The sequence below is a fragment of the Pan paniscus genome, chromosome 13 (assembly GCF_029289425.2).
Source record: "Pan paniscus chromosome 13, NHGRI_mPanPan1-v2.0_pri, whole genome shotgun sequence".
In the NCBI taxonomy this organism is placed as follows: domain Eukaryota; kingdom Metazoa; phylum Chordata; class Mammalia; order Primates; family Hominidae; genus Pan; species Pan paniscus.
The window spans coordinates 19,814,602-20,099,457 of NC_073262.2; the positions used below are offsets into that span (position 1 = coordinate 19,814,602).

General features: G+C 41.5%; 3 protein-coding genes across 5 annotated transcripts; 2 read left to right on the plus strand and 1 right to left on the minus strand.

Annotated features, from left to right (window-relative positions):
- Positions 1-26,282: 26,282 nt before the first annotated feature.
- On the plus strand, positions 26,283-44,089 carry DDX18 (DEAD-box helicase 18). The gene is made up of 14 exons (XM_003819127.4): positions 26,283-26,581; positions 29,144-29,428; positions 31,346-31,489; positions 32,859-32,994; positions 33,347-33,447; positions 33,559-33,758; positions 33,844-33,958; positions 36,269-36,408; positions 36,638-36,799; positions 37,150-37,302; positions 37,972-38,085; positions 40,652-40,708; positions 40,992-41,169; positions 42,285-44,089. Exons 1-14 carry the CDS (start codon positions 26,497-26,499, stop codon positions 42,425-42,427), a joined length of 2,013 nt encoding a protein of 670 aa, XP_003819175.2. The 5' UTR covers positions 26,283-26,496; the 3' UTR covers positions 42,428-44,089.
- A 27,140-nt stretch (positions 44,090-71,229) lies between these two features.
- LOC100990391 (5-hydroxytryptamine receptor 5B-like) lies at positions 71,230-115,250 on the plus strand. The gene is given in 3 exon segments (XM_003819128.2): positions 71,230-71,679; positions 71,682-72,106; positions 114,915-115,250. Coding segments are annotated over 3 exon segments (1,110 nt in total). The 5' UTR covers positions 71,230-71,330.
- A 12,073-nt stretch (positions 115,251-127,323) lies between these two features.
- On the minus strand, positions 127,324-227,707 carry CCDC93 (coiled-coil domain containing 93). Of its 3 annotated transcripts, none has more exons than XM_008972484.5 (24): positions 226,104-227,701; positions 220,379-220,492; positions 218,555-218,649; positions 212,669-212,780; positions 208,118-208,216; positions 207,300-207,356; positions 197,833-197,933; positions 189,864-189,900; positions 187,064-187,156; positions 186,726-186,776; positions 185,799-185,885; positions 170,296-170,409; positions 164,339-164,401; positions 160,947-161,020; positions 159,733-159,814; positions 158,433-158,504; positions 157,152-157,205; positions 155,650-155,712; positions 152,825-152,933; positions 150,665-150,747; positions 148,311-148,348; positions 147,104-147,188; positions 142,810-142,923; positions 127,324-132,169 (listed from the first exon to the last, which is right to left on the minus strand). In XM_008972484.5, exons 1-24 carry the CDS (start codon positions 226,320-226,322, stop codon positions 132,116-132,118), a joined length of 2,070 nt encoding a protein of 689 aa, XP_008970732.2. In that variant the 5' UTR covers positions 226,323-227,701; the 3' UTR covers positions 127,324-132,115. The 3 variants fall into 3 exon arrangements, with proteins under 3 accessions (XP_008970732.2, XP_003819177.2, XP_063451185.1); XM_003819129.6 differs by having other exon boundaries at positions 170,296-170,412; positions 226,104-227,699; XM_063595115.1 differs by lacking the exons at positions 127,324-132,169; positions 142,810-142,923; positions 152,825-152,933 and having other exon boundaries at positions 170,296-170,412; positions 226,104-227,707.
- Between the last annotated feature and the right edge of the window lie 57,149 nt (positions 227,708-284,856).

The window sequence follows — 284,856 nt, forward strand, 5'->3', positions numbered from 1 at the left end:
TATTAGAAAAATAACCCCACATTTCTATCTCTGGCCAGACTTCTGGTAAGTTTCTTCCAGGCTCCAATTGGCTACTCAACACCTCAACTTTGCAGTCTCATCAGCATCACCATCTCAACGTTCCAAGGCCAGATTTCTGGATCTTGACCCTACCCAAACCTGGTTGTCTTCCTCTTCCAGCATTCTGTAACATGGTGAATGCCTTCGTCACTCAACTGTACAAGCCAAAATCTTTTTTTATTTATTTTATTATTATTATACTTTAAGTTTTAGGATGCATGTGCACAACGTGCAGGTTTGTTACATATGTATACATGTGCCATGCTGGTGTGCTGCACCCATTAACTCATCATTTAGCATTAGGTATATCTCCTAATGCTATCCCTCCCCCCACCCCCCACCCCACAACAGTCCCCAGAGTGTGATGTTCCCCTTCCTGTGTCCATGTGTTCTCATTGTTCAATTCCCACCTATGAGTGAGAACATGCGGTGTCTGGGTTTTTGTCCTTGCTATAGTTTGCTGAGAATGATGGTTTCCAGCTTCATCCATGTCCCTACAAAGGACACGAAGTCATCATGTTTTATAGCTACATAGTATTCCATGGTGTATATGTGCCACATTTTCTTAATCCAGTCTATCATTGTTGGACATTTGGGTTGGTTCCAAGTCTTTCCTATTGTGAATAGTGCCGCAATGAACATACATGTGCATGTGTCTTTATAGCAGCATGATTTATAATCCTTTGGGTATATACCCAGTAATGGGATGGCTGGGTCAAATGGTATTTCTAGTTCTAGATCCCTGAGGAATCGCCACACTGACTTCCACAATGGTTGAACTAGTTTACAGTCCCACCAAAAGTGTAAAAGTGTTCCTATTTCTCCACATCCTCTCCAGCACCTGTTGTTTCCTGACTTTTTAATGATTGCCATTCTAACTGGTATGAGATGGTATCTCATTGTGGTTTTGATTTGCATTTCTCTGATTACCAGTGATGATGAGCATTTTTTCATGTGTTTTTTGACAAGCCAAAATCTTATGATTCATCATTGACACCATCCTGTCCCTCCTGTGCATGACTAATAAGCAATTTATTTCAAGGTCTATCTATTTTTACCTTATAAATTTTTTAAAATTTTTATTTTAACTTTTCTGCATAATAGTAGGTAGATATAGATATAGATATATATGGGGTACATGAGATGTTTTGATACAAGCATGCAATGTGTAATAGTCACATCATGTAAAATAGGGATATCCATCTCTTCAAGTATTTATCCAAAAACTATAATTGAATTGTTTACTGCCTAATTCTTTTGCAAATATGTTCACTTTTCTCATAACTGCTACCTTCACCCTAATCCAGACCATAGTCATCTCTCACCTGGACTATTTTAGTTTGTTTTGTGTTGCCATAACAGAATACCTGAGACTGGCTAATTTATAAAGAAAAGAGGTTTATGTAGCCCATGGTTCTGCAGGCTGGGAAGTTCAAGGACATGGCTCTGACTTCTGAAGAGGGCTTTCATACTGCGTCAGAACACAGAGGAAAAGATCAAAGAAAAAGCAGACACATTGAAAGAGAGAGAGCTCAAGGGGCCTCCGAGCTTTATAAAAATGCACTGTCATGGGAACTAATCCATTCCCACAAGAACCAATCCAGCCTCACCAGAATGAGAACTCAGTCACTACCAAAAGAAAGGAACCAAGCCATTCAAGATCATTCAGGATCTGCACTCATAGCATAAACACCACTCACTTGGCCCCATCTCCCAACACCACAACATTGGAGATCAAATTTTAACATAAGTTTTGATGGGACAAACCACATCCAAATGGAATACTATTGTCCTCCCATATTCACACCACATTCCCTACCCCATCCCTGCACTCCAGTTTTTTCTCTACACTACAGGCAGTTATTTTTCCAAATGAAAATCTGGTATTACTCTCTTCCCTTCTCTGGCTTTCCATTGACTTTTCAACTAAAATGAAAGTCTAATTTAACTTAGTTCACAAGTTCTGGAAGGCACTGGCCTCCACACACCTTAATAGCCACTTTTGGCTCACTCTATGAACACCAGCCACAGGATCTGCCTTTCAGCTCTTTGAACTCTTTCCTAGTGTCACCCTCCACAAAGACCTCACCCATATCATCTGACACTACACACAACCTCACAACCTCTCCCCTTCTACTCACGCACTTTCTTTGCCTAGTTAACCCAAGCTCATCGTTCAGCCCTCAGGTAAGATGTTCCTTTTTCTGTAAAGTTCTTTGTTATACAATTAGGCTTCTTGACTCCAGAAGACCAAACTCATTTTTCTAAAACAAATATTTGTAATGTCACCTTTATGGTCCTAAAATTAAATTTACAGATTATTTAACCTCCCTATACATATAGTTTAAAAACAACCAGTGCAGTGCCAAACCACAATATGAAGCAGAAATAACAGGAAAGCAATTAATAATAAAAAAATTCAATATGTGACTGCCTAGTCATGACCACCTGAAAAGATTCAACAAGGTAATCTCATGCTTGTATATGATTTCATGTATGGAATAATTACGAATGAAAGAGACCGAAATACAGATCAATACAGGTTTGTTGTGTTGGTGACTCAAACGCCATAAGCAGCTTTGCCATCAGTAACATGATTTCCCAAAATGATGAACAACTCTCATTAGAGTTGCAAAAAAGATGAAGTACAATCTTCCCTCAATTTACGCTGAATTAAAACTATAACCTAACAGTATCAGGAAGGATTAAGGGGAGATTTGATTTAAAAGGAAATGTTTTCTATCATCACACAAGGTTTAAAAAGCTTAATATTTTAAAATTAAAATATAGCGATATGTAAGTTGAGTACCATTTCTAGATACTTAAAAATACAATGGTACCCGCCAGGCAAAAGAGCTTAGAAAGTTAAAGCAAGTTGCCACTGGGATGGAGATTGGAGTAGAAGACTTATTTTCTACATGTTCAAATCATGCAAAAATATTTTGCATTTATATGTAAAATGGAGTTTTACATATAATGAGTTCCAAGCTCAGGTAATTAAACACATGAATCTCCAGAGGATATTTGAAAGTCACGTGTGAAGGGAGACAATCCTTTGAATCAGGTCTGTCCAACACTCTGTTTCTCTCCCACTGAATGCCTCCAATCATATGTGAGGAGAAACAAAGATGCTCCCACAAATTCTGTCACCAAAGTTCCTTCTAGGTGACAGAGCTGCCCCCATGACAAACAATGGCTATCATTGCCTTCAGCACTTACACCATACTCTGTCCCAGAACCCTGTTTTTCATTTGTAATAACATATTAACCTGAAAATATTCAATTAGTGCCTGATGCCTTCCTAGACTCTCAGCAGTGGGAGAACCGCGAGTGTCTAAATTTTACTCCCTGTTGTGTTCCTGGTGCTTTGCATGATGCCAGCATACAGTGAGCACTCAATCGGTTTGGCTGAATGAATGATTGCACACGATTTCTCTCATGCTGAGTGCCACAAGAGTGAATAGCTCTATGCGTGGCTCCACAGTAGTAGCAGAAAGGGCACTAACTGGAGTCCAGCACAGCCAGTAAGGAATGTTGCCTTGATGAGAGTTCCTATGCATCATTCCTGTTAAATTTAATGTACTTCCTTTTTTCTTAAGAACTATCAAGTTAGGCTTATACTTCCATTTCCACCAATGCCAAAGTGAGAGCCAAACCACCTGATTTGTTAATCTTTTTTTCTTTCTTTCTCTTTCTTTCTTTCTTTCTTCCTGTCTGCCTTCCTTCCTTCCCTCCTTCTTTCCTGTCGTTCTTTCTTTCTTTTATTTTTTTCTTTCACAGGCTAGAGTACAGTGACACAATCATAGCTCACTCCAGCCTCAAACTCCTGGGCTCAAAAGATCCTTCCACCTTAGCCTCCTGAGTAGCTAGGACTACAGGTGCATGCCACCATGTCCAACTATTTTTTAAATTTTTTGTAGAGATGGGACCTCACTATGTTTCCCAGGCTTGTCTCATATTTCTGGCCTCAAGCAATCTTCCTGCCTCGACCTCCCAAAGTGCTGGGATTACAGATGTGAGCACCACGCCTGGCTGTAAGTCTTTAGGCTCTCAAATATGGTCAAAAAGCCACAACACAAATTGTTCATAAAAACCAAATCTGGAAGAGTTAACAAAAAACTTCTGGTTTAATTCTCTGCCTTCAGATTATTCACAAATAATGAGTAGCCAGGGCAGTTAGACACCCAAAAATACATTCAGATCACTATTGCTTTATTTCATGTATGATTATCAGGAGCAGAAAGAGAGGCTAGATTACTCCAAGTTAAAAAACACATTGAGAACTGGCCAAAATCAGGCTGGATTCATGATGGGGTGACAGAGAACTTTTTCTGCAACAAGTCACATGTGAGAAAAAAACCATATAATTTATATGTATATAATTACATGTATCATAATTATATAATATAGTGATATTAACATATTACATATTGTGATATATAATGAGAAAGACCTTATAATCTTCCTCATTATAAGTGAAATACAGCTAACTGTCTCCCCTCAACACACTTCTTACCATATTGGAGGAGATATTTATCAAACCACATAATTATGCCCCAACTTATTGAAAATGTTGGCATTAGGTAACAGGTCCAAGAGCAAACAGACGAGATTGAAGAAGTAGGATACAGACATCCTTATAAAATTAAAAATAGGCAGATAATAAGTTATTTAAATGAAAAGCAAGACAATTAAGATGTCTGAGAAAGACAAAAATCTACATGTCTCTGTAAGGATAATATTTGCGTGGATACAATGAGGAGGGCATGAATTAATAATTAATAATTAAAAATAGTAACATAACTCTATCAAGAAGGATTAAGATGAAGACTTATTAAAGGGAGGAAAAGTGTCCTATCATTATATAAAGTCAAAAAAATCTAGATATTTAAGATACAGCAATAAATGAACTACTTAGAAATATGATATTTACTTAGAATTTAAAAGAAAGAGCAGAAAGTTAAAGCAAGTTTCCACTGTGATGAAGACTGGAGTGAGAGATTTATTTTTTCCCTTGTAAATGTCACAGTACTTTTTATTTTTATTTTTACAAGTATTATCTTGATAACTTTTTTTTTTTTTGAGATAGGTTCTCACTCTGTCACCCAGGCTGGAGTGCAGTGTGTGATCGTAGCTCATTGCAGCCTCAACATCCTAGGCTCAAGCAATCCTCCCGCCTCAGCCTCCCAAGTAGCTGAGATTACAGTCGCTCACCACAACACCAGGCTAATTTTTTTTTTTTTTTTTTTTTTGGTAGAGACAGGGATTTGCCGTGTTGCCCAGACTTGTCTCGAATTCTGGACTCAAGAGATCTGCCTACCTCGGCCTCCTAAAACGCTGAGATTACAGGCATGAGCCATTGAACCTGACCTCTTGATAACTTTTTAATATTTACATTTCTAAGGAGATCTCTAATCAAGCACTATGAGCCACGTGAACTTTTAAATCACATATTTATTCAATTCTGAGCCCTGTTAAAAGTATATGATTTGCTGGGCGCGGTGGCTCACGCCTGTAACCCCAGCACTTTGGGAGGCAGAGGCGGGTGCATCACCTGAGATCAGGAGTTTGAGATGAGCCTGGCCAACATCGTGAAACCCCGTCTCTACTAAAAATACAAACGTTAGCCAGGCGTGGTGGCAGGTGCCTGTAATCCCAGCTACTTGGGAGGCTGAGGCAGGAGAATCACTTGAACCCGGGAGACAGAGGTTGCACTGAGCCAAGATCATGCCATTGCACTCTAGCCTGGCAACAGAGCGAGACTCTGCCTAAAAAAAACAAACAAATAAACAAGCAAAAACAAATTATATGATTTAATATATTGTTCCAGTCACAAAAATCCAAATTCTCAAGACTGCACATACTGTACAGAACTTGAGCGATTATGGATGTATTTTCTCAGACTTTGGTTTAGGAGCAGACTGTGGACTAGAAACTTTAAACCCAGAGCCATAATGACTTAATGGCAAACTACATATTTCTAGGTGACTTCTTGGCCATAAGTTACTTTAGGTACTGAAAAGGGTGAGCTAGGTCTGCAGGTTTAGTCCATAGTTCTGTGTGTATTTGAGAGAGAGAAAGGGAGAGAATCCCTTATCATGACTCCTTAAAACATTTCTTTTTGGTAGCTGAATAGGTATAAATAATTGAGGTGCACATTGTTGATGGAAAAGAGATTGTAATCCTTTTTTTGAGAACCTTCATATTAAAAAAAAAAACAGAACAGCTTATTATAGAAAAGTCCTCTACCCTAGGGAAAATTATGATTTTAAAGATTATGAACCTGTCAGTCTATAAGTTATGAGCTAGAGGCAGCATCTGAAGTCTTGATTAATCTGCTCATTATTCAGTTGACCCTACTTGCTAGCCTTGAAAAATCGGTAGTGCTAATGTGACTTCAAGTAGAAAAACATGGGAGTCACTTCTCAAATGCAAGAGTCTGTGAAGTTTTCTTAATGGTGAAATCTGTACAGAAGTGATCTACTAAAATGGGTCCTTGGTACTTTATGGCTTAAAGTCTGTGCTTCCAAAAGGCTCTATTCTTCTCCCGTCCCTTGGAGAATTTCAAGCCAAGGGTTCTGAGCTGTACTGTGTGACTCACATGTCTGTATGAAAGGAGGCATGCCTATAGCCAAGAATCTAAGCAGGACCGAGAGCATTTTCATTCATTCATTCATTTTCTATTGAATCTCAACCATGTGTCAGCCACCATACTGCATGCTAGAAAAACAAAACAAATAAGATATGTTCCCTGTGGCACCACGAGCCCAGAGCCCACAAAACACATCTTTGACGAGCTCTCCAGCTACTTTCAGCCTGCTTAAGGCTTTCTTTACAAACACAAAACAGCAAACCAAAGAAACACCTTAATGATACCTGCCAATGTTTATTGAGCTCTTTTCTGTATAATAGGATTATTCTAAGCACATGACATGTATTGACTCATTTCATTTTCTCAGTGATCCAATGAGGTAGTTACTAACATCATCCCCATTTTATAGATAAGAAAATGAAGCACGAAAATTTAAGTAACTGGTCCCAAGTTTTTATAGCCTGGCTCCAGGTCTTGCAGGTATAATTATTCCTTTCACACAGGTGTAAGGCAAACCAAATGAAAAGGGAAAAAAGAATAAAGAGGCATTCTTCTTTCATAGTCACAGAGGTAAGTGACTATGTGAGTGAGTTTACCCTAAGATAAAGGGAATCAATAATGGCCAGTTACCTGGACATGCTGTCAGCTAACACCACCACATGCATAGTTTAGGCCTTCCTTTGCCTCCACCTGTATCCTTACTCTAGGAAGTCTTATGCATATGAATTCACAGACAGCTGTTTTCAAAAAACAAGCCTATGGGAATGAAGCACTAAATATAATACTTTTTAATATTAGGTTGAGCTGAGAAGACAACAAAAATAGAAAATAACTAATGATGTACACTTTTTAGTACCGTTTGCTCCATTTCAATGCCTTATCTAAGGAACCTAGAGGAAGATGAACCACTGCAGGGGTTAGAGGGCCCAAAATGTGTAGATAACATTGATGCTATAGACTCATAGGTAACCTCTACAGCATGGGACAATGAGGCATGTACATGACAGGAAGACACATTGAGAATGCAAATGTGGGGACGTGGGGGTCAATTCGAAGATGCAGATGAATCTCAATAAGAGCCACCAATACCTATGGAAATTTCTTAGAATTGAGCCCCTTGTCAGATGTGAAGGACCTCTTCAAGGAGAACTACAAATCACTGCTCAATGAAATAAAAGAGGATATGAACAAATGGAAGAACATTCCATGCTCATGGTTAGGAAGAATCAATATTGTGAAAATGGCCATACTGCCCAAGGTAATTTATAGATTCAATGCCATTCCCAACAAGCTACCAATGACTTTCTTCGCAGAACTGGAAAAAACTGCTTTAAAATTCATATGGAACCAAAAAAGAGCCCGCATTGCCAAGATAATCCTAAGCCAAAAGAACAAAGCTGGAGGCATCATGCTATCTGACTTCAAACTATACCACCAGCCTACAGAAATCCAAAACAGCATGGCACTGGTACCAAAACAGATATGTAGACCAATGGAACAGAACAGAGGCCTCAGAAATAACACCACTCATCTACAACCATCTGATCTTTCACAAAACTGACAAAAACAAGAAATGGGGAAAGGATTCCCTATTTAATAAATGGTGCTGGGAAAACTGGCTAGCCATGTGTAGAAAGCTGAAACTGAATCCCTTCCTTACACCTTATACAAAAACTAATTCAAGATGGATTAAAGACTTAAACATAAGACCTAAAACCATAAAGGCCCTAGAAGAAAACCTAGGCAATACCATTCAGGACATAGGCATGAGCAGGACTTCATAACTAAAACACCAAAAGCAATGGCAACAAAAGCCAAAATTGACAAATGGGATCTAATTAAACTAAAGAGCTTCTGCACAGCAAAAGAAGTGACCATCAGAGTGAACAGGCAACCTACAGAATGGGAGAAAATTTTTGCAATCTATCCATCTGACAAAGGGCTAATACCCAGAATCTACAAAAAACTCAAACAAATTTACAAGAAAAAACCAAACAACCCCACCAAAAAGTGAGCGAAGGATATGAACAGACACTTCTCAAAAGAAAACATTTATGCAGCCAACAGACACATGAAAAAATGTTCATCATCACTGGTAATCAGACAAATGCAAATCAAAACCACAATGAGATACCATCTCACACCAGTTAGAATGGTGGTCATTAAAAAGTCAGGAAACAACAGATGCTGGAGAGGATGTGGAGAAATAGGAATGCTTTTACACAGTTGGTAGGAGTGTAAACTAGCTCAACCATTGTAGAAGACAGTGTGGCAATTCCTCAAGGATCTAGAACTAGAAATACCATTTGACCCAGCCATCCCATTACTGGGTGTATACCCAAAGGATTATAAATCATGCTACTATAAAGACACATGCACACGTATGTTTATTGCAGCACTATTCACAATAGCAAAAACTTGGAACCAACCCAAATGTCCATCAGTGATAGACTGGATTAAGAAAATGTGGCATGTATACACCATGGAATACTATGCAGCCACTAAAAAGGATGAGTTCATGTCCTTTGTAGGGATATGGATGAAGCTGGAAACCACCATTCTCAGCGAACTATCGCAAGGACGGAAAACCAAACACTGCATGTTCTCACTCATAGGTGGGAACTGAACAATGAGAACACTTGGTTACAGGGTGGGGAACATCACACCCCGGGGGCCTGTCATGGGGTGGGGGACAGGGGGAGGGATAGCATTAGGAGAAATACCTAATGTAAATGATGAGTTAATGGGTGCAGCAAACCAACATGGCACATGTATACCTATGTAACAAACCTGCACATGGTGCACATGTACCCTAAAGTATAATAAAAAAAAAAAAAAAGAATTGAGCCGCTTGTCTTTGGGATTCACTGGGGACTCTGCTTGTCCAGGTCTTCAGGCAAAGAGGTAGATGAGGAATGGTGGCTAAAAAAATAGGGAAAGTAACTCTCTACCACCAATATAGGGTTGTTTGCATAAGAAGAAAGCCACCCAAACCAACAAAGAAAGTAGAACCAACTCTCCATGGAAAATCAAAAAAGGAAATGACTTTCTGCCTTTTTTTCTCTCCCTTCTAACTGCAATGCTCAAGGAACAAGCACAAGCAATAGAAAAGAGGAGGAAAGCTTGCAGGCAATGCATCATTCCTCACCTTCAAATCTTTGGAGAACCTAGCCTGCTCTGGAAGGGGAACGGACATTTGAATTGAATGTGAGAGTGAGACACTCAATAGGCCAGACGTTTTAATAACTAAAGATAGCAGAAATGATAGAACCAAACTGAAATATAATTAAGTATCTCACAGCGTCGTGTGTTTAGAGATCTGATGGGACACGGTAAGAGTTAAAAAGCCACACTCTACAATGTTTGCACCCCAAAGGGTTTGAGTGAGTACCTCAATCCCATCAGTTTCAAGCTGATCTGTTTTATGAGGTGAAAAAAAAATCATCAGTTAATGTAGAAGTAATCTCGAGATGTATCTTAAACTACCCCAGTCCAAAATATGTGACACTCATAAAATCCTAGTGCAAATAATTCTAGTTTGAGGCTAACTCAATGGCTAATTATGAATGGCTAATACCATTGATAAATACCTGATGTAAGTATGTCCACTGTGTACTGGACAGAGATGAACAATTTTTTCTTCAATCAGATGCCTATGTGACATGAGGGCAGCAATAAATATCACAATTTCAAAGGAAAAAATGATTTACATTTGGATTTCTGCCTGAATTCTGGGCCAGACTTGCCACTGAGCCATCATCAGTATTTCCTTTTTTTTTTTTTTTTTTAATATATATATGAGACAGAGTTTTGCTCTGTTGCCCAAGCTGGAGTGCAATGGTGCAATCTCGGCTCACTGCAACCTCTGCCTCCTGGGTTCAAGTGATTCTCCTGCCTCAGCCTCCTGAGTAGCTGGGATTACAGGCATCCACCACTACCGCCCAGCTAATTTTTTGTATTTTTAGTAGAGACAGGGTTTCATCATGTTGGTCAGGCTTGTCTTGAACTCCTGACCTCAGGTGATCCACACCCCCTCGGCCTCCCAAAGTGCTTGGATTACAGGCGTGAATCAGTATTTCTTTTGGGTTTTTTTTGGGGTTTTGTTTTCTTTTCTTTTGAAACGGAGTTTCACTCTGTCGCCCAGGCTGGAGTGCAGTGGCGCCATCTTGGCTCACTGCAAGCTCTGCCTCCCAGGTTCATGCAATACTCCTGCCTCAGCCCCTGAGTAGCCGGGATTACAGGTGCCCGCCACCACGCCTGGCTAATTTTTTGTATTTTTTAGTAGAGACGGGGTTTCACTGTGTTAGCCAGGATGGTCTGGATCTCCTGACCTTGTGATCCGCCCACCTCGGCCTCCCAAAATGCGGGGATTACAGGCATGAGCCACTGCGCCCGGCCCAGTATTTCTTGTGGAATATCCCAGTTCATATTTTTTGTGGATAGTGATTGAAAAATAACTTTTGAAGGACAAACAGATTATTATATTAAATAATTTTTAGAAAATATGTTCTTGTTTCATTTTGCATTTAAAAATGATATTTTAACTTGAAAGTGAAGGTTAACACAGGCTCAGTATTGAAAGGACAAGACGTGGAGATCCCATTAATATTGAACCTCATTCTCCCTTCATGATACTCGGGTACAGGGCCCTTTTGTTTTAATGGAATTATTCTCTTTGTCTAAAACCAGGTCTATGATGCCTGTTTCACTGCCTCCTTTCAGTGTGTAGGAAATACATATGAATATATAATCAATTGCTTTTAATCAGCAGGCCTAAGGTTCATGACAGAGAGTACTCAGCTCTATCTTCTCCATGCTCCAATCCCAGAAGAAAGGCCTTTATAGCCCCCCAGCCTCTGCTTTGCAAGGTATATACTAGATACCCCCAACCCTCTTTCCAGCTCCAGCAATCCATGAATCCTTGTAACAACAGTACTTCTGCATTTCCTATCCCAGATCAGGCTCCCGATACCCCTCTTTAAGAATACAAATCAGACATTCTGTCAAATAAGAGGAGTTAGTCTCTGCTTGTCTTTGCATAAACCCAAACAGGAAACTTTTGGTGAATTGCAACAGGCTATTCTCTGTCATAGGCTGGAGAATCAAACCAATTACCCATTAATTTCATATGTTCTATATCATGTTCAGCTAAGGTATATGGAGATACTCCTTTTGGTTTTTGATAACCATTTTATTTTCATCTTCTGAAAAGGGATATCCAACATCAGTTTTCAGCATGGGGCTTTAAGAAAACTTCATCTCAATAATCATAACCCTAGACTCATAGCTAACACATTCTCTTTCCTAGGATGCTGAAAGGTGACTCTGGTTTGGGTATATTGTTCCAGAATAATCATATTAATGTGGTTATTACTTCAACACAAATTTTCTGTATAAAACATAGAAATTCTTCATGCTTTGGTAATTATAGTTATCTTTAATTTACTCAAAAGTAATTACATGAATGTATATGAGATGTTTCCCTTGTCCGTAATTTCTGACCCTGGCAGAAATTCCTATCTTCAGCTCAAAGGCTTTCTCATAGTTGTTGGTTTTAACTGGCTGTTCCTATTCCTGAATAACTCCCGATTAATTCTATTATGTGTGCATGAATAATAGGGACTATTGTCATTTAATAAAAGCTAAGCATCAAGCTACAATGTGCTTAACATACGACCTCACTGAATCCTCGTACAACTCTGTGGGATAATTATTACTATATCCTTGAGCAGATAAAGAAATTGAAGCCAAAAAATGGTAAATATTTGCCTAAAGTCACATAGCCAGTAAATGACAGAGCTGAAATTCAAGCCTATATCTCTCTTATTCCAAACCTTGAGTGCTTAACCGCCCCATTTTATTTTTTTCTTGGAATCTAAGTATTTTGTTTGAAAACTGTAACATGCTATATTCATATGGTTATAGTTTCTAAACTAAATGTTTACATATTTGTATATAACATTATATATAATTGTATATACTTATATATTATGATATACTCTATTATAGATTTATGTTGTATAATGTACATGAGAAATATTATATATAAAATATATAAATATGTATTTTTACATATTTATATATATTGCATATACATGATGCTGTTCCTGACTGACTTTATTACCTTCAAAACATCTCACCACTTCCACTCCACCCTCAATGAATATATGCATTCTACAGGTGACAGTTCTTTCCTTAAATTATCCAGTAAATATTATCAGTTATGTCCTCCAAATGTATCCTTAATTCACTTTTCTTTCCATTCTTCCGTCATTAATTTATTCAACATAAATCAGAATCAATTTACTGAATGTCTACTATATGCTCAACCCAGTTCTGGAACCCACGGGTAGTTTTCTCTACCCTTAAGGAACTCAGTGTACTAGAAAAGAAAGATACTCAAGAGAGTACATTACCATCCAGTGTGAAAAGGGCATCCATAGAAACCATATACAACACATTGCCAGCCATCAGGAGGGCATAAGCGTTACGGGAGCTTTCCAGGGGAGGCTGCATTGAAGCTGAGTCTGGAAGGTGACAGGTGGGTAAAACTAAGTGGAAGCAGAAAAGACAAAGGAGGATTGCCAAGAAATGGAGGTCATACAGGGGCATGAAACAAGCACTCGAACTCTTTCCAATTCATTCCTGAATTACCAAGCCAGTCACCAGCAGGTCTCAATGCTCCCCCATTATCCAAGCCCACCTGAACACTGCTGACAAATAGATCCTCCAAAAGCATAACTTTGATCATCCCACTTCCCTTCTCAAGAATCTAATATCGCCATATATCATCAAAGTATGCCCACACTGCCACCTCTTGTTAGAGACCTCATGATGTGTTCCCACATATCCTTATCTTGACTGTTACTTACCAGTGCCCCTCAAAAACTGCTAATGAGTCTGCTCCTTGTTGACAGGAGGCACAACTTCTATTTGTCTTATTCCCCAGCCAAATTCTATCCAGGCTTAGGATCCAGCTCATGTGCCACCTGTTCTTGGCCCTTTTTTACCTGCTCCGGTTGCCAACACTGTTGGGCAGTTTCCATCACAGACTCAAAATTGTATCTACAGAACAAATTTAGCCCCAGTGAGTTCAACTTCCTCATCAATCCACAGTTACTCAAGTTGTGATGCTTTCCTTCCTTTACTCATTCAAGAAGTATTTGTGGGTCATCTTTTATATGTAATTCTTTTCAAAATAAATGTCCTATACCAAATTAATTATCTTTCCCATTTTCTCCTTTCCCTTCCTCCTTTCTACCAGCATTCTCCAAACTTGTTTCCTCTTCCTGTATTCTATATAACACATCCCAAGCTGGAAAATTCAGAAGCATTCTTTACTTCCTCCTCTCGCTTTACTCCCATATCCAATTGGTCACCCAGTTATGTTCATTCTTTCTCAGAAAATATATTTAAACTCACTCTGTTCTGACCCTGTGAGCTTCATAACATCCCTGCTGAACTGTTGTAACAGTCACCTGATTGATCATCTCACCTCCATGCTCTCCACTGCTACCAGAAAGCATCTTCTTAAAACAGGATGCCAAACATTTATTGAGTGCCCGCTAAATGCTAGGAAATATGTGGGGCATTAGAAGTCTAAATGTGACTAAACATGTCTTTGACTATTATCAAAGTATGAGCATTTTGAAGATGAGCGCTTTGGTTAATTTCTCTCTATCCCTAGCACCTAGCCAATTTCCCAGCATATTATCGTTGATAGTCAATAATGGTTTAAAAATATGAATGAATGGAAAGTTCTAAGTGTGAGTGGTCTCTAAAGATAAATGAAATAACATTCCTGTCCTCAAGTAGGTAAAATTAGCTGAGACGTTATAACACAGGAAGGTAGTTTGATAGATTTCATGAAAGCAGTTGCTGGGGAATCAGAATTCTCATTCATTTTGTTGGAGTAAAATAGCTAGGTAGAGGGTTGGGATCTAGTAGGTGCTTCCCTAAACTCATTCTCCAAAAGTGGTCCGTTTTCAAAAATGTTTAAGGAAATAAGTTGGCGTGATGATTGTAAAAATTATTATGAAAGGATGATCATGTAAATACCAACACTACTTCAAGAGGGTAAGGGGTTGGCATGAAGGAGGGAGACCATGGGTTCTACTAGGTAAAGTGAAGAACCAGTTTAAAAAAAAATGTGGTAAGGACTATGGGGTGGAAGTTAGCTTCTGGCTGGTAGTCACACCCCTCATTTATTCCCAAATACAAATTGTTTAGGAAATGAAAAAAGTCACATTTCAGAAAATTTTCTACATGCAATATGGTAACCTGGATTAGATCCTGAGACAGAAAAAGGAAATTAAGTGTAAGGAAGAGGTCCAGTTTCAGTTTTCTGCATATACAAAAAATTAACTCAAGATGGATTAAAGATTTAAATGTAAAACCCAAAACCATAAAAACCCTAGAAGAAAACCTAGGCAATACCATTCAGGACATAGGCATGAGCAAAGACTTCATGACAAAAACGCCAAAAGCAATTGCAACAAAAGCCAAAATTGACAAATGGTATCTAATTAAATTAAAGAGCTTCTGCACAGCAAAAGAAACTATTATCAGAGTGAACAGGCAACCTACAGAATGGGAGGAAACCTTTGCAATCTACCCATCTGACAAAGGCCTAATATCCAGAATTTACAAGGAAATCAAACATACTTACAAGAATAAAACAAACAACCCCATCCAAAAGTGGGTAAAGGATATGAGCAGACACTTCTCAAAAGACAACATTTATGCAGCCAACAAACAAATATGAGAAAAAGCTCAACATCACTGATCATTAGAGAAATGCAAATTAAATCCACATTGAGATACCATCTCATACCAGTCAGAATGGTGATTATTAAAAAGTCAGGAAACAGGAATAGGAACAGCTCCGGTCTACAGCTCCCAGCGTGAGCGACGCAGAAGACAGGTGATTTCTGCATTTCCATCTGAGGTACCGGGTTCATCTCACTAGGGAGTGCCAGACAGTGGGCGCTGGTCAGTGGGTGCGTGCACCGTGCGCGAGCCGAAGCAGAGTGAGGCATTGCCTCATTCGGGAAGCGCAAGGGGTCAGCGAGTTCCCTTTCCGAGTCAAAGAAAGGGGTGACAGACGGCACCTGGAAAATCGGGTCACTCCCACCCGAATACTGCGCGTTTCCGACGGGCTTAAAAAACGGCGCTCCACGAGATTATATCTCGCACCTGGCTCCGAGGGTCCTACGCCCACGGAGTCTCGCTGATTGCTAGCACAGCAGTCTCAGATCAAACTGCAAGGCAGCAGCCAGGCTGGGGGAGGGGCGCCCGCCATTGCCCAGGCTTGATTAGGTAAACAAAGCAGCCTGGAAGCTCGAACTGGGTGGAGCCCACCACAGCTCAAGGAGGCCTGCCTGCCTCTGTAGGCTCCACCTCTGGGGGCAGGGCACAGACAAACAAAAAGACAGCAGTAACCTCTGCAGACTTCAATGTCCCTGTCTGACAGCTTTGAAGAGAGCAGTGGTTCTCCCAGCACGCAGCTGGAGATCTGAGAACGGGCAGACTGCCTCCTCAAGTGGGTCCCTGACCCCTGACCCCCGAGCAGCCTAACTGGGAGGCACCCCCCAGCAGGGGCACACTGACACCTCACACGGCAGGGTATTCCAACAGACCTGCAGCTGAGGGTCCTGTCTGTTAGAAGGAAAACTAACAAACAGAAAGGACATCCACACCAAAAACCCATCTGTACATCACCATCATCAAAGACCAAAAGTAGATAAAACCACCAAGATGGGGAAAAAACAGAACAGAAAAACTGGAAACTCTAAAAAGCAGAGCGCCTCTCCTCCTCCAAAGGAACGCAGTTCCTCACCAGCAACGGAACAAAGCTGGATGGAGAATGACTTTGACGAGCTGAGAGAAGAAGGCTTCAGAAGATCAAATTACTCTGAGCTACGGGAGGACATTCAAACCAAAGGCAAAGAAGTTGAAAAGTTTGAAAAAAATTTAGACGAATGTATAACTAGAATAACCAATACAGAGAAGTGCTTAAAGGAGCTGATGGAGCTGAAAACCAAGGCTTGAGAACTACGTGAAGAATGCAGAAGCCTCAGGAGCCGATGCGATCAACTGGAAGAAAGGGTATCAGCGATGGAAGATGAAATGAATGAAATGAAGCGAGAAGGGAAGTCTAGAGAAAAAAGAATAAAAAGAAATGAGCAAAGCCTCCAAGAAATATGGGACTATGTGAAAAGACCAAATCTACGTCTGATTGGTGTACCTGAAAGTGATGGGGAGAATGGAACCAAGTTGGAAAACACTCTGCAGGATATTATCCAGGAAAACTTCCCCAGTCTAGCAAGGCAGGCCAACGTTCAGATTCAGGAAATACAGAGAACGCCACAAAGATACTCCTCGAGAAGAGCAACTCCAAGACACATAATTGTCAGATTCACCAAAGTTGAAATGAAGGAAAAAATGTTAAGGGCAGGCAGAGAGAAAGGTCGGGTTACCCTCAAAGGGAAGCCCATCAGACTACCAGTGGATCTCTCGGCAGAAACCCTACAAGCCAGAAGAGAGTGGGGGCCAATATTCAACATTCTTAAAGAAAAGAATTTTCAACCCAGAATTCCATATCCAGCCAAACTAAGCTTCATAAATGAAGGAGAAATAAAATACTTTACAGACAAGCAAATGCTGAGAGATTTTGTCACCACCAGGCCTGCCTTACAAGAGCTCCTGAAGGAAGAACTAAACATGGAAAGGAACAACTGGTACCAGCCACTGCAAAATCATGCCAAAATGTAAAGACAATCGAGACTAGGAAGAAACTGCATCAACTAACGAGCAAAATCACCAGCTAATATCATAATGACAGGATCAAATTCACACATAACAATATTAACTTTAAATGTAAATGGACTAAATGCTCCAATTAAAAGACACAGACTGGCAAATTGGATAAAGAGTGAAGATCCATAAGTGTGCTGTATTCAGGAAACCCATCTCACGTGCAGAGACACACATAGGCTCAAAATAAAAGGATGGAGGAAGATCTACCAAGCAAATGGAAAACAAAAAAAGGCAGGGGTTGCAATCCTAGTCTCTGATAAAACAGACTTTAAACCAACAAAGATCAAAAGAGACAAAGAAGGCCATTACATAATGGTAAAAGGATCAATTCAACAAGAAGAGCTAACTATCCTAAATATATATGCACCCAATACAGGAGCACCCAGATTCATAAAGCAAGTTCTGAGTGACCTACAAAGAGACTTAGACTACCACACATCAATAATGGGAGACTTTAACACCCCACTGTCAACATTAGACAGATCAACGAGACAGAAAGTTAACAAGGATACCTAAGAATTCAACTCAGCTCTGCACCAAGCAGACCTAATAGACATCTACAGAACTCTCCACCCCAAATCAACAGAATATACATTTTTTTCAGCACCACACCACACATATTCCAAAATTGACCACATACTGGGAAGTAAAGCTCTCCTCAGCAAATGTAAAAGAACAGAAATTATAACAAACTATCTCTCAGACCACAGTGCAATCAAACTAGAACTCAGGATTAAGAAACTCACTCAAAGTCGCTCAACTACATGGAAACTGAACAACCTGCTCCTGAATGACTACTGGGTACATAACGAAATGAAGGAAGAAATAAAGATGTTCTTTGAAACCAACGAGAACAAAGACACAACATACCAGAATCTCTGGGATGCATTCAAAGCAGTGTGTAGAGGGAAATTTATAGCACTAAATGCCCACAACAGAAAGCAGGAAAGATCCAAAATTGACACCCTAACATCACAATTAAAAGAACTAGAAAAGCAAGAGCAAACACATTCAAAAGCTAGCAGAAGGCAAGATATAACTAAAATCAGAGCAGAACTGAAGGAAATAGAGACACAAAAAAACACTTCAAAAAATTAATGAATCCAGGAGCTGGTTTTTTGAAAGGATCAACAAAATTGATAGACCGCTAGCAAGACTAATAAAGAAAAAAAGACAGAATAATCAAATAGACGCAATAAAAAATGATAAAGGAGATATCACCACCGATCCCACAGAAATACAAACTACCATCAGGGAATACTACAAACACCTCTACGCAAATAAACTAGAAAATCTAAAAGAAATGGATAAATTCCTGGACACATACACTCTCCCAAGACTAAACCAGGAAGAAGTTGAATCTCTGAATAGACCAATAACATGAGCTGAAATTGTGGCAATAATCAATAGCTTACCAACCAAAAAGAGTCCAGGACCAGATGGATTCACAGCCGAATTCTACCAGAGGTACAAGGAGGAACTGGTACCATTCCTTCTGAAACTATTCCAATCAATAGAAAAAGAGGGAATCCTCCCTAACTCATTTTATGAGGCCAGCATCATTCTGATACCAAAGCCAGGCAGAGACACAACAAAAAAAGAGAATTTTAGACCAATATCCTTGATGAACATTGATGCAAAAATCCTCAATAAAATACTGGCAAACCAAATCCAGCAGCACATCGAAAAGCTTATCCACCATGATCAAGTGGGCTTCATCCCTGGGATGCAAGGCTGGTTCAATATACTCAAATCAATAAATGTAATCCAGCATATAAACAGAGCCAAAGACAAACACCACATGATTATCTCAATAGATGCAGAAAAATCCTTTGACAAAATTCAACAACCCTTCATGCTAAAAACTCTCAATAAATTAGGTATTGATGGGACGTATTTCAAAATAATAAGAGCTATCTATGACAAACCCACAGCCAATATCATACTGAATGGGCAAAAACTGGAAGCATTCCCTTTGAAAACGGGCACAAGACAGGGATGCCCTCTCTCACCACTCCTATTCAACATAGTGTTGGAAGTTCTGGCCAGGGTAATTAGGCAGGAGAAGGAAATAAACGGTATTCAATTAGGAAAGAGGAAGTCAAATTGTCCCTGTTTGCAGACGACATGATTGTATATCTACAAAACCCCATTGTCTCAGCTCAAAATCTCCTTAAGCTGATAAGCAACTTCACCAAAGTCTCAGGATACAAAATCAATGTACAAAAATCACAAGCATTCTTATACACCAACAACAGACAGAGAGCCAAGTCATGAGTGAACTCCCATTCACAATTGCTTCAAAAAGAATAAAATACCTAGGAATCCAACTTACAAGGGATGTGAAGGACCTCTTCAAGGAGAACTACAAACCACTGCTCAATGAAATAAAAGAGAATACAAACAAATGGAAGAACATTCCATGCTTATGGGTAGGAAGAATCAATATCGTGAAAATGGCCATATTGCCCAAGGTAATTTACAGATTCAATGCCATCCCCATGAAGCTACCAATGACTTTCTTCACAGAATTGGAAAAAACTACTTTAAAGTTCATATGGAACCAAAAAAGAGCCTGCATCACCAAGTCAATCCTAAGCCAAAAGAACAAAGCTGGAGGCATCACACTACCTGACTTCAAACTATACTACAAGGCTACAGTAACCAAAACAGCATGGTACTGGTACCAAAACAGAGATATAGATCAATGGAACAGAACAGAGCCCTCAGAAATAACACCGCATATCTACAACTATCTGATCTTTGACAAATCTGAGAAAAACAAGCAATGGGGAAAGGATTCCCTATTTAATAAATGGTGCTGGGAAAACTGGCTAGCCATATGTAGAAAGCTGAAACTGGATCCCTTCCTTACACCTTATACAAAAATCAATTCAAGATGGATTAAAGACTTAAACATTAGACCTAAAACCATAAAAACCCTAGAAGAAAACCTAGGCATTACCATTCAGGACATAGGCATGGGCAAGGACTTCATGTCTAAAACACCAAAAGCAATGGCAACAAAAGACAAAATTGACAAATGGGATCTAATTAAACTAAAGAGCTTCTGCACAGCAAAAGAAACTACCATCAGAGTAAACAGGCAACCTACAAAATGGGAGAAAATTTTCGCAACCTACTCATCTGACAAAGGGCTAATACCCAGAATCTACAATGAACTCAAACAAATTTACAAGAAAAAAACAAACAACCCCATCAAAAAGTGGGCAAAGGACATGGACAGACACTTCTCAGAAGAAGACATTTGTGCAGCCAAAAAACACATGAAAAAATGCTCATCATCACTGGCCATCGGAGAAATGCAAATCAAAACCAAAATGAGATACCATCTCACACCACTTAGAATGGCGATCATTAAAAAGTCAGGAAACAACAGGTGCTGGAGAGGATGTGGAGAAATAGGAACACTTTTACACTGTTGGTGGGACTGTAAACTAGTTCAACCATTGTGGAAGACAGTGTGGCGATTCCTCAGGGATCTAGAACTGGAAATACCATTTGACCCAGCCATCCCATTACTGGGTATATACCCAACGGACTATAAATCATGCTGCTATAAAGACACATGCACACGTATGTTTATTGCGGCATTATTCACAATAGCAAAGACTTGGAACCAACCCGAATGTCCAACAATGATAGACTGGATTAAGAAAATGTGGCACATATACACCATGGAATACTATGCAGCCATAAAAAATGATGAGTTCATGTCCTTTGTAGGGACATGGATGAAATTGGAAATAATCATTCTCAGTAAACTATCGCAAGAACAAAAAAACCAAACACCGCATATTCTCACTCGTAGTTGGGAATTGAACAATGAGAACACATGGACACAGGAAGGGGAATATCACACTCTGGGGACTGTTGTGGGGTGGGGGGAGGGGGGAGGGATAGCATCGGGAGATATACCTAACGCTAGATGACGAGTTAGTGGGTGCAGCGCACCAGCATGGCACATGTATACATATGTAACTAACCTGCACAATATGCACATGTACCCTAAAACTTGAAGTATAATAAAAAAAAAAAAGTCAGGAAACAATACATGCTGGCGAGGCTGTGGAGAAATATGAACACTTTTACACTGTTGGCGGGAATGTAAATTAGTTCCACCGTTGTAGAAGACAGAATTGTGATTCATCAAGAATCTAGAAGCAGAAATACCATTTGAATCAATAATCCCATTACTGGGTATATACCCAAAGGAATATAAATCATCCTTCCATAAAGACATATGCACATGTATGTTTATTGCAGCACTATTTACAATAGCAAAGTCATGGAACCAACCCAAATACTCATCAATAATAGACTGAATAAAGAAAATGTGGAAGATATACACCATGGAATACTATGTAGCCATAAAAAGGAATGAGATCATGTCCTTTGCAGGGACACAGATCAAGCTGGAAGCTATCATCCTCAGCAAACTAACACAGGAACAGAAAACTGAACATCACTTATTCTCATTCATAAGTGGGAGTTGAACATCGAGAACTCATGGACACAGAGAGGGGAACAACACACACGAGGGTCTGTTAGGGGGTTGAGGGTGAAGGGAGGGAACTTAGAGGATGGGTCAATAGGTACAGCAAACCACCATGGCACACATATACCTATGTAACAAACCTGCACGTTCTGCATGTGTATCCCTTTTTTTTTTAGGAGAAATAAAGAAAAGGAAGAAGAGAAAAGAAAAGAAAAAGGACATTAGTGGAAAAACTAGTGAAATCTGAATAAAGTCTAATTTAGTTAATAGTGATTCACTAACGTTAATGTCTTTATTTTGATAAATGTATCACGGCTACATAAGTTGTTAACGTTAGGGAAAACTGGGTAAAGGGCACTGTTTTTGCAACTTTTTTGCAAGTCTAAAATTATTCCACATGAGAAGTGTATTAAAAATAAATTCATTTCCATCCTCTTATTTCCGCAACATACTGCACAAGCAAGACTCAGTCTGTGATTCAATCATCAGTGGTCAGACTATGACTCAAAGGGAAGGAAGTCAAATGCAGTTCATTTTAACATTGTCACTATCCCCTTAGTCACTCAAGCCTGACCCAGCCCCTAGACTCTTTCCCCCTGCAAATCTCCTCTTATGCTCCTGACTACAAATCTGCTCTTGATCCCTTGAATTGTTACTTAATAGCATATTAAGGCTTGTCTTTGACAGCCTTTTCTCTGACCTTAGATCTTTGTCTCCTCAAAAAATACCTCCCACCTGAATAGCATGCTGTCCTGCCCTCCCACCCATCCCTCTTTATTATATTGCGTTGTCTGGTTGTAATGTCTTCCCAGCATTTAGCTTCATGCAAAGGTATCTTGTTCAATCACAAGGTTTACTTATACCTGTCTTCTCTTATCCAGGCTGTAATCTGCCTGGAAATAAGGACTTTTCCTGTCTTGTTTACTGCTGATCCCTGAGGCCTAAAACAGTACCTGGAATGGATAGATGGTATTTTTTTAAATTAATAAATGAATAAACTTCTTGACAGAAAGGTTTCTATTATATGTTTCTGTATCCTCTCCAGCTCCTAGGACCACTGCAATAATGACTTGTCATGAATTGTGGTGATGCTCTTTAAAATAATCTCTCACTCTTATGTCCATCAGTTCACTGAAGAAAACCTTTCTTAAGTACCAGCCATCTGCTTTCTACAATGTAGAAATACACAGAACCAGACGCTGGTCCAGGAAAGTCAGGTAATGTGAAGGAGGCAACATCATGCTTATTTACAATAACATAGCACTTTTTAAGTTCCAATACACAACAGAGTGGTTAACCTTATAGAAAATAGCATTTGAAAGTTCCTAGAAAATCACTTCAAGGGTCCTAATGCAGTGATTGGAGAGGATGAGTCAGTTATTTCTGGCTCACAATTCTATGATGTTGGTGAAATAGATTGATTTCTTTTCCCAGTGAAGTGGGACGTTTTTAATTTGAATGACAAAGTACACAAATCTGCATTTTATTTTACAAACACTTGTCTCAGGTTTAAGGATCTCAAGTGAAAACTGAAAAACAAAACAGCATGAATAAGACCTGTTCTATGTTAAACTTAATTATTTTTAGTCAGGAGGTAAAAGACAGAAACTCCTGGCCGGGTGCGGTGGCTCACGCCTGTAATCTCAGCACTTTAGGAGGCTGAGGCGGGTGGATCACCTGAAGTTAGGAGTTCGAGACCAGCGTGAACAACATGGAGAAACCCTGTCTCTACTACAAATGCAAAATTATCTGGGTATAGTGGTGCATGCTTGTAATCCCAGCTACTTGGGAGGCTGAGGCAGGAGAATCACTTGAACCCAGGAGGCGGAGGTTGCAGTAAGCCAAGTTCACGCCATTGAACTCCAGCCTGGGCAACAAGAGCAAAACTCTGTCTCAAAACAAACAAACCAACAAAAAAAAGACAGCAACTCCCTTCCTGCTTCTGCCTGCTGCTGGCTCAGTCCCTATGCATAATGAATATTGAATGACAGACTCCATCCCCAGACCCCTTCCCAAGGCTAGGATGTTGCTCCTGTCATGTGCTTCCTTTTCACTGCATTCATCATAGTTTACCATAATCGTTTAATTTTCTGACTTCCTTGTAAGCTCTGTAAGCTCCACAAAGGTGAGCCAGGTCTATCTTGTCCACCATTTTATACCCAGGATTTGGCACATGCCTACCACACACTCTTAGCACAAAAATGCTCAAAAAATAATTGCATAATGACTATATTATGCAATTGTTTTATGGCGAATGACCATATTTTGAAGAGAGAGACCTCTGTGATGGAGAGCCCAAGCAAGAAGTTTTAAAGACTGAAACGCATTCTGAATAGATACTGGGATAGGCTCCAGCTGTGAGGAACAACAGGCTTTTCAGAAGCACATGATTGTTACCTCATCCTCACAGGTAATTTTTGAGTAGCTAACCCAATGACATTGTTTTCTTTGCTAGAGTAACTGATGATGTGGCCTTGGAAATTCACTCTGTTAAAAATAACTCTCAACCCTAATTTTGAGAGTTGATTTGAAGTTATAATTTCTCATTCTTCTTCTAAAAATCCAGAAGAATTGGCATCGGTAGCTTTATCTATGTTTCTTAAAAGGTTATCAATCCCTAACATTAAGCATTTCCATGCACCTCAAAGGATCGGCTTCTCTGATCTAAATGTCTTAAACACCTCGTAAATGTGGGTTTTTTTGGTTCTGAGGAAATGACTGCCAATCTTCACTACTAGCTAGAAAAAGTCACACTCTAGAAAAAAGGGAGTACCTTTCCATTACTACTACCAAAACATAGCCCCACAAATTTAAGTTACAACATAAAAGAAATAACAAATTTTGAGCACTTTCTATATATACTTCAGTTGCGTCTATTTCAAAGTCACAGACCCAAAACTCACACATGTAATCAGGTAAATATATATGTATGTACATAGAGATATAGAAATAGATACATATGTGTATATACATATATATACTGATATATGTATAAATTTAAACTGGCATATATATTTACACTGAGATAAATGTTTGCATGTGTGTGTGTGTGTGTGCGCTCTTACATTTCTGACTCATCCTTCAGCCTGCCTGATCATTAACAAATTAATCTAAGCACATTATTATTTGTTTGTCTTAGTTTTCCAGTCCAATCCAATGTGATTTCTAAGTTGATTCCTTCACATTCTGTTTAAACTCCCTCCCAAGTTTTCTCCCTCTCTGTTCCTCACTATGATCAGGTCTAATCTCCAGGGTCTCATGTTCTGCCCCTCCAAGTAAACAAATTAATCCAGGTTTCATGGACTCTTCCAGTTGTTCAGCTCAAATTGATTATTGTTAAGGGGAATTTGAGTGCATTCGGCCAATTTTTAAAGACAAATATGAATTTTTATGGAAATCTCCAAGTATTTTAATGTTGATAACAATTTTTTAAAAAATTAAATACTATATGCATACCCCTGTCTTCCTCCCCATCCCAAAAAAGATGACTATTAGCTAGCCAGATTGCAATTTCTGTCCTGGACCCCTGAAGGGTCCATGGGTATACTTAGGGAATATATAAACCTCTTTTTCAAACTGCAGTCAACCTATTATTAATGTAGTAAAGTTAATTTAAATTCATAGGAATCAGTATTTTTAGTAAGCTAAAAAGAATAATTTAGGATGGAATGAATGGAATTGAAGGAAAAAGAGTGAAAAGCAAGAATATTATTTTGAGAAATGTTATATTTATGTGTGTATGTGTACCAAGTGACACAGAAATTGTATTTCTGAGGAGAGTGGCCAAACAAGTTTGGAAATGCATATATATAATTTAGTTCTATTCAGTTTCCCAAATACAGTTGTCCCTCAGTATCCACAAGGGATTGAGTCCAGGACCTTCTATGGATACCAATATCTTAGGATACTCAAAACCCTTATATACAATAGTGTAATATTTGCATTTATTTTACACACAACCTCCAGTATACTTTAAATCATTTCTAAATGACTTATAATACCTTATACAACCTAAATGCTATGAAAGTAGTTATCACACTGTATTATTTTTAATTGTTCTTTTTTAATGTTTTCAATGGGGGAGTTGGTTGAATCCACAGACAGAGAACCCAGGTACAGGGAGGGCCAACTCTAGTTCTGCACCCACAGAGGATAGGAACATAAAAATGCGGACTCCCTAAGGCCTCCTTCCCCTCCACGTTCTTTCTTCAGTCTTCCTCTAGAGGGAGCTCAAGTTAGCTTTAGCACAGTGTGAAGCCAGTGCAGCGTCTCGCTTCCACTTCTCCAGGGGGCGCTGCAAAGATTTTGGTCGCCAAAGGTATCACGGTGCGCGCGTCTGGAAGCATTTCCGCTCTGGAGAATTTTCGTTCCGCCGGGCGCCAGCGTTCCTGTGACGCGTTTCCTGTTGGCCGAGCTGCGCACGTGCGGCCGGAAGGGAAGTAACGTCAGCCTGAGAACTGAGTAGCTGTACTGTGTGGCGCCTTATTCTAGGCACTTGTTGGACAGAATGTCTCACCTGCCGATGAAACTCCTGCGTAAGAAGATCGAGAAGCGGAACCTCAAATTGCGGCAGCGGAACCTAAAGTTGCAGGGTGAGATGCGTTGACTCGCGGTGGCTCAGGAGTCCCACGCGCGAGCCCTGGCGCGTTCGGGCGGCCGGGGGCCCAGCTGCTCTGTGTAACGGAGGCAGCTTCCCCTGCAGCGTGTGTGGTTGGGGAGAGTGAAAAGGCAGCTTCCACTCGGGACCCGCGCTGCTGCCCACTGGTCGCGTGGCTCCAGCGCTGCTCCTGACTTTTCTGAGCAATCAGTGTCTTCTTACAACGTTAGAGCGGGAGGACTCCCCGTTCACTTCCAGGCTTACGACTAACCCTGCCTTTTGCATTTCCACCTTAGCTTTTGGTTCCCTCACCCCCTGCAAGTCGCACCTCATCTCATCCCTCATTTCCGGTTATGCTACATGAAACGTCTCATTTCCACCCACTTTTCACATCTATTTAATTCCCATATTTCTTTCCCCAAAAGCCCGTCTGGCTGTTTCCACAGAGCTTCTTTGATACTATTGCCTTCCTCTACCCACTTCCACACGCTCTCGTAGCACTTCCTCACAAGAGCTTCTACGTATTTGTGTCCTGCACAGTGACCTAAATGAAAAGGATTTTATCTGAATGTCACCTTTCTTACCTACCTCATTTGCAGTCCCAGTGTCCTGACAGTGGGGCCACAGATCTTGAAGTAATTGTGTTAACCTGTTGTCCAGGTTAAGATACAAACTCCCCGAGGGCAAGGTTGGAGGCACAGTGCCTTGCCCCAGTTGGTTTTCAACAGACATTAATTGAAAAAAAATTCTGCAGGAGGCAATAGGTTTGTGAATTTTAGGAATATGTTTTGAAATACTCTTGTATTTCTAATTCCTGTAGAATAATACTACAGCATTACTAACTACTTTTCAGCGCGTATGTAAGTAAATTTGAACAAAAGATGGTGTTTTATCTTTTTCAGTAAACAAACAGGGAACCTTTGGTAAGGACATTCTCAGGTACAGTCATGCATCGCATAACAGGAGAGGGGATACATTGTGAGAAATGTGTCATTAGGGGCTTTTGTCGTTTTGCGAACTTTATCTAGTTACACAAACCTAAATCTACTACACACCCAGGCTACATGATATAGCCTGTTGCTCCTAAGCTGTCATCCTGTACAGCATGTTACTGTACTATACTCAGAGAATTGTAACACAATGGTAAGTATATGTATGGCTAAATATATCTAAACATAGAAAAGGTACAGTAAAAAGACTATGACATGAGAGATTTAGAAAATGGTACCTCTGTATAGAGTACTTACCATGAATGGAGTTTGCAGGACTGGAAGTTACCCTGAGCGAGTCAGTGAGCGGTGAGTGACTGTGAAGGCCTAGAACATTACTGTACACTATAGACTTTATAAACACTGTACACTTGGGCTACACTGTTTAGTTTTTTAATACTTTTATTCTTAAATTAACCTTAGCCTGCTGTAACGTTTACCTTATAAACTTGTTAAATTTTAACCTTTTGACTTTAATAACACTTAGCTTACAACACAAGCACATTGTACATACAGCTGTACAAAAAGTTTCCTTTTGTCCTTATTCTATGTGATTTTTATTTTATTTTTTTTTCTTTTTAAGCTTTTTGTTAAAAATGTAAAGACACAGACACATTCAGTATCACTGTCTTCCGCTTCCACATCTTGTCCCACTGGAAGATCTTCAGGGGCAACAATAGGCATGGAGCTGTCATCTCGTATGATAACAGTGCCTTCTAAAATACCTGTCTCCCTGAGGCTCTTTTACAGTCAACTCTTATTTTTTTTTAATAAGTAAAAGGAGTAAACTCTAAAATAATGATTAAAAGTATAGTAAACACATAAACAAGTAACATAGTTTATTATCACGTATTATGTATTGTACATAATTATGTGTGCTGTACTTTATACGACTGGCATTACAGTAGATTTGTTTACACTAGCATCACTACAAACATGAGTAATATGTTGCACTATGACATTGCAGTTACTGATGGCACTAGGTGATAGGAATGAGCCACTGTATATGTTGTCCTTAATTCACAGAAATGTCACTGTGCACGCATTACTGTATTTGCATATGATAAATATTGGAGCAAATAAGTGGTCTTATCAACTGAATTTTCAACTCACTGCAGTCTAGAAGAGTTGGGGTTGAATGTTTTGAAGTGGTATGAAAGATAGTACTTGTGTGAATGAGTTGTAAATGTCTTTTTCAATATATCAGTTAATCATATGTTTATCAAATACTTATGTTTATTCTGTAACTGCCATTGTCTGACCTCATCTGTTTAAATATTTGACCTCATTGAAGTTTTCCTGTCCTAGACTCCTTAAAGTCAGATGTACGGTCTTTTGCAGTTAAGAAATCAATATAGCTTTCCCTTTTCCAGTATTTTTTCTTTAAGATAACTTACTTTCCCTATAAGGGAACACCATAAAACTATAAGTTGTTTTAATTACATGAAAGAGAAGAAAATCTAAATAATTTGTGTCAGGAAGCCGTGGAAGTTCTCATTTGGGATTTCAGTGTTTCTAAGTAAACTTCTCCTTCTTTGTCACAGTATATGTTCTGTTTATTTAAACAGGGGCCTCAAATCTGACCCTATCGGAAACTCAAAATGGAGATGTATCTGAAGAAACAATGGGAAGTAGAAAGGTTAAAAAATCAAAACAAAAGCCCATGAATGTGGGCTTATCAGAAACTCAAAATGGAGACGTGTCTCAAGAAGCAGTGGAAAATGTAAAAGTTAAAAAGTCTCCCCAGAAATCCACTTTATTAACCAATGGAGAAGCAGCAATGCAGTCTTCCAATTCAGAATCAAAAAAGAAAAAGAAGAAAAAGAGAAAAATGGTGAATGATGCTGAGCCTGGTAGGTATTTATTATCTTTGAACTTCAGCCATTTAGTTTTTCACAGACGGTTATTGTTCCTCTTTCTGTTACTATTGTGTGCACATGACATGAGAATTCCCTGTACTCACCAGTATGTTAGAGATTAGCCTGGTAGCTAATGGAAACATTTTATTGGCAGAAGCAGGGAGTCCATTTCAACTTTTCTCAAAATATTGAGGAATATATTTTTAATTTCACTAACCTTGAAGAAAACCTCACTCTCAGAAAAGACTCTCCTTAGAATTCTAGAAATTTTCTCTTCTTTTTAAGTTACCTTTTTTCCTGCTTGATTCTTCCCATTTTCCTTCCATAAATTCCTCCCTTTGAAAGGAGTATTAGTTACAAAGTATATAAAGTAGGAAACTTCTGAATAAATAGAACATTAATTTCCAAGTGCTAAGAATGGCAGGAGGAAAAGGAAGGAATGTTTTTTGAAGATGATGGAATTTCAGTAAGCTCGGATGAAAGAATGGACATTATAATTGAGATTTGTACAAGCAGAGATATCGAGGTAGGATAAGATAGGGGTCAGCAAACTATCCCTCCTTCTACCTGTTTTTGTAAATAAAGTTTTACTGGGTCATAGCAATGCCTATTTGGTTGTGTTTATGGCAACAGAGATCATATGACCTGCAAAGCCTAAAATATTTACTATCTGGCCCTTTGCGGAAAGTTTGCCAGCCCCTGAGTTGGAACATCCTATTCATGTATTTTACCTGAAATAAGGGTTTTATTTAGAAAGGAGCTTTGAACTTTTCCAAACATGCATTACTGTCTTCATGGTGCCTACACACAGAAGTCATTGTAATCCTGTTCTAAAATTATTGCCTTCACAATTCTTGTTTTGAGTATGCCCCAGGAAGTGGTATTATTTCTGCTCCCAAGCATTGAATCACAATGCTGGGCGTTTTAACCTTATGGGTTTTTTGTTTGTTTGTTTGTTTGTTTTTTTATGAGATGGGGTCTCACTGTGTTGTCCAAGCTGGCCTTGAACTCCTGGGCTCAAGTGATCCTCCCACCTCGGCTTCCCAAAGTGCTGGGATTACAGGCAGAAGCCACCACACCCAACCACCTTATGGGTACATTTTAAGAACTATTCCAGGGAAAACAAAATAAGCCATGGAGACCAGCTGAAGATATCTATGGCTTTTGAACATGTAGGTCCTACAAAGTTGACTCTTTCCTGGAAGGGTGCCCGTCAGGTACAGGGAGGAGACCAGTACTGAGCTACAGAGAGTCCTGGGTTGTGGTCTAAGTTCTTTTCAAACGTCACTAATTGCCGTATAGTTTTATATAAACACAGCGTGTGGTTAATCCATTTGACCCAGAGTCGAACATTGAAAAGAGAAGCGAGAGGTAGGACTGAAAAGGTAGTTGGGGCCACATGAAAGTCGTGAATGTAGAAATGAGGGTGGGAGGAAGCCCTGCCTTTCCTCCCACCCTCATCCCTGATAGCCAAGGCACAGTCCAGTGTATGTCAGCCAGGCAAGTGGGTTGTTGCCCTTCCATTACAGTCTCTCTCTAGTAACATGAAGAGCCTTTGATAGTGATTGGCGTGGGAAGAAAAATGACTACTTATAATGAGTTTTTAAGGATTATGTTAATCAGGCATGCTTTCTTTCCCCTCAGTGGAGTATGTGAAACTTACAATTGGTATGTTTATACTGTTTAGTTGAACAAAAGCCTAAAAGGTTTTGTCACCAAGTCTGTCCGTACCCTGGGTTTTTAAATACAACCAATCGTTTTTCACCAAACAGAATTCTTAACAAATTAATACAGAATATACTTAGCTTTGAAAATATACGTCTTTACATCAGAGATCTTCCGTTTGTTGATCTCATTTGGAATTCTATTTTAAAGAAAAATTTTTTCGGCTTTTGTCTTTTAAAACCAAAGATACGAAAAAAGCAAAAACTGAAAACAAAGGGAAATCTGAAGAAGAAAGTGCCGAGACTCCTAAAGAAACAGAAAATAATGTGGATAAGCCAGATAATGATGAAGATGAGAGTGAGGTGCCCAATCTGCCCCTGGGACTGACAGGTAACGTCCAGGAAGTTTTCTAGATGTAGCTTCTTTAAAATGTGCCTCTCTTAGAGGATTATAGGTTTGAAGGTTCAGTTGTGACTTTCAGTTTACCTGAAAAAAGTAACTATCAACAAGAAACTTTTTTTATATCTTTCTGCTGCTTTTTCTCTTTATCTTCTATTTTGTGGTGTTTTAGTTCTTTTTGTTCCCTGTTTTTTTCCTTTTGTTCATTCCTGACACCAAATATTTTATATGCACACTAACAGCTTCTAGGATTCCTTGGTTTGTCCTTTTCTAAGTCTCATTCTGTGCTGTAATAGGAAAATGATTGGCCCTGTACGAGGTTAACCTCCTTTGGCCTTTGTTCCTTTATAAAGTCGAGTTTAGGCTAGAATTCACTGCTCCTAACCAGATATGTCTAGGAGTTAACTTGAGTTGTTTATTTGGTTTGGGTTGGTTGGTTTGTTAAAATGTTGAGGCCCAACCCTAGACCTGCTTAATCCAAATTGCAAACGTTTTGGTAGTAGCTCTCGAGCAGGGAAATTCGCCCCCCAAGTAAGATGAGTAACTCATCCTGGTTTGCCCAGAACTTTAACAGTTTTAGCACTGAAAGTTCTGAATCCCAGGAACCTCCTCTGTCCCTAGCCTACTGAGAAGATTGGTCATCCTAAGCCTAGGAGACATTTTTGGTTCTCAGAGCTAGGAGCAGTCTGCTGGGATCTGGTGAGTAGAGGTCAGAAACACTGCATAATATCTTATAATGCATAGGACAGTGTTTCACAGCAAAGAATTATTCAGCCCAGATGTCAGCAATGCCAAGGTCAAGACTGATTGGTTTACACCCTGGGCATGTGGAGTATGGGGAACCCCCAGGTGATTTTGATGCCTTCTGCCGAACCACCACTGTACTACTTGATACGTAGGCTCAGCCTAACATTCTGTGGCTGTATCTGACTCTTCTGTGTCTTGTTGGAGTGAGATTAACAGGTTTTTTTTTTTATTATTGACTTCACACTCAGTTTTTATTAATGCTCAATGTTTTCACTTTTATATCAGATTTCTTAAACATTTCATTTATCTCTGGACTCTCATTATTTCCCTTGTTTTGGTATTTTTATTTTATATAAATTCCTTGGTTATACCTCCTCTCCACCCCTTGTTTTGTTATAGTATGGGCTCTGGACTATAACTCACACAGCCGTTAACAGTGGAGAAACTTGAAAGATATAGGGTCTTTTTCTTGATATTATCACATATGAATAATTAAGGTTTAGCCTTTTCTTACTGCGGGAAGCTTTTCTAAGCAAAATAGATTTAGGCAACTGTAGCAATACTTTTTTAAAAAAAAGATAAATTTGCTAATGATAAATTGTCTTCTGTTTAGGAGCTTTTGAGGATACTTCGTTTGCTTCTCTATGTAATCTTGTCAATGAAAACACTCTGAAGGCAATAAAAGAAATGGGTTTTACAAACATGACTGAAATTCAGCATAAAAGTATCAGACCACTTCTGGAAGGCAGGTATGATTAACATTGAAGCTTAGATATTGGCATCTATTTTTAGAACTAGTAGATGATAAAGAACATACCAGTATATTCTGTTGATTTTGTACTATATGTTGGGTCATTTATCCAGCATACATTAAAGGCTTTAAGTTAATTACTGATGTTTGAAGGAAAGTGTTCAAAAGGTGTTCACTTCCGTTGTAGCACAGTTCTGACTTATGATTTCGGTATATAACCCAGGTGATCAATTTCAGCGCTGTAGACGTTTCTTGTTCATGTTCTAGCCTTAGTGCCTAAGGTGTGTGTATGTAGTACGTCGTAAATGAGTAGGCTAAATGTGTTTCTCCTTTCCCTTTTCAATATTTAGGGATCTTCTAGCAGCTGCAAAAACAGGCAGTGGTAAAACCCTGGCTTTTCTCATCCCTGCAGTTGAACTCATTGTTAAGTTAAGGTTCATGCCCAGGAATGGTAAGCGTTCACCTGCTTGTTTGTGCCATTATTTCACTAGAGGTTTATTGTAGCTGTTACGGACTCAGTGGTAACAACCACATTTAGACTTTTACCATATATCATTTTTAGGAACAGGAGTCCTTATTCTCTCACCTACTAGAGAACTAGCCATGCAAACTTTTGGTGTTCTTAAGGAGCTGATGACTCACCACGTGCATACCTATGGCTTGATAATGGGTGGCAGTAACAGATCTGCTGAAGCACAGAAACTTGCTAATGGGATCAACATCATTGTGGCCACACCAGGCCGTCTGCTGGACCATATGCAGGTAAGAGATGTAGTGCTTGTCTCATTGTCTTGTATGAAACATACACTGACAACTAATGGTTGTTCTTTGTCCTTTGTTTTGTTAGAATACCCCAGGATTTATGTATAAAAACCTGCAGTGTCTGGTTATTGATGAAGCTGATCGTATCTTGGATGTGGGGTTTGAAGAGGAATTAAAGCAAATTATTAAACTTTTGCCAAGTAAGTAGGTAGCATCTGCATTTGGTTTGCAAAGTATCTGTTGGACGTAGATAAGAGTTGTTCCTATAGAAAAACTGTACTAATGCCAGAACTTTACCATAGCCAAGTGAGGTAGTTGTGCCAATTAACCCGAAAGGTAATTTGGAATACAAGCATCAAATGTATTATAACTTGATATAATAGTTTTGCTGTTTTAGAAGTTATAATGCACGTTAAGCAGTCTTCACATAGGTCCTATCCTCCACCTCTTGCCCATTCTTACCTCATCTAACATCCCCCAAGAAGCCGCAGATTTGTTGCCTTACTTGTACATACCTTGGTTATAGTACTTGCAACATTATGAACTGGTTATAACTAAGACCATGGTTTCCTTCATTATATAATTTATTTTTAAAAGCTTTGTCAAAGTATAATTGACATAATTATATGTACCCATTTATAATGTACAATTTGATGTTCTTTGATTTGTTTACCACTGTGACATCATCACTGCAATCAAGAAAATGAACATGTCCATCACACTCAAAGGTTTCCTCCTGCCCCTTTTCAGTTTCTCCCTCCCACCCCTCCTTACACTTATACCTTGTCCCCAAGTGAGTATTGATCTGTTTTCTGCTGCTAGATTGGGTTACATTTTCTGGAAATAAAGTTGCTGTGAACAGTCATCTACAACTCTTTGTAGAGGCATATATCTCCTTTTCTTTTAAGTAAACCTAGGAATGTCCTAGTTGGTATATGCTTAGCGTGTGTTTAACTTTTTAAAAAACTGCCAGATGTTTTCCAAAGCGGCTGTACCATTTAACATTCCTATGAGCAGTGTATGAAAGTTCCAGTTCCTCCTATTAAGTCTTGACCATCAGGTAATGTTAGCCCCAAGTTTGTTCTCTTTTAAAGTTGTGGTATTCTTGTCCTTTGCTTTTCTATATAAATTTTAGAATTGGTTTGTCAGTTTCTCCCCCTTCCCTCTAAAAAAGTCTCGGATCTGGATTGAGATTTTATTGAATAGAGATTATTGGAGGAAGACAATATTGAGTCATGTAACCCATAATAAGGTATATCTCCATGTATTCGATATTTTCTCTATCATATTTAGGGGGGTTCGGGATACAGGTTTATTCACATCTTTTGTCAGATTTATCCCTGAGTATTTCATTAAAATTTCAAATTCCAATTGCTCGTTGCTTTAATATATACATATATACACACACACATATACACACATATATATACACACACAGTTGAATTTTATATTGATCTTGTATTTAGCAAGACAGTTAATCCTGTACCGAATGATTATTCAGTATGACTTTCCAGATGACTGTAGCCTTTTGGATTTTCTATATAGGCAATCATGTGCAGATAAAGACAGTTTCACCTCTTTATTTAATTTTTTTTTCCTGCCTGATTGCCCTGGCCAGAACCTCCAGTATGGTGCTGAATAGAAGTGGTGAGAGCAGACATCCTTGTCTTGGTTCTGATCTTAGGGGAAAGCATTCAGTCTTTTACCATTAACTACATATGAAGTTAGCTGCAGGTTTTATATAGATGCCTTTTATCAGATTGAGGAAGATCCCTTCTGTTCCTAGTTTGCTGAGGATTTTTAATCAGAAATAGATGATCAAATGTTTTTTTTCTGTCTGCTGAAATAATCATGTTTTTTCTTTAGTTAACATAGTGAATTGTATTGGTTGATTTTTCAAATGTTGAACCAACCTGCATTTCTAGAATAAACCTGATCCATTTCTAGAATAAACATAAGCCATTATTCTTTTTATATATTGCTGAATTCACTTTACTAAAATTCTATTTCAAATTTTGTATATGTGCTCACGAATTGTATTGGTCCATAGTTTTCTTGTCATGTCAGGTTTTTGTATAGTGTAATGACTGACTTCGAAGAATGAGTTGACATGTAAGCCCTCTCTTTAATTTATTGGAGAGTTTGTGAATAATTGATTTTTTTTCTTAAATGTTCAGTAGAATTCACCAATGGAATCCATTTGGGCCTGGAATTTTCTTTACATGAAGGTTATAACTAAAATTTCTTTAGTAGATATAAGGCTATTTAAAGTTTTCCTATTTTCTTCAGTTGTTTGTCTTTGAAGGAGTTTGTCCATTTCATCTAAGTCCTCAAATTTATAGACCTAGTGTTTCATGATATACCCTTTTTACCTTTTGTAATATTTGTAGAATCTGTAGAGACATCATATCTCCCATTTCTGATATCTCTACCTAGAATATTTGTAGTTGTGAGGCAATTGTAAAGATTCCCTAAAAGATTGGGGTTATTTTTGTATGTATCTGTTTCAGCACGTAGACAGACTATGCTCTTTTCTGCCACCCAAACTCGAAAAGTTGAAGACCTGGCAAGGATTTCTCTGAAAAAGGAGCCATTGTATGTTGGCGTTGATGATGATAAAGCGAATGCAACAGTGGATGGTCTTGAACAGGTACTTTTTATCAATAACTGAAAACTATAGGGATCTTACTTGGTGTTTTTATGTAATTGTTGGAAGGATCATTCAGAAAGTGAATGGGTTAATGAACTTTTAAAATGCTGTAGGTGAGGCATGACAGTTTACACACTGTTTATCAGTGCTGTTGATCAAATTACACAAGTTAGGAAATGGAAAATGTCCACTTGGTTCATTTGTATCTGTCTGCTTAAATGCTTTCTAGGGATATGTTGTTTGTCCTTCTGAAAAGAGATTCCTTCTGCTCTTTACATTCCTTAAGAAGAACCGAAAGAAGAAGCTTATGGTCTTCTTTTCATCTTGTATGTCTGTGAAATACCACTATGAGTTGCTGAACTACATTGATTTGCCCGTCTTGGCCATTCATGTAAGTGATGATGATGAGCTCATTGAAAACAGGGTATGCTTATTAAATCCTATAGATTGTAGGATTGGAGGTATTGCCCTCTCCTGGAAACATTGTTCTGAGTAGTTTGATCACCACTAGATGATGGATCCTGTGTAGGGTAGCGCTGCTGGGTGTGGAGGGGTATGAGGACTTTCGAAGAGTGCAAGACACCATCCTCCTTGAGGGGCTTGCAGAACAGTTGGGGAAATAGGACATAGGCCAAGGGATGAGCTTGAAATAAAGTAGGGTAACAGTTCCACAATTTGGGGGTTCTACTGCTAGTCTTCCTCAAGATTCCAGCTCTAATGGATGTTTTTATTTAATTCTAGGGAAAGCAAAAGCAAAATAAGCGTACAACCACATTCTTCCAGTTCTGCAATGCAGATTCGGGAACACTATTGTGTACGGATGTGGCAGCGAGAGGACTAGACATTCCTGAAGTCGACTGGATTGTTCAGTATGACCCTCCGGATGACCCTAAGGTAACTGGCATCTTTGGAATATCTTCAGAATGACTCTGCATTAAAAGTTCACTTATTCTCCCAGTTCCCTGACGGAAACTGCATTCCACATTCAAGGTAAAGATCCCTACTATACAGTGACTGCAGTATTTCTCTGGTATTGATAAGTATTTAAGGCTTTTCAGGGCTCAAACGGGCTGTGCAAGAGGATTGAAAAGGATCAGTGGGACTTAAGTTATGAAAATGAGATCCTTGGAATGATCTCTTAAGAACAGCAGATGCCTGAAGGAAATAAAATTGCTTAAGGAAGTAGATAAACTTCTGTAGTATATGTGGTAGAATAAGCTTCATTGAGAAGTATTTTCAACAAACACTGGATTAAAGCCGTTTTGATGATGAAGCACACATAATACTCATTTTATTAGATCACTGTTAATGCAAACATCATGTCCAGCCTTTTTTTTTTTTTTTTTTTTTTTTTTTTGGGCCTCAATCATTGGCCTATTGGGGGTGATGTGCACAGAGCGATTGCTGGCCCAGCTTTGTGGGGGTGTGGTGAAGGTGTGTGTGGCCCAGCACCGTGGGACTACACCATCTCAGTACAGACATGCACATACTCAGGATGCAGATACGCAAATGGGCTCATGTGGAAGTCACTGCGTTAACTCAGGTTTTCTTTCTCCACCAAAGGAATATATTCATCGTGTGGGTAGAACAGCCAGAGGCCTAAATGGGAGAGGGCATGCCTTGCTCATTTTGCGCCCAGAAGAATTGGGTTTTCTTCGCTACTTGAAACAATCCAAGGTAAAGATCTGTACTTGGAGAAAGATTTCTCTCGGTGTAGGAATTGTTAGCAAGCAACATTTCTACATGTGTCAGAGGAGTCTCGAGTCTGGCCAGTGCTATTACAACCATTCTTATGGCAATTAAGCAAGTAAGGTTTTATGTACTTCTAGCCCAAGAAGTGAGCACAGAAGGAACTGCCCACATGGCTCGGCTTTCTAGCTCTGTTACCCAGCAACACCTCTGTGTCCCAGCCTCTCCTTTCCTGTTCCCTCCAGCCCTCTTTGAAACCTTCTCCACTCCTTTGAAGCTCCCTCACACCTAGTCATCTCTGCTTCTGCTCCCCTTCTTTCCTCTTACTTCATGTGAAGCAGTGGGGAATCCTTGTTCGCTCTAGCCTCTGCCTCCTCCCCTGCCCTCTGTCTCCTATTCATCAACTCTTGGCCTACAGTCTCTTCCTTGCGGTTGGCGCTTTACCATCTCAAATTTCTCACTGTAAAAAAGTAACTTCAACCTTAAACCTATTCTTCTACCCCTGCCTGCAGGAGGTACTGTCTGTTGCCTTTCCTCAGTCAGCCTTACTGGTAAAATGGCTTATATTCTTGCCAGTTACCTCCCTCTCAGTCCCTAACCAGCCGAATTTGGCTTTAGCTTTCTACTATCACACCAGAATTGAATCCATCAGAACCCTAAGTGGCCTCTTCATTGCTAGGCCATGTGGGGGATGCATATCAGGCCTTCTCCTGCCTGACATTTACATCCTCATTGGCCTTTCTGGCATAGTCTTGCTGATAGGCTTCCTCTACCCTGTAACTGCAGGCAGTTCCCTGAAATTGCTCTACAGCTTTTGCACACTTTGTCCAGAATGCTTGGTTTCAGCTCGCCTCTGTCTTTGCTGGGAAGCCATCGCTGATCTCCTGCCTCCTTGTTCCCACAGCACAGGTGCTCATCAGGTTGACATTTCTTTCTTTCTTTCTTTTTTTATTATTATTACACTTTAAGTTCTAGGGTACATGTGCACCATGTGCAGGTTTGTTACATATGTATTCATGTGCCATGTTGGTGTGCTGCACCCATAAACTCGTCATATACGTTAGGTATATCTCCTAATGCTATCCCTCCCCCCTCCCCCGACCCCACGACAGGCCCCGGTGTGTGATATTCACCACCCTGTGTCCAAGTGTTCTCATTGTTCATTTCCCACCTGTGAGTGAGAACATGCGGTGTTTGGTTTTCTGTCCTTGCAATAGTTTGCTCAGAATGATGGTTTCCAGCGTCATCCATGTCCCTACAAAGGACATGAACTCATCCTTTTTTATGGCTGCATAGTATTCCATGGTGTATATGTGCCACATTTTCTTAATCCAGTCTGTCATTGATGGGCATTTGGGTTGGTTCCAAGTCTTTGTTATTGTGAATAAACCTACGTGTGCATGTGTCTTTATAGCAGCATGATTTATAATCCTTTGGGTATATACCCAGTAATGGGATGGCTGGGTCAAATGGTATTTCTAGGTCTAGATCCTTGAGGAATCGTCACACTGTCTTCCACAATGGATGAACTAGTTTACAGTCCCACCAACAGTGTAAAAGTGTTCCTGTTTCTCCACATCTCCTCCAGCACCTGTTGTTTCCTGACTTTTTAATGATCGCCATTTTAACTGGTGTGAGATGGTATCTCATTGTGATTTTGATTTGGATTTCTCTGATGGCCAGTGATGATGAGCATTTTTTCATGTCTGTTGGCTGCATAAATGTCTTCTTTTGAGAAGTGTGTGTTCATATCCTTCGCCCACTTTTTGATTGGGTTGTTTGATTTTTTCTTGTAAATTTGTTTAAGTTCTTAGTAGATTCTGGGTATTAGTCCTAGCCAAAATTGACAAATGGGATCTAATTAAAGAGCTTCTGCACAGCAAAAGAAACTACCATCAGAGTGAACAGGCAACCTACAGAATGGGAGAAAATTTTTGCAATCTACCTATCTGACAAAGGGCTAATATCCAGAATCTACAGGTTGACATTTCATTACTTATCTTTCTCCCCCTCAAGACGGCAAGCTCTCTGAGGGCAGAGTCCATGAGTTAGGCACCTATTTTCTCTCTAGCACCTGGCACAGGCCTGTTGCTTTTCTAGTTATCTAATGAGTGATAACTGATGGCAGATCCATCCTGTAGGAGTTTGTGGTCATCATGGCCTCCAGTGTCACAAGCCTCAATACAGGACTGTGGGGGTATTAGGGTCCCTCTTCTGACATGGAGAAAAGGGGCTGATGGCCCTTCTGACTAGAAGCTTCAAGCTGATTCATGGTTGCAAATAGTCAGGATTATAGAGATTCTTACAGAAAAGTGCTTTACTGACTGTGTCCCTATCCAGTTCCTTGCCTTTCAGAAAGAAAGAAGTGCAGATTGCCTAACTCAGCAGAGCAAAGATGTAACTTTCCCATCAACATTGGGAGACTAGAAAAAGCAGATTTTCCTTTCTGTCCTGAGGGAATTTCATAGGCCGGTTCATCCTTCCCTGTCTTCAGTACCCAGTATCGGAATGCTGATCATCCTGCTTTACTAATCTTAATACTTTTGATTTCTAGGTTCCATTAAGTGAGTTTGACTTTTCCTGGTCTAAGATTTCTGACATTCAGTCTCAGGTATGTGCTTTTTAAACGTTTGTGAGTAAACAGGAACCTTGTCCCAGCACTCTGTTTGTAGTGATTCACTGGGCAATCACTGTCCTTTGAAGTCTACCCTGTCCTAAAGTTAGGATCAGGCTGTGTGGTGTATAAGGTTTCTTGCTATTCTAGTTATCACCACTCTGTGCCCTCTTTAAATGTTTTCCATGGAGTGGCTTTGCTCTAGGATATTTAAAATCTGGTGTTTTGGAGGTTTTTGTTTGTTTTTGTTTATTAAAACCAGTGTTTCTTTCTATTTCAGCTTGAGAAATTGATTGAAAAGAATTACTTTCTTCATAAGTCAGCCCAGGAAGCATATAAGTCATACATACGAGCCTATGATTCCCATTCTCTGAAACAGATCTTTAATGTTAATAACCTAAATTTGCCTCAGGTTGCTCTGTCATTTGGTTTCAAGGTGCCTCCCTTCGTTGATCTGAGTATCCTTTTCTTTAATGAAGTTATCCTGTGACTGAGGAACAAAAGCTTGACAGAGGGGCATTTGGGGCTTTGCAGTGGATTGGTATGTGTTCTGGCTCAGACTGGAGGCTCCAGTGTTCACCCTGGTCGATGTCTGCTTGTCTGTGCTAGCACAGGACATAGAGGTTGGATGGGGTAAGCAGGGCTTAATCATTAGGATGGGGTTACAGGGACAAGGCAGCTTATGCCTTGAGCCTTCAAAAGACAAAGAAATTTGACTGTCAAGGAGAGACAGAGACAGTTGTGTGTTCCAGGCAGAAACACAGGTTAAAAAAATGAAAACTTCAGTGTTTGCTGAGGCTGCACTGTGCAGGGTACTTAGGTGAATGGGGTGTTTTGAAGCTAAAGACAGGATGGGACCTTTCAAGGAGTTTTAATCATCTTAGAACCCCTGAAGGATTTTATGCAAGAAAGTGGCAAGTTCAGCAAAAGAAAATAAAACTTAGGTGTTGCTTAAGATAAAAGGCAGGAGTACTTCCAGTTGCTTCAGTTGTGATTTATAATTTGTGCCTTTCAGAAGAAGAAACTGAGCAGCTGAAATGAGGCCTGTGCTTCAGTGCCATAGGGGTAACTTCTGAGGGAACTAGAGGACCAAATTTTGGGTCACCATCCCCATTGTAAGCATTGAGTAAATGTCAGCTGAAATGAATGTATGTCGAGTCCTGTGGAAGGAAGAGCAGCTCCTTCACTTAGGCATTCCTAAATCAATTCCGAAGAGAAATGATAGTCATTTGTTTTGACACAGGAGGTGTTTTTTTCATGTGCTCCTACCAACTTCCTGATTAAACTCATAAATCCTTATTCACTGTCATGAATTTCATTGTGTGGAAGAAATAATTAATATGACTATTACACACCGAAGTTTAAAATCATACCTGCTAATTTAAGTCCACAGTCACGTGGCCACTCCTGATTTTCTGGAAATGTATTGCATAGGCTTATGTTCCCACATTTTCATTGTTGAGAATGGGGTTGTGGAGGAACAGTAGTGTTCATGCTGGTTTTTTTCTCTGTGTAGATGTTAGATTGGAGTTCATTATCTTTTTTGCTTGATTTCCTTAATGTTTGCCTCCAGACGTCAACAGTAATGAAGGCAAGCAGAAAAAGCGAGGAGGTGGTGGTGGATTTGGCTACCAGAAAACCAAGAAAGTTGAGAAATCCAAAATCTTTAAACACATTAGCAAGAAATCATCCGACAGCAGGCAGTTCTCTCACTGAACACATGCCTTCCTTTCATCTTGAATAACTTTGTCCTAAAATGAATTTTTTTCCCCCTTGATTTAACAGGATTTTTGTAGACTTTAGAATTTGGACTTACCTAACAAGAGTATAAATTGACTTGGGTTGCAAGCACTGAGCACTGTTACTTCTATCAAGTCTCTCTTTTATTTCTGGGTTATAAAACAGGCTTTAAGTTTCTTGGTTGCCCAAGGGCAGAGCAAGGAATATCTGGTGTTTCTTGTGATGATAATATTTTAATTTTAAATATCCCTCCCTCATACAAGTGTATGTTACCATTTTAATATAATTCTTTTTGTACCTTTCCTTCTTGTTTTGTGAAGATTTTTGTGGCATGGATTGCTGTGCTCACTGCTGTAAAAGGTGACCTAGTGTACTGGGCAGCTGGTGGCGGTGCAGAAAAGAGTCTCAGGTTATTTTTTGTTTTTAGTTATTTCTTGGACCTTGACAGTATCTAATGACTCCTCCTGAAAATGCTGCAGTATAAAAGAGCAAAGAGCTTTGGGAAATACCTAAGAAGCATCTTAAGATTAGGGTGACATTGCTTTTATAGATTCTTGATTTTAAAGCAACAGGCCTTTCTCAGGTGTTGCATTTTTTGGAGCAAAAACTATGGGTTGTAATTTGAATAAAGTGTCACTAAGCAGTTATAACGTTTGATGGCTGGGGGGTAGGAAGAGGATGGAATTGAGATGTTTGAGCCTCATTTACATCAATAGAGGTGTAATGTACTGCATTTCTTCATTTGGTAACATAACAAAGACTTTAAAAACACACATACAAAGAACGATGATGCTCCTCATTAAGATTTGTTTAATTCAAGGTGGTTTGGATTTGGTAAGCCTTTGCACTCTGTAGAGTACTTAGAAGACAAGGGCAACTTACTTGGAGTTAGAGCCAAGCTGTCAGACGGTGCCCAGCACACATTAATGTTAGCTTCTTTCTGAGAAAAAAATACCTCTTCCAGGCCCTGAAACAAAAAATACATTTGCTGTGAAGATTGAAAATGAACAAAGTTAGAAAAAAAAACAGCAAAATCAGTGATTTAGTCAGATGAGTTTTTCGTTGTAGGAGCACTTGATTTCTAGTGTGTTTTGTACAGTATATAACTACAAGATAGTACATTTTGTAGCAGTTCAAAGCCAAAGTTGCTAGCATCATTTTGCTGTTGTGCCAGTTAATCATAGGATCCCATTAAATAAGTGTGCTAACATCGAATATAGAGAACACTGGTAAAGAACATTCCAGTAGGAAAAGAAAAGAACAATCTTCCATTTCTGGGCTTGGCCACCATCACCCTGGTCGGACCTGTCCTGGACTTCCAGCCTTGACTGCTGAGCTCCTGGCTTAGCTTCTTGAGTTCCTAATTCCTGGTGTTTAATAATTCTCTCCACGATCATGTTTTTCTGATTTTTTTTTTCAGAAATAATGTTTTTTAAAAGACAAAAACAAAGGGAAGAATATTTAATTACTGGGCAGAAGTAAATACTGTTGGTATTTTGTACATAATCTAATTTTTATATGCATGTTCATGCTTTTTAATTTTTTTATCAAAAATTAAGTCATCTACCTACTACTTGTAACCAGCTTGTTTCATAACATGTTATTTTCCTGTGTCATTAAATAATTACTTCAATGTTGTATTTCGTTTATGGATGCTTTGTTGACCCTTGTTTGGTCTGCCAGGATTTAGGTTCAAGATACCTACTTGAATGTGCCAAACTGGCTGTCCCTATCTCAGTATGTCTTGTGCTCAGTAGTCTTGAGATTGTTTACCTCTAGTATGAGTCAGTCTCTAGAGGTTTTGTGAGAAAAGCATATAAACAAAGTGGACAGGGTTGGCCCTGCTGTATGAGAACTTACTTCAGGTCCATTAGCAGCCTCATGTATGATCTCCATTACCTGTAGTCACAATAAGATACTTTGAGAGGCCACATTTACATGACTTTTATTACAGTATATTGTAATTGTTTTATGTTAATCTCAGTGTGCTAATTTATAAACTAAACTTTGTCACAGGTAATGTATAGGAAAGAACAGAGAGAGGGTTCAGTGTTGTCCACAGTTTCAGACATCCACTGGGGATCCAGGAATGTATCCCTGGAGGATAAGGGGGAACTACCGTATTCGCTGGGTGCTGTTTGTGATTGTAGTGGCAGGATGGTCCAGGCTAGGGACAAGAGACAACCAGACTTGACCAGCCTGGCCAGATTCAGATATGAAGGAGCCAGTTACTGGTATCACATACAGTGAGTGAAAGCAGCACCATCTGCAAGGCTCGTGCACAGTAAGAGCTTCATTTGGTGGCAAATGTGGGCGTTTGACAGGTGGAATTAGGTGGCTGCAGCCATGAAGGTTCGAAGGCAGAATGTGAGGTGGGGGAGCCAAGCACATCACTACATGCAGATAAGTCTTTGGGTCCTGTGGGCTCCAAGTGATGACACTGCTATGTCTAAATTTATTTAGTCTCAGCCAGCTTTGTATAAATAAAACAAGATACCCAAAACAGGATCCCTAAGTTATACAGGGCTTAAAAGTGAGAGCTCTGTAACTAGAATGCCTGGATTCAAATTCCAGCTGTGCCACTTGCTAACCTCAGGGCCTGATTCATGAGTGAAGCAAAAGTAATACCTCCTTCAGAAGGCAGTGCTCAGGACAGTGCCCTGGTGCTGAGTGCTCTGTCCATGGTACCGGCCTCCGTGCATCCTACGTGAAAAACTTGCTGCCATACAGCAGCAGGTACAGAGGCTCATCCCAAACCGTGAGCCAGTCTGGGCTTTGGCATACAGGATTTCTAACAGTCTGGATCTCTTGGAATTCTGGAGAGCAGACTTGGGCTTTGGAAAGCGGTCCAGTCCTGCAGCACCTTCCTAAGGTAGCTGTCAAGTATATTAATGCTGTTTTCAAGGTTACTGTACTGAGTGTGGGGTGGCAACAACAACAGTGTGCGTTTGGATAACCTAATTCATCATAAATTAAAAGCCTGTTAGATGTCATAAACTGCAGAGGACACAGAAGAATACGCCCAGATCCTTCTTGGGATGGATAAAGATTAGAGAAGGTAGGCATAAACAGTTGCAATATTGTTTTCTAAATGATGTGATAGATGCAGGCAAATATTCCAGCTATTTTTATTAAGCCTAGAAATCCTGCATCCTCGGGTCCTAGTGGACTATGATTTTCTTGCCCCATCTCTAGGAGATTCTGATTCAGTAGGCCTTTGCCAGGGCAGAGGTATGTAGGTGATGCTCATGCTCAGCTAGGTTTGGGAGCAACCAGACTAGAACCCATTCACATACAGACTCTTAGTAAATGTTTTCTGCTCTCATCTTGCAAAGTGAAAGTGCCCAGCACAGGCAATGGTGTTAGTACGTTGTAGTCATTCACAAACTAGGGCTGCCCAGAAGAGAGACAGGCTGGGACTTTCGAGAGAGAAACAGCTGTGTTTCATTTGAATGCCTGGTGTGGGAAGAAGTAGGACAGCCTAGCTTCATGGAACCTTCTTGCACCAAACAAAGCCTCCAGATCCCTCCACAGTGCTCCATTCAATCCCGGTCCGTTGGTGGTGGACCAAAGAAGAAACCAATTTGCCTTGGCCACATGTCTTTGAGAAAAAAAGCCACTCTCCCTTCTGGGACTGAGAGCATCTGTACCTGTAATATAAGAGGGGAATGTGGAAAATTCTAACTGGATGATCACTTTTCTGTGGAGGGAAAAACACATTTTTTGTTTTAAGGGGCTAGCCAGCATCAAAACTTTTTTTTGAGATGGAGTCTCGCTTTGTCACCCAGGCTAGAGTGCAATGGCACGATCTCGGCTCACTGCAACCTTCGCCTCCTGGGTTCAAGCGATTCTCCTGCCTCAGCCTCCTTAATAGCTGGGATTACAGGCATGTGCCACCACGCCCAGCTAATTTTTTTTGTTGTTGTTTTGAGACGAAGTCTCGCTCTGTCGCCCAGCCTGGAGTGCAGTGGCGCAATCTTGGCTCACTGCAAGCTCCGCCTCCTGGGTTCACGCCATTCTCCTGCCTCAGCCTCCCGAGTAGCTGGGACTACAGGCGCCCGCCACCACGCCCGGCTAATGTTTTTTTGTATTTTTAGTAGAGACGGGGTTTCACCATGTTAGTCAGGATGGTCTCAATCTCCTGACCTCGTGATCTGCCCGCCTCGGCCTCCCAAAGTGCTGGGATTACAGGCGTGAGCCACCACACCCAGTCCGCATCCAACCTTTTATTTGGAGACAATACCTTTCAAGTACTGGTGGGTTACTGAGATCACCTCCCATCAGACAAGCAAAAACGCCTCCCATGCAGCCAGGGTGGGGCTGTGACCTGGGTTTGGCTAATCACATACATTTGCCCAGAGTGAATCAGATACTAACTAATAAAACAGGAGCAGAAACAGTCCAGGGTCCAGAGGCAGCTGTGTTGGGAACAGGCAGCTCCAGCTGTGGCACCAGGCAGCAGCCGTGCTCACACCAGGTTGAGAGTGACTGAGTGTGTGCCATGACTTTGTCCAGGGTCCTGCCCTTTAGCTACCTGCCCTTGTTCCTGCCTATTTTGCAAGCCTAGTTCTGCAGCCATTTCATATCCTTTCAATTAATTCTGTTTCAGTTTAAATTACTGAGTGGCTTTTTGTTGCTCATAATTAGCCCAAGGATACAATAGCCGCTAAGGTCTGGTTTCTCTCTCCCTCTTTTTGTCAAAATGTCCAGGTTGCTTGCCACCATTCTTGCCTTCCCTGCCTGGAGCCTCCTGCCCCTCAGCACAGGGAAAATTGGACATTTTGAGCAAGGCCAGGACTTTGAAACATCTAGGGCAAGGATGCGTCGAAAAAAGAACAAGTGGCAAACTCACCACCTCGGGACAGGTCATGGGGTAGCTGCTCTGGAGGTTTGGGAGGCAGGCAAAATCAGGATGCTTGGCATCACTGAGAGCCTCTAGAGGGGTGTCCACAGCTGGGAAAGGGAGAACCAAGGGTTGTCAGACCTCCCAAGGCAGCACTTTCTGGAGTCAGGCAGAATGTACAGGACGCTTGGAGCAAGTGAATTCCCTGCTCTGTGCCTCAGTTTCCTCATCCGTAGAATGGAAGGAATGAATACACAAGGATTAGGTGCACAGAGTCAGGCCAAGTCAGATCTTAGAAACAAGACCTAACGACACTATTACCAGGAACATCAGGAAAAGGGGGAAGAAGGTCAGAAACAAGAGTTTTCTAGGACTTACCGGTTTCTCACACCCTCTCCCCACCATCAAAATCATGGTTTCAGAGGCATTAGGCCAAAAAGCTGCAGAAGGGAGCCTCCTCCTGGGAAGTCTCCGGCCTTTCCGCAGCTCCCGACGTCTCCAGCAGAGGGCTCTCGGCTGTGCCGACTCAGGACGGCTGCGGCGACGGGGCCAGCTACGCCTGTCAGAGCAGCCGCTGGTGATTTTTGACTCGCCTTTGCTGGCAGAGGAGCGCTATAAAGGGTTCATGTTATCCAGCTGGAGGAAAGAAAGGTCGGAGTGTCGGGGAAGAGTGGGACAAACACGCGACTCCGTCATGCCGAGAGCATGCGCTGAGGGGGACGTGGAGAGAGGAGTCGGACTGCAGGCTGCTGAGGCTCTGGACCAAGCGCCCCCTGTCCTTCCAACGCTGTAAGTCTCCCGGCAGCGCTGGGAAGGACAGTCTTACCCGGACGTCACAGGGAGGGAGAAGAAGCGCAGAGTCAACCGCAGACAGGAGGGCGATGGCCTAACCCGGACGCCAGCGCGGTTTGCTCAGCCCTAGGGCCGGGCGCTTTCCCGCTCCCTGACGGCCTCCTGCTCCTCCGCAGGCCGAGCCGCCCTTCCCTCCGTGCTGCCCCCAGGGAATGCTGCTGGCGTCCTCAGATGCGGGCAGGAGGAACCCGCCAGCGCCTGAGAGCCTGGCCCGAACCAGGCCTGGAGGTGCTGGGGCAAAGACACAGAGGATGTGGCCGCCAACCCTGGTAACAGACGGCTACCAGGGCGGCTTTGGGTGAGGAAATTGAAAAAGGTCAGACTCCCTAGGAGCAGCGCCCTGGACTCCATTCTGATCACAAGTACATTTGTGTGGCTACTAAGAGTAAGAGCCTGGGGGTGCAGGAGTGATTCCAGCCCCCTCCTACAAAGTTATGTGAGAGGGATCTGAAGAAAATCCAGGGGAAAATGCACCACAGAGAGGAAATCGCCATCTAAAGGGCTGAACGCTCAAGAACGGCGTTGGGTGGGCTCCGCGTTGGAGTTGAGTCCTGAAGGATGTTCTAACAGCAAAGGGGAGAAAGGAAGAGAGAAGCCAAGGCGTGCAGGCAACGTGAACCGCATGAGCCGAGGCAAAGGGGCAGCGTGGGGCTGGACCCTGGAGTCTGCTCCTGTCTGAATTCTAGTGCTGTCACTGACTAGCAAGGAACTTCCCTGTGCCTCGTGGCTGTCACATGTAAAGACAGCACCGCCATCCAGCCCTTATACCGTAAGGGTTATATGAACTAGCACTGTGGGCAGTGCAGAAATATTAGCTGCTATTAGCAGAGCATGCTGTACACTTTGGTATATTGTGAGAATGAAATAAATCAACAAATGCAAAGCAGGTTTTGCATAAGACTAAACAAGTGTTAGTTAGCTCCTTTCCTCCCTTCCCGCCTGTGAAAATGCTGTCTTATGATGTCCTTTAATTATTTCGTGTGGTTAAGCTTCAGCTTATTGGCCAGTTCATCCTTGTAGATACAAGTATTTTTAAAGCCTCCAATTTTAATTTCCTCACAGACCATTGCTGTACTTGTCCTTACATCTACTTCATATTGAAATTTTCTCTTTCTGTTTCTTTATGTCTCTGCATCTAGACCAGTGGTTCCCAACTGAAGTCAGTTTTGCTCCTCAGGGCACACTTAACAACATCTGGAGACATTTTTAATTGTCCTGACCGAGAGGACAATGCTACTGGCATCTAGTGGACAGAGGCCAGGGATACTGCTGAACATCCCGCAGTGCACAGGACGCCTGCAGCACAGATTATCCAGCCCCAAACGTCAATAGTGCCGGAGTTATGGAACCCTAATGAAGACAATTCTTGAAGGCATAGACTGAATCTTATTTATCTTTGTTTCCCTCATGTCTCACAAGCAGAGTATGAGTTCAGCAAATAGGAGTTGAACAGAAATCAGGAGGAGGTGCTGATTGACAGGAAAAAAGAAAGATTTAGTTTAGAGCTGAGAATTCAGCTGGCCAGCCATAGGGGCTCTGGCATGGAGACTGGAAGTCAGAAGAGAATTTGCAGCAAGACATTTAGAGCCATTTATCCAGCCATCATAATTTTATTGAGTAACTGTTTTGTATGAGGCACTGTACTGGATGCTTTGGCAACAGAGATAAGCAAGGCAACCCCTGTGAGTAAGGCACTCCTGGTCTACACACAGTGGGAGAAACATAGAAATTCATCTCTTCTGAGTGGAGCCTGTGGGAACCCAGAGGATGGACACCCAGCGTGGTCTGAGGAATCATGGGCCCAAACAGGAGGCATCAGGAGAGATCTCTTGGGTAAAGAAGAGTGAGGGCTGGAAGGATATTCCAGGCAGTGGGAACAACTTACGTAAAGTGAGAATAGAGCAAATGCCTAGCGGGGCTGTAGTGAGAGGGTCATGAGGCAGAGGAGTGAGGTGCATAGCAGGGAATAGCAGGTGGGGCCAGAGCAGTAAAATTAACCATTGTTCTATTTGAAGAAGGGTAGGACGCATTTTTAGGTTTTTGGCTCTTTCTCCTTTTGGTAATAGCATCTATTTTCTTTAGAGAATCATCTCTCCCCCTCACTCCTCTCCTAGTGGAGGTACAGGCATGAGAAAAAGCTAAACCAATGACATGTTCTCAAATATAACTTACAATCCCAGGAGTCATGATGAAATGGTTGAAAAAAAAAATAGCTGAAGCTCACTAACCTTAGCATCACATTTCAATGAGATTGTCAAATCATTCTTGTTTCCCAGGCCCCCAGAGCTGCCGAGTTTCTGACTTCTCTAAGCCAGGTTCACAAGCCTTCCCTTCAATTCTGTGAGGATTTTTTTTCCCATTTTTCCTGAAGTTACGTGGTCACTTTCTGTTACTTGCAACCAGAGTAACTTAATTGATAAAGTCAGTGAGGAAGGAATACAATACAACAAATGGCTTAAAAACAGAAAGCCAAGCGTGATGGCTCATTCCTGTAATCCCAGCACTTTGGGAGGCCGAGGCGGGTGGATTGCTTGAGCTCAGGGGTTCAAGACCAACCTGGGCAACATGGCAAAACCCCATCTCTACCAAAAATACAAAAAATTAGCCGGGCGTGGTGGCTCACACCTGTAGTCCCAATTTCTCAGAAGGCTGAGGGGTGGGAGGATCACTTGAACCCGGGAGGCGGAGGTTTCAGTCAGTAGAGATTGAACTACTATACTCTAGCCTGGATGACAGAGTAAGACCTTGTCTTAAAAAAAAAAAAAAAAAAAAAAAAGAAGGATAATCAAGACAATGAGCTAACACAGAAGCCATAGTGGACTTTCTTCAATATTTTAAGAAAGGTGAAAAATAGCTTGAATTTAACCTCTCAAAAATGCTATTCCCATTATCTATTCTTCCTCAGCTACAAAGCCCCTGATTTCACCTAGGCACATGGCTGCCCAAAAAAAGACAACCCTGTCTGGCCCCCCTTAAACCTGATTGTAGCTATCTAAGTTGTAGCCAATGAGGTGTCAGAGGAAGTACCATGCAGTGCAACTTCTTAAGTAGCCTAGAAAGATGGGGTCACATCCCCCTGGGTTGTTTCCTTCTTTGTGTCATTTTGATCTCTCTGGCTGGAAAACAGAAATGATGTCTGGAGTGTAAGCAGCCATCTTGGGCTAGGAGACTACATGCTAACATGGTGACACACCACCCAGAAAGAATCTGAGTAGTCGATGATCACAGAGCTACCATATCAGCACTAGACTCTCTACCTCCACATTTTATTTGTGTGACATAGAAATAAAGTTTAAGCTTTGTTTTTTCTGGGGTGTATGTGTGTACACATGTGCATCTCTGTCTGTCTCACATGCAGTGAGACCTAATTCTAACTGATATGCCGGTAGGATGGGGGGACCTTGCCACAAGGTATAATTGTGGTGGGATGGCTGTGTCTTGCTCCCGTACAGCATCCAAAATGGAAAGCTTCTCCTTCTTCCTGTTCCCCTGGATGCCAAGCGATGGGCCTGAGACCCTGGCTCTGCCATGTGGATGCTCCCCCTCAGGACTTTGGATGTGCAGTGATTGCTACAAAAAGGGCATGAAGATGCCTGGACCACAGCCACACGGTCTCCATCACAGCAGTGGTATTCTGTGGAATGAGTACTAATTTTCTGGCCACATTTTCTGTTAAAAACTGGTTGTTGAGCTGCCCACTTGTCTTGGTCAAGGGGTGCTGGAGTGGCCTGGGAAGGCAGTGTTGTTTGCTTTTCTTAGGATGGAACAGACTTAGGCATATTTTTGGTCAAAGCAAAAGAAGAATTCAAAGGTGAGAGAAGTTGAAGATAAAAAGGGGAAAATGAAGGTAGCTGATGAAGCAAAGTCACACAGAAAGCTGGCAGGTGAGTAGTAGAATCAGAGTACAGGCTGAGCATCCCAAATCTGAAAATCCAAAATCGGAAGTGCTCCAAAACCTGAAACTTTTGGAGCACCAACACAATGCTCAAAGTAAATGCTCAGTGAAGCATTTTGGATTTCATATTTTCAGATTTGGGTTTGCCTAACCGGTGTAATACAAATATTCCAAAAATCAAAAAAAAAGAAAAAAGAAAAAAAATCTAAAGTCTGAAACACTCCTGGTCCCAAGCATTTTGAATACGGGATACTCAACCTGTATGACACTTTCCTATTGGACCCTCTTTCCTACCCCAAATAATACTTCGTAAGTTTTTGTTTCAAAAGAGCCACTCTGAGCATCTTTGGCTATAAGGAGCAGAGTCACATTCTAGCTCCCCTGGCACCTGCTTCACAGGAGCCCATGTGAGAAGACCAGTTTCTGGTCAGGACAGGCATGCCTGAGAGCTGTTGGGGTCTGTGATCTGCTGAAAAATGACTTCTCAATGTTCTTCACATCCTAATCCTCAGAAACTGTGAATATATTACTTTATATGACAACAGGGATTTTAAAGATGTGATTAAGTAAATAGTTTGGAGATGGAGAGATTATCCTGGATTATCCAGATGGGCCCAATGTAAACACAAGGGCCCTCATGAGAGGGAGGCAAGAGGGTCAGAGAAGATGCTGTGACAGCAGAAGCAGAGGACAGACAGTCGCAGAGAGATCTGAAGATACTACACAGCTGGCTTTGAAAATGCAGGAAAGGGCCATAAGCCAAGGAATGTAGTGGGCAGGAAAGAAACAGACTCTCCCCTAAAGCCTCCAAAAGGAGCTTAGCTGTGTTAACACCTTGATTTTAGCTCAGGGAGACACGGTTGGGACTTCTGATTATTATAATACATTTCTGTTGCTTCACACCACTAAGTTTGTGATAATTTGTTACAGCAGCAGTGGGAAACTAATATAGCATCTTTCCTTTTTTTCACTTGTACATGTACACATTTCTCAGGAGTCCTGTCAACCACTGGGAAGAAAGAGGCTGGACTTCTGCATTGAACCCAGGAACAGGGTTTCACAGCAATGGAAACCTGGGGTTAAATATCAATGGAACCTTACACGACTTGAAGAATCTTTAATACAAGCTAGGTTTTGACCCCAAATTAGACATTTGGCAGCCTCTCATTGCAGTCTATCTTGCAAACCTCAGTGTGGCAAGGAATCAGATTCACCCACACTCCCTACTTTAAAGGATTGTCCTCTGATCATTCCAGTTGGATTAAGCCCTTTCTAATCTGTCATGGACAGAGCAGTGTACCTGCCTTTGTTTGTTTTCCTTAATTCGTTCAAGTGCCTTTGGGTAATAAATGGTTGAGTACTCAGGTTTTTAGTCCAACTTTTTTTTCTTCAACTCTAGGTAATTGCTTTACTTGCCAGAATAGGTTACCATAGCAATATTTTCTGAGCAATAGGTGAACTGAATTGTACTATTGAGGAAGCCCAGGAGAAAAATACTATTAACAACCTGAGAAAGTCTAATCACTTTATGGAGCCTCAGGGCTGTGAAGAGGGGGATAAGACGGACTTGCTGGGTGATTAGGAAGTGCTGCTGCCAGCTCACAGAGGACGCAATGTGAGAAGCCACCCATGGTCCTCAAATTCCCCCATCTCCTGATATCCAAGTCCCCCATCCAAGCTGCTCAAATGACAAAAGACAAATGTAAACTGGGGAAACATATTTGAAATGCATATCAAAAAGGGGTATTTCACAAAGCTCTCCAACAGGAGGCCTAGGAAGATGGTAACAGCGATACCAGAATAATGTTTGGATCTTCCAGAGTGCCCATGTGAAAACAGAGCAACCAAACTGAAAAGCCATGGACAACAAAAGTCGGTGACAAAGTGTCACCTTGAATCCCAAAATACAAGTAAGTGGAATTGCTGGTCGTAATTCTATGATTAGCTTATTGAGAAACTGCCAGTTTTTCACAGCAGCTGCACCATTATTTATTACATTTCATGAGAGCTGCAATTTTTTTGCATCCTTGCTAACACTTGTTATTTATATTTTTCATTTTTCTTACAGCCATCCTGGTGGGTATAAAATAATATCTCATTATGGTTTTGATTACATTTTCCTAATGACTCATATCACTTAGCATCTTTTTAGGTGTTTGTTGGCCATTTGTATATCTTCTTTAGAGAAATATCTTTTCAGATCCTTTGCCCTTTTAAAAATTGGGAAATTTAAATTGCTGAGTTGAAGAAGTTCTTCACATATGTTGGATACTAGACTCTTATCAAATATATAATTTGCAAATATTTTCTTCCATTCTGTGGGTTGTCTTCACTTTCTTAGTAGTGCACAACTTGTCAACTTGTCCTTTGATGCACAAGTTTCAAATTTTGACAAGCCCAATTTATCCATTGTTTTCTTTTGTTGCTTGTGCCTTCGGTGTCATAGTTAAGAAACCAGTGCACAAGCTACTGCTCTGAAGAGTTTCCTCTATGTTGTCTCCTAAGAGTTTTATATTTTAGCTCTTAACTTTCAGTCTTTGATAGATTTTGAGTTAATGTTTGCATTAGGTATGAGATAAGGATTCAACATCTTTCTTTTACATGCGGATGTTCCAGAACCATTTGTTGAAGAGAGTGTTCCTTTTCCCATAGAATGGTCTTGGCACTGTTCAAAAATCAATTGACCATTGATATATGAATTTATTTATGAACTCTCAATTCTGTTCCATTGGTGTATATGTGTATCCTGATGCCAGAACCACACTTTTTTGATTACTGTAGCTTTGCAGTCAGTTTTGATCCTGTGAATTATAAGTCATTCAACTTTATTCTTTTCTCAAAATTGTTTTGGCTATTCCAGGTTCTTGAGATTCCATATACATTTTAGGACTGAGTTTTCTATTTCTGAAAAAAAAAAGGCTGTTGTGATTTTGAAATGGATTGCATTAAATCTATAGACTGCTTTGAGAAGTAATGATACCTTAATAATATAATGTCTTTCAACGTATGAATACGGCATGTCTTTTCATTTATTTAGGTCTTTTAAAATTTCTTTCAGTGATGTTTTTTAGTTTTCATTTACCAGCTTTGCATCTTTTTGGTTAAATTCATTCCTATGTATTTTATACTTTTTAATGGTATTGTAAGTAGAATTGTTTCTTAATTTTATTTTGAATCATTCATTGTTTGTGTATAGAAATACAACTCATTTTTAAGTGTGGATCTTGTATCCTGCAACTTTGTTGAATTAATTAGCTCTAACAATTTTTTGTGGATTCTTTAGAGTTTTCTATCTATAATATCATGTCATCTGCAAATATAGTTTTACTTCTTTCTTCCCAGTTTGGATGCCTTTTATTTCTATTTCTTGCTTAATTGCTGTGGCTAGAACTATGCTTAACCGAACTGGCAAAAGTGGGCATCCTGATCTTGTTCCTAGTCTTAGAGAGAAAGCTTTCAGTCTTTCACCATTGCATATTATGTCAGCTCTGGCTTTCCATATACGACGATGGTCCTGTATCATGTTGAGGAAGGTCCCCCCAACGTTTTTTTTTCTTTTTTTTTTGAGACAGTCTCACTCTGTCACCCAGGCTGGGGTGCAGTGGTGTGATCTTGGCTCACTGCAACCTCCACCTCCCAGGTTCAAGCGATTCTCGTGCCTCAGCCTCCCAAGTAGCTGGGATTACAGGTATGGGCCACCACACCCGGCTAATTTTTGTATTTTTAGTAGAGACAGGGTTTTGCCATGTTGGCCAGGCTGGTCTCAAACTCCTGGGCTCAAGCAATCCGCCCACCTCAGCCTCCCAAAGTGCTGGGATTATGAGCCATCACCATACCCAACTGGAAGTTCCCTTTTCATCCTAGTTTCTTGGATATTTTGTCTTCAACTGATGTTGAAATTGTCAAATGCTTTTTCTACATGCAAGTACAACTTTTTTTATTTTATTTTTTTATTTTTTTTGGAGACAGAGTCTCGCTCTGTCACCCAGGCTGGAGTGCAGTGGTGCGATCTCAGCTCACTGCAACCTCTGCCTCCCGGGTTCAAGCAATTCTCCTGCTTCAGCCTCCCGAGTAGCTGGGACTACAGGTGCACACTGCCATTCCTGGCTAATTTTTTGTGTTTTTAGTAGAGACGGCGTTTCACCATGTTGCGCAGGCTGGTCTCGAACTCCTGAGCTCAGGCAATCCGCCTGCCTCAGCCTCCCAAAGTCCTAGGATTACAGGCGTGAGCCACCGTGCCTGGCTGCAAGTACAACTTTTTAAAGAATTAGAAACAATACCCGGAGGTTGTCTTGTCCCTTCTCCTATTTCATGCTCAAGCCATTCAGGAAAGGGAATCAAGTTTTATTTTCTACTGTGATTAACCGTAATTAGCCCTTCTTGACATCATTAGTGAAAATAATAGTTAATATTTGCCCAAGAAAATGTTTAAAGAACAACAGAGAATTTCCAGAATTTGTCTTGGAAATTTGTCATGATAGAGTGAGGGCTGGGGCTGGTTGTGTGACTTCCATCACCTGTATCATTTCACCTAGGATACACTAGGCGTTTCATATCTTGGCAATAGAATATAAATGTTACTCGAAAAAGACAATAAGGACTAGCATCTCTTTTGACTAGATGAGTTCAACTGTCAAATGGCTCAGGAAACAGCGAAATCTCCAATGGACCGTACAGGCAAACACAAGAAACTTGAAAAAGAAAAACAGAGAAAACAAGAAAATCCTCCATGACAAGATCATCTGGGAGCTGAAAAGCAATTTGGATGTAGTGCTTCATAACACAAAACGTAAGCTCCTTTAAAGCAGTGCAAGTCCCATTAAGTCTTTGTGATATTTTTGCATTTCTTCACACATGATTTAAAATTCACCTATTTCCAAAAAGATGTACAATGAAAAAAGAAGACAATAAACAATAAAAATAGAGATAATTTATAAAATTATAACAAAGGAAGGGAAAGATATATGCAATTAATAATTAAATATGAGCCACAGTGAGATACAAGGAACACTGACTGAGATGGCTATAATTTAAAAAGAAAAGAAAAAATGGAAAGTAACAAATGTTGCAAGAATGTGAAGAAATTGTAACCCTTATTCACTGCTGGGGGAGTGTAACATGGCACAGCCACAGTGGAAAACAGTTCACCAGTTCATCAATAAGTTAAACATAGAATTATCATATGACCCAACAATTCCACTCCAAAGGAAATGAAAACAGGGACTCCACCAGATACTTGTATGTCTATGTCTTTGCAGCCTTATTTACAATAACCAAAAGATGTAAACAGCCCAAGCGTCCATCAACAGATGAATCCAGAAATAAAATGAGGTTTATATATTCCAACGGAAGATGAAAAGGGATGAAATTCTGACACATGCTACAAGATGGATGAACCTTGAAAACACTTTGCTAAGTGAAAATAGCCAGACACAAGAAGACAAATACTATACAATTTTACTTAAACAAAGTATCTAGAATAGGCAAAACTCATAGAAAAATAAAGTTAATTAGAGGTTACCAGGGGTTGGGAGAAGGGAAAATGAGGAGTTATGGCTTCATGGTTAGACAGTTTTTGTTTGAGGTGATTAAAAAAAAAGTTTGGGAATAGTGGTGGTGGTTGCATATGTTATGAATGTAATTAATGCTGCTGAATTGTACACTTTAAAATGTTTAAAATGATAAATTTTATGTTTATAAAATGTAATATGTATATATGTTTGTGTATATATATACATATATATATATATGTAAAACCACAATAAAAAATTAAATTAAATACCGCTCTAAGCATCCTGATGCCCAAGGCAAAGCGGGGAAATGAGGCCTCCATGCTAACAAGTTCAAGGCTGCTGGCTCTTGTCCCCATGGGCTAGATACCCTCCAACTGAGGACAGTTCTGATACCAACCGCGTCCTAGTCGCACACCAGATCTGCAACCCTATTCACACCCTTTGGTCACAAGTTATAGCGACTGTGCATGGCTCAGGGCAAACCATTTGCCTTCATGAGAAAGAAACTCAGAGTGAGGGGGTGTGGCCTCCCTGTTGAGGTCAGTTCATTTTCCCCCAAATATGTGAAGTGGGATAATTTGGGGAGCAAGAGTGAAAGGGACAGATATGCTCTTGGCCTTACCAGGCGACAGCACTTTGGGTCCACTGGAGGGATGGGGTCTGGAAGCCCCTGGAGCCTCAGATTCCAACTCCCCACTCCTACCCCCATCTTCCCTGTTTAAAAATTCCATCAGGCAGAATTGAGCTCTCTTTGGCAATTCCAATTAATCTGGCCAATTCCCTCAAAATGTTTGTTCTTGTCCTTCCCCGTTGCCCTTGCCTGGGTCCTTGTTCCTTTCACTCCCCGCTTGGATCCGTGGAAATTGTCACCCAAAAGGTTTCCTCCCTGAAGGTAATCCCAGCACTAACTCATCATATAGACTGCTGGTAAAGTAATACTCCTGCACACACAAACGCAACAGGAAAAGTCTGGTGGTGCCGTCGAGCAGCCTCTCTCAAACTCCCATCATAACGTGCCAACAGCCGGGAGGGGGAGGTGTCACTGCAATGGGGCTGTCGACAGTTGCTAAAACAGCCACACACCTTGTGAGACTTGAGTCACTGTTCTATTAGGTTGGTGCAAAATTAATTGCGGTTTTGCAAAACCACAATTAATTTGGCACCAACCTCGAATGTTGTAATACTCTACAACAAAATGAAAATGTAGTAATTTTCTTAAAAATAAGTAAAATTAGGAGTGATTGTTTCAACTACTGGTATCAACTATGATCATGAAATCTCTGCCACCCAGCTTAAACAATTATTCAGCATCACCTCCACCTAAATAACATTCAAGTCCCTCTTCTGCACCACTATGTCTCATTGTTCCTCACTGCTTGGGGGAGCTCAGGCATCTCAACCTGGCTGTCAAAATTCTTCCAAATCTAACTAACCACCATCTAGCTTACCAAAACCACATGTCTGCTTTGCCCACATAAAACTCGCCGTATCACAAACTAAGGATGTTCATTTTCAAATCGCTTAAGCAATTCCATACCTAAAGTCCTCAGCGTTGTTCCTCCTCCTTTTCAATTCCTACTACCCACAAACAACAGCTCTCACTCCACCTCCTCCAGGAAGCTTCCCCTGACTACTCTCTCCCACTGATTTTTTTCCCCATAAATATGTTGTTTGAATGGAATGCTAAGTGAAGACCTTTCATTGGTCACCATCTTTTATCACGATGGACCTGTTGAGTGTAGATTTCTTTTGTCCATTGAATTGTGTCTTCTTTATCCTACCTCATCATGATTCTTGTAGGTCAGGTTCCCTAGGACACAGACACTGAGATGGGGATTGGTATGCAGGGAATGTAGGAAGATTTGGGCCAAGGGGGAAGCTGAGGCATGACAGTTTCAACAAAAGTCACAGCTAACCCCACTGGGAAGTTGTGAAGCTGATCAGACCCTTCTGAGCCTCAAGTTGGGGCTGGGCCTGGGCCTTTATACGCTGTGTTGATCATGTCTGAGGGCTGCTCCTGGAACAGGCAGCAGCCTTGTGTGAGGTGATTCCAGAAGAGGCTGTGTGGTGAGGTGAAGGCTGTTTGTGGAAGATTTCCCAGCAGCCAAGAAGGGGAGTGATACAATTTGCCTGTGTCTCCACCCAAATCTCAACTTGAATTGTATTTCCCAGAAAGGAACCCAGGGGGAGGTAATTGAATTATGGGGGCCAGTCTTTCCTGTGCTATTTTCATGATAGTGAATAAGTCTCATGAGATCTTATGGGTTTATCAGGGTTTTGCACTTTTGCTTCTTCCTCATTTTCTCTTGCCGCTGCCATGTAAGAAGTGCTTTTCACCTCCTGCCATGATTCTGAGGCCTCCCCAGCCATGTGGAACTGTAACTCCAATTAAACATCTTTTTCTTCCCAGTCTCGGGTATGTCTTTATCAGCAGCTTGAAAATGGACTAAAACAGGGAGGGAGGGACAACTCAGTCCTTCAGTCCTGAAAGGGGGATCTTGGTGTCAACTATGATGGCCTTAAAAAAAAAGAGAATGAAAGGAAAGGAGGAGAATGGAGGAAGAAGAGGAAAGACAGGAAAACATCCATCACACTTGTTTGTCAGGTCTTATTTGGAACAGAGTGTGCCAAGGCAGTCACTCCCTGTAGGAGAGAGGTGAGCTGCAAGAAGGCCATGGGGACAATATGCAGAGCAATGAAGCCTCCTGCCCATAGTGACCGCACCAGCGACCTTGTGGTGACCAGGCAGGCATTTGCACCTGCTGGGCTCCAGAGCTCCCCTTCTTTCTTCACTCGGTGACAGCAAACCAAGACTTGGGTCACATCATTTCTGGGTAAGTATGTGGAGATGCTGAAAGAACAGTGGGAGCAAAAAGAACAAGAATCTTGAACGTCTTCTGTTTTCTCTATGACCCTTAGAAACCCAAAGAAAATTTCACGGTAGGAAAATAATTCATTGCACAAACTGTATTTTTAAAGGTGAGAGCTGGCCGGGCGCGGTGGCTCATGCCTGTAATCCCACCACTTTGAGAGGCTGAGGTGGGTGGATGACCTGAGGTCAGGAGTTCAAGACTACCCTAGCCAACATGGCAAAACCCCGTCTCTACTAAAAACACAAAAATCAGCCGGGCATGGTGGCGCATGCCTGTAATCCCAGCTACTCAGGAGGCTGAGGCAGGAGAATCACTTGAACCCAGGAGGTGGAGGTTACAGTGAGCTGAGATCGCACCATTGCACTCCAGCCTGGGCAACAAGAGTGGAAACTCTGTCTCAAAAGAAAAAAAAAAAAAGTGAAAGGTACGTTTGCTCAGAGGAAGGGGATCCAGAGACTGGATTTCTGTAAAGTCCAGAAAAAAAGTTCAGATTTTGCAAGATAAAAACCATGTGCCTGGAATGTGCTGGAATCAGAAATTATAAACATCAAAGAAACTCTGAGGAGGAGGCGTGGCAAAGACTCTCTCCTACCACCCACAGGAAATCAAATTCTAGCAAAGACAAAGATCAGTACAGGAGAAGAAAGCCTGGGCGGAGAAAACGAGGGAGCACTGACAGAACCTGGGCAACTGGAAAGTATTACTCCTTCGAAATTCTGAAGTTCATTTACAGCTGCCAGTCAGCACACCAGGGAAACAGAAACCACCAGAGCCTTTCTCTGCAGCTGGAGAATTTAAATTCATTTCAGAAAATTCCTGGAGACGAATGAAAGGCAAGGGCTTCCAGAAATCAGAATACCTTCTGCCCCAGGGTCTTGGGCAGAATTGGCATTTTCATCACAGAACGTGAAGTAAGATAGTGAGTGAGGGGTTTCTCTTAGAATCTATACTTAAACTCATGCATTTTTCAAAATATTTCATGCTTTTCTCTAAAACCTTATAGCTATCATTCACTGACAAGCAATGCATGGGTAAGATATTTCTTTATGGCCCTCTTGTCATCCTATTAATCTAGACATTAAACTTATAAGTGTCATCTTGTCTTGATTTATTTTTCTAATCTATACTTTTCTCAATGATGTGTTTCCTAATTGACATTTCAAATTACAAGCCTTGGGGTTCTTTTAATCATTTTGGTTTTTAAGCACTTTTTTATTTTGCTTCTCCGAAGTTAGTTAGAAATTGCAACTACTGGTTATTCCAGGGCTGATGGTTCAGTTACAGGATCTGGGGCTAAATCCCCTGGTCCTGGCTACCCTGAACTTCACACAGCTCTGAGTAGGGGAGTAAATTAGCCTGCAGGGGGAATGTGGGTAATTCTCGACCTCATTACAGCCCTCCTTTCCAATTTCGCCTTCCTACGAGCAGCTTAAAATGCAGAAGAGATCAGCTGAGACACACACTCTCCTCCACGTGCTCCCTCTCCCTCCCCACCTGATCCTGCTTCTATCCCCTCACCCCTCCTGATGAGGGAGGGAGGAGAGCACAACAGGTGGAAAGATGAGCCAGTGAGAATTTCAAACCCAGCGGAGTCCCCGCCGATGGGATGTGACCTGTTTGTACAGGATTCTTGCAGTTATTGGGTGGTCTTTATTATCATTGTTGACTCTGGGAAACTTTTCATTCTTGACCCAGAGTCTTCATTACAGATCTTTTCATGAGAAAAAGGGCATTTTTAAGAGCTGAGGTTTGAATGCATGGAAATTTTTAAAAACTACCTTTGGTCATGTGAAAAGAAAGCAGCTGGCGAGGTGGTGGGGGAAGGAGCCCATCTGCTAATTAAAACTCCAAGAGTAGTAGGAGGAACAATTACTCTAAGGCACTATCTCTCCCCACGTTCCTGCAAACAAATTAGCTTCAACACCCACACACAGTAGGAAAACAAATGCCAATTACGCCTAGATGTTTCCTTGAACCTGTTTTCTTTTCCCTATCTCCAGCTGATCCTTAACACTGCTTTGATAGTGGGCTGGAGATAAGCCCATTGCTTATCTGGAGAAATGATTTCCACCCACTTTTATTCTAAAGCAAATCCGCAGCACTGAGGAGGCTGGGGCCAACATCAAGCCCAGATCCGTTTCCACACATAGAGCAAAACCCTTCATTTTGGTTGAGTACCAACAATAGTAGTTTATAACATAGGAAAGGAGTGTGCTTTTAATTATTATATTTCAGTGTAAAACATAATCAAAGGTTAAAACAGTTTTATGAAGGCAGATAACATTATGGCATATATTAATGTATAGAGGATGCACATCCATTCATTTCCAACTGCAGATATAATGGGGTACCTGACTGAGACTAGATCAAATGATTTTGGTTTTATTCTTGGTTGCTTCCAAGTTTTGGCAAGTATGCAATTATGAATAAATATGCTACAAACAATGATGTGCAGGATTTTTTGTGTATATAACTTTATTTTCTCCATATGATTTTCTAAAATCTTGGTGGAGACAAGCAGTGGGTGAGGAAGAAAGATGGCTAAAGTTGCAGGCACTTTTTCAGTTTCTCTGGAGGCAGAGGTCTGAATTTCACCTGTGATGTCAAGCAATTTCTTTGTCTAAGCCTTTTGGTAATGCCAAAGTAAAGCAGCAATCCCTTCTGGAACAGAGAGGTTTAGGAGCAACAAGGAGGGAAACAGGGCTGCTTGGCCCCATAAAAGAGCATTTCCCTATATGTGGCAGGCTTCTCTGTTCATCATGTTCCCTTTAGGGGAAAAAATTTCTCTAAATGTGGATTTAGACTATCCCTAAAAAAATTTTGCTTGTTTCCCAGAGGTGTGTGTGTGTGTAGGTGTGCATGTGTGTGTGTGTGCATGTGTGTTGGTGTGTGCACACCGACTTTCTTGTTCAGGAACTCACCCGTCTGTGTGGTTAGGAGCAGAATGAAGCTATGAAGGGAGCAGGAAGGATGCGGTGGCATGTCTTCATGACATGCTCTCTTTTTTAAACTTCACACCAGGTATCCTGGCAGATTTAATAACTCTGACCTCAGGAAAGTTCCCTCTTTTGGGGAAGGAGAAGGACTAAGGCAAGGCCTTAGAAGGATCCTTTGTTTCTGATGGGAGTAGACATTCTGGGTACCAGATACCCTGGAGATGGGCTGGAATGTGAGGTCTGAGGAGTTGAGTCTCAAACTTGAAGGTGGAGAGAAATCCTCAAGGACCTTTGTGTTGAGATGTTTAACCCTTCCAATATGGTCATTTGGAACAGCCATATCCAGTGTCTGGCGGTTTTCTCTGATTCCTTGTGAAAAACATTGATTATCACATAGGGCACTAAAGCAAGGGCTGTGCCAGTGCTGCAGACCTTTCTCTGGGAAACCACAGGAGGGAAACCTGGCAGGACTAACACTTCCTGGTTGAATGGGATGTTTAAGAGAGGAAATGCCAGCTAGAGACATCTGAATTATCTAGATCAATGGTTCTCAACAGGGTTGATTCTGCTCCCAGGAGATAACTGGTGGGGTCGGTGGTGGCTACTGGCATCCAGGGAGTGAAGAATAAAGATGCTGCTAAACATCCTACAACATACTTGATAGCACACACCCCACCCCCAACAAAGAATTATTCAGCCCAAAATCTCGATAGTGCTTAGGTTGAGAATCCCTGACTCAGGAGGAGGTAGTAAAAACATTTAGATGTTCATATGTAAATACAATAAATGCTGAATCTCAAAAGTAGGAATAATGTTGATCTAAAAAGAAAAGTTTACCTGGCAAAAGACAACACAAGGGATATTTATTGAGAGTCTAATATGCGCCAAGTTTTGTTCCGGTTTCTAACAACCAACAAGACAACTTCTCATTCTCATAGAATTGATGTTCTAGTTGGGAGGGAAGACCTCTAATATATCATATATATTTCAGATCATAATTACAATAAGAGCCCCCTTGTGAATTGATTCATTTAATCCTCCCAACAACCCTATGAGATTTGTGCTATTATAATCTCCATTTTAGAAGACACTGAGGCAGAGGTAAGTGGCTTGTCCAAGGTCCACAACAGATAGACTCCGTCTGGCTTCTTCAGAGCATTTAAAGTTCCTCTTATGGTCAACGGACTTTAGAGCTTAACTAGCTACATGATGTGGGGGGTATGACTTAATTTCTCTTGATTCTTCCTTCATGTGTGGCATGGAGGTAATAAAAGTATCTCATAAGATTGTATAAAAACTGAGTATTTTGATTTATAGAAAGTGCTTAGAACAGTGTTTGGCATACAGTGAGAGCTAATAAGTTATATAAGAAAATGGAAAGTAGGTAGAGAATGACTGAGAATCCTACTTTACACCTGTGGTTCCCAAAGCATGGTCCCTGGATCAGCAGGACCAGCATCCCCTGGGTACTTGTTAGAAATGCAAATTCTTGGCCCCTAGCCCATGTAACAAGAAAAACCCAGAATCATACAGAAAAACCATCTCCCAAGCTGGGAGGAAGCACAGAGACCAAAAAGTGACTCAAACAATTACAGCTTGGTGAGTAGATGAGTTTATTAGGGCTTGCATACAAAGCATTCCGGGGCAGCAGCAGGGCAGCTCTAGAGATGTGTGCCCTCTCCCATCTCTAAGCTGTTTTAAGCTAATTTTCTGGCTCTTTGCCTACTGTGTGTGTGTGTGATGGGACTGTTTTCCTTAGCAGGGTCTCAGATACTCCCTGGGATATTTGAGTTATCAGGGACATCTGCTCCTCAGTGGGGCACCATGGCCTTGGCTCATCACCTCTAGGGTTCCGGCAGCAGACACATACATTTAAGTAATCTGATGGGGGACTCATCACATTACAGCCCAGACATGACTCTGGGGTGGCCCCAGCAATCTGCTTTAACAATCTTCCCAGGTGACTTTGATGTCAGCTGAAGTTTGAGAACCCGTGAATTAGGCCATTCTGAGGAGGTGATGTTTGGACTGTGATACAGGAGTTTGTCTTGACCCTGCCCTAATGCCTTCCCTGACTACAAACCTTTAAAAAGAACCAAAACTCTGTATATGTCCTCCCTTCTCTTGTGCTATTTAATTCTACTTGGCTTTAGGCTTAGATAGCTTCTTCTCGGCTTCTAAGACCAGATGTCTTCCTTGATATCCTTAAACACCCTCAACTGTTCTCCATCCTCAGTAAGCTGGTTCTTGGTTCTCTTCATATCTTTCCTCATTCATTCATTCATGTGAGTTTATTAAGCCTAATCCAGGCCTTGGGTGAGGTGGAAGTGGGGTGCATGGCAGGGAAAGCTGAGAGACGCTTGGTGCCCAGCCATATCCCCGGGGAGCCTGCCATCTAGTAGAGAGGCAGAAGTGCATCCCTGTGTCAGCACTAGCTTCTGGGGCCAGTCACAGCAGGGGCACCAGCTAGGACTGGGACTGGGGCCAGATGTAGGGATCAAGACCACCTTCTCGAAAGGGGTAACGCTTGATCTGAGACTCAATGAGCAAATAGAAATAAAAAAGCCCCAATAAAACAATATTAAAAATCATCTGGAAGAACACACAAGGGAAATAATATTGAAGAATGAATGTTTTTTAATAACAGCAAAAAAGGTAACCATGGGAGATACATGGAATTACTAAAGGCAAGGAATCAGCTGAGTGAAAATGATAGAAATGTTCTACGTATACTTTCTTTAAAATCAAAAATTGACAAGCCTGAAGTGAATGAACAGCCATCTAGTCAACATTGGGTACTCCCTGATTATTCTTATGGTTTTGTTTTGTTGTTGTTCTTTTGCCTCCAGGCATTTGCTCACCCTCCTCTCGCCAAGTATTCCTCCATCCTCTTCTCCCCACACTTGCTGGTGAAAATCTTCCTCATATTTAAGGTTCAGATCAAAAACTGCCTCCCTCGGAGGACTTCTCTGATCCTCCTCATTGGAGGTGATTTCTATCCCCAGCAAGGCCAGAAACCCTTGTTGGTGCTGCTAATCAACTGTTAGCACATTTTGCTGCATCGTGGTTATTCGGTAAGTAGATTTTATTCTGTGATAGATGAAAGAGCCTCTGAGATCAGGAAAGCATCACACCTATCTTTGTATAACCAAGATGTCTTGCCCTCAGTAATCAGTCCCTTCCCTAGATAAGATTATATACAACATGCAGGTAAGAGGGCCGAGCCACCACCTCCTGCTACATTCAACAACCACCACAGGGGGATCAAAGAATTACACTTTTAATCTAGTCATAAACTTTAATAACACAAATGGAGGACAGGAAAGTGATTTATGATTACTGAGTAAGTTGAAGATATTAATGGAGACAAGAATTAATGTGTTTTATTACATAAAAAATTTATTCGACAAAATGTAATAAACACGAAGAGTAATAGAGAAAAATTACGTGACAAAAAACTGATTAAAATATGCTCTCTAAATGCATTAAAGTTGATAAATATTCATAAAATCAACACCCATATTCCTTTATAGAGTAGTTTAAAGTGAATAAACAGCTTTTATGCAAGAATACATAGATAATAAACACCATATGGAAATATGCAGCAGTTTTAGCAATTAAAAATGCAAATCAAGCTGGACATGGTGGCTCATACCTGTAATGCTAGCACTTCAGGAGGCTGAGGTAGATGGATCACCTGAGGTCAGGACTTTGAGACCAGCCTGGACAATGTGGCAAAACACCGTCTTTACTAAAAATAAAAACATCAGCCAGATGTGCTGGTGTGCGCCTGTAATCCCAGCTACTTGGGAGGCTGAGGCAGGAGAATCGCTTGAACCCAGGGGGCAGAGATTGCAGTGAGCCAAGATCTCGCCATTGCGCTCCAGCTTGGGCAATAAGAGTGAAACTCTGTCTCAAAAAAAAAAAGCAAAAAGCAAATCAAAACAATTAAAATACATCATTATACACCAATTGAACATTGTTTTTAATGATAAAAAATTTGCTTTAGCAAGGCTGTTCGTTTCTTTCTTGTTTCTCCAAAGCCAGGGCTAAGAAAACTGACACCATTAAATTTTTCTGAGGTACAATTTGAAAATGCATAAAAAGAACAGTTACACCGTTCCTATATTTTAACTCCATAATTAAATTTGGGAGAAAACGTATCAAGAAAATAAACCCAGGCAGAGCACCTGTAATCCCAGCACTTTGGGAGGACTAGGTAGGCGGATCACTTGAGGTCAGGAGTTTGAGAGCAGCCTGGACAACATGGTAAAACCCCATCTCCACTAAAAATACAAATATTAGCCCAACGTGGTGGTGCATGGCTGTAATCCCAGCTATTTGGGTGATTGAGGCAGGAGAATCACTTGAACCCAGGAAGTGGAGGTTGCAGTGAGCCAAGAAGATGCCACTGCACTCCAGCCTGGGTGACAGAGGGAGACTCCATCTCAGAAAAAAAAAAAAAGAAAGAAAGAAAAGAGAAAAGAAACCCAAAAGAGAAAAAAAGTGCTAATTGTAATTTTTAAAAATCAGTAAACTGAATGCCTGTCATGTACTGTGCAGGGCTGAGATTTTACCCTACGTGCAAGCTCACAAGCTACCCTGTTACAATTTCATAGATGCTGGCAGAAGACATTAGACTCCTGAGTCAGAGAAAACAAACTTTAATACACTAGGCGAAAGCCATAGCCAGAGCTTCATCTTTGCTTGTGATAGCTCTCCATGTTTCCCAGTTCTCATGTGGGTGATAGAAAGGGCTCATGCTGAATTCCTGCCCAGTAGTGAGCAGAGTCACAGAGAGAAATGCCGAGCTTGGAATTCACCACTTTGATATTAAGTGGAAGCAAGCATGCCCCTTGCCCAGAGGAGAGGTTACTTCATCTTTTAAGGTTGCTTGCTACAAACACAACACTCAGGAATGGCCTAGGAAATGAGCAGTCAGGGCCTTGCATTCTTGGCACACACAAGGAGAAGGTTCAGGGGATGCTCAGGGCCTATGAACCACGTCTCCCAACAATGCCTCATTTATTTATTTAACTCATTCCAATGTATTGAGTCACCTACTATGTGCCCAGCACAGAATAAGATGCTAAGGATATTGCAGTGAACAAATTCCCTGCCCAAGAAGAGCTTATACTTTAGTGGGGGAAGGCATTTAGATAATGGAAAGGTAATTAAATAATAATATGATGTCACTTCTGTGAAGAGCTATGAAAAGAGAGTGGTAGGTTAGAGGGGTGGGAAATGGGGGTCAGAGAGTGGAGTCCCAGCTATCAGTCTCAAAGCAAGTGTCTTGGTCTGCTCAGACTGCTATAACAAACACCTTAGACTGGCTGCCTTAGACAACAGAAATTTATTTCTTACAGTTTAAGGGGCTGGGAAGTCCAAGATCAAGTTACCAGCAGATTCATTTCCTAGTGGGTACCCTCTTCCTGGCTTGTGGGCAGAATCCTTTTCACTGTGTCTTCACATGTTAAGGAGAGACAGAGTGAGGTCTCTGGTGCCTCTTATAAGGACACTAATTCTATCAAACCAGGGTATTACCTCTTTGTAGGCCATCTCTCCACATACAGGCACACTGAAGGTTAGGGCTTAAATATATGAATCTGGGGCAACACAATTAGGTCCATAGCAGAAAGTCAACAAATCTCTCTTCATTTCTTCTTCTGCAAATGAGAATGATGCCTAAAATGACTGTGGGTAAGATCAACTGAAATAAAGTGGTGAAAGTGTTTTGTTGTTACAAATATTTTAGAGAATATACCTATCTAAAAACATAATCTACCTCAAAGATCAGAAGATAACTGAATCTAAGGTTTAGACTAGAAGTTAGAAAGAGCAGGAACAGTCATTATTTATTGAACACTTACTCCTGTGCTACTGGCTCTAACTCTAGTTTTATAATGATCTCATGACAAGTATAATTATCCCCACTTTTAAGATAAGAAAATGTGTCTCAGAAAGCCTAAGTTGCTCAGAGTCTCCCAACTGATAAATGGTAACCTATAACAAGTGGAACTATGAAGACAATATATAATAACATGAAAAGTGCTAACAGAAATCTGTAAATAAAAAATTGATTTTACCTATAAAAAATGTACGTGGAGGCGGGTGCGGTGGCTCACACCTGTAATTCCAACACTTTGGGAGGCCGAGGCAGGCAGATCACGAGGTCAGAAGATCGAGACCATCCTGGCGAACACTGTGAAACCCTGTCTCTACTAAAAATACAAAAAATTAGCCGGGCATGGTGGCAGGCGCCTGTAGTCCCAGCTAATCAGGAGGCTGAGGCAGGAGAATGGCGTGACCCCGGTAGGTGGAGCTTGCAGTGAGCTGAGATCGCGCCACTGCACTCCAGCGTGGGTGACAGAGCGAGACTCCATCTCAAAAAAAAAAAAAAAAAAAAAAAATGTATGTGGATAGGGACAAAAGATGACAGTAAAAGCATGTGATGCATCTGGCTAGTGCAATATGAATGTTTTAACATTTCTAATATTCTTTGCTCTTATTATAATGTTTGTTCAATAAAATGGAGAGATATTGTAAAAATATTTCAAAGGCTAGTCTTCCTTTTCTTCTAACAAATTCTCTTCATCAGGTCAATTTTCTCAAAATCTTCTCAATTCCAGCTTTCTCCATGGTCAAGTCCAAACCTGCTTCTTGGGGGTTGCACCTTGTGTGTTTCATAGCCCCTTCCTCCCCCATTCCCGGGTCATTCAGGCACCAGCCAGGTCAGCCTGCTTGAGGTCTAACCCTTCTCACCTTGACAAGAGAAGGGGCGGTTTGGGCTCTGTGTTCTTTGTGTTTCTATTCTACTCCCAGGAACACAGATTTAGATTGAGTTAATTATGATTGAAGTATTTTTTAAGTGTGAGAGGCTGGGGGAATTTCACTTTTCTAATTGGTTCCTAGTTTTTTGCCCAAGGCTCAACAAAAATAACTTCAGTTTGAACCTGGATGTGAAGACATATAGTCAGGAATGTTGGAAACTGAAAGGACAGGGCTGGGTGGAGAGTGCGCGTATGTTGGGGGTGGGGACATGATAGGGGAGGTTAGAGCTGGCGAAGATGATGGTATAAAGGGTTCCTCTTCCAGATCTCTGCCAGATTGCTCAGAAGCCGCGTTCTTTCCTCATAGAGCCAGGGAGTGAATTTCTCAAGGCGTCACCAAGCCCTCGCCGGGCAGACGTGCTGGAAACAAAGCGGCGGCAGGATGGGGCTGGGCTTAGGAGCTTTCTGTTTTATATACCCCAGTACCTGGGTTTCCTATTTCGGGTATAGGTAGAATCGAGATTACAGGAAACCCGAAGCCCCCTGGCCGGGGCAGAGCGGGACCCTTGTTTCCCAGTGTCAAACCGTGCCACCAGCAGGTCCGAGGGGTCCGCAGAGGTGGCGGCAAGGGACTTTCTCCCCATTGTAAACCTTTCCCGGAGACTACCTCAGTTAGGGTTGTCTCTGCTTGGCACAGTCAGGGAGACCAGCGGGGACAGTGTTGAAGGCCTGGCTCCCATTGGTGGGTTCTCCAGCTACCCCTTGCTCCCGCCCACCCCCGCCCACTCCAGGTGCAGCTCGTCTCCCGACGCCGCTGGGTGGGGGAGGGGGCGACTCTCCAAGCACCACCTGCGCTCCGTCACTCGGCCGCGCTGATGCCCAACCCCCTGACGGCCAGTGGCACCCGGGACCGCTAAGAGAGGTGGTAGGAGGGACGGGCGAGCCGAGCGGAGCTAGACCGAGGGGTCCTGCTCTCTTTTACTCATTCTACTGGAAAAGAGGATCTACAGGGGCTGCAGGCATACGTGCCAAAGGTGGGCTGCTGCCCGCAGGAGGGATCAGGATAGGACGACCTGGACCCCTCTTCTACCCTCCCCCGGCAGGCAGTACCCCCTCCACGCCCCCACCTGCCCGCTCCACGCCGAACTCCCTGACGACTCGTGTGCCCCCTGCCCTGGAGCTGCGATCCCAAGCGCCATGGAAGCCGCTAACCTTTCAGTGGCCACCGCCGGCGTTGCCCTTGCCCTGGGACCCGAGACCAGCAGCAGTACCCCACGCCCGAGAGGGTTACTCAGTTCGACCCCGAGTGGTGCCGTCCTGCCAGGTCGAGGGCCGCCCTTCTCTGTCCTCACGGTCCTGGTGGTGACGCTGCTAGTGCTGCTGATCGCCGCCACTTTCCTGTGGAACCTGCTGGTTCTGGTCACCATCCTGCGGGTCCGTGCCTTCCATCGCGTGCCGCATAACTTGGTGGCCTCGACGGCCGTCTCGGACGTACTAGTGGCAGCGCTGGTGATGCCTCTGAGCCTGGTGAGGGAGCTGTCGACCGGCGACGTTGGCTGCTGGGCCGGAGCCTGTGCCACGTGTGGATCTCCTTCGACGTGCTGTGCTGCACCGCCAGCATCGGGAACGTGGCGGCCATCGCCCTGGACGGCTACTGGACCATCACACGCCACCGGCAGTACACGCTGCGCACCCGCAGCCGCGCCTCGTGGCTCATGATCGCGCTCACCTGGGTGCCGTCGGCGCTCATCGCCCTCGCGCCGCTGCTCTTTGGCTGGGGCGAGGTGTACGACGCTCGGCTCCAGCGCTGCCAGGTGAGCCAGGAACGCTCCTATGCCGTCTTCTCCACCTGCGGCGCCTTCTACCTGCCGCTCGGCGTGGTGCTATTTGTCTACTGGAAGATCTACAAGGCGGCCAGGTTTCGTTTCGGCCGCCGCCGGAGAGCTGTGCCGCCGTTGCCGGCCACCATGCAGGTGAGGGGTGGGCTGAGGAACGTTGCTTTGGGGAAGTGGTTGCTAGAGAAGGAGGCAGCTTCGCGAATGGGAGAGTGGGCGGAAGCTTGTACTATTGGAGCGCGCGCCCAGAGATCACCCGGGGCGCACGAGGAGAAGTTTGCCATCAGTTCTTCTGAAGTGTGCACCGAGGGGCTTGTCACCGGCTCATCTGGCACGCAAGCGAGGGGCTCGCCAGCTGCGTACTTGGTGCGCGCAGAGGAAAGGGTTTCACAATCTGCACATTAGGGAGGCAGATCTGACACCGACCCACGACGCACGATATGGGCGGAGGGGCTTGTAGGTTCAGCCTGTCTCAGTAGCGATGAGGGCACATCTTGTTACCTGCACTATCTGTTGTTTTCCCCCTCAAGTGCCCCTGTCCATGTGAGTCCTGGAGCCGCCGACTTCCTTGTCCCAACTAGACCTAGAGGGGATGCAGTGGACTGGGAATTCGTCTTTCAGAAATTCCTGTGGCCAATCACGCCTTATTTTCTGTCTCCACCGTACCCCAGTCTATCCTCTGCAGTTCAGAGACTATTCCCCAACTCCATTAGCCAGCACCCTGCCAAGGGGAATAGTGAGGATTTTAAAATATAATAATTGGTGTCACTTTGCTTTCCTTATCTCAACCCCGGAGCTATCCTCTAGTGATTTAGGAAAGAGAACCATGGATTCAAATCCCAGCTTGGGACATTAGGACAGTTGCTTAATATCTGTGGGTCTCATTTCTTCATCTTTAAACATGTTCATTCGTAATTGATAGGGCTCTTGGTGAGGATTACGTGAGATGAAGAATGTAAAGCACCTGGCATAGTGGCTGGCACACACTGGGTGGCAGACTGGCTGGAGAAAGAAGGGGTTCAACAGGATATTGCCTGGCAGTCCATAAGGAGCAGGAAGATAATGCTGGAAATGTAATGAGATGAGCAAAATTGCAGTCGGCAGATCTTCTCTCACCGTATGTATTATTCTGTCTGAAGCTTTCTGCCTTTTGGCCAGGATCTAATAGGTGCTCAGCATCCTTCTCACTCTGGAAGCCTCAACTTTCTCTTTTGAGGGTATCAGGTGTTTCAAGTAACATGCTCCCAGTCCTGTAGATTAACAGGATTTATTGCCCTTTGCAAATACAATACATGGGTGAGGGAAGAGGTGCATATGAGAGCAAAAAGAGACAAGGAAAGTTTTTTGTTGCTAGTTTTGTTTTAATTTTGGAAAATTAACTCAGATACTTAGAATACAGGACAAATACGTGTGATTTTTAAAGTAGGCCTTTTTTCTTCTTCATTAAATGGCAGAGGAATTTTGCAGCATAAAATAAGAATGTCAAGACTATAACTGGAAGTGTTGGTGAGGGAGAGCTTTATTCAGGATTAATGATGTTCTTTGAAAGGTCCCTTGGAAATGCCTGGGGTGATTATAGCTTTTCTGTCTGATTGCCGAGCTAGGGCTGACTTTTAATAGCTACGTCAATCCAATGCGCACTTAGAGAAATCACGGTGAAATGGATGCCGGAAAACCTTGCCAAGCCTGATTTTAGTGTTCATTTTTGACAGTTCCCATTCAGGCAGGTGACACAGGGAAGAGGTGCCTGGATGAGAGGCTGGCCAATCTGGAGTGTCCATTGGTGGATAGAGAGAGCTCTGAGAGGAAGGGGAACTGTTTAAAATGTAGCCACTCCCGGCAGGAGGACCTGGGGCAAGCCCTTCCCCACTTTGGGCCTCAACTTCTCTAACATACAGTATTCTTCTAAGTCATGTCTAAGGGCCTTGAATCACAGGATGCTGAGATTGTAGATGGGGTAGTGTTCAGGAGCATGCTGCTTCTAGGGGTCACAGCAAGCCCTCACTCAAACTTCTGGGTAATGTTCCTGAGTCCACGTTTGCAAGCCTTCTGGAAACAAGACATCTAAACAAAAGTGTAAAACACCACGCCAGGAATACTTTCTCTCTGCTTTCCCCCACCTGCATCATTCTACACTCCAGGCGAAATGAGTTGGATTGCGTTTAGGCTCTGCAAAGTGTCTGTACTGTTTTCTGTAGGGAACAGGAGCCTATGTGAAGCCTGAAGGCCTCTGTTGATGAGGCTGTGTAAGACCTTCATCTTTTTCAGAATTCCGTGTCTAGGTCCCAACACTAACATATTATAAGACAGGGGTCTTATCAGAATGGAGTTGTTGGGCAATGATTAATCCTTTGGGGCAAAATGCAGTTTTTCAAAGTTGAGAGGGGAAAAAAATGTTTATTGAGTGAATTGTCTCTTCCAGACACATTTCTGATGCTTTACATTCACCCTTTCATTTCATTCTCACAATTCAGTAAAGTTGGCATTAAGTCTCTATTAGGATAAGCTAAGGCATGCTGTGGTAACATGTAACCCCAAACCAGAAGTTTATTTCACTCTGACTTAAAGTTCAATGTGGGTCTGCATACCTGCACAGCTCTCTTCCAGGCAGTCTCTCATGATTTTGGGCCATTTATCATTTTTAGCTATGCTGCCTTGCACATCTGCCTTCCAGATTTATTGTGGGAGAAGAGCTACGTATGGAGATATGCCAGCTTTTTACTGCCTTACCCTGAACTGGAAGCATGTCATCACTATTTGCAGCCCATTGGCCAGCCATTGGCAGTGAATTGGAGGGGAGCATGTAGCTATCTGGTGAGCACTGTCTTTGCCATAAGGCCCTCATTTTACAGATGAGAAAACTGCAAGAGAAAACTATGGTAAGGCACCACAAACCTAGTTCATCCAAAACCACGCAGTTACTGGGTAGAGAGTCTGAAGGTTGTACCAGATCTAAGAATCACTATTTTCGGCCAGGTGCGGTGGCTCATGCCTGTAATCCCAGCACTTTGAGAGGCGGAGGCAGGTGGATCACGAGGTCAAGATATCGAGACCATCCTGGCCAACATGGTGAAACCCCATCTCTACTAAAAATACAAAAATTAGCTGGGTGTGGTGGCACACGCCTGTAGTCCCAGCTACTCTGGAGGCTGAGGCAGGAGAATTCCTTGAACCCAGGAGGTGGAGGTTACGGTGATGTGAGATCGTGCCACTGCATTCCAGCCTGATGACAGAGCGAGACTCCGACTCAAAAAAGAAAAAAGAAATCACTGTTTTCATTACTAGAATATATCACTGTTTTCATTACTAGAATATATCACTGTTTTCATTACTCCATGCCGTCTCCAGGGACTTGACTTCTGAGGCCTGCCCCTCTGCTCATGGGCGTCTCTGCTTGAGAGGAATGAGGCAGTCACAGCCCAGTCAAGGTGGGTCCCACGAAGCAGGATCTCAAAACTACTCATGTGAACTCTCCTTTTCAGGAGAGCTGAACACAATTGAGCACAAAAGCCTTGCCTGCTTCCCTCAGGGGACAGGTTTAATTCCTGCCATGGTGTCTTTTCTTTCAACATCTTAAACTGAGACTCTGAGCATCCCACGTACACTATAATCTGCTCCCCACCCCAAAGCAAGCCCCATGGGTTACGATTACTTCCTACTGCCCTGTGCCCTTCCCTGTTTAGAAAAGAAGAAACATTATTTCTTTGGCTTTTAAAATGTGACATTAAAAGGGTTTTTTTTTTTTTTCTATCTCTCTCTCTTTTCTTTGCTATTGCTTGTTTGATTTCTGTGTGCAATTTGATGCTGGGACCTAGTTATCCATCAGGCGTAGTAGTCATACTACTTAGAACCAGAATTCTTTTAGGGACCGATAGAAATATTTTAATTTTAATTTCTTTTAAAATTACAGGAAAAATGAATATAACACTAATGAATATATTATAATGAATCCAGTCTTGCTTATACTTGCTTATACTAATGTTTAACATAATTTTCAGTATTTCTTAATGAAGGAAGGGATACATTAAGGCAAAGATGTCTAGGGACCACACAAATTATAATGAAGCCTTGGTTAATATCTTGCCCTAATTCTTTTTTTTTAATCGTACTATTGCTTTCTTTTTAAAATTTTTAAATATATTTTTTAATAGCTTTGGGCCTACAAGTCATTTTTGTTTACATGAATGAATTATATAGTGGTTAATTCTGAGACTTTAGTGCAATTGTCAACAGACTAGTGTCCCCTTCTAAGTCTCCAAAGTCCATTATATCACTCTGCGTGCCTTCGCATATATTCATAGCTTAGCTCCCACTTGTAAGTGAGAACACATGGTATTTGGTTTTCCATTCCTGAGTTACTTCTCTCAGAATAATGGCCTCTAGCTTCATCCAAGTTGCTGCCAAAGACATTATTTTATTCCTTCTTATGGCCAAGGAGTATTCCATTATGTATATATACCACATTTTCTTTATCTATTCATTTGTCAATGGGCACTTAGGTTGGTTCCAAATCTTGGCAATTGTGAATTGGGTTCTTGCACTCATTCTTAATAAATATATATTGGGAGATAATGTACACAGTGGTTAAGAGCATGGGACTTGGAAACAAAGAAACGTGGGTTTCAATTTTTTTGACTGCCACTTATTAGCACTTCAGCCAAGTGACTTAATCTACATCTGCAATTCTGCATATGTAAAATGGAAATATTACCATGTGTCTTTTAATATTCTTGTGAAGAGCAAATGAAATTCTATCATATGTGGAGTCCCTTAAGTAGTAAACCATAAATAATAGCTACTGCATTACTTTTGTTGTTTTTCTATTTATCTTTAATAAGAAAAGTATTATTTTATTTCTCTTATTGCTATTCCTCATAATCATAGGTAGATTATTTATTGCTTGTGTAGAAAATTATCCCACAGTTTAGTGGCTTAAAAGAACAAACATGTATTAATTCACAGTTTCTGTGGGTTGGGCTTTAGGAATGGCTTAGCTGGGTGGTTCTGACTTGACATCTCTTTTGGCTGTAGGCAAGATGTTGCATGGGGCTGCAGTCATTCAAAAGCTTGACTGAGGCTGGAAACTTTGCTTCCAAGATGGAGCACTCACATGCCTGTTGACAAGAGACTTCAGATCCTTGAGAAAAGGACATCTCCAAAGGGCTGCTTGGGTGGTACCACATGATAGCTGACTTTCCTCAGAGCAAGCCATCCAAGAGAGTGAAGCAAGGAGGAAATTGCAGTGCCTTTTATGACTTAGTCTCAGAAGTCACATATGATTATTTTCTATTCATTAGCAGTGAGTCACTAAGTCCAGCTCACACTCAAGAAAAGAGGAATTAGGTTTCATCTTTGGGAGAAGTATTTCCCAAAACATATTGAATGTAGTGTTCAAAATTACTCGATTGACTTACTGATCTTATGTATCAGGCAACGTCCTCTGAGGTTTCAAAGAATGAATAAGCACTTTCCTGCTCCCAGTGGATTTTTAGTAGATTATAATTATAGAATTATAAATGCAATAAAGTCTTATAAGTGCTCTGCTAGAAATCTGTCCAAAGTACAATGGTATCTGAAAGATTTAATAGTGTATGGGAAAGCACTATGTAAACTGTGAAGGGCAAAGAAAATGTGAGGTATTGAGCTTTAGGGTTTATGGCAACTTGGAACATAGGTTTTAGATAATGCTGTATTACAAAAATTTGACTTTCTAAGCCAGTCCTCTTTGTTGACGTTTTGTTTGAACAATGACACACTGCCATAAAGGTTATGTGCAGTAGGCCCCAAGTGACCCAAAATCTGTACACAGCCATTTATGTTTATATATTTATTTTAAATTGACAAATAATAATTGTATATACTTATGGGATACAATGTAATTTTTAAAAATTTTGTATTTTTAATTTTTGTGGGTATACAGTAGATTTATATTTTTATAGGGCACATGAGATATTTTGATACAGGCATGCAATGTGTAATAATCACATCAAGGTAAATGGGCTATCCATCACCTCACACATTTATCCTTTTTTATGTTACGAACAATCCAGGCCAGGCGTGGTGGCTCACGCCTGTAATCCCAGCACTTTGGGAGGCCGAGGTGGCCGGATCACGAGGTCAAGAGATTGAGACCATCCTGGTCAACATGGTAAAACCCCATCTCTACTAAAAATACAAAAATTAGCTGGGTGTGGTGATGGGCGCCTATAGTTCCAGCTACTTGGGAGGCTGAGGCAGGATAATTGCTTGAACCTGGGAAGGCAGAGGTTGCAGTGAGCTGAGATTGTGCCACTGCACTCCAGCCTGGCAACAGAGTGAGACTCTGTCTCAAAAAAAAAAAATACAATTATACTATTTTAGTTATTTTTAAATGTACAATAAATTATTTTTGACTATATTCACCCTATTGTACTATCAAATACTAGATCATATTCATTCTATCTAACTGTATTTTTGTACCCATGAACCCTTCCCTCTTACCCGCTCCCACTACCCTTCCTAGCCTCTGGTAACTATCATTCAACTATCTCCATGAGTTCAACTGTTTAAATTTTTAGCTCCCACAAATAAGTGAGAACATGTGAAGCGTGTCTTTCTGTGCCTGGTTTATTTCACTTAACATAATGACTTCCTGTCCCATCCATGCTGTTATGATGGGATATCATTGTTTATATGTATGTACCACATTTTCTTTATCCTTCATCTATGAATGGCCACTTAGGTTGTTTCCAAATCTGGGAGTGCAGATATCTCTTCTATATACTGATTTCCTCTCTTTTAGATATATAGCTGGCAGTGAGATTGCTGAGTGACATGGTAGCTCTATTTTTAGTGGTTTGAAGACCCTTCAAACAGTTCTCCATGGTGTCTGTACTAAGTTACATTCTCACCAACAGTGTACAAGGGTGCCCTTTTCTCCACTTCATCACCAGCACTTGTAATTACCTATCTTTTGGATACAAGCCATCTTAACTAGGGTGAAATAATATCTTATTGTAGTTTTGATTTGCATTTCTCTGATGAGCAATGATGTTGAGGACATTTTAGTACACCTGTTTGCTATTTGTCTTTTTTTGAGAAGTGTCTATTCAAATCTTTCACTCACTTTTTAATCAAATTATTTGATTTTTTCATATAGAATTATTTGAATCCCTTATATATTCTGGTTTTTGAATCCCTTATATATTCTGGTTATTAATCCCTTGACAGATGGATGGTTCACAAATATTTTCTACCATTCTATGGGTTGTCTCTTTGTTGATTGTTTCCTTTGCTGTGCAGAATCTTTTTAACTTGATGTGATCCTACTTGTCCATTTTTGCTTTGGCTGTCTGTACTTGTGGGGTATTACTCAAGAAACCTTTGCCAAATCCAGTGTTCTAAAGAGCTTCCCCAATGTTTTCTTGTAGGAGTTTCATAGTTTGAGGTCTTAGATTTAAGTCTTTAATCCATGTTTAATTGATTTTTACATGTGACAAGAAGCAGGTGTCTAGTTTCATTCTTCTGCAGTTTTCCTAGCACCATTTATTGAAGAGACTGTCCTTTCCCCAGTGTATGTTCTTTGAACCTTTGTCAAAAATGAGTTTGCTGTAGATGTATGGATTTTTTTTCTGGGTTCTCTATTTTGTTCTATTGGTCTTTGTGTCTGTTTTATGACAGTTCCATGCTGTTTGGGTTACTATAGCTTTGTAGCACAGTTTGAAGTCCGGTAATATAATTCCTCCAGTTTTGTTGTTTTTGCTCGGGACAGCTTAGGCTACTCTGGGTCTTTTGTGTTTTTATATAAATTTTAGGATTGTTTTTTCTATTTCTGTGAAGAATGTTATTGGTATTTTCATTGGGCTTGCATTGAATCTGTAGATTGCTTTAGGTAGTGTGAACATTTTAATAAGATTTATTCTTCCAATCAATGAACATGGAATACCTTTCCACTATATTGTATCATCTTCAATTTCTTTTTTTTTCTTTTCTTTTTTTTTTTTTTTGAGACAGAGTCTCACCCTGTTGCCCAGGCTGGAGTGCAGTGGCATGATCTCGGCTCACTGCAACCTCTGCCTCCTGGATTCAGGTGATTCTCCTGCCTCAGCCTCTCAGGTAGCTGGGATTACTTGTTATCTTCAATTTCTTTCATCAGCCTTTTATAGTTTTTATTCTAGAGATCTTTTACTTCTTTAATTCCTAGGCATTTAATTTATATGTGACTATTGTAAGTGGAATTACTTTTTAAATTTGTTTTTTCAGATTATTTGCCATTGAAATATAGAAATGCTACTGATTTTTGTATGTTGATTTTGTATCTTGCAACTTTACTGAATTTGTTTTTTAGTTCCAATGGTTTTTCGGTGGAATCTTCAATTTTTTCCAAATCTGCAAATAATGACAAGGTAATTGGACTTCTTCCTTTCCAATTTGTATGCTCTTTATTTCTTTCTCTTGTCTGATTGCTCTAAGCTAGGACTTCCCATACTATGTTGAATAACAGCGGTGACAGTGTCTTTGTCATGGACAATGTCCATGTCATGATCCAGTGTCCTTGTCATGGACAATGTCCTTGTCATGTTCCAGATCTTAGAGGAAAGACTTTCAGTTTTTTCCCATTCAATATGATACCAGCAATGTTTCTGTCTTTTATGGCTTTTATTGTGTTGATATATGTTTTTTCTATACCTAATTTTTAAAGGGTTTTTATCATGAAGAGATGTTGAATTTTATCAAATGCTTTTTCAATATCAATTGAAAAGATCATATGGTTTTTGTCCTTCATTCTGTTGATATGATGTGTCACATTGACTGATTTGCACATGTTGAGCCATTCTCGCATCCTGGGATAAATCCCACTTGGTCATGATGAATGATATCTTTAATGTGTTATTGAATTTGATTTGCTAGTATTTTGTTGAGGATTTTTGCATCAACATTTATCAGGGATATTGGCCTATAGTTTTTTGTTTGTTTGTTTTAATGTGTGTTTGTCTGGTTTTGGTATCAAGATAATACTGCCCACCATATAATGAGTTTGGAAGTATTCCTTCCTCCTCTATTTTTCGGAATAGTTAAAGTAGATTTGGTATTAGTTCTTCTTTTAATGCTTGGTAAAATCCAGCAATGAAACCATTGGGTCCTGGGCTTTTCTTTGCTGGGAGACTTTTTATTATGGCTTTGGTCTTGTTACTTGTTATTGATCTGTTCAAGTTTTGGATTCTTCATGGTTCAACCATGGTAGAAGGCTATCCATTTCTTCTAGGCTTTCCAATTTATTCGCATATAGTGGCTCATAGTAGCCTCTAATAATCCTTTGAATTTCTGTGATCTCGGTTGTAATGCCTCCTTTTTCATCTCTGATCTTATTTATTTGGGTCTCCTCTCTTTTTTCCTTAATCTGATAAAGGTTTGCTGGCTTTGTTTATATTTTCAAAAGATTAACTCTTAATTTTCTTTATGTTTTTATTGTTTTCTTCATTTCAATTTCATTTATTTCTGGTTAGATCTTTATTGTTTGTTATCTTCTAATTTTGAGTTGGGTTTGCGCTTTTCTGGTTCTTTAAAATGCATCATTAGGGCTTTCTGTGAGTTTTTTTTATTTTTTTGATGTAGGCAATTATAGCTATAAATTTTCCTCTTAATACTGCTTTCACTGTGTTCCATAGCTTTTGGTATGTTGTGTTTCCATTATCATTTGTTAAATAATTTTTTTTTTCAGACAGAGTCTCACTCTTTCGATAGGCTGGAGTGCAGTGGCGAGATCTTGGCTCACTGCAACCTCCACCTCCTGGGTTCAAGCAATTCCCCTGCTTCAGCCTCCCGAGTAGCTGGGATTACAGGCACATGCCACCATGCCCAGCTAATTTTTGTACTTTTAGTAGAGACAGGGTTTCACCATGTTGGCCTGGATGGTCTCGATCTCTTGACCTCGTGATCCGCCTGCCTCAGCCTCCCAACGTGCTGGGATTACAGGCATGAGCCACCGCGTCCAGCCTATAAATTTTTAAATTCCTTCTTAATTTCTTCATTGACCCACTGGTCATTCGGGAGCATATTGTTTAATTTCCATGTGTTTGCATAGTTTCCAAAATTCCTCTTGTTATTGATTTCTAGTTTTATTCCATTATGGTCAGAGAAGATACGTAACATAATTTCATTTTCTAAAAATTAATTAACACTTGTTTTGTGGCCTAACATATTGTTTATCCATGAGAATGATCCATGTACTGAGGAGAAAAATGTGTATTCTGCAACTGTTCGGTGAAATGTTCTGTAAATATCTATTAGGACCATTTGGTCTATAGCACAGGTTAAGTCCAAAGTTGGTTTGTTGATTTTCTGTCTGGATAATTTGTCCAATAATGAAAGTAGAATGTTGAAATCTTCAGCTAATATTGTATTGTGGTCTATCTTTTTAGCGCTAAAAATATCTCCTTTATATATCTGAGTGGTCCAATGTTGGCAGCATATATATTTATAATTGTTATATCTTCTTGCTGAATTGACCCCTTTATTTATATAATAACCTTTTTTGTCTCTTTTATAGTTTTTGTCTTGAAATCTATTTAGTTACATACAAGTATAGCTCTCCTTTTTACTTTTTTACTTTTTTTTTTTTTTTTTTTTTTGAGATGGAGTCTCACCCTGTCACCCAGGCTGGAGTGCAATGGTGCGATCTCAGCTCACTGCAACTTCCACCTCCTGGATTCAATGGATTCTCCTGCCTCAGCCTCCTGAGTAGCTGGGATTACAGGCATGTGCCACCTCGCCCGGCTAATTTTCTGTATTTTTAGTAGAGACGTGGTTTCACCATATTGGCCAGGCTGGTCTCAAACTCCTGACCTCTTGATCCTCCCACCTCGGTTTCCCAAAGTGCTGGGATTACAGGCCTGAGCTACTGTGCACGGCTTCCTCCTCCTGCTCCGCGGCCGCCGCCGCCGCCTCCGCCGCAGCCACCTCCTCCTCCTCCCCCTCTCCCTCCTTCCCCTCTCCCTCCTCCCCCTCCTCCCCCCTCCCTCCTTCCCCGCCGCCCCCGCCGCCTCCTCCTCCTCCTCCTCCACTGCCTCCTCCGCCTCCACTTGGTTTCCATTTGCACGGAATATCTTTTTCCATCTCCTTATGTCTACATGCGTCTTTATAGATGAAGTGTATTTCTTGTGGGAAATAGATTGTTGGATCTTGTGGCTTTTTTTTTTCTTTTATATTTATTTATTTATTTTCTTATTTTATTATTATACTTTAAGTTTTAGGGTACATGTGCACAATGTACAGGTTTGTTACATATGTATACATGTGCCATGTTGGTGTGCTGCACCCATTAACTCGTCATTTAGCATTCGGTATATCTCCTAATGCTATCCCTCCCCCCTCCCCCCACTCCACAACAGACCAAGAGTGTGATGTTCCCCTTCCTGTGTCCATGTGTTCTCATTGTTCAATTCCCACATATGAGTGAGAACATGTGGTGTTTGGTTTTTTGTTCTTGCCATAGTCCTGAGAATGATGGTTTCCAGCTTCATCCATGTCCCTACAAGGGACATGAACTCATCATTTTTCATGGCTGCATAGTATTCCATGGTGTATATGTGCCACATTTTCTTAATCCAGTCTATCGTTGTTGGACATTTGGGTTGGTTCCAAGTCTTTGCTATTGTGAATAGTGCCGCAATAAACATACGTGTGCATGTGTCTTTATAGCAGCCATGATTTATAATCCTTTGGGTAAATACCCAGTAATGGGATGGCTGGGTCAAATGGTATTTGTAGTTCTAGATCCTTGAGGAGTCGCCACACTGTCTTCCACAATGGTTGAACTAGTTTACAGTCCCACCAACAGTGTAAAAGTGTTCCTATTTCTCCACATCCTCTCCAGCACCTGTTGTTTCCTGACATTTTAATGATCGCCATTCTAACTGGTGTGAGATGGTATCTCACTGTGGTTTTGATTTGCGTTTCTCTGATGGCCAGTGATGATGAGCATTTTTTCATGTGTTTTTTGGCTGCATAAATGTCTTCTTTTGAGAAGTGTCTGTTCATATCCTTCACCCACTTTTTGGTGTGGTTGTTTGTCTTTCTTGTAAATTTGTTTGAGTTCATTGTAGATTCTGGATATTAGCCCTTTGTCAGATGAGTAGGTTCTGAAAATTTTCTCCCATTTTTTAGGTTGCCTGTTCACTCTGATGGTAGTTTCTTTTGCTGTGCAGAAGCTCTTTAGTTTAATGAGATCCCATTTGTCAATTTTGGCTTTTGTTGCCATTGCTTTTGCTGTTTTAGACATGAAGTCCTTGCCCATGCCTATGTCCTGAATGGTAATGCCTAGGTTTTTTTCTAGGGTTTTTATGGTTTTAGGTCTAACATGTAAGTCTTTAATCCATCTTGAATTAATTTTTGTATAAGGTATAAGGAAGGGATCCAGTTTCAGCTTTCTACATATGGCTAGCCAGTTTTCTGAGCACCATTTATTAAATAGGGAATCCTTTCCCCATTTCTTGTTTTTGTCAGGTTTGTCAAAGATCAGATGGTTGTAGATATGTGGCATTATTTCTGAGGGCTCTGTTCTGTTCCATTGATCTATATCTCTGTTTTGGTACCAGTACCATGCTGTTTTGGTTACTGTAGCCTTGTAGTGTAGTTTGAAGTCAGGTAGCGTGATGCCTCTGGCTTTGTTCTTTTGGCTTAGGATTGACTTGGCGATATGGGCTTTTTTGGTTCCATATGAACTTTAAAGCAGATTTTTCCAATTCTGTGAAGAAAGTCATTGGTAGCTTGAAGGGGATGGCATTGAATCTATAAATTACCTTGGGCAGTATGGCCATTTTCACGATATTGATTCTTCCCACCCATGAGCATGGAATGTTCTTCCATTTGTATCCTCTTTTATTTCTTTGAGCAGTGGTTTGTAGTTCTCCTTGTAGAGGTCCTTCACATCCCTTGTAAGTTGGATTCCTAGGAATTTTATTCTCTGAAGCAATTGTGAATGGGAGTTCCCTCATGATTTGGCTCTCTGTTTGTCTGTTGTTGGTGTATAAGAATGCTTGTGATTTTTGTACATTGACTTTGTATCCTGAGACTTTGCTGAAGTTGCTTATCAGCTTAAGGAGATTTTGGGCTGAGACAATGGGGTTTTCTAGATATACAATCATGTCATCTCCAAACAGGGACAATTTGACTTCCTCTTTTCCTAATTGAATAGCCTTTATTTCCTTCTCCTGCCTAATTGCCCTGGCCAGAACTTCCAACACTAAGTTGAATAGGAGTGGTAAGAGAGGGCATCCCCGTCTTGTGCCAGTTTTCAAAGGGAATGCTTCCAGTTTTTGCCCATTCAGTATGATATTGGCTGTGGGTTTGTCATAGATAGCTCTTATTATTTTGAGATACGTCCCATCAATACCTAATTTATTGAGAGTTTTTAGCATGAAGCATTGTTGAATTTTGTCAAAGGAAGGCCTTTTCTGCATCTATTGCGATAATCATGTGGTTTTTGTCTTTGGTTCTGTTTATATGCTGGATTACATTTATTGACTTGCGTATATTGAACCAGGCTTGCATCCCAGGGATGAAGCCCACTTGATCATGGTGAAGCTTTTTGATGTGCTGATGGATTTGGTTTGCCAGTATTTTATTGAGGATTTTTGCATCAATGTTCATCAAGGATATTGGTCTAAAATTCTCTTTTTTGGTTGTGTCTCTGCCAGGCTTTGGTATCAGGATGATGCTGGCCTCATAAAATGAGTTAGGTAGGGAGGATTCCCTCTTTTTCTATTGATTGGAATAGTTTCAGAAGGAATGGTACCAGTTCCTCCTTGTACCTCTGGTAGAATTCGGCTGTGAATCCATCTGGTCCTGGACTTTTTTTGGTTGGTAAGCTATTGATTATTGCCACAAATTCAGAGCCTGTTATTGGTCTATTCAGAGATTCAACTTCTTCCTGGTTTAGTCTTGGGAGGATGTATGTGTTGAGGAATTTATCTATTTCTTCTAGATTTTCTAGTTTATTTGCATAGAGGTGTTTGTAGTATTCTCTGATGGTAGTTCGATGGTAGTTTTTATTTCTGTGGGATCGGTGGTGATGTCCCCTTTATCATGTTTTATTGCGTCTATTTGATTCTTCTCTCTTTTTTTCTTTATTAGTCTTGCTAGTGGTCTATCGATTTTGTTAATCTTTTCAAAAAACCAGCTCCTGGATTCATTAATTTTTTGAAGGGTTTTTTGTGTCTCTATTTCCTTCAGTTCTGCTCTGATTTTAGTTATTTCTTGCCTTCTGCTAGCTTTTGAATGTGTTTGCTCTTGCTTTTCTAGTTCTTTTCATTGTGACGTTAGGGTGTCAATTTTGGATCTTTCCTGCTTTCTCTTCTGGGCATTTAGTGCTATAAATTTCCCTCTAAAAACTGCTTTGAATGTGTCCCAGAGATTCTGGTATGTTGTGTCTTTGTTCTCATTGGTTTCAAAGAACATCTTTATTTCTGCCTTCATTTCGTTATGTACCCAGTAGTCATTCAGGAGCAGGTTGTTCAATTTCCATGTAGCTGAGTGGTTTTGAGTGAGTTTCTTAGTCCTGAGTTTTAGTTTGATTGCACTGTGGTCTGAGAGATAGTTTGTTATAATTTCTGTTCTTTTACATTTGCTGAGGAGAGCTTTACTTCCAACTATTTGGTCAATTTTGGAATAGGTGTGGTGTGGTGCTGAAAAAAATGTATATTCTGTTGATTTGGGGTAGAGAGTTCTGTAGATGTCTATTAGTTCTGCTTGGTGCAGAGCTGAGTTCAATTCCTGGGTATCCTTGTTAACTTTCTGTCTCATTGATCTGTCTAATGTTGACAGTGGGGTGTTAAAGTCTCCCATTATTATTGTGTGGGAATCTAAGTCTCTTTGTAGGTCACTAAGGACTTGCTTTATGAATCTGGGTGCTCCTGTATTGGGTGCATATATATTTAGTATAGTTAGCTCTTCTTGTTGAATTGATCCCTTTACCATTATGTAATGGCCTTCTTTGTCTCTTTTGATCTTTGTTGGTTTAAAGTCTGTTTTATCAGAGACTAGGATTGCAACCCCTACCTTTTTTTGTTTTCCATTTGCTTGGTAGATCTTCCTCCATCCCTTTATTTTGAGCCTATGTGTGTCTCTGCACGTGAGATGTCTTGCGGCTTTTTAAAAATCATTCAGCCACTCCATGTCTTTTGATTGTGAAGTTTTGTTTATTTACATTCAGTATTATTACTATAAGTGAAGACTTAATTCTGTCATTTTGTTACTTATTTTCTGTTTGTTTTGTGGTCTTTTTTCCTTCCTTCTGGTCTTCCTTTTAGTGAAGGTGATATGTTTTAATTTCTTGCTTTTTATTTTTTGTGCATGTGTTGTGTGTTCTTTTACTTGAGGTTACTATGAGGCTTGCAAATAATATCTTATAACCCAATACTTTAAACTGATGACAACACTGGTTGCATAAGCAAACAAATAAGCAAAAAGAAAATGAATATAAACTCTGTACTTTAACTTTTCTCCCCTGCTTTTTAACTTTTTGTTGTTTCTATTTATATTGTGTGGTACTATGTCTTGTAAAGTTGTCACAGTTTTTTTTTTTTTTTTGGTTTATCTTTTAGTCTTTCTGCTCAAGATTGAGTAGTTTATACACCACAATTACAGTGTTACAATATTCAGTGCTTTTCTATGTACTTACAATTACCAGTGAATTTTGTACCTTTGAGTGATTTCTTACTGCTTTTTAACCTACCTACCTACCTTCCTGCCTTTCTTTTCTTTTCTTTCTTTCTTTTCTCTCTCTCTCTTTTTTTTTTTTTTTTTTTTAGATGGAGTCTTGTTCTATCACCCAAGCTGGAGTGCAGTGTCTTGGCTCTTTGCAACCTGCCCTTCCTGGGTTTAAGTGATCCTCCCACTTCAGTCTTCCAAGTAGCTAGTGTGTAACGGATCTTGGGGCCCCCAAATCACCAGGCTAAAGGGAAAAGTCAAGCTGGGAACTGCGTGGGGCAAACCTGCCTCCCATTCTATTCAAAGTCACCCCTCTGCTCACTGAGATAAATTCATGTCTGATTGCCTCCTTTGGAGAGGCTAATCAGAAACTCAAAAGAATGCAACCATTTGTCTCTTATCTACTTATAACCTGGAAGCCTTCTCTCCACTTCAAGCTGTTCCCCCTTTCCAGACCCACCCAATGTTCATCTTACATATGTTGATTGATGTCTCATGTCTCCCTGAAATGTATAAAACCAAATTGTGCTCTGACCACCTTGGGCACATGTCGTCAGGACTTCCTGAGGCTGTCATGGGTGCACATTCTCATCCTTGGCAAAATAAACTTTCTAAATTAACTGAGATCTGTCTCAGATTTTCTGGGTTCACACTAGGATTACAGGCATGTGCCACCACTCCAGGGTATATTTTTTTTTTTTTTTAAGTAGAGATGGGGTTTTGCTGTGTTGGTAAAGCTGGTCTCAAACTCTTGGCCTTAAGTGATCTGCTCAACTTGACCTCCCAAAGTGCTGGGATTACAGGCATGTGCCACCGTTCCCAGCCTATCCTTTTCTTTCTGATTGAAGAACTCCCTTTAGCATTTCCTGTAGGACAGGTCTGGTGTTGAAATCTCTCAGCTTCTGTGTGGTAAAGTTTTTATTCTTCATGTTTGAAGGATATTTTGCTGGCTATGCTATTCTAGGATAAAAGTTATTTTCCTTCAGCACAATAAATATGTCATGCCACTGTCTCCTGGACTGTAAGTTTTACACTGAAACGTCTGCTGCCAAATGTATTGGAGCTCCCTTGTAGGTTATTTCTTTTTCTCTTAATGCTTTTAAGATCTTTTCTTTATCCTTGACTTTTGGTAGTTTGATTATTAAATGTCTTGAGATAGTCTTATTTGGGCTAAATCTGCTTGGTACTCTATAACCTTCTTGAACTGGGTATTGATATCTTTCTCTAGGTTTGGGAAGTTCTCTGTTATCTCTTTGAATAAACTTTCTACTCCTCTCTCTCTCTGCCTCCTCTTGAAGGTGAATAACTCTTAGATTTGCCATTTTGAGGCTATTTTCTAGATCTTGTAGGCATGCTTCATTCTTTTCTATTCGTTTGTTACTTTTGACTGTGTATTTTCAGATAGCTTGTCTTCAAGCTTACTTATTCTTCCTTCTGCTTGATCAATTCTGCTGGTAAGAGACCCTTACGTTCTTTAGTATGTCAGTTGCATTTTTCAACTCAAGAATTCTGCTAGATTCTTTTTAATTATTTGAATCTCTTTGTTAAATTTATCTGATGATATTCCAAATTCTTTCTTTGTGTTATCTTGATTTCATTGAGTTTCCTCAAAAGAGCTATTTTGAATCATCTATCTGAAAGATCACATATCTGTCTCTCCAGGGTTGGTCCCTGGGGCCTTATTTAATTGATTTGGTGAAATCATGTTTTCCTGCATGGTCTTGATGCTAGTCAATGTTTGTTAGTATCTGGACATTGAAGAATTATGCATTTATTGTATTCTTCGCAGTCTGGGCTTGTTTGTACCCATCCTTCTTGGGAAGGCTTTCAAGGTATCCAAAGGGACTTCAGTGTTGTAATCTAAGTTTTCAGTCACTACAGCCATATCTGAATTAGGGGGCAATGCAATTCCAGTAACGCTGTGGCTCTTGTAGGCTTGTAGAGGTATCACCTTGGTGGTCTTGGTTAAGATCTGGAAGAATTCTCTGAATTACCAGGAAGAGCCTCTTATTCTCTTCCCTTTCTTTCAACAAACAAAATTGCTCTGTGCTGAACTACCTGGAGCTAGGGACGCAGTAACACAAGCACCCCTGTGGCCACCAGCACTGGGACTGTGCTGGGTCAGACTTGAAGCCAGCACAGAACCAGGTCTTGCCCAAAGCCCACAGTAACTACTACCTGGCTACTGCCTAGGTTCAGTCAAGGCCCTAGGGCTCTGCAATCAGCAGGTGGTGAGGCCAGCTAGGCTTGTGTCCTTCCCTTCAGGGCGACAGGTTCTCCTAGGCCATGGGCAGGTCCAGAGATTCTGTCCAGGAGCCAGGGCCTAGAGTCGGAAACCTTAGAAATCTACCTGGTGCTTTATTCTACTGCAGTCAAGCTTGCACCCAAGCCACAAGACCATGTTCTTCCCACTCTTCCCTCCCCTTTCCACAAGAAGAGGAGTCTCTCTCCATGGCTACCACCACTTTAGGCCTGTGGCGAGTACTGCCTAGCTACCATTAATATTCACTAAGGCCCAAGGGCTCTTCAGCTTGTGGTCAATGCTGCCACGCCTGTGACTCTCCCTTCAGGGCAGTGGGCTCTCCTCTGACCCAGGACAGGTCTAGAAATGCTGTCCAGGAGCCAAGGTTGAGAACTGGGGACCTGAAGAGTCTGCTTGGTGCTCTACCCTACTTCGGCCAACCTGGTATCTCAGCTGCAATACAAAAGCTCCTTTACTCTTTCCTCTCCTTTTCTCAAGCAGAAGGAGTCTCTCCTCATAGCTGCCACAGCTGGGAATGTGCTGGGTCACACCTGAAGCCAACACATCCCTGAGTCTCATCCAAGGCCTATGGCTTGTACTGCCTGGGTATTACTCCTGATTATTCATGGCCCAAGGGCTCTTTAGTCAGCAGGTGATGAATCCTGCCAGGATTGGTTTCTTCCCTTCAAGGCAGAAGTCCTCTTCTGGCCCAGATGTGTCAAGAAATGTTGTCCAGGAGCTAGGATCTGGAATGGGGGCCTCAGGACTCTGCCTGATGCCATATCCTACTGTGGCTGAGCTGGTATCAAGGCTACAAGACAATGTCATCTTTACTCTTCCCTCTCTTCTCCTCAAGCAAAGGAAAGCAGTTTCTCCTGAAACTGTAAGCTGTGCTGCCTAGGGTTTGCTGAGGGATGACACAAACAGTCCCTTGGCTGCCCTGGTTAGTGTCTCACTAGGTTACTTGCCCCCAAAGTCCACTGGCTCCAAGTCCAGCAAAGCACCAGGACTTGCCCAGGAATTACAGTCCTTGTGGCCTAGATTGCCTTTTAAGTTTACTTAGAGCCCAGAACACTTTAGGCCGGCAGTGGTGGGACTTGCCAGAAGTCAGGTTCTGACCGCTGGTATGGGCAATTCTGCTGTGGTTAGGCTAGGGTTGGTCTAAATGCTTCCTCTGTAGGCATCAGCTGAGTTCTGCCTGGCATTGCTTTCTGCTGTGACCAGACAGCACTGAGTTTTAATGCAAAGTCCCACAATCACTGCACTTTCCCTCCAACAAGCACACAGATTCTCTCTCCACACCACATAGCCACAGCCAGGGGATGCCGGAGGGGTGGCATCAGCAATTCAAGACTGTCTTTCCTATCGTCTTCAGGGCCTCTTTCAGTGATATGAAGTTAAAACCAGAAACTGTGATCACGCACTGTGATGGCTAATATTGAGTGTCCACTTGATTGGATTGAAGGATGCAAAATATTGTCCCTGGGTGTGTCTATGAGAGTGTTGCCAAAGGAGATTAACATCTGAGTCCATGGACTGGGAGAGGCAGACCCACCGTCAATCTGGGTGGGCACCATCTAATCAGCTGCCAACATGGCTAGAATAAAAGCGAGCAGAAGAACATGGCTGGACTTGACTCACTGAATCTTCTGGCCTTCATCTTTCTTTCTGTGCTGGATGCTTCCAGCCCTCAAACATCTGACTCCAAGTTCTTCAGTTTTCAGACTCTTAGACTTACACCAGTGATTTGCCAGGGGCTCTTGGGCCTTCAGACACATCCTGAAGGCTGCACTATCGACTTCCCTACTTTTGAGGTTTGGGGATGTGGACTGGCTTCCTTGCTCCTCAGCTTGCAGATGGCCTATTATAGGACATCACCTTGTGATCATGTGAGTCAGTACTCCTTAATAAACTCCCCTTCTTATATACATCTATCCTATTAGCTCTGTCCCTCTAGAGAACCCTGACTAATACACTCACCAAATTTTGGGTTCTTATGAAGGTGCTTCTTTGTGTGGATAGTTGTTCAATTTGTTGTTCCTGCAGGGAAGACAATAAATGAAGACTTCTATTTGGCCATCTTTGCTCTGCCTCTGAATGAGCAATGTAATGTTTTGGGATATACATACATACATACATACACACACACATACACAAGCACATATTATGGATATCAAGAAAATTAACATATTTATCACTTCACATGTTTTATTTTTTTGTAGTGACAAAATTTAAAATATATTGTTTTAGCAATTTTTAAATATTCATCACATTATTATTAACTATAGTCACTTTGCTGTGCAATAGATTTTGAAAGCTTTTTCCCTTTGTCTAAATGGAACTTTGTACCATGTAGTCAGTCTCTCCATTCTCCAGTCCCCCTACCCCCTACCCTCCAGCCTCTGTAGCCGCCACTCTATTTTCTACCTCTATAAGTTTGATTTTTTTAGATTCCACATAAAAGTGAGATCATGGAGTATTTGTCTTGCTGTGCCTGGTTTATTTCAATTGGCATCATGTTCTCCAGCTTCAACTGTGTTGCAAAAAATAACAGAATCTCCTCCCTTTTTAAGCTAAATAGTATTGTGTGTGTATATATATATATACACACACACCATATTTTTCTTATTCATCTGTTGATGGACACTTAGGTTGATTTAATAGCTTGGCTATTGTGAATAACTCTGCAATGAACATGGGGTGAAAATATCTCTTCAATATACTGATTTCAATTCCTTTGGAATTGAAATACCCAGAAGTGGGATTGCTGGATCATATGTTAATTCTCTTCTTAGTTTTTTGAGGAACCTCCATACTGTTCTCCATAATGGATGTGCTAATATAAATTCTCACCAACAATGTGCAAGCGTTTTGTTAGTTCCATATCCTTACCAACACTTCTCTTTCATATTTTTGATAATTGCCATTCTAACAGATATGATGTGATATCTCATTGTGATTTTAATTTGCATTCTCTGATTAGTGATGTTGATTTTTTCCATAAACCTCTTGCCCATTTGTATATCTTCTTTTGAGAAATATCTATTGAAGTCTTTTGTCCACTTTTAATCAGGTTATTTGTTTTCTTGCTGTTGAGTTTTTCAAATTCCTTATATATTTTAAATATTAGCCCCATATTAGATATATGGTTTGCAAATATTTCCTCTCATTCTGTGAGTTGTCTCTTCACACTGTTAATTGTTTCTTTTGCTGTGTAGAAGCTTTTTGGTTTGATGTAATCTCATTTGTCTACTTTTGCTTTTGTTGCCTGTGCTTTAAGGATCATATCCCAAAAATCATTATCTAACCCAATGTCAAGGAGCTTTTCCCCTATGTTTTCTTCTAGTAGTCTTATAGTTTCAGGTCTTTCATTTAAGTCATTAATATATTTTGAGTTGATTTTTGTATAAGAGATAAGATAAGGGCCCAATTTTATTCTTTTTTATGTGGATATCTAGTTTTTATTTAAAAATACCTGGTTTTAATTTCATTTTATATCTACTATTTATTGAAGAGACTGTTTTTTCCTATTGTGTGTTCTTGGCATATTTGTAGAAAATCAACTGAACGCAGATACATGGATTTATTTCTGGACTCTCTATCCTGTTTCATTGGCCAAAGTGTCTGTTTTTTATGCCAGTGCCATGCTGATATGGTTTGGCTGTGTCCCCGCCCAAATCTCATCTTGAATTGTAATCCCCTTGTGTCACAGGAGGGACCCAGTGGAAGGTAATTAAATCATGGGGGCAGTTTCCCTCATGTTTTCATGATAGTGAGTGAGTTCTCATAAGATCTGATGGCTTTATAAGTGTCTGGCATTTTCCCTGCTGGCACTTAATTCTCCTGCTGCCATGTGAAGAAGAAGGTGTTTACTTCACCTTCTGCCATGATTGTAAGTTTCCTGAGGCCTCCCCAGCCATGCAGAACTGTGAGTCAACTAAACCTGCTTGCTTTATAAATTACCGAGTCTTGTGTATTTCTTCATGGCAGTGTAAAAATGAACGAATACAGTAAGTTGGTACTGAGGTAGTGGGGTGCTGCTATTAAAGATATCCAAAAATGTGGTAGCAACTTTGGAACTGGGTAATGGGCAGAGGCTGGAAGAGTTTGGAGGGCTCAGAAGGAGACAGGAAAATGTGGGAAAGTTTGAAACTTCATAGAGACTTGGAGGGCTTAGAAGACAGGAAGATGTGGGGAAGTTTGGAACTTCCTAGAGACTTGTTGAATGGTTTTGACCAAAATGCTGATAGTGATATGGGCAATGAAGTCCAGGTGGTCTCAGATGGAGATGAGGAACTTCTTGGGAAATCATCTCTTGCTATGCTTTAGCAAAGAGACTGGTGGCATTTTGCCCATGCCCTAGAGATCTGTGGAACTTTGAACTTGAGATGATTTACGGTATCTGGCAGGAGAAATTTCTAAGAGCCAAAGTACTCAAGAGGTTGCAAAGCATAAAAATTTGGAAAATTTGCAGCCCGATGATGTGATAGAAATGAAAAATCATTTTCAGGGGAGAAATTCAAGCCTGTTGCAGAAATTTGCATAAGTAAAGAGGAGCTGACTCTTAATCACCAACACAATGGGGATAATGTCTCCAGGGCATGTCAGAGACCTTTATGGCAGCCCCTCTCATCACAGGCCTGGAAGCCTAGAAGGAAAAAATGGTTTCATGGGCTGGACCCAGGTCCCCACTGCTCTTTGCAACCTCGAGACATGGTGCCCTGCATCCCAGCTGCTTCAGCTTCAGCCGTGGCTAAAAAGGGCAAAGGTACAGCTCAGGCCATTGCTTGGAAGGTGCAAGCCCCAACCCTTAGCAGCTTCCACGTGGTGTTGAGCCTGCAGGTGCACAGAAGTCAAGAATTGAGGTTTGGGAACCTCTGACTAGATTTCAGAGGATGTGTAGAAACACCTGAATGTCCAGGTAGAAGTTTGCTGCAGGGGCGGCACCGTTATGGAGAACCTCAGTAGGGCAGTGCAAAAAGGAAATGTGGGGCTGGAACCCCTACACAGAGTCCCCACTGGGGCACTGCCTAGTGGAGCTCTGAGAAGAGTGCTGCTGTCCTTCAGACCCCAGAATGGTAGATTCACCAATAGCTTGCACTGTGAACCACGAAAAGCCGCAGACACTCAATGCCAACCTGTGAAAGCAGCTGAGAAGGGGCTGTACCCTGAAAAGCCACAGTGACAGAGTTTCCCAAAGCCACGGGAGCCTACCTCTTGCATCAGTGTGACCCAGATATGAGACATGGAGTCAAAGGAGATCATTTTGGAATTTTAAAGTTTAATGACTTCCCTATTAGATTTTGGAATTGCATGGGGCCTATAGCCCCTTTGTTTTGGCCAGTTTCTCCCATTTGGAATGGGTGTATTTACCCAATGCCTGTATTTCCATTGTATCTGGGAAGTAACTAACTTGCTTTTGATTTTACAGGTCCATAGGCAGAAGGGACTTGCTTTGTCTCAGATGAGACTTTGAACTTGGACTTTTGGGTTAATGCTTAAATTAGTTAAGATTTTGGAGGACTGTTGGGAAGGCATGATTGTGTTTTAAAATGTGAGGACATGAGATTTGGGAGGGGCCAGTTATGGAAGGATATAGTTTGGCTGTGTCCCCACCCAAATCTCATCTTGAATTTTAATCCCCACATGTTGTGGGAGAGATTCAATGGGAGGTAATTGAATCATGGGGGCAGTTTCCACTATGCTGTTCTCAGGATAATGAGTTCTCATGAGATCTGATGGTTTTATAAGTGTCTGGCATTTCCCCTGCTGCCACTTCTCTCTCCTGCTGCCATGTGATGAAGGACATGTTTACTTCCCCTTCCACCATGATTATAAGTTTCCTGAGTTCTCTCTAGCCATGTAGAACTATGAGTCAATTATAAATTATAAATTATCCAGTTCTGGGTATTTCTTCATAGCAGCATGCAAATGAACTAATACACATGCTATTTTGGTTACTATAGCTTTGTAGTATAATTTGAAATTCGGTAGTGTGATGCCCCCAGCTTTGTTCATTTTGCTTAATTACTTTGGCTTAGGGTTGTTTGTGGTTCCATATAAATTTTAGGATTTTTTTTCTATTTATGTGAATAATGCCATTGAAATTTTGATAGGGATTGCATTGTATCCCTAGATCACTTAGTTAATATGAACATTTTAACAATATTAATTCTTCCAGTCCATAAACTTGGCATATCTATTTATATCTTCTTTATTTTCTTTCATTAATGTTTTATAGTTTTCAGTGTACAGATCTTTCACCTCCTTGGATAAATTTATTTCTAAGTGTTTTGTAAGCTATTGTAAATGAAACTGTTTTCTTAAATTTTTTCAGGTAGTTCATTGTTAGTGTATGGAAACACTACTGACTTGTGTATATTAATTTTGTATCCTGCAACTTTACTGAATTTGTTTACTAGTTCCAGGTTTTTTGGTGGCGTATTTAGGGTTTTCTATATATAAGATTATGTTGTCGTCTGGGCACTGTGGCTCATGCCTGTAATCCCAGCACTTTTGGAGGCTGAGGCAGATGGATCACGAGGTCAGGAGATCTAGACCATCCTGGCCAACATGGTGAAACCCCGTCTCTACTAAAAATACAAAAATTAGCTGGGCGTGGTGCTGCACGCCTGTAGTCCCAGCTACTCAGGAAGATGAGGCAGGAGAATTGCCTGAACCTGGGAGGCGGAGATTGCAGTGAGCCAAGATCACACCACCACACTCTAGCCTGGGTGACAGAGCAAGACTGTTTCTGAAAAAAAAAAGATATGTTGTCAAAAAACACGATTTTCACTTCTTCCTTTTATATTTTGATGCCTTTTACTCCTTTCTCTCTCTTTCTTTTTTCTTTTCTTTTCTTTTTTTTTTTTTTTCCTCATTGCTCTGGCCAGGACTTCACCAGTATTATATGTTGAAAAGAAATGAGACTGGGCATCCATGTCTTGTTCCTGATATTAGTGAAAAAGTTTTCAACTTTTCACCACTGAGTATGATGTTAGCTGTGGGCTTGTCATATATGGCCTTTATTGTGTTGAGTTGAGGTACATTACTTCTGTGCCTAATTTGTTGAGAATTTTTATCATGAAAAGATGTTGAATTTTGTCCAGGATTTTTTCTACATCTATTGAGATGATCATTTTTGTTCTTCATTCTGTTAATGTGGTATAGCACATTTTTTGACTTGTGTATGATGAACCATCCTTGCATCCCAGGGATAAATCCCATTTGATCATGGTGAATGCTCCTTTTAATGTGCTATTGAATTCAGTTTGCTGGTATTTTGTTGAGGATTTTTGCATCTATGTTCATCAGACATATTGGCCTGTAACTTTCTTTTCTTGCAGTGTCCTTGTCTAAACCTTTTATGTTTTTACTGCTTTTCCAATGCTTACTTGTAATCTGGATCACCTGAAAGACTGAGCAGCTGGTGGGCTTGCAGATAGAACCACAAATGAGAGCTGGGTTCAGCCTGAGCTCAGATATGAAAAGAGGGTGGTAGAAAATCACCACCCTTCTTCCGATTCTATTTTAAAAACTGTGGGCTCAAACACATTCTCATGCCAGACTGCAAGGTTATTTTAACTTTAGAAAATTAAATGTTATGAATCAAATTGTATCAGTGATAACAAAACATCTGGCTTATGGTTCAATTCCTTTAAGACTGGCACCTAATTGTCTGAAAACGTTCAAAAATACTTGGATGCATCAAGTATTTTCCCTACACCTTCAGAAATATCCCTGGTTCTCTTAGTCTCTATAAAGTTCTTCCTTGTTCTCCCTACATCATTATGTTTACCCTTCCTCTTTACCTCTGTTTCCCTGTCTATTTTCTCTCTTATTGGATTGTTAGAGAATAATGGAGGAGGAGGGAGAGAAACAAAAGAGATATAACAAGTATGGTATAGGGATCGTGTCTCCACATATGGCCTTGCAAAAAGCTATTTCTTATATCTGTGTAGTTTTTGGAGAACATTGGACTTCTCAGTGGAAAAATGAGACCTAAACTCCATGCTTCTTAACTTTTTGGGGTAGGTCACAGAATTCCCTTGAAACATTAAAGAAAGCTTTGAACTTGTTACTCAGAAAGCTATCTAGCTGCTAGCTTGTCCAATTTGCATACAATTCCTGAAGCCCTTCCCTGGAGGATGAAGCTCAGCCTTCTGCAGTGCTGTCTCGCCTGTGAGAAGGAACCCACAGTGGGTATTAACTAGCTCTCTTGGAGGCAGGGGTAGTCTTCTGTCCTGGAGCCCTTGCCCTGTAAGGCACATATCAGAACACTGAAGCTAAATAATGCATGTGAAAAAGACAACTTCTGCTCTCCCCATTGCATCCACCCCCTGTACAAGGAATCAGCTTCCACTAGTAAAGGGGGATGATTTTAGATTAGATGATACCAGAGCTGAAAACACAAATGTACTTAACCTTAATTAACACACTTGATTACACCTTCCCCTTCTCAGCATTAACTCCAGTAGGTCTTTAGCCATGCCAGGGTGACTAAACCCCCAACCAAAAAACAAAAAAAAAAAACCAAAAAAACAACAACCATGTTTTCCAAATAGCAATAGCAATTGTGCCTTATGTTATGATCATACCCAAGAGCTTAGGAAGACTACATTCTGTAGTGGCTATAATTACACTAAGGGGAAAGTTTATTTTCTTCAAGCCTAGCAGTGTTCTCCTTTTGTTTTTACGAGAAAATCTCCTTAAGAAACATCTAAGAAAATTTTCTGTATTAGGTTCTAAAATAAGCCAGCCACATTTGTTTACTTCGGGGGCTATTTTGATTAGTTATCTCGTTAAAGTGCCTTGAGGAGAAATAAGACTTGGGCTTGGTTAGCTCACTAAACCTTGGACAGACAGAATAAAGCCCCAGGTGTTCTAAGCCCTGATCTGCATGCTCTGGTGAGAAATTGTACTTTCAAGTTATAATCCAGATGACCTTCAAGCTTAACTGGAAAGTTCTCAGTGTCTTCTCCTCAGATGTGGTAGGATTTGAGTCGCTGTTAGGATTAGTGTGGTCCACTGACACCAACTTTGTAAAGCGTCTTGCTATAGTCAGTGTGTGACCCTTGTGGTCACAACGCAAAGTGGTAAGTTCCACAAATGACTAAGGAACTATCCTCCTTCTTTCCAATATTTTTCTATTTCTTCTTCCTAAGACATTTATCTGACAACATTAGAGGATTGAAGGTTTGTAGGTTTTTTTCTGTGGCAGCTGGCATTTTTTAGAGGGGTGGGAAGAGATGGGTGCCATGAAGTTGACCTTTACTGAGGGCCTACTCTGTACCACTGTCTCCTTCAGTCCTCACAATGAGCCTGTGATAGAGGTAAGGTTCTTCCTGGTGGGAGATTAGAGATGGGGACCCAGCTTGGAGGTGGAGCTAATCTTTAATGTGCTCTGAGCCTTGGTTTCCTCCTTCCTTCCTTACATGGTTGCTGCTATAACTGAGTAGGACTGTGTGTGGAGCCACCTAGCCAAGTGCTAGACATATGTCAAGAACTATGAAGGGTCTGAGATTTTACCTTGCCTGCAGGCTAACAGGTCAGCCCGCCATTGCCGGATGCTGGCAGAAGACATGAGGCTCTTGGATTGGAATTGAAAGACTTTACTACACAGTGTGAGCCTCAGCTATGGATCGGTTCCCCTTTCACTCAAAGTCCGACAGGAGTGATTTGGATGGTTCTGATGGATTTGCATCACAGAAGAGAACTCCTAGATTAGGGAATCTGAATCCCTTTTGCCTAGTGTTGGACAGTAAACAAGCCTTCCTTCTGTTCTTACTTTTTGTATTATTATATTATCTATTTCTTACATTATAAAAGAAGTCTGCATCTTTTATAATGGGTGGCAAGCAAGTTTACCCTCTCTTCCACTGGGAGATAGTGTCTCTATCTTCCAGAGCTGTTTTTTGTACAAACGTCCTTGAAAAACTGGTTTATAACAAAGGCTGCCAGAATCTTTGCTAGCAAAATGTGCAGGAATGCAAGAAACTCGCAAGAGAATTATCTCTCCTAAACATTTCTTTATTCAATAGATGTTTATTGAGTATTTACTGTATACCATATATCACACCAGGTGCTAGGGACTTCAGTGGACAGAATACTCAAGGTCCCTACCCTGGTAGAGTGTTGGTCATGACACAATATTCTGAATGACATCTCCAAATTCATGCCCCAATATCAGAGTACTTATGGGAATAGTGGGACAGAATATTTAAAATTGAAACCTCATGAGAAATTTCAGTACATTGTCCCTATGCACACAGTAGGTGATCAATCAAGGTCTGAGCATTTGTTGTCTGGCAGATTTGATCCTTAGTTAATTTTGAATGGAACAGCCCTAGACTCTATAAAGGTATTTAGGTAAATTCATCTTTTAGGTCATGTTTTAGCATGGTGGAAAGAAACCCTGTGGTCCTGGAACCACAGAGACTGGGCAGGCACTTCGGTTCTGCCTTTCCCTGCATGTGTGGCCTTGTTTATAGAGTTCCCTCTCTCCAGCCTCTGTATTCAGAGCACTTCTCCTTGCACAACAGGACTAGAAAGTGCCAGGTAGTACTGGTTGTGTGGATTCAACAATTCATATTCTCACCTTCATGATGAGCAGATACTAAATCCAGGGTCAGAGGCCTCTTGACCATGAGTGGTCATCAGACACGTGTGCAGAGGGGGCATTGAGGGCCAAAGGCTGAGGAGAGACAAGAGGAAAGAGGGAGACTCTGGGTGCCCCCAGAGCTGGTTGCTAGAGGCCCCAGGAATTGCCTGAGGAGCCATAGATGCCCACTCTGCAAAGCTCCCCAACATAAATATGACCCTTAAAATCGATTCTGTAGGAACCCATTCAGATCAATCACTTTTACTCAAAGATGCAGAGTAACATGTAGGGGTTAAGAGTGTGGACTCTCCTTCAAATTACCCAAGTTTCACTTTCAGCTCTAACAATAAGCAACTGTGTGACTTTGGACAAAGGTATCTCACCTTTCATAGTGGTTTCTCAGCTGTGAAGTGGGGATAATACAATTCCTTAAGGGTCTGGTGTGAGGAAGAATGAAAGTCATCCATTGCAGGCATGCAGCACAGTATCTGTTTCATAGTGGCTTCTCAGGAGTTGTACTGCTTCTTGTTTGTTTCTGTTGGTTTCCTAATAGACATTACCCATTGAACTGAAAAAACCAACCTAGTCATCTCCTAGCAAAAAATAATAATAATAATAATCACCCACAATTGGCTCATTTTCTTTGGGGCTGTTTCTGGAAAGATTCCATTGCCTTACAGCATCACTCTGCACAGGCTATACCAGGCTCAGGCTGAAAATCTGTGAACACAGGTTCTAGCAAACAGACACCTTGACAGACCACAGGTGGGCCCTGCTCAATACTGCAGTGGTAGAGCCGGGTGTGTTTCAAATGAACCGATTTAATCAGACTTGCCTTTTCTGTTTCTCTTCCTCCAGGATCTCTTTTAACTGAACTTACCCCATCAATTTCCTTACTTCAATAGCTTAACGAGGATTTGGAATTTCATTACACAGTGGAGGAACTCAAGTGCCTGGAAGGTCATTTAGGTCAGCAGAGAAATGGCTGGAAAAGTGCCCATTACTGAGATTAGTGGGAGAAAAATAAAATCACTTTCCACTTCCTTTCATGCTTTGATGTTTTTTCTCTCCCAACAAAGCACTGCTAAATATTCATGGGGTGATTTCAGGATGCCACGTTTTGTCATTCAGACTTCCTCTGGTGACTTGATGAGAGTCTACAAGGATGTGGACGGGTCAGTATTATCTCTTGTAAATGGAAAAAGTGATATGCAGCTCCCACTTCCTGGGGACTGGGAAACCTTGGAATGGCTCATTAAAGAGGGGCTCTGGCTGGCAGGCCAGTTCTCAGCTGCCTCTTCAGAGAATACGTGTTTGCCATCCCAGATGAGGGGGAAACTGTTTGTTCTCTTTCCCTCCAAGTAGCAGGTGGGGAGGATGCTGGATGTATACTGGCAAAGGAAAGGACTCTCTGTCCTCATCTCCATGATCTGTTTTTGGGCTGGCTGAATGATTTTCCAAATGTAGGATAAACACACCTGACACCGTAACTGAAGCATGCCCATAGAATGACCCTATATGGCAGATGCACATGAATGTGTTTCGAGCTAGAGAATCCAGCAGTGGCCAACCTGCAGATTCATTCCTTGTCTCTGAGGAACAACTGAGCCCCTGTCCCATCCCATCCTGTGGGACCTGGGCCATACAGGGGATTCAGGCCCTGAGTTTTGGGTTACATGAAGGTTTCCAGGTGGAGGTGGTTAAGAGGAGGGTGTTCAGTGAAAATGCAATATAAACTACATGCTGTTTGCAAGCGGTTGTGGTTTTCTTGTCCAGCCCACCAATGAAGGCAAGACAGTTCTCCTGCCCAGCCCACCACCACTGGACTCTCTCCCCTGTATGTAAGCCCCTGATAAAACCCCATGTCTCGTTTGCTGGCTCTTGGTCTCTTCTTCAGTCTCTTGAACCTGGTGCCTCCCCAACTGAAGTTCATAAGGGTTCAGTACAACACAAATAGTTAGATCGAGGGAGTGCTGGGGGGAGTAGAAGAAGATGCAGGATCTGAAGGTAGTATCGAGAACGAGGAGTCTTGAGTTTGTGAGAGCCAGGCCAGTAGAGCCCCTTGCACTCACTCAGCTTTGGCCACCCTGATGCAGGTGACAGGAGGCAAGTGCATCAGCCATGAACCACATCAAGTGCCCACAGTTGAGTGGTCATCCTGATAGTTGCTTCTAGTTGTGCCTGGGAGAAAAGCTAGACACAGTCGTTGCTGGGAGGCTCTGTGTCTGTCCGTGCAGCAGTACCTGAGGCCATCCCTGGCAGCGTTCCGAGGGGGAAGAGAAATAGGTCACTCTGCTGTAACAATACACCATTAGTGATAGATATTTACTGGGCACCCACTAGGTGCCTGTGCTGTTGCCAGGTAGGTAGGAAGACACTGCCTTTGTTCAGCTTGACCTGGGATGGGAGAGCCAGACATCGGGCAAATAGTCCCACAAATCACTGCAAAGGAGGAAAACACGGCACCAAACAGGGAGCCGTGGTTGAGTCTGGAGGATCAGGGAAGATGGCTCTGGGAGGACTGGTGGTCTTTAAGCTGAGACCCAAAAGGTAAACAGGAGTTAACCAACAAATGGAGGTGAAAGGTGTGGAGAGTAATGCCGGAGGCTCCTTAATTTGAAGGTAGTTATGATCACAAAGGCATTTACAGTCAGTTTTCTTTTTATAAAGCTGGACAGTGCAGAATTATCACCTAATTTAAACTGAATCTGTTTACCACAGTAATTATGCAATCTCTTGCAATATTCATGTTTACAGGATGTCTCTCTAGCTGTAACCTTTTTGAGGGGCAAGATTGGGTCTGTTCCATTAGTGGTCCTAGTCCCAGCCTCAAGCCCACTCCATGTGTACAGAATAGGTGAATGCATATGCCAGGCAGTAGTGCTGGGCCCAATCAGGCATTCCCAATTCATTGGCAGGACATCCTTAGCTGGGGAGAGGACTTTCATCACCCAGCATCATAGCTGGAGAAACGGGCTTAGAGAGGCAGAGGCACTTTCCCCATGGTCCTGGGACTCCAGCCTGGGTCTGACACCAAGGCTCCCGCTCTTAATCACCCCCCTTCCTGTTTATATCATATTATTTGAGGTCGTGGGGACCATCATTCTCTCTCCTTGACGAATCTTCGGATATTATTTTAACCTACAGTTTCAGTGACCTTTTCACCTAACATTGTTTGATAGGTTATGGTATAAATGCATTTTGAATGAAGTTGGAGGAGAGGTTCTGGACAAGACTGGAATAACCTCCCATTGCTTTAATCATACAGTATTATAGTTTCTCTATGGCCATACCACCCTGAATGCATCTGATCTCATAAGTATTATATTTTACTTATTTACTTAAATTAATAAAGTTAATTTTTTAGAGCAGTTTTAGGTTCCCAGCAAAATTGAATGGAAAGTATAGAGAGTTGCCATATACTCCCCACCCCGACACACATACAACCTCCCCCACCATCAACATCCCACACCATAGCAGCACATTTGTTAAAATTGACAAACCCACATGGACAGTGACAATAATTATCATGAAAAGTCCATAGTTTACATGAGGGTTCACTCTTTGTGTTCACATTCTATAGGTTTGGACAAATGTATAATGATATGTATCCACCACTGTAGTTATCATACAGAGTAGTTTTTCTGCCCTAAAAATCCTTTGTGCTTTGCTTACTTGTCCCAACCTCTAGCAACCACTGACTCTTTATTGTCTCAGTTGTTTTGCCTTTTCCAGAATGTCATATAATTGGAATAATACAGTATATACCCTTTTCAGATTTGCTTTTCTTTTTACTGAGTAATATGTAGCTTTCTCATTGCCTTTCCATGGCTTGATAGCTCTTTTCTGTTTGTCACTGAATAATATTTCACTGTCTGGATGTACCACAGTTCATCCATCCACTTACTGAAGGACATCTTGGTTGTTTCCAGGTTTTGGCAATTACGAATAAAGCTGCACTGCCATAGACATCTGTGTGCAGGTTTTTGTGTGGACATTAAGTTTTTAACTCCTTTGGGTAAATACCAGGGATCATGACTGCTGCATTGTATGGTAAAAGTATGCTTAGTTTTGTAAGAAGTCACAAAACAGTCTTCCAAAGTGGCTCTACCGTTTTCCATTCCCACCAGCAATAAATGAGGGTTCCTGTTGGTCCACATCCTTACCAGCATTTGGTGCTGTCAGCATTCTGGATTTTGACTATTCTAGTAGGCGTGTAGTGTTATCTCACTGTTTTAGTTTCGCATTTCCCTGATGACATATGCTGTGGAACATCTTTTTCAAATGTTTATATGCCATCTGTATATCTTCTTTGAGGTGTCTATTAACGTTTCTGGCCCATTTTTTAAATGGGTTGTTCATGCTCTCATTGAATTTTAAGAGTTCTTTGTGTATTTTGGATAACAGTATTTTATCTGATAAGTCTTTTGCAAATATTTTCTCCCAGACTGCGGCTTATCTTTCGATCATCTTGTCAGTGTCTTTTACAGAGCAGATTTTTGTTGTGGTTTTTGATGAAGTCTAGCATGTCAATTCTTTCTTTACTGGATTGTGCCTTTAGTATTGCATCTGAGAAGTCATCACCAAACCCAAGGTCATCTAATTTTTTTTCCTATGCTATCTTTTAGGAGTTTCATAGTTTTGCATTTTACATTTAGCCTATGATCCATTTGCAGTTAATTTTTGTGAAGGGTGTAAGGTCTGGTTCTAGATTAATTTTTCTTTTCCAATGAATATCTAGTTGTTAAAGCACTATTTGTTGAGTGGAGTGTCTTTTCTCTGTTTATTGCCTTTCCTCCTTCATCAAAGGTCAGTTGACTGCATTTATGTGGGTCTATTTCTGGGCTCTCATTTCTGTTCCATTGATCTATTGTCACTATTTTTTCACCAATGCCACTGTCTTATTTACTGAAGCTTTATAGTGTGTCCTCAAGTCAAGTAGTTATAATCCTCCAAAATTCTTTTCCTTCAATATTATGTTGGCTATTCCAGGTCTTTTGCTTCTCCATATAAACTTTAGAATTAGTTTGTCAATATCCACAAAATAACTTCCTGGAGTTTTGATCAGAACTGCATTGAATCAAGTTGGAAAGAACTCACATCTTGACCTGATTGAGTCTTCCCATCCATGAACAAGAATATCTCTCAATTTATGTGGTTCTTTGATTTATTTCATTAGAGTCTTACAGTTTTCTTCATACAGATCTTCTACATATTTTGTTAGATTTATGCCTATTTCATTTTTCAGATACTAGTGTAAATGGCATCATTTTTACTTGTGCATTGTTAATGTACAAGAAAATGTTCAATTTTTTTTGTATTAACTCTTATCCTGCAACCCTGCTATAATCACTTATTATAATAGTTCAAAGGGGTTTCTTTTTTTTGGTTGATTCTTTCAGATTTTCCACATAGATAATCATGTGACGCGTGAGAAAAAGGCAGTTTTGTTTCTTCCTTCCCAATCTGTACAATTTTTATTTCCTTTTCTTGTCTTATTGCATTAGTTAGGACTTTTGAATATGATCTTGAAAAGCAGTGGTGAGGAGGGACATCCCTGCCTTGTTCCTGACCTCAGTGAGAAGCTCATTAAGTGTGATGGCAGCTGTAGGTTTTTTGGTAGATATTCTGTATCAAGTCGATGAAGTCCCCCTCCCTCTATTCCTACTTAAGAGTTTTTTTTTTTAAATCATGAGTAGGTGTTGGATTTTGTAAAAATGCTGTTTTTGTATCTATTATTATTATATATTTTTTTCTTTTTTAGCCTATTGATGTGTTAGATTATATTAATTGATTTTTGAATGTTGAACAAGAATTGCATACCTGGGATAAATTCCACTTGATTGTGGTGTATAATTCTTTTTTGTACATTGTTAGATTAATTTTCTAATATTTGTTGAGAATTTTTGTATCCATGTTCATGAGATATTGATCTGTAGTTTTCTTGTCTTTGTCTGATATGGGTATTAGGATAATGCTGCCTCATAGAATGTGTTAGAAAATATTCCCTTCTGTTTCTATTTCCTGAAAGAGATTGTTGAGAATTGGTATAATTTCTTCCTTAAAATGTTTAATAGAGTTTTCCAGTGAATCGATCTGGGCTTGGTGTTCTCTGTTTTGAAAGGTTATTAATTATTAATTCACTGTATTTAGTAGCTATGGGCCTATTCAGATTTTCTATTTCTTCTTGTGTGAGTTTTGGCAGCTTATGTCCCTCAAGCTTGTGTCTTTGAAGGGATTGGTCCATTTCATCTAAGTTATCAAATTTGTGAGCATAGAGTTGTTCATAGTATTCCTTTGTCCTTTTTTTTTTTTATTCTGAGATGGAGTCTTGCTCTGTTGCCCAGGCTGGAGTGCAGTGGGAGGATCTCAGCTCACTGCAACCTCTACCTCCTGGGTTCAAGTGATTCCCCTGTCTCAGCCTCCCGAGTAGCTGGGATTACAGGCACATGCCACCATGCCCAGCTAATTTTTGTATTTTTAGTAGAGACAGGGTTTCACCATGTTGGCCAGGCTGGTCTTGAACTCCTGACCTCGTGATCCACCTGCCTTGGCCTCCCAAAGTGTTGGGATTACAGGCGTGAGCCACCGTGCCCAGCCTCCTTTGTCCATTTAATGTCCATGGGATCTATAGTGTTATCTCCTCTTTCATTTCTGGTATTATAATTTGTTAGATTTTTTCTTAGCCTGGCTAGAGTTTATTAATTTTATTTTTTTATTTAAAGAACCTGCTTTTGGTTTCATTGGTCTTCTCTATGGATTTCCTCTTTTCACACATTGATTTCTGCTCTAATTTTTATTTTTCTTCTGCTTATTTTGGATTTAATTTGCCCTTGTTTTTCATCAGTTTCCTCAGGTGAAAGCTTGGATTAATGACTTTAGATATTTGTTCTAATATATAAAAATATATAAAGTGTTATAAATTTTCATCTAAGTACTATTTTGCAGCATCACACAAATTTTGATGTTTGTTTTCATTTTCATTTAGTTGAAAATATTTTAAAATTTTCCTCAATTTTTTTCTTTGACCCATGTGTCATTTCAAAGTGTTTTTTAAGTCTCCAAGTATTTGAGAATTTTCTATTCTTTTTGTGGAAAAAAAAAAACAGACCTTGCATGCTTTCTCTTCTTTTAAATTTGTTAAAGTGTGTTTTATGGCCAAATGTGGTCTGTCTTGGTGAATGTTCTAGATGAGCTTGAGAGGAATGTGTAATCTACTGTTGTAGGTTGTGTAGTACTATAGATGTCAATTATATCACGTGATTGATGGTGTTCTTGAGTTCAACTATGTCTTGTTGAGTTCATCTATGTCTTTACTGATTTTCTACCTGCTCTATTTGTCCATTTATCATATAGAAGTGTTGAAGTCTCCAACTATAATAATGAAGTCATCTGTTCCTTCTTGCAGTTCTATCAGTTTTTGCCTCACATAATTTGGTTTTGTTTTTAAGCACATACACATTAAAAATTGTTATGTCTTCTTGGAATACTGACTTTATCATTGTGTAATGTTCCCCTCTGTCTCTGATAACTTTCCTTGCTTTGAAGTTTGCTCTGCCTGAAATGAAATTAGCTAATCCCTCTTTCTTTTGGTTAGTGTTAGCATGGTATATCTTTTTCCATCCCTTTACGTTTAATCTATATGTGTCTTTATGATTAAAGTGGGTTTCTTGTAGACAACATATAGTTGTCTTGTTTTTTTATCCACTCTGACAATCTCTTTTAGTTAATGCCTTTAGACCATTGATGTTTGGAGTGATTACTGACATAAATAAATATTTACCATATTTGTTACTGTTTCCTATTTGTTGTCCTTTTTCTTTGTTCCTATTTTTCTCTTGCACTCTTTTTCTGCCCCTTGTAGGTTTCTTGTTTGTTTGTTTATGTTGCTATGTTGCCCAGGCTGTTCTCAAACTCCTGAGCCTGAAGCAATCCTGCTTCAGCCTCCTGAGTAGCTGGGATTATAGGTCTATGCCACTGTGTCCAGCTCTGCCCTTTATAGTTTTAATTGAGAATATTATTTCATTTTCTCTCCTTTCTTAGCATATTAGTTATACTTCTTCACTTTTTTTTTAGTGGTTGCACTTGAGTTTGCAATACACATTTACAACTAATCCAGCTCCACTTTCAAATAACACTATATTATTTCATGGGTAGCACACATATCTCATAAGAAGAAAATAATTATAATCCCTCACTCCCATTTCTTGTATCGTGCTGTCATTCATTTCATTTACATATAGCTTACATAAGTGTGTATATGTGTGTGTGTATATGTATGTGTATATATATATATATCTTCAAATACATTCTTGCTATTATTTTTTGAACAAACTTGTTAGATCAAATAAGAAAAGTAAAAGTTTTTATTCTGTCTTTACTTATTAATTATCTGATGGTCTTCCTTTCTTTACATAAATCTGAGTTTCTGATATATAATTTTCCTTTTCTGAAGAACTTCCTTTAACACGTCTTTCAAGGCAGGTCTACTGGCAACAAATTCCTTCAATTTTTGTCTGATAAACCTTTTTTTTTTTTCTCCTTCATTTTTAAAGGATAATTTTGCAGGATATAGAATTCTAGGTTGGTGGATTTTTTTTCTCTCAACACTGTAAATATTTTACTTCACACTCTTCTTGCTTGTATTGTTTCTGAAGAGAAGCTCGATGTAATGCTTATCTTTGCTATCTATAGGTTTTCCCTTTGGCTTCTTCCAAGATTTTTGTCTTTATTTTTGCTTTTCTCAAGTTTAAATATGACATGCCTAGGTGTCTGTATTTTATATTTTGGCATTTATTCTTCTTTAACCTCCCTGGATCTGTGGTTTGGTGTCCGATAATAACTAGGGGAAATTCTCAGTCATTATTGCTTCAAATACTACCTATGTTCCTTTCTTTGTTCTCCTTCTGGTATTCTCATTAAGTGTATTTACAACTTTTGTAGTTGTCTCACCACTCTGGACTATTCTATTTTTATACATCTTTTTTCTATTTGTGTTTTGATTTCAAAAGTTTCTAATGTCATATCCTCAAGCTCAGAGGTCCCTTCCTCATCTGTGCCCAGTCTAATAATGAACCTATGAAAGGGAAACTTCATTTCTTTTGGTGTTTTGATATCTAACATTTAAAAAATTCTTTTTTTAGAATTTCCATTTCTTTGCTTTAAATTATTCATCTATTCTTACATGTTGTCTCCTTTTTATTTTAAAGCCATTATTAATCATAGTTTTAAAAAAATTCCTTGTCTGAGCAAATGCTGAGAGACTTTGTCATCACCAGGCCTGCCCTAAAAGAGCTCCTGAAGGAAGCACTAAACATGGAAAGGAACAACTGGTACCAGCCACTGCAAAATAATGCCAAATTGTAAAGACCATTGACGCTAGGAAGAAACTGCATCAACTAACGAGCAAAATAACCAGCTAACATCAAAATGACAGGATCAAATTCACACATAACAATATTAACTTTAAATGTAAATGGACTAAATGCTCCAATTAAAAGACATAGACAGGCAAATTGGATAAAGAGTCAAGACCCATCAGTGTGCTGTATTCAGGAAACCCATCTCACGTGCAGAGACACACATAGGCTCAAAATAAAAGAATGGAGGAAGATCTACCAAGCAAATGGAAAACAAAAAAAGGCAGGGGTTGCAATCCTAGTCTCTGATAAACGAGACTTTAAACCAACAAAGATCAAAAGAGACAAAGAAGGCCATTACATAATGGTAAAGGGATCAATTCAACCAGAAGACCTAACTATCCTAAATATATATGCACGCAATACAGGAGTACCCAGTTTCAAAAAGCAAGTCCTGAGTGACCTACAAAGAGACTTAGACTCCCACACAATAATAATGGGAGACTTTAACACCCCACTGTCAACATTAGACAGATCAACGAGACAGAAAGTTAAAAAGGATACCCAGGAATTCAATTCAGCTCTGCACCAAGCAGACCTAATAGACATCTATAGAACTCTCCACCCCAAATCAACAGAATATACATTTTTTTCAGCACCGCACCACACCTATTCCAAAATTGACCACATAGTTGGAAGTAAAGCTCTCCTCAGCAAATGTAAAAGAACAGAAATTATAACAAACTCTCTCTCAGACCACAGAGCAATCAAACTAGAACTCAGGATTAAGAAACTCACTCAAAACCACTCAACTACATGGAAACTGAACAACCTGCTCCTGAATGACTACTGGGTACATAACGAAATGAAGGAAGAAATAAAGATGTTCTTTGAAACCAACGAGAACAAAGACACAACATACCAGAATCTCTGGGACACATTCAAAGCAGTGTTTAGAGGGAAATTTATAGCACTAAATGCCCACAAGAGAAAGCAGGAAAGATCCAAAATTCACACCCTAACATCACAATGAAAAGAACTAGAAAAGCAAGAGCAAACACATTCAAAAGCTAGCAGAAGGCAAGAAATAACTAAAATCAGAGCAGAACTGAAGGAAATAGAGACACAAAAATCCCTTCAAAAAATTAATGAATCCAGGAGCTGGTTTTTTGAAAGGATCAACAAAATTCATAGACCGCTAGCAAGACTAATAAAGAAGAAAAGAGAGAATAATCAAATAGACACAATAAAAAATGATAAAGGGGGATATCAGCACCGATCCCACAGAAATAAAAACTACCATCAGAGAATACTACAAACACCTCTATGCAAATAAACTAGAAAATCTAGAAGAAATGGATAAATTCCTCGACACATACACCCTCCCAAGACTAAACCAGGAAGAAGTTGAATCTCCGAATAGACCAATAACAGGCTCTGAAATTGTGGCAATAATCAATAGCTTACCAACCAAAAAGAGTCCAGGACCAGATGGATTCACAGCCGAATTCTACCAGAGGTACAAGGAGGAACTGGTACCATTCCTTCTGAAACTATTCCAATCAATAGAAAAAGAGGGAATCCTCCCTAACTCATTTTATGAGGCCAGCATCATCCTGATACCAAAGCCAGGCAGAGACACAACCAAAAAAGAGAATTTTAGACCAATATCCTTGATGAACATTGATGCAAAAATCCTCAATAAAATACTGGCAAACCGAATCCAGCAGCACATCAAAAAGCTTATCCACCATGATCAAGTGGGTTTCATCCCTGGGATGCAAGGCTGGTTCAATATATGCAAATCAATAAATGTAATCCAGCATATAAACAGAACCAAAGACAAAAACCACGTGATTATCTCAATAGATGCAGAAAAGGCCTTTGACAAAATTCAACAACCCTGCATGATAAAAACTCTCAATAAATTAGGTACTGATGGGACGTATCTCAAAATAATAAGAGCTATCTATGACAAACCCACAGCCAATATCATACTGAATGGGCAAAACCTGGAAGCATTCCCTTTGAAAACTGGCACAAGACAGGGATGCCGTCTCTCACCACTCCTATTCAACATAGTGTTGGAAGTTCCGGCCAGGGCAATTAGGCAGGAGAAGGAAATAAAGGCTATTCAGTTAGGAAAAGAGGAAGTCAAATTGTCCCTGTTTGGAGACGACATGATTGTATATCTAGAAAACCCCATTGTCTCAGCCCAAAATCTCCTTAAGGTGGTAAGCAACTTCAGCAAAGTCTCAGGATACAAAATCAATGTATAAAAATCACAAGCATTTTTATACACCAATAACAGACAAACAGAGAGCCAAATCATGAGTGAACTCCCATTCACAATTGCTTCAAAGAGAATAAAATACCTAGGAATCCAACTTACAAGGGATGTGAAGGACCTCTTCAAGGAGAACTACAAACCACTGCTCAAGGAAATAAAAGAGGATACAAACAAATGGAAGAACATTCCATGCTCATGGGTAGGAAGAATCAATATCGTGAAAATGGCCATACTGCCCAATGTAATTTATAGATTCAATGCCATCCCCATCAAGCTACCAATGACTTTCTTCACAGAATTGGAAAAATCTACTTTAAAGTTTACATGGAACCAAAAAAGAGCCCGCATCACCAAGTCAATCCTAAGCCAAAAGAACAAAGCTGGAGGCATCACGCTACCTGACTTCAAACTATACTACAAGGCTACAGTAACCAAAACAGCATGGTACTGGTACCAAAACAGAGATATAGATCAATGGAACAGAACAGAGCCCTCAGAAATAATGCCACATATCTACAACTATCTGATTTTTGACAAACTTGAGAAAAATAGGCAATGGGGAAAGGATTCCCTATTTAATAAAGGTGCTGGGAAAACCAGCTAGCCATACGTAGAAAGCTGAAACTGGATCCCTTCGTTACATCTTATACAAAAATTAATTCAAGATGGATTAAAGATTTAAACATTAGACCTAAAACCATAAAAACCCTAGAAGAAAACCTAGGCGTTACCATTCAGGACATAGGCATGGGCAAGGACTTCATGGCTAAAACACCAAAAGCAATGGCAACAAAAGACAAAATTGACAAATGGGATCTAATTAAACTAAAGAGCTTCTGCACAGCAAAAGAAACTACCATCAGAGTGAACAGGCAATCTATAAAATGGGAGAAAATTTTCACAACCTACTCATCTGACAAAGGGCTAATATCCAGAATCTACAATGAACTCAAACAAATTTACAAGAAAAAAACAACCCCATCACAAAGTGTGCGAAGGACATGAACAGACACTTCACAAAAGAAGACATTTATGAAGTCAAAAAACACATGAAAAAATGCTCACCATCACTGGCCATCAGAGAAATGCAAATCAAAACCACAATGAGATACCATCTCACACCAGTTAGAATGGCAATCATTACAAAGTCAGGAAACAACAGGTGCTGGAGAGGATGTGGAGAAATAGGAACACTTTTACACTGTTGATGGGACTGTAAACTAGTTCAACCATTGTGGAAGTCAGTGTGGCGATTCCTCAGGGATCTAGAACTAGAAATACCATTTGACCCAGCCATCCCATTACTGGGTATATACCCAAAGGACTATAAATCATGCTGCTATAAAGACACATGCACACGTATGTTTATTGCGGCACTATTCACAATAGCAAAGACTTGGAACCAACCCAAATGTCCAACAATGATAGACTGGATTAAGAAAATGTGGCACATATACACCATGGAATATTATGCAGCCATAAAAAATGATGAGTTCATGTCCTTTGTAGGGACATGGATGAAACTGGAAATCATCATTCTCAGTAAACTATCACAAGAACAAAAAAACCAAACACCGCATATTCTCACTCATAGGTGGGAACTGAACAATGAGAACACATGGACACAGGAAGGGGAACATCACACTCTGGGGACTGTTGTGGGGTGGGGGAAAGGATAGCATTAGGAGATATACCTAATGCTAAATGACGAGTTAATGGGTGCAGCACACCAGCATGGCACATGTATACATATGTAACTAACCTGCACAATGTGCACATGTACCCTAAAACTTAAAGTATAATTAAAGTATAAAACTTTAATTATAAAACTTATAATTTAAACTTAAAGTATAATTAAACTTAAAGTATAATTTAAAAAAAATTTCTTGTCTGATAATTCTCACATCATGGCCATCTATGACTCTGGTTTCATGCTTGTTCAGTCTTTTCAAACTGTGTTTTTTGCCTTTTAGTGTGCTTTGTAATTTTTTGTTGAAAGGTAGGCATGATGCACTGGGTAAAAGGAACTGTGGTAGATGGGCCTTTAGTTAATATGGTGGTGAGGTATAGGAGAAGGGGAAGTGTTCTGTAGCCCTGTGATTAGGTCTCAGCTGTTTTTTAGCCTGTGTGCCTGGACTGTAAACTTCACTAGTGCTTCTCAGTCCTACTTCCCCCTTAGGTGGGGCGGGATGGCTACAGGGACTGGAGGTGGATATTTCCCTTCCTCCAGGTAGATTGGGCTCTGATAAAAGCCCTCAGGTTAGGCTCTGGTAAGTTAATTCTCATGATGGTAAGCCATATTAAGAACAGAATGGTTTGGCATATTTCAAAATGGATTCTTTTCCCTTCCCCTTGCCAAAAGCACAAGGTGATTTTTCTCCAGTATTCACTATGAGGACCTGATAGAGACCCTGGAGATAATAAAACATAAAAATGTGCACCTCTACCGTCTACCCCCTTCCATGACTAAGTCTTCCTGGATTTTTTAACTGTCAAGATTTTTCCACACTGAGCCTCCAGCAATTTGTCAATTAGAGCTTATGTTTTCTTACCCCAGCACTGGTTCCTGCAGAAGTTTCTAGTTGTGGGTTTTTGCTCTGGTAAGCTGTGATGCTCTATATTCACCTGACCATTTTTGGAGCAGCATTTAGCCCTGTGAGCTCACTTCTCTGACAAATCTAAGAGGAGTTGGTGTCTTTCTGGTTTGTTCAGCTTCTTCCTTGTTTTTCTGTTTTATTTTTTAATTCCATTATTTTCTTTGTTCCAAGGTAAAGGAAGCACCTGATGAGGCTGAAGTGGTGTTCACGGCACATTGCAAAGCAACGGTGTCCTTCCAGGTGAGCGGGGACTCCTGGCGGGAGCAGAAGGAGAAGCGAGCAGCCATGATGGTGGGAATTCTGATTGGCGTGTTTGTGCTGTGCTGGATCCCCTTCTTCCTGACGGAACTCATCAGCCCACTCTGTGCCTGTAGCCTGCCCCCCATCTGGAAAAGCATATTTCTGTGGCTTGGCTACTCCAATTCTTTCTTCAACCCCCTGATTTACACAGCTTTTAACAAGAACTACAACAATGCCTTCAAGAGCCTCTTTACTAAGCAGAGATGAACACAGGGGTTAGAGAGACATGGGTAGATTTTAAGGAGGAAGGAACTTGGACTTTTTCGTCAGTGATCTGAGGAAATCTTCCCTCCATAGCTGAGTGCTATGGAGATTCTTCCCTCCATAGCTGAGTGCTAATGCTGTATTGAGAGTTATACCATTGGGCCTGGACTGTAGAAGCAGTAGAGCCAAGGTTCTCAAGAAAGACAGCAAAGGTCTGGCAGATGTTGTAACTATGCCTTCTTCCCATGTGCATGGCAGACATTGCCAATTGGTCATGGCTTGGCTCCCCACTGAGCAGCAACTTGGTCTCAGAATCCTTTCCAGGACAGCACTCTAGGCAGCTACTGTTGATTATTTAAAATTGATGCAAGACTTGAAGCTGATTTGTTTTTCCTTTGTCAATAGTTTATTCCTCAGAAGGGGGATTCTCTGCACAGGGCCCCAGTGATCTGTTTGGTGGCCCACTCAGGAGACTTTCTCCTTTGTGAAAGAGCCCTCTCTACATCTTTTATTCACCTTACTTAGCTTATCTTCCTCAGCCTCTCACGCTTCCCCAACAGGATAGTGTATCCCAATTTGTGAGAAGATGAGGATGCCTGAAGTTTTGTCTTAAAAAAAAGGTGTTCAGTGCAAACCATACCTACTGAATCAGGCTCTCAAAGAAGAGGTCTGGTAATCCATCTCTTCAGTTGTCTAGATGACTTTCTTTTCATCAGTGAGAGATACTTCTGGATATTCAGGTTGCTCTTTAGGCCAACTACATTAGTATTTCTGGGAGGTGAAACCCCAGGCAACAGTGTCTTTTAAAGCTTGCCAGGCAATTCACTTCTAGGCTCAGAATCATTCTTATGGTATACACACACCTGCATATGACACTGAGATGGGAAAAAATGATGCCTATTGTAGGATTCAAAACCAACAACCCCTCACCCCCACCCGAAACTGCCATAGTGACTCATGGCCTTCCAGAAAATGTTAAATGTGGCCCAGATGTATAGGAATCCAAGGGATGGACTACATCATCTTGGCCACAGTCTACCTGATTTTGGAAGCAGAATAGCTGTCTATTGATTAGGCTTTTTAATTTGCAAAAAAGAGTCTGCTCCACCATTGTTTCATTTGATATCTGAGTTATATAGACATTCTTCACCCTTACACTAAAGAGTACCAGTATTTTAAGGTTTATTAGAGAATACAGGCCCACAGTTCCTTTTCCAAAGCCTTTGGGACCAGATGTGTTTCAGAATCCAGAATTATTTTTTGGGTTTAAAAAGCCATATACAGTATGTAGACATGTATGGTATAGTCCGTAAGTTAGAAAACACCCCTGACTGGGTCTAGGACAGCAGCATGTAATCAGTAATTTGAGTATTTCTGCAGTAAGATGTATGAATATATACATTGTGAGAAAAGGACTAGAAATAGCCTCATATTAGTGCAGGTCATTTGAGCCAGATCAATTGTGTTGTAAAATGAGTTACACACACTTGTTTTCTCAACTCTTTGTATTTTTGCGATTGTGGATCATGGACCAGTATAACCGCAAGCCATATAAAGTTCAGCCCTGATAGGTGCCAACCCTACTAAATGGAGGAATTCTGAAGAGAGTCTGGGAAGAATATATGGTCCAACCATTCCATTGTTGCTAGAGATTGGACATCATGAAGGTAATTAGTATGGTACCCTGGATGGCCTTCTTGGAGTTGTGTTTTGGAATTCTGTTCTTTTTCATTGGAAGATACAGGAAACATTCTTTATTTTTATATATATATATATATTCTATATATATAGTGTATATATATAGAATATATATATATTCTATATATATAGTGTATATATATAGAATATATATATATTCTATATATATACACTATATATATAGAATATATATATATTCTATATATATATAGTGTATATATATAGAATATATATATATTCTATATATATACACTATATATATATAGAATACATATATTCTATATATATAGTGTATATATATAGAATATATATATATTCTATATATATACACTATATATATATAGAATATATATATATTCTATATATATACACTATATATATATACTCTATATATATATAGAATATATATATATATATATATACACTTTAAGTTCTAGGGTACATGTGCACAACATGCGGGTTTGTTACATATGTATACATGTGCCATGTTGGTGTGCTGCACCCATTAAATGTCACTTACATTGGGCATATCTCCTAATGCTTTCCCTCCCCCCTCCCCCAACCCCACAACAGGCCCCGGTGTGTGATGTTCCCCTTCTTGTGTCCAAGTGTTCTTATTGTTCAATTCCCACCTATGAATGAGAACATGTGGTGTTTGGTTTTTGGTCCTTGTAATAGTTTGCTGAGAATGATGGTTTCCACCTTCATCCATGTCCCTACAAAGGAAATGAACTCATCCTTTTTTATGGCTTCATAGTATTCCATGGTGTATATGTGCCACATTTTCTTAATACAGTCTATCATTGATGGACATTTGGGTTGGTTCCAAGTCTTTGCTATTGTGAATACTGCCGCAATAAACATATGTGTGCATGTGTCTTTATAGCAGCATGATTTATAATCCTCTGGGTATATACCCAGTAATGGGATGGCTGGGTCAAATGGTATTTCTAGTTCTAGATCCTTGAGGTGTCACCACACTGTCTTCCACAATGGTTGAACTAGTTTACAGTCCCACCAACAGTGTAAAAGTGTTCCTATTTCTCCACATCCTCTCCAGCACCTGTTGTTTCCTGACTTTGTAATGATTGCCATTCTAACTGGTGTGAGATGGTATCTCATTGTGGTTTTGATTTGCATTTCTCTGACGGCCAGTGGTGATGAGCTTTTTTTCATGTGTTTGTTGGCTGCATAAATGTCTTCTTTTGAGAAGTGTCTGTTCATATCCTTTGCCCACTTTTTGATGGGGTTGCTTTTTTCTTGTAAATTTGTTTGAGTTTTTTGTGGATTCTGGATATTAGCTCTTTGTCAGATGAGTAGATTGTAAAAATTTTCTCCCATTTTATAGATTGCCTGTTCACTCTGATGGTAGTTTCTTTTGCTGTGCAGAAGCTCTTTAGTTTAATGAGATCCCATTTGTCAATTTTGGCTTTTGTTGCCATTGCTTTTGGTGTTTTAGCCATGAAGTCCTTGCCCATGCCTATGTCCTGAATGGTATTACCTAGGTTTTCTTCAAGGGATTTTATGGTTTTAGGTCTAACTTTAAGTCTTTAATCCATCTTGAATTAATATATTTATTTATTTATTTTTTGAGATGGAGTCTCGCTCTGTTGCCCACGCTGGAGTGCAGTGGTGCGATCTTGGCTCACTGCAAGCTATGCCTTCTGGGTTCAAGCCATTCTCCTGCCTCAGCCTCCCGAGCAGCTGGGACTACAGGTGCCCGCCACCACGTCCGGCTAATTTTTTGTATTTTTAGTAGAGGCAGAGTTTCACCGTGTTAGCCAGGATGGTCTCGATCTCCTGACCTTGTGATCCGCTTGCCTCAGCCTCCCAAAGTGCTGGGATTAGAGGCGTGAACCACTGAGCCTGGCCCTGAATTAATTTTTGTATAAGGTATAAGGAAGGGATCCAGTTTCAGCTTTCTACATATGGCTAGCCAGTTTTCCCAGCATCATTTATTAAATAGGGACTCCTTTCCCCATTTCTTGTTTTTGTCAGGTTTGTCAAAGATCAGATGGTTGTAGATGTGTGGTATTATTTCTGAGGGCTCTGTTCTGTTCCATTGGTCTATATCTCTGTTTTGGTACCAGTACCATGCTGTTTTGGTTACTGTAGCCTTGGAGTGTAGTTTGAAGTCAGGTAGCATGATGCCTCCAGCTTTGTTCTTTTAGCTTAGGATTGTCTTGGCAATGCGGGCTCTTTTTTGGTTCCATATGAACTTTAAAGTAGTTTTATCCAATTCTGTGAAGAAAGTCATTGGTAGCTTGATGGGGATGGCATTGAATCTATAAATTACCTTGGGCAGTATGGCCATTTTCACGATACTGATTCTTGCTACCCGTGAGCATGGAATGTTCTTCCATTTGTTTGTATCCTCTTTTATTTCATTGAGCAGTGGTTTGTAGTTCTCCTTGAAGAGGTCCTTCACGTCCCTTGTAAGTTGGATTCCTAGGTATTTTATTCTCTTTGAAGCAACTGTGAATGGGAGTTCACTCATGATTTGGCTCTCTGTTTGTCTGTTGTTGGTGTATAAGAATGCTTGTGATTTTTGTACATTGATTTTGTATCCTGAGACTTTGCTGAAGTCGCTTACCAGCTTAGGGAGATTTTGGGCAGAGACGATGGGGTTTTCTAGATATACAATCATGTCATCTGCAAACAGGGACAATTTGACTTCCTCTTTTCCTAATTGCATACCCTTTATTTCTTTCTCCTGCCTGATTGCCCTGGCCAGAACTTCCAACACTATGTTGAATAGGAGTGGTGAGAGAGGGCACCCCTGTCTTGTGCCAGTTTTCAAAGGGAATGCTTCCAGTTTTTGCCCATTTAGTATGATATTGGCTGTGAGTCTGTCATAAATAACTCTCATTATTTTTAGATATGTCCCATCAATACCTAATTTATTGAGAGTTTTTAGCATGAAGGGCTGTTGAATTTTGTCAAAGGCCTTTTCTGCATCTATTGAGATAATCATGTGGTTTCTGTCTTTGGTTCTGTTTATATGCTGGATTATATTGATTTGCATATGTTGAACCAGCCTTGCATCCCAGGGATGAAGCCCACTTGATCATGGTGGATAAGCTTATTGATGTGCTGCTGGATTTGGTTTGCCAGCATTTTATTGAGGATTTTTGCATCGATGTTCATCAGGGATATTGGTCTAAAATTCTCTTTTTTTGTTGTCTCTCTGCCAGGCTTTGGTATCAGGATGATGCTGGCCTCATAAAATGAGTTAGGGAGGATTCCCTCTTTTTCTATCAGTTGGAATAGTTCTTATAAAACTCATCAGTGCATTTCATATAAGGATGTAATTATCCTATTACATTCTTTGTGAAGACATGTTTTCTTTTCATGATAATGAGGATTATTAATTGACTGTGTTTATATTTTCATTTTGATGAAGAAGAAGCACAGAACCAAATTGTTGGCTTAACTCTGGAATTTATATAAAACCCAGTAGCCTGCTTATTTGTGTATAATGTTTCCAGCCAGTCTATAATTCCAATTTTAGATTTCCCTATCCTAGTGTTTTATGTTCAGTTCATAGTTTACTGTTATTCTGCATGTTTCCTACAAGCCACCTCAAATCTCGTGAATTAAGGCAGGGAAGAAAGTAATAAGAAGGTGACTGACAACCTGTAGGAGGTGGAACAGGTAAGGTATGTAGTTACGAGTCAAATTATATATTCAGTCATCCATCATTGTTGTCTTTTAAGGGTCAGAGCTCAATCTTGGGTCTACTGAGGATTTTCCCTCATTGACTGAAAGACAATAGGGGGTATTAATAATCTCCCCACCTCTCCCTTCATAAAATGCACATTCAGGAATAAACTTTAAAAGTACTGTTTATTGAGCCCCCATCATGCACAGCTGTTGTACTGGGTTTTATATACAAATGATCACTTACTCCTGCATTCACTCTATAAGGTAAATATAGTCCTCACTTAACTATATTCTAAGAGGGTGAGTAGGCTGCCCATGGTCACATAGTGAGTACATAGCAGACAGGTATTTGGACTCAAGTCTGTCTGTTTCCAAACATGAGAAAGATGAAAGGAACCTAATAGAAACCTGACTAGACTCCATGTTTCAGCTTTAGCTTGCATTTTGCAGCATGAGATCTGCATGAACCTTTGCAGACTACACCTGATATAGTGAATCCTCTTGCATTATTCTAGTTGGATTCCAGGAAGAAGGTTTCAAGGAGAGTCTGGGTATCATTGGGTAGGCACCTATAGAATTTTTTGGTTTACTCCTGCTATTGGATAGTGTGCTTTTAATGTTTATTTGGCAGGGGTTTGACTTAACGTACTCTCATTATGGAAGCATCTCAGGCAGAGGGAATCACATTTATGTTTAGATTTCCTTAAAAGAAAACTATTTGCTTGCTAATTTGGTGGCAACTTCTGCTGGACATTTTAGGCTTCAAACTTTTCTTCAGTTAGTAAAGCCTTCTTCAACGGCTCACAATAATTACAAAATGTTGAATTCCTGAAACGGATCAGTTGATGATTGACTTTATGCAAGGACGCACTTATGATTCCTTTTAATTCAGAGTATTCGGAATGGAATTCTATTGACAAAACATATCTGATTTCCAATTAACATTCTAGGAACATCCTTGGTAAGTGTAATGTCTCTGTCCTGTCTCTATCTCCTTTGCCTATAGAACATGACTAAGATGGAGTTGGGAGGATGTTAGAGGAATTCATCTCTTTCCTGTGTGGATTTATTTTCTAAGGTATCACAATTTAATTTCACAAAGTTCCAGGTCTGTAGGATGGATGTGGCTAATGGAAGAGTTTTATTAATTTGGTCATGTATAATGTATAAAGTATGCTACTTTTCTCCCTTTGAATATGCCCTCCATGTTTCTTTAGGCATGTCTGAGGGAATTTATTTTTTAATTTTAAAAACTTTTTTAATTTTTCTTTTTATTATTATACTTTAAGTTTTAGGGTACATGCGCACAATGTGCAGGTTAGTTACATATGTATACATGTGACATGCTGGTGCGCTGCACCCACTAACTCGTCATCTAGCATTAGGTATATCTCCCAGTGCTATCCCTCCCCCCTCCCCCCACCCCACAACAGTCCCCAGAGTGTGATGTTCCCCTTCCTGTGTCCATGTGTTCCCATTGTTCAATTCCCATATATGAGTGAGAATATGTGGTGTTTGGTTTTTTGTTCTTGTGATAGTTTACTGAGAATGATGATTTCCAATTTCATCCATGTCCCTACAAAGGACATGAACTCATCCTTTTTTATGGCTGCATAGTATTCCATGATGTATATGTGCCACATTTTCTTAATCCAGTCTATCATTGTTGGACATTTGGGTTGGTTCCAAGTCTTTGCTATTGGGAATAGTGCCACAATAAACATACGTGTGCATGTGTCTTTATAGCAGCATGATTTATAGTCCTTTGGGTATATACCCAGTAATGGGATGGCTGGGTCAAATGGTATTTCTAGTTCTAGATCCCTGAGGAATCGCCACACTGACTTCCACAATGGTTGAACTAGTTTACAGTCCCATCAACAGTGTAAAAGTGTTCCTATTTCTCCACATCCTCTCCAGCACCTGTTGTTTCCTGACTTTTTAATGACTGCCATTCTAACTGGTGTGAGATGATATCTCGTTGTGGTTTTGATTTGCATTTCTCTGATGGCCAGTGATGATGAGCATTTTTTCATGTGTTTTTTGGCTGCATAAATGTCTTCTTTTGAGAAGTGTCTGTTCATTTCCTTCACCCACTTTGTGATGGGGTCGTTTGTTTTTTTCTTGTGAATTTGTTTGAGTTCATTGTAGATTCTGGATATTAGCCCTTTGTCAGATGAGTAGGTTGTGAAAATCTTCTCCCATTTTGTGGGTTGCCTGTTCACTCTGATGGTAGTTTCTTTTGCTGTGCAGAAGCTCTTTAGTTTAATTAGATCCCATTTGTCAATTTTGTCTTTTGTTGCCATTGCTTTTGGTGTTTTAGACATGAAGTCCTTGCCCATGCCTATGTCCTGAATGGTAATGCCTAGGTTTTTTTCTAGGGTTTTTATGGTTTTAGGTCTAACGTTTAAGTCTTTAATCCATCTTGAATTGATTTTTGTATAAGGTATAACGAAGGGATCCAGTTTCAGCTTTCTACATATGGCTACCATTCCTTCTGAAACTATTCCAATCAATAGAAAAAGAGGGAATCCTCCCTAACTCATTTTATGAGGCCAGCATCATCCTGATACCAAAGCCGGGCAGAGACACAACCAAAAAAGAGAATTTTAGACCAATATCCTTCATGAACATTGATGCAAAAATCCTCAATAAAATACTGGCAAACCGAATCCAGCAGCACATCAAAAAGTTTATCCACCATGATCAAGTGGGTTTCATCCCTGGGATGCAAGGCTGGTTCAATATATGCAAATCAATAAATGTAATCCAGCATATAAAGAGAACCAAAGGCAAAAACCACACGATTATCTCAATAGATGCAGAAAAGGCCTTTGACAAAATTCAACAACGCTTCATGCTAAAAACTCTCAATCAATTAGGTATTGATGGGACATATCTCAAAATAATAAGAGCTATCTATGACAAACCCACAGCCAATATCATACTGAATGGGCAAAAACTGGAAGCATTCCCTTTGAAAACGGGCACAAGACAGGGATGCCCTCTCTCACCACTCCTATTCAACATAGTGTTGGAAGTTCTGGCCAGGGCAATTAGCCAGGAGAAGGAAATAAAGGGTATTCAATTAGGAAAAGAGGAAGTCAAATTGTCCCTGTTTGCAGATGACATGATTGTACATCTAGAAAACCCCATTGTCTCAGCCCAAAATCTCCTTAAGCTGATAAGCAACTTCAGCAAAGTCTCAGGATACAAAATCAATGTGCAAAAATCACAAGCATTCTTAAACACCAATAACAGACAAACAGAGAGCGAAATCATGAGTGAACTCCCATTCACAGTTGCTTCAAAGAGAATAAAATACCTAGGAATCCACCTTACAAGGGACCTGAAGGACCTCTTCAAGGAGAACTACAAACCACTGCTCAATGAAATAAAAGAGGATACAAACAAATGGAAGAACATTCCATGCTCATGGGTAGGAAGAATCAGTATCGTGAAAATGGCCATGCTGCCCAAGGTAATTTATAGATTCAATGCCATCCCCATCAAGCTACCAATGACTTTCTTCACAGAATTGGAGAAAACTAAAGTTCATATGGAACCAAAAAAGAGCCCACATCGCCAAGTCAATCCTAAGCCAAAAGAACAAAGCTGGAGGCATCATGCTACCTGACTTCAAACTACACTCCAAGGCTACAGTAACCAAAACAGCATGGTACTGGTACCAGAACAGAGATATAGACCAATGGAACAGAACAGAGCCCTCAGAAATAACACCGCGTATCTACAACCATCTGATCTTTGACAAACCTGAGTAAAACAAGCAATGGGGAAAGGATTCCCTATTTAATAAATGGTGCTGGGAAAACTGGCTAACCATATGTAGAAAGTTAGAACATTTTTTATATAGAGACAGGATCTTCCTATGTTGCCCAGGCTGGTCTCTTGAACCCCTGGCCTCAAGCAATCCTCCCACTTTAGCTTCCCAAACTGCTGGAATTATAGGCATGAGCTACCATGCCTGGTCTTGTCTGAGGGACTGTGGATTCTTATCATGATGGCTGTGCTCTGTGAGTGTCTATTCCACATGTAGGTGCCATCCCCAGAGGCTGCTCTTCTGGCCTCTCACCTGAGTGGTGTTGAGAGGTATCTTTTCATCTCCAGGTCACAACATATCATGAAACCAATTTGGTAGTTGGCTCAATCAGCGACATTCTCAATAGTCATGTGCAATTACTACGAAGTCTCTGTGGCATATAGCAAGTCTTTATTTCTTGCTTATATGCCTGAGTTGGCTGGGATTTCACTGATCTAGGCAGGGCTCATCTAGGCTTGGCTTCAAGCTTCAGGTTGCGTCTAGGCCTGCTCTGTTTGTCCTTCATCCTGTCCTTGGGCCAACAGGGTACGTTCTTCTCAAGAGAGAAGGGCAAGAAGGTAAACCCAACCGTGCAAGCATACTTTCAAAACTTCTGCCAAGTCAGCTAACCCATAGGACAAGCAAAAGCCCAGGGTCAAGGGGAAGTACATTCCACCTGCCATGAAAAGGCACCTGCTATGATGGGATGATGGAAAGCAGCACTTCAATGCTCAGCATTTTCAGAACAGGAAAAAACATCAGAGTGTAGTATTAAAAGGCTAAGTATTGTCTTATAAAACTTTCTTTTCAGTTATATTTAAATCTGGACTATTTCAGGGGTCTCTTAACTGGGCTCCCTGCTTCTGCCCTCCCTATAGTCAACACAGCCTCCAGAGGGATCCTTATTTTTTATTTATTTTTATTTTTTGAGACAGTCTCACTCTGTCACCCAGGCTGGAGTGTGGTGGCGTGAACATGGCTCCCTGCAGCCTCGACTTCCCAGGCTCAACCCATCTTCCCACCTCTGCCTCCCGAGTAGCTGGGACTACAGGTGTGCTCCACCATGCCTGGCTAATTTTTTGTATTTTTAGTAAAGACGGGGTTTCGCCATATTGCCCAGGCTGGTCTTGAACTCCTGGGCTCAAGCGATCTCCCCTCCTCAGCCTCCCAAAGTGCTGGGATTACAGGCATGAGCCACTGCACCAGTGTAGGGATGCCTATTAAAATGAAGCCAGATTGGCCGGGTACGGTGGCTCACGCCTATAATCCCAGCACTTTGGGAGGCTGAGGCGGGTGGATCAGCTGAGCTCAGGAGTTCGAGACCAGCCTGACCAGTGTGGAGAAACCCCATCTCTACTAAAAATATAAAATTAGCCAGGTGTGGTGGCACATGCCTGTAATCCCAGTTACTCGGGAGGCTGAGGCAGGAGAATCACTTGAACCCGGGAGGTGGAGGTTGCAGTGGGCCGAGATCGTGCCACTGCACTCCAGCCTGGGCAACAAGAGCGAAACACCATCTCAAAACAAACAAACAAACAAAATGAACCCAGATCACATTGCTTTCCTTCTCAAAAACCCTCCAGTGGCTCCCCACACAGGTCTCCTTCATGTTCCTCAAACTCACCTGCTGGGTATGCTCCTACCTTAGGGCCTTTACACTTGCTATCCCCTGTGCCTGGACTGTTCTTTACACAGGTATCCATATACTCACTCCCTCACTAGTCAGTGAGTGAGGCCTTCCTTCACTTCTCAATATAAAATTGCAGCCGCCACCAAACCAGACACTCCTGATACCTTCCGTGCTTTAATCAGCATGTTGAAGTACCACATGACAATATTTACGTATTTATCTTGTTTGTGTGTTTTTTCCCACTGGAGAGTAGCTCCAGGAAAGCAGGTTCTCTTGTCTGCTTTTTTTACTGCTATATTCTCAGGGCCTGACACATAGAAGAAACTCAAGTATTTGTTGGTTGAATGCACAAGCTAACAGAGGTTCATTTTTCTCACAGAACAAGAATATGGAAGCAGGTGGGCCTCAGTGTGGTTGAGAGGCTCATCATGCCTTCAGAGAGCCAGGCTCTTTCCACCTTTTCCCTCTGCCAACCTCAGTGTGTTGGGATGTCTCTTCATGGTCTCAAGATGGCTGAAGTTGCTCAAACCCTGTCCCTCCTCCATAACTTATCACAGGAAGAAAGGGTGAAGCTCTCCTAGTGCATCTCTCACTGATCATCAGGAAAGTCTTTGCCAGAAGTTCAGCAGTCTCCCCAAAACTGGCCATAACAACTGGGTTAGACATCCATCCGCAAACCAGCAGTTGGCCAAAAAAAGTGAGATTCCCCCGACTGGAAAAGCTGTCATGTTCCTCTCCTGGGGCTGACACGCGGCCACCTCGGAGCTGGACAAAATCAGAGTTGTGTTGGTTTTTAAAAGAAGGCAGGGGTGGGGAAGGCTCACCCACAGCAGGTTTCCACACAAGATGGGCACGGCTTCTGGAGGATGTTAACAGCCCCCCTTGAATCATGACTCAGAGGTATGCCTATCTTTTGTACTCCAAAAGTCAGAGGACCAGGGTTGCACTGTGATTTTTGTAAGATGGACGGAACCCTGCAGCAGCCCGTCTGTCCCAGTGATTAGTCACATCACCATCCATTTCCCCATCCCCATCCCTCCCTCTGCCAGCCCAACATGCTCCCAGAGTGTGAGAAGAGCCAGCCTCTGCTTCACTGCCGCATTCTATTCCACCAGAAAAGGATACCTCCCTTTCCATGGCCCATTGCCTCAAGACCCAAGAAAGAGTCTCACTAGTTTTGAATCAAAGGCTTTATCTTTAAGAAAGCAGATTTAGAGAATCAGAATTTTCTTCCATTTTGGTTCTATTAAGAAAAGTATACCAAATTAAAAATTAAGAACTATTTTTTAATAGATAATACATGTACATGGTACAAAATTCAAAAGGTACAAAAGGTGTACATTGAAAAGTCATTCCCACCCCTCTTCCCAGAGGCAATTCAGGCTGTCGGGCTGCTAGATATCCTCCCAGAGACATCCTAGGCATATGCAGGTGGACATATGATATACACGTGTATATGTCTGTGTGAAAACATATGCACACACATACATCTACACACTTTCTCCATTCCAAACATTAGGATACCATGGGCTTTTTTCCTCACTTAATCATGCATCTTGGGGACCATTCTATGGTAGTACACACACACAGGATCCATTGTTTTAAATTTCTGCAAACTATTCCATTGTTTAAGCTGGCCATAATGTATTTAACCATTCCCCTGTATTGGTGGCACTCTCCAACTTTTTGCTATTACAATGTTTCAACAAAAACTCTTGTACACAAGTACCTTGTACACAGGTACAATTCTTAGGAGTAGCATTGCTAGTTCAAAGAGCTTACGCATTTCCACTTTTGATAGACACCGTCCAGCTGTCCCCCATGGAGTGCCTACATGTCACACTCCTGCCACCACCGTATCTAGTGCTGCCACCCACAGCCTTGCACTGTGGTCCCACTTCTTGGTTCACGTGGCTGAGACATTTCTGCCCATCAAGTTACCTTTAGGTTCATGACACATTTTGAGCCAAAACATACCTTATCTCTAACATTAGTGTAGTTCTTCCCTCTCTTTTTCCCTTCTTAGGGAATAAAAAAAAAATCTGTAAAAGGCAATTCCTTTGAAAGATTCAAAACCTCTGACACCTTGTTTCATCTCAAACTTCAAGGTTACAGTATAACATACTCTGAGAGAGACCCTCTAAAGTTGTGAAAACTGTTCTCAAACTAAGCATCAAGTAGAGGAAAGGTTCAATCTAAATTTTCCTAATAGAGATGCAAAGTTGCAACGTGGAAAAGCCATTTCATCCAACCGGAATTTCCCAGTCAGTCATCTACCTTGAGCTAGATGCTGGGGAGAGTGTGGTAAGACAGGCCCTTACTTTTGTTGCCCAGGGCCACTGGACGTGGGCAGGCAGTGAGCTTGGCACATTTTGGGGACGGATGTAAGGCTGGCGTGGAACATCCACGGTATTCCCTGTGTTGTCAAGTATGCTGCAGATCAGCACCAGATCCTCCAGTTTTGCACATTTATTGTGAGAAGAGGGAATACTATTATAGCATTACCTTTTACAATGCATCTTCAGCCTGTCATAGAAGGAATGCTCTGGACTTCATGAAAAGGATCAAGAGAGGGCCTGGGGGATTCTGAAGATGCACGGAACAAGGCACTTTCCTTGGCAATCCCAACCATGGGGACAGATGATGGCATCCATCCTATGGGGCTCTTTATTGTACTGTTTGGCATTAAGATGTTCTTTTACTTTGAGGCCAACACCAGCCATGAGTAAATCATAAAGTGCTTCCTTAAAGTGTTCTTCCTCAATGCATGTTTCAACATCTGCACTTCAGAACAAGTGGTTAGGCTCAAAGTAACTGTGCTACTGCTAATACCTACCTCCCTTTTAGGGTGATCATCAGTCACCTACAGAGTGGGCAAACAAGACCATATGAGGCAGCAGAAATATGAGGGCACAGGTTAGAGCCAGGGCTCACTGTCTGGAGTGCCCTTTCAGGCAGGTCTGCTTCGGTCACTAGAGACGTACTGGGGCCTGACAACATCAACAACGTCACAACCCTGAGGTCTGAGGTCCCGGGCGTGGCACTTTGTGAGGTAGTAAAAGGACTGTCTGAAGGTCTTCTCCAGCCTCTGCTCAAGGTTTCAGGAGGTCCCGAGGGCTCGGTATTGTCAGAGAATGCTTCCCATACCTGGACCCTGGACCTTCTGGTTGTGCTGATGGACTCAGCGGACACTGGCAGGACCCAGCTATCCTGAAAATATGTAAGGACTACGAGCTAGAACCATTAAAACCATGAACTTCGGACTCTAACAGAGATATGCTTGACAAACTGGGAATTTGCCCTCTGTTAAAACAACCCTCAGTGTGACTCTGACGACTGTTTAACATTCTGTACCTCCCTCTAGTGGTGTTAGGTAACCCCAGTCATCCAACAGAGACGGAGCACAGGTCAAAGACATCAACAAATGTCCTAGCAACTCCCCACGCACTTTGTGATCACGCAATCTTGTCCTGCTCACAACAGCTCTGATCGCGGCTTAAAGCAGAGCAGTCCCACGTACTCCATAAGAAGCAAGAAGTGGGAGGGACCCCCCAACCCAGAGGCTGGCGGAGATTCCACAGCACTGGGCAGCCTGCCCGCTAGCAACTCCCTGTGCTGATTGAGCAGGGAGCCTGTCTCTCCTGGGGAAACCTGGTTCCTCTTGAAGCGCATATTTTGAAAAAGTAACTTAAGGATGTTCTTGCTTCCTTTTAACTCTGGAGAAGCCTGTGGGCTTAGAGCACAATTCCATACTATGTCTAAGCACACAGAGCCATAGCCCTGGGAAGATGACCCCTTCTGGTGCTCCAGGTGGCTTCTGAAATGATCAGGGGCCTTGGGGCATCTCCTTAGCCTATACAGCTTCACCAAAAAGTCATATAACATCCTAATTACTCAGAAAGGCACTGTCCACACTGAGAGTTGTCTGCAGCAAGTGTGAAATTTGAGCTCAAACTGGCTTCGTAGTCTAATTCAAAGTGTATTCAGGCAACAAAAACTGATTTATCCGTAGTAGGCCTTGTGGATAAAAAAAAAAAAAAAGGAATAGAGATCTATGGACACCTCTCTATACCAAAACCAAACCAAATGAAACTCCTGTGAAATACAGCTCAAAATAAATGCCTGCACTTTCAAAAAGAATTACTGGTTGCTTTGGATTCATCATGCCATACTTTCCCCATCAGCACAGAGGTGGACTCCAGTAACCCCAGAATGTCATCTGCCTCCCTACCACCTTTGGACAAATATTCAAATAACTGCCCCAACTGCTCACAAAGTTCAGTTAGCCAGGGGTGGGCCTACAAGCTGCTTAACAAGACAACGCAGATGTTTCCCTGACTGAAATAATTTCAAACACAGTCAAACTTCTGTCTCCTTCCCCTGCCCTCAGAGTGCCACCTGTTCTTTTGCAATTACTTGCTTCAACTTAGCCCTTCAAAACCCCCACATGACCATGGCTCAGGGACCAGCTGAGGTGGAGCTGCACATGGTCCAAGAAGCGCTCGCAGGTGGCAGTTTCTATTTGCAAGCTGCTGCTTCCGTCTGGCTCAGGCAGGCCTTGCTGGCCCTGGCACTGAAACCAGTGGCTGTTTTTAATCCAGCACGTGTGTGTGTTTTTAAATCTCTACACATCAGCCCTGCTTAATCACATCCATTAGGGAACTAAAAATGAACACATTTCTGTGGCTGCTGAATGCCCCACTTGCTTGACATGTTTAAGCTTTTGTGTTACTGTGCAAACCTGCCACCTGGTATGTTTGCAAGATTTATGCAAAATGGAGCACAAACCTACAGAACATGACTGAGTTACCAGACTCCTGAGGACCAGGGCAGCAGGAGCTCCATGTTTGATCTGCACTGGTCATTTCCAGGGATTAAAATCAACCCTCAGCTGCCCTTCAAGGCCCTCCAAAGCCTAGTCTCAGCCCTACTTCCCAGACGGGTCTCTGAAGCCTCCTGCAGAGACTAGCTTATCCCCTCCTTTCCCAACATGCATGCCTTGTACTCCTCTGCACTCTCTTGGGTTTTTAATCATAGTGTATTTTCATTTAAAACAGTCTTCCTATCAACATCCGATTCTCCCTTTAGATAGGGCTCAAATGCTGCCTCCTCCAGGAAGTTTCCCTGGATCTCTGCAAACCCTACTGCTCTTCCTCCTGACACCCTACTTGCCTTGAGTGCAGGGAACAGTGTCTGTCTCTCTCCTGGCTCAGACCATGACCCATCTGCAGCGTAGCCTCATCAAATGTGCCTTCAATGAGGGGGATGCACAGCCCCTCTGCATGCTGTGACTCACATGAACATTGGGGCGGGGGAAGGTATAATTTTTATTGACGTGTCCTCAGCACAAGGTCTGTTTTCAATTTTCTGAGAAATAAACTTGAGTAACATATAAAAATTAAAACAACACTGAACTTTCGTTCCAGTTGCTGTCACCACCAAGCCTGCTGGCTGGCACCTGGAGGAGCTGGGAACAAAAGGTACCATGGCAGGTGAAAGGCCCAAGTGACCAACACTACATGGGCTGATCATTTCAGCTAAATGCCTTCTGTTTACTGAAAAACATCTTGGATAGCCCAGTTCTGTGGTCAAGTGTGCTGTATCTGCCTCCCTGGGCCACCTGCTGGGTACCTGTGCAGTAGGAACTGTGTTTTACATGTCTCTGAATCTTCCTCAGTGCTTATTTCTCAGTGGTTGCTGAACTAATACTTGCTAAACAAATGAATTCTTCTTTATTCAGAGTCCATACAAATACAGGTACCTTCATAAGCGCAATGTTACTGGAGACATAAAAGTTGAATCAACAGAGAACAAGTACTCCCCATATTCTTCATAGGATGATGGGTGTTATCCAAGCCACGTGTTTACTGTCTGACTCCATCAACAGCAGCCAACAGAGATGAATGGAAGCAAAGAGGAGGAAGAAAACATCCAGGTTGTTGAAATCATCACAACTGCATCTCTCTACTGTCGCTTTCAGAACCATTTCATGATCTTGTAGGTGATATACGATGCTTAAAAGTAAAATCAATGACATACAACCACGGCTGGGGATGTTCAGGAGGCCTTCGCTTTCACCTTGGACAGCAGCATCTCATTCTTGCGGCCCTCCTGGAGGGAAAGCAGAGAGTATAGAGAGAGTGGTGACTACATTAGCACCCATGTGAGGCCAAGATGGTCTCAAAGCCCTTCCCATATCCCTATGGGAGACATCTCCTGGCCAACCCAGTCTCTTGGCATGCTGCCGCCAGCATGGTGAAGCTTCCTGATGACCTACTGACATCAACACCAATATAACTATAATGATGCTCCATTTCTGGGCTGTCAGACTGAAAATAGGATGAGAGGATAGGCACTGTCATTCCCAAAGACTTCATGAAGTCTATGAAACTTCAAGGGGATAGAAGCAGAAAGCACACTTATCTGCCAGTCTTGGCCTACTATGGTGAGGGAGTGGGGAAAGGCTTTGGAGACAGCAGCCTAAAAAGAGATAAAAGGGAGCCCTAGTTTACATAGCAGGCAAAACACATAGAGTTCTAACAGTGAAAGTTAAGAATATTCTTGTCTTTAAGAAAGAAACTCAGAAAATAGGATAAGAGATATTAAGAGATAATGGGGCCGGGCGCAGTGGCTCATGCCTGTAATCCCAGCACTTTGGGAGGCCGAGGCAGGCGGATCACGAGGTCAGGAGATCGAGACCATCCTGGCTACTACTAAACCCCGTCTCTACTAAAAATATAAATTATTAGCCAGGCGTGGTGGCAGGCGCCTGTAGTCCCAGCTACTCAGGAGGCTGAGGCAGGACAATGGCATGAACCCAGGAGGCGGAGCTTGCAGTGAGCTGAGATTGTGCCACTGCACTCCAGCCTGGGTGACAGAGCAAGGCTCTGTCTCCAAAAAAAAAAAAAAAAAAAAAAAAAAAAGATAACCTGCCCTTCCTTAAAACCGAACTGTATGAAATCAATGGCACGTGCTACGGGTTATCACTGAGGGAAGTCACTGTCCCATCCTCTGCCTGTAGAATCTGACATCCAGTGGCACAAGTCACCTCTGCATCATTTCATGTTCCCTCTGGGGTCATCTTCAAAAGCTTCTAACTGCGCCTCCTGCCCTTGTTCCACTGGCCTTAGTAGCTCAGGATACCTCCATCTGCTAGCAAACCTCCAATAACTCTGACCCCATTCTCTGGGCAGGGTCACAAGGAGTCCTGCTTTTAAATTGGGAGATAAAAGTGGTAGCAGAAAGGGCCCGGAGAGGTAGAGCTCACAGGCTTGGCAGTGGTCAGGCCTCCAGGGGCTGTGTTTTCCTGGAGGTGCATTTATTGTGGGAGAAAAACTTTTACCCTTGAACCTTCTGCACTCAAAACCCCCACGGTCAATTTTTCCACCTCCCTGGGCCAGGGTCAGGTGCTCCCAGCTCTCTGGAGGCCCTGATCTTTTGGCAGTGTGATGGCAGCATGACCACAACGACCTTGGTTTTGCTAAGACTAGTGCTGGCTCATCTACAGGATTCAGATGTGTCTTTCACGCAGGGAGCAAGGAAACAGGTGGGTGCTTGCCTTGGTGGTAAGGCTGAATACTTTCAGGCTGTCAGAAGCAAGGTGCTCTGACACTTTTGAGCACCTTTTTGGGGAGAGAGGGGCAGTTCATGGGCAGGGCAGTGGGGGGACAGAAATAAGGTGATGCTGGGTTCCTTTTAAAAATGGCTTGAGATGTACTTGGGGGGAAAAAGACTCCAGCTTAAAAAAAATGGAGGGGAAGAGATGGAACAATAACAGAGAGCTACACTATTATATTGTTATACTATACTCTCTACTTGTATATTTTTTAAGATTTCCGTAACAAAAATATGAAACAGTAAGTAAGTTTAAACTGTCACCCACCTCACCGTTTAAATGAGGCAAAAACAGCATCAGAACCCTACCGTGGGGAACTGTGTGTGTCACAGAACCCTAGGCGATGCTTGTACTGTTCGGTAGAGACAGCCTGCAATGTCACCTAGTATGTCAGCCTACAGAATCATATTCTCCGTCTCTTCAAAGCAAATACAAAAGAGGCGCTTTGGGTGTTTGTTTCTAGAAGAAAAGGGAAAATGTCTCATCACCTCAGTCTCTTTCCTGCTGAAAACTCTATCCAGGCCCACTAGGTGCCAGAGAGCTAAGTTCACTCAAGGTTATGTACCGAAAGCCAGCTTCACAAAAATGTAGGGTTTGAATTCATCAGTGCTATTGAATTTAAATCTTAGTATCATGACCTGATGGCGCCCACGGCGCATAACTGTTGCCCATTTAACGTGGGGTAAATCAAACCCAACAAAGGCAACCGCTAAGGTGGCAAAAAACCATATGGTAGACAACAATGTTGTGTTTTCCATGAAGAATAATTATTGCACACTACAAGTGCTTGGGCCCAGGATGCAGTGAGAATTCAGAACGCAGAAGTAGAGGGCCAGTGAGGGGATGGTGAGAAGGCAAAATAGAGGGTGCTGGAGAAGGCTCCACCCTGGATGAAAGTCCAAATTAAACTGTAACATATAAAACAGAAAAGCAGCAGAACTAGTCTGGCTGAAGATATGGGGTAGAGGCTGGTGGAGTAGCAAGCAAGTCCCTATCGCCACCTCCTCCTCAACACCTGTGGTGGCCCCAAATTACCTCAGAAGAGCTTGTGGGAGAAAGATGCTGGAACACTGACATGTGGGTGCCAGTTTTAAATTTTTGCCAAGTAATATGTTCAAAAAAAAAAAAAAAGGACTACCCACCATCACAATTATTTTCTAAGACAATTTTAACACCAAAAAATGAAAGGACATGCTAAATGTGAGGTGAAATATATTTAAATGAAATATGCAGGATTTTCAGGGGGTGGAGCCAAGATGGCCGAATAGGAGCAGCTCCAGTCTACAGCTCCCAGTGTGAGCGAGGCAGAAGATGGGTGATTTCTGCATTTCCAACTGAGGTACCGGGTTCACCTCACTGGGGAGTGTCAGAAAGTGGGTGCAAGACAGCGCGTGCAGTGCACTGAGCGTTAGCCGAGGCAGGGCGAGGCATCGCCTCACCGAGGAAGCACAAGGGGTCAGGGAATTCCCTTTCCTAGTCAAAGAAAGGGGTGACAGATGGCACCTGGAAAATTGGGTCACTCCCACCCTAATACTGTGCTTTTCCAACAGTCTTAGCAAACAGCACACCAGCAGATTATATCCCGTGCCTGGCTCAGAGGGTCCTACGCCCACGAAGCATCACTCATTGCTACCACAGCAGTCTGAGATCAAACTGCAAGGCAGCAGCGAGGCTGGGGGAGGGGCACCCGCCATTTCTGAGGCTTGAGTAGGTAAACAAAGCAGCCGAGAAGCTCAAACTGGGTGGAGCTCACTGCAGCACAAGGAGGCCTGCCTGCCTGCCTGCCTCTATAGAGCCCACCTCTGGGGGCAGGGCATAGCCAAACAAAAGGCAGCAGAATCCTCTGCAGACTTAAAAGTCCCTGTCTGACAGCTTAGAAGAGAAGAGTGTTTCTCCCAGCACGCAGCTGGAGATCTGAGAATGGGCAGACTGCTTCCTCAAGTGGGTCCCTGACCCCCGAGTAGCCAAACTGGGAGGCACACCCCAGTAGGGGCACACTGACACGTCACACAGCTGGGTACTCCTCTGAGACAAAATTTCCAGAGGAATGATCAGGCAACAACATTTGCTGTTCACCAATATCCGCTGTTCTGCAGCCTCTGCTGCTGATACCAAGGCAAACAAGGTCTGGAGTGGACCTCCAGAAAACTCCAACAGACCTGCAGCTGAGGGTCCTGTCTGTTAGAAGGAAAACTAACAAACAGAAAGGACATCCACACCAAAACCCCATCTGTACGTCACCATCATCAAAGACCAAAGGTAGATAAAACCACAAAGATGGGGAAAAACCAGAGCAGAAAAACTGGAAACTGTAAAAATCAGAGTGCCTCTCCTCCTCCAAAGGAACGCAGCTCCTCACCAGCAATGGAACAAAGCTGGACTGAGAATGACTTTGATGAGTTGAGAGAAGAACGCTTCAGACAATCAAACTACTCTGAGCTAAAGGAGGAAGTTCGAACCCATGGCAAAGAAGTTAAAAACCTTGAAAAAAAATTAGACAAATGGCTAACTAGAATAACCAATGCAGAGAAGTCCTTAAAGGACCTGATGGAGCTGAAAACCATGGCACGAGAACTACATGATGAATGCACAAGCCTCAGTAGCCGATCTGATCAACTGGAAGAAAGGGTATCAGTGATGGAAGATCAAATGAATGAAATCAAGCGAGAAGAGAGGTTTAGAGAAAAAAGAATAAAAAGAAATGACCAAAGTCTCCAAGAAATATGGGACTATGTGAAAAGACCAAATCTACGTCTGATTGGTGTACCTGAAAGTGACGGGGAGAATGGAACCAAGTTGGAAAACACTCTGCAGGATAATATCCAGGAGAACTTCCTCAATCTAGCAAGGCAGGCCAACATTCAAATTTAGGAAATACAGAGAATGCCACAAAGATACTCCTCTAGAAGAGCAACTCCAAGACACACAATTGTCAGATTCACCAAAGTTGAAATGGAAAAAATGTTAAGGGCAGCCAGAGAGAAAGCTCAGGTTACCCACAAAGGGAAGCCCATCAGACTAACAGCTGATCTCTTGGCAGAAACTCTACAAGCCAGAAGAGAGTGGGGGCCAATATTCAACATTCCTAAAGAAAAGAATTTTCAACCCAGAATTTCATATCCAGCCAAACTAAGCTTCATAAGTGAAGGAGAAATAAAATACAGACAAGCAAATGCTGAGAGATTTTGTCACCACCAGGCCTGCCCTAAAAGAGCTCCTGAAGGAAGCACTAAACATGGAAAGGAACAACTGGTACCAGCCACTGCAAAAACATGCCAAATTGTAAAGACCATTGAGGCTAGGAAGAAACTGCATCAACTAATGAGCAAAATAACCAGCTACCATCATAATGACAGGATCAAATTCACACATAACAATATTAACCTTAAATGTAAATGGGCTAAATGCTTCAATTAAAAGACACAGACTGGCAAACTGGATAAAGAGTCAAGACCCATCAGTGTGCTATATTTAGGAAACCCATCTCATATGCAGAGACACACATAGGCTCAAAATAAAGGGATGGAGGAAGATCTACCAAGCAAATGGAAAACAAAAAAAGGCAGGGGTTGCAATCCTAGTCTCTGATAAAACAGACTTTAAATCGACAAAGATCAAAAGAGACAAAGAAGGCTATTACATAATGGTAAAGGGATCAATTCAACAAGAAGAGCTAACTATCCTGAATATATATGCACCCAATACAGGAGCACCCAGATTCATAAAGCAAGTCCTGAGTGACCTACAAAGAGACTTGGACTCCCACACAATAATAATGGGAGACTTTAACACCCCACTGTCAACATTAGATCAACAAGACAGAAAGATAACAAGGATATCCAGGAACTGAACTCAGCTCTGCACCAAGCAGACCTAATAGACATCTACAGAACTCTCCACCCCAAATCAGCAGAATATACATTCTTTTCAGCACCACACCACACCTATTCCAAAATTGACCACATAGATGGAAGTAAAGCTCTCCTCAGCAAATGTAAAAGAACAGAAATTATAACAAACTGTCTCTCAGACCATAGTGCAATCAAACTAGAACTCAGGATTAAGAACCTCACTCATAACCACTCAACTACATGGAAACTGAACAACCTGCTCCTGAATGACTACAGGGTACATAATGACATGAAGGTAGAGACAAAGATGTTCTTTGAAACCAACGAGAACAAAGACACAACATACCAGAATCTCTGGGACACATTCAAAGCAGTGTGTAGAGGGAAATTTATAGCACTAAATGCCCACAAGAGAAAGCAGGAAAGATCTAAAATTGACACCCTAACATCACAATGAAAAGAACTAGAGAAGCAAGAGCAAACACATTCAAAAGCTAGCAGAAGGCAAGAAATAACTAAGATCAGAGCAGAACTGAAGGAAATAGAGACATAAAAAACCCTTCAAAAAATCAATGAATCCAGGAGCTGGTTTTTTGAAAAGATCAACAAAATTGATGGACTGCTAGCAAGACTAATAAAGAAGAAAAGAGAGAAGAATCAAATAGACACAATAAAAAATAATAAAGGGGATATCACCACCAAGCCCACAGAAATACAAACTACCATCAGAGAATACTATAAACACCTCTACGCAAATAAACTAGAAAATCTAGAAGAAATGGATAAATTCCTGGACACATACACCCTCCCAAGACTAAACGAGGAAGAAGTTGAATTTCTGAATACACCAATAACAGGCTCTGAAATTGAGGCAATAATTAATAGCTTACCAACCAAAAAAAGTCCAGGACCAGATGTATTCACAGCCAAATTCTACCAGAGGTACAAGGAGGAGCTGGTACCATTCCTTCTGAAACTATTCCAATCAACAGAAAAATAGAGAATCCTCCCTAACTCATTTTATGAGGCCAGCATCATCCTGACACCAAAGCCTGGCAGAGACACAACCAAAAAAGAGAATTTTAGACCAATATCCTTGATGAACATTGATGCAAAAATCCTCAATAAAATACTGGCAAAACGAATCCAGCAGCACATCAAAAAGCTTATCCACCATGATCAAGTGGGCTTCATCCCTGGGATGCAAGGCTGGTACAACATATGCAAATCAATAAACATAATCCAGCATATAAACAGAACCAAAGACAAAAACCACATGATTATCTCAATAGATGCAGAAAAGGCCTTTGACAAAATTCAACAACACTTCATGCTAAAAACTCTCAATAAACTAGTTATTGATGGGACATATATCAAAATAATAAGAGCTATCTATGACAAACCCACAGTCAATATCATACTGAATGGGCAAAAACTGGAAACATTCCCTTTGAAAACTGGCACAAGACAGGGATGCCCTCTCTCACCACTCCTATTCAACATAGTGTTGGAAGTTCTGGTCAGGGCAATCAAGCAGGAGAAGGAAATAAAGGGTATTCAATTAGGAAAAGAAGAAGTCAAATTGTCCCTGTTTGCAGATGACATGATTGTATATCTAGAAAACCCCACTGTCTCAGCCCAAAATCTCCTTAAGCTGATAGATTCAGCAAAGTCTCAGGATACAAAATCAGTGTGCAAAAATCACAAGCATTCTTATACACCAATAACAGACAGAGAGCCAAATCATGAGTGAACTCCCACTCACAACTGCTTCAAAGAGAATAAAATATCTAGGAATCCAACTTACAAGGGACATGAAGGACCTCTTCAAGAACTACAAACCACTGCTCAATGAAATAAAAGAGGATACAAACAAATGGAAGAACATTCCATTCTTATGGGTAGGAAGAATCAATATCGTGAAAATGGCCATACTGCCCAAGGTAATTTATAGATTCAATGCCATCCCCATCAAGCTACCAATGACTTTCTTCACAGAATTGGAAAAACTACTTTAAAGTTCATATGGAACCAAAAAAGAGCCCCCAATGCCAAGTCAATCCTAAGCCAAAAGAACAAAGCTGGAGGCATCAGGCTACCTGACTTCAAACTATACTACAAGGCTACAGTAACCAAAACAGCATGGTACTGGTACCAAAACAGAGATATAGACCAATGGAACAGAACAGAGCCCTCAGAAATAATGCTGCACATCTACAACCATCTGATCTTTGACAAACCTGAGAAAAACAAGCAATGGGGAAAGGATTCCCTATTTAATAAATGGTGCTGGGAAAACTGGCTAGCCATTAGGTAGAAAGCTGAAACTGGATCCCTTCGTTACACCTTATACAAAAATTAATTCAAGATGGATTAAAGACTTAAATGTTAGACCTAAAACCATAAAAACCCTAGAAGAAAACCTAGGCAATACCTTTCAGGACATAGGCATGGGCAAGGACTTCATGTCTAAAACACCAACAGCAATGGCAACAAAAGCCAAAATTGACAAATGGGATCTCATTAAACTAAAGAGCTTCTGCACAGCAAAAGAAACTACCATAGGAGTGAACAGGCAACCTACAGAATGGGAGAAAATTTTTGCAATCTACTCATCTGACAAAGGGCTAATATCCAGAATCTACAATGAACTCAAACAAATTCACAAGAAAAAAAAACCCCATCAAAAAGTGGGCAAAGGACATGAACAGACACTTCTCAAAAGAAGACATTTATGCAGCCAAAAGACACATGAAAAAATGCTCATCATCACTGGCCATCAGAGAAATGCAAATCAAAACCACAATGAGATACCATCTCACACCAGTTAGAATGGCAATCATTAAAAAGTCAGGAAACAACAGGTGCTGGAGAGGATGTGGAGAAATAGGAACACTTTTACATTGTTGGTGGGACTGTAAACTAGTTCAACCATTGTGGAAGTCAGTGTGGCAATTCCTCAGGGATCTAGAACTACAAATACCACTTGACCCAGCCATCCCATTACTGGGTACATACCCAAAGGATTATAAATCATGCTGCAATAAAGACACATGCACACGTATGTTTACTGCAGCACTATTCCCAATAGCAAAGACTTGGAACCAAGCCAAATGTCCAACAATGATAGACTGGATTAAGAAAATGTGGCACATATACACCATGGAATACTATGCAGCCATAAAAAAGGATGAGTTCATGTCCTTTGTAGGGACATGGATGAAGCTGGAAACCATCATTCTCAGCAAACTATTGCAAGGACAAAAAACTAAACACCACATGTTTTCACTCGTAGTTGGGAATTGAACAATGAAAACACATGGACACAGGAAGGGGAACATCACACACCAGGGCCTGTTGTGGGGTGGGGGGAGGCGGAGGGATAGCATTAGAAGATATACCTAATGTTAAATGATGAGTTAATGGGTGCAGCACACCAACATGGCACATGTACATATATGTAACTAACCTGCACGTTGTGCACATGTACCCTAAAACTTAAAGTATAATAAAAAAAAGAAATATGCAAAAACATATTTCATCCCCTCCCCCTCTTCTGACTTGCTTTGGACTGAAGGAAAGAGGCCTGGCAAGAATCTGGTCTAGGTGTCTTAGCTGGCTCTGAAGGAACCACCCTCTGTGTCTGGTGTGACAATGACTGCCAGCACAGGTGGGAACCCAGACCCAAGCCACTTAACACCTCTGAAGGAACTGGTGCCTTGGAGGTCATCCTAAGCTCTCGTCTGAGAGCCTGCAGGGCGAGAATGAGCTTTTCCATTTCATTTTCAATTGCTTTGACAGCTTATACTTATCCTCCTCAACTTGCTTTTTGTTTCTACACCGTCAAAAGGGTGTCTCCAAGCAACATTTGAGATGCAGTTCTTCTCCTTTTGTGAGTTTTGATTAAAGGGAACGAGGAGCTCTGAGTAGGGCAGCAAATTCCTAATTGTTCCCTGCCAGTTCACTCACTGGCCCTTCTGGGACCTCAGCTGCAGCCTGTGCTAGCCTCAAAGGAGTCCCAGACTGAGCCGCAGACCCTCCGCTCCCCATTCCTGCACTGCTGTGGCTGAAGAACTCTCTCTTCCCATGGCTAGGTCCTGCTCACCCTAGAGGGCCCTCCTAGACCACACTACCTAAACCAGTCTCCTCACATGGCAAAGTCTGGAATTGTTACTACTTGTTTGTTACGACTTGTTCTTAGCTTGCCATCCTTCTCTCCCACCACAGCGTATGCTCCTTAAGGAGGAGGAAGTCTGCGTTACAACCTGGCATCTGCCCAGGGGTATAGTAGGAGCTGGAACACTGGAAAAGATGAGATTTTGAAATGCCTACGGGATGTGGCTTCTAGAAGTTAAATCACAGAAAAGGAAATATGTAGAAGACAAGGGAAAGATGAGGAAGGAAGAAAAGTCTTAAATTAAGAACAAAATTATGAGCATGGAAAGACTACATTTTTTATTCTGCAGACCAAACACCAGGATACAGTCTACCTTTAACTCTGCTGTATTTTCAGCAGTCTCTAAACTCACTGAAACCACATGGATTTAGGTTAGGGAGAAGGAATTCCTTAAAATAAAGCTGCTGAGACCCTAGCAAGGGACCAAATGAAGTCTTTTTGGAAAATCTCTTAAGGGCAGGCATTTTTCTTTCTGGAACAATGAAGAGTAACTGCCCAAATGCAGGAAGGAAAAACAGGGAAAACCGAAATTCAGTTGAGTGCTGGGTGTTAGGAGGTGCCAGGCCTGGTGCTGGATGTTTCAAATTTCTCACCTGATGCAACGGAATTCACCAATGAGAAAACTGAGGCTGGGAGGGATTAGGTCATTGCCAGAAAACACAGCTGGTAAGTGGTAAATGTAGGATTTGAATCCAAGCCTGTGACACTTCAAAGTTCTCTCTTCCCACACGGCTTCTTGAGGTCCCTCCCCACCCTAAGATTGGCAGGAAAGAAGATTCTATATCTGAATCCGCAACAAATGCTGTTTCCAAGTGGCCCTTGATATGGACTGATGGAGTCGTTTTGTGAGTTAATGTGCTTACTAATGTTAGGAAAACTAAAGTGATGTGATGTCTTAAAACATTTAATTAGACCTCAAGATGGGCCACAGAAAAACGCAATCTTCAGCTACCTAGACGCCACACTTCACTGCCAGATCACACTCTGTCTTGTTATTTCCCTTCACAGACCAGAGGAAAACCAAAAAACTGCTGTTTTTTAGTGGCTTCTTTTGAGGTGAACATATATCTCACGTTAGCCTTAATGTGCTGCCCAGCCTTCCTCTTACCTCCTTGAACTCTTTCACAGTCTTAAAGTATAGCCTCTGCTTTTCTAACAGCTCCAAGTACTGGTCGTTCAACTGGTCTCTTCTCATTTTGTTCTCTTGCTTTTTCTTTTCCATCTGTTGAAACATTGTGGGAAATGGTGATGAAAAGACATGTTCTGCCCAAGGGCTACTGGCAACATCCAAAAGGCAACAGTTGTTAACAGTTTCATGGATTTCCTTCCAGTAGAGGAAGCTTCAATATATAATTTTTGAGGTTGGTTAATTTATTTGCATGATATTACATGGAGGCTCTACAATTTATTCAGCAATTTTTCTATCCCTGAGTATTAACTGTTTCCATTTTTTTTTCTCACTACAATTTCACAATGGACAGGTTGGTGATTCTCAACTAGGAGCTATTTTGCCCCCCATCCCCCACCCGGCAGTGTCTGGAGACAGTTTTGATTGTCACAACTGTGAGAAGTGGGTGCTACTGGTATCACTGGGTAGAGGCCAGCAATGCTGCTAAACATCCTACATTGCACAGGACACCCCCACAGCAAAGAATTATCTAGCCCGAAATGTTAACTGTGCTGAGGTTGAGAAACCCTGATTTAAAAACTGTGCTCATATAATAAAACCGTGTATCCTCTTTTGATTTAATGTAAGTATTTCCATGTCATTATAAATTTTCTACAAATTATCATTTTAAAAACAATACACTATTCCTGCTGATTGCTAACTTACCCATCTTTCTGCTGGTAGACAATTTAGGATATTTTCAGGATTTTGATCTCATAAATAGATGCTAGGCTTTGATTTAAAGAGACTTTTCTAAGGTATCCAAAAGCTTATTCATTCAACAAACATTGACTTAGAACCTACTGAGTAGCTACGTGTAGTGGTGAACATGGCAAAGTCACTGCTCTCACAGAGCATACATTCTAGAGATTCACATTAAGCAAGCACCCTGACAAACAGACACACAAAATATTCGCAACACTGATAGGTCCTGTGAGGAAAATGACACTGGGGGAGGTGACGGAGAGGAGGGTGGGTGCACGGCCTCCTCAGCCTGGAAGCTCAGAGAGGCTCTCTGAGGACACTAGAGCAGGGCTGGCAATGCTATGTGCTATATGTCTGGAAGGTAAACCCAGAGAATCAGCCAGGAAATGAGGGCAGTAAGAGTTACGGTACAGACCGGGTGCCTGACTCATGGCCGGTGCTCAAAAGCTTGTTGAATCAAATTCTGAGAGATGCTTTGCTGTGGCTTTGCTGATGCCTGACCATGATTTCTGTGGGGAGGGATTTGGTAAACACAGATTTGCCTAGTCAAATCCTGACCTTGCATTCAGTTCCTGAGTCCCAAGACCCTGTGCCCTGCTCTTTCCACAGGTCTGCATACGGATGCCTGGTGCACACCCATGCTAGGTCTCCAGTTTGGTGCCCTCCCTTGTGCCTAGGTCTCCCAGAGTGGCCAGTCCCCTCTGGGGTGTCCTACCACACTTGGAGCCCTGGCTCAGCAGCAAGTCCTGATCCCTGTCGATGGAACCCCTAATGCTGCCTGCATGGGTCTCTGACACCCACTCATGATCCTGTCACAGTGACACACCAGCCCACCGCATTTCCCACTACTGTTCCTTCGTGGGCTCCAACTCTCAAAGCAGCAGACATCTTTTCTGCTGCACTGGCTAGGACCTCACAGCTAGGTCCCTCTCATTTATTAGGACAGCCAGCAGCTCTATCTCAGGCCTTTCCTCTCTGCTCTGTACTTTAGCAAAACACTTCACCGTGACTGATTATGTCCTAGTGAGGTAGCAATGCGCTTGAATTATGAATTTATCCAGGATCCACTGTGGGAGTTAGTGTGGCAACCTAGAAATAGTATGAGCTTGAGGCCAGAAAGGCTGGGTTCAAATCCTAGTTCTGCCACTCACTGTGTATCCTTGGACAGCTAATTTAACTTTTTTGAATGCTACGTCCTTTAGCTAAAATAAGAATATCAAGATAACCAGTTTTGTTACAAGAAGCTTGGGACATGAAATGGTAAGTGAATGATCCATCACCTGGTCTATAGTAGCTGCTCAATAAAGACCATTTTTCTTCTCAACATTTCACATCCTAGAATGCCAACTCACTATGAGAAGCAGGAGTTGACTCTTTGATCTAAGCTTCATTTTCACACTCTTCTCAGTGTCCCCTTACCCAGACGTACGATTGTTATTCCCTCCTTATCACCTCTTCACACCCTAGGTCTGTGAAGTGCTTGTGCCAAGCACTTGCTCACAGTATTCCAGAGATCCAGAGACCTTAACTCCGAGTGAGGTCAAAATGCTGACGGATATGTGACCTCTTCTTTACTCAGAAACCCTCAGACGGGGCATAAACACCTATTCGGTCATTGTTACCCAACGCTGGTCTACTATGTAACACTCTGAACCTGCTGGTTCTGAGAAACCTGTGCTTGAGAGGACAGACTCCCCTGCCACATCTATGAGAGCAGGATCCATTAAGGCACTGTTACAGGGAAAGCTTTTTTTTTTTTTTAAACAAACACAATAAAACACATCCATCCAAGTGACTGCTGTTCCATTCACAGTGTCTATCAACATTCAACATTCAAAGCATATCTGGAACCCTCTTTGAGAACTGCTCTTTGACTCTGCTGAAAGAATTCACTCATTCAACAAATAGTCCTTGAGGGCCTAACCATGGGTTAGGTGCTACATCAGCCACCGGGGATGCAGACCAGAGAAAGAGAGCCCACTCTGCCCTGGGTGCCATTGACCCATTTGGCACCCACCATGGAGGGGAGAGACAGATACAGCAGCGCCTTTCCACACTGGTCAGCACTGAGGGGCCAAGAGCATGAAGCCTCGGGGAGAGTGAAGAGAGTGAAGGGGTGAGGCCCATTTCTTCCCCTGCTTTGGCTCATAGTCAACAACAGGAATTCATGGAGTTTTTTCCTTTGGCCTCCGCTTCCTGTTTACACTGCTCTCTGTAAACACGAAGCAGAAGTCAAAGGAAAAAACCCCATGGATTCCTGTTGTTCTTGACTATGAACCAGAGCAGCTTCCTGCAGAGCAATGGCAAGGCGGAAGCGTCTAACACACTGACACCTGGGTTGTCAGAGGCTTTTGGTCAGCCAGGTTCTCTGCCCTCCACCTACTCATACCCCAGGTCACTGAGAGGGGACTGCATTCTCTCTCTGCAAGACAGCCTATCCTGGCTTGGGTGAGTGTGCATATATAGGCAAGCACTGACTTATGTCGTTCTCATTTTTACAGCTGAATAGTCTTCAGAAATCGTGCTTGTTACTAGTGATACTTTTTTTCTCCTCCTTTGACGTCGTTTTATTGAAGTCATTCACAGAGAGATTAATGATATTTTTCTACAGGGAAAGGGATATGGAGCACTTCTGCCCTTAGCTCATCTCTTGTGAGATGAGATTACAGGCAACTTGAAGGTTTGTCTTCTGTAACAGGGTTTTTTATGATGACAGGACCTATGGACAATTCTTTCTTTCTCATGTGTTTACATTCTGGCATCACTCACTGGAGCCCTCTGCCCCAAGATCATAAGAGGAGAAACCCAGCGTCCCTGGAAGATTTTACTACCATGTCGGAGAACCACTCTGGTGTGATACATTTTTAAAACAGGACCATAAGCAAGAGATATTTGGAAGTACTATTTAGGATTCATCTGAGAATGGTGGTAGGAAACTGCAGCTGTCTCTGTAGGAAAATCCCATGCTGCACCCTGAGTAGGGCCTCTCTGTTCTCTTCAGACTTCTGAGACTCAATTTCCTCTCAATTTGGCAGAACTCAGTTCAGCAATGATTTCTCTTTTTTAGAGGGTTCCTGAAAACCAAAATGCTCTCAAGATCCTAAGATTCCTAAGGAATGAATCTCTTGTGGCGGAATGTCAGGTACCACAGATCCACCGAGGAAGTGAATCTAGTCAAGAGCGGAAGCCTGCTGGTCAAAGGTGGTGTCCTCATCTGTAAAATGGGTGTGATACTGTTCACTTCAGAGGTCTTTTAGGAATGTCAGCACAATGCTTGGTACACAATAGGTGTTCAATACCTGGGAGCTACTGCTAACAGCAACTTTTGAACCCCTGGGTGTAGGCAGCTCATGAGACAGGCCCTGCCCATTACAGAGTAAGACGCGTGGTGGGAATACCTCTGTAGAAATGTGTCTTTTCAGGATTGAGGGCACACTCCCCAACTACCAGAAGAGGCCTTTTCTTCCCAGGACCTTCCCTGTCACCACTATAAGACCTGGGCTGCATTACAGAAAAGAAGCCATCTGACCTTCATTCTGCTTTGCTTAATTCCTTCCACAATCTGTTCCATCTGACGTAAAAACTGGTCCCGGGCAGCAGGGGAGGCCATGGCCCTGAAAGAAAAACCAGTAGAGTTATGACCGGCACACAGGACTCTGAGGCAGGGGGAAATGCCAAGCAGTCAGCTCTGTATCCAGATGATGACCCTTGGGAGAGGCAATCAGGTCTTTGTAACGCACGGTGGAGCCACGGGGGCCCCTGGGATCCCAGGCAATGAAGGAGGCTAAACCTCTGAGAAGGCATGGAAATTAGCCTGGTCTTATAATTGCATATTAATCTTTTTTGTCATACTTTCCCTGTAACTTTCATAAGTACTATGTATTTTCTTGCAGTAAAATGTGACTAAAATTAACAAAAACATTATTTATTTGAAATACGGCATGTACTGCGTAAGTAATGATTTCATTTGGTTTACAACATTTGAGGATTGGCAGATACTTGAAACTGGGAGACATATTCTGAGATTTCCTAAAACCAGGGGAAGCTGCGGGCTTTTTTTTTTTTTTTTAAAGAAAAGAAGCTTAAAATCTAGAACCTGTAACTCAATAAGATGTCAGTCACAATGTGTCCCCTGTCATCTGCCAGAGGACAGCAGAGATTTGTGCCAGAGAGAAGGGCCTGCCAGAGGACAGCAGAGATTTGTGCCAGAGAGAAGGCAAGCATGCTCTCCAAGGAGCAAGTCCTGGGGCTGCTGGATGGTGGGTGGGCAAATGGACATGCTTGAGGGCTTGATTTGGGAACAGGTGGGCCTTGACATCTAGTTTTTAGAGAACAATGTACACATTAACCAAAAAAAATCTACCATGAGATTTAAAAAATCTAAAAAATTATATAAATTCCATTATGTAAATTTTAAAGCATCTCTATGTGTTCATTAACAAATATTAATTTGATAACATACAGAGAGATTTTAGTAGGTGGGCACAGTCAAATTATTTGAAAGTTAACTTTTTTCGTCAGCTCTTCCTTCACTCTACTATCATTATAGTTTTGCAGGTACTCAAGGAGAGTGTAAACAAGATACTTAGCAGAAGGGCTAAAAGAGTAAGAATCACATACCCAGCGTTAAGTCTTGCATGTACCTTTGTCAAGCACATTATAGCAATGTGAGGTGGGCTGAATTCAAAGCGCAGGCTGGCAGGGTATTAGTGGGAAGGAGGACTGACAGTACTTACTGTGAGAAGTTCTCATGAATTGAGTTCAGCAGACTAATCTGGGGAAGTAAAAAAACAAACAAAATTATAAGACAGGCAAAAAGATTTCCACACTACTGCAGCTGCTGCAAGCTTGCCTGTCTCCACATACTGCTTCTGCAAGGAACACATGCCTTGTTTATGAAGATTAAAGTAACATATGAAAAAAAAATTAGCCACATGTTCTGTCTCACAGATTTCCTCAGGGAATCCACCTTCTTCTCACAGAAAATTCCCTCTTCCTACAGGGCATTCCCACAGGAATGTAGGGAGAGCGTGCTTTGAAGGGAACTGGATCTCAGCTGAGAGGACACTAAGCTAACACTAGGGCTCTCTAGGCAAGCTGCCACCACAGCCCTTTCTATCTTGCCAAACATTGCACTTTATTTTCAAGGATAACAGCTTACAGGAGTCAGACAGTGTGGAAAGTGAGAGTCGTTTACACCCTATTCCTTCCCACAGAATCTTCTCGCCAATGCAGCAAGCTAAGCTGCTGGGTGGCTGAGCGCCTCCAAGGGGATGCACTGTTCAAGGCCCCGTGGACACTGCCTTAGCCCCGCAGCAAATCCTCTTATCTGCCCCAATGAAACAGTCCTGGGAAGGGCTCTGAGGCAGGAGTAAGGAAACCTGGGTCATCTTTCTGGCCATAAAACTACTCAACTTGGGGGCTCAGAACTAAGTAATTACCATACGTGAACTTTAGGTTCACAGTCTGCAATGTAGAATATTTCTTGTCCTTAGTACTCCACAGGAAGGTTTTAAAGTTAAAATATCACAGGCATAAATCCATTTAAAATAAAATACCAAATTTATTCAAATGTAACATTCTAACTGGTAACATGGCTTGGAATTAGAAAGCCCAGCTCCCCAGTCTGCCTCGCAATATTCCTAGTTTTTAAACAGTGGAACAACTTTAAACACTGCTGATGAAGGAAGGTCAATGGGGTTTAAGGTCTTTGGGAAGGGGCTGGCCTATCCCTAAGTCAGGGTTGGCAAATCTTTCCTTTGCCAGGTAGGAGGGCCCCAAGGCCAGGATGTGGGACAGAGCTATTCCCCAGGTCTGATGCAAATCCCATGAAATGCATTCATCTATTCAAACATTTATCAAATGTCTGTTATATGCCTACCACTGTGTAAGCCCCGGATACAGAAAAAAATAAAACAGCTTCCCAAGGAGCGCCCTCTAGGATGACAGAGATCTACCTGGTTTGTCTGACAGCAGGCAGTAAAAGTGACAGTAATTACAGATGCCTCAATTTGGGTTCAGGTAAAAGACACATTTGTAATATTATCCTTATTAAAGTGGTAATTAGTGTAGACTACAAGGTGACAAAATGAAAACACATTCTATCAACCTCAAGGTGAGGGGGAGGGTAGGAACAAGTATGTACTGAGAATCCACCATGTGTAAGGAACTTTACATTTTCTCATTCTGTCCTCATTATAATCATCATCAATGCAATTAGGTGTCATCCCCATTTTACAGGTGAGAAAAAAGAGGCCACACTAAAACCCAAATAAACCCAAATCTGACTGACACCAAAGCCCGTGTTCTCTTCAGGACACTATGCTGCCATGGTGAAGACCAGGACTGTTCTCTTTTTTAAATTAAGACATATCTGCATACTGTGCTCCAACCGTTTGTCATCAACTTGGGAAAGCCCTGAGCCATTAATTTAACCTGAGTTTTTAAGTGTTAAAAAGAGATATACCTAATGCTAGATGACGAGTTAGTGGGTGCAGCGCACCAGCATGGCACATGTATACATATTTAACTAACCTGCACAATGTGCACATGTACCCTAAAACTTAAAGTATAATAATAAAAGAAAAAAAAGAAAAAAAAAGAAAAAAAAAACAAAAATTAAAAAAAAAAAAAGACGAATGGAGTGACAGTGACCCTTTCACCCCTGCTTTGAATTTTACAAACCTTTTAGTTCACGCCTTTGTCGGCCACTGATGATTAAACAGGTATTTTCTCCCTGTAAACTATAACAAGCCCACCACCCCCATTTCATTCAGCTGGTTCCTCCCTTCCTTTAAATCTCAAACTAGTCTCACCAACTCCAGAGCTTCCATTGTGTTCCTTTTAACAATGGCATTTCCCCCATAGCACTCTAGAATGGCTGTCTACCAGTCTCACTTCACAGCAGACACTCTGGGTTCCCAAGGAATCTTGCACTTTCTGACTGGGTATGCCAGCACTTAGCATATAAAATAGGCACTCTTTCTGCTAATGCTGAACATACCTGTCCCAAACATCAAGTTCATTTGACTTCCTGGAGTCAACTGCACTGTTAGCTGCTTAGCCATTTTCTTTTTATAAATGTTCTTACCTCTTTTTCCAAATAAACCTTTTTATCATCCAGGGTATTATATAAAGTGAAGAACTGCTTGGTTTCTTTGTGCACTGCTGAAACTGTAAAGGTAAAGAAATCAGCACACGAATAAGAACAGGTATCAGAACACCCTACCTGCCCCTCTCCTCCATGAATGCACTGCCAGGACAGCTTTGTCAGGCCTGGGAGCTCACTCTGCAGAAACCCCACAGCGTGCAAACTGAATTGCCTGGGAAGCTTTTAACAAGTCTCAGGACCAATGAAAGGAGAATGTTGAAGGTGGGACCCAGGTGGTGACAGTGAGTACCCAAAGTTGAGAATTACTCCCATAAATGAACCAGCCACCCTTACCTCATCCAGCCAAAGAACTGGGTGGGGGTTGTAGATATTTGATAATAACACATTGATACAGGTATTTTGATGTAACTGCTTGAAAATGTCCTTAGTGTAAACATGTCTTTATCAGATGATTTTAACCTGTGTGAAATTTGTTCTGTGAAATAAATAGATGCAGGTATTATTATTGCTAAAAGCTTTGAAACAAGCAGGAATAGAAAAGTAAAGGGAAAGATTTAACTTAAAGCAGAAACTACTTTCTGCTGAAAACTGTCACTGCTGATCCCTGCCTCTGATCATTTGAGTCCAGTGTGAGGACTGGATGAAATCCCAGCCTAGTGGGGCCGGGCACATGAAGGAAGCGTGATCTGATCTCCTCCAATAGAGCCAGGGCTCTACCAGGAAGGATGCTGGAGAGGCCAAGTCCTCAAGGCAAAATCTTAGGTGGATTTTGAAATACCAAGTGGGAATTGTAGGATAATGGCACTATGGACTCAGGTACCAGCTCACAGGCCAAGATGCAGATGTGCAAGAGGGGTGAAGCTGGGTGAAGTGGGCCAAGACGATGCAGGACTTAGTATAGTGTATTTAGGATTCTAAAGATTACCCAAGAAGTTGCAGGGAGCCTAAGTATTACAGCTTTTAGAGTAAAATGATCAAATATATGTTGAAAAAGATCTAATTAGACTCTGGGCAGCAAAGGAAGGTGGCTACAGCGCAGTCCAGAAGAAATAGACTTGAAAATTACTAAGACACAGAATTGGCGAGCAGCTTGAGTCAGAGAAGAAAGAGGGGTCCAGTTTGCCTAAGAGGAATATGGAGTAGGAGGGCCGAATTCAATTTTGTACCTGTTGAGTTTGAGGTATCATGGGGACATACAAGAGTAGGAGCCTGGAGAAGAGGTGATCAGTTCTTGCCTGGGGTGGGGTGCCTAGAATAGGTTTACAGGATCTGAATTGGGTATTGAAGAATTTAGCCTGACAGAAGAAAAAGGATCCAGGCACCAGGAACAGGAGGAGTCAAGGCTAAGACGTCAAAGCTCATGGTTTGTTCAGAGGCAGTGTGTGGACTGACAAGGCCAGAGTGAGGGTTCAGATCAGGAAAGGGGCCTCCAGGCAGGCCACTCAGACTGGGGAGGAACCCAGGCATGGTAAAGAAAGAGGCTCTATTCAGTAAGGCCTGAGGAGTTCCTGAAGATTTGTTAGCAGAGAGAGAAGTGACAGAATCAGATGTGTGGCTAGGGGACTTGGAGGCACTGCAGCTAATGGTCATTTAGCTGAGATATGATGCAAGAGCAGATGTGGCAGGAATGTTAGGAAGAAAAAGGCAGTGGCAGCCTTGAGGGCCATTCTGAGCCTCATGAGACATGATCTCTTATTCAGGCTGAGGGGGTCATGGTCCTGGGTTACTGGGTGAATATGACACTGTTAAGGGTTAAGGACCACATCAGCAACAAAGTCTGTAGAGAAGAACAATGAATGAGGACTGATCTCTAGACACCAGGGTCATGATGTTCCGTGTGAAGTTGGAAAGTGGTGTGGGAGCTCAGGGGAAGGCTGTGTGGCTGACCAGGATGAGGGCTGCTTTGAAGCTTTAGTCTAAGAGCTCAACTGGTTCAACCATCTGTCCACGGAGAGGGCAGTGAGAGCACCACAGTGCTGCTCCCGGGACTGCCAAGTGGGCCTGCTGATGAAACAGAGCTTTCCGGTGGTGGCCTTTGTGGACTGTGCTCTGGTGCATGCTCCCCCATGCTAAAGTGGAACAGACCCCTCGCCTGTCCCTTCCCAGCCTCAAGAGCTTGTCTGTGGTCAATGCACCTACTCTGGCGGTAGAGTTCAATAAATCTCTTCTGATACTGTATTAGCTCGGCACGGCTAGGGACTTCATCAATCTTGCGGTGCAAAATTGCTATTTCTCGATTTCTTCGAGCCTAAATGCAAAAGGGAGGCAGAGACAGTACTATTTGGTAAAAGGCCTTACATGTTCTCTAGGGAGCCAAAATATTGCCTGCACCCCGACCTGAGCCCAACCATGCGCCCTACAATGCAGGCACAAACCCCTGCCATGGGCTTAAAGGTCCCCATCTCAGATTTGGATTGACTTTCCCACTTTCCTAGGAGTGGGAGGTGGTGTGACTGTGAACTGAATCACAGAAGGCACCAAATGAGTGGACCAGGAGGGAAGACACTGAATGGGAAGGGCTTCTATGGACAGAGCCTGCAGCTACCCACCAGGCCCCCAAGGAGTCTAGAATAGCCAGCTCCACCCTGCCAGGCAGGGACAGGCAACAAAAGGAATGCTTCAGATGATGGGAAGCTATGCCACCTTGCCGCCTCCACATACATCCCAAATTCCTCATCCAGGTTAAAAAGCTCCTGCAACCTACTCCTCAAATACTTTCTAGCATTTTCTCCCTTCCACAGACTCAGGAAACTGCCCTACTGACCGGGTCTGGGAGGCATGGCACTGCTGTGTGGTGTGGAATGGTGCAGGGGCAGCTGCAGGGAGAGCAAGCCGCTCACTTGTGCATGGCTCCCACTGAACACGTGTAGACTCCAGACCAAGCGGGCTCTGAGTGCTGCCTTTCTTCTGTGCCTGCATCCCTTTGTCCACCATATCCTCCCACTCTCCTGCCTGCTTCGCCTGCAGCAGCAGATGTGAATCTCTAATTCACTGGGGAAATAGGAGCCTCCTGGTGGGAAACCCACATTCAGCTCTGGTGACCTAATCCAAAACTGGGTCTCTGCAGCTCCAGGGAGAGGGAAGGATGTATTTCTCCCTTAGGCCAAGGCTATGCTCCCCATGGGTGCTCAGGCTGTGACTCCTGGTTTTCTTTCAGGTGTCTTAAGATACAACTCTTCAGTCTTTTACTGCATCTGTAACTTTTCACTGGCTACTGACCCTTCTCATCAGCATTTAAATACATTCATGTCCTCACTCCTTAAAAAGCCCTTCTTTAATCGCCATCACCTTTCAGCTACCAGCCTCTCTCTTCCCTTTTACAGGGAAATGTACTGAGAGCCACGCACATGGGAGCCTCTGTCCATGCCAGTCCCTCTTCAACCCACTGCGACTAGGCTCTCCCCAGTGCCCCACTGAACTGCTTTTGCCAAAGTCACTGCACACCTTCTCAGGGACACATCTAATGGACAATTCTCAGCTCCTAGCCTTCTTGATTTCTAGTGGCACTTCCCCTCCTCTCAGCTGAGCTCTCTGCTCGGCTCCCACAAGCCTCATGCACTTGTTTTCCCTTCTGGCTGCTCAGGCGCATCCTCACTGGGAGATCCCTTGTTTTGCTCTGCCTATCCTCACATGTGCTCACCAGGGTGTAGTCTCAGGGCCTCTTCCACATTCCACAGCCCCAGTCCTCATCAACACTGCAGACACCCAAATCTCCAGGCCATACTATTCTGGGAGTCAGAGCTGACAACCAAGCACTCCTTGGACATTTCAATGTGGTTGAGTATCCCAACTTTGAAAAGCCCCAAACAGATCTCATTAACACTCCTATTTATTATACTCCTCTCGCCCTTAACCCTAGTCCATTCCTTCTCTTTTATGCTTCTTCTCTATGAATAACACAAATATTATTCACCCTTGTGTCAGAAATTCCAGCATCATCCTTGACTCCTCTTTTTATCTCAGTTGATACTGTTCCATCAGCTACAGCCCTGCAATCTGTCCCATCAGTTCATTTCCATGCATTCTACAGCCACTGCCTAACTCAGGCCCTTGCCCTCAGCAAGCCACTGGCTTTACTGAAGCTTTCCCCTAGCCAGTCTGAAGCTGCCCTTAGAAAGCAATTTGCACGTAATCTCCCTTGAACTTTGATGTATATATAGACATGTCTTGGTTCTCAAATAGCCAGCATGTCCAGGAGATGGGTCATCCTATTTATTAGTTCTGGGACCTGATCCAATGCTGAATACATATAAAGCACTCAGTCAAAAAGTTTCCAAATATGCAGCTATACTGTCCCGATTTTATTTAGTTCTGTGCCTCTTTAAAGATTAGTAGTCTGTAACAAGGACAAATTTGACTCACTCTAATTTAACCCTCTCAGCTCAGCAAAGTAAGTAGGTGCCAGAGAGAGGGGAAAGGGGCTCTCACTGGCCTCTGCAGCCTTTTGGCCACTCCTACTCGAGCCCAGCCTTTCCCTCCCAGGGAACAGAAGGTTGGCTTGAACCAAAGTGTGACACAAGGAATTTTTGGCTGTTGAGCTTCCATGAGCCAGATCCCAGCAATGTAGGGGATTTTAAATGTAATTTTGACTCTGCATGAATTAAATTTTAGAGCTAATTTTGAAACCTATCTCCCCCATATTTGATGTCACTCTCACAAACTGCCGGTTATCCAAACAAACAAGCCAATTTCTTCATAAAGAAAATGGGATGTAATATCCACTCTCCACCTGGGGTTAGGATTAACTCAAAGGAGTGGTTGTGAAAGTAATATACCAATGTGAGATGTTAATACCAACATCTTAAATCACTGAGTTACACTCCAGACAGAAAGAAGACTGGTGAACAGCAGCCTCATTACTTATTTTCTCTAGTTCTTAGATATTGAGACTTTCTAGTTATGTCATAGGACATTTATACCTAGTTAGAAGCATTTATGCATATTTTTGTCCTTCTTTTACTCACCTGTAGTAAACGTATCTTGTAAAGTTTCTCTTTCTCCATATTATACCGTCTGTCTAGGTCTTCCTAAAAATTGGAAAAGGCTGTAATTATCTGGGAATAGAAAACTTTCACTCTTTAATGGAGTCTTTGAAAGTTGAATATGTTTTTATCATATCTCCCCCATCCTAAGGCCTTAAATTTCTCTTCTTAAATGCCCAAGTTTACTGTCTGGGTCCTGTCTCATATGAGACCCTTGATACCCTCTCATATCATGTTATAACAACTCTTCCTTCTGGGACCCATGGCAAATCCAGTATTCTTAAGTGAAGTAACCTCCAAATATATATGCCCTTCCCCTGCAAAAACCTATGATGATGCAGAGACAAATCATTAGTTAAAGAATGTGTTGTACTATGCCTGTGTTTGGAGATGATGCTAGTTTTCTATGTTTCTACTTAGAGCTGTGTTATCCAATGTGATAGCCACTAGCCACAGCAGACAGTGCAGAACAGAACATTTCTATCACTGCAAAAAGTTCTTTTGGACAGCATTGATATAGAAAATAGAAACTAGTCCCTCATTGAACCCAGCAATGAGACATGGCTGGATGAGACATGGTAAGAGACATGGCTGGATGGTGTGTCGCCTCAGAGAAAGTTACAAAAGGGGTCAAAGGAGTGCCTCCTTCCTCAGCATAGGGAATATAAACACACACCCCTACCCAACGCACCCAAGGGGCTCAGCTGCAGGCAAAATCCAACAGACTTCACTGGAAGAGTGCTGAAGCTCATTCTCCTGGGAGATTATGAGGGTACAAAGGGAAGAGGAACCCTTAAAGAAGGCAGATGCTTACAGTTTTCCTGCTTTTCCTTTCCTCCACTTCCTTTCCTATCTCTTTCTTCTGGAGGGTTTTGGAATGCGGAGAGCACTGGTTTAACTCAGAAGAGGGTGGCAAACTACAGCCTGTGAGCTAAATCCTACAACCTTTGGGCCAAATATGCCTTGTGGCCCATTTTTGTAAATAAAGTTTTATTGGAACACAGCCATGTCCATTCATTTACAGATCAACTATGGTCACTACAGCAGAGCTGGCTCACAAAGCCAAAAAGAGTTACTATGTGCACCTTTATAGAAACAGTTTGCTGAGTCTGGTATATAGTACAACAGAGAGAGGTTTTCCCCTCTGTACCACCCCATCCCTCAGAGCCCGAGTGGTGACCAGCATATGCGGCCAACGCAGGCCTCTCCCCTTCCCAGCTGAGATGCCAGCATGAAAACAACATGCTTGTACACAGAACTGGAAGAAAACCCATCAGAAAGGTGACCTTCAGGGCCATTCCTGGTGAGACCCTGCCTCCATCTGAGGCCTAGCTGTATCAAACAGGACAATGCCCTGGAAAGCCTAGATGTGGAGTTGGCCATAGAGCACATTAAAGTAGGCGTGAGAAGCCATCACAGGAGAGTGGAAAGCTGGCCGCCTGCCCTCAGGAGACAATGCCAGTCCTGAGCAGGCAGGTACTTACATCATGAGTCATCGCAGAGGTCAAGGTACCAGGCGGCTCTCCACTGGAGAGGGTCTGAAACAATGAAAACATAATAAACACCTCTCCTGAGCATTTGGGAATAAGACAGAAGCCAAGGATCTAGATGTAGGAAGGGGCCAGGCAGGGGCATAAGGGTGCAGCTGAGAAATGTGTTGATGTCCCCCGAGCATGTCTGAAGAGAGCAGAAAGGGAACTGCCCTTAGATGAGCAGCAGATTTTAAATTGTTCTTAGGTGTCTGTCAGTTACACACTAACACGGTAAACTGTATAGCTCTTTTTGAATGTAAGAATCTCGCTAACAAGATGTGCTGAAAAGAGAAATGAGATCTTAAGAGTCTAATTTGTGCAGAGGCTCAAACTCAAACTGATGATTTGAGCTTTAAAGGTTTAAAGTTTTAGAAACAACAGGAGAGGTGGACTGTGCGACGATGAGCCTGGGATACCACTGCCTCCTAGGCTCTCCTATTCACCCATGCCAGTCCCCTCACAGATGTGAAGAGTTGTATGGCTTGGGTGAAATAATGCAACCACTCAGGAGAGTGATAACGGCCCTGCAAGATCTTCGTCTCCCCGCTGGGCATGGCAGTGTCCTGTACAGCCATGGGCACTGTCCAGTGCAGAGTTCTGGGCCAGGCAGCAGGGCATGCGGTCTGGCGCTGGGTGGCTGGACACTCTTGTCCTCCCTAAGCCTCAAGTTCCCTGTTTCTTACAATTTAAGGTTCAATGAAAATTCATGCTAGCTCCTTGGAAGATCAAGTCCTCTGTTCAGAGAACCAGCTGTCCAGGTGTGTTCCCTAAACCCAGACTGCTCCTGCAAGCCTAGGGTTCTTCTGTTAAGTCCAACACTGCTCTCTCCTTCTTCATGTTTGTTGCTGCCTTTTGGGAGTGGGGCATTATCCCTAAGCAGGAAAGGAGAAAGGTGAAATGAGTAAACTGGCAGAAAATTTAAGGAATGGGTGAGCAGGAAATAGAGCTCAGACTTTTCCCAGAAACATCTCCCTAAACAGAGGGAGGCCAGAATTGTGTAATCTGGTAATTCGTGTCTGGGTTGCTGCCTTCCACACCCTCTGCTGCCTTCTACTGCCAGAGGAAAGAGAGAAGAGATGGATGCAAATCTAAGAAGGTCACAGAAGGAAAACAGTTGAGGAATGTCTATTTACAGGATAAGTTAGCAACAGCGGTCTGCTCTTTGGTCCTCTAGAACTATCTTTTTCCCGTCATAGCACCTGAGAGTCTCAAGGACTAATTCAGAGCCTTTACCTTTTCATCTCCACGTGGTGCTCTCTCAGCTTTCAGGTTTTCAATTTCTTGCTGTAGTCGTGTCATCTCCTCCTTTAAAAGTGAGATGAACGTTTACAAAATTCAGACAAGCTAGTAATTAGACGCAATTATTCAACTATTTGGTCCACAAGTCTTATTTTCACATTTCATGAGTTTATTCTGGGACGAAAAGCTAATGAGGTAGCTGCCCTGATCTCCAATGATCAGCCTGGGAAAGTTCTTTTCAGGAGGCTACAGGCAGCTATTCCTCCATCAAAAGAGGTCTTTCTTTCTGAAGGGCTGGGGAGGTATACAGTAATCACTGGGCATTGAAATGAACAAGTGATCTAGAGCCTAGTTCCAATTAGTCTTGTCTGTTTCCTCTCTCCAGCAGGCCTCAACCTTATTCAGCTGTCCATCTTCCAGCCTGGAGCTCTGCCTCATCAAGTACCTCCTCCACTTGCTGTCCTCCTTGGCCCGTAAGTAAGATCTAGCTTTTTGGTGGCTCCTGTGCTGAAGTGCCTTTTCCTCCCCTGGAGCTCACACAGAACTTGCCAGGCCTCATTTCCTATCTCACACTAGAGTTGCCAGAACACGCATCACCCCCACGACTAGACTACAGGTTTCCAGAAGATGACAGCCAGGACTTATACATAGGACAAAGACATCCGAAGTTTTCAGGACAGCCCTGGTTTTGTATGATGTTACTCTTTTCACAAAGGCCGTCTCTCAACAAAATATATTTTTGCAAAAACTTCATAAGACTTTTCTTTCAAATACCAAAGTTGGGTGACATTGTTTGTTTCGGGGTTTGGCACAAAGTTACTAACCATGGTGCTCTATTCAGCTTATACAACTGACAAATAACTGCTGGATGAATCTGCTTTTTTTTTTTTTTTTTTTTTTTGAGATGGAGTCTTGCTCTGTCGCCCAGGCTGGAGTGCAGTGGCGTGATCTTGGCTCACTGCAAGCTCTGCCTCCCAGGTTCACGCCATTCTCCTGCCTCAGCCTCCCAAGTAGCTGGGACTACAGGTGCCCGCCACCACGCCAGGCTAATTTTTTTGTATTTTTAGTAGAGACGGGGTTTCACAGTGTTAGCCAGGATGGTCTCGATCTCCTGACCTCATGATCCGCCTGCCTTGGCTTCCCAAAGTGCTGGGATTACAGGCATGAGCCACCGCGCCTGGCCGAATCTGCTTTTTAAACTGCACTGGATAGGATGCCACAACAGGACAACGGAGGTAAACCAAGAGATTCAATAAGAGTCCTGGTTTATTTGCTGACACCAAACAACACTTACTCGACAATGTGCTTTAAATTCCTGTTCTTGACTTTTCAGATTTTCATTCATGGCTACAAGTGCTCTCAGGTTCTGTAGGATACTGAAGAGAAAAGACAAAAAAATGACATATGGCAGGCCATTATGATTTTATGAATCACAGCTAAAAGCAGGTCCGCAGCTAAAAAAGGACTCTCCTTTTAATTTCCTTTCTCAGCTCTAAGACTGTCTCACAGATTCTGCACAAATGATAATGACTTCCATTTAACTGACATTATTATTCATTTATAAACCCAAGACCATCAATGCCGGATCCAAGAAAACATTACAGATTCCACAATTAAAATGTCAACTATAGAAACATCAATGAGTTTCCATAGTACCAGGTATATTTAATGATACCAATTATTCAACTGTATTCGGGGCATATACAGTATTGAAAACTATTTTTAAAATCCATTCTGAAAAGGAAACAAGTTGCTTAAGGTCATTAAAAGCACTAATTTGACAATAAAAATATCAACTATCTGACAGTGCTTTGCTCCATTTCATGAAACAAAGGTTTCTAATTATAGAGTCAAGTTACCTGTGGGTACTTTTTGCTAAAAATGTTCATCAAACAAGCACTGCTCATTCTGTGCCTGCAACTTTTTGATTTCATAGTCTCATTCAAATAAGCAGCTCCCGGGAGACTTTACCACCCAAATAGTCTGAAGCTAAAAAGGTCAAATGTTAAGTGCTTTCTCTCCTCTAATGCTCTAATGACAATTAATTCTACATGAAAGAACAAACAACTACAGCAGCTGTGTCTTGACAGAAAAGACTGCACCTTTTCTACCAAGGAGGCACGAGCTGTTTAAAAACTTGTAACAATAGTGAACTCTAGGGAAGAGAATTGGGTGGCTGGGGACAGGAGTGGGAGGAAGATTTTTCACCATACGCCCTTTTCTGTACTATGAAGGTATGACCATTTTGAAAAACAGAAAAACAAAAAACTATGCTGCTTCTGTACACAAGGGGTATTGGGAAAAAGGTGACTAACCCAGGGCAGCCCAGGCACATCTCAGCATGGCAGAGTCACCACTTTCTGGATGAACAGTAAAATGATCTGACCTGCAGGGGCCAGACCAATAGCCTTTGGCTGCTTTGTTCTGTGTTTAAACAAATTAAGCCAACAAGTATCAGCAAAGTCACTTTCATCAAAGCAAAAATAAGCGCATGCTGAAACCTCTTACCTTGGATCAGCTTTGGATTCTATCTTCTCGAGGGCTGCTTGCTCTTTGTCCAGTTTCTCACTGTAAGTCTTCAGCTGCAAGAGAGAATGAAGACATGGTTGCTGGAAACTTGGTAGCAGAGGTGAACAACTTCACCTTCTTTTTGTGAGGCAGATGATGACACTTTTTAAAGAAGAAACTTAAACTTGGATTTTAATGTGTAAAGTAGGTAATTACATCATACAACAGAATACTAAGCCAATATTTTAAAAAAGAATAAAGTAGCTCTTTTACAATGATCTCTAGTATCTACTGTTCAGTGAAGAAAATACCGACTGTTTCTCCAAACCTACACCCTTTGTACTTTTTGAATTTTGTACGATGTGAATGTGTTACTTATTCAAAAATTTAAAAAAAAAAAAGTTTTAAAAAAGTTCCAAGAGTTCTAGTTGAAAATAGTAGACTAAGCACAACTTGCAGCCACCCCTTCTTGCCCTAAGACCCCCAAACATCCAGACTATTACATTAGAACACAAGAGTTTAACCTCACAGGCCAAAAAAGATGGTTAACAGACAGGAATGGCCTCAGGAGGAAACTGTGTGGAGTTAGCAGACGTAGGAAGGACTGGTGTGCAGTGTTGGGGATCTGCATTAGGAATAGCCACATAGGCTAGGCAATGAAACCTGACTCTCTTAAACACAAGAGCTGGTGCTTAAGTCTCAGAGGCAGGGCGGGGTCCCACATAGTTGGTGATACCCAGCAGAAATGGGGAGTTCCGGCCGGGCGCGGTGGCTCACGCCTGTAATCCCAGCACTTTGGGAGGCCGAGGCGGGCGGATCACGAGGTCAGGAGATCGAGACCATCCTGGCTAACATGGTGAAACCCCGTCTCTACTAAAAATACAAAAAATTAGCCGGGCGTGGTAGCGGGCGCCTGTAGTCCCAGCTACTCGGGAGGCTGAGGCAGGAGAATGGCGTGAACCCGGGAGGCGGAGCTTGCAGTGAGCCGAGATCGCGCCACTGCACTCCAGCCTGGGCGACAGAGCGAGACTCCGTCTCAAAAAAAAAAAAAAAAAAAAAAAAAAAGAAATGGGGAGTTCCCCGACCCAGAACATCAGTTACTACCGGCTGATCTCAGCAAACAGTAGGTAGATCCCTTCCAGAATAAACACAGGAAGTGGGCTGCATAAAATGGATGGATCCACAGAGGTGGTAACCCGAAATTTTAAAATTAAAGATGAACATATAACCAAGGATCATCAAAGAGCTGAAGATAGACATAACCTTAAAAAAGATGTATCAATTCAACAAGTCAATTCTGATCTTAATAGTTATAGAGCAAGCAAAACTAGATACAACTAATGTACTTAGACATAAAAGAATACTGCATAAAAACAATCAGCCTCACACACACGAAATCAGAGTTGTGACTGCTGAAGTTACAAAGCAGAGGGGCCAGCCAATCTCCTGGCCTTTCTGAAGCAGTCATGCAGCCTCCCCCACAGATGTCAGGCACCACTGCTGTCTGCAACCCTCCATGCCCAGCTCTACTTTTCCCAGATTTACTGGAAAGACACAAGTCCTCTCTGCTTTTCAGTGCCACTAGGTTATCCTGGAAGGGCAGGTTTTGCTGAAGAGGTCAAATCTGGGAAGCCTGGAATGAAAGGGTTCAGAGCGCTCATTCTGCTTACTCCTAACCTTGATAGGTAAGGAGAACCAGGCCCAGAGGTGAAAAACATTAATTACGCACAGGCTGACGAAATCAAGCTTCTTCAGAAGTTGTTCAGTACTAGGTTTTATACAGCTTCCCATTTTTCTAGATGGGAATTAGTCTGATTTTCCTATTAGATAGTAAGCTCCCAGAGAGGGCTCTGATGCCAGGCTGCCTGTATTTGAATCCTGACACCCGGCTGCATGGCCTCTCTGCCTTAGCTTTCCCATCTGCAAAAAGGAATGACGACTGTAGGAATGACATGCCCAGAGCAATGTTGGCTGCTGTTTTCATTTGAGGATAGTCTTATTACTGACTTAAATCACACCCTCCACCTTTCTATAACATGAAAAGGGCTCAACAAATACTTGATTTAGTATTTAGTATAAAAAGCCCCTTTGTAAGTCACTGATAGTTTATATCCTAAGGCATATAAATGTCTTAGAAAGCTGATATCAAGATATTTTGCCTTTAATCTCTTTCAGATTATTATACAAAGACAGATCCACGAATTGGCAAACTTCATGCCAGGGGCTCTGCAGCATTAAAATATCACAGAGGGCTCCCAACCCGCAGAGCTTGCCATCTAATCCGTAAGGAACGCAGTCACAGAGCAATGTAAAGGAAGCTAATCTGTCCAAAGGCAAGGCAGGCGTCTTTATGAACAATGAGAAAAAAATTATTCTAACTGCCATTCATGTGCCTGCCCTTTTGAAATATTCTGACAATAACTGAAGAGGTTAGTCCAGACCAGAATTGAAAAGCTTTGTCAGGTTTACATCAAGGTGGCAAATTAAGTGCTACATATCGCTACAGAGTAAGAATTTTAAATTGGTAAATGTCATGTGAATTCTAGAAAAGTAGGGATACTGGGTTGGTTTCAGAGACGTCTTTGAAGATCCTAGCTTCCAAATCGTCCAGGAAGTACGAGGTAGGGACCTTGCAGCGAGGTCCTTCCATAGTACGGCTATAGTCCAAGCACCAAAATCATAAGGAAGACAGCTTTTCAAGTCTGGATGAGGATAGTTCTCTGTGGAAACCAAGGAACAGAAATATCTACACACTGCTCACGACAGAGGTGGCAGCAGAGGTGTCTGTTTAGCAATCACAAGTGGGAAGTGAGCAGCGACAATGCTGATGTGAAGTAGCACACTTGCAACCTGGACTACAGATTGAATCGCAGGGTTCAAATGCACTCCCAGCCCTCCTTCTCCTCCTGCAGCCCTTCCCCCACTCTGCCTAGGAGATAACTGGAAATTCTGAACAATTATATCACTCTGAGGTTCTCTCATCTTTCAAAAGACATCTCACTCTCAAGGAATTCAGGATCTTAGAGTTACTATACAAGCTGCTGTTTGAGGGGCAGGAGCTATTTACTGAGTGACACTGTGAGTTCTTCTCTGTGCCCCACCCAGCCTATCAGGATCACCTTCCCAGGAAGCCTTTCCTGACCCTCGCAGCCCACAGAGACCCCTCCCACCAAGACCACTAAGGGACTAGAACGTGGCAGTGTGGGCAAACTGATGACATGGGTCACGCACTACCATGTAACTGTCCTATGTCCTCAAACTGACTGCAGACTCTGAGAACAGGATCGTGTCTCCCACACACAGACTGATGAAACACGTCATTCCATTAGTGGTTCAGGTCAAAAACAATTCTTGACAAGGGCCCACAGAAGAAGGAGAATCTATCTGCTCACCTCTGTCAGCGTTTTCTTGGCTTCATTATATCTGGCTTGTAGGCTGGTGTGACTTGCTCGCAGCTGTAAATGAAAGATAAAAGATGTATGCTCTCATTTGATCCTTATGACAACACAGATGTGAATTTCACAGATGAGAAAATGAAAGCTCAGAAAGATTTAAACTGAGCAAATGTGAAAATTTTAAAAGGGTTGCCAACAACAAATGAAGAAAAAAAACCTCATATTTAATTAGCACCAAGTACATGTCAGCTGATGTACTAGGAATTTTGCATAAATTATATCACTGAATCTTTATATTCAGTGAAAAAAGACACTTTTCTTATTTTACAGATGAGGAAATAAAGACTCAGAGCAGTCAAGTTATTTGACTAAAGTCCCATAGCTGATAACTGATGAGACCCAGATCCAAATTCAAGTCCCTCTGACTTTTCAGTGGGGCTACAATCAATGCAGTTAACCCACTTGCCTGTTTGCAGAATACAAACAGCATTTCAGCACTTGAGATTCCAGCATAAGACTGGTTGGCAAATGATGACACATAGAAGATAGGATTCAGGACTTCAACACCAAGAGAATGAAAATAAATTACTTTTACTGTTCCAACTTATGTAACTGTAAACTCACATCTTGAAAAAGTCAATTCCCTTTCTCTTGCTAAAACAGTATATCCTTGTGTCTATCAACTTTTAGAAATTCGAAAACATTCCTTTACATGCTCAAAAGGATTGTGTATTTTCACTTTTAAGAAGGATACAAGGCAGAAAACCACCTTCAAACTTGTTATTAACTGGATTCAAGTTAACAATGAGAAATTTTAACCTATATCTCAATGGTTATTTAAAAGTAACATGCCCCATCCTTGGGCCTGTAAGCAGCTTATTAAGAGTTATGTCACCTTCAGAAATCATTACTCCAATCTAGCTACTAGTCTTCATGACTGATAAATAGTTACAATTCCAACAAGGCCTATCAAGAAGCCAACTCAAGCTGAGAGCAATGTGATAAAGGAGAGAGAAGCAGGTGGGTTCTGGTGCCTCCCTTTTCAAAGACAGCCATCTGTGCAATGACAACTTTTATTAACCTGTTTGTGTAACTGGGAGATAAGGGTACTTTGGGAAAAAGTTTAGTTTTCTCTTTAAATCCCAGTGTTTTAACTGTTGATGTTTGCTATGGTCTGAATGTTAGTGTCTGCCCCAAATTTGTATCTTAGAACCTAATACCCAATATGATAGTTTCGGTGGGGTCTTTGGGAAGTGATTAAGTCATGAGGGCTCCAGCCTTGTGAATGAGATGAGTGCCCTTATAAAAGAGGCTCAGTCTGGGCAACAAAGTGAGACTCTGCTGTCTCCAAAAAAAAAAAAAAAAAATTAGCCAGGCATGGTGGTGTCCCTGTGGTCCCAACTATGTGGGAGGCTGAGGTGGAAGGATTGCTTCATCCCAGGAGGCTGAGGCTGCAGTGAGTTATGATCATGCCACTGGACTCTAGCATAGATGATGAAGTGAGACCCTGTCTCAAAAAAATGAAAATAAAAGAGGCTTGAGTGGGCTCCCTTGCCTCCTTCCACCATGTGAGGAAGCAGCAACAAGGCATCATCTATGGACATCAGACACCAGATCTGTTGGTGCCTGGATCTTGGACTTCCCAACCTTCAGAACTGTAAGCAACAAATTACCACGTCTAAGGTATTTTGATAGAGCAGCCTAAATGGACTATGACAAGGCTCTAGGAAAGGTCCCCGGGATCTTCCCACCTGCTTCACCCACCTTCTTGTGTAGCCTCTCACCCCTGCACCCACCTACTCATCTGACATTTACCCAAAGCTCTGCTCAAATGAGGTGTATGGGAGAAAGAAAAGAACATGACATTGTAACTGTGGGATTAAAATATGAGAAGAGATGGGGCAGAGCCAGGCCCAAGGAAAGAGAGTTAGCTCCCTCACCAGGGGGTTCAGGAAACCTTCACCAACAAAGACTTACCCCAGATGGATCTTGGCAGGGAAGTAAGAGCTTTCTAAGAAGAAAAGGCTCATCTCTTTTCTTTTCTTTAATTAATTTAACTAACAATTAAATTCTTCATCTGATCATCTTTTCTTAAATAGGAAGTGTCCCAGTAGCTTAGCTTAGTTTTTATCTTGCTGGAGTCCTCCAGGATTCTCTTACCTCTATTTTCTTCTTCATCATTAACCCCTACGCTTACTCTAAAAATTCAGCTGCTGGTTAACACCACCTCTCTGGATTTCTCTTTCTTTCATCACTCTCAGGTTTCCTCTTAGCTACCTACCACCTGTACTCCATTCTATTCCTTTGCATATTCCCTCATTGGACCATGATATGATTTGGCTGAGTCCCCACCCAAATCTCATCTTGAATTGTGGTTCCCATAATCCCCACGTGTTGTGGGAGGGATCAGGTAGAGGTAATTGGATGATGGGGGTGGTTTACCCCATGGTGTTCTCGTGATAGTGAGTTCTCAGGAGAACTGATGGATTTATAGGCATCTGGCATTTCCCCTGCTTGTACTTCTCCTTCCAGTCATCATGTGAAGAAGGACATGTTTGCTTCCCCTTCCGCCATGATTCTAAGTTTCCTGAGGCCTCCCTACCCATGCAGAACTGTGAGTCAATTAAACCTCTTTCCTTTATAAATTACCCAGTCTCAGGTATGTCTTTATCAGCAGGGTGAAAATGGACTAATATTTCCTTATTTGTATAATGAGGATAATAACAGTACCTCCCCTTCGTAAGGATGTTGTGCGAACTGAGTTAATTTTGCAAAGTGCTTAGTAATTAGTAAGCAATAACAAAGCACTTATTAGCCATTACTATTACTGACAGATAGATGTCTGTGATAGAATACGTGAAATAAAAACTCAATTTTGTAACCATACAACTCACTCTCCCCAGGTGAGGGCATACGTGTCTGTAAAAGCCTAAAAAAGGATGCATCTCAGATGCCTTCTGCCTGTATGACCTTGTAAAAGAGGCTGTGGGATTTAAAGAGTTTGGAATCCCTCACATACTACAGGTAGAAGTATAAATTGATAAAATAATTGATGAACAACTCAATAGTTTCTAGCAAAATCAAAAACGCATTTTTTGAGAAGTTAGGGAACAAGTTAAATAAATTGTGTTACATATATACTATGTCACACTATCCAGTCACTAAAAAGAATGAGGTAGATTTATTTGCTTAAATTTTGGTTCAACCACTAACAAGCTATGTGACTACAGACAGCCTGCTTAATTTCTGTGTCTCAGTATCCTTATTTGTAAAGTGAGGAAAATAACAGTACCTCCCATTCATAAGGATGCTGTGTGAACTGAATGAGTTAATTTTATAAAGCACATAGTAATTACTAAGCAGTAACAAAGCACTTATTAGCAATTACTATTACTGACAGAGAGATGTCTGTGATACAATAAGTGAAATAAAAACTCAATTTTGTAACCATACAAGTCACTCTCCCCAGGTGAAGGGGCATACATTTTTGCAAAGGCCTAAAAACAGGTTTGCCAGGAAACACAGCAGACACAAATAGTAGCTTGCTCTATTTATTCTTATCTTTATATACTTCTATACTATTTAATTTACATTCAGCTTATCCCTACAATTTAAAAAAAGCACTTGAAACATTTGAAAACTGACAGAAACAAAAGGAAAATGTGTTTAGTATATCTGCACACACACAGAAACATGGAACACAGACTCTGAGCAAGTCTCTCCCTTCCCTACCTCATTTTCCTCATCCAGTTGGCCTAGCTACATGGGCAGGGATTACTGCATGTGGTGGTCATCATCTTTAATTACATTAAACATCGCAATAATGATTGTTGTCTTTTAATGACAGCCTGCTATGTTAAGCAGTATGCTTGAAAAGTAACAGCCTCTGGGTAAAAGTGTTCTGAACCAACTGCAAAACAGACTCAAGAGTCAGGGAGGATTGCCCTGTCAGCTGGACCAAGAATGAGTCAAGACTGCCATTTGTGTTGAGGCTTAGTATTGCTTCTCCCCAGGTTTAGACAGAAGGTAGAAGCAAATGTCCATTCCTGCTGGGATACTCTGGCTCCTGGAGTCCACAATAATCTCAAAACTATCTTCCCTCAGAGATAAAGACACCATAATAAGGCAGCCTCATCCTTGTCTCCTGCTCCTTCTGATTCTGTGATGAGTTCTTTTTGAACCATTCTTATCACCAGCAGGGGTCAGGAGTAGGGATGATACTGTCTGAGTTGACAACTCATTAAAATGTCTAAACAAATAACTGAACAGAAACCAAATCATAGGCTATCTTTTCATCCTTCTTTGATTCAGAGCATTTAGCAAACCAACCTATTATTTGTTCAGCTATGGTAGAACAAATTCTAATAGAACAAATTCAAATAAAGAAATGATTGGGCAGGACCATTTGATGGGTTAATATCTTTTAAATATGTGGGACTAACTAAAAACTAACAAGCTCAAAATGCCAACTGGTACCCAATTTTTTTTTTTTTTTTTGAGATGGAGTTTCGCTCTTGTTGCCCAGGCTAGAGTGCAACAGCATGATCTCGGCTCACCGCAACCTCCGCCTCCTGGTTTCAAGCGATTCTCCTGCCTCAGCCTCCTGAGTAGCTGGGATTACAAGCAGGTGCCACCATGCCCAGCTAATTTTGTATTTTTAGTAGAGACAGGGATTCTCCAAGTTGGTTAGGCTGCTCTTGAACTCCCGACCTCAAGTGATCTGCCCCTCGTCAGCCTCCCAAAGTGCTGGGATTACAGGCGTGAGCCACAACACCTGGCCCATATTCATTCTCTTAATCTTCTTCTACGTGTATTCTTCTAATCTAATCTATTGCTAATGCAACTGAAGCATATAACTTTTTTATTGTCCAATGACTGTTGCTGAGTCAAACTTCCCAGCTTCCTCTTAGGTCTACTTTTCAGGGCAAATATATGAAGGTCTTTCCAAAACAGTCTCATATCACCAGGTATTACAGAACACCATCTCCTATAGCTCTTTTAAAAATGATCAAGTTTCCTCCATTTCCCTGCCATCAATAGTAGCAGTCCACATCTAGACTACTGCATCAGCCTCCTACCTGTTGTCCCTGAATTCCTTCTCACCCAAGTCCAGTTAATTCATGCTCCTGCAGCAAACAGAATGGTCTTTACAATATGCAATTCTGATCATGCCACTCCCCTATTTAAACACGTCAATGGCTTCTGTTGTCCTTAACATGGCTTGGATGGTCCTGTTGATCAGACACTGCCAACCAACTGTCTTCATTCATGACTCCCTGGCCACAAAACAGACTGGCTAAGACCCTTCCTCCTCTGGTCTTTGTTCATGTTGTTCTGTAAGTCCATATAGCCCATACAGACTTCCTGCCTGGAAATACCCACTCATCTTTCCAGTCTCAGAACTCTGTGACCTGAGGCTAGGTCAGGTCTCCCTATTAGTCACTCTCCCAGCTTCCTAGACTTCTCCTTCAAGCATTTAACACACCTGTAATTAAATGACGATGAGTGTGGTGACTTCTCATTAGAACTTAAGATCCTTGACAGCAAGGATCATAACTTGTTCTTCATTCATCCCAATAGCTAGTTCAGTGCCTAGCACACAGTAGTGCTCGGTAGATATTTGTTAACTAATGCTATTTATTCTTGCCCTGTGATCTTTTCCTATGATAGAAGTTAGCAAATTTTTTCTGCAAAGGGCTGGATAGTAAATATTTTAGGCTTTGTAGGTCTTATGGTCTTCTGCAACTACTCAACTCTGCTACTGTAGCCTGAAAGCAGCCACAGAAAATGTGTAAACAAATGGATGTGTTATGTTGTAATAAAACTTAATTTACAAAAACAAGTGGCAACTGGACTGGCCCAAGCACCACAGTATGCCAACCCCCGTTCTGGAATCTCCTTTAACCAATCTACCATGAAGATCTTGAATAAACTTACGAAAAGAAAACACTGACCTCTTCAAGATGTTTGGTCTTTTGCGCAATCTGTTTGTTCAAGGAAATGACTTTCCGGCGATGTAGCTGGGAGGTTCCTAATTTTTCTGGACTTTCTTCAGCTGATAGCTCAGACTGCTGTGGAAAAAAGGGACGGCAAATCCAAAGGATTTAATTAGTTGACCTTGGTTCATGTAATCAAGCCCTGTTAAATGTGGGCAAAGCAGTACTGGGCAGCCAGTCACACCAAGCCAGGGCATTTACAGGGCCTGTTCAAAACCTGGCATACAGAAGAGATTCTGACACAATGACCAAAATCCCTATCAACAGAACCTGCATTCTGGGCTGAGGGAACAGCATGTGTAAAAAAGTACAGGGACATAACTGTGGTTATGTCAATATCATATAGGCAATAGGTATCATCAAAAAGTCTTAAATAGGGGAATAACATGGCCATAGTAATGTCTTCATGAGACCATTCTGGAGTTATCAAGAATAATGAATTGATTCACTGTGATCGAAGTATTATAAGCAAATGGTTAAAAAAGTCTAGCCATTCAGCAGCACTTATAATGAAGAGTCTCCCAACACATTTTCCATCACTTGGCCCACTCCAATTTAATCATTTCCTATTTCTGATGTTCTGGAGTTAACAGGGGATTGATTGGAAAGGGATTAAAGGTGCTGAGAGAGGTCAGGTAGGAAAAGTTCTGCAACTGTATAAGGGAGGAGGGGGTGGAGAAGGATCCTCAGGACCAGGAGTGAGTGTGAGAGAGATCTCTGAACAAGATGATGAGGTGAATGTGATAACATTTTCCAGGAGGGCAAATGGCCATTCCTGAAAAACCACACAAAGAAGTAAGCAGCTTAGTGTAGATACTGAATACAAACACCGCCTCAAGACTCCTGTGAGAAGCCCCAGGAAAAAGAAATTAAAAGGTAGACCTTTTTGCAATAAGTGCAATTATAATACTTCTTGGATGATTATAGTTTTATTAAACAGTCAAACACCAACAATAAAACATCTCCTTTCTTATAGTAAGTACCCCAATTCCAAGCTAATCATTGATTCTAAACTCACATGCAACAAAAACCATTTGGATATTCAACTTTCCCTGAATGTTTTAACAGTGATCCTAGGCTTGAAAGTCTAAGATATTTACCCACAGAAAAAAGAAATGGGAAAGTGAGAAGGAGGAGAAATTGGATGGCCATAACCATTTATTCTGGTTAAGGATTTCTCTGAATAATTCAGCAGTATTATTAATGGATGATGAGTTCTTCTGCTACTTAACAACTTTGGAGTTACAAAACAACCAGCAGGATACAGCTGCATAAAATGGTAAGAAACATCACTTTCTATCTCATGGGCTGGTAGGCCATAAAGGAAACAGAAAAACTAAGCATTTAGTATTACAACACATTTAGCCTTGAAACCTGGGACTGTGTAAAATGTCAACATTATTTTAGCTTTTAGGATTTCTGGGAATTGGAATTAACTTTTTAAAATTAATTTTGGACACACCAAGATATCCACAACTTGTAGTATGGAGAAGGACAAACTATTTCTGAAAATTATTTGAGAGTATTAAAAAAGGGTGGCGGAAGAGGAAAGACCAGCCCCACTCTAAATCACTTACAAAAACAGAATTACAATTAACTACATCTCCTCTACTTTGATTGGATTGACCTGAACTATGCTATTAATTTGGCCACTTTTGTATGTTATGTATTTAATAGCTTTTTTATAGTTAATTTTAGCTTTGAGTTTTAATATCCAGCTTAGATTCCTTGACTTTGACTTCCAAAGTGTCATAAGCATATTCTCGGAGCATTGTGCTTTACTAGCCGAATTACATAAGCCTTCTATTCATGCTTTTCTGATACCTGAAACAGAACTAATTTCCCATACAGTATGTCTCTATGTTTGGTGTCAGGATTATGCTTCAGTATCCTGACCTCCTCCAGAAGCCTGTCAGGCTTTGTGTCAGGCAGGCTCCAGTGGATCCACGTATCACTCACCTTCCAGACTTCCTCCAGTGTGTGGGGGCTGAGTAAACTCATTCAATTCTGTTCTGCAGCTTTGGCATGGATTGGGTGATGTCTCTGTTAGCAAGCTTTCTTGCTCATAAACTGCTTTTATGGCCAAAGTCCTAAGAAAATAAAAACTGCATTCCCCCACCCAGCTTCCAGGCTCTCATATTAGTGTACATGGCACACACACAGCTTTGTTTTAAAATTATGACCTTCAGACTTCACTTACAAGAATTCTTCTTGCAGGAAAACCAGCAGCCATCTTGATATGTGGAAAGATTATTTCTGTTGATAGCTATCTATTTAAGTCTCAATTTTGAGCCACATGCTCCCTCAAAACCCTGTCAGAAGGTCTCAGAGGCCAAATACCTTTTCATAATAATAATATGTTATTTGCCTTTTCACTCTCATTCTCATGATTATACAGTGACATCTTCCAGATGTTATATGACATGTGATATCACTGATCTGATGTTAATATTAATGTGCTCATTATAATTTGTAAGTAAATACATAAGCTATTGGGTATGAATTAATACATGTTATTGTCAATGAATACATAAGCTACTGTAAATGAATTAAAATACACAAGCTATTGAGTCCTCAGTTATTTTTAAGAGTCTTTAACTGGGTCCTGAAAGTATTATAAAATGTTGAGAACTGCTACTTTAATCTAAGGAGCCTGGTTCACTTGGTAATCCACCCATGGACTGGGACAGTCAATGGAGTGGGCTCACCAACTGGCCAGCCATCATTTATATAACACTGAGAGGGAAAAGTTCTTTCTGATTCTACTCTTTTACTAGACCCGTGATTCGGACAACCATACAAACAGAGAGAAAATGCTCGCAATGCACAGAAAAAAAATCTTGAAATCTCTATAGGTACCTCTATCATATCTGTTATAATAGTGTACGTTCCAAGGAAACATGAGCTTTCAAAATGCTCTCTTTTATTGGTAGGTAATAATTCTTAGTCCTGTGTGGAGTCCTGTAAATGTACATTTACTGGCGCACAGTACTTATAAACTTGTAAGTTCCTCTGTTTGCCTTTGAGTTTAGAGACAGTGCTATGAGAAGCTGCTTTGTTTAATGGGAAGTTATTTTTAGTCAGATAAAACAGTTTATTACTGAGCTGAAATGAGAGTTCCTAACCTAGGAAACAGAAAGCTGACTGCCCTGTTTTTCAAACACACTTTTTATTAAGCAATCTAAATTTTTTGTTTCTCAAAGCCAAGAGAACTCAGACTGATGAAGACAGGAACAGGTGCGTAAACCAGCGGGTCTCATCTGATGGTTCATTCACTGAGAGATACGATGAGAACGAAAACTAGATGACCAAGGTGGATTTGAATGATGAGACAAAGTCAGACAGAAGGAGAAGAGGAAAAGGGGCTTTATACTAAATCCTTGACAGAAAAAATTTAAACCGTAGAGCATCGTAACAGATTTCTGCTCCCAAAATGCAACATCTGTCAAAGAACATCAACCATCTACAAATATTCCATTTGTGTTTACACTGCAGTGAGGGCTAAAGTGCCAATCTAATTTGTTCAACATTTTCAGATTAAGAACGTGCTTTCAAAACCACATTGTGGATTAAGATGACTTCTAGTGTAAATTCAGTGTTTTCTAATAACTGACAGATATTCACAACTTCTATTTTTAGAGGAAACAGATTTAAATGTCACCGAATAATATTACTCTAGTTCAAAATGGTAAATTCCCAAGAGAAGCAAAAAATGATTACTTTAGCTAAAACTATATACTTTTATAATTGAAAGAGACCCAAAAGGTTATTTACACATCAACCTTCTAATACAGGGTTCTCTCCTATATCATCTCCCTACCCCACCAAAATATGGTCACTAAGCTGACAATAATAAAGAATTCCTATCTTACAAGGTACCAGGAGTTCTCTACACTAAATAGATGGACTTCAATTTTTGGTACCCTGACTGACCAATTAAGGACAAGTAGGCTGGGCGCAGTGGCTTGTGCCTGTAATCCCAGCACCTCCAGAGGCCAAGGTGAGTGGATCACTTGAGGTCAGGAGTTTAAGACCAGCCTAGCCAACATGGTGAAACCCTATCTCTACTAAAAATACAAAAATTAGCCAGGCATAGTGGCATACGCCTGTAATCCCAGCTACTTGGGAGGCTGAGGCATGAGAATTGCTTAAACCCAGGAGGTGGAGGTTGCAGTGAGCCGAGGTCATACCGCTACACTCCAAGCTGGGTGGCAGAGAGGGACTCTGCCTCAAATAAATAAATAAAGACAAGTAAACAGACTATGTGAAATATTTCTTTAAAAATGTTTTTAAATCTAAGAACTAGCAAGAATGTTAAATTTCAGAAGGCCAAAAAGTAACTGAAAGTGGGAATCCAGGAATGTATGTGTACCCACTGAAGTTGGCTTTTTTTCCTGAGAGTATCTGCCAAAACCTGATGATCACAAGCTTTGATTTTTACAATTCAGTAACGACTTTTTACCACATAAATCTTGATACAGCTGTAAGAGGGAAAAAATCCACAATGAGATTTTGTAACAACAGATTGGACCTCATGCAGTTCTGCAATCCTAATTCACACACTACTTTGGTGCAAAAAACCCATAAGTAAGGACTAGGTATAAAATGCACTTGGGCTGAAGTATCCCCAGGTGCTTGGCAGAAGCAAAAGCAGATCTTCCCTGAAAGAACAGAGCTTCAATCCTAGGCCTCAAATAGTTCCTACAGATAAATTTCTAAGGAATATGGGGCTCACAGTCAAAAATCAAAAGCAGACAAGAAGTCAAACTACCATAAACAAAAGCCAGTGAAAACAGACAGCAAAACTGCATCTGTAAAGACTTATTCAAATACACCCCCTCCCAATGCACACACCATATACATACAAGCATGTGCATTCCTCCCTAAAGCAACAGATTAAATCTAATCACTCTTTCAGATAACAGTTCAACTAAGTGTCCACAGCTCTTCCACCTGTCCTTTCTATAACAAGATGCTGACACCTTTCACCACCTTGGATGTTATCCTAGTTTGTAAGTGAACTTCGAAAGCACTCCTGATGATGTGTGACCACTGCAGATAGGAGGGAATCATCCACTTTCCCTGATCTATATTCTGCTTCCAAAAATGAAACTCAATACATGAATGCTCTTTTCAATATTTTTAAAACCCACTAATGAAATTCCATGAATTTCAAAAACCCATAGTTATGTAACCTTGTTGAGTCTAAGGCTTTGCTTTGGGTCCCACCGTGAGTAATGCGGTGTGCCTGCTCAGAATGCACTTAACATTTAGGAGGTGTGAACAAAATCCAAAACCTCCTCTTTAATCCCCATACACTACTGTCAGGTCAGATGGCATCCTCACCAAATCATGAATTGGTACAACTCACTTTTCTGAAATTCAACAGTTTTTTCATTTTTCTTAAGTGATGTTCCAATTATCTTTGCAAGTGATGCTTTAAGTGATGCTCAAATCTGGCAAGGCTAAAGTCCAAGTCTTTATGCAAACTGATAAGGACTCTGAAATGTATAAGTTGTGCTGTGTGGCTTGAGACCATTTTACCAGGCTGACAATTCATTAGTTGATACCATTATCCTTGCAGTTAGGTATTGTATACTAACTATGTATGAGTCGCTCCGAATTCAGGAAATCTTAGAGCCGTTTGTAAACAGAAACATATTTAGCATTGTTCTCTCCAGATTTACAGGGTTCCTTACTCTCTTAACTCTGATTAAAATTTTAAATCTCTCTCCCCACCTTCCTTGGCTTATTTCAGCTAATCTTTACTCAGATCTTATTGTGTGGGGGCACGGTGGTATGCACTGGGGAAGTGGGAAAAGGCAAAGACTGTACCTCTGACCCTTCATAATCTAGCCAGACAAAACCAGCTAATTCATAAGTAAAGGTGTTGCATCCTCTGCATTCTCCTCAATGCCTAAATTGTGTCACAGAGGAAAAGAGTTCTGAAAGCTGCTGTTGTTCCTTCCTCTCCCTCTCTTCCTTTCTTCTTTCCTTCAGCAAATATCTGTGAAAACCCAATTGTGTTGGGCACTGAGAGTAGACTATAATCCTAGCCCTCCTGGAAAGCAAACATTCTAGTCCTGGGAGACAGGCAAAGAAACAAACGAAACAGTGCTTGAGGGAAGTGCTACAAAGGAGATAAAGAGCTGATCTCTACAACATCACTGAAGAGCCTCTTTTAAGAAGTAGAATTTTTTTTTTAAAGAGGGTCTCACTCTGTTGCCCAGGCTGGAATGCAGTGGCATGATCATAGCTCACTGCAACCTCAAACTCCTGAGCTCAAGCAATCCTCCTGCCTCTGCCTCCCAAGAAGCTGGGACTGGAGGTACATGTCACTACACCCAAGTAATTTTAAAAAAATATTTTGCAGAGATAGGGGTCTCACCATGTTGCCCAGGCTGATCTCAAACTCCTGGCCTCAAGCGATCCTCTCGCCTCAGGCTCCCAAAATGCTTGGATTACAGGCGTGAGCCTCTGTGCCTGGCCCAGAATCATTGCTAATGGCTATCAGGTGAGTCTCCACAAAGTCTTCAAGTGATCCATTATCTTCTACTGAGTATTTATTATGAATGAAGCAACAGGAATACAAAGATAAAAAATGAAATATTGGCCCTCTAAAACTTCAGAGGTTAGGAATATGATTTATGCAACACCTATTATGTTATGTGAGGAAATAGTATCTAGAATGAAGGGGTTTAAAAATCTACCTAGACCCCCACCCCTCCTGATTTTAGACCCCCAAACCCTCCTGGGTTTTTCTATCTGTGGCCACAATAGGAGGTTTCCAAGAGAGGAACACCCCCACCCCTTTCCTGACTCATACTACACTTCTCCCTAACTCCAGAAACCGATGCTGCTAGCAAGTGGTAACATTTTTTGAGTTGGGGCAGGATGATAGGATTGGAAACACTCACATCTAAGCTTATTAGAAATCACACAGGTGGCAGATCAGGCTGATTTTCTAACAAAGCAGTCAGGGTCCCCGGGCTGTTAAGCTTCCTGTTACTTTCTGGCCCAGGCAATGTCCCTGGGGTGTGGTATCTTCACTCAGTCCTAAGCCCTTCCCTTTTCCATTTCTAACCCCATGGAATAATTTTAAAAGTCACCCATTCTGCCTGGTTATTATCAGGCAAAAATATTTTAATATCAATTATGTCAACAACTTTTCTTTGGGCAGATACTGTCACTTCAAATGATAACACAAACCTAGTGGCACCTGGCAGCCACTTTACAGGCACACAAATTGTATTATTCTGTAATTTATGTTTTCACAGGTTGACTGACTCCTTACTGGAAGCCCCTCAGGGCCGCAACCCTGACTCATGCGTAACGCAATCCCTGCCCCCTACACCTGACACTGCCTGGATGCAGATCTACTCAACAGGTGTTTGCTGAAAGAAGAAATATATCTAATCACTCTTTCACAGGACAGTGATTATGAGGTCAATTCCATCAGTTCTCTGGCAGAAAAAAAAAAACCAAAGACTTAAAATATAAAAAGATTGTATTAATTTAAAAATATATTTTCAGAAGACTTCATACGTTTGGAAAAAGTGTAAGAGTTACAAACCCAGGGTGGAGAAATAACAATGTGAAGGCAACTACTAAGAGGACAAACGATATATTAACAATTGATTCTTTTGGGTCAATTCCCTCCAACTTTGTTAAATAAATTTCCTGAGGGCCTAGTGGAAACGAAGGCCTTATGGGGGTGCTAGCCACCATGTGTGCCCCATATCTGTTGGTAGAAAAGCAATCCCTGTCTCCTACTCTTTCTAGTTCAGAGGGGCTGCCAGTCACACCCAACTCCTGGCAACAATGGGCCTGGGGAGAAATCTGTGACCTAAGCCATGACAGACAGAGGACAGTACTTCCTTAGGATTTTATACACTGATGGAGGAAGGGGGCAGTAAGACAGAAACTGTCTACAGTCAGGCCTCCAAGGTGATGAAGCCAAGACAGAGACAAAGTGAAGCAAGGGTAAAGGGATATGGCAGGGCCATTTGAGTCCCCCCCTAAAGACTTCCAGTTCTGAGAGCTGATAAAGGCTCCCTTTTGCTTATAGCAACATGCTGGGTAGAATTCCTATTACTTGCACCCAAAATGCTTAAAAGGCAAAGGGTCCAACTTAGTGAGTGACAGAACTGAAGAGGCAGTCTTCTCTGCTGATTGCATCATAAAGTGGAATAAAAATCATCATGATAGATGGGGACAAGATCTGCTCTAATCAAATGTGGCTGTCTGCTTTTTCTAGAAGAGACCCTTTCCTTTGTGTTTTTTCATAAGTACATCCTTGACCATACCCAAGCTCTAATTATCTGGCGAGATTCCCCAGGTGCTCTGGAAAGATATGACTTCAAGATAGAGCAAAGGCTTCTAACTGCCAGAGAATGATTCTCAGAATCAAAAGGTCAGAGGCAATGGTGCCAGAATTTCTTAATTGCTGGACAGGAAAATTTCCAAAACCCATTAAGGAAAAATTCCTTCCACAAATAAGTCCCTTGATGATCTAAAATACACCTTGCTATGGAAATGAGATCAAGATGTTGACATTCTTCGGGCTAGGAGAACCTCCCACTGCCTTTTTTTTCTGAAACAAAGTCTCTCTCTGTCACCCAGGCTGGAGTGCAGTGGCGCGATCTCAGCTCACTGCAACCTCCGCCTCCCAGGTTCAAGCTACCAATCCCACCTCAGCCTCCCAAGTAGCTGGGATTACAAACATGTGCCACCACACCCAGCTAATTTTTGTATTTTAGTAGAGACAGGGTTTCACCATGTTGGCCAGGCTGGTCTCAAACTCCTGACCTCAAGTGATCTGCCTGCCTCAGCCTTCCAAAGTGCTGGGATTACAGGCGTGAGCCACCATGCCTAGCCAGATATTACCCTTTAAAGAACTGCATGAGAACACATTAATGTGGTATTCTCCAGAAACATGAAGAGTCACTTAGATACTCCAAATACAAACTTCCACGGCTTTCAGCAGCTTAGGTTTATGGTGTGTGAGTGCCTGGGCTGAGCTGCACCATTTTCACTTTTTCTTGTTTCCGTGGTTAGTTCCCAGTATGCCCTAGCTACCAATAGCCCAAGGTAGGCAGTTGAATAGTGGGGCAGTCTAAGGAGGCACAGCCACAGCCAAGCCTGGAAGGCAGACACTAAGGATGGTAAAGGAGGCTGTCCCTGCTTCTCCCTAAGGAAGCTCCACCTAGCCAAGGAGAAAGATTGCAAAGTCAAAACAGTCCTGTACTCAAACCTGGAACTTATTAGCTGTATGGCACTGGACAAGTCACATAATCTCGTTTCTTTGCCTGCAAAATGGATATAATATCACGTACTCATTTATAGAGCACCAACACTGGTGGGCCCTTAGCGAGACTCTCAGATTACAGACAAGAGTAAAGGTGGTCCACAGCCACATAAACAGATAGTTTCAACTGCATATAAATATAATGATGGAGGAAGGCAGAGGATTATAAGCAGGAAGGCAGCCTATACGAATTAAATGAGATAATTTTTTAGAATTAAAAAATAAGAACTAAATGAGATAATGGTACACAAAGAATCTGCACGGAGAGGCACTCAGGGTAGATTCAGATTCACCAAGACAGATCTGTGCCTCTAGAGCTATAAAATATTCAGATCCTTTAGAGCTACACAATGTTCCAATATCCTGTCTTAGGGAGAAGTCGACCAATGAATGATTTAGTTGGCAGACTAAGTATTAAAGTGGTCAAAATGGTGTATAGTTAGTATGCAGCATTAGGGAAAGTCCCTTCCTGCCCTCCCAGGGACCTTGCAACTTCCCTGGCCCAGCTTCCTTTTCTTTCTTCTGGCTCCTATCAGGCTTAGGGGGTTGCAGGGCGGAAGTATTTTTTGGACAGTCAGGCATTTCAGTTTTCTGTAAGTCAGAGTCATATTCTTCTTCCCTGTAAAAATAAATGCTATGATGCAGTGAGAATATTAGACATGAACACCAAAAGCACAGTGGTACTTCTTGTAGCACATTCAGGGAAGGGTGTTACCCTTTGGAAACAATGGCAGATGGAGCTACTCAGCCTAGAGTCTACGGACACTCATGAATTATGTATCTGGAAGCTTCTTCACATTCCTCTTTCTGCTGCTCTACAAGAACCATATTGAGTTACATGTCTCAGGAACTTTGAGATACATGTTATGTTACACTCTTATAAGAAACTTGTGAACTTTACCAGTAAAAAAGAATACTGCACATGTTTTTTACCTTGTTTTTATATCCCAGTGCCTGTCAAGTTTCCAAACACTCACATCTGGCAGGCTATTCAATTTATTCCCTGGTCACAAAATCATTTTTACACTTGATCCTCCCCGCAAATTATCCTTTCCCCTCTCTTCATAAAGAAAAAATAAATTCTGATCTCAGCCTAAGTGAGTTTTTCTCAGATACTACCAACAGCTTCCCTCCTGGGCATTCCTCAATCCCATCTCTATTTCCAAGGTATATTACTGAGACCATGAAGGTGGCAGCATTGCCAGTGTCCAGTTTCAGCCCAATCTGTGGCAGTATGATTAAAAGACCAATAAGCAAACCATGGTAGACAACTCTACAATGGCCCCATGATTCCCACCTGCTGATGTTCACACCTGCCTTTGTGTAACCCGTTTCTTTTGGGTGTGGACGGAAGCTGTGCCTTGCTTCTAACCAACAGAATACACCACAGAGAAGAGGCAGTCTTTTGATTACATATATGTAATTACGTTATGTAAGTCTATAATGCCTGCCCTGCAGGGAGACGCCCTCCCTTGCTAGCTTTGATGAAATAAGTGGCAATGTAGGAGAGGCTCATGTGACAAGGAACTGCGGGTAGCCTCCAGCTAACAGCCAGCAAAAACTGGTGACCTCAGTGAGCAGGTTGCAAGGAACTGAATGCTGCCAACAACCATGTAAGCTTGGAAGCGAATCCTTCCCCAGTAGAGCCTCAGATGAGACTGCAGCCTTGTAAGAGTCACAGAGGGTGCTGCTAAGCTGTGCCCAACTGCTGCCCCACAGAAACAGTGAGACAATAAATGTGTGTTATTTTAAGTGACTACATTTGTGGCAGTACTGCCACACAATAGCAGATAACCACACAAACAACGTGAGAATGAGAAAAGCAGCCCCTGACATCTGAAAGCTAGCCTGGTACTATTAGCAAGGCATTGATGTTGGTGGGAGGCTGACTTGCACTCATAACCAGGCCTTGTTGCAAAACATAAACAATTTCAAAGAACACCAATACCAGACAAGGCCACCCTATGACTATGAGTATGTCCGAACATGGACGAAAACATAAACATTGTCCGAATCACAAAAATGACCAAATATCCCCTATACTGGCTATTACACATACATAGCTTTAACCTTGATTCATTTTCCCCATGTCTTAGAGATAAGATTTATTAAGATACTCATTGACAGACTCACCCCTCCTTACAGCATCGAACCCAAAGCAAAGCCCCACTTCCTTGAACCCTCCTTCAAGTCACCTTACATAAGTCCAAATCCTATACTAAGTCCTTTCTGACACATTCTTACTGAAAGGCCCCATGATTCCCATTGGTATGTGTTCTCCCTCACTACAAGCAGCAATATACCCAACTTGTTCAACCACAGATATGTTCCTAGTTGAACAAACTAGGTCTTTGACTGGAGAGCACTGACAAAACAAAAACAAATCAAGCAAATAACAAAAACACCATGCATGACTTTACCACAGAACTTGCATAAAATAGAAGTATAAACCAATAATACAAGAAAGAGGCCATACTCAGTTTAGCTGTAAGACATAAAAATAGAATCAAGTATCTCCAAATGAGTAGAAAGAAATTATCTGACAAACAGTAGTAGGATAAGTGGATATGAATAGGAAAACTAGGACAGGTCCCCACTTTAGGCTAAAGAAGAATAAATTCTACATAGGTTAAAGAATTAAACATAATTAATAAAAGACCAGCTGACATGCATTAACTATTTTACCAGATCCATGGAAAAACAATGAACCTCTCATTTGGAAACAAGAATAAAAAAAAGACTGACCAACTTGGGTACAAATTCCTTGTATATAATGAAAAACAACACAAAAGTAAAATAAAGTGCCTGAGAAATACTTGCATCACAGTGACAATATATTTAAATCTGAAGTATAGACTTTATTCAAATTCACAAGGAAAACGTTACTCGAGTATAGTCTATAACAGACAATTCAGAGAAGAAAACACAGTAAACAATCCTGTATTCAAACCTGGAACTTATTAGTTACATGGTACTGGATGAGTTCTCTGTAACCTGTACTTACACAGAACCATCTTCGATCCTCTCAGTGGTCTACAGAGCTGCCATTTTATAGTTGCTACAGTAACAAATTAGACAAACAAAAAAATCAAAGCTGGAAATATTGGGGGCATATGCTGGGAAGTCCCTTCACAACTGTTAGTATTTTACGTAGTTGTAACACACAGAGGGAGTGATAACCAATCATCTAACACCTAGAAAACCTCTCAGCAGAAACTATCTGATCACATTTCACAATATTATCCACAATGGCAAACAGAAACAACTTAAAATTGTGTCTAACAAAAAAAAGTTTAATGAACTGCGCTGTATTAACACATAAATTATGTAGTTATTAAAATAAATGAGAACGGCCAGCCACAGTGGCTGAGACCTGCAATCCCAGCACTTTGGGAGGCTGAGGTGGGAGGATGGCTTGAGCCCAGGAGTTCAACACCAGCCTGGGCAACATGACAAAACCCCATCTCTACAAAAAATACAAAACTTAGCCAGGCATGGTGGTATGCGCCTGCAGTCCCAGCTACTTGGGAGGCTGAGATGGCAGGATCACCTGAGCCTGGGAGACCAAGGCTAAAGTGAGCTGAGATTGTACTACTGCACTCTTTGCCCGGGCAACAGAGTGAGATCCTATCTCAGGAAACACACACAGCCACCCATACACACAAACACACACTTAGAAAAATAAATAAACAAACGGGAAGGCTAGAAAATATTTAGGATGTGATCTGACAAAACCAAAAAGAATGAAGACTACAGTAATGAAAATAAAGCTATCAACAGCTGAAGAGTGCCAGGCACCATTTGAGGCATTTTGGTCACATTTCATTTAATCTTCCCAACACCTGTCAGAAAAGTAATATTATTCTCATTTTATAAAGCAGATACTAGGGCAAAGAGAGATTAAATATATGGCCGAGGTCACACAGCTGGGAAATGGAAAAGGCAGAAATGAACCAAGATATGGCTTCAAATGGTGTGTTTTTAATCACTGCACTCACTCACTGTCCTACCTCTTTTAGACATATATGATGATTACAACTATACACAACTATGAAGATCTGGGAACAAGCACTGTAAAATAATATGCAAATGTGAAATAACTGCAATACGGGAATAGGATTAAAGGCAATTTAATTTTGAAAAACCATCAGCTTTAATGCTATACTACCTACCCAATGAAAACAACACAATTAAGTAATGAATGTTTGACACCTCTGCTTCTCCATCGGAAGTTTAACTACAGTCATCTCTTAGTATATGTGGGGGATTGGTTCAAAAACCACCTGCTTATGCCAAAATCTGTGCATACTCCGCAGTCAGCTGTACGGAACCCACATATATGAAAAGTTGGCCCTCCATATACACTGGTTTTGCATCTCATGAATACTGTAGTTTCCATACACATCTGGTTGGGAAAAAATCCACATGTAAGTGGACCCACACAGTCCAAACCTGTGTTGATCAAGAATCAACAGCATATATGTCCTTAGAAAAAATCTTGGCACGGCTTCCTGTCCAAATTACTCCTAATTTCACTCTTTTCTAGAAGAATGGAATGGAGGTAGAGAATGGTCCAAGACAGATAAACCAGAATGTATCCATCAGAGTTGGATAGAGATCACTGGTCAAGAGTGAGGAAGAAAAAGCTTATTAGGAGATAAAGATACAGAGAGATCCAGAAGGAGACATGCAAAATGCAGAATAACTGGGGAAGTCAGGTGAGCTTCAGGAGTCCTAGGCAGAGGAAAGTGTGGAAAGAGAGATGCACTGCCAACCACAGGGGGCTATGCCTGCCTGCTTTTTCCTCTTACAATCATCAGAGCCCCTACGTGCTCCCTGTAGAAACAGCAGTGGGTGCTCTATCCAGTTGTCGTTTTATTTTTTTCTGAAAAACTGGGTTCAGCAATGCTATGTGGCAACATAAGGGCGGGTATAAACTCACACTCTTGCCATTCAGATGTGTGTGCTCACAGGAAACGAAGACACTTTCTTCTCAGACAGTGAGTTAATACTGTTTCCATAATTACATCTTCATTTGTACTTTTAGGATAACAAACATCCTTTTCTGGTCAAATTTCAGATGACACTTTGAGCAGTGTCATCTTTCCTAGGTGGTAATGGAAAGACAGGACACTCTGGATTCTATGAGATTGGACTAGAAAGCCCATGTTAAGAAACACTTACTTGGGGGAGTGGGGAAAACAAAGGAATCTCATCCTGAGACATTCCAAGCTGTTTTACTCACTCATATTCGCTTGCACAAGGGTCCTTCAAGTCTCCCTCCCAGAGGTTCCCACGGATGGCAGCACTAGGCATTTAAAACAGTTTTCCAAAAGTCTTGGGGGTGTTATAGCTGATAACACCTCCAGATTACTGGGGACAATTTTTCCCTAACTGTATCACCTGTGCAATCACTTCAGAAGAATATGTCACAGAGAGTCAGGGCAGAGCTAATTTGTAGTAAAAGATTCTGAGAAAAGGAAAGCAAAGCTGGATGCTTCAACAGACATCAACATTTTAGGGGGACAGGGCTGGGGAAGGAGGGATGTGCAACAATGTCCTGTAAATCTGATTTTACTGATACCACATCTCAGCCACACCAGAATCAGTTATGTGCAAAATGATTAATCACCGTCTCCCTGAAATATTCAAGGTTTAGGATGGAAAAAAAAAAAAGCAAACTCTGAAATATGATTTCAGGCTTTCCTTCATTCTATACTCTTTTAATAAAGTAGAACAAAAAATTTTGCCTTGGGTTTGGCTGAGTTATGGGGTTTATCTCCTAAGTGGCAAAGCTTCATTCCCTAGCCCAATCATCAAACTGAGCCCAAGTTATAAGAGGCCTGATAGAGAAGAAAAAATGCTCATCCCATACCCTCAGGCATGAATTTATCAAATGTGATAACTGCTCTGTGAGACAGGTTTTCTCTTTATATTTACAGAAAAGTGGGCACTGCAGGACAAAATTAATTTAACTAACGGGCAAGTGCTGATAGCCAGTTGTGCATGGTAAAGCCCAGTGTGCTTCTGACTAACGTGGCTGGTGAGTTACAAGAGAACACAGGGCACTGCTGGGGTAGTGGGGTAGGGAAGTGGGAGAACAAAGCCATGGAGCATTATCTGGGGCACAGACTCCAGCTGGGCCCCCACCTACCTTCTCCGCATACTCGGACACAATCTGCTTGATCTCAGCAGAGCAGAGTCCCACAATCTGGCCCACGGAGCTTGCGGTGAGACGGCTCTGCAAGCATATGGAGGGAATGTTCTCAAGGCCAAGCCTTGTCTTCCATAGCACTGGAAAATCTGAACACTCTATTACGGTAAAACATAATATTCTCAGGGGAAATAATAATTTGGCTTTGCCACATATTACCAACAGAAAGGGAGAAAAGAAGCCTCAGGACAAACACGCAGCTACCTCCTGAGTCACTGAGCGGATGGTGCTAAACCCTCCTCGGACCCTGGGCACCCCTGGAAAATGGTCCTTCCCTTCTATGTACCACCCCAAGGTCTCACCTCCTGAGAGTCGCCAAACAGAGCCTGCAGGGGATTTGGCAGGCCTAGGACACAGGGAATAGAGAAGAGCATGGGAAAGGACAAAGAATCTCAGAACTCTAAAATATCTCTTTACTACCGTAGGTCTTCCCAGGCCTCAAAAAGAATGATCCTTTCACATTGGCTATACCTTCTGGACAGGCTTTGAGCTCTGGAAAGACCAACTATAATCTCAAAATCCCGCTTCCTGCCTAGATAGTGTAGGAAGAAAGCAGAAGACAAGAGCTGCCTCAGCATGAGGCATAACTCACGGGTCAGCTCTAGCTCTTCTGCAGAGGCCCTGTGAACCTCCCAGCAGGAATATTCTGCTTTCACAAGGGTCCTTCAAGTCTCCTTCCTAGAGGTTCCCATGGGTGGCAGCACTAGGCATTAAAAACAGATTACCAAAAGGAACTCCCTGGGGAAGAGGAGGTACTGTGTGCTGGTGAGAGGCAGCTCTGGAGAAGGTGGGCTCTCTGGGAGAAGACCCCAGCAGAGCAGGGTGGTGCCAAGTCCCCATCCCTACACCTCCCCAACTCCCACTCACCTCCTCATTTGCCATAGCGGTCATCTTGGTCATCAGCGACTGAATACGCTGCTGAAAGAGGAATGGATGGGAGCAGCAGTGAGTGGTTCTGAACATGTAAGACAGAAGCAATATGCCTACATGGATCTTTGCGGTGATATCCAAGGGTGTCTTCCTTGATCTCGTCTTATGTGAGCCTCAAAGGCAGGTGATAAAATGAAACTGGAAGGTGTGAAAGACCTGCTCACAGCAGCTGGCTGTGGGAGGTGGTGGCCATTTGGAAACGCTAGGGATAAGAGTACAATTTCTCCCAAAATGACTTACACAGAAACCTCAGAGGGCCTACATGGACCACACACCTCTTCAGCTGCTCGAAGCTCATCTTCCTCGTGGGCATCAGCTTTTTCTGTAGCTGACAGCCCTGCTGGAAGTGCCGTTTTCTTGTCCTCAGCCTGCAAGGGAAGATGTGAAAACAGCTGAGCACGGGAGATGGAGACTCAGTAGAGAAAGGACAATACTGACAAGAGGCATGAGTCTGTGAAAAAAACACAGACCTGCAGAGCAGCAGCACCCTGAGAGAGTGGATACTCCAAAGGCCTGAACCTCCACTAGAGTACAGGGTGGGCAGGTTAAGCTTCAGGAACTGGCGAATGCCTGTTTCCATGTCCCAGCTGCTCACTGATTAAATTCAGGCCACACACATTTGCCTGACTTACCCTTGCACTTTGACTGGGGCTTCCCCCTACTTTAACACTTTCAAGAGCAGATCACTACTAAAGGAGTGTTTCTTCAAACTGCCTGTTAAGACCAATTAGTGGGACATAAAAGTAATTTGGCAGGTACAACTAGCATCTGTATAAATTAACACAACAGAACATGCCAGAGTGCTTTGTAGTGAGGGGTTAAGTACTGCTTACTGAAACTTTTGTTTTAGGGGTATTAGTGTGTGTGTACTGAATCATGATGAAAAATTACATGTTTACTGCTCAGAGTAATCAAAACAGTTTGAATACCACTGGTCTGAAGGATGAAAACTGCCTTATCTAATGATCAAGCAGCATGCTCTGGACTTAGCCCCAGGCTCCAAACGAACCAGGTCAAACTCAAGGCACCCTGGATTAACTGCTGCCTCCTCAATCATGGGCTATAGGTTTTAATTCTATCTCTGCCATCCACCAGCTGGGTGACCTCAGGCTTACCTCTGATCCCTGCATGTTAAGGACTTCTAGGGTCAAAAGGGAGGTTTGGTCTCAAATGCCCTTCTTGGACCATCCCAACTCTAGGATGCTTTTCTATAACGAGTCTATCACTGCCCATGGGAACACTCCAAGCTCCTAACTGCTTGGACACATCTACAGGGGATGAAACTGCTAATTCAAATGTGCCGTCTGACATAAAAATGACAGGACAAGCACAATTTGAATACTAATTTCAGGGACATCTCATGATTTTTCCAGTCATAACCAAATTGCCCAGTCATATATAAAGACAATCTTTTCAGACTTAAATTACATATCAAATTAAATATACACATCAAACCCTTAGTATATACCAGATAAAACATGATATACTCAAATCCAGAAAACACCCTGCTCTGTAGGAAATCATTATTCAGTTGACTAAAAAAACACAAATGGGGAAAAAATAATGAGAAAACTAAAAAAGAAGATATCATAATCAGTACATGACTAAGTACCAATAACTAATACTGATATTAACGTTTATTAAATGTTTACTATGTGTTGGATCATTCTAAGTCCTTTACATTTCAATCTTCACAATAATGCTGTGAGATAGGTACAATGACTGCCCCCATTTTACAGATGCTGTCAACTAATGTACAAAGAATCAGTAAATTATCCAGAGTCACTCAGTGAATAGAGGAGCTGGAATCCTAAACCAGCTAGTCTGGCTTTAGAACAGTGCTCCTAGTCACTGCTGGTGCCTGCAGTGACTGAGACAACAGTCAACACAGGAAGCAGAGGGGGAGCCTGGGGAGTGGGTACAATGGAGTGGGTGGCAGGGGAACAGCAAGGGGAGTGTGTCCTGTTCAAGAAATCTGGGGATCAGGTGGAGAATGAAAAGAGGTTAATAACCAATCTTTTTTTTTTTTTTTTTTGAGACGGAGTCTCATACTGTCACCCAGGCTGGAGTGCAGTGGCGCGATCTTGGCTCACTGCAAGCTCCGCCTCCCGGGTTCACGCCATTCTCCTGCCTCAGCCTCCCGAGTAGCTGGGACTACAGGCACCCACCACCACTCCTGGAGAATGTTTTTTTGTATTTTTAGTAGAGACGGGGTTTCACCGTGTTAGCCAGGACGGTCTCGATCTCCTGACAATAACTGAACTTTTTAAGAGGCCACTGACCACTATAGCTGACACTTTATTATTTAGAAGGCAGTGGCTATGAGCACAGGTTTGATGTCAGACCTCTAGGTTCAGATTCTTATTAAGTTCACTTTAGAGCTATGTGACCTTGGAAAAATCACTGAGCCTCTCTGAGCGTTAGCTTTCTGACCTAAAAAGCAGAAATAAATGTCCTCCTCATAGAGTTGTTCAAGGCAGTAAGTGAAAACATACAGAGCCCTTAACATAGAGCCTGGGACACAGAAAGAGTTTAGCACCATAACATTTATGTACCTGTCCTGCTGCTGACAATGAAGCATCATTAATAAACACATAAATTAACAGAAATCTTTGGGCATCCTTTGTGAAGTTAGAAAAGCCATCCTGATTTACCTGGCTCTTCCATGACTGGCTGTTTCAGCAGAGGGCAGGCCTGTAATTCACAGCTGTGCTCTACCTAACATCCTGTTCACATCTATTTAGAGTCTCACCTCAGATGAGGAGTGCTCTGGGAGCCCTGGCAGTGGACTTCATCTTCATACTGCAGAGCCACTAGACCCCAAGTGACTGACCCTGGGCCACAGCTTTCAATCACCCCTCATTTCCAGCCCCAGGAGGAGACTGCTGCTTTGCTCCCCAGTCTGTAGAGGTGGCTAGCTAGAAAAGCCAGGACGGAGATGCAGGGGCCAAAGGCAGCTCACACATCCCTGGGTTTCCCAAGAAGCTGCTGCCCAGCCTGTGAGTGTTAGTCAGAGGTGAAGGGAGTCACTTCCATCTCTCAAGTATTCTCTCTTATTATCAATGTTTTTCTTACCTTCTCCGTTTTGCTCTGGCGGCTAAATCCATATCTCCTGCAGGCCACAAAAAAGGAGTTTAATTACTACTTAAAAAATTACAATAAATTCAGTGAAATGCATTTTGGTTGACTTTTTACATGAAAAACATCAAGAGAATTTATGCCATTTGGTGACTTGAGAAAATGTTACAAGTGCCTAAATTACAAACATATTCCACTGTCTTTTTAATAAAGGGCCAGCCACCCTACTTGCTATGCAAATACTATAATGTAAATTGGAACTCTCAGACAGTATAGAACGCAACATTTTCCTTAAGTGCAATTATGACTTTTTGAATCAGCAACTGCATTTCAGAGCCACGGTTTAAGCTAAAAGCCTTAAAAATATCTATATAAACAAATGTAAATGTGTTTCCTTAAGCCAAATATGCGCTTTAATGGCTACTTCCATAACTTAGAGTCTAGCACACTTTTTATTCCCAAACATAGTCCAAGCATGATGCCAATAATGTGTACTCACTTCACACAACCTTAAGTTAAAAAAAAACACAAAAACACAATTCAGTTTCAAGTAGTTTATTTTCTGGCTCTAATTAATCTATGTTTTTTTAAAAAGCAAGTATAACAATGCAAAATCCATTCAACCCTCAACAAAAAGCAAAATGCAAACCACCCAGCCTCATACACCTTTAAGTGATTTGTAAGAAAATAAAGTTAATGCAAACATTTAAGAAGAACAAATTGAGCCGGGCGCGCTGGCTCACGCCTGCAAAGTGCTGTAATCCCAGCACTTTGGGAGGCTGAGGCGGGCCTATCACCTGACGTCAGGAATTTGAGACTAGCCTGGCCAACATGGTGAAACCCTGTCTCTACTAAAAATACAAAAAGCAGCTGGGCATAGTGGCACATGCCTGTAGTCCCAGCTACTTGGGAGGCTGAAGCACCAGAATCACTTGAACCCAGGAGGCAGAGGTTGCAGTGAGCCGAGATCATAGCACTGGACTCCAGCCTGGGTGACAGAGCAAGACTCTGTCTCAAAAATAAATAAATGAAAATAAAGAACAAGTTTAAGGCTACTCTGTGCCTCACTTCTGGGTTGTGGGCTCACCTGGTCTTGGTCCTCCAGCTTCACTCCCCACACTCTTCCTGCCCATTCCTTGTCCAACTTCTGCATTGGCCTGATGCACATTTATTAATGGCAGGCCTCTTCCCTCAGAAGAAAACAGAACCTCCTCAGGAGCCTTATAAAGCCTCTCTTCCATGGCTCAGCCTAACAAATGTTTCACCTCACCACCAGCAGCACCTTCTGTGTTCCTATTACACTTACTACCTGAACAGAGAGCTCTGCACAAACTAAGCTGTTCCCTTCTCGCCCCTGCTTCCCTACTCACCCTCCACTCCTCAGCTCTAAAGCTCCTCCCCTGTGAAGCATCCCCCATGCACATGTGCTCAGCCTGGCCTATCCATTCCTGCATCTGTTCATGCTCCTCTCACTTCCCAGATGGTGAATACATGCAACTGTTACTTATCTGTATCATTCTCCTGAGGGCAAAGATTCTACCTTTATATGTGGTTTTTCCAATATTCACTGAACAAACAAACTAAACATAAGTGAAAAAATGCAAAAATCAAGAAGCCAAAAGTATCATCTGACCTTGCAACAGATTGTCATATAACTGGGGAAACCAAAAAGTCACTGCTGGGCAGTATGCCCACCCTTTAGAAATAAACCTATAGGTCCAAAGTGTAGCAGACCAAGGTTAAATTTTGGCTATCCACACGAATTCTGTAAAGGACCTTATGGCAGATTCCGTGGACTGGCTTAATATCTATTGCATCTTCTAGTACTGCCGAGGCTAGAAAAGAGACTATTTTCCATGTTCCCTTGCACCTAGGGTTCTGAATACTATTAACGTTCCACCAATCAGATGCATTTGCTAGAGTTTTCAATATGGAACAGTTAAAGGAGGAAAGAGGGAAGCATAAAGGATCCATTGTGTTGGTGTGGACCACAGTAGAAACAATCAGGTTCTGGGGCTAGCAGCTATCACAGTGGCTTCTTGGTTTTTCAGAGCTTCCTAATTTGACAGAAGCAGCGTGGTTTCCTTCCTTGTCAAGCCGCTATAGCACCAGCTTCCCAATCCTACAGGCTGCTGGCTAGCTTCCTGATTTTGGAGGCAGAAGCAGTATCCTGGAGCTCCAGTTCTAATGTGAAGCTTGAGAGCTGACCCTGGCTCAGCCTAGTTCTCATCCAGCCCTGTAACCAATCCCTTCTGCTGAAACTAGTGGGAGGGTACTGTTTTTTCAACCAGGGAACCCTGAACAATACAAGGTCTTGCCCAAGTTTCCCACTCCTATAGAAGTGTCCTTGCATCTTGAGTATTCATCTTTCCTTTTTTATGCCTTTAGTCTGTGGAGACTTTTAGGGCAGAAGACATAAGGCCCTTATCTAAGGCCCAGGGACTTCACGGATTTTCCAAATAAGGAAGTAAACAACCAAATCTGAGTGACTTGATTCCTAGGACGAATCTACTCCTCCTTAAAGACAGAGGCTCTGGGAAGACTCTTTTAAGTAAGCCCTCCAGATGTGAGCTTCTGTGACAGCCAACGCACTCATTGTATGGTGAACATAATTATCCCTCATGAGTAATCCGCTAAGCCTTTCTGTTGAGCCTCTGGAGAGGAAGAAGTTTGCTTCATTCACTTTTAAAAAAATATTTTAAAAGCTGACATAATTCATATAATATAAAATTCACCATTTTAAAGTGTATTGCTCACTGGATTTTAGTGTATTCACTATGTTGTGCAACCATCGCTATTATCGAAATCAAGAAAAGCTCCATCACCTCAAAAAGAAACTCTGTTACTATTAGCAGTTAATCACAATTCTTCCCTCTTCCCAGCCCTTGGCTACCACTGATCTACCTTCTGTCTCTATGGATTTGCTAATTCTGGAGATTTCACAGAAATGAAATCACTCAAAATGTGGCCTTTTGTGTCTGGCTTCTTTGACTCATGAGAATATTTTCAAAGTTCATCCAGGTTGAAGCATGAATCACTACTTAATTCCATTTTATGGCTGAATAATATCCCATTATATGAGTAAGCCACATTTTGTTTCATCAGCTGACAGACATCTGGGTTGTTTCTACTTTTTAGCAATTATGAATTGCTAAATTCATAATTGTGCAATATATTATGCAACATATTTACAGTGCTACTATAAATATTCATGTACAGCTTCATTCACTTCAATATCCCCATTGCCTGGCAGTTCAGTGCCCGGCACATAGTAGGTGCTCAATTAATGGTTGCTGCATGAATGAAGAGTCCACATGATTTTTCTAAAGGCCTCATCCATGTCACAAAGTAGTGAGATTTCCATGACAAAGCTCTGTCCTCAACTGCCTATTAACTACTGCCTCGCTTTCCTCTTTTCCTGTCAGCCCTGCCTGTTTCCCCCAAGTGACAGCTCTGATCCGCAGTGCCGCATGCTTCTTTGCTCCTGCATTCCTCTTCTTTAGCTCTGATTCTTGCTACCTACACTGTTAGCACCAAAGAGCTCCTCCCATCATCCAGTTCACTTCTTCATACCTTAGTCAGAGGACCCAGTCTTTAAATCAAGCATGTACATTTAGAACAGCACAGTACAAAGAAATATAAAGAAGGACACACATACAATTTTTTAATTACTAGGTTAGTAGGTTCATATGCCCAAGTTATTCCAAAGATAAACATTTTCCATTAACTAAATCAAGCACAAATCTTAAAATTTAAATTTAACTTAATTAAAATCAAAATTCTGTTCCTGAGCCACACTAGTCGCATTTCAATTGCTCAATAGCCACATATGGATAGTGGCTACCATACTGGACACCACAGTTCTAGAAAACAAACTAACTTTCAAGAACAATTACCTCAGGCCAAACTAAGATGGTTATCTATCTGGAATATAAAACAAAATAGGGGCATAAAAAGCCCTAAATACCAAGGACTGTGAACTTTGTTCTTTATTCATTTGACAAGAACTTACTAAATATCTTTTATGAGCATGTCATAGGCCTTATCATCATAGGAGACACAAACAGGTTGGGAGAGATATGTCGTATTTTATTTACTAACTACAGAATGCTGGAGTTAGCCTATTCCTTAGTATTCAAGGCCTAACTTTGAGTTGCCTAGAATGACTTCAAGAACTCAAAATTAGGCTTTGAATACTGAGGAATAGGCTAACTCCAGCATTCTGGTGGCTGTGCTCCAAACCTCCTCTTGCAAGTCAAATATATGGCACATAAAATGCATTTCCTCAGAGTAGCAGTTTCACAGCACGGTTAGGTGCTTAAGTTAGCCTCTCAAAATTGACTGAACCCATAACAAAACTGAAATATTATAGGTGTGCAATTCTGTTTACATCCAAAATCAAAACTATAAGTCTTGTTTTCCTAACACCATTAACACTTAGAAAAATATACCCAAACCATGTTTTTAACAGATAAACAGTCCTTAAGGCCTTCAGCATAGTTGACAAGGTTCATAATTCACCTTTATTTAAGCAACTGAGAGTGAAAATAGGGGGAAGGAGATGGAATGCAGACCTAAAAGCCAAAGGGCACTGTGGATGTAACGCTGATGAGCGACCTTCAACCCCAAGGAAGAAATACTGATTTCAGACCTTCTTGCTCTAGAAGTCAAAATACTTTCCCCCTGACAAGAGGTAAGATAAGCTAGAAAATAGAAACACTGGAAGAGAGATCTGGACTCCTAAAGCTGTGATGCCATACTGTAGTGGGGGGTGGGTGAGGAAGTCAGGAATGCTGCAATGTTAAAGGGAAAGGGAAGACGGAGCAAAGTGAGTCCCAGGGCCAGCAGGGGGCCAGCCTTGTTTGACAGGGGCAGGGGAGAAAAGGCCAGAGGGTGAGACTTCCCACACACATGCTAGAGGGAGGGCTAGTGTGAAGGGTAATAAGTGAAGGAGTCCACGGGCTGTTGCCCCCAAATATGGCACCCTAATATGCTGAATACCTTGAATTAAAGGCACTTGAAGGTCACATGTTAGAACAGGGTTTTTTCTCTTATCTATAAAAAGACTGGACCCGTTAAAGAAAACACAAGTGTCTTCCATCCACTCCCTGAAATCTCATTATCTACCACAGAGCAAGAGACTGAAAATTAAATACCACACCTAGAATGCAAACCATGGTCTGTTTCCCATCCAATTCAATTTCCAGAAAGTCATTTATTAACCATGGTCTGATTCATTTCCCCTAAACATCATTTACTACCCCTCCAATTGGCATATTTCCCTATCTGCCTTCCCCTGTGAAGAAGGACATATAGGCATCTGGACACCACTGGGTTACTGGGTAGTCACACTTCTGTGGTTTTCCCCCCACACAATAATAAATTATGTATGCCATTTTCTCCTGTTAATCTGCCTTTTGTCCATTCATTTTCAGTGAACCTTCAGAGGGCCAAGGGGAAGCTTCCCCTCTTCACTCATACATAAACACACAAGGACAAGGAGAACTGTAAGGGGAAAAGGTCATATCTGAGGGCATTTGAAAACTGAACTGTTGCTGCTAATAATGATGATTATAATAAGGAGAATGATGACAGCAGCCAATGGTTAACATTTACTGTTTTCTACATTGAACAAACTGCTCAAAATTATATATATATATATATATATATATATATATAGTCATATAATCCTCATTTAATGGGAAAGATCTCCATGCAGTGGAGAATGCTGAACAGAACCTAGAGGAAACAGACTGCCAGAAAGGAAGGGAGAAGCCTTCCCAGGGAGGTGGAATAGAACACACACTTGTTGGGGCTGTACATTTTATCTGATTTGCTCTGTCAGTTTTAATAACCATTCTCTTCTTATTTAGTTTCAGACCAAAGAATAGACATGCCCAGTCTTCCTAAAACTCAGAGCCTAAAAATATACTCTCACTGAAGGCTCAAACAGTATTTGCAGACAATGATAATGACATGCTTTTGAAGTTCAAGGTATCTTAGTTGAAGTGCCAATCTGAGCCTCTTAATAGTTTATGACCTTAAGAAAGTCATTTTTTAACCTTTCTGAATGTTGTCATTATTAGTCTCAAAGAGGAGAATGAGCTAAATATACTATCAGAATGTCCTAAGTACCCACTACTCCACCTGCCACAAACTTACCCTCTCCTTGCCAAAAAAGCTAAAAAAACAAAATAACATCTCTCTCCCACCCAAAAAAAACCCCCAAACCTAAAACCTTCAGGAAATGCCCACCCTAGCCATAGAAATTAGCAGAAGTCAGCATGACCATACCAACAGGAACCAGGATTGGTATCAAGACACTGCTCTTTCTCACTCTCAGAGTTTGAGAAGAGTCAAGCAAAATCTGTCTTGCTTCCTTTCCTAAAGAGGCCAAGCCAGATTCTCACCTCGAACTGCATCAATCACTCCTGATGACAGGCAGGGAGGTTCTGAACTTTCCCAGCCTTCAGATGGTGATACTAGCTACTATCTACAACATATATACAAAAGATCCCATTTGAACCTGAGAATTTCAGAACAAGAATACGGATCTAGAATTTTGTCAACATGGTCTCAGCGAGGTGGACAATTTACTGAATTTCTAACTCCTTTTCACCCTCAGGAAAATCCTATTTTCCATGATGATGGAAAAATGGATGCATAAATAATACAAACTCACAAAATCCACTACATTCTCCCAAGAACTTCTTCATTCTGGGACACGTGACACCCACAGAGATTGTCTCTCCAGCTCTGGCTCTCCCAGAGCTGTGCAGCCTCACCTGCTCACTTACAGCTGGGCATGGCTAGACAGACTCTGCCATGATTCCCAGGGCTGGCTTCCTGAGCACACAACCCGTCCACTAGCACAGGGCCCCATGCTTAGAAGAGTTCTCACTTGGCTGTTGTTGTTGTCTTTAAATTCTTAATAATTAATCATCATTAATAACTGCTAACAAGTTACTTGGCATTTTCACTACATAGCTAGTCCTGGTGATGCCTGACTTGGAGGAGGCATTCAATTCACAGCAGCAACTAGTGAACTGTGGGGGCAGCCATCACACACAGCCCAGGGCCAGAACTACTTCAATTTCCTTTGAAACAGACTAGTTTTTATTCTTAGGAAGAAAAAACAAAACAAAACAAAACAAAAACACAAGCAATTGCATGCACTTCCATTTGGAAACTAGAATAATTAAACCTAATTTCCTGCTGGTTCTCTCTGGTACCCTAGAGGGCAGGCAAAGCCATCAGATGCTCACTTAGGGAAACGCCAGTGGCAGTGCAGTTAGTTCCAGCCACCCTACAAGGGTTGGGCTGTGAGGCAGAGCAGCACACAGGAGCCTCTCCCAACACAAAGGAAGCACAAGGAAACTTACTCACATCAAGGAATCAGTTACCCTAAGAAGAGAATGCGTGACATAAAAGGTTAATACCCAGTGACAAATAAAAAATTCAATGGGAAGAAGCATGTCCTTGCACTTTTTTTTAAAGTAAAAACTAAGGATATAAAATAAGATTTTTTTTTTTTAAACTAGAGATGTTTTTAAGAAGTGACAAAACTACTTCTAAGTTCTTCATTTTCCTAGTTAGGACAATATTCACAGGAAATTGAAATTATTATTCTAACACTTAAAGTGAAATCACTGAAACTGTTTTCATTTACCTGAAGATTTTAACAAACAGGGGCATGCAGGACAGAGTACCTCAGCCTCTGTAAATGCCTGGAACACCCCAACTCCCAAAGGAAGGCAGAGCCAGGTGCACATTTCCAGAGAGGAATTGCAAAGGATGCCCACAGAAACAGGTAATTCATTACCAGAGAAAAGTCCCTGATGTTGGAAATCTCATGGCTGAAGGCAGAAACTCAATCGGGTAGAAGCTAGTCAAGTTAATCCAAATGAAGCAACTTAAATTAGCTTTTCTTTTAAAAGAGACACCTAGACTGGGTCCCACTCATTACCTGCCATATTCCAAAAGCGTAGCATGGATTCGAGATTCTTCATCAAGTAGCTCCTCTGCTCCCTGGTGGCGTTTGTATTTCCGACGGGGCTTGTACACTTCCTAAGTGGATGAGACAGCCAAGTTACTGAGTGTGAGAGGGCTCTCCTCCTGAATTGGCTGCTGGATGCCTCCAGCCATGGGGTATATTCTCTTTTTTTTTTTTTTTTTTTTGAGACAGAGTCTCGCTCTTTCGCTCAGGCTGGAATGCAGTGGCGCGATCTCGGCTCACTGCCAACAGCTCTGCCTCTACCGTGGGGTATATTTTAAAATTATACACATACACACATATATATCCTAAACAAAATACGTGGCATGTAGTAAGTTATCAATAAATGCAGGTCTTCAGCCCCAATGAAGTGGTCTGCCATGCTACCCCAAATCAATGTCCTTCTTGACTGCTAAGCTGGCTGTCAAATAATACCCTAGTAATATCTGCTCAGGTCTCTGGGTGCAGGTAGGCAGCTGCTATGCCAGCAAGGTATTCGGGCTGCTTGTCCCCACATCTCTCTTCTTTCCTACTACCCGGGTTTACTGCATCTAATCATTACCTGGATATCACCACAAAAAGCATTACTACCAGGTTTTACCAGATACTGGCATTTTATTTTAATTGGAATTGTTCCCCATGGATAATTCTGGTTAACTTTATTATTTTACTTTAGTATACAGTTTTGAGCATACAGAAAAACATTCTTTCTGTAACACACACGATATAATCTCAAACAATTTTGTGGAAAAGGAAATGGATCAGGGCCTGAGATGATGCTAAAGGTTGTTCTTAAAAATTCCTGCCACAAATATTCCTCAGTTTACTGCTGGTGTCTACACGAATAGGAAGCTATAAATAACATAAAACAGACTTGCAGGGAGATGCAAAATATAATCAACCTACATGGTGTCAGTTACTGTGCCTGGTTTAGCTTCCACTGAGCTCTACTATTACAGCTTGAGCTTAACTGCTATTGTACTTAGTTACAATTGAAAGAGTCAGTAACCCAAGGCAAGAAATTGGATTCTTCTATTAAAAAAAAAAAAAAAAAAAGGATTGACTCCAAAACAAGAGCATACTGACACCAACAGCTAAAAGGACCTTTTATTCTGCCAAACAATGACAATGTTGGCTTTTGTGAATTATTCCTTACATGTTAAAGTATAAATCTTCATATATATCTCACCTTTCTTTTACACTTTATAAACCACACTGTGAAGTAGAGACAGGGCACATACCATCAACCTCACTTTACTATTGAGGAAGCAGACACTGAATAATTTGTCCAAGATCCCTGGGACACTACGCGGCCTAGCCCTAGGTAACCTGGTTTCTCATTTCAAGGCTTGTCCCTGACACTACCTTGCCCCAGGCTGCCACTCTAGCCACCCACCAGCCATTTCAGCTAGCCCTCTCACAAGACTCATTCTACAATCTGAAGCTAAGTAATGCAACCTAAATATCAGGGGTTTACAGGCCAACTATAAAGAGCTATTGCTAAGTCACCCTTTAAAGCAACAGGGTCAAGAATGCTGATGTCTAGCCCTATCTCTGCCACTAATCAGCTGCATGACCTTGAGAAAGGCAGTTCCCCTCAATGGGCCTCAGTTTCTGTATCTATAAAATGAAGTTGTACTAACAGATCTTGAAGGATGCTCCCAGGGTCTCTTCCTTTGTATTATTTTAATCCTGTAAAGATACTGTCTTGGTAACATAATTCCTTTAAAAATGTAGTCTGAGATTAATAAAAAATCTACCATGCTTTCCATGATGTGCTCTTAAAAAGGAATATAAAATCAATTTATCCTTCTGTCATTAATAGTGGTAGCAATTGTAATAGTTATCACTTATTGAATAGTAGGTATGTGCCAGGCACATTCTGCTGTATCTGTGCTGTCCATTTGATCCCCACATCTGAGTGTAGTTATCCTTGTTATCTTTCTATAGACGAACTTAGGCACAAAGAGGTTAAAAAACTTGCTGATGGTGAAAAAGGCAGTAAGCGATAAAAACAGGATGACTCCAGAACTGAGACACTTAAGCACTTTGCAAAATGTCTCATACCTGTACTTTCATCACCCTTTATCTAGGTTCTGATACATATATATATATCAGATATATATATATATATGTATTTATTTTATTTTTTTGCAGATGCTAAAAGGCACACACACAGGGTTAAATATTAAGGTGACCCTTTTGTAAAGCAGAGAACTCTTACACTGTGAGAGTCAGAGCTCTACTTTGCACGTCTGGGTTACAAGTCAGGTTCACCTGTCAGAGTAATTACTCTAAGTTCACATTCCTCAATGCAGGGAAGGGAGGTAGAACAGCACAGTACCATGGCAGTGTCTGCAGCAAATCCCTGATCGCTTCCCTCACAATTACCATAGACAACTTTTTTATTGAAATAATGGAGCAGGCAGTGAAACAGCCACCGCCGATCTGTCATTCTACACTCAAAAGCTCCTGTGGGCCAGCCCATGCCCAACTCAACAGGAAGCGATACTTTCCATTGACCTTAACAGTTCATCTTTGCAGCCCAAACCCAACTCCAACAGATCCATCTTACTTAGCCTATGTGTCCCGTCAGTAATTCTGCCTTTTACCTAAAGGCAGAACTTTTACCCCATAGATGTTTTCACCACCAAGTGCAATGTCCTGAAATATCTCATAAGAAAAAGTTACTATAAATGGGACAAATAAGTGCTTCTTAAAAATTCTCACATTAATCAAATAACAAAAATGAAGTGCCTGGGTATTGACTGAAAGAAATGATGAAAGATGGATGGATGGCAATCATTTCTGTAGAATTTCCTCCAGTGACACCCCTCACCCCTGTTCTTCCATTTTCTTTTACATGAGCTCTGCTATGTAAGTATACATCTTCTGCTCTTTGAAGTACGGCACAAGCCCCACCTCAGGTCTCCTTGAGTCTGCACTAAACAGTATGACTTGGTGGGTAAGAATAAGATCACTGGGTTATATAAATGAGCTAAAGATGGCTCCTGGGTTGTTTACTTCTTCACAGAAGACTGACACCCATTGGCTCAAAAGTTGACCAGCACAAACTCAAATTTTTACATATCAAAATGTTTTATACATAGCCTAAATAATCAGACTTTTTGTCATTTAGAGCCTGCCTACTTTGCAAACCCTTCAAAACTGTTGGCATTTTCCAACCATGGATAGGATAAACCCTGTGGCTAGGTAGACCTCAAGCCACTGGGGCTCTTCATAGGTCTCTGACCACAGACTCCCCCCTGTGTGATGCTGAGCAACATCGCCAAGACACATGAGCCTCCTCTATGATCTTGGGGAGTTCCTTTCCTCTCCTCCTACTCTGGATGTGGCCCTTGCATGCAAGCTTCTGGATGGTCTCATGGTATAAGGGACTCCTCTACCCTGCAAGCAAACCTGTCAAAGCATCACCCAAAGAAAGCTTATATATGCTACTGCCACCTTGCAGTCAGGTCGTTCTTCTTGATCAGCCCTCAAACTCCTCACTGGCTGGAATGTCACTACTGTTGCCTCAGCTCCTTGAACATGGTCTGGCATATAGTAAGTGTTCAATTAATATTACTGAATGAATACATGGAGTCAAACAAGCTAGAGTTTTAATGCTTGCTCCATTGCTTACTATACCTCTCTGACTTGAGGCAAGTTACTTTAACCTCTGTGGTTTTCCATCTGCATATTAGGTATAAGCAGAGCTGTTATGAAAATAAACTAATCGGTATATTTAATAGTACCTGACATATAGTAAGGGCTAAGATATATACATATTTACGTGCATATGGATGTGTATTATTATTAACATTGCTTTACTTAGTTCACTACATTTATATTTTACAAGCTGAATGAAAAGGACTTCCTCACAGCATTCCCTATGGAAGAACACAGTGGACTGGTAACTTTAAATGGCAGTCTCTTAGATGATCCGGTAAGTTCCACAGTGCACTTCTTTCCAACTAGTCTGGAAGCTCTAAGAAGTCTTTTCTCTGTCCCCTCTATTCTCATACAAAAGTCTAAACTACCAAAAAAATGCTGACAAATAGTAAATGAATGTATCTTTTGGGTCTGGGTAAAACTGTGTGGGCACCTGTTATTCAAGGTTAAGAGGGAGTAAAAGACCTCACTTCACAGGACAGGCATTTCATGGCTATGGAGGGCTGACATCTCAGAGGAGGAAGCTGTGTCACAGCACAGTACATGAGACAGAGGAGCTGATTATGATTATGATGTGAAAGTGGAAGGTGGTAGTTTCCATTCCTTATGTCCTTTGAAAATACCACCTCCTACTGGGCAGGCCTTCTACAAAGCAGCCAGCTATTCTGTGCAAAGGAGATAGGGAGAAGAAAGAAATGCACTTCAAAGAAGAAAGCAGCTACTGGGAATAATCTCCTGAAGGAAGAAAAATAAAGCCAAGACAAAAAGAGAACACGCCCATCATAAGCTCGGATGATAAAGTTCACAGCAGCCTTTCTGCCTGGCAATCTGGCAAGAAGTATTAAAAGCCTTAGGTATAATCTTGACCAATTCCACTTCATGGAATAAATCCTAAGTAAATAATTAGAAATTAAAGAATAAATTTAGGTATGAGGATGTCCTACATAATGGCCAAGTGAAGAAGAAAAAAAAAAAACAGAGATACAAACTATAGTTCAACTAGTTCCACATAATTAATAATCTACAGCCACTAAAAATGCTATGGAGGTATCTTTATTGGCATGGAAAGATATCCTCAATATACTACTGAGCAAAATGAGCAAGCAACAAATGAGCAAGCAACAAAACAGAATATATAGTACAATGCCATTTTTTTTTTTTTTGCAATCTCTGATTCTCCATACTGATATTCACAACTCTTTATTTCCTGCTTGCAATATCAGTGGTTATCCCTGGCTCGTGGTATCATGGGTGATTTAGTTTTTGTTTTTCTCCATTTCCTAATTTTTCATTCTTATTACAACAGCATTAGTACAAAAGAAAAAAAAAACTTTGAAAACAAAAAATCATGCACCAAAAAAATGAATGGGCCACATAACCAAAGATGAATGCAAAAAATTCAAACAGTCTTCTAAGGATGGCTAAAGACAAAAGCTAAAGATTCAATATTTAAATACTTTTATGTTATGTCTAAACAAGAATAAGTAAAAGCCTGTTGGTTGAGACACAAAGGCATCATGCTGATCAAAAAGATAACAACAGGACAGCTCCCACCTGGCATCCATTCTTTGGCTGGGCAACAGGTCTTCAGATGAGAAATCAGCCAATGTTCTCGTAAGGAACTGAAGAGGTGGTAGGAGAGGACCCAACCACTCTGTAGGCATTTGAGTCTCTGGGACCCAGAGAAGCAATATCCCAGAGCCCTGAAGTAAGTCAGCAATAGTACTGCAAAACTGGTGCTAGGAATATGTGGGAAAGCAGAGAGCAGGTGAAAAGCTAGAAGAGAGGAGGAGTGCCGACACCTGCTGTGTTAGAGTCAGGTGTAATGTCAAAATCTGACTCCCTCTTCCTAGCTCTGCAGCTACACAGGGAATTTATCAACCTTTCTAAGCTTCAATTTCCTGACTTGTAAAATGGAAATAATAACATATAACTCCTGGAGTGTTAACGAGGGATAAAGGAGCTAATGCTTGTTAAATGCCTATTGAGATGCCAAGCACCTGGTAAGCACTTAATAAATACACAGCAGCTCCACACCTATTTTATAAAATGCTGGGTCTAAAAACTAGGCATCTACATGTCTGACCTTATTTTATTCCTTAATTTTCCATTCACACCTTAAAATTAAGGATTTCCTTTCCTTTATTAAAGGAGGGATTTTCCTTGAGGAGCATGACAATAATTAAAGTTTTGAGCTGTTTAATTTCTTGTACTGACTCACAAGAATAGGTCAGGGATATGCACCACAGCCCTAGAGTTTCTGAGACCTTTTGGGACTCTCATTTCAAGTCAGCTAAAGAAGGGCTTGCAGAAGTGGTAGAAGGGAGGGAGGAAAGTTAATGGTGACAGAGCTCGCTAAGAAACCTACGCAGACAGCTCCTGGAAGTGAGGGGTGTTTAAGCAGATGAGGAAAAGAAAAACCCAAAGGCAACCTTTAGCCATCCATGAAGATTCTTTATCATTCCTGCTGAAAATGTATTGCCAATCAACTGAGGATTCAGTTCACTCATAAAAAAGGAAATAAACTAAACAATACAAATTATAACCAGGGACTCACAATTTTTTTCCATTCCCCTTTTTATTTATTTTTTTGAGACAGGGTCTCACTCTGCCACCCAGGGTGGAGTATAGTGGCACAATCACAGCTCACTGCAGCCTCAACCTCCCCAGGCTCAGGTGATCCTCCCACCTTAGCCTCCTGAGGAGCTGAGACTACAGGTACATGCCACCATGCCTAGCTAATTATAGCATTTTTTGTAGAGATGGGGTTTCACCATATTGGCCAGGCTGGTCTCGAACTCCTGGGCTCAAGCGATCTGCCCACCTCGGCCTCCCAAAGTGCTAGGATTACGGGCATGAACCACCAGGCCGGACACGTTTTCCTTTATTCTGATACTATTTTCTCATCAGCTGCGAACACCATTTTATCTAGAGGCTCACAGCAGCACAGTTACAAGACTGGGTTTGAGTCCTGCCTCTACCATCACCATTGTGACATTGGGCAACTTATATATAACCTACCTGTGTTTCAGTTTCCTGATTTATTAAAAAGCAACAACAACAACAAACTACTACTTCATGGGATTGTTGTGAGGACTAGATGAGTTAGAGATGAACACCCTGAACAATGTTTGGGCACTACGTAAATATCTGTCATTATCACATATTCCTTAATTCTCTGCAATCACATTACCAAGCAGAAGTGGATTAAAAAAAAAAACCTCCATTAAAAATGAGAAGAAAAAATAATGTGCCTCTAGGGGCTTTAACTAATCCATAGGCATAGAGATGCCAGGCTCAGTTTCATTACCAGGATGATTGACAGCTATGCTGGCTTTTGCTCTATGGCCGAAAACTGTACCATTTTCTCATTCTCTACCCAGGGCTCAGAGTGAGATTTACACATAAAGATATTCAATTAAGCATTAAAAATGTTTAATGTTTGGGCCGGGCACGGTGGCTAACGCCTGTAATCCCAGCACTTTGGGAGGCCGAGGTGGGCGGACCACGAGGTCAGGAGATCGAGACCATCCTGGCTAACACGGTGAAACCCCATCTCTACTAAAAAAACAAAAAGTTAGCCAGGTCTGGTGGCAGGCGCCTGTAGTCCCAGCTACTCGGGAGGCTGAGGCAGGAGAATGGCGTGAACCCGGGAGGCAGAGGTTGCAGTGAGCCGAGACAGCACCACTGCACTTCAGCCTGGGAGACAGCGAGACTCTGTCTCAAAAAAAAAAAAAAAAAAATTTAATGTTTGAATGTGGCTTTTGTTACCAAAAAAAAAAAACAAAAAACACCTTAATGTGTACTTACTGTTTTGAATAGGTAATGCACAGACTTAGAATAAAATTCAAATAGTACAGAGATTATAGGAAAAAGACAATTTCCCCTTCTCTCCTGCTGCTGGCCTAGCAATTTCCTGCCTCAGAGGTAACATGATTATCACCTTGTTTTCATATCATTCCAGAGATGAAGTAACATTTAAAACAGGGGAAAGCAATTATCATATCCAACTAACTGGTTACTATTTGTCATGAGAAATGTAGTTAGCAGGAATCTTTGTTGTGTTTTTGTTTTTGTTTTTGTTTTGAGATGGAGTCTTGCTCTGTCGCCCAGTCTGGAGTGCAATGGCACGATCTTGGCTCACTGCTACCTCCGCCTTCTGGGTTCAAGCAATTCTCCTGCCTCAGCCTCCCAAGTAGCTAGGATTACAGGGGTGTACCACCACATCCAGCTAAATTTTGTATTTTTTGTAGAGATGGGGTTTCACCATGTTGGCCAGGCTGGTCTTGAACTCCTGACCTCGTGATCCACCCGTCTCAGACTTCCAGTGTGCTGGGATTACAGGCGTGAGCCACTGTGCCAAGCCAGCAGGAATCTTTTAACAGCATACAAAAGGCCCTACATTGGTAAGTGAAAAAACCACAAAATTATCTTTAAAGTATGATTCCAATTCAGTTTAAAAATGCACAATAAAAACATGGAAGAAATATGTCCAAAAATTAACAGTGGTTGCTTCCGTGTTGTGAAATTAAGGTGAAAAATCAAATTCCCCTACATCTATCAATCTTTTTAAACACTTGAGGATGCTCTAAACTGAACACCTATTTCACAACCAGGAAAGAAAATTACTCTGAGGTCATACCATTTTTTGTTGTTATTGTTTAATACTGCCACCAAATCTGAAAACAGTATCTGGCTTTTGAGTGTCACCTTCCTAAAGGTTTTCCACCTCTAACATTTCCAAAATGGAATTGAGAAAAAAAAGAAATTACAATCATAAAGTGATCAAGATTTTTTGTTTCATAGGAGATTTTCATGTCTTTCATTACCAAATGATTGTTCTTTTCAGAGTAATCACCTTGGTAGACCACACATTTATTTTTAAGATAAGCCAGTTTGGAATTCTTTTTCTGGAAAGACTCTGTAGGCAGTTCACAAAGCCACAAACACCAGGCAATGCCAATTTACAATGACGCAAGGTATGTAACCCATGCCATCTGTATAAGAAGTACATCTGATATTTCATTTGGGTGGCATATTAATACAAGAAACTTTGCAACTATGAAAACCAACTAGATGTATGACATAATTTAGATGAAGTAAAAAGCATGCCAAACAACACAACACATTATTTTCAGGAGAGAGAGACTGTGCACACAGGCACCTAGGCTTCATTCCCTTCAGCTCAGGTAGGAAGGCTGGGGGTGGAGGGTACAGCTAACAAGGTTCCACAGCTCTGGCCCAAAGTGTTTTGTAAAGGGTCAAAGGTTCCACTAACCCTCGTGCTGGCGAAGTTGGGACACATGTGCAGACTCATTGTGATTAAGACGTACTGTGAATGGGGACAAACGCCATCCCAGAGCTTCCCGCACACAGCTCAGAGGCTACTCTGTCTATGCAAAGCCATCAGGGGGGTGTGGGACAGAAACCTCAAGTTATCATCCCCATTCATCATCTGCTCTTCAGAGCTATTCAAAGTTTATACCCGCCATTGGGATAAACTAGGAAGGGCTCTGTGTTTGGCTATTCCTCCCTTAAAACTGGAAGTGAGGAGACAGAACAGTAGTGTGGCAGGTTCTCCCTGTGCATACTGGTGTCCTGGCCCTGAGCAGTAAAGCAGGCGGGGCTTCCCTCACACAGCCATCTGAGTCTAGCTCCTAAGCGATCCCCGTAGATGGAAGCCTCAGGAGCAGCGCTTTTGTGATTTAACAAAGGGCTATCTGAGGCTACACAGGGCTCTGACAGAAGAACACGGCCAGGGGACTTACTGAGAGGTCCACAACTGTCTTGATGGCCTTTTCTTTTCTCTTTATGAAGTCATCATCCTACAAGACAAAACAGAGCGATTAAACAAATCCCAAGGGAAAATTAAAACTCAAGTGGACCACTCAGATATCTGTCTTATAAATTGACTTCTCATCTCATCACTACTTTGCCTGACGAAGTCTCAATTTTCGAACAAATTGTAATATATTCTCCATGGGAAAAGGCTACAAACCCTGCAGATGGCTCCAACATAGATCCCTACACAGCCAGTAAGAAAAAGGGGGTCATAAGGAATAGTGCTTAAGACAAGAGTTCTCATTTCAAATCCTCTTAAGCACTGAAACCTCAGGTAAGTTACTTAACCTCTAAGCCTCAGTTTCTCTGTCTATGAAACAGAGATAGATAAAAACGCCCATCTCAGGTTGCAGTAAGGATTAAAGAATAAAAGCCATAAGACGTGCTGAGACTAGCATGTAGTAAATACATGATGGCTATTAGCTATTATTGTTTTTAATTATTATTATTATTATTAAATTGTTACTATAGGATGTTCTGGGCAAGTGGCCTCTCAAAAAACTTAATACAAAAATCAACTATTATTCTTGTAAGTTAATAAAAGCTCTAGATCAAACACTAAAATTCAGAGAAAATGACAGAATTATAGAGCTTTGCACTCAGTGGCTATGTAAAGAAGCACTAATGATGCCAAGTGGGGCTGAGAACGTAGGGGAGCCTGAGCTTACTCTGCTCCTTGCTAGGGAGTCTCTAAGTGTGCACTCTGTTTCTCAGTGGGACAAGAAAATAAAATCACAATACTGACCTCAGGGAGACTGTAAGTCTTCTGGAACTGGGATACAGAGTAGGAGCGGATATAGTCACCCATCTCTTCTTTTGTTTCTATAGCTCGTTTCACCAGCCACTGGGGAAGAAAGTGAAAAGACATGAGTTGCTAAGGACAACATCCCACTGCAGTGAAGGCCAGTTCAGACATGGCCCAACTCATGAACTCAAATCAGCATAGTTGAACTGACTAGGTGATAAGAAGCTATCAACACATGCTGTTCTATAGGAAAAGCAACCAGCTGGGTATCCGAGATGTTAAGATCCAATGGGACCTAGTGCTGAGTAGCCGTGCAGGAGCTTTAAAGCCTTACTTCACATCCTTGAGCCTCAGTTTTCCTTTCTGTAAAAGTATATCAGTTCCCTTCACCTCACAGACCTAACATGGGAGTAAATGAAATCACAAGTAGTAGAGTGATTTGTAAACACCTGAAGCACAAAACAAACAGAGCTATCTCCCAACTTCCTGGTCCTACTGGCAGATCTTCATGTAAATCTCTTTTTCTTGTGCTCCTTACACCGCAGACCAGGGAAAAGGGAGAGAACCACAGAGAATGCTAGTGTAACTCCCCATTTGACAAGTGAAAAAATGTCCAAAATACTCAGATTTGACAATGGTGCATACTGAGTACGCAGTTGAAGGCATTGGTTTATCCTGACATTCATAACATTCTCTCTTAATCCTCACAATGTCGGATGGTACTGGCTGAGTTTTACTGAACCTGAAGTGCCGGGAGACTATATAACTTACTCATGGATCCATAGCTAGCCAGCTGCAAAGCTGGGAGTCACAACTCAAGAGACTATCCTACACCGAAGACTGGACAAATGGTTTCATGAAATGTTTCCCAGCTTTGTTAGGCTGATACCCAGAAACAGCTGCTCTTCACTTCTCCCAACTGAAAACTCCAGTTATTATCATTAAAACACCACCCTGCAGAAGATCCACCCGCTCTGAGGGTAAAAACCTGCAGAAGATCCACCCGCTCTGAGGGTAAGGGTGTAAAGTGTAAAAAGAACCTTTGCTTCTCCTCCCCGGCTCTTCATTCACTCCCTTTATTACTGAAGAACATCACAGAAGGGGTGCCACTCCCTCTCCAGAGAAAGCTACTGCATCTCAAAAGCAGTTTTGGGATAGTAGCTGTGTTTCGCCAACAGCATATCACACTTGGTGAGGGTTAGCTACCTAGGAAAGCAGGCACATGGCACATAACACTGTGCTGCACGGTGTTCCCGCAGATGTTTGTTCACAAAGCGCAGCCAGCTCAAGTAAAGCACATGTTTAGGAAATAGCTGCTCAGAATAGAGCAAATAACTCTGAGGAATATTCCTTGCTGTCAGTATCTTCTATATATTTCTACCACTTCACCCCCAAACAGTGACCTCAGGCAAAGACTAAAATCCAGAAGCAGAGACAGAAGATCAGAGAGTATTGAGAACGACTGTAGTCCCTCACCTGTACTCCATCCCAGTACAACTAAGTGGTCCAGGACAACTAAGGGCCAACTAAGGCAGTTGGCTCATTGCTCAACTCAATTCAGCCCTGCTTTCTTTTGAATTGGGAGACCCAGTTTCTGGCTTTTCACATCTGCTTCCCTTTCAGAGCTGCTCCCATTAATCCCAGATCTACCCTGAGTTACCGCCTGGCTGGATCCTGGAGAGCATGATCCCATTATGAAGGGAAAGCTTGTTGAGTCCTAACAGATGTTTTGGAGTTTCCAGCATGAAAGGCTATAGAGGGAAACTCTTGGACAGTCTAGCTCTGCCACAGGTTCCCTAGCACCCAAGAAAAATACTGACCTTCACAGGAATCACATGTCCAACCCAAGAGAAAAAGATATGATCTAGAACTACCAGGGGCCAGAAATTAGATCTGCTTTTTTCTTGGCTGCATCCAGAGAAAGTTACTACAGCTTTGCTAAAATGGTGTGAACACGGATGATGGGCTTCTAGAATCACATAAGAGAAGTAGGTCAATGGCTTACAACTGCTGGCCGGTGATTATTCTTTCACGAGTGCCCGGGGGGAAAACAAAACAAACAAACAAAAACAGGCAAAAGCTACAGGCACATGGTGAGTTTCATCATAGTTATATGTATTTAATTTCAAGGACTGCTTTTTTTTGAGTTTGAGAATTAAATGGCCATTATTTTATGAAATGATAAAGCAAGATTGTAGTTATTTTTTAAAGTGTCCTTGCCTGGAAAACTATAGGTGGCAACCCTAGGCCAACCTCCATTTTTGCTTTAAAATTTTACAGGTCCATGAAATTAAGAAATTGTAACCACTAGCCTGGGCCCTCCCATCCAGACAGACCCTCTAGCATTCCACTCACAATGGAGAACATTCAGACCTTCAAAACACCCAACTGACTGCAGAAGATCACTTCCAATTCATCTCACAACCTGACTAGATTTTTTTGCCTCCAAAGTCCTAGTGTAGGGTTAAAAAAGGTCTAATCTCCAGAGATCCATGTTTTGGGGGAAAGGTAACAACTTCACAGTTTGATGATATTGGAGGTTTCAATAATAATCAACACAGGGCCCCAACTTCCTATTTTCATAAAAATGATCAGGTAGTGTCCCCTTGTGTAAGAAAGACAGAAAGGCTAACAAACATACCAATAAATTTTAAGTTAAAGTCTTGGCCTCGAATTTACAAATTTCATGGAATTCGGCTTGAAGTCTAGCAGAGGGGAAGGCTCAACACATAACAGTAACAAACTATGTAACACTTAGAGAGCGCTTACTAAAATGATCAGTCTTTCCACTAAGTGCTTTAGACGTACAACTAACTTAATTCTCATCCTATCAGGTAGGTGCTATTATTTATTTCTATTTAACAGACAGAAAGTTATTTACCCAAGGTCACACAGCTAGAAAGTGACCGACTTGAACCCAGGAGGTCTCCAGTGTCCATACTCTTGACCCCTATATTTCAAAATCTTAACACAGAACTAGAAAACTTCTAGCTTCAAGGGCTGTGTAGCTTCCTTCTCAGCAGCTGCATGAATGGTGGAGTGGAAAAAGCACAGGCTTGGAGACAGAGTTTAGACTGTAACCTTTGCTTGTCCACTCTCCGCCCTTAAGCAAATCAATTACCTTCTCTCAGTCTCATTTTTCCCAAATGTAAGGAAATTACATTTCTCACTTTCCTCAAATGTAAGGGATTATAATAAATGCTTCAGAGAACTCTATTAGAGTCAGATGGGAAGCAGTGTTCACACAGCGGGCAACACACCTGAGTCCCTTTGCTCCTCCTCTTTCTAAGATGCCTAGAGGGGAAGAGAAGAACTGCACAGAATGCAGTTGTCCCAAGGAATCTGTGGTGGATGGGTTCCAAGACCCGCTAGATATTAATCCACAGATGCTCAAGTCCCTGATATAAAATGGCACAGTATTTACATACAACCTAAACACATCCTCCCCTCTATTTTAAATCATCTCTAAGGTTATAATACCTAATACAACGTATATGCTATGTAAATAGTTATGTTATACTGTATTTTTAAATTTTTATTACTTTCTTTTTCCAGCTTGCTAAATTTATATTACTTTTTATTGTTGTATTGTTATTTTATTATGTTTCCCCCCACCCACCCCCAAACATTTTTGATGCATTGTTTGTTGAATTTATGGATGTGGAGCTGCGAATATGGAGGGCCGGCTGGTTGGGAGCTGTACAGCATGAGCCACTTAATCATAGGGGTTTGGGAAACAGCTGGAGGCAAAGAGAAGTCTCTCCCTTAGGCATTTAGCCATACGGACTGAATATCTACAAATTGTAAGACGTTCTGGTAGGTACTGGAAACAAAACAATAAGCAAGACAGCCATGCAGACTTGCTCTCATGCAGCTTAAGAGTCTAATGAGAGAAGCAGATAAACAATCACACACACATGGATACACATGATTACAAACTGCTGTAAGATTCTGGTGAAGGAAAGGAATGTGGCCATAGGAGTGCATACCATAAAGGAACATGCTGTGGATTAGGGGATGAGGGAAGGCTTTCTTGAAGAGGTTTGGTGGAACTGAGATCTGAAGGGTTGAAGTAAGCCATATGAATTAAACAGGTAAGGAGAGAATGGAAGAGCATTCCAGCCCAAGGAACCAGCAACGCAAAAGCACTGTGACAGGTGGAAGAATAAACCTGGGGAAATCTGAATGAATGCCAGAGAGTGCTAGAACAAAAAGAACAAAGAAAAGCAAGGAATGAAATCAAGCTGGATAGGTCAAAAGGGAACAGAGCATACCAGGCTACAGAGTTCTGTTTTCACCAAAAAGGCAATGAAAAGTCAGATGAGAACATTCAAATATCTTATCAGGTGACAGCATGAAACTAGGGTATATGCAGGACTGGCAATCTTCTGAAGATGACGACAACGAACACCACCATGTTCTGCTGTACCAAATCTAAGCCACACCCATTACATTCAGGATTCAGGACAGACAGACCCATTAGAGGACAAGCCAGGCCCATCACAGGAATTCTGATGTTAAGAGGACAAGAAACCACACAGAGGCTCTCACCTGAACAACAGGAAATATGTGAATAAAATCCATCCCCTGGATCTGGTGGGGCTCCAGCTGGTGTGGGCATTTCATCCTTGGCAGGACCGAGACAATTTTTTCTGATAGAGCTCTGTTCAGAAAAAGTAACAAGCAAAGAGTGAGGTATACTAAGTAGCCTTTATGGCATCTCTAAAGTCTGGGCAGCATCACAGACGGATCTGGGACTTTTCCATGCCAGGCTAGTCCAGACCATGACAAGTTTCTCCTAGATGACTGCAAAATGAGAAAAATAAGCACAATTTAGTGGTGTGTAGGTGTGTGGTCACAAAACTGCCTTCATCCTTTATTCTATAATGTTTTTCTTCCTATTTTTTTGATGCAAAATATTTTGTGAAATGATGGTAACATTAGAGGTAGTCGTTACTATTTTTTAACTTCCTTATGTAGTAAGATAAAAAGTTATTAGTGCCCCGTATTCTTTTTACATTTCGTTTTACTGATCTACTTTTTCTAAAAGTTTGAAAAAAGTATTCTAAATATCAGGCAACAAATAATTACCAGACCTTACACCAGGTACCCAGAATATTAACATGAAACATGGAGCCCCATTTCCAAAAGAGATTTGGAGTTCTCTACTCTGGTACAAGAATATTTTTAAAATAAATAGTAGCCTTTAATTTTTTGATACTCTAAAATAAATTCTAGAGTTGAGGGAACTGTATATCCTCACTCTCATTTCCATACAGAAGAGATATTTTCTGCTTCTTATAAGGGACACCGACCTTTCTCTAACACCTCGCCTCAGTCTTCCTCCTATAGAAGACCACAAGGTGGGACTGAGAAGGGAGGAACCAGGCTTCCTGAGGCCTCAGAGTTTTCTTCTCTGTAGGTCAGGAGGAAAGCATCCTCTCCTGCTAGGGAGGTTTCTCAGCTCAGCCTGAGCTGGGGTAGGACAGTTTATGGCAGCACTGGTGGAGGGATTTGTATGCAAGTCTGTTTTATTGCAGCTGAAACCCCCTTCTCGAATCAGTGGGCATTTCATCTCTAGCTATGTGATTCCTGTTTCTTATACTATCTTAATTGGATCAGACTCAAGGGGAGAGAAAAGATACTATTCAGTGGTGTGCCTGACCCCAAAGCCCTGGTATGTAGCCTGGGAACATTGAGAAGCAGTCACCAGGCATGGCCTTGTGGACATTTGGAGAAATAGGAGCTTCTGGCTCAGCCTACATGAATAGGTTACATTGCCACACAAGACCCTTTAAAAAAATCTTAGCCAGTCACAGCAGCTACTGTGGCCTTATAAACAAATATAGTACTATGTTCTAATAGACAAAGGTCCAGGTAAACAAGGGTCACTTAGAACTTACTAGGTGCTTCAAATTCAACAAGTTTTGGGTCTCTCAAGTGTTTCTTGTTCAGAGAAGTCTTGTCCACCTTTATCTTTCTGCAGTTCAATAATCTTCCAAGGAGACAGATACCCTCAAGATGAACATCTGACTCAGGGCTGGGTGAGAGTTATTACTGTCTTATCTATGATTCACTTAGTAGGTTTCACCCCTCAGTCTTAGTATTAACAGTAACTAGGTGACCTAGGAACTAAAGTTAAAACAGCCCCCCAGGGAATGGGCACTAGAGAACACATTAAGAAACAGTGTCTGGTATCTGGAAAATAGCTTCACAAGTTGGGACCAAGGTTAAAACTGCTGAGGACAACAGTAACACCCCACTGATCATAAGATCAAATGTCAGATCCAATGTGTTAATAGAAAAAAATATGGAAGGGGGGAGATTAATCCCTCACTGCACACATTCATAGAAGAGAGGGAGTATCTTCCTCCTAGGAGGGAAGCATATAGGAGAATATTTGCTGCCTCTTCCCCTTCACCCTCCCTCCCTAACAGAAGAAGGGGTGAAGAGTGATTTATCCACAAGTCCTGAGAGGGGCCAGGCATGGTAGCTCATGCATGTAATCCTAGTGCTTTGGAAGGCCAAGGAGGGAGGTCACTTGAGGCCAGGAGTTTGAGACCAGCCTGGGCAACATAGTAAGACCTTGTCTGCATAAAAAAATTTAAAAATTAGCCAGGCATAATGGTGCATTCCTACAGTCCCAGCTACTCAAAAGACTAAGGCAGGAAGATCACTTAAGCCTAGGTGTTTGAGGCTGCAGAGAGCTAAGATCACGCCACAGCACCCTAGACCAGGCAAGAGTGGAACTCTGTCTCTTAAAACAAAACAAAACAAAAGTCCTGAGAGGAAGAAGAAAATTTTCATGCAGCTCTCAGCCACTCCTGGTGCCCTTCCTTTCTGGGCAGCCTGTCTTTGGGACACATGCATCTTTTCTGCCATAAGATATGTTGCCTGCTCCACAGGGGAAGCCAGTGGTTGTCCAGGTCTGCTTGGGACTCACATGGGATAGCTTGGTAGTGAAGCACTAACAAACCCATTTGGCAACATATCTAAGGTTCTCTGTTAAGCTTTTTAAAATGTTGATCTCCATCAGACTCTCATAGCTTATTTAATTTCCTTGAAACTTGTAAGAAGAGATGAGTGTTCAACTGGTACTGCTGCCTAAACTCCAAGCTTAGCAAATGAAAATGAATATCAGTCCTGGTTTTGCTCAATGCAGGTCCCAACTAACTATGCAGGGGCACGTGATCAATACAGCCTTTCCTTGGTTACATTTTGGTTCAGCAGGAGGAGAGCTCCCTCTTGTGGCTACAGATATATTGGTTTGCATAGAGTTACCAATTGCCTAGAACCATACATAGTAGCTTAAAAACAAGAGGCTGGGACCCACACCACCATCCAGCCTAACCCCCTGCCTTCAGACATGGCATTTCCTGGCCACTCTTCGGAGCCAGCCTACTCACCCAGTTCATAAAGGCCCAGAGAGAAGGCTATCATGGGTCATCCTAGGATTTACAACCCTCTTAAACCCACCTCTCAGAAATTACTGCCAAGTCTGGACAGTCTTGGCAGCCAAGGTGAGGACATGGAGGAAAATGCAGGCAGGCTGGGGGTAGGGAAAGAAAGTGAGAAAGACTTCTTCCAGAAATCTAACAATCCCCTTTCAGCTTCTACCTGCGGCTCTAGGTGGATCCTTCAGATTTCCTAAAAATCACAGAAATTAACAATTGCAGAGGTCACCAGGCCGGTTTCCTAGACTAAGATTTTAACATGCCCAGCTGTGGCTAGTTTGACTCCTTTAGTTTTTAAGAGTGTTCAGTGCACTGCTTTCTTCTCCACTGCAAACAGCTTGAAAGACAGTGAATTAAACCCGGGTCTAAATTCAAGTTCCACCAACTCTGAAACTTTTGGCAAGTAACTTGGTCCAGGTCCAATACTCCTATAATAAAACCAGGGATAATCCCTACTCAAAGCGGTAGTGAAGGTAAAATAATAAAATACACATGCAAGTGCTTGGAACACAGATGCCCAATAAAATGTTTGTTGTTGAAATGAACTCAGTTATAAATGTAAAATCCCATTTATGGGCCTCCGGCCATAGGACCCTCTGTTAATGGGGCTTCAGGAGAGGATAGAAGTAGAGGATAGAAGCTTATGGAACTCTCAGCAAAGAAAGATGACAGAGAACAAGGCCTCATTTGGGCACATAAAGAAGACAGCTTGAGACACAACCATGCCCTCAATAGGCAAGTGTGCTCCTTGGACATACGTCCACCCACCCATTAAATTGACTAGATATACCGGAAGACTGCAAACATAAGGCAGTTTTAGTCTAAACTGCACCTAACCAGAAACTCTATGGTGGGGGGGAACACCAAACAGAACACATTCCAAAACCAAACAGAAAAGATTTTTAGATGACTCAGTACCCTGTGGCTATAACATGTCTTCTACAGATAATAAAGAATGAGCTACCTGATGCACTGCTGACTCTGGTGGGTCCTTAGTCACGTGAACCCGTCTCCAGCTTTGCCCACAGTTACAGTTCATGGCTCTGCACTTAAGAGACACACATCAAGCACTTACCGGAGAATATAACACATCCTCAATCCCTTATCCAAACCCTTTGGGTCAGATGTGTTTCAGAATTCTGAATTTTTTAGATTTAGTTCCTTAGAATACCTAAGGGGTACATATTATATATTATGTAAGAACCCAGGAAAATCTAGAGTCACACTCTATAATAAAAAAAAATTTATTTAGCAAAACTTATAAATAGTCACATAAGTGGGATCAATAAAGCTATAAATTCAGTCAATTCAGGTTATGTTTTGCTCCCAAATAAGCTTTGTATCTAAACCTAAAAGAAGAAAAAACAGTTTTCAGTGTCTTTTAGATTTCAGAAATATAGACAAGGAATTGAGAAGACATAGAAAAATACTGTGTTCCCATATCTATTAAAAGTATAATGGAATGCTGCCACTGATGGGAGTCTACCATATTCCCTAAGGATGTCGAAATGAAAATAGGGCCTAACAACCACTGGAAAACTCAAGGGGAATTTAGGAAGAAAGCACATGTGGGATCCAAGAAATGGTAAAACTAGCACAGAAAAAATGCAATGAAAAGAAATACCAGCACATCAAGGGTGCCACAGGTATAGGAAGCAATCAGCTCAAAGACAGAAGCTTCCAAGAAAAGCATCCTCAAGAAGACAAAGAATTCATGCTAATGAACAGCCTGATTAAGAAGCACAGGCCAGGTGCGGTGGCCCACACCTCTAATCCCAGGAGGCCAAGGCGAGAGGATTGCCTGAGCCCAGGAGTTTTAAGACCAGCCTGGACAAGATGGTGAGACACCATCCCTACAAAAAATTTAAAAATTAGCTGGGCGTGGTGGTGTATGCCTGTGGCTCTAGCTACACAGGAGGCTGAGGTAAGAGGATCACTTAAGGAAGTCGAGGCTGCAGTGAGTGGTGTTGGCACCACTGCACTCCAGCATGGGTGATAAGAGTGAGACTCTGTCTCAAAAAAAAAAAAAGCTGGCTGATCTGAGCTACAGCTAAAGGCATATGCTTCTTTTGTCAACAAGAAAAAAACAAAGGCAATTAGAAACTTACGGGGAAAATGCTGTATAAATATAAAGTAAACTGCAACACTCCTGATGCTCAGTTACTCACAGATACCACCTCCACTTGGCTGCCAGAAACACAGGGGCAAATCTTTGGCCAATAGTAGGAAAACAAAGCATTTTGTGATCCATCACTGTGGTAGTCTTACCCCAACTCTGCCCTTTGTCCCCACCTTTTTTCCCCCTTTGCTCCATTTTCCCACCATTATTGCTTCCTGTTATTTGTTAAGACCCCTTTGTTCCTTTTGGAAGTGTTTTCTCTTGGGAGAAGGTAATACTTCAGAAAAATGAATAAACAGACTGTCACAGAATCACACATATCTGAGGTCAGGAATCTCTCTTCTGACGGATAGAAGAACTGAGGCCCACAGAAGGAGTGGCTGTTCCAAGGCCACACAGAGACCCACTGGAAGGCTGGGAGAAGAACCAGGTATCCCAAATGGTCTAATGAAATGGCCAAGCCCCTGGTGAGCTGCTGTGCTACAAAAGACTGGGCAGGGTATGCTCAGGTGAGATCTCTAGCAAGGAGACCATGCCGCTTTCTCTCGAAGACAGGCAAAGTGAGGCTCTGCCTTACACAGAGGCAATGGGGAAGGAAAGCATCTCCTTTCCTCTTTCTAATCAACTTCCACCGATATGAGCTGTCTTTGAAAGATAAACTAAGTAGTCACTACAAACTTTGATCTAGCTGTGTGACCTTGGCTTCTTTCAGTCTCAGTTTCATTTGTAAGGCAGGGATAATACCTCTTGTAATAAAAGTTAAAATAAACTATGTAAAGTGTCCAACCAACTTCTGGCACACAGTAGACACTCAAAAGTTAGTTCCCTTCTCCCCACCTTTAGGTTTTCCATAGAAAAACTTACATTTTTTGACCTATCGTAGAGTTTTCTTGAAAGAGCAAATCAACATCTACATCAAAGTTGCAAGTGGTGATACACCAAGTCATTCCTCCTACTACCTGCAAGACATAAAGAAAATATTTGTTTTCTCTTTTTAGTTTGAGGAGAATGGAAGAAGTGGAAGGTAGATGGATTATAAATAGCTCTAATAGACTCAGTAAACATACAAAATTATATATCTTGAGAGAGAGAGAGTGTGTCCTCCTTACCCCATCAAGTACAATTAATCTAAAATGGCACCGTTACAGAAAACTTTCTGCAGTGACAGAAATATTCTGTTATCTGCAAGGACAAGTACAGCAGCTACTAGCCACATGTGGCTGCTGAGCAGTTGAAATGTGGCTGGCATGACTGAGGAGCTGACTTTTATTATTAAATGAACATACTGTACATAGATCCTCTTTATAGTCAAAAGGACAGACATTAATTCTGTGTTTTATAGACCAGACACATGGGCAGCAAGGCTGACATTTTGTTTCCATACATCTTATTTTTCTTATCTACCCGAGAATCCCTGGCTCTACTTTTCCCTCAGGAATTCTCTGAGATGCAAATGACAGTAAGACTAAAAACCCATTTTGAAACAAAATCCTTTTCAGACACAGCCTGATATTAGAAAAAAATAACAGTAAGGCTGGGCGCGGTGGCTCACGCCTGTAACCCCAGCACTTTGGGAGGCCGAGGTGGGTGGATCACGAGGTCAGGAGTTTGAGACCAGCCTGGCCAACGCAGTGAAACCCCTCTCTACTAAAAATGCAAAAATCAGCCGGGCATGGTGGCAGGCACCTGTAATCCCAGCTACTCGGGAGGCTGAGGCAGGAGGATCACTTGCATCCCGGAGGCAGAGGTTGCAGTGAGCCGAGATTGCGCATTGCACTCCCGCCTGGGCGGCAGAGAGACTCCATCTCAAACAAACAAACAAACAACAACAAAAAAAACACAGTAAATCTTACCCCTGGCTGCTTTAGACTCTTATGAGTTGCCCAATAAAAATGCAGATTCCAGGGCCCAAGCCCAGACCTAGCTAACCAAAATTTCAATGAGTGAATCCTGGGTTCTTTATTATAAAATAACCCAGAGTGATTCTGTTAGGCACAGCCAGGACTGTGACCCCGTGGAGCACTCAGCACTGTCCTCCACAGCCTGCCCTGTCTGATTTGAATGCGTCCTTTCTGTGCACAGTCCACAGTGGCACTTTCTGCATCATGCCATTTATTCTGTGCATGTTGATTCACTTGTCTCTCATCCCCACTCTACAGAAATTGGGCTCTTTGAGAACTGTGCCTCTGTTTTTTCTCTGTGTCCTCAACACCTATTACTATGATTTGTGCATCATCATTCAAGGTTCTGCTGAATTAAAAGATTTCATTGCATAGCGATCTCTCTCTCATCCTAAATCAGAGCATTTACTATTCGCAGAATATCTGGCAACTGTCTGTGTGCACGCTGACTTGGGATAGCTCATTATTAACTCTGATTATTTTATTTTCCATAAGTTTTATAATCCCCACCCAAACTGTAAATTCCTAGAAAGAAGGAACTATTTATTTTGCTTCTTTGCATTTCCTAAAGCTTTGTGCACAGAAAAGGAACTGACGTATTCACTGATACATCATTTCTGTCTTTGAAAAGAAGTTTGAACACTTCCATAATGAATCTGAATTAGGAAGAAATGGAAACACAGACATGGAGGAAGTTAAAACATCATCTTTTCCTCCTTTCTTTGCCATGATTAACCATGTAATTCTGACAAAAGATAGTGTAATGGTTAGAAAGATTTCCCCTTACCTTGTCAAAGGGTGACAAGCCTTTAATTCTTGCCCTGAAATACCCAGCTGCAACCAAGAGCTCCAGAATTTCAGTCAACTTGACATTTTGTTCTTCATCTTCTCTTGTTTCCACCTAAAACAAAAGGTAAAAGTTTGGCTGGTAAAAGATATGCTGAATAAAGGAACACCAGGTATATCCCCTGATGCCACAAGCTCATTGCCAAGGAGCAGATGACATTGGCTACATCACCACAATAGATTCTCTGAAAATTCAGCAAGTGTCACACAGAAGCATGTGGACAGTGTTGCTGGAGTCACAAATGGGTCCGCGGTCCTCAATGGGCTGTTAATCTTCATAGCTGAGGGAGACACATGCCCAAGTAGTATACACTACTCATCACATGCTGAAGGAATCCAGGGAAAAGGAAGGTTAGAGCACAATACTTCCTTTTTCTCTAACCCATGGTTTACTTTGACAGTCTTCTCAAATGGATTATGACTCCTTACAAACAGGAACAAGGTTTTATGGTGTTTTCTAAAAAAAACTTTACACTTAGGACTTAGGGCCGGCGTGGGGGCTCACACCTGTAATCCCAGCACTTTGGGAGGCTGAGGCGGGTGGCTCACTTGAGGTCAGGAGTTCGAGACCAGCCTGGCCAACATGGTGAAACGCTATCTCAACTAAAAATACAAAACTTAGCCAGGTTTGGTGGCCCATGCTTGCAATCCCAGATACTCAGGAGACTGAGGCACAAGAATCGCTTGAACCCAGGAGACAGAAGTTGCAGTGAGCCAAGATCGTACCACCGTACTCCAGCCTGGACGACAGAGCAAGACTCTGTCTCAAAAACTTTATACTTGGCCGGGCACAGTGGCTCAGGCTTCTAATCCCACCGATTTAGGAGGCCAAGTGGGGGTGCCGATCACTTGAGGTCAGGAGCTTGAGACCAGCCTGGCCAACATGGCAAAACCCCACCTCTACTAAAAATACAAAAAATTAGCTGAGCATGGTGGTGCACACCTGTAACTCCAGCTACTCGGGAGGCTGAGGCACGAGAATCACTTGAACCCAGGAGGCGGGGGTTGCAGTGAGGTGAGACTGTGCCATTGCACTCCAGCCTTGGTAACAGAGCAAGACTCTATCTCTAAAAAACAAACAAACAAAAAAAGTTATACTCATCCAGAAGTTACTGACAACAGGCATAGAAATGAAGAAGGGAATTCAAACGTGTATCCCTCACTGTACTTCCCTTTTCGATCTCGAAAACAAATATATGAAAGGCTTCCAACCCAGATACATTAAAGGGTGATTATTGCCACATAATAGGATTGCCTTAAAAATAATAAATTCATCTAATATATGTATATCAGTATTTTGCTTTTTTTTTGTTTTTTTGTTGCTTTTGTTTTTGTTTTTGAGACAGAGTCTCGCTCTGTCACCCTGGCTGGAGCATGGTGGCGCAATCTCGGCTCACTGTACTCGGATCCCAGAGAGAACCTCCACCTCCTAGGTTCAAGCGATTCTCCCGCCTCAGCCTCCCGAGTTGCTGGGACTACAGGCACGTGCCACCACGCCCGGTTTTTTGTTTGTTTTTGTATTTTTAGTAGAGATGGGGTTTCACCGTGTTAGCCAGGATGGTCTCGATCTCCTGACCTCATGATCCACCCGCCTCAGCCTCCCAAAGTGCTGGGATTATAGGCATGAGCCATCGCGCCTGGCCGTATCTCAGCATCTTGATTTAAAATTTTTAATTTATATCCTCCTTTTACCCCAATCTTTATCTAATACTTAAATCCATCTAAATATTCTAATACTCCTTCATCTATTTACTATCATGAACTACCTTTCCTCTCTTCCTTTGCTACCAAAAATAAAAAACCATCTCTCTATATAAAACACCAATAAGATACCCTGGTTCACATGCTCATAATCATCTCTGAGTCCTCCCTTACCCAACAATGCCTGTTAAGTCTTCCTTTACTATGCATCTCACATTTATCTTCCCTTCCCTTTCATTCATACTTCATTCCAGGACTCTTGCAAATGCTTCTTCATCTTTCTTCCTTTGTTTTGCTCATCCCTTCCTAAATCACAGCTTTCACGTTATCCCTCTTTAGCTCACCCTCCCAGCCCTTATCAACAATGCACCACACACACTGCCTGTAAGATAAACTCCAGATGTCTGGTTTCACATTCAGATCTTTGGCCACCAAACTATCTTTTCAGGTTCCTCCTTTAACTACCCCAAAAACAATCAAGACATGGCCACAGCTATATTCTCTAACCATTGAGAAATCACTTTCAAATTCCAGCTCCCATTCAACACCATCCCTCACAAGTCTATCCTGAAATGGCCACTCTCCTCTGCATTTCTGTACATATAACTAAGTATCAACTATATACTGTACATATAACTAAGTATCAACCTCTTCGAAGTGAGATATCTAGTGTTATATACATGCTTGTCTTTGCAACTGGACTACTGATTGATTAAGGAGAGGACTATATATTATATACTTGGGTTTACTCCTCTGAATCCAAACAGCATTAAGCTCCAAGGACACACTTATTAAATAAAGAATGATCTACTAATGCTTACATAAAGTAAATGAACCTAAACCAGTCATGTATTAATAAAATGTTTCAGTGATCACATCCCTGACAATGGAAAGAAGTTTATTTTGATGTATAAACTGCCAGGAAAGGGAGTATACATATTAAAATATAGTTAATACAGAATTATTAAAGTGACTGATAATCCCCTGCAATAGAGTAGGAGTGGTGTGGGGGAGGTGACAGCACTGAGCTACATCCGTCTCTGAAATGACCCTGGTCCAGTCCATTAAGGATCCTGAAGATCAGCATTCACTAGTTCCTAGTGGACATAAAAATTTTCTTAATATAAATAATTCACACCTTCTCTCCCTTCTGCAAAAAATCTGGGATGGTTGAGAAACATCTACAAGTGAAAACACTCTAAGAAAAGAGAAGCTAAAGAGTAGTTGTAGTTCAAGTCAGCAGAAAAAGAAAATGAGATAATGTAAGTACTTTGTTAAAACTTCTGGGGTGTAAAACAGGAACACTTCATTTGTTCAATCATTTATTATGAAAACACGAGAAGATGACAAAAAAAAAACAAAAAAAATAGGATCATCACTGCCTCGACACCTATCTAATGGGCACCCACTGGCCACCCCACCACAGATGCAAGGCCCAGGCTTCCATCCACTCACCCCTAGCATGGAGAAGTTTACTTTTGCAACATGACTTGTGAAGTAATTTTGGCACAAGACACTAAATGGGAATGTATGACTCCAAATTCACTTAGCAGATTAACACTGAAGTCAAATGGAAAAGGGCCACTGTCTGATCTGCTGGGAATGAAAGACCCTCTCTTGAAGCGATAAAAATCCACCAGGCTGGTTAATACATCCAGTTGTTGAAGCTAAATTTCTGACAAAGACAAACAACAATGAGCTCTTACACAAAGCCCAATAAACTTTCAATTTCCGTCCACTATAGTTGTTGTAAGCTGGAAGGCAGGCCAAGTCTAGCTATCTTTGTAAAGGGTTAAAAAGAATGAATTCGGGCAGGGCAGTGGCTCACATCTGCAATCCCAGCTACTGGGGAGGCTGAGGCATAAGAATTGCTTGGGCCAGGCACGGTGGCTCACGCCTGTAATCCCAGCACTTTGGGAGGCCGAGGCGGGCGGATCACGAGGTCAGGAGATCGAGACCATCCTGGCTAACACGGTGAAACCCCGTCTCTACTAAAAATACAAAAAATTAGCCGGGCGTGGTAGCGGGCGCCTGTAGTCCCAGCTACTCGGGAGGCTGAGGCAGGAGAATGGCGTGAACCCGGGAGGCGGAGCTTGCAGTGAGCCGAGATCGCGCCACTGCACTCCAGCCTGGGCGACAGAGCGAGACTCCGTCTCAAAAAAAAAAAAAAAAAAAAAAAAAGAATTGCTTGAACCTGGGAGGCAGAGGTTGCAATGAACCGAGCTCACGCCATTGCACTCCAGCCTCAGTGACAGAGTGAGACTCTGTCTCAAAAAAAAAAAAAAAAAAAAGAATTTAATGAATTAACTGGTCTAGTGACATCCTAATAACACAGACTATCCATATTTCTATTTACTAGCTTCTGAACTAAATGATGATAAGTTATTGCTTGACCTGGTGAGTGTGGCCTCTTAGCAGTCAGTGAAAGTTTAAACGAAGGACATACAGCAGCAGGTTGCTCTTCATTAATTAATTTATTTATTTTCCCCCCAGAAAGACCTCCACTGATAGTACTGTGGAATATTGGGTTGGACGGATTTAAAGTAGAACGTGGGAGACCAGACAGAAGTCTACAGCAAAAGTCCAGGCAAAAACTTGATGAGAGCCTAGAATACAGAAGTGGCAAAAAAGAAAACTTCAAATGTCACAGTACAAATCCTATTGTTCACTATCCTGGGTCCCATCCCAAGCAACGTGCATGTAAGATTTTACCTAATACAGGGGTTCTGACAACATTATGCTTGTCAGGTTTTCTTAAGACAACAAAATGGACTTGCATTCGGGGAGCACACACTGACAAACAAATCTGTCCTTTCAGACTATATATATTCCCAGCTTCTGGACACAGAACACAGTGATCCCTCAATTAGTGGATACTTGTGATATGAAAGAACTGAGGATTTGGGAGGAGTGCAGAAGAGTAACATTGGTCACTGGCAGGTAAGTGCGAAGGGACGACTCACCACGTCAAGCAAGCAGTGACCCTGCCCAATGCCTGCTCCAGAACCTTAGGAAAAAGGCAGAGGTGCGGCGTGGGTTCCATTTCTCTCCAGAATCCAGTAAACTAGACTAGCCTTTGAGTAAAATCAACTGAAAGGGACGACAGATGCAAACTACCTATGAGATGCTAAGTGGTATTTGCAGCCAAAAGAAAATGAATACACTTTCCCTGTATTCCCAGCAAACGTGGAAATCCGCAAACCACTGATGACCCTCTCCCGAGCACTGAGTGAGTACATAACAAACACCTTTGGAAAAGAACCCCGCCCTCTTCTGGAGAAGCTGCAACCTTTCCGCCCAGAGCTGGGTCCCCCGCCACACAGCACCCCTGGAGTGCGGCCCACCCCGAACGCCCCGGCGCGCTGACCCAGCGGGACACCTCCCTGGTGCGCGCAAGTCTCCCAAACTTCCTCCCGCCGCCCCGGCCCGGGTCCACGCAAGGAGGGTGGCATTCCCTCCCGACAGCGAGGCGGGTGGGGCGGGCCGCCGGGACTCTGCGGGGTGGCGGTAGACGTCCCAAGGTCACCGCCCTTCGCACCACCCGAGCCCGAACCGCCACGGAGAGCGGTCTCGTGACTCCAGCGCCCAGCAGCCTCGGCCCTCGGGGCTAGCCCTGCGGCGCGGGGTGGGGGAGCCCGTCCCGGACAGGGAGAAAGGTGGGAGCCCAGGACCCCGCGGCGCGTGGGGCTGCGTCAGAGCAGGTGTCGGGCTAGGAAGGCCACCTCCGCCCCAAGAGACCCGGGAGCGGCTTAAGTTTGTCCTCACCCGCCCGCTGCCCCCTGCCCATGCAGGGGTACCTGCTCCCCGCCTCCAAGAAGAGGGTCGGCGCTTCCCCGAGGTGGATACACCTGAGGAAGGGGGCGGGGCGCCCCTAACGCACCCAGGGCCCGCTCAGCCCGCCGCCCCGCGGCTCGGCCCTCTCTTCAGGAACCCCGACGTGTCAGGGAAGGAGGAGGCGTTCTTACCTCCGGGAGACCCTGGCCCTCCGGCCCCTTGGGCAACCCCATGATCCGACCGGGCTGTCGTAAGGCGAGAGCGAAGCCCGCCAAGCGTCCGGAGGAAGCTGTCCCTGCCGCGGAGCTGCTACCGGGGTGGAGTGCAAAGCGGAAACTTCCTCTGCCGCCGCCGCCGCCGCTGCTGCTGCCGCTGCCGCCTGCCCGAAGCGCCGCAGCCGGGCAGAGCATGCGCGCTGGGGCCGGAGCGCGGCGCCACTGCGCCTGCGCCACAGCAGCCCGGGGAGAAGTGGGCTGGGCTGCAGGTCCTGGTGTTGTGCTGGATCATCGCGCCCGTACTCTGAAGTTTTCTCCGTGGCGCTCCTTGAGAGGGGTTCCTCCTGCATCTTGAGAATATTTTGCATTTCGGGTCCCTTCTCTTCTCGCTGCCATCGGATGCCCCAAATAGGTCCTGTCCCCTCGGTGAATCAGACTTCGGAAACCGCCTCGCTTCAGGGTCAGAGTCCAAGTATAGACGAGCTTGAGGATTCTGAATGCACGCCCGGCTCTAGACCTTACAGACACACGCTTGGACAGACTTCTCCATATACGGCCCAGGAACGGACCCCTTGAGAAGGGATTCTTCACGCCCGCTGCCCTCTCCAGCGTCCTGGCCAGTGGCATGGCGTTCCCAGGAAACCTCGCTTTAGATATTGCCCACCACCCCGCCCTATTCACCGTTTCTGGGTCTTCCTGGAGGAGTGACATCTCAGAGAATGCGGACTCCTATGTTCATGTCATTTTAGCCGCCGCGTCCCTTATTTGATGTACCCCTTGTTGGTCCCGGAGGATGGCAACTAGACAAAAGGTCACAGGCCCCCACACCCGCTCCATAACGGCTTCTTGGCTTTTTGTTTCTTTTAAGCAATGAGGAAAGAGATGACTTTCGTGAAAACTTTTGCTGGAGAAGAGATCCTTCCCTCTGTATATGTGTGTGGGATGGGAAGTGTCAGACTCAGACCTTTAGCTCCTTGAGATCAAAAAGGTTTCGTGTTTGCTTTCGTCTCTTCTTTGCATCCCTAGCGTCTTTAAAAGAGTAGGCAGGCGCGGTGGCACATGCCTGTAATCCCAGCACTTTGGGGGTCGAGGCGGGAGTATCAGTTGAACCTAGGAGTTGGAGACCAACCTGGGCAACATAGTGAGACCTCCATCTCTACAAAAAATAAGAAAATTAGCCCGGTGCCAGTGGTCCCAGCTAGCCGGTAGGCTGAGGTGGGAGAATTGCTTGAGCCAGGAAGGTTGAGGTTGCAGTGAGCTATGATAACACCACTGCACTCCTGCTTGGGTGACAGAGCAAGACCCTGTCTAAAAACTATATATATATATATGTATATGTATGTATATATATATGTATATGTGTGTATATATATACACACATATACACATATGTATATATATACATATATATGTATATATGTGTGTGTATATATACATATATGTATATATATATACACGTATATATATGATGTTTTCTATTTTATTTTATTTTATTTTTGCACCTTTTGTACTCCTCCTGGAGTTCATCCTGACAGACAGAGGTTTGTCTGGAGCCAGAGCTCACAAATAGTTGGAACTGCCCTAAGGATGCCATTTTGTTCTTAAATATAACTAGCAAATATTACTCAAAGCTGTGCACAATCCCCGAACCCTGGTCCCCAATAATTTGAATAATCTGAATATGCAAGTTAAGGTATTGAGATGGGAACCCTCCTGTGTGGTATATCTTGCTCTTATCCTTTGTGAAGCCAATAAACTTCAATTTCTACTCTCATAACTTCCCAAATGTGTTGTTTTTGTAGTTTTAAAACTGTCATTCACTGAAATGGTATAGGTTGATGGGGAATGGAGAGTGATAATAATTTGTGGCCACTATTGAGTGACCAGACAGGTACTGATGCCTAGGAACAGGTAGTAAGATCTCACATAGCAGGCAAGCCTAAACAGCTGTATATAATAGCAGCCTGGAGACTAGGGCCTGGAGAATAACAGGACTCAGGCCACACCCTGAGTTCCCTGTTATAATGCTTTTGCAATGTTTTAAATAAGCATGAGTAGCTAACTTCCTCAGTAAGAGACTGTCCTTCCCGAGCGCGGTGGCTCATGTCTGTAATCCCAGCACTTTGAGAGGCCGAGGTAGGTGGATCACCTGAGATTGGGAGTTCGAGACCAGCCTGACCAACATGGAGAAATGCCGTCTCTACTAAAAATACAAAATTAGCCGGGCGTGGTGGCGCATGCCTGTAATCCCAGCTACTTGGTAGGCTGAGGCAGGAGAATCACTTGAACTGGGGAGGCAGAGGTTGCGGCGAGCTGAGATTGTGCCACTGCACTCCAGCCTGGGCAACAAGAGTGAAACTCCGTCTAAAAAAAAAAAAAAAAAGAAACTGTCCTATGTTACAACAGGTGTAGGGTGACAGTAACAGAGTTGAGGGGCATGGGGCATGCTTAAAAAAAAAAAATCTCAGCAAAACAGCCATAATATCAGTCAAGAAAGTTTGAACAGGGCTAGGTGGCACCTGCTTATGTCCCAGCAACTCGGGAGGCTGAGGCAGGAAAATCGCTTGAGCCCAGGAGTTCTGGGCTTTAGTAAGCTATGCCAATCAGAGATCTGCACTAAGTTTGGCATCAATACAGTGACCTCCAGGGAGCAAGGTTGCCTAAGGAGTGGTGAACTGGCCCAGGTCAGAAACAGAGCAGGTTAAAACTTCTGTGCTGATCAGTAGTGGGATCATGACCATGAATAGCCACTGCACTTAAGCCTGGGCAATATAGCAAGACACTGTCTCTTAAAAAAGAAAAAGAAACTTTAAGCAGCCCATATTTGAGAGCAGAAACCCTTCACAGTCTTGAAGAAGACCTTTAACAGCCAATGCAGAGAAGGAGGCTTGTGAGGAATCTCTCAGATCAATCCATCTCTCTCCCTTTCCCTTCACTCCAGGCACCCTCACAAATTGTGTCTCCCAAGTGTGATATCTGAGGACTAGAAATCAGCCATTCTGTCTCTCTTCTGTACACTGAGTACAGAGTTGTGTGATGTTCCTCTTTGGAGCCTCACAAATACTTTCCAGTTCGTGGGTAAAGAGGTACCATAGTGATATAGTTTGGATATTTGTCCCACCCAGATCTCATGTCAAAATGTAATAGCCAGTGTTGGAGGTGGGGCCTGGTGGGAGGTGATTGGATCATCGGGGTGGATTTCTCATGAATGGTTTAGCACCATCCCCTTGGTGCTGTCTTCCCAATACTGAGTCACTCATCACGAGATCTGGCTGTTTAAAAGTGTGGCACTTATCCTCTGTAGCTCTTGCTTTCACCATGTGACATGCCTGCTCTCCTTTCACCTTCCACCATGATTGTAATCTTCCTAAAGCCTCCCCAGAAGCCAAGCAGATGCCGGCGCCATGCTTTCTGTAAAGCCTGTAGTACTGTGAGTTAATTAAACCTCTTCTTTATAAATTACCCAGTCTCAGGTATTTCTTTATAGCAATGTGAGAATGGCCTAATACACATAGTAAAGAGCTTCCTGTTAGGCTTAGCTTTGTTCTGGAGGAAGTTTTCTTTCTTTTTTTTTCTTTTTTTTTTTTTCGAGACGGAGTCTCGCTGTGTCGCCCAGGCTGGAGTGCAGTGGTGCCATCTCAGCTCACTGCAAGCTCCGCCTCCCGGGTTCATGCCATTCTCCTGCCTCAGCCTCCCGAGTAGCTGGGACTACAGGCGCCCGCCACCATGCCCGGCTAATTTTTTGTATTTCTACTAGAGGCGGGGTTTCACCGTGTTAGCCAGGATGGTCTCGATCTCCTGACCTCGTGATCTGCCCACCTCGGCCTTCCAAAGTGCTAGGATTACAGGCATGAGCCACCGCTCCCAGCCGGAAGTTTTCTATAAAGCTTTAATTATTCTGTCTTCAGGCTTCTCTCATTCCTTCTACATGTAGTGCAACAATGGGTGTTCAGTAAAGTAGAGTGACACAGCGAGGTCACACAGCACATTAGAGGGAGTGCTAGAACCAGAGCCCCAAATTTCTCATTCCCCATGTTCTTTTGCTCACCCATCCAACCATCCATCCATCCATCCATCCATCCATCCATCCAACAAATATTGCTGAGTTTCTTCTATGTCAGTAGCTCTCAAACTTGGCTGCACATTGGAATCACCTGGATTCCACCCTTAGCAATCCTGATTTAATTGGGCTAGGGAGAGGCATGAATATTGAATTTTTTGCCTTGGAACACATTGTTTTATATACAACACAGTAGTGAATAGTGACTTCATTATGGATTTGTTTCTTTATAGATCACAGTGGCATATAAAATTCAAAATCCATAAACAAAGAGCTCTTAGGTTAAATGAGTTCTTCCTAAAAATTCTTAATGGCATGCTGGTCTATTCTCAAGCAGTACAATTTTATAATGCACTATCCTATATTTAGCATGTCACATTTCTACAGTAACATAATGGAGGCACAGGCAGTGCAAGCAGATTTAAACCCCTTCTAGTTCTGGACTGAAGGTTAGAAAAACACAGCGTGTACACACACACACTTGGATGAGTTCTTCCAATACGTTTTCCCACAAAAATGATAGTTTTATCAAAGAATTTCAATAACTTTCATAGTTTGTACAACCACACTCTATTAGCTACATTAAAAAGGATTCAACAAGGGGCCAACTACACAGTAGTAAATAAACATGTTTGAGAATATCTGCTACATTCTCTATCTCCTGGAGAAAATAATATTTACATTTTTTGGTAAAGTGATTTAATAACTAAACAATTCTTTCTTTTGGTCGGGGGTAGGTAATGGGATTTTCAAACCTTCACAGGTGATTCCAACGAGCAGTCAATTTGAGAAGAGTTTCTCTGTGCCAGAAACTGTTCCTGATGCTGCAGATACTTTAGTCAACACACCAAACAAGATAATTACTGACAGAAATTAAACATGTAATTAATAAGATAATATCAGGTAGAAATAGGTGCTATTAAAGGGGGAAAAACAGTGTAGTTTGGGTGTGGTGGCTCACACCTGTAATCCCAGCACTTTGGGAGGCTGAGGCAGGCAGATTGCTTGAGCCCAGGAGTTCAAGACCAACCTGGGAAACATGGCAAAAACGTGTCTCTACAATTAACAACAACAACAAAAACAAAAACCAAAAAACAAGCAATGACAACTACAACAACAACAATTTTAAAAAACCAGTGTAATGCAATAAAGAATAGCTAGAGTCAGAGTCACTTTTAGATGAAGGGGCCAGGATTAGGCTTTGCAGTGCCATTTGAGAGAGACCTAAATCCCAAAAGGACACCATAGAAGGGCCTCAGGGGAAAGCATTGCTGGCAGAAGGAGCATCTGAGGTGTTCTGGACAGTTTCCCATTACCCTTCCAGTCCTGCTCTCAGTCCTCTCCTTGCTTGTTTCAGCACAAGACTGACCAGTAAGGACTTCAGCAGCAGGGCCTGGGGTATGAGGATCTGGGATGTGGGTCTTGGGATGAAGGGGTGTCTGGGATGTGAGTCCTGGGGTTTGGGGGAACTGAGTTATAGGGACTAGGAAGTAAGATTTCAATAGTAATTTGACAAAATATATTAAGAACTTAAAAATTTTCTTTGATATGATACTTCCACTTTCAGGGCTTATATCAGATCTTCATCACAATGTTACTGATGAGAAAAAAAACCTATAAACCATCTGAATAGCCCATAATAAGGGACTGGTTAGGTACATTATAGTCTGTCCATTTGATGTAGTGAAAATGTGTGCTTCAGCAGGCCATGAACAAAAAGAGTGAGAGATGAGGCTGTATAAATGTTAACAATGTCTGCCTGTCAAAAAATTATTACAACATTTAAAAGGCAAACTGGAAAAATATTTGTTACCTGTGACAAGAATTCTTCCAAATGAGGAAGAAAAATTTAACAGAAAAATGAGCATAAGACTTGAATAGAGAATTTCTAAAAGAAATTGTCACTAAATGTCTGAAAAAAAAAAAAAACTCAGCCTTATTCTAAAAGGTTAAAATGTGGTATCTTTTTGCATGGAAAAAATAATTAATGCTTAAAAGACACTAAACAAATGCCAGTAGCATTCCCTAGTCAGTAAGGTTTTACAACAGTTCTTGGACGGCAGTTTGGCAAAGTTAATTTTTCACCAAATATTCATTCTGTGCCTCTTCTGTGCCAGGTACAGAGAAGGGCTCTCAATGTGGGTGAGGGTAGAGATTCAGGTCCAAGGAGCAGTCTGGAGTTTTCACAGAGCATGGGAGATTGTCTTAGTCTTTTTAGGCTGCTATAACAAAATACTACAGAGTGGCTTATAAACTACAAAAAATTTATTTTCCTCACTTCTGGAGGCTGGGAAGTCCAAGGTCAAGGCACTGCCAAATATAATGTCTGGCGAGGTCCCATTTCTTATGGATGTACAGCTTCTCATTGTCACCTTACATGGTAGAAGGGTGAGGAGCCTCTGTAAGGCCTCTTTTATAAGAGCACAATCCCATTCATTATGGTAGAGCCCTAATCACCTCCCATCTTCTAATACTATCACCTTGTGGGAGTCAGGATTTCAACATATAGATTTTGGGGTAACCCAAACATTCCCACCACAGCAGAGGCATTACCAACATTTAGCACCCAGTTGTTAAAGACATCAAACTTCCTGCATTGATTTTAGGTCATAAAAATTTCTTTGACCAGAGAAATGTAAGCAGATAGGAGATTGTGCCAGTTCTGGGTGAGGTGTTAAGAACCATTCTGTGTTCCCTCACTCTCCTATGCTCATGCCATTCACCAGGAGACCGCATACTCAGGCAACCATACCTCCCTCCACCTGGGCCCTCAAGCAAGAAACACCAGTGAGAGAGCAGAGCAGACCTGAGCCCCAAGCCCAGCCGAGCACCAAGCCCACGAGTGAGATATCAGTGTTGGTTGTGACCAATGAGGTTTGGGGGTTATTTGTTAAGCATCATTATCATGCATAACCTTATAAACTGTACAAAGAATTGTTCCCCCAGATGCCATAAGCATGCCCAACCCTCTGTCTGAAAAATGCTGGATACAGAAAAGAAAGAGAACAGAGCTCTGGGATGAGCATGCACAGTCAACCAATCATCACAGCACAGATGACATGACGCATGTTGAAATAAGTGCCTTTAATAATGAGTTGAAAAGTGGGATGAAAAAGAGGAATAGGAGTAACAGTTTTGAGTGGGAAGTTAATGAAAGTTTCTCCAGGGATACAACATGTAAGACTTGAGATGAAAGAGGGTTAGACCTGGAGCGGGATAAAGGTTTCCAACAGAGAGGGGGCCATGAATAGGGAGGAGCTTGCACCTGAGGGGTTGGAGCAGGAGCACTAGGTGCCAACTGGATGGTCTGGCCCAATCAGGACCTTGGGGACCACCAGGAGGGGATTGGATTTTACCTAAGTGCAATGAGAGCCATCAAAGGGAATTTTGTTGGTTTGTTTAAATCAAAATTTGTTTTGTAAACATATTAGTTTTACCACTGGTGTGATTTAGCCTTTGATCTATAGAAATGGAATTTGAGTTTCAAATGTCTCCAGTGGCAGGACTGCCCACAAAGAATCCCTACTACCATTCACGTTTTGGGGAGGGGGTTAATAGCACCAACTCAAGTACTATCCTTACACTGTCTAGAAATGAAAGGAAACAATTGACTCAGGAATTTCACTTCTAAATAGCCTGCATTTACATAACAGTATCCTTGGAATTATAGTTCTATCAAGCTTTCATGTGAAAACTAAATGAGAGAAAATGAAAATTACTTTAGAAGAGAGACCAAAAAATACTGTTTTCTGGATTAATCAGAGACTTCCTGTTAATAGCAATAAGAATACAACTTTCATTATCCTGAAATCAAATAAGATGAAAAGAATTATACTAAGATTCACACATATATTTGTATGGATATATATATGGGAAAAACCTAAGCATGTTTCCCTACTCTCTACTCACAATCACAGAGTACTTCTGACACCAGATGTGTGGGGGGTTTTCTCCACATGCCAACGAAGCAACTCTGCAGCAAACACCAGCTAGGTGTCCTGTTATTCTGATCCTACTTACTTGGAGACAGCCAGGTAAAGTTGGGTTGAGAGCTCAGGATAGGTGAGGGCTCAGTCCTAGGAGCCTGACCCCATTTCACATGCCAATTACAAACTCAGATTTTGACCTCAGCTTCTGGCCCACTGACTATAAACCAGGGTTCCCATGATTCCCTCCTTGGGTTGTGGCATTGGGCATTCTGGTGAGCTCTCCATGTGATCTACACATCAGGCATGAGACTTTATCCCTGAAACTTATGTCAAATTGTCCAGCTTAGCAGTTTTTGTTCTTGTTTGGAGAGTTGTAGCAAGATATTGAAGTAAACTAGAGGAATTTAAGATCCAATCCTAAATAAATAACAAAAACTTGAAAACAATGAACAGGGCTATGATCTAACAACAAGTGTACTATGGTTTTCTTCTGAAACCTAATTTTTCTCTCTATTGTCATCCCCACTTCTACTAAAAATAATCACAGTAACACCGATTTGTTTCTAAAATAAGTTTAGTCTCAAACTTGGCCTAATTATTTGTATAAGTACAGCAAGAATAACCATATAGGCTCCTTTCAAATTTGCTTGATGATAATTTTGACAAGAAATCTTAGGCTGGACTTTTTTTTTTTTTTTTTTTTTTTTTTTTTTTTGAGACGAAGTCTCGCTCTGTACCCCAGGCTGGAGGGCAGTGGCGTGATCTTGGCTCACTGCAAGCTCCGCCTCCTGGGTTCATGCCATTCTCTTGCCTCAGCCTCCCGAGTAGCTGGGACTACAGGCGCCCGTCACCACGCCTGGCTAATTTTTTTTTTTTTTTTTTTTTTTTGCATTTTTTGTAGAGACGAGGTTTCACCGTGTTAGCCAGGATGGTCTCGATCTCCTGACCTCGTGATCCGCCCGCCTCGGCCTCCCAAAGTGCTGGGATTACAGGCGTGAGCCACCGCGCCCGGCCTAGACTGGATTTTTTAAAACCTCTCGATGCTAGGAAGTCAAACCAATGCAGACATCAGACTTTGCCCTTAAAGCCAGACTCTCTATGCATGTTTTCAAATATGACATTCCAGTCAAAGCTTTGATAATATAGTCAATGTTTTCAGTTGTATCATGTTAAGGAGAACAGATTCTTGTTGAATTTATGCAAATAACCATATCATCATAAACAAAAATAAGGATACCCGTGAATTATTTCCTGAGTTTTGGAGGGATCAGTTAGGGAACAAAAGCAAATGTTTCAATTTTTGCTTACAAAAGTATGCGTTAGCAAATTGCTATAAGTTATAGTTAGCTTAAAAGAAAAAAAGTTCCCTTGCTGGGTGCGGTGGCTCACGCCTGTAATCCCAGCACTTTGGGAGGCCGAGGCGGGTGGATCACGAGGTCAGGAGATCGAGACCATCCTGGCTAACACGGTGAAACCCTGTCTCTACTAAAAGTACAAAAAATCAGCCAGGCGTGGTGGTGGGCGCCTGTAGTCCCAGCTACTCGGGAGGCTGAGGCAGGAGAATGGCGTGAACCCGGGAGGCGGAGCTTGCAGTGAGCCGAGACAGCGCCACTGCACTCCAGCCTGGACGACAGGGCGAGACTCCGTCTCACAAAAAAAGAAAGAAAGAAAGAAAAAAAGTTCCCTTAAATCGGGATAATGAAACATTAAAAGAATCAGAAATACTCCCTTTTTAAAACGCCATTAAGCCCCATTATTCTTTCTTGTCAGTTCATTCAGTCTCATGTAATAAATTTTTGTTCTGTTTGATCTTGGTTAGCAGTTTCACAAACCCATCAGTCTCTTCATTAGAGTTCTAGAAATTCTTACCCAGTCCAATGGTATTAAAAAAAAAAAAAAAAAAAAAAAAAAACCTTAAAGTTATGAGAAACGTGTACTTGCCAGGGTTCTTTCTATCCTTATTATGAACCTCCTTAAAGACATACAAATATAACTCGAAGAAGGTTAAATTCCATTTCTTATTTGACAAAGTTTCTCATGTAATTTAAGGAATCAAATAAGCTGTTTAATCTGTTTAATATCTCTCTTTTGCATTTCCAGGGGCTCTCTGGGCTGTCCAACAGCTGGGTCAAGGTCAAAAGGACTTAATTTTATAATTTGGTTTTAGGAAGTTTGTCGAAAATAAACTTTCAAAACACTTGATCGAAAGTAGGATCACAGGCCACTATGAAACAATAATTATTCCTTTAACCAGAGTTTTAATTAAGAGAAGTTGCAAGGCTGGGGGAAGTGGCTCACACCTGTAATCCCAGCAATTTGGGAGGCCTAGGCAGGATGATCGCTCAAGTCTAGGAGTTTGAGATCAGTCTTGGCAACATGGCAAAACCCCGTGATATGGTTTGGCTGTGTCCTCACCCAAATCTCATCTTGAATTCCCATGTGTTTATGAGAGGGACACGGTGGGAGGTAATTGAATCATGGGGCAGGTCTTTCCTGTGCTGTTCTCATGCTAGCAAATAAGTCTCATGAGATCTGATGGTTTTAAAAAGGGTACTTTCCCTGCACAAGCTCTCTTCTCTTGTCTCCTGCCATGTGAGATGTGCCTTTCACCTTCAGCCATGATTGTGAGGACTTCCCAGACACGTGGAATTGTAAGTCCAATAAACCTCTTTCTTTTGTAAATTGCCCAGTCTCGGGTATGTCTTTATTAGCAGCGTGGAAATGAACTAATACGCCCTGTCTCTACGAAAAATACAACAACAACAACAACAAATTAGCCAGGCACGGCAGCATGCTCCTGTAGACCCAGCTGCTTGGAAGGCTGAGGTAGGAGGAGGGCTTGAGCCCGGGAGGCAGAAGTTGCAGTGAGCGGAGATCATGCCACTACACTCCAGCCTGGTCAACAGGACCAGACCCTGTCTGGGAAAAAAAAAATTGCATATTTGTAGGAAAAAACCCTTTAACTCAATTTTCTTAAGTAATCAGAGACCTAATAAAGACAGTATGAAGCATAGGAAATTATCTTGATAAAACACAAAATCTCTCTTTCTCCTGCTTACAGGTTCCCTCTTTCCTTGCTTCTTTTTAGTTCCTAAGTCCATATTTTGAAAGAACCTTTAAATAATATCAAAATTAGACAAAATTACTTTTTTCCCAAAGGGAAAAAAGCATACCTTTATGCCTTCCTTATAATTTTTCTCAACAAAAACACTCTCACTTTCCTGCTTAGCATATTGAATTGTTCCCTTTATTTCTAGTAGTTTTAATTATGTATACTAATTATACTTTTTAATTCTTAGCAGTTGCAAACCAATTCTGTAGACTAGGACCATTTCATAATTCCTAGAAATATGTGCTTCCTGAAGGTACAAATTTTCTTTTTTTCTTTTTCTTTTAGAGATGGGGTCTCTGTTACACAAGCTGGGCTCAAGTGATCCTCCTGCCTCAACCTCCTGAGTAGCTGGAACTACATGCATGTGCCATCTGTTTTATCTGGCTAAAGTACAATTTTTCAATGTGGAATAGAACACATTTACTAACAGACCTAAATGCATTTTGTCTTTTTGTACAATTCAAGAAGCCAAAAACAAACTTAAACTTACGTGCAGCAATTAATGTTTCAGCATTTTATCATACTTAGAAATGATTCAGACATTTCATGAGAATCTATTAATTATAACACAACTTTAAGTTACCTACAAAGATTTTTGAAACCATGAAAATTTTATTTATAAACTTTTATCCTGTCTATATTCACCTAGTCTACTCATTCTTAACAATAATTCTTGAAGTGCCCATTAAACAAGGCTAGCCATCATTTAAGTTATTTCTGTGTTAACCTTTTTTGTTTTGTTTTGTTTTGTTTTGTTTTTTGAGACGGAGTCTCGCTCTGTCACCCAGGCTGGAGTGCAGTGGTGCTGTCTCCGCTCACTGCAAGCTCCGCCTCCCGGGTTCACGCCATTCTCCTGCCTCAGCCTCTCGAGTAGCCGGGACTACAGGTGCCCGCCACCACGCCCGGCTAATTTTTTGTACTTTTAGTAGAGACAGGGTTTCACCGTGTTAGCCAGGATGGTCTCGATCTCCTGACTTCGTGTTCCGCCTGCCTCGGCCTCCCAAAGTGCTGGGATTACAGGCATGAGCCACCAGGCCCGGCCCGTGTTAACCATTTTTATAGCACGCAAATGCTAAGCATGAACTCTAAAGTTAAATGCATGGGTATTTTCCTGATCACAAGACACAGTTGTTTTTATTTAAACAACAATAGTAATAAACTAGTCCTATTTACCAAAGATTTACGCAGATCACATGAACTAAAAGGCATTAAAATATTTGATCTAACTGCTTAGGTTTTCTTCAAGCAAATTAGAGCTTTTTTTCATATATTTTAGTAGAGAAATATCACATACATGTAATACATATAGACATATGGACACACAGAGAGAAGCAGATCTTACAGCTTTTAAAGATTCTTCTAGCCAGTCATGGTGGCTCATGCCTGTGTAAACCAGAGTATCTAAGACAAGTCTCAATCAATTTAGGAAGTTTATTTTGCCAAAGTTAAGGATGCACCCATGATACAGCTTCAGAAGGTCCTAACAACAGGTGTCCAAGGTGGTCGGGGCGCAGCTTGGTTTTATACATTTTAGGGCGACATGAGACATCAATCAATATATGTAAGATGTACATTGGTTCAGTCTGGAAAGGTGGGACAACTCAAAGTGGGGAGGGGGCTTCCAGGTCACAGGTAGACAAAGAACAAATGGTTGCATTATTTTGGGTTTCTGATTAGCCTTCCACTGAATCAAAGGAAGCAATCAGCTGTGCATTTGTCTCCTGGGAGCAGAGGGATGACTTTGAGTTCTGTCTGTCCTTTGTCCACAAGGAATTATTTTGTGGACAAATTGTGAGGGAGGTATGTAGGTTTTTATCTTTGTAGCCATCCTATTTAGGAATAGAATGGGAGGCAGGTTTGCTCTTTGCAGTTCCCAGGCTGACTTTTCTCTTTGGCTTAGTGATTTTGGGGTCCTGAGATTTATTAATTTTTTCGTACCTATAATCTCAGCCCTTTTGGAGGCTCAGGTGGGAGGATCACTTGAGGCCAGGAGTTCAAAGCCAGCCTGGGCAACAAAGTGAGGCCCCTTCTCTACAAAAAAATAAAATTACCTGGGCATGGTGGTGTGCTCCTGTAGTCCCAGCTACTGCAGAGGCTGAAGTGAGAGACTTGCTTGAGCCTGGAAGTTCAAGGTTACGGTGAGCTATGATTGTGCCACTGTACTCCAGCCTGGGTAAGAGAGTGAGACCCTGTTTCAAAAATAAATAAATATTCTGCATTTTCTAGTTTTCAAGATCTCTCTCTCTCCACTTTAGACTATCAATCTTATGATTGCTTACTCCTTGCTCTAAACAATTGTTAGGTAGGTGACCTTAAATTTGCATTTCCAAAAGCATGACATTTGTGTGAAACAAGGTGGAAAATTTATAGAACTTAGGTCTAAATGCCATTATTTGCTAAGATAAAGAAGGGCATAGGTAAAAGACTCGGTTAAGACAAGATGGTGAGGAAAATTACCTTACACAAGAGTAAAATTTGTTATGTAAGCTTTAAGCCAATGTCTTCCCTATTGTTTAGGTACAGAAAGGAAGATACCTTTAGAAATGCAGATTTCGTTTATAGATGTAAATTTATTTTTACAAGGAATTTCAAAATAGCTAGCTAAATGCAGAAAGTTATATTTTGGAGACCAAGTTAGTTCAACGGGCAGTCTTTTCAATTTAGCTTGTTTCTTAATTAGATTACTGACTTTAGGATGGAGTTCTTCAATGAACAGGGCTAAACAAAAAGGTCAGTAGATTTAATTTTCTTATCAATCACTTAAGCTTTTTATTTGGTATTTTGTAAAAAGCCATTCAAAAGATGCAATAAATTTTTTCTGAAGTACTTTTAGAAGCTTATGCCTATTGAAGGCATCCCTGGGTGGGCCTAATTTGGGAGCCCTGTAGATCAGCTCTTCATGAACCACTCCCAAAAAACAGCCAAAAACCCCAGAGATTTAAATAATGCCTTGAGAGCTGCAACAATTGAAGTGGCCTCATTGTCTGGGGTGACATCTGAGGTCCGTTTTCTCTTGGCCATGGAGAGCAAGGATGCAGACACACAAAGAGTAAGGTTAAGAGTGGAAATTTAACAGGCAAAAGAAAGAGAATAGCTCTCTGCTACAGAGAGGTGTCTGGGAAAAATGGGTTGCCGATTTGTGGTGAAATGCAGTGGTTTTTATAGATGACTTAAGAGGGAGGCAATGTCTGATCTACATAGGACAAAAAAAATCAGTTAGGACCAGGTGTGCCATCTGCATAGGGTGTGAATCTCTGGCAGCCCCCACCCCAGTCTTTTATTTGCAGGTGGATTCTCTGCCTGAGCTTCTCCATGTTGCCCATTTCATTCTTACTGTGCATGTGCTAACAAAAAAGGGAAGATGGAGCTTCCATGGCAGACATGCCCGTTCCCAGGTAGCCCTTTTCTGTTGGTGCAGTTGCTGGCATTCCTCCGTGCAAGCTTCCAGCTTCCTTTTTTATGTTTTGCATCCCTATTTCTCAGGCTGCTCTTTGTTAGAAAAGACATGATTTCTAGGGCTGCTTTTTGTTAGAAGGGAAGTTCTGCCAAGGACTCTTTGCCATCACTATCTGCCTAAATAATTTCTTTATCTCTCCTGTATCACAATCAGTCTAGCCGCAAATAAGGTTCAACCCACATTTCTGTCTGGCCATATTTTGCTAGCTGCAAATGGGATGCAGCTCCATTTCTGTCTAGCCATATTCTTGAGGCTCCTAGCCTTTTGATTGGCCACCTGTATACACAGGCCCAACAACCCATGTACCCCTGACAGATGGAAAGTCAAGCCAAGTTCTCAGGACAAGAAATGAGAAGATCAGGAAAGTGATTGCTGCTCATGGAAGGGAAAGGATCAATCTTAAAGTATAATTGTTAGAGTAGGTAGTTGTCAGATATGAGCAGGGCAGAAGAGGCCCCCCTCTACCAGGAACGTCAGGCGACTATCAGGTGATGGTCAGGCAGTTGTTAAACTGTCTCTCTAAAGTTATAATTGGTCACAGCTGTTGCCAGGGAAAATGCCAACTCTCAGTAGATAGAAAACACCTGAAGCTGATGAGCAGCCACTTCCCAATAAGATCTCAGGAACTGGGTGAGTGGGCCCAAGCATGCACGCTAAGAGACAAGATGGCAGTTTAATTGGTATACGACCTTCTTCTAGGAATACGTGACTGCTAAGGGAAAAATGCCTCAAATGAGCCTGTGAACAATTTCAGTAAACACACTGTACATGTGGCCCCTCCCAAGTCCTGGCAGGCCACTGCGCATGCGGACAGCCCACCCCAAGGGAAGAATCGGGGAGAAGAAACGCAAACCCTGGAATCATACCGACATATAAACCCCAAGTCAAGGGGAGGCGCTTGAATCTCCCAAGTTGCATGCTTGGCCCTTTTCCAAATATACTTTACTTCCTTTCATTTCTGCTCTAAAACTTTTAAAATATACTTTCACACTGTGCATTATGCTCGGATGAATTGTTTCTTTTAAGGAGGCAAGAATTGAGTTGCTGCAGACTTGTACAGATTCACTGCTGCTAACTCAATGTTGAGCCAGGTGCAGTGGCTCTTGCCTGTAGTCCCAGCTACTCGGGAGGCCAAGGTGGGAGGATGGCTTCAGCCCAGGAATTTGAGCTCAACCTGGGCAACATAGCAAGACTTCGTAACAAAAAAAAAAAAAAATGAAATAAAGAAATTTTTTTAAGTGTGGCGTTGTTCATCAGGAACATTCTATGCAATGGCCGCTATAATTCTGATTTTTTTTAGTGTTATTTTGCCACTGTTGTAAAATTTGCAGCTTCCAGACTCATAATTCCCATACATAAAAAGGAAGGTATAGCTGGAAAGCAGAGTACTTGGAACTTTGGAAATTAGGATCCCATTTTTACATTGCATCTTGGGTCTCTTGGAGCTGAGATGGCTTTGACCCTGACATCTTGGCCTGCATGAAGAGAAGAAATAAAGAGGCCTTTCAGTAAAAACCACTTACTGCCATCAGTTACCTTAAAAACTGCCATTTTTTTGCCAATGGCTTGTCAGTCACTGTAGACCAAAAGACCATGTGTCCTCTAATAGCACAAACTAACCATTGCTATCCCATGGTCAAATGCCCTCTCACAGTGGAAACTAACCTTTGGTACCCCCCAAAAGGCAAAGAGATCAGGGCACCAAATGCAAAAGCGAGCAGAGCTCAGATCTGAGACGGACTTATGCTTAGGGCTCCTTGGGCTCCTTGAGGAAGACAGAGGACACCCCTCCCACCGCCCCATGCTCAAAGAGGTGAGTAGTACCTTTTCTGTGTTCCTCATGGGGTCTCAGGTCATCAGCAGTCTCCTTCAGGTACCTTCGTGGTCACCAGATATGTCAAAAGACAAATGTAAACACATTGAGTTGAAAGAAGTCAATTGGCTTTATTGTGATTCTAGAATTGGACAATACTTCATTCCATAAAATAGAATAAGAGTTCCAATGAGCTGAACAGAGGTGGTTGGCTTTATAGCCAAAAAAGCGGGCCAAATAAAGCAGAAACAAAAAGCAAAAAGTGGATTGATCATTTCAAAGTTACTTTCTTTGTAAGGTGGGGACAGGGAAACAGAACAATAGAAAGATAGCTAATTATTTAACATTGGGTTACTACGTGTTACTCTTTGTTGTAGGGTTAAAACAGAGGGAACTTTATTAGCATGCTGACTGAAGATTGAAACTGGCCTATTTGGAACATTAGGTTGTTATCTCTTTCTCTCCTGATTTCTTGGAAGGCTAGATAACAACTCAGTTTCCATTTGGTGAGCATTGGTGATTGCATTCTAATTTTTAGTCTGGTCTACTGGAGCCTAGTGTCGGAGTTTAGTCCAAAACAATGGCCTCCTATAGTTTTTGTTTAGCAGTGGAGAGGAAAAAAATAGTCTTGCTGTGGTTCTGAATCTTCAGAAATGTTCTTATTACACGGTGGAATCAACTTAGGTGATTAGGTGACTCACCTCTGTTCCCAGGTTGTGTGGACAAAGGACAACATTTAGTGCAAGAACTGGCACATTTCTTGTTGCTAGTGGAAGGTGTCATGGGCCATTGAATATCCTTTTCTTTTTTCTTTTTCAGGACTGAGTCTCGCTCTTCCGCCCAGGCTGGGGTGCCGTGGTGCGATCTTGGCTCACTGCAACCTCCGCCTCCTGGGTTCAAGCAATTCTCTCTGCTTCAGCCTCCTGAGTAGCTGGGATTACAGGCCCCTGCCAACACACCTGGCTAATTTTTGTATTTTTAGTAGAGATGGGGTTTCGTCATGTTGGCCAGGCTGGTCTCAAACTCCTGATCTCAGGTGATCCACCTGCCTCGGCCTCCCAAAGTGCTGGGACTACAGGCGTGAGCCCTGGCACCCGCCTGCTATTGAATATCCTTAATGTAGAGAAGTCCTGGGGGTAAGACGGGGGTCTTCTACTTAAAAACTGCACATGTGGACAAGATGCCCATGAGAGTGTTCATGGCAAGCATTGTTTGAAATAGAAAAATAATGAATATGACCTAAATAGTCATCAAAAGAAGAATAGATATATCATTTGTGATAACTTCATATGGTGGAATAATATACAGTTGTGAAAATGAAGTAGAGTTTGTATTGAATATGGATAAACATGAAAAAATATAAATAGGAAGTTGAGTTTTAAAAAAAAGCAGCATTCATAATGATTTGCCAAATTTACAAACATTCAAAATACTATCCACTGCTATGGATACATAAATGGGTAGCAAAAATGTGAGCACATGCATGAGAGTTATGATCATGACCTTGCTTTTCTCTGCAGAAACAGAAGAGGAGGGAGCAGGAAGGGAGCAGAAAGGAGGAACTGAGAAAATCACCATCTGTGATATTTTATTTCTTAGGGCAAGAAGATCTTAAAAAAAAAGACAATGTCAGTGATAAAAAGTGGGTGATGAATACATAGGTAATTATATTATGCTTATTTTCTGAATATTCTTAATTATTTTACAATAAAATATATTAAAAATAAAATAAAGAAACAGAACCACAAAAATAAGTTAGAGGCAAGGAAAGGGTTTCAGAGGGTATAGAGTCTGCTTTGAAGAAACTTGGCTGTGAATAAAAGGAAAGAAATAAGAAAATGGTTAGGGGTAGCATGATTTATGAAAAGTTTGTTTGTTTTTTGGCTTTTTTCCCGTTTAATATGGCAAAGACTTAAGTATCTCATTAAATTCCAGGGAAGAAGCCAGTTGAGATTTTTTTTTAAATCTTGAAACACAAACTTGGATATTGGAGCCTTAGCTTTTAGAATCCTCCCTGAAAGAAAGAAAAATACATGTTTTTCTCCCCCACTATATTGTCACTTTCTTGAGGAAGGACAAGGGCTCATGTATTCTGTTTATCTGCATGCCTGGAGCCTAACCCAAGTAAGTGCACCATGCATGTATGTGTAGACAGATGGACGAAGTGATGATGGATGGATGGGTGAATGAATATGAGTGATGGGTGGAAGGATGGATGAAGGGATAATGGGTGGATGGCTGGATGGATGGCTGGACAGATGGATGGGTGAATGAATGAATGAAGGATGCAGGGGTGAAGGATGAAAAGGTGTAGGCTAAGTATTAGCATAATGTGTGCATCAGAGTGGCCACTAGGTGGCAGATGTGACAGTCAATGATTATTCTTTCGGAGAAATCAGATGGTTAGCTACAAGATAATGGACCACAGTTATAGTTTTTCTTTCTTATTTTCTTCTTTGTTTACTTTCTTTTTTTATATTGAGATCGGATCTCACTCTGTCAGTCACATTGGAGTGCAGTGGCTCAATCATGTCTCACTGCAGCCTCGATCTCCCAGGTTCCTGAGTAGCTGGGACCATAGGTGTGCACCACCATGCTTGGCTAAAACTTTTCTCTTAAGTGAACTTATGTAAGTGGAATATGCCCAATATTTGAAGTGGGAATTTGGACTATCCTGTTAGCTATGGATTTTTCACTCAAATATCAGTAGGTCAACTTAGTGTTTCCTGGAGAAGGAGCTTTTGGGCCAAAAACAAAGTAAGAAAGGAAGAAGGAAAGAAAGAAAGAAGGAAAGAAAGAAAGAAAGAAAGAAAGAAAGAAAGAAAGAAAGAAAGAAAGAAAGAAAGAAAGAAAGAAAGAAAGAAAGAGGGAGGGAAGGAAGGAAAGAGAGAGAGAGAAAGAAAAAAGAAAGAAAGAAAAAGAAAGAAAGAAAGGCAGTTGCATTGACTCGTTGTTTAAAAAGGGACTGAGCACATGTGTCCATATTTTCTCTTGCCTGAAATCCCACTGAAATGATGGCAAAAGTATGATTCTACAAGGACACAGAGAATGGAAAAGGAAACAAAAGTGCTATTATAACCACTTTCTTAAATGGATTGTACTTAATAAATAACAGGCAGGAAACAACCTGGTCATCTTTAAATTTTCTCTGTCAGATTTCCTTTCTTCCATGCTAGGATAATATCTTGTGCAGTCTAAGGCTTTTCTGGGCACTTTTGGAGGTTAGAATAGTCTCATTTTGGGGTATTGAAAAGTACACTCTAATATAATCTTCCATCTTTTATCTAATTTACATCTTCTCCCACTTTCTAGCTTGGGTCTGATCCTGAATTCTGCCGGATGGAAGTGGGGGTTCATGGTCTATTCTTCTTGTTTCCATCATAACCCTTCTTTCTCTATTCACCAACTGATGCTTCTATGCCCCCCTTAGTATTATGCCCAAGGGGAGCAGGGATTAGAAGAGAAAAAGACAGTCCTATATTATTGGGCAGTTGTACCTGACATTGGTACCTCTGTGTGGCAGGTGCCCCAATGCTGACCGTTTCTGCTGGGGGTGCTTTTGCATAGTTATTTGTTGCTCAGTCTCCCGTGGGACTTTTGACTTCACACTGTTCTCTCCATACTTCACTTGGTGAAACCCCATGCAGCTGAGCTTTCATGATTTCCCCTAATTCTCTTCCCAAGTACTCTTGATGCAAGCTCATTCTGTTGAGCCAGAACTCTTGGGTGGAAACTCAAGCTCATTATTACTTTCCTGGTTTCTTATTTAGTTCTTGGAAAAACTCATGAATCTCTGTCCATTTCAATGACGAAAGTTCAGACCGTTCCCACTGCAGTCCCTTCTTTGTTCTACACAAGCATCTCCAGGCAGCCTCAGGTGACTGGAAGGCACTAATCCTTCTGCCCTACCATCCATCTGACCCCCTAAATCCAGAGGACATGGGTCTAGATCTCCCAAGAATACTCTTTCCCCACTCTCTGCTCAAGTAGAAGCACAGAACAAGTCTACACATTTCTGCAGCTCAGCAGCAGCTGACTGGGGACTGAGATGTTGGTCTCCACTCCTGGCAAGTAACTGAGTGTCTTGAGTGTGCACCATGAAGCCTCCCCTTGCTTGACCCAAGAGGTGGAGAGAAACTTCTACTTTAAATGTTCATATGCCCACATATGACGCTCTTCGAAAAAAAAAATCCTAACTCACTCTAAAGAGTCTCTAGCCTTTTTATGGATTTTTCTTTCTTCAGACATGGACTAAAGTTGGGAGGTGGGCTATGGGCACAAGACTTATTTTACCGTAAATGCATGGTATGTTAGTCCTTCATGAATGTCTAGCATCTTCTTTTGGAATACGGGCATACATGGCATTCTAGGCTTTGAGCCTCAGACACAACTCCAAATTTATGAAAAACCTCACTTAAAAGCTTGTTATACTATAATTAAAGATAATTATTAATTATAGTTAGTAATTGTATTAGTTCATTCTCATGCTGCTATGAAGAAATACCCAAGACTGGGTAATTTATAAAGGAAAGAGGTTTAATTGACTCACAGTTCCAGAGGGCTGGGGAGGCCTCAGGAATCTTACAATCATGGCAGAAGGGGAAGCAAACACATTCTTCTTCATATGGCAGCAGCAAGGAGAATTGCAGAGTGAAGTGGGGGGGAAAGCCCCTTATAAAACTATCTTGCAAGAACTTGCAAGAACTCACTCACTATCATGAGAACAGCACAGAGGTAACCACCCCCATGATTCAATTACCTCCCACTGGGTCCCTCCCACAACATGTGGAGATTATAGGAACTACAATTCAAGATGAGATTTGGGTGGGGACACAGCCAAACCACATCAGTAACAATTAGAGAAAAAAGAAGGGGCTCTTGGAAATTAAAAAATGATAGCTGAAATTTAAAAATTCAGCAGAAGAGTTGGAAATAGAATGAAGAAAATGTCCAGGAGGTCAGATATCCTAGTATAAAACAGTAGGGGAGAGGATTTTCACAGAAATAATAAAGCAGTGTCATGATTGAAAACATCCTCCCAATGCCATGCATAAGAAATGGAAAAATGATCTACACAAAGGCACAGACATTTCAGAACATTAGAGATAAAGAGAAGAAACTAAGATTTTTACAGAGAGAATGATCACATCACCTAACAAAGAAATGAGAATCAGAGTGGCATGATTTCTTAAGAGTAACACTGGAAGTTGGAACAAAATTGAGCAATGCTTCAAAGTTCTAGAAAAATTATTTTTAAACCAGAACTTATACTCTAGGAAGCCTTTAATCAACGAGAAGGATATAGTAAAAATGTATTTATTTATTTTATTTATTTTTGAGACAGCTTCTCACTCTTGTTTCCCAGGCTGGAGTGCAGTAGTGCAATCGTAGGTCATTGTAACCTCAAATTTCTGGGTTCAAGTGATCCTCCTGCCTCTGCCTCCTGAATATCTAGGACTACAGGTGTGCACAACCACAATTGGCAAATTTTTATTTTTATTTTTTGTAGAACCATGATCTCACTCTGTTGCCTGGGCCAGTCTTGAACTCCTGGTCTGAAGTGATCCTCCTGTTTTGGCCTCCCAGGATGCTGGGATTATAGGCATAAGCCACCATGCCTGGCCAAAAATATATTTAAATATGCATTTCTGTGGGGTCCCTGGTGATATCCCCCTTATCATTTCTGATTGTGTCTATTTGATTCTTCTCTCTTTTCTTCTTTATTAGTCTAGCTAGCAGTCTAGCTCTTTTATTAATTTTTGGCAAAAAAACAGGCTCCTGGATTTGTTGATTTTCTGAAAGGTTTTTTCACGTCTCTATCTCCTTCAGTTCCCCTCTGATCTTGGTTATTTCTTGTCTTCTGCTAGCTTTGAGATTTGTTTGCTCTTAGTTCTCTAGTTCTTGTGATGTTAGGTTGTTGACTTGAGTCTTTCTAGCTTTTTGATGTAGACATTTCAGGGCTATAAATTTTCCTCTTAACACCACTTTAGCTGCATCCCAGAGATCCTGGTATGTTGTCTCTTTATTCTCATTAGTTTCAAATATCTTCTTGATTTCTTAATTTAATTTAATCTAATTTAAAGTTCTAGGATACATGTGTAGGATGTGCAGGTTTGTTACATAGGTAAACATGTGCCATGGTGGTTTACTGCACCTATTAACCCATCAGCTAGGTATTAAGCCCTTCATGCATTAGCTATTTATCCTGATGTTCTCCCTCCCCTCACCCCTCCAACAGTCCCCAGTGTGTGTTGTTCCCCTCCTGTCGCCATGTATTCTCATTAGAACGTCTTGATTTCTGTCTTAATTTTATTATTTGCCCAGGAGTCATTCAGGAACAGGTTGTTCAATTTCCATGTAGTTGTGTGGTTTTGAATGAGTTTCTTTATCTTGAGTTCTAATTTGATTGCTCTGTGATCTGGGAGACTGTTATGATTTCTATTCTTTTGAATTTGCTGAGGAGCTTTTTACATAATTATGTGATCAATTTTAGAGTAAGTGTCATGTGGCGATAAGAAGAATGTATATTCTGTTGTTTTGAGGTGGAGAGTTCTGTAGATATATATCAGGTCCACTTGATCCAGAGGTGAGTTCAGGTCCTGAATATCTTTGTTAATTTTCTATCTCGATCACCTGTCTAATGTTCTCAGTAGGATGTTAAAATCCCCCACTATTATTGAGTGGGAGTCTAAGTCTCTTTGTGGGTCTCTAAAAACTTGCTTTGTGAATCTGGGTGCTCCTGTATTGGGTGTATATATATTTAGGAAAATTAGCTCTTCTTGGTGAATTGAACTCTTTACCATAAAAGTGTAGTTGCTAGTTGTCTAGGCCATGTCCATTCTTTCTTGCCTTTTTTCTAGAAGAACTTCTTAGGCACAAAAATATGCTCAGTTAAAGTCTACATTTCCCATGCTTTCATGCAGACTAGGAATAGACATGTGACCCATTCTGAAAAATAAAATGTAAGTGGATGACTTTGAGGAAAAATCCTTCAAAGGGAGTAAGATTAACATACATATTGTTTGCCATTGTCCATTCTTGTCTTCCTGCCTGGAAAAGTGACATGAAGCTTGAGTCGGAGCAGCATCTTTTCCCATTTCTTTGCAAGTTCTTGTTGACCTGTATGTATTATCCTGAATTTCATGACTTTCCACTTTTGAGGTCTGTTAACTAACTTTTAAACCTTTCCCTGCTTGAAGATAATACATTCCCTCTTTGATCAATGCTGTTGACTTCATGTGTCTTATTGGTGTTTGCCTCCCCAGTGCCCAGCGCAGTAGGTTCTGAATTACAGGCCTTTGAATGAGTACATGAACCAAAGAGTGAACAAACATTATCCTCATCTGTCGGCTTCCTAGACACCTCCAACTTCTTTCAAGGCTTTAGCACTTGATTCATTGTGTCTTTTCCTCACCATCGTTTGCTCACAACTTCCATGACTTCAACGCCCACAAGATCCTTATAACTCCTTGACCTCAATGTGCCGTGGCTTCTCTTAAGGGGATAAACTAAATGATTCCCGAGTTCTGTTCCTCCTTGCTGCATCCCTATTTTCCTCTCCCATAATTTTTTGTTGCCTCTCACGAGGGCAATTGCAATATCTTCCAGTAATTCCCTCACCCCCTATGGCACTGCAACCAGATATATCACCTGAACAACACAGCTTTCTGGCTTAAAACCCTATTTATTAAAAATTGTCTGTGCACTTTACATCTCTCCTTCACAATCTGATCCCAACATACCTTCCTCTCCTAACCTCTCACAGCCAACCCAGGCTTCTTACATCTCCTCACACCCACTTGGAACTTGCCCAGCTCTTTGCAATAGTTTGTATATTTTCTCCACCTAGAATTGCGATTGCATTCTCTCAAGCCCACAGCCATTAATCTCGCCCAATTGAAAGACCAAGTCTCATGTCACTTTCTCCCATGAAGCATTCCCCAGTGATTTAAGCAGAATTAATCCCTGGAGCTGCTATGACTGCAAAAATACTTTGCAAGTATGTCTATTATAGCATTTATTAGAACAGTTAATACCGTATATGGCTACCTGCCCATGTACACTCACTGAAGAAGCTCCCTTTCTATTACCTTCACGGACTTAGCACACAGTGCCAGGCATGTAGTACACTATCAAAAAACTGTTAGATGAACTGAATTGAGATTCAAGGAGCTATCCCTGACTGTGAGTTAAGTCTAGTGTATTCTGGAAATAGGAAAGGCAGTGAATATCTACTCCCTTAGGAACACTGCCTCATAATTATTTTTAAAGTTTTCTATTTTATCAAAGAGCCTTAGAAATCACTCCTTTTCAAAGCTCCACCAAAGCATTATTTTCCTAATTAATTATTGTGGAGGGATAACTATTGCATAAATCAATTCCCAACTTAGTTTGATCATGATCACTAACGAAATAGATTGGAGATCTGGAGACCCAAAGAGAATGTTTTCAGATGAATAATATATTTTATTTGTCAGCAGTCCTCAGGCTCAATTTATGGTGAAATTAACTGAAAGTGGATTGCAAATAATTGTCAGTTCATTGTCAGTCTGCATTTCCAAGGCGCTGAATAGATAGAATGACGAAAGGTAATTTCGTTTTTCTTCGTAATTGCTTCTGGGTAATACCAGAGCCTTTGAAAGAGAGTGTGAGGCTGTGCATGTTGAAAATTGCAAAGAAAATGCAAAGCTTGAGTTGAATACCAAAAATTCTCCCTATGTCAGATGTAGTAGAATTAACATTTCTAGGATTCTTTGCAGTCTATTCCACTGAAATTATCTACAACAGATAACATGGTTTTGGACTTAAGATATGAAAAACACTATTTTACGTGTCAATGGTGATAGTTAGAATGGTGATCTGACTCTCAGTAGTTTTATGGTAATTTCTGAAAGGGGTTAAAAAAATACAATTTCTTTCACATAATATGAGGAGTCAGTGGAAGGTTTTTTAGCTACTTAAAATCACCAGAGAAGAAAGTAATCAATAGCCAATGAAGATGAATGAGGTTTCAAAGACAGGTGAAGAAAGTGAGCAGGTAATGGTGGTGGAAGAAACAAGCATTCCTGAAAAACAAAAGTAAAAGAACAACCTCAGCTTTCTGTCATTTCTTTATATTTATTCTAAAAATTAATTAAGATAAAGGAGGTTACTGTGTGACATAATGCCACAAATCACTAACTAGTAGGGATTACCTATGCCCTGTGTTGTAACTCTTCAGATGAACATAGTATCTTGACTTGCTAATACCGTTCACCTCACAAAAGGGTCCCATGGTTCAAATATATTTGGGAATGTTGCATGTAATTTCCCCTCTTAGAGAATCACAGTGCACATTAACATAGGAAACTCTATGAAAAGTCCTGCAATAGGAAAACTGTGTAACTTCGTCTGAACAAATATTTCCCAAGCATATTTTACTGCAGTTTCTAATCAATGCCTCATGGACCACTGTCTGAGCAATGGTCCACTGGAAGATCAAGCTGGCTGGTTCTGCGAAAGAGTCTTGGTCTAGATGTTGTCCATGCTTAGAGTTATGTCTGGGGGAGGTATATGGGCACTATCCTGTGTGTATGTCAGACACTGACTCAGTGGTACTGTTGTCTTGAACAGAAGAGACAGGAAAAGTGAAGAGAGAAGTCATGGTTTAAGTTTATTCTTGCACTGCGATGAAGAAATACCTAAAACTGGGTAATTTGTAAACAAAAGAGGTTTCATTGGCTCACGGTTCTGCAGGCGGTAGAGGAAGCATGGCTGGGGAGCCTTCAGGAAACGTACAATCATGGCAGAAGACAAAGGGGAGGCAGGCACATCTTCAAATGGCCAGAACAGGAGGAAGAGAGAGAGTGGGGAGTGGGGAGGTGCCACACACTTTTAAACAACCAGATTTCATGAGGACTGTATCAGGGGAACAGAACCAAAGGGGGAAATCTGCCCCCAGGATCTAATCGCCTCCTGCCAGGTCCCACCTCCAACACTGGCGATTACAATTTGACATGCGGTTTGGGTGGGGACACAAATCCAAAGCATATCGTGGTCTATATGAAATGAGTGCATACGCTAAATGTAAATTGGAAAATAAAGTATTGCTACAGAGACACACTCAGTTGCTAACTCAGCTAGTAAAAAAAGTACTTGAACATTCGTTCTTTTCAGAGTAATCTATGACATGTCTCCTGCTTGGAAGCCCCTCCATAGGTCTCAGAGATGAGTGCAATGTCTTTATCATGGGCTACAAGTAGGCGCCCTCTCTGGCCCATGCCTGTTTCACACCACGGCCCCCCGGTCACCTCCTGTGATCAACCTCTCTGGTGTTCTCTCAGATCCCACATCTCAGACCAGGCCCTCTTATGGAACACTGTAACTTTTCTTGATAGCACTCACTGCAAATGATTAATGCTATGTAGAACATCGGTGAACATTGTATTGAAGTATAACATATTCTCTACAAAGTGCCTAATCTTGAAAAACTTTTACTTGTGGATAAATCTGAGGAGCTACCACCCTGATCAAGCCGTGGAACATTTCTAGCATCCCAGAAGGCTCTGTTCCTGCTGTTTAAGCCACTTAGTTTGTGGTACTCAAACACCTAGTTAGTAGTTAGGGGTGTTCTCGCCACCACCACCTCCACCTCAGTGATGCAGGTGACCTGCCAAGGAAGCCAGAGCATTTCCCAGCAAAGCTGTGCCATGCCCCACCTGGAAGGAAGTCTGTGGGGGCAATGGAGCTGTGGGTCTGGCAGCCCCGCTATAACACCAGAGTGAGCTAGCCACCAGTGACAATGTTTGCGGGCTGTGGTGGCACCTAGCATGCTACACCCACATTCAGAACATGTCAGAGGCAGCTTCCCTTTTCTGCTTGCCAAACTTCACACAGATCGTCTTGTCAGCCCAAGCAGAACCACCCAGGGAAGGGGATTCTGCTAAACATAGTTCCCATTTAGCTAAGTCGCCACTGTACCAACCACCACAGGGGCATCGTTTCTGCAGAGAAGCTCTTTCAATGTCTTGCGTGGGGAGCACACAGCAGGCTCCTGGTGCCCTGGTCAAAGACGGGAGACAGGATGGGGCTCTGGCCATGCGTACGTGGACCTCTACTAATCTTCAGTTTGGGGCACAGAGCCTCAACCATTGCCTCTACTCTGACACATGTTCCAGAGTTGGGATCCTGGCCCTCTCAGGGTCTCCAGAGAACAATTCTCTGGTTACTTGTGAGAATCAGGGGGTTGGTGATTCAACTGTAAAGGATGGGATTGAGCAGGGATGGGTCCAGTGGCTCTAACAGAGGCTTTCAGACTACCTCCCTGTTTTCAGCTTTGCCTGAGTCTTAACTCCTGCTCTCCAAGCTACCTGTGCCTCAGCCCTGAAGTTGTCAGAGTTCTAAGCGGTGAATCGCTCTCTGCCATTACCCCCACTGGGCTCCAAGGTGTCTCTACATTCTCTCCTCTACAATGCCAGACACCAGTTCTCCATCTTTTTTTCCACTTCTAGAAATTTGTTGACATTTTTCACTTCCTGTTGCTAATTTTTATCCACTGTGGTCTTTTCGCTTGTTCTTACTGTCCTTGCAGGTTAAAGATATATATATATTTTTAATTATTTTCCTCACACTTCAGTTGTGTCTCAGAAGGAAGTCAATGCGTACACCCAACCTACCATTTTAAACACAAGACTTAAAAATATATTTTTTTTCTATAAGTTATTGGGGTATAGGTGGTGTTTGGCTACATGAGTAAGTTCTTTAGTGGTGATTTGTGAGATTTTGGTGCACGCATCACCTGAGCAGTATACACTCACCCTATTTGTAGTCTTTTATCCCTTGCCCCCCTCCCAACCTCCCCTCCAAGTCCCCAGAGTCCATTGTATCATTGTTATGCCTTTGCATCCTCATAGCTTAGCTCCCACATATCAGTGAGAACATACAATGTGTGGTTTTCCTTTCCTGAGTTACTTCACTTAAAATAATAATCTCCAACCTCATCCAGGTCGCTGCAAATGCCATTAATTCATCCTTTTTATGGCTGAGTAGTATTGCATTGTATATATGTATATATACACACACATATATATATACACACATACATATATACACACACATATATATACACACATATATATACACACATATATATACACACACATATACACACACACACACACACACATATATATATATATATATATATATATACACACACCACAGTTTACTTATCCACTTGGTGATTGATGGGCATTTGGATTGGTTCCACAATTTTGCAATTGCGAATTGTGCACCTATAAACATGTGTGTGCAAGTATCTTTTTTGTATAATGACTTCTTTTCCTCTGGGTAGATACCCAGTGGTGGGATTGCAGGATCAAATGGCAGTTCTTCTTTTAGTTGTTTAAGGAATCTCCACACTATTTTCCACAGTGGCTTTACTAGTTTACATTCCCACCAGCAGTGTAGAAGTGTTCCCTGATCACTGCATCCATGCCAACATCTACTGTTTTTTGATTTTTTGATTATGGCCATTCTTGAAGGAATAAAGTAGTAACTCATTGTGGTTTTGATTTGTACTTCCCTGATCATTAACGATGTTGAGCATTGTTTCATATGTTTGTTGGCCATTTGTATATCTTCTTTTGAGAATTGTCTATTCATGTCCTTACCCCACTTTTTGATGAGATTTTTTTTTCTTTTCTTACTGATTTGTTCGAGTTCGTTGTAGATTTTGGATAGTAGTCTTTTATCAGATGTATAGATTGTGAAGATTTTCTCCCACTCTGTGGGTTATCTGTTTACTCTGCTGACTGTTCCTTTTGCTGTGCAAAAGCTCTTTAGTTTAATTAAATAGCTATTTATTTTTGTTTTTATCGCATTTGCCTTTGGGTTCTTGGTCATGAAATCTTTGCCCAAGCCAATGTCTAGAAGGTTTTCCAATATAATCTTCTAGAATTTTTATAGTTTCAGATCTTAAAGTCCTTAATCCACCTTCAGTTGATTTTTGTATACGGCAAGAGAAGAGGATCCAGATTCATTCTACATATAGCTAGCCAACTATCCCAGCACCATTTGTTGAAAAATGTGTCCTTTCCCCACTTTATGTTTTTGTTTGCTTTGTTGAAGATCAGTTGGCTGTAAGTATTCGGGTTCTTTTCTGGGTTCTTTATTCTGTTCCATTGGTTTATGTGCCTATTTTTATACCAGTACCATGCTGTTTTATTGACTATAGACTTAGAACATAGTTTGAAATCAGGTAGTGTGATGCCCCCAGATTTGTTCTTTTTGCTTAGTCTTGCTTTGGCTGTGCAGGCTCTTTTTTTGCTTCCATATGAATTTTAGAATTGATTTTTCTAAACCTGTAATGAATGGTGATGGTATGTTGATGGGGATTGTCTTGAATTTGTAGATTGCTTTTGGCAGTATGGTTATTTTCACAATATTGATTCTACCCATCCATGAGCATAGGATGTGTTACCACTTGTTTGTGTCATTTATGATTTTTTTCAGCAGTGTTAAACACAAGACTTTTTTTTCTACTCGTTCTTTAACCCACAGCCCCTTGGCTTTGTTCCCAACAAACTCCTGGTGTGATTCTCCACCTCCTAATTTCCAGGTCAGTAGATTCTTTCCAACCATCACTTTGCTTGAACTTTCTGCATATCTGGCCTTGCCCACACCCACACCCCTGTCTTCTGCTCCTACCTGGTGGACGCTGTCTCCTGTGCCAGGTCTCCTGGAACCCCCGATCACTCCCTCAGTTTCCTTTGCTGGCTTCTCTTCCTTTTCACTCTCCTTAAATGAAATTCCCTATAGCTTAATCTTTGGATCTATTTGCATTCTCACTATAGTTTTAATGGTCATGTTTACAGAATGATTCACAAACATGTATCAATCAGGACCCTTTGTCTCAAGTAATAGAAACCTGATTTCAGAAACAGAAACATAAATTTGCTTTGCACGCAGAAAGAAGGCCGAGGCAGCCCAAGAAACGTGAATGACAGGAAAGCCTACTATATGTTGTCTTATGTTACTTCTCTGTATTGGCCAACTACTTATATTGAAAATGATGACATAGAAGTAAAGAGAATTGTAATTCCTTACTCATCAATAAAGTGAGCAATGTTGGTAGAATGTGCACACATCAAGTAAGATGAAAACAGTCGAGTAACAGAAACCTGATTCAAATTTTGCTAAGAAACAAAGGGAGAGGTTGTTAACTCATTTATGTAACTCAGGACTCAACTGAGATGCTCAAAATCTGTACTCCTTGAAGGGTTTGTTTTTGTCTGTGTCTCTCAGCTCTGCTTTTCTCCACATTGGCCTCATTCTCAGGCAGTCCCTCTCTACCTGGTGACAAGTCCAGTGCTCTATGATGTCTTGGTCCTCATGTCTCATCATCCCAGAGGAAAAGGGTGTCTCTTTCCCCACAGATGTAACCAGGTTCCTGTGGAGGACACGGCTTTGCTAAGCCTGCCTGCCTTCTGTGTCCTCCTCTGGGCCTGAGTGCAGAGGGTGAGAGTCCACATCCCCAGAACCATGGGGACTGAACAGGATTACTACAGAGCAGCAAAGAAGTGGGGCACCAAAGGAAAGGTGGGTTGTGGAAGGGATGGAAAGGGGAAGGAGATAATACATTCATTTTGACAATTTGAGGAGGTCTAGATTCAGGACATCAGGGCTGTCATCTGGTTCTTTGGGTTTCTTGTCTTTTGTCTGTAAAATAGGAAGGTTGGAATTCTAAGGCCCTCTGTCCACCATCATCTTTCTTTAATTCTATGAATAATGGACACATAAAGCAGAAGCTTTTGAAGGTGCCTCTGGGCATAATCTGAGGGGCAGCAGAGCACAGTGGTTAGAAGTGTGAACTCTGGAAACAGATGTGTCATTCTGTGTGTGTCCATCATCTCAGGGTCTGCTCAGTGGGCGTAGTCTCACAGAGCCCCAGGCTCAGAGCGCCTCACGCTTATTTTAATGCTCTGCTGTCACTGTCTTGAAATTCTCAACAATTTTATGTTTGAACTTATGTTTTGCAAGTGAATTCTGACAGACATTGGAGCATACATGAGAGTAGGGAAGATAAGCACAATATGTTAAGCTCAATAATAATAATGGAGTATCTGCTGTTCCTTGCTACCTTATTTCCTTACAGAGTACACAACACCTTGTGAACACAGAATTCTGGTGGACCCACAATATATGGGAGTTCAGTGAGACTTAAAGAGGAAAAGGTGAGCGTGGCATATTGGCATATCTGCATATCTACCACTGACTTTTCGCTTGGGCCAGAACTTGCTTTGAATGCAGAAAGAAGGCCAAGGCATTCCAAGAAACATGAATTACAGGAAAGCCTACCATATGCTCTCTTATGCTACTTCTCTGTGTTGGCCAACTACTTGTACTGAAAATGATGACATAGAAGGAAAGAGAATTGTAATTCCCTACTCACCAATAAGCCCAAGGTGAGCAGTGTTGGTAAATTGTGCATATATCAAGTGAGATGAAAATAGTTGAGTTGGTTTTGTGCAGCCTTTCTACCATTCTGGAGAGACTGAAATACACACACATGAGCGACAAAATAACGAATTGTGAAATTTTGATTATTCTGTATATGAGTTACATGCTCTTCTATTTGCATTGAAAACACATTGCACAATATAAAAATGAATGGTAAAATTCATACAATGACAACATTAAATTTTTTATTAAAATAACATTAAATAGCAAATTAAAACATCATAACAAGTTGAGAGAGAGACTTAGAAAGAAAGGAAAAAGCTTTATATTTTCGTACCTTTAATGGCACTTCTTTCCCTGCTTTTGGAACAAAAGGCTCCACATTTTGATTTTGCACTAAGCCCCACAAATTATTTAGCCTCCCCCTGAATCAGCAAATGACTTTACCTCCTGGTGATTCTGTTTCTCTATTTGTAAAGTGGGCACAAACACAGCAATGTCTCCATTATTGGACTGTTGCAAGAATGAACAGTGCTTAGCATTCAGTAGTTGCTCAATAAACATAAGCTTTTATTATAAAAATGAGTTGGTATAAGACATATGATTTGAAATAGTCAATCTTTTTTTTTGTTTGTTTGTTTTTGAGATGGGGCAGGGTGGGTCTCACTCCTGTTGCCCAGGCTGGAGTGCAATGGCATGATCATGGCTCGCTGAAGTCTCAACCTCGGGGCTCAGGTGATTCTCCCAACTCAGCCCCCTGAGTAGCTGGGACTACGGGCATGCACCACCATGCCTGGCTTTTTTTTTTTTTTTTTTTGTATTTTTAGTAGAGACAGGCTTTCGCCATGTTGCCTAGGCTGGTGGATTATTAGATCTTAAATTTCCCTCGATGGTGACTTTCTGTAAACCAAACTTGATAGCAAACTCCCCTCTTCTATACTTTTCCTATGTTGGAAAAGTTTATTGGAGTAGTTTGAATTTTTCACTGTAGTTTCATTAATAGGCTCACTTAATTTACTACTTAAATGATGCCATTGGCATTAGCAGAATACTTTATGTAGTCAGCAGCAGAACAAATGAAGTTAAGAAAAATATTTTAGGGGGAGAATATTGTGGATCAATCTTTTTTAATTCCAAATAAAAACTGAGGTAAGGATTAAGCTATTAAGTGAAAAAGCAGAGAAGGACATTTTCTACTTCTCAACAACAGATGGCGATGTAGCTAAGCAAATAGAGGACACTGTTCTCAGAGAAATTCTGTCTTCAAGTGCGAGGAAGCAAAGCTATAAACAACATATGGAAAACAATGAACATTTTAATTAGGTGTTAATAACTGAATATTGAATCCTTGTCTTCCACCTAACTCACAACAATGTTATGACAGCTAATTAATAAGTGATTGTAAAGGAAATGATTAATTATTTAGAGTAATAATTAGAATAGCTTACATGCTTGTAATCATAAAATGGTTTTAAAAGTAGACAGAGGCAAAGCAAGTTATTATTCTGTTGTTACAAAAATATTGCGGTGCCTCTTTCGGGATGATTCCTATTATCATTCTGCATTGTCTGGATTTAATAAACAGGCACCATCATGCTTTTTTTTTTCCATCAAGTTTCATTTCAGCCATGGAATAGAAAATCATGTATGTGTGGTTTTTAAAGGATTTTCTGTCATACTTATTTGAAATTATGTACATGGGAGTAAACTGAAGGGCTACCCATGTGGGGGGAACTTTTTGGAAAGATATTAACCACAGAACGAACCAAAACAAAACCCTGGACCAGAAGAATAAAGTCTCCCCCTAGAGTCTCTGTCTGTAGCGTCTGATTCTCATATATAAAATCAAAACTAAAAAGCAAGTGTATAATCCCAAACTTCTCCTCCTCCGCCTTCTCATTCCGTATTTCAAATCTCTTTGAACTGTCTCATGTCTTCAGGATATAATGAAATCCCTTGCTCTGGAAGGAAGCCACAACAGATATCTTTCAAGACCTTTCCCTTTCCTTTCTGCTGGTAGCAGAGCTAATGTAGTTTACTTACTAGATGAGTCACCATGGATGCTGATACACTCAAGCCAAGTCTACCCTAGTGAGGGGAATTGGAGAATTGTGGCAATTATCTCATAATTTAAATAAACAAAGCTTCCCTCATTTTTGTTTCGGTTACCTGAATTTTTCAAGTGAATGTCTAATTTTAGTTTTGAATTATTAGAGGTTGTTCTTGCCTCAACCCTCTTATTAGCTAGCAGAGCTCTGGATGGCTTTGAGGTGAAGTGCTTTAAGAATGTGCACCCAAGGCAAATGTATTCTGTGCTTTCTATTTTATCATCCCAAGCATTTCTACTTGGCATTTGGGGAAACAATGTGAATAACTCAAGTCTAGGATGAAACATTTCTGGAAGTCAGACAATATTGAGATCTGGAAATGGTTGTTTGGAGAGCCTAGATATTTCCAATCAGACAAAGACATTCATAATACCATGTCCTTCCAGACAATACGGACCCCAACATGTTCTGTGTGGACCACATATTTCTCGGCTGGCCCCAATCCAAGCCACCACCTGTACTGAAACTTCCAACTGGGAGTTTACGGCTGATCCTGGCTACCTCTCTTAATCCCATCTTTCTCCTCAGACCATGTCCCCACCTTGCCAATGTGAATTCCTCCATCTTATTACCCCTCACTTAACACGAGTGAACATTTGAGGGAGATAGAGGAGCTTTGCAAGTGTAAGGCATGGCTGTCATTTCCGGGTCCTAAAGCATCATATTGTTATTTAATACTTATATTCAATGTCTTAATTATTCAGCACCTTTAAGCCACAATTGTTTGGCTTCAAGTGGAACCTAGGTGATGGTAGTTGCTAAGGTGTGAGCCCAAAATGACTATGATCTGCATTTCTTTTCATACTGTACATTTTTGAAGACTGACTCTCAACTTTCAGCTTTTGCCACTGCCTGTGATATGTCTTGCTCTATGTGACTCAGCATGAAAGGCTCATCTGGCAATCCCATCTCTAATTTCTTATCATTTGCCAGCAGGAGATAGCTATGTTGCCTGTTCAGAGAAGGAGCATCTGTCTGATTGACAGGATGCTGTGGGTGGAAAGGCTAAATGTGGGTAGAAGTGGACGTTGGCAGTTGACGGACCTGGGTTTGAATCCCATCCTTTCACTTCAGTCATGTGCAATATTTCTTACCTTCCCTGAACTTCAACTTTTATTTCTGTAAAACAGGGATAATAATACATATCTGGCAGAATAGTGATTAGAAATAACTTGTGTAAAGTGCCCAGCAAAAGGTGAAAGCTTAATAATGGTAACCATTGTTAAAACTGCTCTTTATGCAACAGGAGAGAAGATATTTCTGTTCTTTTGCTATTATGCCTCATTCTCCTTTCTCCACCGTAGCAGGACTTTACCCCTCAGTTACATATTTTCTAAAAACATACTGTGAGCCCAACACTGTAGGGAACACAAATAACATGTGGTGCTGTGACTCTGTCTTTAATCAATTACGCTCTTATGAAGAAAAGACAAAATGGACATGCATGAAACACAATAATAATAATATCTAATATAGATGGAGAATTTTACTCTGTGACATATTTGTGTTAATGCTTTACAAATTAGATCTCATATCATCATCACAATCATCCAGTCAACAAAAGTATTGTTGTCATCCCAATTTCACAGAATAGAAAAACCTCAGAGAGGTTAGGAGTCTTGCCCAAGGTCACACAGCTAATAGTGGCAGAATCAGGACTTAAACTTGGGCCATCTGACTCTGGAACCTGAGCCCTTAACCACGCTGTTTAATTGTTCACATGGACAGTATGAAGTGGTGCAAACAAAGGGCTGTCAATTTTCAGAGACTGGACAGACCATAGTAGGGTGGAATTTACCCAAAACATTTTTTGGAGGGAGTGTACCTTCATCTGAGTCCCACAAGGCATTCTTTAAAAGGGAACGGTTAACAGTAAAATATAACAGTCACAAGAAGGTGAAATAGAAGTTCCCCATGAAACCACATGTCCATCATTTTTCTGCTTGGCTTAATGCCAGGGCCTGAATCTTCTCAAGTAATTCATGGCTGGTTCAGGTGTCCCCAGCATCCTGTGATCTCATTTCTCTAACATCAATCATTTGGACATCATTGTTTAAGGAATCAAAGGATTTCTGTGCTGGAAGGGATGCCAGGAGCCCCATCATGACCTCAAGGGAGAGGGTGGCAGTTGCCCAAGGTGACACAGCTGCCCCAGCTAGGAATTGGGTCTCTTGACTGCCATACTCATTCTCTTTCTGCTTTGACACATTGGGACCCTGCCTTTGATGGCATCAAGGATGGTGGTATAGGTCTTACACAAATTCTCCCAGTTCTGTTTCAAGTGGTTAGCACATAGCACTGTGCAATACTCATTTCCTCATTGGTACTTACCTTCTCTTTATCAAGGCAGTAAGAATTTCCCCAAAGACGTTATTGGTCAGTCTGCATCTCCCTCATCAAAATGCTACTCTATTGTCTTGTTGAGAATCAAACACAATATGCTGGGGACCCCTTCTCTCCTCCTCAGAAGTCGTGCTTCCCCCCAAACTGGAAGCAAAGCATGTTCACACTCAAAATCCTGAGCGTTTGATTAGATTTTAAAGTTGGCTGTACACCCTCTTCCTGCCACCCAATATGTTATGGGTTTGGCTGGAGAGGCTTTTGTTTTGAACTAATGTCTTTATTTAAAACAAAAATTCAGAGCCTGGTTCGACAAATGCATAAACAGGTATCCGACTTAGAGTGACTTCTTTGAAGAGGCAGCCTCTCGCCGGCTGTCAGTGGGTCCCTGCTGAGTTGTTTGATGCATTCACTGCATTTTATATTACTTAATGTGGCTTATGTATCTGCCAATAAATCTGAAATACAGGTCACAGAATATGTAGCTCAAGGAAATCCATAAAAGTAGTAGAGAGAGGCTTCACTAACTGCGTCAGATTGCCAAAAGCTGAGGTCATTTCCTCTTGCTAAAAATGTAGAGCTCCATAAATTATTTTTATCACCTCCAGAGTCAAGCAAACAGTTTTGCACAGATGCCAAAGGGGTTTCATTGCCTTTTCTCCTCTTTAAGCTGAAAACATTTTCCCAAGTCTCCTGCAAAGTGATTGTGTTTATCCTCCCTGCACCACCCCCCGCGGCATTATTAACATCCTAGTTTATTGCATGTAAATCTAGGAACGTAAACACAATTGCACCTGGCTAGGGTCTTCAGTGAAAGTGGCGCAAACACCTGAGCCTAGAAGAGGGTTCTGACCTTGGTTGAAATATTCCCCATGACTGGGAGTTGACATTGTCTCCTTGAAGATATTTTTAAGGAGATGTTAGGTATGCAGAGACAGTAAAAATGAGCAGTGAACATTCAGTGGAGAACTTTATAGAAAACACTACTGAATTAACTTACAGTACATTTGTTAAACACGAGCACCTCTAATAATGACATTTCATTTAACAATGCCCTTTGTCTTTTCAGTTCATCAGTTACCTATTTCAGTAATGAACTGCAGTCATACCATTCTGATTTTCTCCTAATGTAAAGGCTCAGCTCACTTCACCGCCAGTGAAGCATGATGCTATTATTCAGTTCCTGGCTTAGGAAAAAAGCTGTAGAATATATCACAATTCTAATTGGCTAACAAATATTAAGCCCTACAATTGTTAAGGGCACCCAGTGATTCTGTTTAGCTTTTGATGGGAATAAGTAAAATAAAGAAAGGGGAACGGTTTGAAGGAAAAAAAAAAGGTTAGCGTGTATACTTTATGAGCAGTAACCGAAGTATCCATTGAAAAAATATGAGCACACATTATATTTAATAGCTCAAATGTTATCTTAATTCTTTATCAACAATTCATGCAGATAGTTTAATACCAAATATTTTAGTTAGGATTAACAATCTGTGAAACAGAAGGTGCAGCAAATGAGAGATGGAATTTGTTCTACCTGCAGCCACACGAGGAGGCAAATGTAAGTTACTGGAAGGCTGGGTCACGCGTGAGACATTCTTTTTCTGCCAAGTGAATGCAGGCAGATTTGGAAAATATTATGTCTCTCGTAGCCCCTATTTATACTTCCCATGGAAGGTAATGAAGCCTGGGTCCAAATTTATTTTTGTCCCTTTTGCAAAGCTTTCCTCGGAATGAAAGATGGGCCCCTTCCTTGTTTTCCTTTTTCCATGTGGCAGAATTCACTAAGGCATCTCCCCCCTCTCTTTTTTGAACTCACAACAACATCTCATTAGTAAAGGCAAGATTCAGCTCACCATAATCTTTCCCCAGCTGAGGCAAAGCTGCACAATTTACAATAGATCTTTGGAAAACTGCTTTTAACCGAGTGCTGCTGCATCTATAGATCTCTCTCAATTACCCACAGTAAATTTAGGCATTGTACAAGAGCAAATTTTACAGTCCATGAAGAGATGAAGTGAAATCTAGATGAAATTCATTGTGACAGATTCCCAGTTAGTGCTGTGATGTGTCTGTATTACAGAAGATAGACATTCTATTAGCATGGAAGCTCCCATAATGGACTGTGAATCATCTCAGGTAATAGAGATGCCAAGCAGAATGACTGAAAAGCACTATTGAATTCCATTAGAGCTCTTTGTTTTTAAATCAGTCATTTCTTGTGAATAACCAACTATACACTTCTTGACCCTATCTCCAAGTGATAATTGTGGACTAATATTACAATACATTAATCTGAGTTACTGTGCAATTAGCATTTCAGCTGCAGGCTTATTTGGGGTCTCCTAAATGCAAAGGCCCATTCCTTTGGAAGCCAGAGCTTATATTTCAAATGCACAGTTTCAGAAAGGGCCTCTTCCATGATGCCATTTCTAGTTCTGTTTCCACATTCTGGAGTTGTTCCTTGGTTGTCTTGTTTTCAAGGATTTTGTATTGTAACTTTGTGACTTCCTACCCCTTTTCATTTAAAGATTTCTGCCTACACCAGGCCAGACATCAAGGGAAAACAATTATCACAAAGGTAAGTCTATAAAGGAAACCATTTTAAATAAGCCAAGTCAGCAAGTCTTTTCTTCCTTTTTAAAATCTCAAATATGTAGCTAATCTTTAGGAAAATAAAGAACATCACATTCTACTGCATAAACAGCCCCATCTAATCTATCAATCAAATATGATTGATCAGACACAGTGATTACTTGGATAATTAGTACAGGGTTTAGGTTTATGCAGTACTCTGAAGCCTTTGGGATGTCTGCATAATTACCATTTGTACAGTAGATCGAGTTATAGGAATTCTGCTAGTCGATTATAAACATGAAGCACTTAGAATAGACAACTCGAACTAGCACAAGTTTCTTAATTCATTGCATTTGATACAAATGCAATAGCTTGTCATGAGGCAAAGCTTTATTTGGCCAAAAGCTCTGAAGTTAGCATATATACATTTAAAAAACAACCTATCTCTTCTTGTATCTAGTGTCTTCCACCTGATTTGCAAGGCAGGAGAGAGGTAATTTCACAAGGGGACTGTGGCATCCAAAGCACAGCAACTTGAGTTGAGCCACTTCAATATTCTCCCATAAATTCCCTGGGACAACTTTAAAAAGAGTCGACTTTACATCTTCTGTCTACAATCATCTATTTTCACATCAAGATGAACAACATTATCCTCATCTGCGGGAGGATCTGAGACTAGCGCCTCGACACGAGGCTTTCTACTTAATGTTGTAATGACAGGTGTAAGATTAACTTTGTTAGGTGTCTAGCCACTCATGCAAACTAAATTAAATTAATGGAACAAATTTCTCTCATAATTAAGATAAAAATTCATGTCAGCTGTAACCTTGCTGTACACTAATTATATACAAATGATTTATCATCTGCTTCGCCCAGAATATTAATCCTTACCTCATTGATAACTGCAGCCAGTGTTAAGAGATGAGAGTTGATTAACTATGACAGATTGGGCAACCACAGCCCTCGGTGCCGGCGCTACCAGTGAAACCAATAACACTCAAGTAGCTCTCTGTGTTTAAAATGCATTCCCATGGAAACAGATGCATGCTTAATGAAGGATACTGAGATTATTTTCAATAATGACTGATATTGGAACAGTGGGCAGAGCTGATCAATAACAATTAACCACTTAGTCTGCTAAAGACATGGTTAGAGAAAGCAGGTTATTTCCACATTAGCAGAACCTTATTCGAAGCCGAGTGCTCCATAATGTCTCTATGCTGCACCATTTCTCTTTTTCCCTGCCTGGGAGGGGCTCCGTGGTGGAGACATGGTATTGCGCCAAGCGCCCTCCTGTCGCCTCTTAGCGCCTGCTTATGAAATGAGTGATTGATGTTGCCAGCGGTTCTTTGGATGCTCTCAAGATAGCTGCCAAATGTATCAAGGAAAGTCCAAAAGCAACTGTGACCATGAAACGAATATTGCTTTGTATGGATTTGGTTTGGTGGAAAACTTTACTGCCAAGGCGTAACTCAATTGTACAGAAATTTCTTTTGATCTTTCATTGTATGCTTTTTAATTTAATTTTAAAGAATCCAAGACGAGTCGTGTAGATATTTAAGGAAATCTTTTGCTTTGGACTCCTGTCATACTGGCTGGAAAGGGCTTTAATAACATAAATTTAATAATAGATATGGCTTTCAACGCTATTTGGAAATTTGCACTTTTATTTTGTATTAATTTGAATCACCCCAGGAGTCAAGATCTTGCAATGCTAATTACTAATATAGACTCCCAGAATCCCTACCCTGACAGTCAGCTTGGAGAAATCCCAACTCCCTGGGCCAAAAAGTGTTAATAAAAAGTGATTAGCTACTTAGGCCAAGGCATATTATAATAATGCATTATATTTCCCTTGAATGGATGATGTGCATTCTTATTTCTCTGAATGAAGAAAATGGTTGAGGGAGATGAAAATTCAGTCACTTCGACTGACATTATTACTGAAAGAATCAAGCTTTTAAAACAAATAGGAGAATGCTGCTTTCTCTGCACTTCTTAGATTTAAGACTCAAATCTGAAAATGCAAATAAACAGAAATATACTCTATTTACCAGTCCAGTTCATCTGTTTGTTCTATTTTGCAGACCTACGTGTGAACTAATGCAAGCAGCTAATGCCAAGCCTAACATGCTCCATATGTGTTAGAAGTTTTAAGGTGAAGAAAAGAACTGGCCTTTTTCTTCCTTTAGCCCTGTGAGACAGACATTCTGCACTTAAATTATCAGCCACAGGGCATCCGTGGCTGGGAATCCAAACAGATGCTAATAAATTTGGAACAACATTTAAGTGGCTGAACAAAAATGGATCCTAAACACCCCAAATCAGGTGCAACAAACAAGAAATAGGCTGACACATTTCTATCAGGAAGGCAACCAGAATGTCAAACTCTTGAATGATACTGGGTGATCTCAGCTCTGTTTTATCATCTCAGTAAATAAATCTAGAGATGATAAACAACCATAAATACCTGTAACAAATGCTCCATAAAAACCAAATCTTAAATATATTCCACACATTCCTCTCCAATCACCATCCTCCACCCCTGCCCCCATCAAAAAATGACTAACCTTTTGCCAAACCTCTAGGTAGACATAGAATTACATTTAACACAAAGGTAGTAATAATAATACTATATTTTTGACCTACAGAAACTAGAGTATTAGAAGAAAACAAAATGACATTCTCAGAGTACAGGCTCACTGATTGTTCTTATTGGGGGTATCTGTTTGCTACCTTTCTGAAAACACCATGATCTTCCCCCAGTGCTGAGGACTTGAATCCTTACTACAGCTAAAACAGTTACACCCCTCCACCCTGGCTGGAAATGCAGTAGAGGCAATTACCCTTTCCCTACCATCTGAACAACACAATTATTGGGAAGATAATAAGATTATCCAGGCTTTTGCTTCTTAAAATTATACTGAGGAACACAAACTGAATACTGTTTCTTATGCATTCATCTTAAAAACAAATAAGGGAAGTAAAAATGTGCCTCTAAGCTAATGAGGACCGTGAGACGGAGCCATAGATACATTTTCTCACTTGCCTAATGAGCAAAGTGACAGACAGTGAAACAGTTCACACTTGAGTAATTCTCTAGTCATCAGCAACTGCAGAGGGGCCCCTCCTGCTAGGGTTGTGGAGGGGGGTGGTCGGGAGATGTAATAAATAGACCCTGGCTCTGCTGGCCAGAATAAGTTATCACAAAGAGAGAGGTCTTAGGGTACACTCCCCAAGGAAATTTAACCCAAAAAAAGAGCCCATCGAAGGCATCTCCAGCCTTACATTCAATTAGAATTAAATTAAAACAACGGAAAAAAGAAATGACCTGCTCCTCATCAGGCCAGCTGCCTGGAGCGGGTGGGGTGGCTAGGAATCCGGAAGGCAATGACCCTCCCCACTGGGATCTACACACTGTTTCTAAACGGCGCTGTCTTCTCCAGACCTCGCTGTCATGGAAGCGTCCTTTCCGGGGAAAATGGGGAAAGTGGGCAAAGGTTAAAGCCAGTCAAGGTGGTGAAGAAGGGGGGTGGGTGTGTGTGCACAAGCACACATGCGTCCAAGAGATAGGTAGAAGCATCTTTTTATTGACTACTTTCATGGGCCTATGCAAGTGTGCATAGGGGAAGCAGATCTTGCAAATCCACCACCTTTCTGGTTTGATCGTTAGAAGGAAGGGAACTGAAACTTGTTCCTCGACAACTATGCACCAGGCCCTGTTTGTCCCTATTGCAACCTCCTGCTGACACTGGGTGTGGGCTCTGTGCTAGTTTAGCCACTTTAAAGGGGAACGAACTGAGGTCTCAGTCTGCTAAGCTATTTGCTGAAGCTCACATGGCCAGGAAATGGAAGCAGAGATCCAAATTTCAGCTTGCTTGGCTCCAAAGCCCAAAGCCTATGCTCTTTCCACTCAAAATCTCCCGGTATCCCTCACCAGGAGGCTGATAAAGGAAAAGTGCCGAGTGAGATGTTGGCCAGAGAAATGGGAGCTGAGCTCAAAACATGATGTCTCTTGTCCATTATCACTAGTTTATCCCTGGGCCCTAGCAGGTTGGTGTGATTCAGGACCAAAGCTCAACACCGGGGTTCCCAGGATTCCAAATATACAACATCTGCAATCTTCAGCCATTTATTTTGATATCACTTAATATCACACATACATATGGTTTAAAACCTGTTCAAAATATTTAGCACGTTCTGTGTCTTTTTATCTTTAGTGCTTTAATTGCCACAGTATCTTCAAAATTAGTGGGCCGATTCTAGCACTTAGAAGAGAAGCCTGTTTAATGCATGCCAGTGCTCCGTCTTCTAGAGGTTCTTTACTTTATTCAAATTACTAATCATTTAGAGCATCACTAAAAGCCTTTTTCCCTTGCTCCCCATGCATGCTTAACCTAATTAACTATAAATGAGGAAAATGCTATCCACATTAAAAGGAAATGTTAAGCTATAAATTATCCCACTAATTCTGGTGAGGCTAAGGCCTCCTTTAGAAAGCTCAACTGTGGGGCAGAATTTCAGTTTGTGTGCATCCTCTGCCCTCCCTCACTAGAATGGGCTGCAGAATCTCCCATTTCTGGTGGATTCCTTTGTCTGTATTTATATTTTCTCAAATTGACTCCCTTTGTGTTTGTTTACATACTCTCAGGAAACTCGAATAATCTATAAAATGCCCCCAGGAGCCCACTCGGGTGGAAATCTATCAAGTGACAATCTAGATTTGTCCCTCAGTGCAGAAAATTCCTCATACACTTCTCCCAGACAGATCCAGCCATAGGAAGCCAACAGTGTCTTGAGAGCCTCAGATCATAGATCCCAAAATATTCTCCCTCTGGCTGACCACATCTGACCGGGCCTTGTGATGGCTTCCTTCTGAGCCACTCCATTAGGGGGGTTGACACAAATAGGGCAACTCTCTTGAAAATTCTTGTTAGAAAGAATACCCATTAACACATTAATCTGAAAGATCAAATTAATTTGTCAAATTATCCTAGATTTGACCTTCGAGAGCTGAGGGCAGGCCTCTGTCAGAACAGAGTATGGAACGGGAAATTGGTTATGGAGCCGGACGAGAGGCTGAGAATGTGGATCATCCTCCGAAGACGCTGTCCAGGGAAGACCTGGAGTGAATCATGGGCCAAGGGTGGAGGCCAAGTTATGGGGACAGACAGGCGAAGACAAGGGCAGCAGTGCCCACCACAGGAATTCCTACCCTTCAACTTTGTTCATAGTGGTCCCTACTTTTAATATATGTAATGTATTAAGACAGACAATTCTGAGGTTGTAGTAACAAGGGAAATCCAACTGGCACAGACAACCACTGATTCTTTTTTTCATGACCCCCCTATTCGTGCTAACCTTTGTTCTGTGCCAAGTTCATGACAAACCCCAGTTCATTCCTGCAGCAATGGGGGAAACTCTAATCTTTGAGTGTATTGGAAGGCTTCTGCCCTGCAGTCTTGTTGTGGGTTTACGCCTCCAATTCCTACCCTGGGCTCTGTGAGATGGGGAGTAGTAGAGGCTGTGATCAGGCCACTGGGGAATACCCGAGTCCAAGCAGGCTTGACATCCACATGTGCAGTCAATTCTTGATTATCCACACCAATGGTCTGTGACCCAGGCCCAGGTAATCCCAAATAATTGACAATCCAAAAGGAATTTTCTCTTTGGTTTTGGAATATGCTTTGCTTTTTCCAGCTGCAGATCCCCTCTCCCACTTACACTTTCCTTGTCGGATATTAAGAATCATTTATGTTCCTTTAGTTGGGCACTTGGTCTGAGCAATGGCTTGAAGTCAGCTTCATATTGAAAATTTGCCTACTCCATAGACAAATGATTCCCTTGCAGGCAGTTGAATTTGACAGTATCATATATTGCATAAAGAATCATCTGTCCAGGCTAGTGTTGTTAATTCATTCATTCACCCATTTGACACACATGCATTGAGCTCCTACTGTGTTCTAGGACTGCACGATAAATTAGAACTATGGAGATGAAAGATGGAGCCCCAGCTCTCAAGGGATGTACCTTCTAGTGGGGCTTAATGGAATGGATTTTAGTATTTTCCTCCGGACCTGCACAGACCCACTGCATATTCACTTATTCCCATTTTTCAGCTCCTCATCTAACTCCTTTTGTGTCAGGAGTTTCAATATTTTTGGGAAAGTGCTGTAGATGATCGCTGGGTTGGGCAGTGTTTCCCAGAGATGGAAAGAACCCAGGCCACTTTCATTTTTGAGGGTCCAGATATATTAAAAATAGAAAAGATGCCAAAACAGGGGTGCAAATGTGTGGTGGATTTTAAATGTTTACATTTAATAAATTAATATTTTGATACTCCAAAATTATAGTGATCACATAACTGCATTTAGAGAAAATGTCAAAAGTCTAAATTCCAAGCCCTTTATGAACGTGAGATCTGGCTCCTCTCTTTCCCATTCCCCACTCATGCTCAACCCCTGCCAAGAAAAGCCCTGATTGTGGGAAAGGAAGTCTAAATGGGACTAAATGGGGAGCCACTTTAATGCTCAAAGGAACCTCTACAGACATGAAGCACAGTTGGTCCATGGCCCTGTGCCCTGTGGTCACAGGGAATAGTTCTCAGCAAGGCAGACACATCTTAAGCTCTTTGACTCAAGAGGCATCAAATCAATTTGTTTCTACAAAGTTCTCCCATTCCCATGGCATCAAAAGGACCCTAGCGGAGTGCGTGGCTAACAGCTACCACTCTGTTAAGCCCATCCCTTCTGAGTATCACCATCTTCTTCATTGCCACCTCCACACACCCCAGTATTTACCCTTAGCCCTCTTATTGAAAAGTCCATGGAAGATAAGGAACTTCTGACATGAAAATTGGAGTTAAGGCTCAGAGGTTGCTACTCATCTTATATTTTTATGTTTCTGAACATAAAACAATAAAGAGAGCATACGAAATAAATTTCTGGTGACATTTCACCCACTCAGTTATGATGGATGCTGTATAATTATTTTTATCTTAGTATCCATTGCTTATTAGGAACTTAACAGGAATTGTCTCCCAGAGAAGATCAGTGTAATGTTTGTAAACTTTTTTTTTCAGATAATAGGAACAGGAGGAGGCATTTTCTCTCTGTCTCTTTCCTCTTCCTAAATGTTCTGTGTTTGTTCGTGTTTGAAATCAGAAATATTAACTCCCACAACCAAGACCCTGGGTCCCCTGTGGTCTAGAAACACAGACTAGTTAAGGCGTGTAAGTTGGAAAAGGCCTTGGGATGCTTTCATGACTAATTTGGTTTATTTGAAATATCTGTCTAGGAGCCAGGATTACAGCTTCAGCTCTGCCTGTGGCCCTATTAATACACAGCTTAGCTCTTTGCTTCCTGGAAGAATCAGGCATCTTGTTCTTTTTTCAACTTCCTTCAGAGTGTCTCATGCTTCATTGAAAAACATCTACTCCTCCTTTGCCTTATACTTTAGTCTTTATTTCTGCTCCCAATGCCTAATTTCTTTATTTTTCTAGTTATTTCAAACAGGAGTGATTCACAAGTCATGCAGACTAGAATCAAAATGCTTGTGGTTGCTAACAGGGCATTCAGAACTCAATCCTTTAATACACACATTTCCCACAGGAGAACTTGTGGTTTAGAAGCATTCTCTTGTTCCGTGTGTGTGTGTGTGTGTGTGTGTGCATTTGTGTATGTGTGTATGTGTGTGTGTGTATGTGTGTGGTTAAAGGTTTGTAGGTCGAATAGTCAGAACAGGAGGTTGGAAGCCACAAAAAGAACGAAAGGAATGGACTTGTGCTTGTGAAGGAGCAGGTGAGAGGAGAAGGCCTCATTAGTCCCTATAGTGGGGAGAGATGAAGTTAGCGCAAACTTTTGTGAAGTCAGACTCATTTTACACAGAATGTGACGATTTGCCGTCCATTGAGAGAAAAACTCATGGTTTAAATGAAAGCTAACATTTAGCAAGCATTTATTGTGGCAGGCACTGCGTAAGTGCTTTACATAAATGCATCTCACTCAATCTTTCTCAACATCTCTCTGAATGGAACCTGTAAAAATCCCTATTTTACAAAGCCACGAAGTAGAGAGGGTAAGAATTGACCTTGGGTCTGTATGACTCTAGAGTCTGAGGGCTTGACCATCACCATGACACAAAACACATGCTTAGGAGCTACTCTCAGAGCAGAGGTCATCCCTATCTTTGTATTGACTGGGAGAGGGAAAGCAGGACTAGTGCTGTAGTCTGTTCCAGGTCCATACTGCTGGGTAACACACTGCTATAAAACCTACCACTTTATAGTATCTCACGATTGTGTGGCTCAGAAATTTAGGCAGGGCTCAGCTGGCAATTCCACTTCTAGTAGCTTTGACGTAGGTCACTCACTGGTATTCAGCAGGTGGATGGGCTGGTCTAGAGGCTCCAAGACAGCTTCAGCTGCACGTCTGCTGCCTGGCAGGCACAGGTGAAATGTTGGGTTCATTTGAGACCGTGATCACCGTATGGTGGTCTCAGGCTTTTTGAACGTCTCATATGGCTGCTCAGGACCCCAGAGAGAGTATTCCAAGATTCAGAAACGAGAAGCTTGAGTCCTGGGCCCACAGCTGGCACAGCCTCACTTCTATAGTATTCTCAAGCTTATTGAAAGGAGAGTCACTCCCCGCTGACCCTCCTCCTATGCTTTCCACATGTTCCCCACCCTCAGGCTCCTGCCCCTACCAGCCCTCTGACACTGCCCTACTTGAGGTCACCAAGGATCTCTTCATCACCAAACTCAAATATCATTTTGCTCCTGTCTGTATCTTACACAATTTCTCAGCAACAGCTGACTTTGCCAATCATTTCTTTCTTGCAACTCTGCTTTCTTGGCCGTTCACACTACCTTCTCCTCCTCTGCTTTGTCTTCCCCCAGGGAGATTTGGCAATGTCCAGAGACATTTTTAGTCATCACAACTGGGGTGCTACTGACATCTAGTGGGTAAAGGTCAGTGTTGTTAAATATCCTATAAGGTACAGGATGGCCCCCACAACAAAAAAATTACCCAGTCCTAAATGCCAGTAGTGCTGAGGTTGAGAAATCCTACTGTGGTTTTTAAAAAGAGGGTACTGGAGACAGGATGAATCTTGGCACAAAGGAAACTCACTAATGGCAGAGTTTCTGGCCTCCTTGGGGAGTTATCTCTGAAAAGGGACTCCTTTCTGGTAAACAACATGGTGTAATGGAAGGGGAAGGGTTTTGTGGTCAATAGATCTAGGTTTAAATCCTAACTTTCCTAAAGTGGAGGTCATAATTTCTATTTTGTGAAGTTGTCTTGATGAACAAATCAGATAACCTATACAAAGTATACAGTGAGTTCATAAATGGTAGCCCTCCCCCTTAAATCACATGATATAGTAGATGTCATGATATAGCAAGAGGTGGCTGGCACATAATAAGAGTTGAATAAATATTTGCAGGATGAAATATGAATAAACTCATTGCCTTACTCCTTTAAGAAGTTGGTTGCCATGAGAGCTCTCTAGCTAGAAATGATTTATTTTTTTCTGTCCTTTTTGGACCTAAGGTTTAGAGAGAAGTTTCACAACTCTGCATCATAGTCTGGCCCCATCAGTATAATAGCTAGTGAGGTTTTATGAGGCCAGGCCATTGGCTTGGCATGCAATCCTCCAATTAGAGGGCATGTGACTGCCCATAATATAAAACAGGAAATATGGATAGCTTTATTCTCTTGTGGACACAGTAAAATTGGCAGAGAAGAATAGTAAATTCAGAGACCTATGTGGTATCTCTTGTCCTCAGTATTGATACTAATAGTGAAAAGAAAAGTTTGTATATTTGGGCATGGGGAGTGGTCTCTTCCCCTTTATCTTTTTGGTGTCTATGAACAACGCATCAACCTAACTTTCTGCTGAGATTCAAAGACAGAATTACCATGGAGACCACCTCCTTGGGATTTTCTGTAGTACAAAATCATTGACATTAACATCTCCCTACAACTCCTTGTCTTGTTCTGATTCACCTTCCATATTGTAATCAGGGTAAGCTCTTGGAAACACACACTTCATCATGATACAATCCCCTACTCCCTATTAAATACATTTCAAAACATGTCATACAAGCCCCCATGTGGTCAGGCCTTTCCATCCTTTGCTTCAGACTTCAACTTACCTCCCTACATCAAAGCCCCTTCACAGAACTGTGTCTCTCTCCTTCATGGTCCTTGGCAAAGCTATACAATGGTTCATTTGTTAGTGTCCTTCTTTGATTAGCATCAGTCTCTCTCTCGTAAACTCTTTGCTCCATGACAGCTGGGATTGTGTATCTTTTAGCTTTCATAGTATCCCCAGAGCCTGGCACATCCCCTGAGCCTGGCTCAGTCAAGTCTTCCTAAATAAATGAATATTTAAACAGAATAGATGATATCATTAGTAAACATTACTTTCCTACTTCAGCCTAGGACCTAACCAAAACCCACTTTTTTTTCTTCCAACTTTTATTTTAGGGTTGGGGGCTACATGGTGCAGGTTTGTTACATGAGTAAATTACATGCCACTGGGGTTTGGTCTACAAACGATTTCATCACCCAGGTAGTGAACATAGTACCTTATAGGTTTTTCTTTCATCCTCACCCTCCTCCCACTCTTCACCCACAAGTAAACCCCTGTGTCTATTGTAGTTCCCCTCTTTGGGTCCATGTACATTTAATGTTAAAATCTACTTTTGTCTAAATATGTGACTACCACTTCTACACCAAGGAAGCTGTGAGATATCAATAGTACAAGTTTACTGATGATGATTATAATGATGATGATGGTAATATCTATGTAATACTAATATACAATTAAATAATAAAATAATTATATAAAACAGTTAAATCTTCATTAATATTTGTTGAGTGCTTGCTCTATGCCAGATACTATACTAGGCAATGGGGATAAGCTCTTGAGCAAAATCAGACATGGTATTTTTCATGCATTATCTTATTTAATAGGTCTATTAATTAGGCACAATTATTTTCCCATTTTGTAGATGAGAAATTGTGACATTGGAAGCTTAACTAAATTGCTCATGATCATACAGCCCATAAATTGGTGTGATACAGCGGTTATTTGAACCCAGGAGTGACTCCAAAGTTATTAACCATTACATTGTATAATTTTAGAAGAAGAGAGATTAAGTTAGGCCTAAAAGGTAACATCTATTGGCAAGTGCAGCAGATACTAATAGATGCATCAGCATCCTCAATGGACTGGGCATTACTACACACCAGACACTGTTTAACATGTGGAATATATGTATTCTCTAATCTTCACAGCGATTCTAGTGGTAGGTATTACTATCCTCATTTTACAGGTGAGTCAACAAAGGCTCAAGTAGGAGAAAGAGGCAGGGAACAGGGCAAAGTCAGGTGAGATGCTTGAAAACTTCCCAGCTCTTGAAGTCTTTACAGTATAACTTTTGAATTGTATTTTAAAGGCAGGAAAACTTTCTGAATTCAGACTCAATAAACCCAGAATTTGTAATATTGAGACACTGAATCATAGACTTTTACAACTGAAAAAGACCTGAGAGATTATCTGGTCTAAGCTCTTCATGGGACTTCGGATTGAGTATAAAATTGGATAAATCTTAGGTAGCTCAAAACTTTTATTTTATTCATATGTTATGATTTGTAGGCCACTCACGACTTGCTATTTTGAACAACCTACTCAATTTGAGTGAATTAGTAGCCATTTCAATCAATTTATAACTACATTTGTATGTAGGAAAAGTATACTTCATTATAAATATTTTACATTTGCAATATTTACTAATTCAGACAGGAGTTTACAAACAAGGTTCCTCTTGGTGGAAGAATGAGATATGAATGATATTTTATTATCCAAAGAAGTCTCAGGACCTGAGGCACACATATTCCAGGGTAGAAAAGCACACTCCCCAAGTGAAATAAAAGTCTTCTCTTTCTCTCTCCCTTCCCCCCGTCTCTATTTCTATTTCGTTTATTTCCATGCCACTGCTACATTGTATTGTCTCGGACAAGTGAGGCTACACTATGTTTTAAAACTTTTGTCCTCTGGTCATCCATAGGACCTAGAATGCTTCCCACTCCCAGGTCATTAAAAAAAAAATAACTTGGGTAGAAAAGATTTTGTTATTGGTGAAATTGAAGGCTCACCTGAATTTACTTTAATGGAGAACCCTAACTCCCTAGGGGAAAATGTCTGCAAAGATATCACTGGGAGCTCAGAGGAAAATATTATGTTCTAACCTTTTAAAAATTAATCCAACTATTAAGAGGGATCCCAACTGTATTTCATTCAAGCCATAATCTGAAAGGTATGATGATTAAAGCAAGACAAATGTAGTGTCATAAGCAAATGTCATGCCATAGATTTACCTACCAACAAGACATTGGCATGGTTCAGGTCAGAGGTTAATTAAAGACATCGAAAGGTCATTCTGTGATTAGGTGAAGGCAGGGTTTTAATAGGGCATCAGTCCGACCCACACTGACAGAAGATTTATGCCAGCCGTGATGACATCGCCACGAATCCTGCTGATAACAAGAGCCTCAATATTGGCCTGAACAGAATGATGAATGGAGCACATATCTCCTCACACTTCTCATTACAAGCTCTTTCACTCCTGGTGGCACTTAACAGCATTTATTTACTGAGGTTTGAAGGTGTGGGACAGCAGAACAGGATATCTAATACTTTTAAATGTAGACTTGTGATATAAAAATGAAACAAGAGATAAGATTAGGTCTTTGAATAATTGCACAGCTTTTCTTCCAAGATTATATTCACTAGTACTAACATTATCCCCCCTCCATGTTCTGCCAGTGTGTGAGCAGTTCAAGAAAATTAATTGTCTGAGGCAGAAGGTCAGAGGGAAAAAATTACTGATAAGCATTAACCATGCTATAAAATAGCACCTCACCACATGTTGCCTTCCACAGCCCTCAGTATGTGAAACAAAAGATAATATAAAGAAAAGGATATACATAATTCCCCCTATGCCATATTTAGAGTTGTTAAGTGCTGTTCTTATTTGGATTAGATTAGGTAAAGGATCTAGAAAAAAGCCAAATAAACAAAAAAAATAAATAAAAATCAAACGAACAACTTACAATATTCTCAGCTGAAAGCAAATATAAGAGAAACTAAAACCCTGATGAATAACGTTTACTTTTCCACGAAACTCCTTTTCAACACGTTATATATTTATCAAACCACCAGAGTGTAAATTCCATGAATAAGTCCTATCATCTCTCAACCAGTAGACACCATGAAAATTGTAACTACAGAAAATTGTTAGTACTATAAAAGCGTACTTTCTACAGATCTACATATATCTATTTCTGTAATTTCACAATAGAAAATAAAATCATAATCTTTTTGCTTGGGCCATGAACAGGGGCAGGCCAGGATAGGATCCCATCACATCTAACCCCAAGCAATGCTCCCATTTATTCGGAAACAAAGATGAGTCACTCTGACGGAAGTGCTGGAGCTGGTGACCTGCGGCAGGAGAGTTGTGAGAATCTTGTCTTTCCTCTTTTGAGGCAATTGTATTTGTGGATAGAACAAATTTTAGGTGGCTTTACACCAATTAATAATCCAGCCCAGCACATACAACTGCTCGGAGCCATGAAAATGCACATATGCATGTGTCAACCACACACACAACTTTCAGTCCTGCTCCTTGGCACTGAACAAACTAAATAGACATTTTCAGTGGTGGATTTAACCCCACCTTGAGCATATAAAAGCCACTAATAAAGAGGGGGATTTCCTGGTTGACTTTTTGAAAAGAGACTTCTTTCGGCACTTTTAGCTTAGGATTTTCATTTGCCCTGACAAATGTTCATGGGAGAGGTCTAAAGAATAGATAATAAGGCCTTGCAAAGAGCTTCTTGTCCCTTCCAGTCTGATCCATTGGAGGTTTATTTATGTAAGCATCCTCCAGCATTAAGACGACAGGCAGCTGGAGAGCAGTCTTGCCTGGGATGATAGGTCTCAGCCAGGCTACTCATTCCACCAGATGCACGGAGCTGGACCGGGATTCCAAGTGGCCATTAGGAAGATTGGCGTGATGGCCATCAGAAAACTGTATCGATCAATTTTTGCCAGTCCACCTTCTGTCTGCTAGTATACATGGAGAGCTTCAGTCTTGTGTGTGGCGAGAGAGGGGATTGTAAATGCTTTGGGGCAGTTGGAATCAGTGTACTGTATAGTTTATGGAAAGAGTACTAAGGTTATATAATTTGTGTAAAAAAAGATAATGTTTCCCCAGCTACCATGGAGAAATACAGTCATGTGTCGCATAACAACATTTTGGTCAGTGATGGGACGTACACACAATGGTGGCCCCGTAATATAATGGAGCTGAAAAATTCCTATGGCTTTGTGGTGTCATAGGCATCTTAATGTTGTGGCACAATGCATTACTCACATGTTTGTGTTGATGCTGGTGTAAACAAACCTACTGCACTTCCAGTTGTATACAAGTACAGCACATACAATAACATACAGTTATGTTCCGTACATAATACTTCATAATGATAATAAATGAACGTGTTACTGCTTTACTGTATTTTTGTCATTTTAGAGTGTACTCTTCAACTTATATTTTAAAAAGTTAACTGTAAAACAGCCTCAGATAGGTTATTCCAGAAGAAGGCATTGTTATCCTAGGAGATGACAGCTCCACGCATGTTACTGTCCCTAAAGACCTTCTAGTGGGACAAGATGTGGAGGTGGAAGACAGTGATATTTAGGACCCTGACCTTGTGTAAGCCTAGGTTGGTGTGTGTGTTTGTGTCTTAGATCTTAACAAACAAATTAAAAAAGTTAAAAAATATTTAAGAATAGAAAAAAGCTTATAGAATAAGGATATACAATTTCTTGTACATCTATACTCTTTAAAGCTAAGTGTTATCACAAAAGAGTCAAAAAGCTTAAAAAGAAGTTCAGAAAGTTTAAAAGTTACAGTAAACTAAAGTTAACATACTATCGAAGAATTAAACAAAATAAATTTAATGAAGCTTCAGTGTACAATGTTTATGAAGTCTACAGTATGTACGGTAATGCCATAGGCCTTCTCATTCACTCACCACGCACTCTTACTCACTCATAGCAGCTTCCAGTCCTGCAAACTCCATTCATGGTAAGTGCCCTACAGAGGTGTGCCACTTTAAATCTTTTGCACTGTATTCTTGCTGTACCTTTTCTATGTTTCGATATGCTTAGGTACACAAATAGTTACCATTGTGCTACGATTGCTTACAGTATTCAGTACAGTAACACACTATACAGGTTTACAGCCCCGGAGCAATAGGCTATCCCATACAGCCTAGGTGTGTAGGAGGCTGTGTCATCTAGGTTTGTGTATGTACACTCTATGATGGTCACACAATGATGAAATTGCCTAATGATGTGTTTCTCAGAACATATCCCCATGGTTAAGTGATGTGTGGTTGTAAGTTGCCACCCCTTTGAGGTTTATCTTATTTTCAGAGAAAATTTGAAGCTAACCAACATAAACAGCTTGTGTACACTTCCCATCTCAAACCACTAGACTGAAGTGGTATGAAAACAACATGACATATTTTACTTTCTCCTTGTTGGCACCAGGAATAAGCATTCTTTTGCAGGGAATTTTGGGTTAATTGTGCTTTAAAAAATCAATTAGCTAGCTTATTGATAACCTATTCTGTGCTAGATACTACAAAGGACTCAAAAAGTACTAATCATAGCCCTGCTCTTAGTGGGCTTGAAACTCATTGAGAAGACCTGTGGAAACACCGAAGTATAAGTATCAACAAGAAGCAAGGCTGCATGTGATTATTAGAGAAATGGTATAGACCAGAGTTCAGCAAGTTTTCTTTGTAAATGACAGATAGTAAATATGTTTGCTTGCATGTTGTATGTTCTGTCTTAGCTACTCAATTCTGCCATTGTCACAAGAAAGCTGCCACAGATAGTATGTACATGAATGGGCATGGTTGTGTTCTAATAAAATTGTATTTATAAAAATAGGTGGTAGGCTGAATTTGGCCAGAGGACCATACTTCCTGAACTCTGGTATCCATCTTAAATACTATGAGTATTCAGGAAAATGAGGACATGTTACAGTGGGTGGAAAGGAAAGTCTTCATGCAGTAGCAGGGGATTGAAGACTATGTAGGAATTAGCGTAAAGAGGAGACATTGTTGATGGGAGCACAGTGTAATCAAAAGCTACATGTTCTAGGAAGGCTCCATGTAGCGATTAGCTGGAGTAAAAATGGAAAAAGTAGGCCTCTCCATGAAAGCCACCCAAGAAGGAAGGGCATTCCACTTCTGTTAGACAACTGCCCAGAAATTATGTGTGTAAGTCAGGTCATGAGCTGTATTTTCCTATAACCATGGTGCCCTGGTTAGGTCCTTTTGCCTTTCCACCTGGCTGTTTTTCTAGCCTATCTCTTTCTGCAGCATTGGCATTTCCGGCTCCAGAATATAGAGATGCCAGCCCACAGGAGGGATGACTTAAAGTTTTATGAGTATTTGGGAGTGTTTCTTTGTGATGTTTTCTCCATATTGTCAGGAGCTTGGTCACCAATCCAAGTGATCGAGGTAATTCTGAATGTCTGTGTCTCTGATGACAAGAGCTCCCAGTTTAAGCCAAACCCTTAAGTCAAATTGGCAGCATTTCTCAAAGTATATCAATAGAATACTAGTTTGCCCAGATGATCCCAGGAAAGAGGGTTCTTTGGTGCAAACCATGCTTCCTCTTGAAGATTGACAAGGTACACTGCTACATTAAAGGGCATGAGAAATCCTTTTGCAAAGACATCTTTTTAACTTGTACAACTGTAACTTTTCCCAACATTTGACCACAGAACCCTTTTCCGTGGAGTGTCTATGAACATCTCATAGAACTTAATTTGGAAAACAACAATTCAGGGAAGCAGATGTGGAAATAAATATTGGTAACAGTTACTAGTCATGGCTTCAAGTTAACATGAAACACACATGCACAGAGACACACATGCACAGGGGCACACACAGAGGTGAGGGAATGAGAGGGATTTAAAAACTCCAGTGACTCTTGAGGGATATAAGCAAAGGGTAGAATTGAGCCTTCTTATTTATTGTAGCTACTTTAAAAGTCTATCCACTCCTCATCCCCAATGTGCCAAGCAATTGTGGGTGAATAGGAGTACTAAAATGCTGACATATGATAGCAAAAAATGGAGAGCAGAGTATTTAAACTTATTTTCTTCTTTTTTCCTTCTTGTTGATGTTAAACTTCTGGCTTTGTTTCCTTTTTTCATATCTGTCTGGAGCCTTTGTTTGACTGAAAACATGAAAATGATTGTCATCTTGAGCTATTCTTGGCAGGCAGGACTAAGCTTAGAGGGAAAACAAATGTATGATTAGCAAGTACATAAATATCCCAATCCAGGGCTAACTCCCCTCATCTGTAGAGCGGAGAAAGAGCTGTGCAGAGGAGCAAAGCAACCATGAATTTCATTGAAGCATCTGGAGAACTCACTGGGAGATTCTGTGAAATTTGCCGCAAACAAGTCAGACATTATAATCTAATTAAACATAATCATATGTCGAAGAGGCTCTAGGTAGCATCTCATAGAATTTTCTTTTCCTTCTTCTGTATGCTTTCGGGACATCCTAATTTTTATGCACTGCATTGTTCTCTAGTTCTGTCGACTTGTTCGCCTAGTATTTATTAAGGACCTACTAGATAACAAGCACTGGCAAATTAATGAAGGAGACGACATGATCCCTGCCTTGGAGAAGCTGATAATCCAGATGGGGAGAGAGACACAGAAACCAACAAATGTAATCAACTGTTATAAACGTTACGTGGATATCTGCATAGGGATAGGACAATCCAAAAGAGACAGTTGTCAGTTCTACCTGAAATGCCAGGAGAAGTTTCCTGCAGGGATAACTGTAGAACAGAATCTGGAAAAATGAGCAAGTGCGAAACAACAAGCAACCTGTGCCAAACAGATCCTTGCATCCTCCAGAAATATTTTGCTGGTTGGTTCCACGCACATTCGGATGATCAGAACATTCTTGAACCCATTCCATTCCTATAACACCTTGTAATTGAGAATACTGTAGCACCAGGGATCTTTAAAGTGCTTTATGTGAACCCTAGGGTGGGGGGTGTTCAAGAAGATCCACTAGACTGGGGAAAAAATGCCAAAACTTTAAAACTTTTATCTTATCTTTATGAAACATCTATTTTTGAGATTGTTTTATAATGTGCATATAGCAAAATAGTACGTGTTTATAACATAAATAAATATACCTATTGACGGTGCATAGTGTATTTTTTTTAACTAATGGAGCGCATGATCAAAAAACTTGTAGACCATCAGTATTCATTATTCATCTATGAAGTGATTGCATGCTGAAGTTTTAGGTGGACATGGAGTTTTGAGAACACTCTTCAGCTCAAACCAATTTAAGTATATATGATTATCATTATTATAATTTTAGAGACAGGGTCTTACTCTGTCACTCAAGCTGGAGGAAAGTGGCACAATCATAGTTCACTGTGGCCTCAAACGCTAGGGCTTAAGTGAGCCTCACTCCTCAGCCTCTAAGTAGCTGTGACTACAGGCGCACACCACCATGCCCAGCTAATTTTTAAATTCTTTGTAGAAGTGGGGGTCTCATTATTTTGCCCAGGATTGTCTCGAACTCCTGACCTCAAGTGATCCTCCCACCTTGGCTTCCCAAAGTGCTGGGATTACAAGTGTGAGCCACTGTACCCACCCCTAAATCTGTATTATTGATATGCAAAATGCTATATTAAGTTGAAAATGCAGTAAATAGCAGTATGCCTGGTGTGGTTCCATTTTTGTATTAAAAAGTGTATGTTAATATTTGTGTATACATACATAGAAAAATGTTTGGAAGAGCATACACCAAAATGCTAATGATTATCTCTGTGTGGCAGGATTATGAGTGACTTGTTTTTCTCTCTATTCTTTGCCATACAGTCTGAATGTTTTGCTATAAAGAGAAAATTTAAAAAAAATTCTAATTCCTTTTTTTTTGAAACAACTCCATTTTTGGCTCAACATTTCCCTAACATTTTAATGATGAATTATGAATCCCTATATCATTGTAAGTATCATCAATACTTTTGATGCTTACAGAAAATCACTTGGGGAAAAAATGGTTAGAAACGATTTTGCTTTATGTTTGTAAGAATAGCACTTCATCAGCTATGTCTTTTGTCACTATGTGTATCCCTCTGTCCCCCAATTAACTACAAAAATCCCTAAGTCCAATTTTTAACTTCTTGGTTATGGTTGTACATCTTTTTCCTCAAAAGAATCTTTAGATATCAGGCAAAAGATTTTAAAAGCATTTTACGTGTGAATCAATATCTCTTTAATTTTTCCACATGCAAAACTTCATCTTCTCACTAATATTGTGACCCAAGGAAGAGATTGTCTTAGATTTCTTTGCCTTCCTACTGTGGCAACCTAGCTCTGAGTAGAAATCAGCTACAAAAAAGTGGTTATCTGAATGACCAATCTCTATATATAAAGATACCTTTTAAAAATAAATGTTTGGGCCAGGTGTGGTGGCTCACACCTGTAATCCTGGCACTTTGAGAGGCTGAGGCAGGTAGATCACTGGAGGTCAGGAGTTCATGATCAGCCTGACCAACATGGCGAAACCCTGTCTCTACCAAAAATACAAAAATTAGCCAGGCGTGGTGGCACATGCCTGTAATCCCAGCTACTCGGGAGACTGAGGCAAGAGAAGCACTTGAACCCAGGAGGCGGAGGTTGCAGTGAGCTGAGATCACACCATTGCACAACAGCCTGGGCGACAGAGTGAAACTCCATCTCAAAAAATAAATAATTAAATAATGTT

Coding starts and splice junctions, on each gene's coding strand:
- CCDC93 (XM_003819129.6), bottom strand. CDS start 226,322: ATGCTCTGCCCGGCTGCGGCGCTTCGGGCAGGCGGCAGCGGCAGCAGC. Junction 208,217..212,668: donor ACATATTTCCTGTTGTTCAG/GTGAGAGCCTCT, acceptor TTTCTTCCCCAG/TGGCTGGTGAAACGAGCTAT. Junction 155,713..157,151: donor CCTCTGCGATGACTCATGAT/GTAAGTACCTGC, acceptor TCCAATTTTTAG/GAAGACCTAGACAGACGGTA.
- DDX18 (XM_003819127.4), top strand. CDS start 26,497: ATGTCTCACCTGCCGATGAAACTCCTGCGTAAGAAGATCGAGAAGCGG. Junction 36,409..36,637: donor CAGTGGATGGTCTTGAACAG/GTACTTTTTATC, acceptor AATGCTTTCTAG/GGATATGTTGTTTGTCCTTC. Junction 38,086..40,651: donor GCTACTTGAAACAATCCAAG/GTAAAGATCTGT, acceptor TTTGATTTCTAG/GTTCCATTAAGTGAGTTTGA.